Source organism: Pristiophorus japonicus, chromosome 1 (genome assembly GCF_044704955.1).
Source record: "Pristiophorus japonicus isolate sPriJap1 chromosome 1, sPriJap1.hap1, whole genome shotgun sequence".
Classification (NCBI taxonomy): Eukaryota; Metazoa; Chordata; class Chondrichthyes; family Pristiophoridae; genus Pristiophorus; species Pristiophorus japonicus.
In genome coordinates this window covers 446,332,962-446,576,754 of record NC_091977.1, presented here as the reverse complement: position 1 = coordinate 446,576,754, position 243,793 = coordinate 446,332,962, and the positions used below count along the sequence as shown (strand labels likewise).

At 44.1% G+C, this 243,793-nt stretch overlaps 2 protein-coding genes across 3 annotated transcripts in view; both read right to left on the bottom strand.

The window, feature by feature from the left end:
- Positions 1-287: 287 nt before the first annotated feature.
- On the bottom strand, positions 288-108,516 carry LOC139275825 (EMILIN-2-like). 2 transcript variants are annotated; one of them, XM_070893036.1, is made up of 8 exons: positions 108,126-108,516; positions 107,555-107,680; positions 85,780-85,946; positions 73,472-75,406; positions 63,460-63,657; positions 51,895-51,930; positions 6,171-6,302; positions 288-3,548 (listed from the first exon to the last, which is right to left on the bottom strand). In XM_070893036.1, the coding sequence occupies exons 1-8, from the start codon at positions 108,293-108,295 to the stop codon at positions 3,217-3,219; spliced, it is 3,096 nt and encodes a 1,031-aa protein (XP_070749137.1). In that variant the 5' UTR covers positions 108,296-108,516; the 3' UTR covers positions 288-3,216. The 2 variants fall into 2 exon arrangements, with proteins under 2 accessions (XP_070749137.1, XP_070749144.1); XM_070893043.1 differs by lacking the exon at positions 51,895-51,930.
- Positions 108,517-205,338: 96,822 nt separating this feature from the next.
- The window catches only part of smchd1 (structural maintenance of chromosomes flexible hinge domain containing 1), a 302,280-nt gene continuing 263,825 nt past the window's right edge, over positions 205,339-243,793 (bottom strand). The window contains exons 38-48 of the mRNA XM_070893027.1: positions 237,261-237,393; positions 236,199-236,318; positions 233,579-233,664; positions 226,734-226,856; positions 222,211-222,401; positions 221,215-221,324; positions 219,660-219,730; positions 219,254-219,425; positions 210,069-210,227; positions 205,995-206,112; positions 205,339-205,849 (exon numbers count right to left, since the gene is read on the bottom strand). Coding sequence (XP_070749128.1) covers positions 205,744-205,849; positions 205,995-206,112; positions 210,069-210,227; positions 219,254-219,425; positions 219,660-219,730; positions 221,215-221,324; positions 222,211-222,401; positions 226,734-226,856; positions 233,579-233,664; positions 236,199-236,318; positions 237,261-237,393 — 1,389 coding nt within the window. The 3' untranslated portion in view covers positions 205,339-205,743. The remainder of the gene's footprint in view (positions 205,850-205,994; positions 206,113-210,068; positions 210,228-219,253; positions 219,426-219,659; positions 219,731-221,214; positions 221,325-222,210; positions 222,402-226,733; positions 226,857-233,578; positions 233,665-236,198; positions 236,319-237,260; positions 237,394-243,793) is intronic.

The following is a 243,793-nucleotide window of genomic DNA, read 5'->3' as shown; positions in this document are numbered from 1 at the left end:
TAGGACGAGGTCGAGTAGATTTTTCCCTCATGTTGGTTCTCTTAACCTAGCATGCTTTTCAGGTATTTTCCAATACTGATGTTCCTTGTATTAATGAGCAGAAAAATATGACCAAAAATTGTGAATGTTGTAAAGTTTTATATGCCACGTGAGTTGCATTTTATTAGAATTGTGCACTGATTGACCTACCCAGCAGCACTAACATATTTTTGTACTGGTTTGTCATTTGCATAGATTCAAGACTATAAGATTTTCATCTGCAGTTAAAACTATATTGATGCAAACTGTAATGATTCAATTATTTTATTAATGTCAATGAAATACAGCATGTATAAGGTAAGCAGGAACTCCGTATCATGAGAATAATACAAACAATGGTTGTGTGTGTATACAACATAAATTATAGGGTTGACCACTTGTCTGTCATAGCTGAAGGGGTATTTACCAGATTAATAACCCAGCGAAGACCTCTCATTTGCGATTATGTCGAAATGGCTCAATAATCTATCCTTAATGGTAACAACGATACTTTCCTCGGTTCATCTCTGAGGAGACCAGACCAGAGTGCTTTGATATAAGCAAGTCAACAAAAATAAATTCAGCTTCACTTTAAATAGAATCATTTTCATTGTGTGTGTGTGTGTGTTCTAAAGATTGGTGGTGGAATTCAAAATACTGTTAAATACTTCTGTGGACAGTTAAAAAGAATGTATAACTTTTTATATTTTTTACTTTATAAAATCTGCATTATTGATTGCCAATGCACAATTGGCTCAATACTACATTGGTTTTTATATATATATATATATAATAAAATTTGTTGTGTTCCTTAAATAGTAAGAATTTCACTCTAGGTTTGCTCATGGGTCTACATTTTTTTTTGTAGCTTTCTATGGGCCTAATGTTTCATCACTGCTAAACCAGTGAATTGGATTTTTCCATTATGATTACAGACATACAGGACTCAAAACCAATCTGTTAAAACAAAAGAATTGGTGTTCCAATTTACTTAGTCAAACATTCATAGTTTACAGTGTTATCTCGTGTTCAAATGATCCATCCTCATTCCATTCAAGATTAAGCAAAAATCAAAAACACTTCTGATAAATCTGAAACAAGATACTGATCGGTCAGCATTTATGGAAGGAACAGATGAGTTGACGTTTCAGTTGTAGCCCCGAGAGAGTCTGCACCTGAACGTTTAATTCAATGGTTTTCTCCTTTTAAAAAAGAACCCTCTTTGAATTTGGTATGATGGTTCGTCTTGAGATGCTACAAGTACAGAAGCTGTAGAAGTAAATGAAGAACTAAACAAAAAAACATTCTGACCTCACTATTGTCTGAAATTAGAATGTCTTTTTATTTGCAGTTATCAAACAACAGTGTAGATGAGCATATCGTTATCCACTTCAACTGCAGGGAAATAGTAGCATTGAGCTATAATAAATATTTATTTTTCTGACAAAAAATGAAATTTGAAATCATACTAATGATTTTTTTGTTAAATTGAGATCTTCCCTGATTTGTATTGAGACACTGACTTCTTTAGGTTTTTTTGTAACCAATTTTCTTAAAGTAGGTTAAGCTAGATATCTAATTTATTTGAGTGTGGGAGAGGCATGGAAACTGTTTCAGGTCATTGATCTATGTACATTTTCACTTTACAGACCTCAAATCCCACAAGTTACATAATTATTGTAAATTGCTAACAAAAAACATCATAAAACAATATGTAGTAGTACCTGTACATTCATTTAAAAAGTATTTCACTTAAGAGGATGGTTGTGGAGTCCAGAAAATAAACCCATTATGACTCAAAATCCAGAATGGGTTGTGGTGTGATCAGTTAATAATGGATTATTTTCCATCTTCCACAATCGACTTGGTTTATTTTACAAAAGCATTACAAAATTCATTTTACTAGCTCCACTTTTTTTGATCAAAAGCAGAAAAAATGTTTTTTTTCATAAGACTATGGTAGCCTTACCTGCTGTTGTATTCAACAAATGTTATTTAGTGGTTCACTTCCACATTTTATACATTTCATACTTATTATTTTCTACATCTGTGTTTTTAAAAGAATAACAATATTAGATGGGAAACACATCCCACCCACTCCCCTGTGCTTGCTGCATTAACTTTCTGGCAAAATGTATAAATTCTATTGCTCTCAGCTGTGCTCTGTGGCCCACACAGTACCTATATTGATGTCGGTAAGAGGCAATGAGGGAAGATTTTCTCTATCACAAAATTGTAAATAATAATCATGCTTTCGTGGTGTTGCATGTAGTGCACAGAGAAATATGTCCCTGCTCGACTGGCTTACTGTAAGTAGAACGGACTAAAGTGGCCACTTATACTCTAATGCAGTTTTTTTTAAATTGCTGCCCCATCTAATTTATTTAGAGCCAAGAAATCTCCTACTTATAAAATCCTCATTGGTAGATCAGTGGCATTGAAGAGAAAATACCAGAATGAACATCACAATTTACATTAAAATTCAAGGGCAGGCTTTCCTAAAAGGATGAGTGTGTAACATGGCTAATCTTTACACAACACATTTCCCATTAGTGATCCAAATGGGGACACATTTTGAATGTGAAAATAAGTCATGTTAAATTAAGACCAGACATTCATCCATCATATGACTGAAAATACGAGAAGAACTATCCATATTATTTTAAAACATTTCAAAAACTGTTGCCACTTCTGTTGGTCCTGATCATGCATGTAGTTTGCCTCAAATTTATTAAAATTATGGCACCCTATATTACACATTAACCTTCAGTTGACCGTGAGATTCTGACTTCCTGTATACCACTGAAATGTATTGCACTGACAATCTATTGGTAAACTGTGTCAAAACATAAGTGGAAAAGCAATATTTAAACATTCATAACTAACCAATAAGAAAGATTTACTTTAAAGTGTTTCCAGTGATAGGAGTTAATAGGACTTCATGGCCACACGCTATAGAAAGATTAATTTCATTCCTCTTCTCAAACGTCTCTTTAACAGAACAATTAGACCCACATTGAGGCTTATCCATAATTCTAACTTGGTGGAATTTGTCTCTTACAAAGTTGAATTGATTTTGGTATTTTATAAAATAAAAGTATTTTCTTTGATGGTGAATGCCAGGAAGTCTACATTCCCTTCACATCCTCCAAAACAGTGCATTTTAAACACCTATTTGCCCAACTTTCTTCTAATTGGCTAGCTCTGAGAGGATGTTTCATACAGCAGAGTCCCACTGAAAGTTGAGTACATCTCATCTGTGTCGACCAGTTTACCATCGATCACTACGACACTCACTTCATCTTCAACTTTCAGGTTCAGGATCAGACTGAAGGTCCCAACACCTCCACAAGTCTGCCTTCCCAAAAAAGGTCTTTGAGATTCCAGCAGTTCTATTCGATAGCCAGAAGTGTCCATCTGCATAACACTTTGATTAGAGACAGAGAGGATAGCTTCAATATGTTCATTCCTTTGAGGAGCAAGGACCGCAGTGATGAGATACTGTCCCTCAAAAGGAGCTGTAAATATACCTGGAATAAAGCCAACAAAGATAAATGATTAAAGAGGACAATCCATGGTCAGGAACTGGTTCATATTTGCAAGAGTCCATTATTTCTTTAAGAATTCATGGTACTAAAATAGTGCACCCCTGTGACAAAACTTGTTAAAAACTGAAGTGATTGGTTGGGATAAACAGAATGGGCACATCCTGACTTTATGCAATAGTATAAAATGGCAAGTCACAGGGTCAGCCTTACGGATAGATGACCAACCCCAAGCCACCGTGATCAAGAGGGTCTGAAGTTAATGAGATCGACCTCTGCAAAGAACTTGGCTATCTCAAGTCTGCTTCCAACAAACTGTAGTGCTCCTCAAGAAGTGCAAACTTCACATTTCAAGAGCAAGCTCCCAAACATATACTAAGGATGGCCGAATCGATGGCGAGCAGCAAACAGAGGTTCTTGAAGGTGAAACTCAAACATATTTGCGATTGACCATGGGAGACAACAGGCTTTCTTCACTGACCATCCTGTCGATCGAGAATGATGTGCCTCAAAATATCTTAGTGAACAAATTTATTTTATTTTATTAGTTATTTATTTTGTAGTGTTAAATTTAATGTTTAGTTTGTCACTTATCTGTTATTTATAGGACTTATCATTTGTTATTTAAGACTTAGCGTTTATTATTTAAATTATAAAACACTTTTGGGATTACAGCTTTATTTCTGAAATTTTCCCTAATAAGAAAGGGCGCCAAAATACAAGTTTATCCAAGGCACCGTTTCCTTAAGGCCGGCCCCGACGAGTCAACAGCTCTCCACACGAGGCAAGAGCAAGGAGGTTATGCTTCAACTGTATAAACCACTGGTTAGACCGCAGCTGGAGTACTGCGTGCAGTTCTGGTTACCACATTACAGGAAAGATGTGATTGCACTGGAAAGGGTGCAGGGGAGATTTACAAGAATGTTGCCTGGACTGGAGAATTTTGGTTATGAGGAAAGATTGGAGATGCTTGGTCTGTTTTCTTTGGAACAGAGGAGACTAAGGGGAGACCTAATTCAGGTGTATAACATTGAGGGGCCTGGATAGAGTGGATAGGAAGGACCTGTTTCCGTTGGCAAAGAGGGGTCAACAACCAGAGGACAGAGATTTAAAGTAATTGGGAGGAGGTTTAGAGGAGATATGAGTGGAAACGTCTTCACCCAGAGGGTGGTGGGGGTCTGGAACTCTCTGCCTGAAAGGATGGTAAAGACAGAACCCTCACTGCATTTAAAAAATACTTGGATGTGCACTTAAAGTGCCGTAACTTACAGGGCTATGGACCAAGAGCAGAAACGTGGGATTAGGCTGGATAGCTCTTGGTCTGCCGGCGCAGACACGATGGGCCGTAATTGCCTACTTCCTTGCTATAAATGTCTATGATTCTCGATGCTGTCTGACTTGCTGAGTCTTTCCAGTATTTTCTGTTTTTATATCTCTTTTGCACTCAGTCAAGATCTAACCCAATGTATCCTCCATCTACACCAGCTTAAAACTATATACTGTGGTTTTGTTGGTGCATCATTACATTGTGAACTGATTTTGTATTTTGTACATTGGTCAGTGCACTGTAATATCTGTTACTTTGGTCGCCACCCCCACGTAGTTTTCTCCCAATTCCACAGGCGCTGTCATTTTTGTGTTTGCACAACAAGGCCCAATTTCTTATCACTCGGGGACATGAGTTGATGTGGTGTCACAGCAAGTGATAAATATGGTGAATTTCAACATTTACCCATGTGAAGCCAAAATGCTACAATTTTATATTTAAAAAAAAAACAGGCAGTGAAAATATTCTGTGTATCTGGGTAATATCAAATCCCAAAACCCCTGTAGTTCAAAGATTATTTTCAAGATTCCAGTATGTTGCTGCCACTTAGATGAAACCTCTCCATCAGTGTTGTTATATATGGAAAAACCTGTAATTACCATGTCTAACCACCAGAGGGCTTATCCCCTGGACTCCCAAGGGATCCCACAATTCCTTGGGAGCACCTGTATAGAAGGAGGCCTCACAGGCTGGAGAGGCACTCTGAGATCTGTAATAAAGGGCTATGGTCACACTTACTTTGAGCTTGCAGTATCTAGTCTGACTCTTATCCAAGACGTAACAAGTTTTTCCTTGCATTCTATTTAATCTTTAGAGCTGTTGTGACAGTGGATTATCTTCTGCAGATGTGAGGTAAAGCAACCTTCAGATGTAGTGTCAAAAAACTCTTCAAACCATTGACATAAACCTGATATTTCTTATGGGTTATGGGGAGCGGGCAGAGAAGTGGAGTGGAGTCCATGATCGGATCAGCAGAGCAGGCTCGAGGGGCCAAATGTCCTACTCTTGCTCCTATTTCTTATGTTCTTATGAAACGAACAAGTGAAATGAATTCTAGTAAGTTTGGTCTCGTACCTTATTTGCAGAGTTCAGAAGTGTGTGGATAACAAAAACGGGACATTCTGCTGAGGTTGTGGCTTCAGGACAATGTAAGAAAGTCCTGCAAAACATCTGACTTATGCTAATCCTCTGGAAAATGATTGATATCACAGTGTGCAAAATGGTCAGTCGCAGCAGTTAGTGACAAGAATACAAAAAACAATCCCTAATAGAATGGTTACCTGTATTTGGATTGTAGTGGTGTCCATCATTAACTAAAACTTTATTGAATCTGATTATCCCTGTATTACCAACGAAAGGTTTTTTGGTCAGACCCACAGAAAAGGAAACGTACTTTTGAACAGCTGTACTTTCTGAAAAGAAACAGAGAATGGCTTTGTGCTAGATAGCATCGCATATGAACATGAGAAAAATATGGCGAATATACCCTTTTACAAATATTGCACAATTTAAATAGAAGATTTCTACCGTACAGAGCAACAGTCCACCAAACCCATTAGCATTATAAAAATTGCTGTATAAAAATCAAAAAGTACAATATAGCAAATGTATTCAAATCTTGCAGTTAATGTTTGGCCTGATATATCTCAACCATCCTTGCATGTTAAATATCACATTCTATGCAATATATAAAAAGTAATTAGGTCATGAAAGTGACCCCAGAACATGTTTACTAATATCTAGAACAAAATGGGACTATGAGTATACAAAGGCAATTCCAAACTTTGCACATCTTTAGGCACAGAACTGAGTCCACCAAAGCAAAGTGCCATATGAAGCTGAATGGGAAGTATAACTGACTTTACAGCCCCTAGGTTTGAGAGGAGGGTAGGAAAGGTGAGGGGGGTGGTGGGAGAGCCAGGTTTTTGCTCCGAATTGGTATTCAGTGATTCCTGCAGGAAATTGCATACGTGGACATCAGACGAGAACAGAATCGGGTTGACCGAGATGTCTATCACAGCGAAGCACCACCCTTACTGTCTATTAGGAGAAGGCACCAGAGGGCTTCTGATACTCGTCGAATTGTACTCTAGTATGAGTCTTCAAGGGAGGGTTCAGGACAGAATGGGGGAAAAAAAGTCTGAAGACAATTGAGAAGCAAATGCAATACAAAATCTAAACAGAGGGAGAAGCAAGAAGACAAAGTTCAACGGCAGCTTAGATAACAACAAAACAACTTGTATTTATATTCTGCCTTTAACGTAGTAAAATGTCCTAAGGGGTTTTACTGGAGTGTAGTCAAACAGAATTTGACACTGAGCCACATAAGGAGATATTAGGACAAATGACCATAAGGACATGAGAAATAGGAGCAGGAGTAGGCCATACGGCCCCTTGATACTGCTCCGCCATTTAATACGATCATGACTGATCCGATCATGGACTCGGGTCCATTTCCCATGCTCCCCATAACCCCTTATTCCATTATCGGTTAAGAAACTGTCTATCTCTGTCTTAAATTTATTCTATGTCCCAGCTGCCACAGCTCTCTGAGGCAGTGAATTCCATAGATTTACAACCCAAACCTCAGAAGAAATTCTTCCTCATCTCAGTTTTAAACGGGTGGCCCCTTATTCTAAGATTATACCCCCTTGTTCTCGTCTCCCTGTATCCACCGTGTCAAGTCCCCTCATAATCTTATATGTTTTGATAAGATCACCTCTCATTCTTCTGAATTCCAATGAGTAGAGGCCCAACCTGCTCAACCTTTCCTCATAAGTCAACCCCCTCTTCTCCGGAACCAACCTAGTCAAATTCCTCTGAACTGCCTCCAAAGCACGAACATTCTTTCTTAAATATGGAAACCAAAACTGTACGCAGTATTCCAGGTGTGGCCTCACCAATACCCTGTATAACTGTAGCAAGACTTCTGTGCTTTTATACTCCATCCCCTTTGCAATAAAGGTCAAGATTCCATTAGCCTTCCTGATCACTTGCTGTACCTGCATTTTATCCTTTTGTGTTTCATGCACCAGGACCCACTGTATTGCAGTGTTATAAATAGAAGAACTCCACGAGGCTGAGTACTGTGAGCTAAACTTAGTGTGACCTTAGTCTTTATTACAACTCCAGCGTGCCTAAACAAATTGCGATTTACTGACAACCAGGAACGACTTGAAGAGGACATCACCATCGACGATTCACCAACACACACCCAACCAGCAATCGACCTCGCTGTCAATCACGAGGATGAACCCACCATTCCTGACAGTCTGGTCAGACCAGCCGTGGTGCAGTGCAGCAATAATCCGACCAACTCTCACATGCCAGGGTTTGAACTTATACGATCTACCAGGGAGCGAAGGGCTACGGATCGCCTCAACTTGTAAATAACTTGTACCAAAGACTTTGGGGTGGAGTGATGTTATGTATGTACTGTGGCAGCCAACCTTTTATACTGGCCCTGCATGTGTGTGCAGGTGACCATTAGGACTCCAACAGTCGCGCCCTCTGGTGGCAAGTATTACACAGTTGAGAGTTGGTCGGACTATTGCTGCACTGCACCGCAGCTGGTCTGACCAGACTGTCAGGAACGGTGGGTTCATCCTCGTGATTGACAGCGAGGTTGATTGCTGGTTGGGTGTGTGTTGGTGAATCGTCGATGGTGATGTCCTCTTCAAGTCGTTCCTGGTTGTCAGTAAATCGCAATTTGATCTGATCTAAATGCTTTCTGCACGTTTGACCATTTAACAGTTTAATTATAAAACCCCTATTCCCTTCCTTGACCAAAACAGTGCCAGCAACCCACTTGGGACCATGACCGTAATTCAGGACAAACACAGGGTCGTTAACATCAATGTCACATGAAAGAGCTGCGCGATTGTGGTACATGTTCTGGTGTCGTCGGGTTTCCATGTGATCATTAAGATCGGGGTGGACTAGGAAGAGCCTGGTTTTGAGGGCTCTCTTCATTAACAATTCGGCCGGGGGAGCCCCGGTGAGCGAGTGGGATCGCGTCCGGTAACTGAGCAGAATGCGAGACAAGCGGGTCTGCAGGGAGCTGTCCGTCACGCATTTCATGCTCTCACTTGACCATTAAACGCGGGCTCAAACGGAGCAGACCTGACATGCTTGATGCCATTGCGGGTCATAAACTCGTTGAATTCCGAGGTGGTGAAACACGGTCCTTTGTCGCTGACAAGTACGTCAGGCAAGCGTGGGTGGCGATCATGGCCCAGATGCTTTCAATGGTGGCTGTGGACTTACTGGATGACATGATTACGCATTCAATCCATTTGGACTAAGTGTCCACTACTACTAAAAACATCTTTCCTAGAAAGGGACCTACAAAATCTACGTGGCGCCTGGACCACGGTTTGGAGGGCCATGACCACAGACTCAGTGGAGCCTCCTTTGGTGCATTGCTCAGTTGCGAGCAAGTGTTGCACTGATGCACGCACGACTCCAATTCCGAGTCAATGCCGGGCCACCAAACATGCGACCTGCAATTGCCTTCACCATGACGATGCATGGGTAGGTACTATGTAGGTCGCATATAAACATTTCCCTGCCTTTTTTTAGGTAAAACCACACGATTACCCCATAAGAGACAATCGACTGAATGGACATTTTATCTTTGCGTCGGTGAAATGGCTTAATTTCATCTTGCATTTCCCTGGGAACGGCTGACCAGCTCCCATTTAGGATGCAACTCTTTACTAATGATAGCACAGGATCCTGGCTGGTCCAGGTCCTGATTTGGCGAGCCATGACGGGTGACCCCCTCACTCTCAAAAGCATCCATGACCAGCAGCAAGTCTGCGGGCTGCGCCATTTCAACCTCGGTGGTGGGTAATGGTAGCCGACTGAGATCATTGGCACAGTTCTCCGTGCCTGGTCTGTGGCGGATAACATAGTCATAAGCGGATAATGTTAATGCCCATCTTTGGATGCAGGATGAAGCATTGGTGGTTATACTTTTGCTGTCTGGAAACAGCGAAATGAGCGGTTTGTGGTCAGTTTCAAGCTCAAACCGAAATCCAAATAGGTATTGATGCATTTTCTTAACCCCATTTACACATGCTAACGCCTCGTTCTCAACCATACTATAGGCTCTCTCAGCCTTAGACAGACTTCTAGACGTGTATGCAATGGGTTGGATGTTGTCCGATACATTGGTTTGCTGTATTAGTATTAGCCAGTCCCTCGTATCGAGGATGACCCGCTTCCACACTAAAAAGGGATGAGTTCACAGGTGTTTCAATGAGGGACTGGACAATCTAGGTCCCGAACTCCACACTAAAGGGTGGAAGATACCTGTGCATGGATTCTTTTAATGTGGGGTGACCGTTGCACACCAGCCACCACACAGGCTTGACAGAGCTAGGTCTTGATCCAGTGGCTCCTACTATCCATAGATCGCAGTGTAGGCTGGCCCGTGCTGCCCTGGGCCCTCGCCATTCCTGGGCCCCGATCACGATGCTCCAAAGCCGACCCGATACGATGAGATGTCACAAGCTAGCACTAAATGTTTACATGGATCATAGTGTACAAGTAACTTTTTTGAACATAGCAGGTTCCTGGCCTTCTCAAAGGCTGTGTCTTGAGATTTGTCCCAAACCCAATCGTCACCCTTATGTAGCAACATGTGCAAAGGCTCTAACAGCTTGCTCAACCCGGGTAGAAAGTTACCGAAATAGTTGAGTCCCAGGAATGAATGCAGCGCCGTCACATTCTGTGATCTGGGTGCATTCTTGATTGCCTCTGTCTTTGAGTCCGTGGACATGATGTCATCTGCTGCAATCTTTCTCCCCAAAAATTCGATTTCTGGTGCCAGGAAAACACACTTGGAGCATTTCAGCCTGAGTCCCACTCTGTCTAGGCAACTTAGAGCCTCTTCCAGGTTGTGTAGATGTTCGATGGTGTCACGACCGGTGATCAGGATGTTGTCTTGAAACACAATGGTGCGCAGAACAGATTTCAGCAAACTTTCCATGTTTCTATGGAAAATGGCTACAGCCGAGCAAATCCCAAAAGGGCACCTGTGGTATATCAACAGTCCTTTGTGTGTTGATGCACGTCAGTCTTTTCGAAGATTCAGCCAGCTCCTGTGTCATGTAGGCGGAGGTTAGGTCCAACTTGGTGAACGACTCTTTCTCCCCCCCCCAGGGCTAATGTTGCGAACAGGCCATCTGACTTGGGCAGCGGGTACTGGTCCTGTAGTAAGACTCGGTTAATTGTTACCTTGTACTCTCTGCAGATTCTGACCGTGCCATCACTTTTCAACACCGGAACAATTGGACTGTGGCCCACTCATTGAACTTGACTGGTGATATGATTCCTTCGCGTTGGAGTCTGTCCAGTTCGATCTCTACTTTCTCCCTCATCATGTACGGAACCACCCGAGCCTTGTGATGGACAGGCCGTGCATCGGGGCCTAGATGGTCTGTACCTTGGCGCCTGTGAAGTTGCCGATGCCTGGCTCAAATAGCGAGGGAAACTTGCTCAGCACTTGAGCACACGAGGCGTCTTCCATTGAAGATAGTGCTTTGATGTCGTTCCAATTCCATCTAATCTTTTCTAGCCAGCTGCTGCCGAACAGTGTTGGACCATTGCCTGGAACAATCCACAATGATAGGTCATGCACAGCTCCATCATACGATACCTTCACTGCCGCACTTCCAAAGACTGGTATGAGCTCTTTGGTGTAGGTACGCAGCTTTGCATTAATCAGGCTCAGTTTGGACTTTTGTGCCTTATTGCCCCACAGTTTCTCGAAAGCCTTCTGGCTCATTATTGACTGACTCGCACCCGTGTCCAACTCCATGGATACTGGAACTCCATTTAATTTGACTTGCAGCATTATAGGAGGGCTCTTGGTGGTGAAGGTATGTACCCCATACACTTCTTCCTTGGGTTGAGTTGCCTGTGCTGCATGATCCGCGCCAGATCGATCATCCTCTGCCACGTGGTGTGTCGCAGCACGTTTACATATTCGCTGGAGGTGCCCCATTGTTGCGCAGCCTCTGCACATACGCTTGAATCGACATTGTTGAGCCCGATGATTACCCCAGCAGCGCCAGCACGGTGCTAATGGATTCACATTCACCCCCGATGGCAGACTCTGAGTCATCACAGGTCTTGCAGACGTATAGGCCCTGCCATATGCAGTTCGGCCTGCTAGCGACGTCATTTTATGCACAGTACTTGCCGGTGAGCTTCGATGTTAAGATATCTGTTTGGTGTTATCGTCCGTGGCCATGCATGCCTGGGCGATCGCGATGGCCCTGCTCAGGTCTAGGGTTTCGGCAGCCAGCAGCTTTCGAAGAATGACCTCATGGCTGATACCCAGCATGAAAAAGGTCTGCAGCATTTCCTCCAACACAGCTCCAAAATTGCAAGGTCCCACGAGGCATCTCAGGTCTGCAACATAATCCACCGCGTCCTGGCCCCCGGAGCGATGGTGCGTGTAAAAACAATATCTGGCCATGAGGATACTCTTCTTCAGCTTGAGGTGGTCCCAAACCAGCATGCACAACTCTCTATATTCCTTCTCCACTGGTTTTGTTGGTATGAGCAGATTCTTGATGAGGCCCACAGACGGTGAGGAGAACGCCCTGCGCTTGACCGCATTAGTGTTTCCTTCCAACTCGGCCACGAAGTACTGGTTGAGACACTCGATGAAGGCTTCCCAATCATCACCCTCTGTGAATCTTTCTAATATTCCAATGGCAGCCATGGTTGCGTGAAAGTTCATATTCTGTTACTCGTCGCCAATTGTTATGTATAGAAGAACTCCACGAGGCTGAGTACTGTGAGCTAAACTTAGTTTGACCGTAGTCGTCTTTATTACAACTCCAGAGTGCCTAAACAACATGGCAGCCAACCTTTTATACTGACCCTGCACATGTGTGCAGGTGACTATTAGGATTCCAACAGTCACGCCCTCTGGTGGCAAGTGTTACATAGTTACATACATAACATGCAGCACTTTGCAATTTTTCTCCATTTAAATAATAACTTGCTCTTCGATTTTTTTTCTGCCAAAGTGCAAAACCTCACACTTTCCAACATTATACCACATCTGCCAAATTTTTGCCCACTCACTTAACCTGTTTATATCCTTTTGCACATTTTTTTGTGTCCTCCTCACACATTGCTTTTCCTTACATCTTTATATAATCAGCAAACTTGGCTACGGTACACTCAGTCCCTTCATAAGAACATAAGAAATAGGAACAGGAGTAGGCCATACGGCCCCTCGAGTCTGTTCCGCCATTCAATAAGATCATGGCTGATCTGATCATGGACTCAGCTCCATTTCCTCTCCCGCTCCCCATAACCCCTTATTCCCTTATCTTTTAAGAAACTGTCTATTTCTGTCTTAAATTTATTCAATGTCCCAGCTTCCACAGTTCACTGAGGCAGCAAATTCCACAGATTTACAACCCACAGAGAAAAAAATTCTCCTCATCTCTGTTTTAAATGGGTGGCCCCTTATTCTAAGATCATGCCCTCTAGTTCTAGTCTCCCCCATCAGTGGAAACATCCTCTCTGCATCAACTTTGTCAAGCCCCCTCATAATCTTATACATTTCGATAAGATCACCCCTCATTCTTCTGAATTCCAATGAGCAGAGGCCCAACCTGCTCAATCTTTCCTCATAAGTCAATCACCTCATCCCCGGAATCAACCTAGTAAACCTTCTCTGAACTGCCTCCAAAGCAAGTACAGCCTTTTGTAAATAATGAAAACCAAAACTGCACGCAGTATTCCAGGTGTGGCCTCACCAATACCTTGTATAGCTGTAGCAAGACTTCCCTGCTGCCTGCAAGGGTAAGAAAGGACATTAGCTTGGATGACGTGGAATCGGTATGGGTGGAGCTGCTGAATACCAAGGGGCAGAAAACGCTAGTGGGAGTTGTGTACAGACCACCAAACAGTAGGAGTAAGGTTGGGGACAGCATCAAAAAAGAAATAAGGGATGCATGCAATAAAGATACAGCAGTTATCATGGGCGACTTTTATCTACATATAGATTGGGCTAACCAAACTGGTGGCAATGCGGTGGAGGAGGGTTTCCTGGAGTGTATTAGGGATGGCTTTCGAGGCCAATATGTCGAGGAACCAACCAGGGAGCTGGCCATCCTAGACTGGGTGATATGTAATAGAAACATAGAAAATAGGTGCAGGAGTAGGCCATTCGGCCCTTCTAGCCTGCACCGCCATTCAATGAGTTCATGGCTGAACATGCAACTTCAGTACCCCATTCCTGCTTTCTCACCATACCCCTTGATCCCCCTAGTAGTAAGGACTTCATCTAATGAGAAAGGACTAATTAGCAATCTCATTGTGCGAGACTCTTTGGGGAAGAGTGAACATAACATGGTAGAATTCTTTATTAGGATGGAGAGTGACAGTTAATTCAGAAACTAGGGTCATGAACTTAAAGAAAGGTAACTTCGATGGTTTGAGGCGTGAATTGGCTAGAGTAGACTGGCAAATGATACTTAAAGGGTTTACGGTGGCTAGGCAATGGAAAACATTTAAAGATCACATGGATGAACTTCAGCAATTGTACAACCCTGTTTGGAGTAAAAATAAAACAGGGAACGTGGCTCAACCGTGGCTAACAAGGGATATTAAGGTTAGTGTTAAATCCAAGGAAGAGGCATATAAATTGGCCAGAAAAAGCAGCAAACCTGATGACTGGGAGAAGTTTAGAATTCAGCAGAGGAGGACAAAGGGTTTAATTAAGAGGGGGAAAATAGAGTACGAGAAAAAGCTTGCCGGGAACATAAAACCTGACTGCAAAAGCTTCTATAGATATGTGAAGAGAAAAAGATTAGTGAAGACAAACATAGGTCCCTTGCAGTCGGATTCAGGTGAATTTATAATGGGGAACAAAGAAATGGCAGACCAATTGAACAAATACTTTGGTTCTGTCTTCATGAAGGAAGACACAAATAACCTTCCGAAAGTACTAGGGGACCGAGGGTCTAGTGAGAAGGAGGAACTGAAGGATATCCTTATTAGGTGGGAAATTGTGTTAGGGAAATTGATGGGATTGAAGACCGATAAATGCCCGGGGCTTGATAGTCTGCATCCCGGAGTACTTAAGGAAGTGGCCCTAAAAATAGTGGATGCATTGGTGATCATTTTCCAACAGTCTATTGACTCAGGATCAGTTCCTATGGACTGGAGGGTAGCTAATGTAACACCACTTTTTAAAAAGGGAGGGAGTGAGAAAGCGGGTAATTATAGACCGGTTAGCTTGACATCAGTGGTGGGGAAAATGTTGGAATCAATTATTAAGGATGAAATAGCAGCGCATTTGGAAAGCAGTGACAGGATCAGTCCAAGTCAGCATGGATTTATGAAGGGAAAATCATGCTTGACAAATCTTCTTGAATTTTTTCAGGATGTAACTAGTAGAGTGGACAAGGGAGAACCAGTGGATGTGGTGTATTTGGACTTTCAAAAGGCTTTTGACAAGGTCCCACACAAGAGATTGGTGTGCAAAATCAAAGCACATGGTATTGGGGGTAATATACTGAAGTGGATAGAGAACTGGTTGGCAGACAGGAAGCAGAGAGTTGGGATAAATAGGTCCTTTTCAGAATGGCAGGCAGTGACTAGAGGAAGGCCACAGGGCTCAGTGCTGGGACACCAGCTCTTTACAATATACATCAATGATTTGGATGAAGGAATTGAGTGTAATATCTCCAAGTTTGCAGATGACAATAAACTGGGTGGCAGTGTGAGCTGTGAGGGGGACGCTAACAGGCTGAAGGGTGAATTAGACAGGTTAGGTGAGTGGGCAAATGCATGGCAGATGCAGTATAATGTGGATAAATGTGAGGTTAGCCTGCTGTACCTGCATGCCAACCTTCAATGACTGATGTACTATGACACCCAGGACTCGTTGCACCTTCCCTTTTCCTAATCTGTCACCATTCAGATAATAGTCTGTCTCTCTGTTTTTACCACCAAAGTGGATAACCTCACATTTATCCACATTATACTTCATCTGCCATTCATTTGCCCACTCACCTAACCTATCCAAGTCACTCTGCAGCCTCATAGCATCCTCCTCGCAGCTCACACTGCCACCCAACTTAGTGTCATCCGGAAATTTGGAGATACTACATTTAATCACCTCGTCTAAATCATTAATGTAAACAGCTGGGGCCCCAGCACAGAACCTTGCGGTACCCCACTAGTCACTGCCTGCCATTCTGAAAAGTACCCATTTACTCCTACTCTTTGCTTCCTGTCTGACAACCAGTTCTCAATCCATGTCAGCACACTACCCCCAATCCCATGTGCTTTAACTTTGCACATTAATCTCTTGTGTGGGACCTTGTCGAAAGCCTTCTGAAAGTCCAAATATACCACATCAACTGGAAATATCCTCAAAAAATTCCAGAAGATTTGTCAAGCATGATTTCCCTTTCACAAATCCATGTTGACTTGGACCTATCATGTCACCATTTTCCAAATGCGCTGCTATGACATCCTTAATAATTGATTCCATCATTTTACCCACTACTGAGGTCAGGCTGACCGGTCTATAATTCCCTGTTTCCTCTCTCCCTCCTTTTTTAAAAAGTGGGGTTACATTGGCTACCCTCCACTCGATAGGAACTGATCCAGAGTCAATGGAATGTTGGAAAATGACTGTCAATGCATCCGCTATTTCCAAGGCCACCTCCTTAAGTACTCTGAGATGCAGTCCATCAGGCCCTGGGGATTTATCGGCCTTCAATCCCATCAATTTCCCCAACACAATTTCCCGACTAATAAAGATTTCCCTCAGTTCCTCCTCCTTACTAGACCCTCTGACCCCTTTTATATCCGGAAGGTTGTTTGTGTCCTCCTTAGTGAATACCGAACCAAAGTACTTGTTCAATTGGTCTGCCATTTCTTTGTTCCCCGTTATGACTTCCCCTGATTCTGACTGCAGGGGACCTACGTTTGTCTTTACTAACCTTTTTCTCTTTACATACCTATAGAAACTTTTGCAATCCGCCTTAATGTTCCCAGCAAGCTTCTTCTCGTACTCCATTTTCCCGGCCCTAATCAAACCCTTTGTCCTCCTCTGCTGAGTTCTAAATTTCTCCCAGTCCCCGGGTTCGCTGCTATTTCTGGCCAATTTGTATGCCACTTCCTTGGCTTTAATACTATCCCTGATTTCCCTAGATAGCCATGGTTGAGCCACCTTCCCTTTTTTATTTTTACGCCAGACAGGAATGTACAATTGTTGTAATTCATCCATGCGGTCTCTAAATGTCTGCCATTGCCCATCCACAATCAACCCCTTAAGTACCATTCACCAATCTATCCTAGCCAATTCATGCCTCATACCTTCAAAGTTACCCTTCTTTAAGTTCTGGACCATGGTCTCTGAATTAACTGTTTCATTCTCCATCCTAATGCAGAATTCCACCATATTATGGTCACTCTTCCCCAAGGGGCCTCGCACAATGAGATTGCTAATTAATCCTCTCTCATTACACAACACCCAGTCTAAGATGGCCTCCCCCCCCAGTTGGTTCCTCGACATATTGGTCTAGAAAACCATCCCTTATGCACTCCAGGAAATCCTCCTCCACCGTATTGCTTCCAGTTTGGTTAGCCCAATCTGTGTGCATATTAAAGTCACCCATTATAACTGCTGCACCTTTATTGCATGCACCCCTAATTTCCTGTTTGATGCCCTCCCCAACATCACTACTACTGTTTGGAGGTCTGTACACAACTCCCACTAATGTTTGGTATTCTGCAGCTCTACCCATATAGATTCCATATCATCCAAGCTAATGTCTTTCCTAACTATTGCATTAATCTCCTCTTTAAAAAAGGAGGGAGAGAGAAAACAGGGAATTATAGACCGGTCAGCCTGACATCGGTAGTGGGTAAAATGATGGAATCAATTATTAAGGATGTCATAGCAGTGCATTTGGAAAGAGGTGACATGATAGGTCCAAGTCAGCATGGATTTGTGAAAGGGAAATCATGCTTGACAAATCTTCTGGAATTTTTTGAGGATGTTTCCAGTAGAGTGGATAAGGGAGAACCAGTTGATGTGGTATATTTGGACTTTCAGAAGGCGTTCGACAAGGTCCCACACAAGAGATTGATGTGCAAAGTTAGAGCACATGGGATTGGGGGTAGTGTACTGACATGGATTGAGAACTGGTTGTCAGACAGGAAGCAAAGAGTAGGAGTAAATGGGTACTTTTCAGAATGGCAGGCAGTGACTAGTGGGGTACCGCAAGGTTCTGTGCTGGGGCCCCAGCTGTTTACAATGTACATTAATGATTTAGATGAGGGGATTAAATGTAGTATCTCCAAATTTGCGGATGACACTAAGTTGGGTGGCAGTGTGAGCTGCGAGGAGGATGCTGTGAGGCTGCAGAGCGACTTGGATAGGTTAGGTGAGTGGGCAAATGCATGGCAGATGAAGTATAATGTGGATAAATGTGAGGTTATCCACTTTGGTGGTAAAAACAGAGAGACAGACTATTATCTGAATGGTGACAGATTAGGAAAAGGGGAGGTGCAAAGAGACCTGGGTGTCATGGTACATCAGTCATTGAAGGTTGGCATGCAGGTGCAGCAGGCGGTTAAGAAAGCAAATGGCATGTTGGCCTTCATAGCAAGGGGATTTGAGTACAGGGGCAGGGAGGTGTTGCTACAGTTGTACAAGGCATTGGTGAGGCCACACCTGGAGTATTGTGTACAGTTTTGGTCTCCTAACCTGAGGAAGGACATTCTTGCTATTGAGGGAGTGCAGCGAAGGTTCACCAGACTGATTCCCGGGATGGCGGGACTGACCTATCAAGAAAGACTGGATCAACTGGGCTTGTATTCACTGGAGTTCAGAAGAATGAGAGGGGACCTCATAGAAACATATAAAATTCTGACGGGGTTAGACAGGTTAGATGCAGGAAGAATGTTCGCAATGTTGGGGAAGTCCAGAACCAGGGGTCACAGTCTAAGGATAAGGGGTAAGCCATTTAGGACCGAGATGCGGAGGAACTTCTTCACCCAGAGAGTGGTGAACCTGTGGAATTCTCTACCACAGAAAGTTGTTGAGGCCAATTCACTAAATATATTCAAAAAGGAGTTAGATGAGGTCCTTACTGCTAGGGGGATCAAGGGGTATGGCGAGAAAGCAGGAATGGGGTACTGAAGTTGAATGTTCAGCCATGAACTCATTGAATGGCGGTGCAGGCTAGGAAGGCCGAATGGCCTACTCCTGCACCTATTTTCTATGTTTCTATGTTTCTATGTTTAACCAGCAATGCTACCCCAGCTCCTTTTCCTTTTATTCTATCCTTCCTGAATGTTGAATACCCCTGGATGTTGAGTTCCCAGCCCTGATCATCCTGGAGCCATGTCTCCGTAATCCCAATCACATCATATTTGTTAACATCTATTTGCACAGTTAATTCATCCACCTTATTGCGGATACTCCTTGCATTAAGACACAAAGCCTTCAGGCTTGTTTTTTTAACACCCTTTGTCCTTTTAGAATTTTGCTTTACAGTGGCCCTTTTTGTTCTTTGCCTTGGGTTTCTCTGCCCTCCACTTTTCCTCATCTCCTTTCTGTCTTTTGCCTTTGCCTCCTTTTTGTCTCCCTCTGTCTCCCTGCATTGGTTCCCATCCCCCTGTCATATTAGTTTAACTCCTCCCCAACAGCACTAGCGCAAACTCCCCGTAGGACATTGCTTCCGGTCCTGCCCAGGTGCAGACCGTCCGGTTTGTACTGGTCCCACCTCCCCCAGAACCGGATCCAATGCCCCAGGAATTTGAATCCCTCCCTGCTGCACCACTGCTCAAGCCACGTTGGCCTTCATAGCTAGGGGATTTGAGTATAGGTGCAGGGAGGTCTTACTGCAGTTGTACAAGGCCTTGGTAGGGTCTCACCTGGCATATTGTGTTCAATTTTGGTCTCCGAATCTGAGGAAGGACATTCTTGCTATTGAGGGAGTGCAGCAAAGGTTCACCAGACTGATTCCCGGGATGGCCGGACTGACATATGAGGAGAGACTGGATCAACTGGGCCTTTATACATTGGAGTTGAGAAGGATGAGACGGGATCTCATAGAAACATACAAGATTCTGACAGGACGGGACAGGTTAGATGCGGGTAGATTGTTCCCGATGTTGGGGAAGTCCAGAACCAGAGGACACAGTCTTGGGATAAGGGGTAGGCCATTTAGGACTGAGATGAGGAGAAACTTCTTCATTCAGAGAGTTGTTAACCTGTGGAATTCCCTGCCACAGAGAGTTGTTGATGCCAGTTCATTGGATATATTCAAGAGGGAGTTGGATATGGCCCTTACGGCTAAAGGGGTCAAGGGGTATGGAGAGAAAGCAGGAAAGGGGTACTGAGGGAATGATCATCCATGATCTTATCGAATGGTGGTGCAGGCCCAAAGGGCCAAATGGACTACTCCTGTACCTATTTTCTATGTTTCTATACATCCCCTTTGCAATAAAGGCCAAGATACCATTGGCCTTCCTGATCACTTGCTGTACCTGCATACTGTTCTTTTGTCTTTCATGCACAAGTACCCCCAAGTTCATCCAAATCGTTAATATAGATTGTAAATAGTTGGGGTCCCAGCACTGATCCCTGCGGCAGCCCACTATTACTGATTGCCAACCCGAGAATGAACCATTTATCCCCACTCTCTGTTTTCTGTTAGTTAGCCAATCCTTTATCCATGCTAATATATTACCCCCAAACCTGTGAACTTTTATCTTGTGCAGTAACCTTTTATGTGGCAACTTGTCAAAGGCCTTCTCGAAGTCCAAATAAACCACATCCACTGGTTCCCCTTTATCCACCCTGTTCGTTACATCCTCAAAGAATTCCAGCAAATTTGTCAAACATGACTTCCCCTTCATAAATCCATGCTGACTCTGCCTGACTGAATTATGCTTTTCCAGATGTCCAACTACTGCTTCTTTAATAATGGACTCCAACATTTTCCCAGCACAGATGTTAGGCTAACTGGCCTATAGTTTATTGCTTTTTGACTGCCTCGTTTTTTAAATAGGGGCATTACATTTGCAGTTTTCCAATCTGCTGGGACCTCCCCAGAATCCAGGGAATTTTGGTAAATTACAACCAGTGCATCCACTATCCCTGCTGCTACTTCTCTTAAGAACCTAGGATGCAAGTCATCAGGTCCAGGGGATTGATCCGTCTTTAGTTCCATTATCATACCGAGTACAACCTCCTTAGTGATTGTGTTAAGCTCCTTCCCTCCCACCCCCCCCACCCCCCCAGCCCATAGCTCCTTGAATATCCACTTGGGATATTTTTAGTGTCCTCTACCATAAAGACTGATACAAAATATTTGTTCAGAGTTTCTGCCATCTCCATGTTCCCCATCACTAATTCCACAGTCGCGTCCTCTCAGGGACCAACATTTACTTTAGCCACTCTTCCTTTTTATATACCTATAGAAACACTTGCTATTTGTTTTTATATTTTGTGCTAGTTTACTTTCATTGTCTATCTTCCCTTTCTTAATAATTTTGTTAGTCGTTCTTTGCTGGCTTTTAAAAGCTTCCCAATCTTCTGTCCTCTCACTAGTTTTGGCCACTTTGTATGCCCTTGTTTTTAATTGGATGCCGTCCTTTATTTCTTTAGTTAGCCACGGATGGCTATCTTTTCTTTTATACCCTTTCCCCTTCACTGGAATATATTTTTCTTGAGAGTTATGAAATATCCAAAAGCTTGGTCAAAGAGGTAGGTTTTAAGGAGTGTCTTAAAAAGGAGGAAAGAGAGATAGAAAGGCGGAAAGATTTCGGGAGTGAATTCCAGAGCTTAAAGCCTTGGCAGCTGAAGGCTCGTCCTCCAATGATGGAGCAATTAAAATCAGGGATGCTCAAGAGGCCAGAATTGGAGTAGCACAGATATCTCTGAGGGTTGTGGAGCTGGAGGAGATTACAGAGACAGGGAGGCCATGGAGTGATTTGAAAACAAGGATGAGAATTTTAAAATCAAGGCATTTAAAATCGAGAGCCACTGTAGGCCAGTGAGCACAGGGGTGATGTTTGAACGGGATTTGTTGCGAGTTAGGACACATGCAGTAGAATTTTGGATGATCTCAAATTAACAGAGGGTAGAACGTGGAAGCATTGGAATAGTCAGGTCTAGAAATAACAAAGTCATGGATGAGAGTTTCAGCAGCAGATGAGCTGAGCCATGCGTGGTGTCTGGTGATAGAAACATAGAAAATAGGTGCAGGAGTAGGCCATTCGGCCCTTCGAGCCTGCACCACCATTCAATATGATCATGGCTGATCAGTCACCTCAGTACCCCTTTCCTGCTTTCTCTCCATACCCCTTGATCCCTTTAGCCGTAAGTGCCATATCTAACTCCCTCTTGAATATATCCAATGAACTGCATCAACAACTCTCTGCGGTGGGGAATTCCACAGGTTCACCACTCTCTGGGTGAAGAAGTTTCACCTCATCTCAGTCCTAAATGACTTACCCCTTATCCTTAGACTGTGTCCCCTGGTTCTGGACTTCCCCAACATCGGGAACATTCTTCCTGCATCTAACCTGTCCAGTCCCGTCAGAATTCTATATGTTTCTATGAGATCCCCTTTCATCCTTCTAAACTCCAGTGAATACAGGGCCAGTCGATCCAGTCTCTCCTCATGTCAGTCCTGCCATCCCGGGAATCTGTCTGGTGAACCTTCGCTGCACTCCCTCAATAGCAAGAACGTCCTTCCTCAGATGAGGAGACCAAAACTGAACACAATATTCCAGGTGAGGCCTCACCAAGGCCCTGTACAGCTGCAGTAAGACCTCCCTGCTCCTATATTCAAATCCCCTAGCTATGAAGGCCAACATACCATTTGCTTTTTTCACCGCCTGCTGTACCTTATGCCAATGTTACAGAGGTGGAACTAGGCAGTCTTAGTGATTGCAGATATGCGGTCGGAGGCTCATTTCGAGGTCAAATATGATGCCAAGGTTGCAAACAATTTGCTTCAGCCTCAGACAGTTGCCAGAAAGAGGGATGGAGTTGTTGGCTAGGGAATGGAGTTTGTGGTGGGAACCGAAGACAATGGCTTCAGTCTTCCCAATATTCAATTGGAAGAAATTTCTGCACTTCTAGTACTCGATGTCGGATGAGCAATCTGACAGTGGAGGGGGCGAGGGACGTGGTAGTGAGGTAGAGCGGGGTGTCGTCAGCGTACATGTGGAAACTGATGCTGTATTTTCAGATGATGTCGCCAAGGGGCAGCATGTAGATGAGAAATAGGAGGAGGCTAAGACTAGATCTAGGGAACTAGATACCAGAGGTAACGTTGCGGAAGCGGAAAGGGAAGCCATTGTAGATGATTCTCTGGCTATGATTAGATAGATCAGAATGGAACCAGGTGAGTGCAGTTCCACCCATCCAGACAACGGTGGAGAGGCGTTGGAGGAGGATAGAGTGGTCAACCATGTCAAAAGTTGCAGATCGGTCGAGAGGACGAGGAGGGATAGTTTGCCTTTGTCACAGTCACAAAGAATATCATTTGTGATTTGATAACAGCCATTTCGGTGTTGTGGCAGGGGAAACCTGATTGGAGGGATTCAAACATGGAGTTCCAGGAAAGATAGGCACGGATTTGGGAGGTGACAACACATTCAAGGACTTGAGAGGAAAGTGAGTTTGGAGATGGGGCGGTAGATTGCAAGGACAGAGGGTTTTTTGGGGGAGAGGGGTGATAACGGCAGATTTGAAGGAGAGGGGGACAGTACCTGAGGAGGGAGCACCGTTAACAATATCAGCTAACCTGTGAGCCAGGAAGAGAAGTTGGGTGGTCAGCAGTTTAGTGGGAATTTGGTCGAGGGAGCAAGTGTGTCTCATGGACAAGATGAGTTCGGAGAGTGCATGAGGAGATTGGAAAGAAACTAGCGAATGATGCAAGTTCAGGGCTCAGGCAAGGCGAAACCTTTGAGGAAGTTTGGCCCGATGGGTGAGGGGAAGTGAGGGAATGTCAGAGGCAGTGGATTGGATGATCTCCATCTTAGTAACCGAGAAGTCCATGAGCTCCTCGCACTTGTTGTTGGAGTTGAGGGTGGAGGAGACAGGGGAGAGGGATTAAGAAGATGCAGTAGAGAAAAGCCTGGAGTTGTATTTGCATTCCAGAGTGATACTGAAATAGTGAGCAGTTTTGGTAGACAAGAGCAGAACCCAATAATGCTTTATGTGGTCTAGCCAGATCTGGTGATGAATGGCTAAACCAGTTATTCGCAATATCCGTTCAAGTCTGCGTCGCATGGACTTAAGGGAGCGAAGATGAAGGCCGTACCAGAGGAACAGCCAGGGTGAGAGAGAGCAATGGTTTTAATGGGGACCAGCGTGTGGTTAAGCAGATTGGTGGCTGCAGAAATGTCATAGTAAATGGAGGGCCAAAGGTAGAGAGTTGGGATTTTGAAATTGTAGTTGTAAGTGAATTAGGAGAGATGTTTCCAGAAGCAGACACAGGAGGAAGTAGGAATGGGAGACGGAAGGGGGATGTGGGTGGATAGTAATACAAGGAAGTGATCAGAGATGGCCTTATCTGTGATTGACACAATGGGAGCAGCAAAACCGATGTCTCCACCCAGGCCGACCCGACCTGACCTGGGTGGAGACACCAGCAACGGAACATAAGAGGAACCAGCCACTGCAGGGAGCAGCATGAGCCAACCCAACCGGGGGAAAAAAAATCAAAGTGTGACATCACCAGAAACCAAATAGCTAATTGGCTGTGTATTCTGCAGCAAGGTCGGGACCCAGGAGTGGAGCGAGGTCGGGACCCAGGAGGGGAGCAAGGCCCGGACCCAGCAGCGAGGTCAGGATGCAGCAATGAGGTCCAAGAGTGGCGCAGTGTGGACCAGGAGCAGGGTCAGGGCCCAGGGGCAACATGGGCCAATAGCGAGGCCAGGAGACCTACAATGCATCCTGTTATGTATATATGTAGACCTTACCCAAATGTAAGACTTGCCACTAGGGGGCACATCTGTGGGAGACCTAAGGGTCACCTGTGCACCCTGGGGCAAGCAGGTATAAAAGGTGATTCACTATGCTGCTCTCTCACTCTGGAGTCTGAATAAAGAGACCAAGGTCACAACAGTTTGAGCTTGTGATATAGTCCTGTGAATTTATTCCAAACATAACAAATTGGCGACAAGTAACGGATCAAGAACTTTCACATGGTAATGGCTGCTGTTGGTGTTGAGAGATTTGTTGAGGGTGATGATTGGGAAGCCTTCGACCAGTACTTTGTGGCCAACGAATTGGACAAGGCTGAGACGACGACCAAGCGCAGGGTGATTCTCCTCACCGTATGTGGATCATCGGTATATGGCCTCCTTAAAAATCTGCTGGCACTGGTCAAAATAATGGACAAATCTTATGCAGAGCTGTGTACGTTAAGGAACATCTCAAGCCAAAGGAGAGCATCCTGATGGCCAGGTACCGCTTTTACACGCACCGTCGCTTCGAAGGCCAGAATGTAGCGAGTTTTGTCGCCGACCTAAGACGCCTTGCGGGGCAGTGCAACTTTGCAGGATCCTTGGGGGAAATGTTGCAGCACTTTTCGTGCTTGGAATTGGCCACGAGGTCATCCTTCGCAAACTGTTGTATGCCAAATCCCTAGATCTGAGCAAGGTCATCACAATAGCCCAAGCCTTCATATCCACGAGCAACAACACAAAACAGAAATCTTCAGAGAATCAAAACTCGCTGGCAAGCACCGTGCACAAAATAATGTTTGTAGCAGGCAGAACGGTACAGGGCAGGGCCCACCCGATTGCAGAGGCCAGACCTAGGCCTAGAGTGACTCAGAGTCCGCCGTGGGGCGTGAATGCATATCCATTAGCACTATGTTGGCGCTGCGGAGGCAGCCATAGAGCTCATCAATATAGATTCAAGCCCTATGTGTGCAAGGGCTGTGGAACAATGGGGCACCTCCAGCAAATGTGCAAACGATCTCTGACTCACCATGTGGCAGAGTCAAGAGAGGACGACTGATCCAGCGAGGATCACGATGAACGAGCAGGAGAGGCAACTGAACCTGAGGATGAAAAGTATATGGGATACAAACCTTCACCACCAAAAGCCCTCCGATAATGTTAAAAGTTGAACTTAACGGCACTCCAGTCTCCATGGAACTAGACACGGGGGCGAGTCAATCAGTTATGAGCCAGAAGGCTTTCGAGAGGCTGTGGAGCGACGAAGCACAGTGACCTGGGCTGATCCCGATTCAGGCAAAGCTGAGCACCTCAACCAAGGAACTGATACCAGTTATTGGTAGTGCGGACATAAGAATATTCCATGAGGGAGCGGTGCACGATTTATCACTGTGGATTGTTTCAGGAGATGGGCCAACGCTGCTTCGCAGGAGGTGGATGGGGAAGATTCGATGGAATTGGGAAGACTTCTGAGTACCTTCTCCGGCGAACGAGGCCTCCCTTTCTCAAAGGCTGAGCAAACCCCCACCTTCAGCTGAACCAGGCAGAGAAGTGCAGATCCATTTGCAGATCCCCGAGGCACAGACCGCTCATCTCGACCAGGAGGAGGTAAAGCTCAACCGTGCAGTGGTACAGGCGCGGTACCCACCACCCGAAGCCGACGACTCTTTCGCGACGATGGAAGAGGCTCCAGGTCGACCATGCGGAGTGGGACACCGGCCAAAACGATCCGAATGCATCTTCCCGACGCCAGAGGCAAAATACCTGGGGAGGAAGATCACGGCAGTCGGCATCACTGACGAGAGGGCGTCCAGACCACGGGACGAGTGCGCGTCCAGGTCACGGGACGAGAGAGCGTCCAGTCCACGGAAGATCGCCGCAACGGAACGGAGGAATGTGTCGCCCAGCAAGGAAGACGATTGGGTTTGGGGCAAAGGTAAAGGGGCGGCCGCGATGAAGGCCAGGAACCCACTATGCTCAAATAAATTGTGTGCACTATGTAACCCTTGCGAGCGTTTTTTCGCGGCCAATGATGCACCATTGTATGGGGTCGGGGGTACCCTACAACAATCCAAAGTAGCTGGCGAACACCAACCGGTCGTATATGTATCTGACAAAGTACATGTAACAAATGATGTGTTATCACACGGGGTCGGGTGTGTTGTACAGCAAGCCAAAGTAGCGGGTGCACCCCAACCAGTTGTATATGCATCTAACAAAGTATTCGTAGCAAGTGATATGTTACCACATTGGAGTGTTGTGCAGCAAGCCAAAGTAGCGGGCGAACCCCAACCAGTTATATATGCATCTAACAAAGTATTTGTAGCAAGTGAGATGTTACCACACTGGAGTGTTGTGCAGCAAGCCAAAGTAGCGGGCGAACCCCAAACGATTGAACATGTATTACATAAGTTAACCAAGGCAGCAGCCTGTGTTCACGGGACTAAAGAGACGTACCAAAGAGTGTCCCAGTATGTGCTCGAGTCAGACAAGCTCTCATCCCACAAGCTTGGGAGAGCAGAGGCACCATTATTGATGCATTATTTCAAGAATGTCTAACACTGTCTGTGCACTATAACATGATCCGCCACAGGCCAGGCACAGAGAGCGGCACCTATGCTCTCAGATGGCCACCGTTGCCCACCCCCGAGATGGAAATTCCGCAGCCTGCAGACCCACTCGCGGTCGTGGAAGTGCTAGAAAGCGAGGGGTCAATCGTAACAGCCCCCTAGCTTAGGACCTGGACCAGCCAAGATCCCATGTTACCGCCTGCCAAAGGTGAACTGCTAGACGGGATGTGGCAACCTATCCGCCGCTGAGACGATAGACCCATCCCATCGTTGGAAAGCAAGGCAGGGCGACTACACACAGTCGGTGGTCCGGGGCCCCCATACTCTGACCCAAGGTCCACGGGGACCACTAGGCCTCCCACCACTACCGAAAGTCTCAAGGCCATTGCGGCCATCCTGGGCTTGCCAGACCTCGGTCAGCGCCCAAATCACTAAACCTCGCACCACGCGTGTCACGGTAGACTCCCTACAGACCCAACTATCCTAGGTGCTATGCAATCACCAGACAGAATCACTCAAAACCAAGCCTTCCGCGTGCCATCAGCAGAGAATGCACCATAATTGCACGGCCCCTCCAGGCGACATGAGAATAAGTGATGTAGACCATGTTCAGGTCCCCTGTTGGGCCGCTAGCACTGCATTAGCCTGCGGGGGGAGATAGAGAGTATGTGATGAAAACGGAGCGTTTGATTGTGAAATCATGTAACAGGCTAATGAGTAAAGCAGTTGGACAAGGCCAAACTGCGAACGACAGATAACCAGGAACCACTGTGAAAGGACCTGGCCCTCAGCGACCCACTAACATGATCAACTTCACCATCAACCACGAGGATAAACCCACCATGTCAGGACTTCAACCCAGGCGATCGACCCAGGGGTGCGGGATGCCAGATCGCCTCAACTTGCAAATAACTTGCACAATAAGACTTTGGGAGGGTTGAGTGATGTTATGTATGTATGTAGACCTTACCCAAATGCAAGACTTGCCACTAGAGGGCACACCTGTGGGAGACTAAGGGTCACCTGCGCACCATGCTGCTTCCTCACTCTGGAGTCTGAATAAAGAGACCAAGGTCACAACAGTTTGAGCTTACAATTTAGTCCTGTGAATTTATGCTGAACGTAACACATCCTAAGAAACCCAGAGAGAGAGGACCTGTGGGAAGGAGGACAGTAGGAGTACGTGTGTATGTGTGTATACTAGGGCCATGCAGTGGAGCCTGGTCTCCAATCATCTTGGATCCCCTTGCCATTGGACCAAAACCTTGCTCTGCCAAGCCCACGTGGTAGCTGGTGTGCCCGTATTAAAAGAAGTCATGCACAGGTATCCTCCACATTTAAAAAATTAAGTTCGGGACCTGGAATGTCAGGACCCTCATGGACAACCCCAACAGTGACCGACCAGAATGCCATACTGCTATCGTTACCCAGGAAATCAGACACAGACATCGCCGCCCTAAGCGAGACCCGGCAGGCAGGGAAAGCCAGTTCAAGAAACAAGGTGGTGGTTACATCTTCTTCTAGAAAGGTAAACCAGAAGAAGAATGCTGCCTCCATGGGGTAGGCTTCGCTATAAAAAATGAGATGGTTGGGCATTTCAGAGACTCCCCTTGCGGGATAAACGAACGCCTCATGACCCTTCGGCTCACCCTAGCCCGGAAAAGTGCACTACGGTCAGAAGTGCGTCCGCTCCAACACTGGAAGCTATAGACAAGACCAAAGAGGAATTCTACTCCAGCCTCGAACAATGCCTGTCCCGAGCCCCACAGGGCGACAAGCTGATCCTCCTCCGCGACTTTAATGCCTAAGTTGGAAATGACACAGACCACTGAGGTGGTGTGGTCAGCAGAGAGGGGGTAGGGAAAGCCAAAACCAATGGTACACTCATCCTGACAAAATGCTTAGAACATGGTCTTGTCATAACCAACACCTTGTTCCATCAGAGAGACAATTACAAGGCCTTATGGCAACACCCTCGCTTCAAGCACTGGCATCTGCTGGACTACATCATCGTCCGAGCGAGGGATCGCAAGGACGTCCACATCACCCGCACCATGACAGGAGCCAACGACTGCTGGACTGACCACTGCCTAATCCGCTCTGTCATTTCCATCAATGTAGCCACAAAACAGCAGAAGCAACAGAAAGGCTGCCGCAGGAAAATCAACATTGGAGCACTTAAAGACCCTGTTAAGAAAGCCCTATTCAGTCAACGCCTCCCAACCAACCTGACGACTTCCAGTGAACTGGAGACGCAGAGTGTCCACTGTACCTGATTTGTGCTCAGGCCTCCATAATTAGCACCTGAGAAGAGACACTTGGTCACTCCACCAGGAAACACCAAGACTGGTTCGAGGAGAACGACCAGGAAATCCAGGAGCTGATGAGCCGTAAGCACAAGGCATTCTTGAACTGGAAACAGCAAAACAACTCGAGAGCAAGAATGCAGCTCTATAGACGTCTGAAGGCCGAGGTCCAACATAAAACTCACGACCGAAAGAACAGATGGTGGCTTGAAAAAGTGCAGGAGATCCAGCAACTAGCTGACAACCACAACGTGCATGGATTGTTTAGCGCAGTCAAGACTATCTACGGCCCAAGCACCCAAGGTCCTACCCCACTGAGAGCCAAGAACGGAGAGGTACTCATCAAGGACAAAGAGGCAGTCAGTGCCCACTGCAAGGAGCAGTTTGAAGATCTCCTTAATCGAGACTCTGTCCTCAACTCTATCCCGCAGCATGCTACCCGCCACCACCTCAGCACAACCCCAGCCCGGCATGAGGTTGAAAAGTCCATCCGACAACTGAAGAACAAGGCGGCCTCAGGAGCAGATGGAATCCCTGGAGAAGCACCATTGGTGCGAATACATTGCCTCATTTCTCTTATTTGGAAGGAGGAGAGCATGCCAGGGGATGTCCGAGACGCTGTAATCGTGACCATCTTTAAGAAAGACGACAAGTCCGATTGCGGTAACTACAGAGGAATTTCCCTGCTGACCGCCACAGGGAAAGTCATCGCAAGAATCCTCCTCAATCGCCTTCTCCCAGTGATGGAAGAGCTCCTCCCAGAGTCACAATGTGGATTCTGCCCACTAAGGGGCACAATGGACATGATCTTCATCGCGTGTCAAATTCAATAAAAATGCAGGGAGCAGTATCAACCCCTGTATATGGCCTTCCTCGATCTCAAAAAAGGCCTTCGACACTGTCAACCATGAGGGATTATGGAGTGGCCTCCTCAAAGTCGGCTGCCCCCAAAAGATCGTCACCATCCTCCGCCTGCTTCCCATAAAATGCAAGCTGTGATCCTGACCAACGGATCCACCACAGACCCAATACACGTACGGACCGAGGTCAAGCAAGGTTGTGTCATAAGACCCGGGATGGCAGGACTGACATATGAGGAGAGACTGGATCGACTGTGCCTGTATTCACTGGAGTTTAGAAGGATAAGAGGGGATCTCATAGAAACATATAAAATTCTGACGGGACTGGACAGGTTAGATGCAGGAAGAATGTTCCCGATGTTGGGGAAGTCCAGAACCAGAGGACACATTCTAAGGATAAGGGGTAAGCCATTTAGGACTGAGATGAGGAGAAACTTCTTCACTCAGAGTTGTTAACCTGTGGAATTCCCTACCGCAGAGAGTTGTTGATGCCAGTTCATTGGATATATTCAAGAGGGAGTTAGATATGGCCCTTATGGCTAAAGGGATCAAGGGGTATGGAGAGAAAGCAGGAAAGGGGTACTGAGGTGACTGATCAGCCATGATCTTATTGAATGGTGGTGCAGGCTCGAAGGGCCGAATGGCCTACTCCTGCACCTATTTTCTGTGTTTCAATATTTCTATGTTTCTATGTAACATTAGAAAATAAGAAATAGGAGCAGGAGTAGGCCACCTGGACCCTCGAGCCTGCTCCACCATTTAATAAGATCTTGGCTGATCTGATCATGGACTCAGCTCCACTTCCCTGCCCGCTCCCCATAACCCTTATCACTCAAAAATCAGTCTATCTCCGTCTTAAATATATTCAATGACCCAGCCTCCACAGCGCTCTAGAGCAGCGAATTCCACAGATTTACAACCCTCTGAGAGAAGAAATTCCTCCTCATCTCAGTTTGAAATGGGCGGCCCCTTATTCTGAGACTATGTCTCCTAGTTTTAGTTTCTCCTGTGAGTGGAAATATCCCCTCTGCATCCACCATGTCGAGCCCCCTCATTATCTTACAAGTTTCAATAGAAGCATAGAAAATAGGTGCAGGAGTAGGCCATTCAGCCCATCGAGCCTGCACCACCATTCAATAAGGTCATGGCTGATCATTCACCTCTCATTCTTCTGAACTCCAATATGTATAGGCCCAACCTACTCAACCTATCTTCATAAGTCAATCCCCTCATCTCCTGAATCAACCTAGTGAACCTTCTCTGGAAAGCCTCCAATGCAAGTATATCCTTCCTCATCGCACCAACGCTCTTCTCGATTTTCCTCGCTGCAATGCTCCATATCACCCTCAATAAGCTCCCCGCTGAATTGGAGGTTATCTACAGAACAAACGGGAAACCGTTCAACCTCCATCGCCTCCAGTCCAGATCCAAGGTCGTCCCATCGTCTGTCATTGAATTACAGTATGCAGACGACGCTTGCGTTTGCGCACACTCTGAGGTCGAACTCCAAACCATCGTCAACCGAAGCATACGAGAGTTTAGGCCTTACCCTAAACATCCGTAAGATCAACCTGCCCCCGCCACACAGTACTACCGCCTCCCCCCCCCCCCCCCCCCCCGCCGATTATCAAGATCCACGACGAGGCCTTGGACAACGTGGATCATTTTCCATACCTCAGGAGCCTACTGTCAACAAGGGCAGACATCGATGACAAAGTCCAACACCATCTTCAGTGTCCCATTGCAGTCTTCGGTCGCCTGTGGAAGAGGGTGTTTGAAGACCAGGACCTCAAACCCGGCATCAAGTTCATGGTCTACAGAGCAGTAGTGATACTCACCCTCCGCTGTGCTTCAGAGACATGGATTATATACAGCAGTCACCTCAAAGCACTGTAGAAATATCATCAACGCTGCCTCCGCAAGATCCTGCAAATTCATTGGCAGGATAGGCGTACCAACATTAGTGTTCTCGCTCAGGCCAACATCCCCAGCATCGAACCATTGACCAGGCTCAATCAGCTCCGATGGACGGACCACATCGTCCAAATGCCTGATACTAGACTCCCAAAACAAGTGCTCTACTCAAAGCTCCAACACGGCAAGCGAGCCCCAGGTGGGCAGAGGAAAGGTTTCAAGGATGCCCTCAAAGCCTCCTTGAAAAAGTGCAACATTCCCACCGACACCTGCTCATCCCTGGCCAAGACCGCTCAAAATGAAGGAGCAGCATCCGGAAAGGCGCCGAACACTTCGAGTCTCTTCGCCGGGAGCATGCGGAAACCAAGCGCAAACAACGGATGGAGCGCACAACGACCCAAGCACCCCACCCACCCGTCACACCAAGCAGCCAGCCTAAGCAGCACCAACTGACCTGGGAGGACAAGAAGCAAAAAGATTGAAAGTGTGACGTCACAGGAAAGCAGGGAAATGATTGGTTGGTGAGTACTTCTCTCTTTTTTGGGCATTAGTTTAAATTAAGAACGGGATTAAAAACTTAACGTTCAAAGATTTCAAAATGAAATTAATTAAATACATTAGAGATGGCAGAGTAGGCGATGTGTTACTGCTGTTGCATGTAGGAGCTGGTTGACCCCATTGAGATCCACGGCAGTAAATGTCTGCAGCTCGAAGAACTTTGGCTCAGTGTTGATGAGCTGGAGTCCGAGCTGCGGACACTGTGACACATCAGGGAGGGGGAGAGTTACCTTCAGGAGGCAGTCACATCCCTTAGATTAATTCATTCAATCTGGGTCTGTGGTCAGGGACAGGAGGGTGTGACTACAAGTAAGGAAGATATGGGGACCCAGGAGGTAGCAATGGAGGAGTCTGAGCGCTTACTCTTGTCCAACAGTTTCGAGGCTCTTACTCCCTGTGTGGACGAGACCAGAGACTGCAGAGAGGATGAACAAACTGACCACAACATCATGGTAGAGGGGGTCATTCAAGTGGGGGGAGTAAAAATAAATGTTGTAATGGTAGGGGATCATTAGGGGGACAGATACTGTTCTCTGCAACCGAGAGCGTGAGTCCCGAAGGCTTTGTTGCCTGCCCGATGCCAGGGTTAAGGACATCTCCTCTGGGCTGGAGAGGAACTTGGACTGGGAGGGGGAAGATCCAGTTGTCATGGACCACGTAGGTACCAATGATATAGACAGAACAAAGAAAGAGCTAGAGTACTAAGCTTAAATAAAGGAGACTATGAAGTTATGAGAGCAGAGTTGGCTAAAGTGGACTGGGAAAATAGATTAAAGTGTAGGACAGTTGATGAACAGTGGTGTACATTTGAGATATTTCACAACTCTCAAGAAAAATATATTCCAGAGGAGAAAAGGGTGTAAGAGAAAAGATAGCCATCCGTGGCTAACTAAAGAAATAAAGGATGGCATCCAATTAAAAACAAGGGCATACAAAGTGGCCAAAACTATTGGGAGGATAGAAGATTAGGAAGCTTTTAAAAGCCAGCAAAAGATGACTAAAAAAAATGATTAAGAAAGGGAAGATAGACAATGAAAGTAAACGAGCATGAAAAATAAAAACAGATAGCAAGAGTTTCTATAGATATATAAAAAGGAAAAGAATGGCTAAAGTAAATGTTGGTCCCTTAGAGGACGAGACCGGGGAATTAGTAATGGGGAACATAGAGATGGTAGAAAATCTGAACAAATATTTTATATCAGTCTTTACGGTAGAGGACACTAACAATATCCCAACAGTAGTCAAGGGGCTTTGGGGGGGGGGGGGTGAAGGAACCTAACACAATCACAATCATTAAGGAGGTGGTACTCAGTAACATAATGGGACTAAAGGCAGATATATTTTCTGCACCTGATGGCTTGCATTCGAGGGTCTTAAGAGAAGTAGCGACAGGGATTGTGGATGCATTGGTTGTAATTTACCAAAATTCCCTAGAATCTGAGGAGGTCCCAGCAGATTGGAAAACTGCAAATGTGATGCCCCTATTTAAAAAAGGAGGCAGACAAAAAGCAGGAAACTATAGACCAGTTAGCCTAACATCTGTGGTTGGGAAAATGTTGGAATCCATTATTAAAGAAGCAGTAGCAGGACATTTGGAAAAGCAAAATTCAGTCTTCAGCATGGATTTTTAAGGGGAAGACATGTTTGACAAAATTGCTGGAATTCTTTGAGGATGTAACAAATAGGGTGGATAAAGGGGAACCAGTAGGTGTGGTGTATTTGGACTTCCAGAAGGCATTTGACAAGATGCCACATAAAAGGTTACTGCACAAGATAAAAGTTCACATGGTTGGGGGTAATGTATTAGCATGGATAGAGGATTGGTTAATGAACAGAAAACAGAGAGTCGGGATAAATGGTTTATTCTCTGGTTGGCAATCAGTAACTAGTGAGGTGCCGCAGGGATCAGTGCTGGGACCCCAACTATTTACAATCTATATTAACGACTTGGAAGAAGGGACTGAATGTAACGTCGCCAAGTTTGCTGACGATACAAAGATGGGAGGAAAAGCAATGTGTGAGGAGGACACAAAAAATCTGCAAAAGGACATAGACAGGCTAAGTGAGTGGTCAAAAATTTGGCAGATGGAGTATAATGTTGGAAAGTGTGAGGTCATGCACTTTGGCAAAAAAAAAATCAAAGAGCAAGTTATTATTTAAATGGAGAAAGATTGCAAAGTGCTGCAGTATAGCGGGACCTGGGGGCACTTGTGCATGAAACACAAAACTTTAGTATGCAGATACAGCAAGTGATCAGGAAGGTCAATGGTATCTTGGCCTTTATTGCAAAGGGGATGGAGTATAAAAGCAGGGAAGGCTTGCTACAGTTATACAGGGCAGTGGTGAGGCCACACCTGGAATATTGCGTGCAGTTTTGGTTTCCATATTTACAAAAGGATATACTTGATTTGGAGGCAGTTTAGAGAAAGTTCACTAGGTTGATTCCGGAGATGAGGGGGTTGACTTATGAGAAAAGGTTGAGTAGATTGGGCCTCTACTCATTGGAATTCAGAAGAATGAGAGGTGATCTTATTGAAACGGATAAGATTATGAGGGGGCTTGACAAGATGGATGCAGAGAGGATGTTTCCACTGATAGGGAAGACTAGAACTAGAGGGCATAATCTTAGAATAAGGGGCCGCCCATTTAAAACGGAGATGAGGAGAAATTTCTTCTCTCAGAGGATTGTAAATCTGTGGAATTCGCAGCCTCAGAGAGCTGCGGAGGCTGGGATATTGAATAAGTTTAAGACAGAGATAGACAGTTTCTTAATCGATAAGCAGGATAAGGATTTATGGGGAGCGGGCAGGGAAGTAGACCTGAGTCCATGCTCAGATCAACCATGATTGTATTAAATGGTGGAGCAGGCTCGAGGGGTCGTATGGCCTACTCCTGCTCCTATTTCTTATGTTGTTATGTTCTTAGAGGTTCTGCTGAGGGAGTATAAGCATCTAGGGGTAAATTAAAACCAGAACCACAAAGGTAATAATCTCTGGATTACTACCTGATCCACGAACAAATTTGCATAGGATAAATAAGATCAGAGAGATGAACACGTAGCTCAAAGACTGGTGTGGGAAAAATGGGTTTCGGTTCATGAGGCACTGGCACCAGTACTGGGATAAGAGGGAGCTGTTCCGTTGGGACAGGCTTCACTTGAACCATACTGGGACTAGTGTCCTGGCACATCAAATAACTAGGGCTGTAGTGAGTGCTTTAAACTAAATAGTGGGGGGGATGGTTCAGGTGGGCAGAAATTTTAAAAGTCAAAGAGCAAGGAGAAGGCAACAGAGAAGGGTAGCGGTGAGGGAAATGATAACCAGAGCCTGATGGAATGGGACAGAATGTATAAAAATAAGAGTGTATCAGAAAGTGGGGTCAATGCAGGGAAAAATGGCAAAAAGAAAAAATTAAAAGCTCTTTAACTGAATCCACGCAGCATTCGTAACAAGATAGATGAGTTGACGGCATAAATAGATATAAATATGTATGATCTGATAGCCATTACAGAGACGTGGTTGCAAGGTGACCAAGTCACTGGTGGGCGTAATCTATAGGCCCCCCAACAGTAGCTACACTGTTGGACGAAGTATAACTAAAGAAATAATAGAGGCTTGTAAGAAAGGTACAACAATAATCATGGGCGATTTTAATCTTCGTATTGATTGGACAAATCAAATTGGCCAAGGTAGCCTTGAGGAAGAGTTCATAGAGTGTATCCGACATGGTTTCCTTCAACAGTACGTTGTGGAACCAACCAGCGAGCAGGTTATCTTGGATCTGGTACTGTGTAATGAGACAGGATTAATAATGGGATGGGAACCAATACAGGGAGACACAGAGAAACAAAAAGGAGAAAAAAACAAAAGACAGAAAAGAGACGAGTAAAAGTGGAGGGCAGAGAAACCAAAGGCAAGAAACAAAAAGGGCCACTGAATATAAAAGGGCTGCAGGAGGGGTCAAAACTAAAATTCATGGTTTAAAAACTAGGATTAAAACACTACCTAAACGCACGCACCATTCGAAATAAAGTAAATGAGTTGACGGCACAAATCATTACAAATGGATATGATTTGGTGGCCATTACAGAAACATGGTTGCAGGGTGGCCAAGACTGGGAATTAAACATACAGGGGTATCTGATGATTCAGAAAGATAGGCAAGAAGGGAAAGGATGTGGGGTAGCTCTGTTAATAAAAGATGATATCAGGGCAGTTGTGAGGGATGATATTGGCTCCAATGAACAAAATGTTGAATCATTGTGGGTGGAGATTAGAAATAGTAAGGCAAAAAAGTCACTGGTCGGTGTAGTTTATAGATCCCCAAATAATAACTTCACGGTGGGGCGGGCAATAATCAAGGGAATAATGGAGGCATATGAAAAAGGAACGGCAGTAGTCATGGGGGATTTTAACCTACATATCGATTGGTCAAATCAAATCGCACGGGGTAGCCTGGAGGAGGAATTCAAAGAATGCATACGGGATTGTTTCTTAGAACAGTATGTAACTGAACCTACAAGGGAGGAAGCCATCTTAGATCTGGTCCTGTGTAATGAGACAGGAAAAATAAACGATCTCCTAGTAAAAGATCCTCTCGGAATGAGTGATCACAGTATGGTTGAATTTGTAATACAGATTGAGGATGAGGAAGTTGTGTCAGAAACGAGCGTACTATGCTTAAACAAAGGGGACTACAGTGGGATGAGGGCAGAGTTGGCTAAAGTAGACTGGAAACAAGGACTAAACGGTGGCACAATTGAGGAACAGTGGAGGACTTTTAAGAAGCTCTTTCATAGTGCGCAACAAAAATATATTCCAGTGAAAAAGAAGGGCGGCAAGAGAAGGGATAACCAGCCGTGGATAACCAAGGAAATAAAGGAAAGTATCAAATCAAAGACCAATGCATATAAGGTGGCCAAGGTTAGTGGGAAACTAGAGGATTGGGAAAATTTTAAGCAACAGCAAAGAATGACTAAAAAAGCAATAAAGAAAGGAAAGATAGATTACGAAGGTAAACTTTCGCAAAACATAAAAACAGATAGTAAAAGCTTTTACAGATATATAAAACGGAAAAGAGTGACTAAAGTAAATGTTGGTCCCTTAGAAGATGAAAAGGGGGATTTAATAATGGGAAATGTGGAAATGGCTAAGACCTTAAACAATTATTTTGCTTTGGTCTTCACAGTGGAAGACACAAAAACCATGCCAAAATTTGCAGGCCACAGGAATGTGGGAAGGGAGGACCTTGAGACAATCACCATCACTAGGCGGGTAGTGCTGGAGAGGCTAATGGGACTCGAGGTGGACAAGTCCCCTGGTCCTGATGAAATGCATCCCAGGGTATTAAAAGAGATGGCGGAAGTTATAGCAGATGCATTCGTTATAATCTACCAAAATTCTCTGGACTCTGGGGAGGTACCAGCGGATTGGAAAGCAGCTAATGTAACGCCTCTGTTTAAAAAAGGGGGCAGGCAAAAGGCAGGTAACTATAGGCCGGTTAGTTTAACATCTGTAGTGGGGAAAATGCTTGAAACTACCATTAAGGAACAAATAGCGGGACATCTAGATAGGAATAGTGCAATCAAGCAGACGCAGCATGGATTCATGAAGGGGAAATCATGTTTAACTAACCTACTGGAATTCTTTGAGGATATAACGAGCATGGTGGATAGAGATGTATCGATGGATGTGGTGTATTTAGATTTCCAAAAGGCATTCGATAAGGTGCCACACAAATGGTTACTGCAGAAGATAGAGTCGGAGTAAATGTATTAGCATGGATAGAGAATTGGCTGGCGAACAGAAAGCAAAGAGTCGGGATAAATGGGTCCTTTTCCGGTTGAAAATCAGTGGTTAGTGGTGTGCCACAGGGATCAGTGCTGGGACCACAACTGTTTACAATATACATAGATGACCTAGAAGAGGGGACAGAGTGTAGTGCAACAAAATTTGCAGATGACACAAAGATTAGTTGGAAAGCGGGTTGTGTAGAGGACTCAGAGAGGCTGCAAGGAGATTTGGATAGGTTAAGTGAATGGGCTAAGGTTTGGCAGATGGAATACAATGTCGGAAAGTGTGAGGTCATCCACCTTGGGGGAAAAAAAACAGTAAAAGGGAATATTATTTGAATGGGGAGAAATTACAACATGCTGCGGTGCAGAGGGACCTGGGGGTCCTTGTGCATGAATCCCAAAAGGTTAGTTTGCAGGTGCAGCAGGTAATCAGGAAGGCGAATGGAATGTTGGCCTTCATTGCGAGAGGGATGGAGTACAAAAGCAGGGAGGTCTTGCTGCAACTGTATAAGGTATTGGTAAGGCCGCAACTGGAGTATTGCGTGCAGTTTTAGTCATCTTACTTAAGGAAGGATATACTGGCTTTGGAAGGGGTACAGAGACGATTCACTAGGCTGATTCCAGAAATGAGGGGGTTACCTTATGATGATAGATTGAGTAGACTGGGTCTTTACTCGTTGGAGTTCAGAAGGATGAGGGGTGATCTTATAGAAACATTTAAAATCATGAAAGGGATAGACAAGATAGAGGCAGAGAGGTTGTTTCCACTGGTAGGGGAGACTAGAACTAGGGGGCACAGCCTCAAAATACGGAGGAGCCAATTTAAAACCGAGTTGAGAAAGAATTTCTTCTCCCAGAGGGTTGTGAATCTGTGGAATTCTCTGCCCAAGGAAGCAGTTGAGGCTAGCTCATTGAATGTTTTCAATTCAAAGATAGATAGATTTTTAACCAATAAGGGAATTAAGGGTTACGGGGAGAGGGCGGGTAAGTGGAGCTGAGTCCACGACCAGATCAGCCATGATCTTATTGAATGGCGGAGCGGGCTCGAGGGGCTAGATGGCCTACTCTTGTTCCTAATTTTTATGTTCTTATATGTTCTTATAAATGATCTCATCATAAAGGATCCTCTAGGAAAGAGTGATCGTAGTATGGTTGAATTTCAAATTCAGTTGATGGGTGAGAACATTGGATGTCAAACCAGTGATCTGATCTTAAGTAAAGGAGATGATAACGGTATGAATGCAGAATTGGCTAAAGTGGACTGGGAAAATAGATTAAAGTTTAAGACAGTTGATAAACAATGGCAGATATTTAAGGAGATATTTCATAATGCTCAACAAAAATATATTTCAGTGAGAAGGAAAGACTTTAAGAGAAGGGAGAATCATCCGTGGTTAACTAAGGAAGTAAAGGATGGTATCTAATTGAAAATAATGGCATACAAAGTTGCCAAGATTAGTGGGAGGTCAGAGGATTGGAACATATTTAAAAATCAGCAAAGGACGACTAAGAATTATAAAGAGAGGGAAGATAGAGTGTGAGAGTAAAGTAGCAAGAAATATAAAAACAGATAGTAAGATACAGGTAGATAAAAAGGAAGAGAGTAGCGAAAGTAAAAGTTGCTCCCTTAGAGGATGGGACTGGGGAGTTAATAATGGGGAACAGAGAAATGGCGGAGACTTTGAACAAATATTTTGTATCGGTCTTCATGGTAGAAGACACTAAAAACATCCCAATAATAGATAATCAAGGGTCTATAGGGAGGGTGGAACTTAAACCAATCATTCACTAAAGGAAAAGTACTCGGTAAAATAATCGGTTTAAAGATGGAAAAGTCTCTTGGACCTGATGGCTTGCATCCTAGGGTCTTAAAAGAAGTGGCTGCAGAGATAGTGGATGCTTTGGATGTAATCTGCCAAAATTCTCTGGATTCCGGAGAGGTCCCAGCAGATTGGAAAACCGCAAATGTAACGCCCTATTTAAGAAAGGAGGCAGACAGAAAACAGGAAACTATAGACCAGTTAGCCTAACATCTGTCATTGGTAAAATGCTGGAATCCATTATTAAGGAAGCAGTAGCAGGACATTTGGAAAAGCATAATACAGTCAAGCAGAGTCAGCATGGTTTTATGAAAGGGAAGTCATGTTTGACAAATTTACTGGAGTTCTTTGAGGATATAATGAGCAGGGTGGATAAGGGAGAACGAGTGGATGTGGTGTATTTGGATTTCCAAAAGGCATTCGATAATATGTCACATAAAAAATTACTGCACAAGATAAGAGCTCATGGGGTTGGAGGTAATATATTAGCATGGATAGCAGATTGGTTAACTAACAGAAAACAGAGTCGGGATAAATGGGTCATTTTCTGGTTTGCAAATGGTAACTAGTGGGGTACATAAGAATTAGGAACAGGAGTAGGCCATCTAGCCCCTCGAGCCTGCTCCATCATTCAACAAGATCATGGCTGATCTGGCCGTGGACTCAGCTCCACTTACCCGCCCGCTCCCTGTAACCCTTAATTCCCTTATTGGTTAAAAATCTATCTATCTGTGACTTGAATACATTCAATGAGCTAGCCTCAACTGCTTCCTTGGGCAGAGAATTCCACAGATTCACAACCCTCTGGGAGAAGAAATTCTTTCTCAACTCGGTTTTAAATTAGCTCCCCCGTATTTTGAGGCTGTGCCCCTAGTTCTAGTCTCCCCTACCAGTGGAAACAAATTCTCTGCCTCTATCTTGTCTATCCCTTTCATGATTTTAAATGTTTCTATAAGATCACCCCTCATCCTTCTGAACTTCAACGAGTAAAGACCCAGTCTACTCAATCTATCATCATAAGGTAACCCCCTCATCTCCAGAATCAGCCTCGTGAATCGTCTCTGTACCCACTCCAAAGCTAGTATATCCTTCCTTAAGTAAGGTGACCAAAACTGCACGCAGTACTCCAGGTGCGGCCTCACCAATACCCTATACAGTTGCAGAAGGACCTCCCTGCTTTTGTACTCCATCCCTCTCGCGATGAAGGCCAACATTCCATTCGCCTTCCTGATTACCTGCTGCACCTGCAAACTAACTTTTTGGGATTCGTGCACAAGGACCCCCAGGTCCCTCTGCACCGCAGCATGTTGTAATTTCTCCCCATTCAAATAATATTCCCTTTTACTGTTTTTTTTCCCCCAAGGTGGATGACCTCACACTTTCCGACATTGTATTCCATCTGCCAAACCTTAGCCCATTCGCTTAACCTATCTAAATCTCTTTGCAGCCTCTCTGTGTCCTCTACATAACCCGCTTTCCCACTAATCTTTGTGTCATCTGCAAATTTTGTTACACTACACTCTGTCCCCTCTTCCAGGTCATCTATGTATATTGTAAACAGTTGTGGTCCCAGCATCGATCCCTGTGACCACCAGTAACCACCGGTTTCCAACCCGAAAAGGACCCATTTATCCCTACTCTCTGCTTTCTGTTCGCCAGCCAATTCTCTATCCATGCTAATACATTTCCTCTGACTCCGCGTACCTTTATCTTCTGCAGTAACCTTTTGTGTGGCGCCTTATCGAATGTCTTTTGGAAATCTAAATACACCACAACTCTTTTGGGGGGGGAACAAAATAGACATTAGATCAAGTGCCCCCCGATCTGGGGGAAAAGAGCTGCATTCATATAACACCTTTCATGACCACCAGATGTCTCAAAGCGCTTTACAGCCAATGATTTGGAGTACATCTGGAGTGTAGTCACTGTTATAATATGGAAACTGAACTCACATCCTGGGATTACTAGTCCAGTAACATAACCGCTATACTACCGTATCCCTACTCTAAATACACCACATCCATTGGTACACCTCTATCCACCATGCTCGTTATATCCTCAAAGAATTCCAGTAAATTAGTTAAACATGATTTCCCCTTCATGAATCCATGCTGCGTCAGCTTGATTGCACTATTCCTATCTCGATGTCCCGCTATTTCTTCCTTAATGATAGTTTCAAGCATTTTCCCCACTACAGATGTTAAACTAACCGGCCTATAGTTACCTGCCTTTTGTCTGCCCCCTTTTTTAAACAGAGGCATTACATTAGCTGCTTTCCAATCCCCTGGTACCTCTCCCAGAGTGCAGAGAATTTTGGTAGATTATAACGAATGCATCTGCTATAACTTCCGCCATCTCTTTTAATACCCTGGGATGCATTTCATCAGGACCAGGGGACTTGTCTATCTTGAGTCCCATTAGCCTGTCCAGCACTACCTCCCTAGTGACAGTGATTGTCTCAAGGTCCTCCCTTCCCACATTCCTGTGACCAGTAATTGTTGGCATGGTTTTTGTGTCTTCCACTGTGAAGACCAAAGCAAAATAATTGTTTAAGGTCTCAGCCATTTCCACATTTCCCATTATTAAATCCCCCTTCTCATCTTCTAAGGGACCAACATTTACTTTAGTCACTCTTTTCCATTTTATATATCTGTAAAAGCCTTTACTATCCGTTTTTATGTTTTGCGCAAGTTTACCTTCGTAATCTTTCTTTCCTTTCTTTATTGCTTTCTTAGTCATTCTTTGCTGTCGTTTAAAATTTTCCCAATCTTCTATTTTCCCACTAACCTTGGCCACCTTATACGCATTGGTTTTTAATTTGATACTCTCCTTTATTTCCTTGGTTATCCACGGCTGGTTATCCATTCTCTTACCGCCTTTCTTTTTCACTGGAATATATTTTTGTTGAGCACTATGAAAGAGCTCCTTAAAAGTCCTCCACTGTTCCTCAATTGTGCCACCGTTTAGTCTGTGTTTCCAGTCTACTTTAGGGGTGCTGCAAGGCTTGGTGCTGGGGCCTCAACTATTTATAATTTATATTAATGACTTGGATGAAGGGCCCACGTGTAATGTAGCCAAGTTTGCTGATGATACAAAGTTGAGTGGAAAAGCAAGTTATGAAGAGGACACAGAAAATTTGCAAAGGGATATAGACAGGCTAAGTGAGTGGGCAAACATTTGGCAGATGGAGTATAATGTGGGATAGTGTGAGGTTATCCACTTTGGCAGAAAAAATTAAAAAGCAAATTATTATTTAAATGGAGAGAAACTACAAAATGCTGCAATACAGAGGAACCAGGGCGTCCTTGTGCATGAAACACAAAGTTAGTATGCAGATACAGCAAGTAATCAGCAAGGCAAATAGAATGTTGGCCTTTATTGCAAGGGGGATGGAGTATAAAAGCAACGAAGTCCTGCTACAACTGTACATGGTATTGGTGAGGCCACACCTGGAGTACAGCATATAGTTTTGGTCTCCTGTACGCTTGCATTGGAGGCAGTTCAGAGAAGGTTCACTGGGTTGATTCCTGAGATGTGGGGGTTCACTTCTGAAGAAAGGATGAGCAGGTTGGCCCTATACTCATTGGAGTTTAGAAGAATGAGAGGTGATCTTATTGAAACATATCAGATATTGAGGGGGCTCGACAAGGTAGATGCAGAGAGGATGTTGCCCATTTAGAACTGAGATGAGGAGGAATTTCTTTTCTCAGATAGTCATAAGGTGCAGATAGATAGATTTTTGAGCGATAAGGGAGTGAAGGGTTATGGGGAATGGGCAGGGAAGTGGAGCTGAGCCCAAGATCAGATCAGCCATGATCTTATTAAATGGCAAAGCAGGCTCGAGGGGCCAAATGGCCTACTCCTGCTCAAAATTCTTATGTTCTTGTGTCCCTCCAACCACCATCTGCCCCACCTGTGACAGAGACTGTAGGTCCTGCATTGGATTCATCAATCACCTGGGAACTCATATTAGTATGGCAGCAAGTCATCCTCGACTCTGAGGGACTGCCTAAGAAGAAGAAGCAAGATCACGTGAGATGGCAAAGTCAAGGGGATGGATGTGAATATGGTTTGGGGAGTTTACATGAAGGGAGAGATTAAGAGAGGATAGGAGTGTAGTGAACTCAAAGGAGAGTGCGGATAATGAATTGAGATGGAGGTTGAAATCACCGAGTACGACCAATGCTGAGGCTGAGGGAGGAAAGCAGCAAAGATATTTTGGCGAGAACATTTTTATGGTACTTGGGTGGGCATTAGAGAATGAGGATTTTAAATGAAAGGTGAAAGGGTTGGAACAAGGTGAGATGCTCAAAAAAGGAGAAAGTGCCAGAGGGGTAGGGGGACAGACCAAGGTGTGATTTGGTGATAAGCACCACACCGCCACCACAACAGTCTGGGTGGGGCAAGTGGTGGAAGGTGTAGCCAGGCATGAAGGCTTCATTTAAGGGGAAGGTGTCATCACCCCTCTGCCAGATTTACATCAAGGCCATGATGTTGGTGCAATCAACCACAATCAGCTCATGGGTCGCAAGGGACATTCTGGAGAGACGGGCAGTGACAGCTGATCCACTGGCAGAGTCCACTGTATAAAGCACCAATGGTGGCAACAGTTATATAAGGTAACTGAGACTGGTGCTATCGCCTTCAGAGGTGTGGGGACCTATCTGAAAAAGAGATACCTGGAGGCTATGGCATCACAGGTGGCCACCCCCAACAGTATGGCTTTCCTGGTCACCGACAGGCTGTGGATAGTGTTTTACCCAATCACTGGCCTGTAAAGACTTTCTACCACCATTGAAGAACTTCCATTGGCCAGACAAGAATGTTACGATTTGCAGCTTTCAGACAACAATGAACAAATGCCTAAAACAAAAGCAACATTGTGCAGCTGTTGGAAATCTAAAATAAAAACAGAAAATGATGGATAACACTCAGACCTGAAACACTAACTCTGTTTCTCTCTCCACAGATGCTGAATATTTCCAGCATTTTCTGTTTATATTTTATGAACAAATGGTTTTTTATCGCAGTGTTTTCCATTTATTCGTGTAAATGTGCTGTAGCCCACAACACAAGCAATTGGACTATTACAGAAGCAGCAAGTGGAAGGTGTCCTATAACCCAATAATGCTTTTAAAGCACATCGCTGATAAATGATTTCTGCGTCACAATGATGCGTAACTCCAGTCGAGACCTGATCTTGACTGCCGATCAGAGTGGAGCTGGAGCATCTTTCCAATGCAGTGTAAGGTTTATAAAGCTTCTGGACACTTTATAAACTTACATGGAGTTTATTTGAAGCTATTAAGAACATGGACTCTTCTGCTTGCATTCTCAGTGCAATTAGGCACTTTACGAGGATAGTTGTTTAGTTTACATTGCACGATATAGAAACATAGAAAATAGGTGCAGGAGCAGGCCATTCAGCCCTTCTAGCCTGCACCGCCATTCAATGAGTTCATGGCTGAACATGAAACTTCAGTACCCACTTCCTGCTTTCTCGCCATACCCCTTGATCCCCCGAGTAGTAAGGACTTCATCTAACTCCCTTTTGAATATATTTAGTGAATTGGCCTCAACTACTTTCTGTGGTAGAGAATTCCACAGGTTCACCACTCTCTGGGTGAAGAAGTTTCTCCTCATCTCGGTCCTAAATGGCTTACCCCTTATCCTTAGACTGTGACCCCTGGTTCTGGACTTCCCCAACATTGGGAACATTCTTCCTGCATCTAACCTGTCTAAACCCGTCAGAATTTTAAACGTTTCTATGAGGTCCCCTCTCATTCTTCTGAACTCCAGTGAATACAAGCCCAGTTGATCCAGTCTTTCTTGATAGGTCAGTCCCACCATCCCGGGAATCAGTCTGGTGAATCTTCGCTGCACTCCCTCAATAGCAAGAATGTCCTTCCTCAAGTTAGGACACCAAAACTGTACACAATACTCCAGGTGTGGCCTCACCAAGGCCCTGTACAACTGTAGTAACACCTCCCTGCCCCTGTACTCAAATCCCCTCGCTATGAAGGCCAACATGCCATTTACTTTCTTAACCGCCTGCTGTACCTGCATGCCAACCTTCAATGACTGATGTACCATGACACCCAGGTCTCGTTGCACCTTCCCTTTTCCTAATCTGTCACCATTCAGATAATAGTCTGTCTCTCTGTTTTTACCACCAAAGTGGATAACCTCACATTTATCCACATTATACTTCATCTGCCATTCATTTGCCCACTCACCTAACCTATCCAAGTCACTCTGCAGCCTCATAGCATCCTCCTCGCAGCTCACACTGCCACCCAACTTAGTGTCATCTGCAAATTTGGAGATACTACATTTAATCCCCTCGTCTAAGTCATTAATGTACAATGTAAACAGCTGGGGCCCCAGCACAGAACCTTGCGGTACCCCACTAGTCACTGCCTGCCATTCTGAAAAGTACCCATTTACTCCTACTCTTTGCTTCCTGTCTGACAACCAGTTCTCAATCCACGTCAGCACACTTCCCCCAATCCCATGTGCTTTAACTTTGCACATTAATCTCTTGTGTGGGACCTTGTCGAAAGCCTTCTGAAAGTCCAAATATACCACATTAACTGGTTCTCCTTTGTCCACTTTACTGGAAACATCCTCAAAAAATTCCAGAAGATTTGCCAAGCATGATTTCCCTTTCACAAATCCACGCTGACTTGGACCTATCATGTCATCATTTTCCAAATGGACTGCTATGACATCCTTAATAATTGATTCCATCATTTTACCCACTACTGAGGTCAGGCTGACCGGTCTATAATTCCCTGTTTTCTCTCTCCCTCCTTTTTTAAAAAGTGGGGTTACATTGGCTACCCTCCACTCGATAGTAACTGATCCAGAGTCAATGGAATGTTGGAAAATGACTGTCAATGCATCCGCTATTTCCAAGGCCACCTCCTTAAGTACTCTGGGATGCATAGAAACATAGAAACATAGAAACAAAGAAACATAGAAAATAGGTGCAGGAGCAGGCCATTCAGCCCTTCTAGCCTGCACCGCCATTCAATGAGTTCATGGCTGAACATGAAACTTCAATACCCCCTTCCTGCTTTCTCGCCATAACCCTTGATCCCCCGAGTAGTAAGGACTTCATCTAACTCCCTTTTGAATATATTTAGTGAATTGGCCTCAGCTACTTTCTGTGGTAGAGAATTCCACAGGTTCACCACTCTCTGGGTGAAGATGTTTTTCCTCATCTCGGTCCTAAATGGCTTACCCCTTATCCCCAGACTGTGACCCCTGGTTCTGGATTTCCCCAACATTGGGAACATTCTTCCTGCATCTAACCTGTCTAAACCCGTCAGAATTTTAAACGTTTCCATGAGGTCCCCTCTCATTCTTCTGAACTCCAGTGAATACAAGCCCAGTTGATCCAGTCTTTCTTGATAGGTCAGTCCTACCATCCCGGGAATCAGTCTGGTGAATCTTCGCTGCACTCCCTCAATAGCAAGAATGTCCTTCCTCAAGTTAGGAGACCAAAACTGTACACAATACTCCAGGTGTGGCCTCACCAAGGCCCTGTACAACTGTAGCAACACCTCCCTGCCCCTGTACTCAAATCCCCTCGCTATGAAGGCCAACATGCCATTTGCTTTCTTAACCGCCTGCTGTACCTGCATGCCAACCTTCAATGACTGATGTACCATGACACCCAGGACTCGTTGCACCTTCCCTTTTCCTAATCTGCCACCATTCAGATAATAGTCTGTCTCTCTGTTTTTACCACCAAAGTGGATAACCTCACATTTATCCACATTATACTTCATCTGCCATGCATTTGCCCACTCACCTAACCTATCCAAGTCACTCTGCAGCCTAATAGCATCCTCCTCGCAGCTCACACTGCCACCCAACTTAGTGTGATCCGCAAATTTGGAGATACTGTATTTAATCCCCTCGTCTAAATCATTAATGTACAATGTAAACAGCTGGGGCCCCAGCACAGAACCTTGCGGCACCCCACTAGTCACTGCCTGCCATTCTGAAAAGTACCCGTTTACTCCGACTCTTTGCTTCCTGTCTGACAACCAGTTCTCAATCCACGTCAGCACACTAACCCCAATCCCATGTGCTTTAACTTTGCACATTAATCTCTTGTGTGGGACCTTGTCGAAAGCCTTCTGAAAGTCCAAATATACCACATCAACTGGTTCTCCTTTGTCCATTTTACTGGAAACATCCTCAAAAAATTCCAGAAGATTTGTCAAGCATGATTTCCCTTTCACAAATCCATGCTGACTTGGACCTATCATGTCACCATTTTCCAGATGCGCTGCTATGACATCCTTAATAATTGATTCCATCATTTTACCCACTACTGAGGTCAGGCTGACCGGTCTATAATTCCCTGTTTTCCCTCTCCCTCCTTTTTTAAAAAGTGGGGTTACATTGGCTACCCTCCACTCGATAGGAACTGATCCAGAGTCAATGGAATGTTGGAAAATGACTATCAATGGATCCGCTATTTCCAAGGCCACCTCCTTAAGTACTCTGGGATGCAGTCCATCAGGCCCTGGGGATTTATCGGCCTTCAATCCCATCAATTTCCCCAAAACAATTTCCCGACTAATAAGGATTTCCCTCAGTTCCCCCTCCTTACTAGACTATCTGACCCCATTTATATCCGGAAGGTTGTTTGTATCCTCCTTAGTGAATACTGAACCAAAGTACTTGTTCAATTGGTCTGCCATTTCTTTGTTCCCCGTTATGACTTCCCCTGATTCTGACTGCAGGGGACCTACGTTTGTCTTTACTAACCTTTTTCTCTTTACATACCTATAGAAACTTTTGCAATCCGCCTTAATGTTCCCTGCAAGCTTCTTCTCGTACTCCATTTTCCCTGCCCTAATCAAACCCTTTGTCCTCCTCTGCTGAGTTCTAAATTTCTCCCAGTCCCTGGGTTCGCTGCTATTTCTGGCCAATTTGTATGCCACTTCCTTGGCTTTAATACTATCCCTGATTTCCCTAGATAGCCACGGTTGAGCCACCTTCCCTTTTTTATTTTTACGCCAGACAGGAATGTACAATTGTTGTAATTCATCCATGCAGTCTCTAAATGTCTGCCATTGCCCATCCACAGTCAACCCCCTAAGTATCATTCGCCAATCTATCCTAGCCAATTCACGCCTCATATCTTCAAAGTTACCCTTCTTTAAGTTCTGGACCATGGTCTCTGAATTAACTGTTTCATTCTCCATCCTAATGCAGAATTCCACCATATTATGGTCACTCTTCCCCAAGGGGCCTCGCACAATGAGATTGCTAATTAATCCTCTCTCATTACACAACACCCAGTCTAAGATGGCCTCCCCCCTAGTTGGTTCCTCGACATATTGGTCTAGAAAACCATCCCTTATGCACTCCAGGAAACCCTCCTCCACCGTATTGCTTCCAGTTTGGCTAGCCCAATCTGTGTGCATATTAAAGTCACCCATTATAACTGCTACACCTTTATTGCATGCACCCCTAATTTCCTGTTTGATGCCCTCCCCAACATCCCTACTACTGTTTGGAGGTCTGTACACAACTCCTACTAAAGTTTTTTGCCCTTTGGTGTTCTGCAGCTCTACCCATATAGATTCCACATCATCCAAGCTAATGTCTTTCCTAACTATTGCCTTAATCTCCTCTTTAACCAGCAATGCTACCCCACCTCCTTTTCCTTTTATTCTATCCTTCCTGAATGTTGAATACCCCTGAATGTTGAGTTCCCAGCCCTGATCATCCTGGAGTCACATCTCCGTAATCCCAATCACATCATATTTGTTAACATCTATTTACACAGTTAATTCATCCACCTTATTGCGGATACTCCTTGCATTAAGACACAAAGCCTTTTTTTAGCACCCTTTGTCCTTTTAGAATTTTGCTGTACAGTGGCCCTTTTTGTTCTTTGCCTTGGGTTTCTCTGCCCTCCACTTTCCCTCATCTCCTTTCTGTCTTTTGCTTTTGCCTCCTTTTTGTTTCCCTCTGTCTCCCTGCATTGGTTCCCATCCCCCTGCCATATTAGTTTAAATCCTCCCCAACAGCACTAGCAAACACTCCCCCTAGGACATTGGTTCCGGTCCTGCCCAGGTGCAGACCGTCCGGTTTGTACTGGTCCCACCTCCCCCAGAACCGGTCCCAATACCCCAGGAATTTGAATCCCTCCCTGCTGCACCACTGCTCAAGCCACGTATTCATCTGCGCTATCCTGCGATTCATACTCTGACTATCACGTGGCACTGGTAGCAATCCCGAGATTACTACTTTTGAGGTCCTACTTTTTAATTTAGCTCCTAGCTCCTTAAATTCGTTTTGTAGGACCTCATCCCTTTTTTTTTACCTATGTCGTTGGTACCAATGTACACCACGACAACTGGCTGTTCTCCCTCCCATTTCAGAATGTCCTGCACCCGCTCCGGGACATCCTTGACCCTTGCACCAGGGAGGCAACATACCATCCTGCAGTCCATCAGGCCCTGGGGATTTATCGGCCTTCAATCCCATCAATTTCCCCAACACAATTTCCCGACTAATAAAGATTTCCCTCAGTTCCTCCTCCTTACTAGTCCCTCTGACCCCTTTTATATCCGGAAGGTTGTTGGTGTCCTCCTTAGTGAATACCGAACCAAAGTACTTGTTCAATTGGTCTGCCATTTCTTTGTTCCCCGTTATGACTTCCCCTGATTCTGACTGCAGGGGACCTACGTTTGTCTTTACTAACCTTTTTCTCTTTACATACCTATAGAAACTTTTGCAATCCGCCTTAATGTTCCCTATGAGCTGGATCTCTACATTTACACTGCTAAAATGGTCAATCAAAGCCAAATAGTAGAATTATAGAACTATGAAAAACTGGGTCTATGATTCTGCTGCTGGAACCCAGTTTTAGCAAAGTTAATATGGAGAGCTGGTGCAGGCCCGATGCTCTCTCATGATCTGAACGAGGGAAACACCAATGTAGAAGCACCTTAACTGCAACCTTAATATGACATTGAAGTCAAATGCATTTAAAAGTAACAGTAAATAAGTCAGAGATAGTAATGGAGAAATAATCCATCACCAATGAGCTTCTTAGTGAACACGTAGTATAAAATATTGAAGATGAATGTGTTTTCGGATGAATCGTTGACCTTGAAGACCAAAAGTTGTATAATTAATTAAGTGTCTATGACCTAGGCATACCTGCAATTCCCGGAGCTCCAAAAGTCATGAAATGCTCTGTGGGGGAGGGAAAAATAAACATTTTAAATATTTGTGCTTGCATAGTTGCCCCTTCTTTTTGCAAAATAGCCAGTAACATACTGAAGTAATATTGTCATGGAATTGATGTGCAATGTAGTTACAAGGACCCAGATAACCCATGGGCCTACGATTCCAGCAATTTTGCCCATGGGAAGCTTTCAGCATTGACCTCAACAAACTTTCCAGGGTCAGTGGGGAGGCTCCCTGTTTTGCACTCTAAAGTCAGGTGCCTGTACTTCTATGGGTGCCCAGTGTGGGATGAGGTGTCATGCCACTAACCCCCAGAAAAAAGTTTAAACACCTCCAGCAGCCCACTTGTCCATTAATAGACAGAAAATCATGAGCTATGCAGCCTCAATTTCTCGCTATGTTTTGCCTGTAAGCACCGCTCTTTGTTAGAAGTGTGCAATTGGCCCTTATGACAACAGCATTGGTGTGAAGCTTTGTATTAACACTATTCTTATAATGTAACTGCAACCCTTAGTGTTTGTTCAGAACATCCTGCTGACTTGTAAACTAGCTGGTAACTATTCGAGCCTGAGGCAGCAGAATCTTAAATTGTACTGGCTACTGATCCAAAGATTATCCACAGGTGTGCTGTAACTTTATTGCTTTTTAAATCTCATTTATAATGCCTTCAAGCACTGTGGGGTTTAGTTTCCTTCAGACCAACATAAACAGTCTTTGAAATTAAATCATGCCATACTGTCTGGATGTTTCCATTCTAAAACTATTACTTGGTTATTTCCCTTCCTTATTTAAGTTAGTTTTAGTCCAACTTTACAAATTCTAAATTTACTAAAATTACAATGGGATAAATGTTCATCTTCAACGCTCCCCAACTTCATGTACCAGACTAGGATTTATTATGGACAGAATAATGTGGGGTTGCACATCCAAATTTCCAATTTGCTCTTCTGCCATGTGAAGCTTTGGCTGGGAATGCGGAAGTAAATATTTAACTCCCCAATATGTGTTCAACAAGATAAACAGTTTATATATTATTGAAAGCGAATCTACGTAATTTTAAGAAAAAGCTGATGAGAGGAATCCAGTGCTAGTTCTCCAACCAGACAACAAATAGCATCCTCAGCATTTACTCAGAGTCACTAACACTGGTAATAGGGCACTTAGAAAATAATAATAATAGGATTGGGCAGTGTCAACATGGATTTTTGAAAGGGAAATCATGTTTGACAAATCTGTTAAAGTTTTTTGAGTTTGTAACTAGCAGAATAGATAAGGGATGTGGTGTATTTGGATTTTCAGAAGGCTTTTGATAACAGGTTATTGAACAAAATTAGGGCTCATGGGATTGGGGGGAATATACTAGAATGGATTGAGGATTGGTTAATGGACAGAAAACAGAGAGTCGAAATAAACGGTTCATTTTCAGATTGTCAGGCTGTAACTAGTGGGGTGTCACAAGGATCGGTGTTTGGGCTATTCACAATCTATATCAATGATTTGGATGAGGGGACCAACTGTAATATATCCAAGTTCGCTGATGATACAAAGCTAGGTGGGTAGTAAGTTGTGAGGAGGATACAAAGAGACTTCAAGGGGATATTGACAGCCTAACTGAGTGGGCAAGGACATGGCAAATGGATATATAGTGGAGAAATGTGAAGTTATCCACTTTGGTAGTAAAAATAGAAAAGCAGTGTATTTTTTAAATGGTGACAGATTGGGAAATGTTGGCGTTCAGAGGGACCTGGGTGCACGAATCACTGAAAGTTAACATACGGGTACAGCATGCAATTAAGAAAGCAAATGGTATGTTGGCCCTTATTACAAGAGGATTTCAGTATAAGAGCAAAGCCGTCTTACTGCAATTATACAGGGCCCTGGTGAGACCGCACCTGGAGTATTGTGTACAGTTTTGGTCTCCTTACATAAGGAAGAATATACGTGCCATTGAAGGAGTGCAACAAACGTTCTCCAGACTGATTTCTGGGATGGGGGGATTATCCTATGAGGAGAGATTGAGTAGACTAGGCCTATATTCTCGAGTTTAGAAGAATGAGAGGCGATCTCATTGAAACATACAAAATTCTTACAGGGATTGACAGGGTAGATACAGGGAAGATCATTCCTCTGGCTGAGGAGTCTAGAACCAGGGGCCACAGTTTCAGAATAATGGATCGGCCATTTAGGACTTAGATGAGGAGAAACTTCTTCACTCAGAGGGTGGTGAATCTTTGGAATTCTCTACCCCAGAGGGCTATGGATGCTCAGTCTTTGAGTATATTCAAGACAGAGATCAACAGATTTTTGGATATTAAGGGAATCAAGGGATATGGGGATATTACAGGAAAGTGGAGTTGAGGTGGAAGATCAGCCGTGATCCCATCGAATGGCCTACTCCTGCTCCTAATTCTTATGTTCTTAACACAAATTGAGTAAATTTCACTAGTTCTTAGCCCAGCCATTAGGGGAAGCACTTTAACACTCAGAAGTAGTTCACTTAGTGGACAGGAAAGATGAGTAATACTTACCCTGTCCAGTAAAGCTGACATCCTGTCCAAAAGCTAGAGCAGCACTGTACACAGCTCTGAAGTCTACAACTCAGGCCATTGTGCCTTCATAACATTGGGGATGAATATCAGCAAGGCCATGAGGGAGAGAAGATGAATAACTTGACCACCACTTGTCAGTATTTTAACCTGCCCTCTATGAAAAAGTGTTGAATTACAACACCTCATCCATCCCAACTATCAAGATAATTCTATGATCTTGTCTGAAGGAGGAAACATGAGGCACGGCAGTTGGATTCAAAGGAGAAATCTCTATATTTTTAATCAGGAAACATTAACAAAAGCAGAATTCAAATAGATGATAGAGTACATCTATTTAAAGATCATTTAGCATTCAACAACAAAAGACATTCAGCCTTCAAGTAAGCTCTTTCCACGGCCCTATCACAAACTCTATTCTACCTCATCCAGTTCATCTCCCAACATAAACACTCCTTCCATCTCAAAGGCAATGAAACAAACTTCCAAAATAGAGGGGTCATTTTACAAACTCCTGCTCCAGGTGTAGATCCTTCCCCATCGAGTGTACAAATCAAGAACTTGTGCTTGCACTCTGCACAATTTTCCACCCATTGATACTTTTGTTGTTGCAGGGAGTATGCACCTGAATATCTAATGTGCAATCCCAAGCATGGAGCTCCCCACTGGGGGCACGATTTTGTGAAATTATCCCATATTTATCTATACCAATGTTTCCACTGTTCAGCCTCAGTCTTCTGCAATCTAGGGGCAACATTAGACCATCTCTCCGCCCCAATCCTATTACAGAGATAGGACTGTGCACAAAATATATTCCATAATGCATATTTGAATCTCTTGTGAACTGATCCTATATTTATTGTGTTTTTAAGTATTTGCACCATCAGTAATTTTCCATGTCTCACTGTTTGTGTATTATTTCACTTGTAAATAAAAGAGACTATTAGTTTAAGCCTGAATATGTAACATTTACCACCTATTTGGAATAGACAGGAGAACTTGGGCACATTCTATGTGGTTTCTGATACAATATACCATAGCTAAGGAGAAATTACTTGTCCCATGGTCTGCTAAGCCAATCATGATATGCAAAAAAGGTGCAGAGTTTGGTTCATAGAATCAGTCTGTTTATGGAAACTGCCTTTTTGCCTTGAACATAATTTAAATCCCCAAACATTTCCAATCAAACTTCTTTTCTCCAATAAAAACTAATTCAGCTCTGCAAGTTTGTCTTCATAACATTAGCGTCAAAACTTTCAGCACTCTTCTCTGCTACATGAATGTGCTTTTGAAGAAAAGATGGCCAAAACTGTAAATAATATTCCAAAAATGGCCTCATCATAGATCTATACAAATAATTTATTTTAACTTAGATTAAATTCCCAGAGTTGTATCTGAGTATTTCAGCCCAGCTGCCACTAAAACTGACATTCATGACTTTGTTACCACCAGACTATTATTCAAATGCTTTCTCCTGATTGGCTTCCCATTTTCCACAAACTTAAGCTCATCCAAAACTCTGTTCCCCATAACCTATTGCACATCAAGTCCCCTTTTCTATTGACTCTGTGCTCACTGACCTACATTGGCTCATGGGCCCCCAATGCCTCAAAGTTAAAATTCTCATCCTCATGTTTAAGTCTTGTCTTGGCCTTAACCCTCCCTATCTCTAATATTCTCCAGCCTTACAAACCCTTTTCCCCAGTCTTGATTTCTGGCTGTGAAGTTTTCATTTTACAATTCCCAACCGCCTATCATAAAATTGGGCCCCATATTTGTATGCTATGGCTGACTGATTTGTATGTATTCTATATTTTATGATCTCAGAAGTAAACCAGGCCCTAGGTTAAAAGTCACAACATAAATGCAAGTTTTTTCTTTTTTTTCTTAATAGCTTCTAAACACTACAAATAAATCATCAGTCTTGTGTTTGTAACAAAGCAAATGCTGAACTATAGCAGAAATTATTGGAAAAATTAACTTCCTTCGCACTTAATGGTAACGATTAATAGATCTTGAGGAGTTTTAAGGCAAAGAAGGTAAATACCATCATTCGGATGGTAGCCATATCTCTTTACCACCTCTGTCTGTACTTATAGCATAAACTCGAGCAATGCTGCAAGCACATGCTGGGCTGCCAGAGGCACAAATGGAAGTGATGAACTTTGGTGGTGCTTGTTACCTCTGACCACAAATGCAATGGTGCTTTTATATTACAGGTACATACTTGCTGCCAGAGTCAGTCAGATATACAGTGAGTCATTGAATGATTTTGTGTCTGCAAGAGTGCAGGTGCCTGTGTACACGAGAGGAAGTGCATACGAGAGTAAGCCTGCATGTGAACGAGAATCTGCCTGTGTGAGAATGAGTCAATGTGAATAAATACGATTGAACTCTGGACCATTTTTCAGTGGGTGGGCAGCAGTGTGAGTTAGAAACTCTCCCCCATGCTCCAGACATGAGGATCAATGTACTTTAACTCCCGGGCCTCATTTAAATCCTGCCAGACAACTTCACATTTCTCCTGGGCAAGAAGTCGGTGGTAGGCAGCAGAAAATTGCATGGCCTTGATACAGTGGTGGAATCGGTTCATGCAGTCATCCTGTAAGGGTCTCGCAATCAGGGGGGAGCAGGCGAGTCCATGTCAAGGGAGGCCTCAGCTTTCATTGTGCAGCCCAATGAAGCAATCCTTTTCCTCCTGGCCACATGAGAAGTTTAAAAAAAAAATTTACACCAGGCAAGCATGGCTAAACTTGCTCCCACAATATAACTGGGGATATGATGGCCCAAAGACAGGTTTAAGGTAACCTACAGAGATCACAGTCTTTTGATGCATTTGCAAATTTAAATTATGAGACACAGACTGGGCTGTGTAGGTTGCAGGATCAGTCAAAAGATTACAATTAGAATTAAAGCAAAGAAAATTTTGTATATAGAGAATCACGTTCTATCCAGATAGTGAGTACATGTTTTTAAACTGTACTGCATATTACACATTGAGCAAGTTTTTCCACAGACTCATAGTCAACGGGCAGCAAATTTATCATCATGACAAATCAGGTGCAATGCAATGAATTATGGCATGTCTGTTGCAGCAAGCCAAGTTCCATGTGAAGCTTCTTTTGATGTGTTAGTAGATGAATTGTAATGTTAAAGACACCTCCATATAGTAAATGTTTTATGGTCTCAAATATGTTTGACAATTATTTGTAAATATAGGTTTATATTGTGTAAGGAAGATAGAAACATGAGTCGGCCATTCAGCCCCTCGACCCTGTTCCGCCATTCAATTAGATCATGGCTGATCTGTATCTCAACTCCATATACCCGCCTTGGTTCCATAACCCTTAATACCCTTGCCTAACAAAAATATACCAGTCTTAGTTTTGACATTTTCAATTGACCTAGCCTCAACAGCTTTTTGGGGGAGAATGTTCCAGATTTCCATTACCTTTCAAGTGAAGAAGTGCTTTCTAACATCACGCCTGAACGACCTAACTCTAATTTTAAGGTTATGTGCTCCCCACCCCCTCCACCCCCACGCTGCACCCGCCCACCCTTGTTCTGGACTCTCCCACCAGTGGAAGTAGTTTCTCTATATCTACCCTATCAAATGCTTTAATCATCTTAAACACCTCAATTAGATCACCCCTTAATTTTCTATACTCAAGGAATACAAGCCTAATATATGCAATCTGTCCTCATAATTTAACCCTTTTAGCCCCGGTATCACACTGATGAACCTGCACTGCACCACCTCCAAGGCCAATATATTCTTCCTGAGGTGCAGTGCCCAGAACTGAATGCAGTACTCCAGAAGGGGTCTCACTAGAGTTCTGTACAGCTGCAACATAACTTCCACCCCTTTGTATTCCAGCCAACTTGAGATAAAGGCCAACATTCTGTTAGCCTTTTTAGTTTTGTTTTGCACCTTCCACTGCTTTTAGTGATTTCTGTACTTGGATCACAAGATCTCTCTGCTCATCCACAGTTCCTAGCTCCTCACCATTTAGAAAATACTCTGATCCAAAGTTCCCTTTCAGCTGCGTGGCCGCGCAGTGCTCCAGGGGGTCCAGCGCAGCCGGTGAGCCGGTTTTTAAGTTGGAAAACCCCATTAAGGGGTTACCCTTGGCCACCCACTTTCTCAATTTATTGGTAAAAAATCTCCACTGTTGTCCTTGATATCCCTCACAAGCTTTTTCCATTATTCCCTTTTTACAGCACTTCCTTGGGAACGGAACTTGGCTCGAAAGATCAGAAAGTAGAATAATTTTGGATGGTGATAAGAAATAACAAGGGGCAGAAAACAGTGGTGGGAGTAGTTTATAGGCCCCCAAACAGCAGTTATACCATTAGACAGAGATTTAATCCACAAATAACAGGAGCTTGTAACAGAGGTAATAAAATAATCATGGAGGACTTTAATCTCCATATAGACTGGGCAAATCAGATTAGCAAAGGTAGTCTGGAGGATGAGTTCATGGAATGCATTCAAGACAGTTTCGTAGAACAATACGTCATGGAACAAACCAGGGAACAGGCAATTTTAGATATTGTATTGTGTAATGAGACAGGGTTAGTTAGTAATCTCATAGTAAAGGATCCTCTGGGGAAGAGTGATTATAATATAATAAAATTTCACATTGAATTGGAGAGTGAAATACGTCAGTCAGTCAGAAACTAGAGTCTTAAACTTAAATAAAGCCAATTACATAGGTATGAGGTGCGAGTTAGCTAAGCTAGATTGGGAAATTAGATTAAAAAGTCTGATGGTAGTTAAGCAGTGGCAAACATTTAAAGAAACATTGCAAAATTCTCAACGAGAATATATTCTATTGAGAAATAAAAACTCCATGGTAAAAGTGATCCATCCATGGCTAACAAAAGAAGTTAAGGAGAATATTAGATTAAAAGACAATGTTGCAAAGAATAGCAATAAGCCTGAGGACTGGGAGAGCTTTAGAAAACAGCAAAGGATGGCCAAAACATTGATAAAAAGGGAGAGAATAGAATATGAGCGTAAACTAGCAAGAAATATAAAAACAAACTCTAAGAGCTTCTGCAAGTATATAAAAAGGAAGAGCGTAGCAAAAGTAAACATCGGTCCCTTAGAGACTGAGACAGGTGAAATTATAATGGGAAATAAGGAAATGGCAGAGACTTTAAACAAATATTTTGTGTCTGCCTTCATGCAGATGACACAAAAAGCGTATCAAAAATAATGGGAAACTAAGGGGCTAATAAGAGTGAGGTACTTAAAGCAATTAATATCAGTACAAAAAAAGTACTTGAGTAACTACTGGGACTAAAAGCTGACAAATCCCCTGGACCTAATGACCTACATCCTAGGGTTCTAAACGAGGTGGCTACAGAGATAATGGATGCATTGGTTGTGATCTTTCAAAATTCCCTAGATTCTAAAATGGACCCAGCAGATTGGAAGGTAGCAAATGTAGCCCCGCTATTCAAGAAAGGGGGGCGGGGGGGAGAGAGAAAACAGGAAACTATAGGCCAGTTAGCTGGACATCAGTCATTGGAAAATGCTGGAATCCATTATTAAGGAAATGGTAACAGGGAACTTAGAAAATCATAATATGATTAGGCAGAGTCAACATGGTTTTATGAAAGGGAAATTGTGTTTAACAAATTTATTAGTTTTTTGAGGATGTAATTAGCAGGGTAGATAAAGAGGAAACCAATGGATATAGTATATTTGGATTTCCAAAAGGCATTCGATAAAGTACCACATAAAAGGTTGCTACACAAGACAAGAGCTCATGGGGTTGGGGGTAATATATTAGCATGGATAGAGGATTGGTTAATAAATAGAAAACAGAGAATAGGGATAAATGGGTAAACAGGTCAGTTTAGCTTTGGTGACTCTAGATAACCTCGGGCTGATCGCACGTCCTCGTGACGGCGACGACTCATTCGAATGTCTGCCCTATCAACTTCTGGTTGGCAGGCTGTAACTAGTGGGGTGCTACAAAGGTCATTGCTTGGGCCTCAGCTATCTATATTAATGACTTATATGAAGGGACCAAGTGCAATGTATCCAAGTTTGCTGATGATACAAAGCTAGATGGGAAAGTAAGTTGTGAGGAGGACACAAAGAGCCTGCAAAGGGATATAGGTTAGGTGAGTGGGCAATGAGGTGGCAGATGGACTATAATGTGGGAAAATGCGAGGATATTGACTTTGGTAGGAAGAATAGAAAAACAGATTAAATGTTGGTGTTAGAGAGATTTATGAAACACAGAAACGTAGCATGCAGGTGCAGCAAGCAATCAGGAAGGCAAATGGCATGTTGCCCTTTATTGCAAGGGAGTTAGAGTACAAATGTAAGGAAGTCTTACTACAATTGTACAGGGCTTTGGTGAGACCACACCTGGAATACAATGCACAGTTTTGGTCTCCTTATTTTGGAAAGGGCATATATGCTTTATTGGCGGTGCAACAAAGCTTCACTCAATTGATCCCGGGGATGAGAGGATTGTCCTATGAGGAGAAATTGAATAGATTGGGCCTATACTCTCTGGAGTTTAGAAGAATGAAAGGTGATCTGATTGAAACATGTTGGATTTTGAGGGGGATTGACAGGGTAGATGCTGAGAGGGTGTATCCCCTTGCTGGGGAGTCCAGAACTAGGGGGCATAGTCTCAGGATAAGGGGTCGGCCTTTTAAGACTGAGATGAGGAGGAATTTCTTCACACAGAGGATTGTGAATCTTTGGAAACGTATCCCCGAAAGGGCTGTGGATACTGAGTCGTTGAGTATATTTAAGGCTGAGATAGATAGATATTTGGACTCAAACACACGCAAGGGGAATCAAGGGATCTGGGGATCAGGCGGGAAAGTGGAGCTGAGGTCGAAGATTAGCCATGATCTTATTGAATGGCGGAGCAGGCTCGAGGGGCCTTATGGTCTACTCCTGCTCCTAATTCTTATGTTCTTTGTATCGCTTTGCTGTTCTTTGTAACTTTCCCAATCCGCAGGATCTCTACTGTTCTTTGCCTTCATAAAAGCTCTAAGCCTATCTTTTAGTTTTATACTATCTCTCACTTCCTTTGTTGATCAAGGTTGTTTAATTACACAAGTAGAGCCCTTGCCCATTAGGAGCATGTACAGGTCTTGTATTCTACCAATGGAATTTTATTTCCATTTGTACATTTATTTCTTGTTTGAATGAACATGAAAAATGACAGGTGCAGGAGTTTCCTCACAAGCTGTGTGCTTCCTGAGGTATTGCAGGAAACTTATTCTGCAAGCTTTTATATCATCTATAAAACTATTTCCATGCAGTGCAGAATTCCAACAGGTGGTGCTCTTGCAGTGAGTGAACACACAGTTCAGATGAAGAAAAGCCACAAGATTAGAAAGGAAGAACTTGCATTTAAATCGCACCTTTTGCATCCTCAATGGTCATGAAGCGCTTCACAGCCAATGAAGTACTTTTGAAATGTAGTCACTTTTGCACTGTAGAGAACCATAGCAGCCAATATGAGCTCAGCTAAGTCCCACAAACAGCAATGAAATAAATTACCTGATATTCTTGTTTTTAGTGGTATTGGTTGAGGGAGAAATATTAGCCAAGATACCCAGAGAACTGATTTTCTTCAAATAGTACCGTGCAATCTTTTACGTCCAACCGAGATGGCAAATGAAGCCTTGGTTTAACTTCTCATCTGAAAACCTTCAACAGTGCAGCACTCCTCCAATACTGCATTGAAGAGTCAACCTAGATTTTGTGCTTAAGTCTCTGGAGACGGGCTTGAGCCCAGGACCTCTTAACTGAGAGGTAATACTACCACTGAGCCAAAGTTGACACCATTGCAATATAAATATAGATAAGAAAGGCCTTTGGGCTCTTCTCGGTTCAATGAGCCAGAAAACCATGTAATTCCCTATCACTTTTATGGGTTTTCTTGCAATCTCATCATGGGAGAGCCTTATATAATCTATGTTACAAATGTTAAACATAGATCTCAATGAGTTAAATGCACAAGGTAACAAAGCTATCACATTTAAATTAGATTTCAGATGGGACATCTGAACCAGCATGCTGGAGACAATGAAAGATAATGTGAATGATTAGTGGAATGTCAAACTAAATGCTGTTGCCTCAACTCTGTTTAGTCAAACTCAGCAGAGATCAGTGTTAAGTCAGGCTGGTGAATTTTGCTCGGGGGTGGGGGAAGAGACTCTGCTTAACTAAAAGTTGACATTAGAGTCAGGCTTTAAAAAGAAAGAGAGAGCTGTGAAAGCTAGTGGTGGGCTGTGAGAAGAATGGAATGGAAAAGAGTTAGAAAATTAGCTTTAGGTCAAGTGGAAGTCCACAGCAGTGGGATAGCGTAGAGTGTCATCATTTTTACATTATTATAACAGAGTCTGAAATCACAAAACATGACCACCCCATCAAAACATTTAACCATTTTTGCCTTCACTGTCGGGAAAGTCCATTCCACATGTTCGGTTATGGATAGTTTATGTTGTACAGAACCACTTCAAATAGTGATGTGTGTGTACGTGTCAGCTCCCAGTACTAGTGGAATTTGTTCATTTATATTGTGAAATGGGTTTCAGAGCATCAGCAGAAACACAAACAGTTCTTGTTTAAAAGTGACGATCACTACTTTGTTTTTGGTTACCAGATGTTGTGGGAAATTCAGTAGCCACTGGTGCAGTTCCTTTGGTTAAGCCATTCTTGAAGTGACACTCTGCACCGTTCGTCACTGACTTTGTCTGATTTTTGTGTGACACTGAAGTCAGGACTGCTCCGAGTGACAGTTCTGTACTATAAAGGCACCATTACAATGCACAAAATGTAAAGAGTTCAACTATTCAGCTAACAGTTCATTTTGTTCAAAACTTTAAGAATAGCAGCATATCTTACAGTGAACTTGTAAGGCAATAAAGAAAGATCATCTTTCAAAATTACAATACTGTATCTATGCGCTGAGAGCATATTGCAATATATGGTTTTACTTACCAGATACTCCAGTGCCTCCATTCAGAGTTGGTGTAATTTGTTCTTTTGTTCCATGAGGACTATTAACATCTGATGTATCCATTGATCCTGGTGGACCTGCATAACCTACCTCCTTAAAGACACCATGGCGTGTTCCTGTGAGGGTTGGAAGTTTTGGTAGTTTGGGTGGGCCTGGAGGTCCTGCTTGGCCTCTTTCCACTAATTAAAAGAAACAGAATCTCCAGTCATTTCAGATGCACCATTGTGGTAAAATGATGACTTTCACTGCTACATTAGAAATATGTTTACTTCCCCGATGGGAAAATTCACTGCATAATGTGAAAATGAGCCATCCAGATTAGGAAGTTTCCAGGTTCAATCCCCTGGTCTGTTCCGAGTCAGCTTATCTCATCCAGTGCATGTGTATGGATGTTAGATGATAACAGGATTGGCTATGATGACCTTTACTATCAAATAGCCTGTTGACAAATCAGGAATGGACTAAGCTATGATGTCTCCCAGAGCCAAAGAGTTTGAGTTTCATAAGCGAAGCATTGCTATTCATGTGGGGTACCAGAGGGGAGCTAACACAAATGGATTGCACAACAGCATGAATCAGTACCATCAGGAGAACAAGAGACAATGAAAGGAAAATAACATTAAAAAATGGCTTTGGCTTCACAAAGAGGGACTTTATCAGAAACTGTAAAATTCACACATCTAGAATAGGATGTTTTAAATAAATCAGTGCCATACATTGAGAACTGCAGCTTAGTTCAGTAAGAATTACACTATTCAGCTCAATTGATTCGAACAGTTTAGTAATAAATCCCATTGAGGATAGTAATCCCACCAGAAGAAATTTGATAGTGGGAATTTCCTATGCATTGGCTAATTCCCAACAAAAATATCATATTTCACACAAATTCAGTACATCTTATCAGCAGGCTAGGAAGTGAAAGGAACATGCAACAGTTAAAACTAAGTGATTCACTACAATGACTAAAACACTCCAAAGTACTCCAGTTAACATTTGTTCCATGATTTTATCGAATGCCATGAATCTTGGATAATAAGTTGACATAACCTGCCTTTCAACAGAACCAAATGGCAGCATGTGCTAGTAATTGTGCTCAATTACATTTGTTGCTGTTGTCACTGCTGCCTCCAGAGGATCAGGTAAATATTACCCTGGGAGGTGATCATTGTATCCCTGCCTCAGTTACATTCAAGCACTGTTATTGAAGTTGTGGCTGCTGTTGATGCCACAACTCCAGCCCTATTTTATGGAACTGCGTATGAATTCCCAGAGTTCTTAGCTGTATTAGCAGGTGAAGCGTCTTATTAGCAGGGAAGATTTAGGTACCTGACCCTTTAGGATATACTCACACCTCGTATTACCAAATCACAAGCAGCACTAAAGAAGTACTGCATTAGAAGCTGCAGTGAATTAGACAGTTACATGATTGGAGAAGGAGACCATAATGGTGAGCCACCTGGGAAGTACAACTGTGAGAAAATGGTGAGGGAGGATTATGTTTGCTATTTCAAAAGGCTCAATACAACATCATACAAGATTCCAAGCGTGGGAAAATCATCGTCCAAACTATTCGATACAATGGGGGAGGGGGCAACCAAAAACAATTGGGAGTAATTTGAAGTGCCTAGCCTAGGGTCAAAAACTAATAAACATAGTTGTTGGATGAAGCTGGTCATAATCCAGCCTATTTCAACAACCACCACTGCATTACCAAATGTATTATTATCCCCCAGTGAGATTATTACTTCAATGAAGCCATATACTAATACTGCAGTTAAGTTTAGAAACCAGCTAGCTGTGCAAAGGTTCTAGAGCCAGAATCTACAGACCTTTTGTCCTTTTACCTCAATTTAACACAGATTTCCACATTGGCTTCTTCTTCAGATGCAGTATTCTTACTATGAATAGAAATTTCCTAATAAACAACCAAAAACTGGTGCGAGCTAATATTCTAAGTTAAGTATTGCCAGATGGACTTTCTAAACTCTAAAAAGAAAAGTTCAAGTATAAGTTGGGAATTAATTAAGAAAATGTTAAGACTATTTAGACAATTGGTTTTGTAATGATTAGTTGTTTACATCCCTGAATGCTATATTTAACCAAGTTCCATTATTTTACTTGTTACAATGAGAAATTCCTCAATCATTATACTGGCAGTCAGAAAGTGCATTACGCCCCAAATTATGATGAAATTCTACATCCCAAATCTATCTCAAATTCAACGACATTCAGCTCTAAGTTTCACAATGGAATCAATTCAATTTGTTCTGATAGTGTACAGTGTATGAACTAACATGATGTGTACATGAACATAATATACATTGTATACGTGGTCAATATCTGGCACACACATATATAGTGTACAGTGCAGGCGTACCCAAGGTGATCTACACATGCATGTACTGTACAGTATGCAGTATCTGTCTGTCATAAGCATACACGTAGTGTACAGTGTATACACAATGTGACATATACTTGTGTCTGATGTACATGTGCACATGATGTAACCTGATAAATGTATACATGCAAATTCTGATCTATGTACCTATCTAGTATGCACGAGTACAACATCTTTCACTGTGCCTGAATTGCTCCTTTTGTCCACACCCATATGCCATCTACTGAGAACCAGCAGAAAAAAACAGCCCAGCTCCACAGCCCAAGTACAGGTGAATTCAAGTACTAAACTCAGACAAATACAGAAACAAAACAGATAATGCTGTAAACATGCAAAAGGTCAGTCAGCATCTGTGGAAAGAAGAGAAAATTAACGTTTTGGGCATGGACCCCTCTTCAAAACTGAAAAATAAGAGGCAAACAGGCATATTATTATTTTCTCCCTTGCCTTTTTCTAATTGTATTCCAATATGGTTCTCTGCCTTTTACTTTTCAGAAGGGTTGAACTTGTCTGTTCTCTCCACAGAGCCTGACTACCTGTTGTGTGTTTTTCTGTTTATGGTTGAAATTTTCAGCCTCTGTAGTACTTTGGATTTTAAAAGGCAATATTGAAGCTGCTGATGTGACAATTTTGATATGAACCTTCCTCATGTGGAAATGTAAAAACTGGCCTAGAGATTCAAACATCATGAACCCAGTATTAATATCTTATCAGCTGTTGCAAATTAGAAGTGGCTTGTCATAACATATGTATGTCATACAACAGAGTTCTGTTCTTTGTGGTGTTTTCAGTTAACATTCCCTTTCTCTGCTGTGAGTGCCGTGTAGACAGCTGTGGTTCAGATCTTATTTAAAGAACAGCTGAACTAGACTTCTAGTAAGAAGTATAACTAGGCATTCTGAGATAATTGCGATCAGATGCTTGTCGGCAGCAACTTGCCCTGGGCTGATGATATCACAAGTAAGATACTGGCCGATTTCAAGAAACACAAAGTGCTGCTGTCAATATTGGGGTTGAATATTATCCCAATAATTGTAGCCTGAATCAGATTGCTTGAGGGACTATGAAAGGAGCTCTTACGTATTTGCTAATAAAATTGATACAATACTATTTGGATTTTCATGATTCATCCCTTTTCTTTTTCCCTCCCTCTGTGAGATGGGACACAAATCACTCCTTTAAAGTGTGTAATTGGGAGAAGCAGTGTGCTCATGGTGGATGAGATAATTATATTAATGGCTAAATGTAGCCTTTGCATTATGGGGTATTCCACCTCATAACCAAACAAGATCTGGAAAAAAACTTGCTCCATGTGATTCAAGAGGCAAGCACCCTTGAGATTCTAACCCACAACCATCTGGATGGGAAGCAGGCATTCTATTGTCTAGGCTATAAAATGGTCAAGATTTATTCATTCCAACAGATGTCTGGATGATGTAATGAATGAATTCCATGCACTGCAATTCCACTAAAGTATCTCACCAGTCCCAAAATTCCCACTTTGTTTAGTTTTACAACAGCACCTGCTATCAATTTCCTTCCAGATTTTTGCACTAATGCGTTGTTCAGACCTTATGAGTAGGTTTTGTCACAAGATAATTACATTGACACTCATTGCCCTGTAGTTCTAAGTTTATTTTAAAATAGTAAAAGAACTAGAGGTGACATGGGGGAAAACTTTTTTTATGGAATGAGTGGTTTTAATTGGAATGCACTGCCTGATAAGGTGGTGGATACAGATTCAAGAGTAGTCTTCAAAAGGATATTGGATAAATACTTGAAGGAGAAAAAATTGCAGGGCTATGGGGAAAGAGCGGGGGAGTGGGACCAACTTGATTGCTCTTTGAAAGAGCCAGCGCAGACTTGATGGGCCAAATGGCCTCCTTCTGTACTGTACTATTCTATGATTCTATGGTTACTGCCATATTTGGTACTTCAATGGGGGAGCTAACACCAAGAAAAAATATTGGGCTGTCAGGCGCCAGCATAATCTGCTGACCCAGTTTTCCAAAGAAACGACATCCTCACAGGCACTAACTGAGTTCAGGATGAAGCAGACAACAAAAATTTTCAGTAGGTGATCAATTTCACTTATTTGTGACAGTAAGCTACCCAACCACCAGAAGAATATTTTTCTTACTGACTTTTGTGTCAATTTGACTATATATTGTCACAACCATCCAAACCGTGTGTAACAAGCACACTGTGTGATAATTGTTGCGGAGTAGCCATGTTTCTCGACTACTCCAGGCACAAAAACATCAAGATACCAACAGCCACCAAGTACCATCATTTCAGTTTTTGAAAGTGAAAACCAAAGTAGCTTTCAAACAAATAAAAAACGACAAAGGGATAAGGAATTCCTGTTTAGCAAACAGATGGTCTGTTTTACACCTTCAATTGCAGTGCAATTTAATTGTTATGTATAATCAGTAATATAATGATGTTTTAGCAACTTCAAAGTAATCTCCTCCCAGATTTTTCCTCCAATTTCCTCCTCTTCTCTCCTGAAGGCAAAGACTCACCCTTGAGTATGGTTCCATAGATGCCAGCTTTCCTCCAGAAGCTAACAAGTGAGTGTCCTCAGAATAGTCCACGATGAGAGGCATCAAGGCTGACTACAATACTTTGCTCAGTTGACGTCCAAACTCACGCTGTTTCCAGCAAGTGTCGTTGGATAGTGATCAAAGACAAGAGATCTAATTAATATGCCCTCGTTCAGGACACTGGGGGCACTTGTAGTGCTCCCTGTCAAAGTGATTTCATTCAGCGCAGACCAACAACTGAGCCAGAGACCGTACAGATTTATATGTCTCAGGTCTCAGGATTGAGCCTGGTCAACAGGTGCTGGTAGGCTCTTCGGTTACTGAGGGTGTGAGGGTGTGAGGGTGTGCCGAGGGGCAACATGACAAAGTCCATTTCTGTCCTCCCTCAACATCCGCACATATGCAATTTCAGCAGGGGTTGCTGCATGAAAATTAAGAATAGGAACTCTGGCCAATTTTAGTAAGCCAAAACTTGCTCAACTGAATGATGATTGAGTGTCTGAATTCTTAAACAAGGAAATTACAAGGTTCCAAGAATGCCAAGCTACAGAACAGACCTAAAACTATAGAAACATAGGCAACGAGTAAATTGGGTGAAACATTTAGACTAGAAGACAATTAAGGAGGGGACTTAGAAAAAGTTCAAAAAAACTAAAACCCAAACAGAAAATGATGGATGTTACAGATCCCAAAGAGGATGTGGAATCATTAACAACAGGTTTTGAGAGGACTGAATGTGAAAAACAAACTTTAAAGCATAAGTAAGCTGTGCTTTCACTAAATATAGCAGCCTAGATTTTCCATTTAAGGAACGCTGGTTCTCAGGTATAACTTGAGCACAAAATTCTTCAGAAACCATAAGTGACCAATCTATATGTAAACCCATTGTATCACTATTCCTATAACATTTGTACTACTACACCAGTAAAGGCAAGAGGGTTTAGGGTGGGACCCAGGCGGAATCCATGGTTGTCAATGACAGGAAGTTGGGAGGGAGGATGCACAAGAGGCCAAGGAATGAGGACATGAGGGATTTAAAGACAAAATCAATAAATTTTAAGTTTGAGGATTTGGGGTTCCGGGAGCCAAAGTGGGCCAGCAAGGACGAGGTGATGGGGAAATGAGCCTTGGTGGGGGATAGGTTACAGGCAACAGAGATTTGGGCAAATTGGATGTATTGAGCATTGATTATGGGAGACGAACAAGGAGAGTGTGAGAGCAATCAAGTCTGGTGTTGAAGAAGACGTGTCTGAGGCTTTCAGTGGCAAATGGGCTGAGGTCGGGGTAGAGATGGGCATTGTTACAGAAGTAGAGTAAGTGATTTTTGAGATGGAAAGGATATAGGATCAGAAACCTATCTTGGAAGACTGCAGACCCTCTAATTCAGTCTAGGACAGTGGCAGGGAAGGGGCTGAAGCTGGAGATGGAACTGAGTTGTGGCAAAGACCAAAGATGATGGCTTTGATCTTTCCAATGCTTAGCTAGAAGAAGTTACTACTCACCCAAAACTGTATGTCAGACAAGCAGTCTGACAGTAGAGAGGCAGAGCTTGGTGTCATCAATATACATGTGAAACCAGACTCAAGATGCAGCAGGTCAATGAAGAGGAGGAGGGGCCTAAGGTGAATTCTAAGAAAACTCCAGATGGTGCGTGGGTGGGAAGTGAAGCCATTGTTAGAGATGCTTTGACTACAATTGGGTAGTTAAGACTGGAACCAAGCGAGGGGAATCCCACTGAGCTGGTCAGTGGAGGAGAGGCACTGGAAGAGGATGATGTGCTCGACTGTGTTGAAGACTGCAGAGAAGATGAGGTGGGATAATACACTGAAGTCACAGAGAATGTAATTTATAACTTTGAGTTGGTCGTTTGGTGCTGGGAAAGGGCAGCGGCCAGATAAAAGGGATTCAAATAGGTAGGCATGAAGGTGGGAGGTGTAAGGGATATAAATAGGTGGTCAGAACACAATGCTGAAGGTGGTGAACTAATCAGTATTAGGGGGGTCTGAGAAATTGCCTATGTATGTAACACTTGCTCTTGTAGGTATAGCATACTTATAATGCATTAAAACTCTATCCTTAACCTTAGTAACACATACAAGTCAGCAGTTACAATTTTGATTAGAAGTCCCTGAGGAAGAGATAAGAAAGCCAGTATTTTGAGAAACAGTTACTTTAGGTGACATGCATTTTGTGGCAGAGGGCAAATAATGGAACAACACAATGATGGGAAATGGATAGTTGCATATACCACTCAGAGCCAGTCTGATAAGAGTCGACAAATCAATGTAATTCCACTGATAGCAATTGACCTATTGATGATTTTGTAGGAGGGTAGCTCCTCTCAGAAGCCTGTATAAATTATATTCGAAACCTCATGTATTTTGAAGGTTCCACGACTGAACCTTCCCTTGCATTACTCAAAATAAAGCTGGTTAAACCTAAGATTTCATGTGTTTACTTCAGTGGTTGTTATGTGGAGGAGAAGGGTGAGGTGTCGATTATCTATATCAGGTAATCCACCCCGAGGAAGAGAAGCCTTCCTTTAACCCCAACAGAAGGGTGAGGTGTCGATTATCTATATCTGGTAATCCGCCCCGACGGAGAGAAGCCTTCCTTTTTACCCTACAGAGGCAACACGTTCAACTAACCCGAGCAGGGAATTCTTGGAGAGCCGCTCCACGCGCCCACTGGAACTCCCCCTCAACTTCCAGGATTTCCCACTGGAAGAGACAGGGGAAGTATAATATGTCAACCAACGCAATTGGTGAACACACTGTAATAGTATGCAAATGATGGAAATATGTATTTTCTGTCAACTGCTCCATAGCAACACTGGGCATAGGGGACTCCTGCTTGTAGAAATGGCCACAAAGCCTATGCAGTTGATTATAGACTGATCGATTGCACAGACTGTGCTAATCCTTTTCTACATCTTAAAAAAAACAGCTTTTGTTAGCAAAGAGTTCACCGGGCACACTAACTGTTCCAGGGCTCAGATGCCTACCACATACTAATCTCAGTCGCCTCTTGACGGGCTTCTAATGGTAGGCCAGGGAACCTGCCTAAAAAATGAACATGACCTGATCCTAGAAAATCATAGAGGGAGGATGTCAGGGGCATGTTCGTTTGGCGGTGGGACTCCCAGCTTGCCAAATGTACGCCAGAATTCTGCAATAACAGGAAAACAGGGCCAGCTTACTGACAGAAGTAACTAGAAATCGCTGAAAAGGATTGGACAAGAGCTTCCGGAAGACTGCAGCTTATTGAAAAATAAAAGTATATATTTTTTTAAAATAATTAAAGAATCAAATTATACAAACACAAAATACAACAAATCGGCATTAAAAATCAATTGCACCAATTTTAATTTGTGGTGGGAATCGGGCAGACGAGAACTGAGGCAGGCATCAAACTGCCCTGGCATCGGCAGCATAAGGCCCAGGAGATTTTAACTCCAAGGCCTCATCTGCATATGCCCTGCCATTCTCTCGCCCAATACCAGCGTGAAGCAGCAGCTATCCAGTGGGCAACGTCAGAAGGCTGGGCAGCATGGACCAAAGCAATAGTCCAGAGCACTCGGGTAAGTCGCGATCGAGGACGGGAAGAGGGATCCTGGGGCAGGGGAGGCCTAAACTTCCCTTGTGGGGTCCAAATATGCACTCCTACTCCTCATAGCCCCACAAAGGAAGTCTTTACCTTTTTGGGCCTCTTCTGACCTTGCCTCCTCTTCCTGTAGGTGAATCTGGCGGGAAAGCCACAACAACTTTCCCACTCAGGTCCACGGTTAAAATAGTAGTCAAATCCCGATGAGGACATCGGAACATGATTTGCATATCTGAAAGATGACCAGTTTCCTGCAGTTGCCCCTGTCACCTGCTCATAAGAGCAGGTTAAAATTGGCACTGAGGGATTGGTGGGGGATGTTGTAAGTCCTATAGGTGATTTTAACTGCCGGTTTCTGCCAAGCAGCAGGGTTATAATCACCCTTAATATTTGTGGCACAGGGACATACCCTAAGCTCCCCCTAGGAAATAAAGCTCAATTGTTTACATCCCCATTCAGAAATGACTAAATCTGCCACGGTCTGCAGTCCTGGACCTGGCTCATATATTTGGTAGTTTTCATTAACAAAATTAAGAGTTGACTAGGATGCATTTCTTCCTTTGATATTACTGCAAAATACTGATGGTGGGAGGGTGATGGTGAGTACTTTTATCATCATCATAGGCAGTCCCTCAGAATCGAGGAAGACTTGCTTCCACTTTTAACATGAGTTCTTAGGTGGCTGTAGGAATACTGAATGAAAAGTAGTGTCAGAACTAGGATTTCAGGAAACAGAAATGGTGGGAGTGTGAAATTGTGTACTTGAAATGAGAAAGACAGCCTGCACCACAATCATAGATTTTGTCCTTCCAAAGTTGGGCTGTGCCTGAAGAAAACATGCTGAGTTAATTAATACAGCATGAAATACTGGTGCTTACATGTCTGTCATTGGTGGTGATTATGGTGGGAACTGAGTTAAGAAGGAATTTCTTCTCTCAGAGGGTTGTAAATCTATGGAATTTTCTGCCCCAGAGAGTTGTGGAGGCTGGGTCATTGAATATATTTAAGGCGAAGATAGACAGATTTTTGAGCAATAAGGGAATAAAGGATTATGGAGAGCGGGCAGGGAAGTGGAGCTGGGTCCATGATCAGATCAGCCACGATCTTATTAAAGGGCGGAGCGGGCTCGAGAGGCCAGGTGGCCTACTCCTGCTCCTATTTCTTATGTTCTTATGAACAATTATGAATTAAGCATATCATACAATATTAAACTATATTGCCTTAAGTGCAATGTTTCCTATAGTGCATTATTATTAAAATGTGAGATGTACTGACCGACAGTACTGATAATAAATATTTTATTAATTAGGTACTTAGTAGATGAGCATGTCAATGAACATCTAATATAATTCAAAGCCTAACACATCTTTCACCATAGGACAAAATATTTTGAATTTTAAGTAACGTAGCAAGAAACAGAATATAGTCAAAGTCAATTAATCCTACCTGGAATAGGCTGAAGTGGAAGTAAACCTTCAGTGTTGCGAATTTTAGGAACCTGGTTTTGGAATCGGCGAACAGCACTCTTCAACGTAACAATGTCTTTTGAGTGTGATTTCACAGTTTTGTTTATCTGATGGGCACAGTTCCAAAGACTGCTGACATGTTTGTTCAGGCCATCTTTAATCCTCTGTAGGCTGCCAGAAATATTGTCCAGTTTACTGCATACATTCTCAATGTGAGCCACTCTCCTGTCAACATGGGAGACATCCTTTTGGATCCCCTGAGTACTGTGATTACATTTACTAATGTCTTTAGTAAGCTGACTTGTGAGTTGCTCCAATCGTTCCTTCATTTCAATTAATTGACTATTATTCTTCTGGAGCTGGGATTCTAGTTTTTTGTCTGTTTTTTGGAGTTTGTAAATCTTATCCAGGAGTTCCTGCTGCTTCCTCGTTAAAGTGGACTCGACCGTTAAGAGTGCTTTAATATTCTTGTTCAGACCTTCCCACTGTGCTCGTACAAAGTGCTCCACAGTGTTTATGGTGACTTTTAGTGAGACGATTTCTCTTTGTATCAATTCTAAGTCTTCATTTTCTTCCATCTTCTTGAAACCCTTATGAACTGTACCATTCAGAGATTTAAAGAGAATTAAGTTTTGTTCAGTTTTTAATAATAAGCCCTTGTAGTCATTTTTGCAGGTTTCAAAATCCATTTTGATGTCCTTCATCTCTTTTGTAACAGAAGTACAACCAGTCAGGCATAAATTTTCTAACTTCTGAAACCTATTCTCAAAATGGTCCGTCCCATTATTGATTTGATCATTACTGGAGTTCAGATCACTCTGAAGTAATGATTCCAGCTCGCTGGCTATTGCACCAGTAGAAGTTGTGTTGCTAATCAGTGCCAAATCATTGTTATGTTTAGTCTCTAACAATTGTAGCCTTCTCTTTAGCAGTTCCTTCATGCCATCAACTTCAGTTTCAATGAGTCCTTTCAGACTATACTCAATATAAAAGCAATGTTCTTCAGCATTTTTCTCTGTTACATTTATTCTAGATTCAATTTCTTCTAACCTCTCTCCAAAAATATCTTCCAGCTTAAGGGTAGTGAAACGTTCCATTTCATTATCCAATCTGGCATTCAATAGCCTGTTGGCATCTCCAATTCGAAAGACCCTTCGATCCATGTTGTTCAGTTGCTGTCTTAAAGTGCCTATAGGAGCACAGCAGTTGAACTGACCTGGTGATTCTTGTAGATGACTTCTGAGATCATTGATCTCCTTTTTCAGTTCAGCCTCTTTTTCATTGAGCAATTCTTCTACTTTCCCATAGTGTGATTCATTTTCTTCACATTGCTGTTTGAGAGACATTAACTTATACTCACAGGAATTTTTTAGATCTGCAAATTTCATGTCAATGCCCACCATCATCTCTTCCCTTAAAGTTTCAAATTTACGATCAATGTAAGATTGATAAAAGTCTCCACTGGAAAATGGAGAATAAGTAGAAATAGGTCCTTGAACTGCTTCCATAAGCTGCTTCAACTGTCCATCATGTCCAGTCACCATTCCATGAAGTTCATCCAGCATATCGCTCTTGCTCTTTAATGTGTCCTTAACTTCTGTGAGTTTAGACATCATTTCACCCACTCCCGATTGATGAAATGTGTCTTCATTCTCTTGGATGACTGGAACATGGAGAGTCTCAAAGCCAACAGCGCTGCCAGGCAGTCTCAGATTGCTCAATAATGTTACAAGCATTTTGCTGGTATCTTCCTGGATGCTATGCCTCAGATTGTCATTTAATCCTGTTACTGAGGCCTGCATTTTTTCCAAGACTTGGTTAAGGCGTTGTACCTCATATTCCAATTGTTGAATTTTCTCTCCTTGGGCATCAGTAGATGGCAGTTTACGAACTTGACTGTCTGTAGATTTGGGTACTGATTAAAACATGCAATAGTCAATATTATATCATCTGTAGAAAACATGTATATTTTATATGTACACAGCACATAAATTGTCATACAAAATAGCTGTGAATTTTAAATAGCTAAAAGCTTATCAGACTGTTGTACTTAGCACAAACCTTATTTAATCTTTAGTCTGCCAATTATAATTATAGAGGGATAATAGTTACAATGCAACTTGTTCAGACAATAGTACCGAACAGCCAATCTGCTATAACATTACTAAAATATCTTAATCTCCAAATAAAATCACCTCACACATTTAAACACAATTATATTTCAATACTGCAATGTTTGCTTACATTTGTCGACTGAGACCTTTTACTTATATTTCTGTAGTACTCTGGCATTCTATCATGGCAACACCCATTTATTGAGAAACGTTAAGAAAACAGAAGTGTTTAAATTTGATTCTTAAGCACTTGACTACCTACAATTCCCATGTATATTCTTGATCAATATTGTCAAGGTTCAAGTGGTTACTACTGTCCTTTTTTTCAGCAATCTAGTCTTTTTAGGCCCAAAAATATTAATAAAAGCGAAGAAATATTGTTAAAAATGTAATTCTGACATCCACTCACAAAACTTTCTTTTCCAATCAGCTTTTAACACAGATGTGCAAACATAAATTGGGCTAATGTATGACAAGCTGTATACAAGAAATGTCAGTCTCCTGTTCACAGGCTGTTCCAACAAACAGGATTACACATGTGGCCTGTAACATAGAAACATAGAAACATAGAAAATAGGTGCAGGAGTAGGCCATTCGGCCCTTCGAGCCTGCACCGCCATACAATGAGTTCATGGCTGAACATGCAACTTCAGTACCCCATTCCTGCTTTCTCGCTATACCCCTTGATCCCCCAAGTAGTAAGGACTATATCTAACTCCCTTTTGAATATATTTAGTGAATTGGCCTCAACAACTTTCTGTGGTAGATAATTCCACAGATTCACCATTCTCTGGGTGAAGACGTTTCTCCTCATCTCGGTCCTAAATGGCTTACCCCTTATCCTTAGACTGTGACCCCTGGTTCTGGACTTCCCCAACACTGGGAACATTCTTCCTGCATCTAACCTGTCTAACTGCATCAGAATTTTAAACATTTCTATGAGGTCCCCTCTCATTCGTCTGAACTCCCGTGAATACAAGCCAAGTTGATCCAGTCTTTCTTGATATGTCAGTCCCGCCATCCCGGGAATCAGTCTGGTGAACCTTTGCTGCACTCCCTCAAAAGCAAGAACATCCTTCCTCAGGTTAGGAGACCAAAACTGTACACAATACTCCAGGTGTGGCCTCACCAAGGCCCTGTACAACTGTAGTAACACCTCCCTGCACCTGTACTCAAATGCCCTCGCTATGAAGGCCAACATGCCATTTGCTTTCTTAACCGCCTGCTGCACCTGCATGTCAACCTTCAATTACTGATGTACCATGACACCCAGGTCTCGTTGCACCTCCCCTTTTCCTAATCTGTCACCATTCAGATAATAGTCTGTCTCTCTCTTTTTACCACCAAAGTGGATAACCTCACATTTATCCACATTATACTTCATCTGCCATGCATTTGCCCACTCACCCAACCTATCCAAGTCACTCTGCAGCCTCATAGCATCCTCCTCGCAGCTCACACAGCCACCCAACTCAGTGTCATCTGCAAATTTGGAGATACTACATTTAATTACCTCATCTAAATCATTAATGTACAATGTAAACAGCTGGGGCCCCAGCACAGAACCTTGCGGTACCCCACTAGTCACTGCCTGCCATTCTGAAAAGTACCTATTTACTCCGACTCTTTGCTTCCTGTCTGACAACCAGTTCTCAATCCACGTCAGCACATTACCCCCAATCCCATGTGCTTTAACTTTGCACGCTAATCTCTTGTGTGGGACCTTGTCGAAAACGTTCTGGAAGTCCAAATATACCACATCAACTGGTTCTCCCTTGTCCACTCTACTGGAAACAGCCTAAAAAAATTCCAGAAGATTTGTCAAGCATGATTTCCCTTTCACAAATCCATGCTGACTTGGACCTATCATGTCACCTCTTTCCAAATGCGCTGCTATGACATCCTTAATAATTGATTCCATCATTTTACCCACTACCGATGTCAGGTTGACCGGTCTATAATTCCCTGTTTTCTCTCTCCTTCCTTTTTTAAAAGTGGGGTTACATTGGCTACCCTCCACTCCATAGGAACTGATCCAGAATCTATGGAATGTTGGAAAATGACCGTCAATGCATCTGCTGTTTCCAAGGCCACCTCCTTAAGTACTCTGGGATGCAGACCATCAGGCCCTGGGGATTTATCGGCCTTCAATCCCATCAATTTCCCCAACACAATTTCCAGACTAATAAGGATTTCCCTCAGTTACTCCTTCTCACTAGACCCTCTGACCCCTTTTATATCCGGAAGGTTGTTTGTGTCCTCCTTAGTGAATACCGAACCAAAGTATTTGTTCAATTGGTCTGCCATTTCTTAGTTCCCAGTTATGACTTCCCCTGATTCTGACTGCAGGGGACCTACATTTGTCTTTACTAACCTTTTTCTCTTTACATATCTATAGAAGCTTTTGCAGTCCATTTTAATGTTCCCTGCAAGCTTGCTCTCGTACTCTATTTTCCCTGCCCTAATCAAACCCTTTGTCCTCCTTTGCTGAGTTCTAAATTTCTCCCAGTTCCCGGGTTCGCTGCTATTTCTGGCCAATTTGTATGCCACTTCCTTGGCTTTAATACTATCTCTGATTTCCCTTGATAGCCATGGTTGAGCCACCTTCCCTTTTTTATTTTTACGCCAGACATGGATGTACAATTGTTGTAGTTCATCCATGCAGTCTCTAAATGTCTGCCATTGCCCATCCACTGTCAACACCTTAAGTATCATTCGCCAATCTATCCTAGCCAATTCACGCCTCATACTTCCAAAGTTACCCTTCTTTAAGTTCTGGACCATGGTCTCTGAATTAACCGTTTCATTCTCCATCCTAATGTAGAATTCCACCATATTATGGTCATTCTTCCCCAAGGAGATTGTTAATTAATCATCTCTCATTACACAACACCCAGTCTAAGATGGCCTCCCCCGTAGTTGGTTCCTCAACATATTGGTCTAGAAAACTATCCCTTATGCACTGCAGGAAATCCTCCTCCACCGTATTGCTTCCAGTTTGGTTAGCCCAATCTATATGCATATTAAAGTCACCCATGATAACTGCTGCACCTTTATTGCATGTACCCCTAATTTCCTGTTTGATGCCCTCCCCAACATTACTACTACTGTTTGGAGGTCTGTACACAACTCCCACTAGCGTTTTCTGCCCCTTGGTATTCCACAGCTCCACCCATACCGATTCCACATCATCCAGGCTAATGTCTTTCCTTACAATTGCATTAATTTCCTCTTTCACCAGCAACGCCACCCCGCCTCCTTTTCCTTTCTGTCTATCCTTCCTAAATGTTGAATGCCCTTGGATGTTGAGTTCCCAACCTTGGTCACCCTGGCGCCATGCTCCGTGATGCCAACCACATCGTATTCGTTGACTGTTATCTGCACAGTTAATTCATCCACCTTATTCCGAATACTCCTCACATTGAGGCACAGAGCCTTCAGTCTTGCCTTTTTTTAACAAACTTAGACCCTTTAAAATGTTGCTGCAAAGTGGCCCTTTTTGTTTTTTGCCTTGGGTTTCTCTGTCCTCCACTTTTACTCATCTCCTTTCTGTCTTTTGCTTTTGTCTCCATTTTGTTTCCCTCTGTCTCCCTGCATTGGTTCCCATCCCCCTGCCATATTAGTTTAACTCCTCCCCAACAGCACTAGCAAGCACTCCTCCTAGGACATTGGTTCCGGTCCTGCCCAGGTGCAGATCGTCCGATTTGTACTGGTCCCACCTCCCCCAGAATCGGTTCCAATGCCCCAGGAATTTGAATCCCTCCCTGCTGCACCACTGCTTAAGCCACATATTCATCTAAGCTATCCTGCGATTCCTACTCTGACTAGCACGTGGCACTGGTAGCAATCCCGAGATTACTACTTTTGAGGTCCTACTTTTTAATTTAGCTCCTAGCTCCTTAAATTCATTTCGTCGGACCTCATCCCGTTATTTACCTATATCATTGGTACCAATGTGCACCATGACAACTGGCTGTTCACCCTCCCTTTTCAGAATGTCCTACACCCGCTCTGAGACATCCTTGACCCTCGCACCAGGGAGGCAACATACCATCCTGGAGTCTCGGTTGCGGCCACAGAAACGCCTGTCTATTCCCCTTACAATTGAATCCCCTATCACTTGCGCTCTCCCACTCTTTTTCATACCCTCCTGTGCAGCAGAGCCAGCCACGGTGCCATGAACTTGGCTGCTGCTGCTCCCCCCTGATGAGTCATCTCCCTCAACAGTACTCAAAGCGGTGTATCTGTTTTGCAGGGGGATGACCGCAGGTGATCCCTGCACTACCTTCCTTGCACTGCTCTTCCTGTTGGTCTTCCATTCCCGGCACCATGTATCACATTAATCCAGTTTGACCTGGCTTTTCATGTCCCTCAATTTCATGAAGCATTTGGACTGTGTAGAATATGTTCGAAGATTAATTAATATTAGTGGATCTCCCGTGGCTTTTCTCACGGAAAGTCGGAACAAAACCTCGGAATGGATTGTTGATGCTGCAGGTATAGGTATGGGGATCTGAAAATTCTGCAGCATTTGAAACTCCATCTAGTGATGGAAGTGTACAGCGGTACAGCTGCAGTTGTAATTGTGTGTCGGAACAGTGATGCCCAAATAAGGAGTGTGTGACATTTAATTGATTATAAATACAGCTTTGATGTTGAGTAGTTAATAGTGATGTTCTTATTTGTGTTTGTAACTTATTATTCCCATCTATAGGCCCAGTGCCACTCTATCCCCGGATATGTACTCATTAACCTAAGATGGCTCAAAGTGAATCATTTTTGATTGCTAATTTGGTTTGGTCTCAGTCCTACACAGAAAAAGTTCAGACTATCTGAGGAACAGCACACATACTTTGATGACTGATATTCCTCCTATTAAAAACCAATTCATTGTACAGCAGACAGAATCTCTGAGTCATTGAATGAGGACACCCAGGAAAGAGCCAGGGAAAGATTATTTCAGACCATTTACCACAAGGTATGCATTAACAGTCTAAAATTTTCTTTTGGGTCATTATATCCATCTTCCAGGATACCTCTTCTATCTAAATATTACCACTCTTCCAGCCATGGGTGCTGTATCCTGTTTCCAAACCACAACCATCACTGCTACCCTGTAATACTTGTTGAGCATACAAGGAAAGAAATGCTCTACTCATAAAGTGACTGTGCATTACTCAATGCTTGTAATTTCAAGCAATTTTATGTACAGACTGTGGTAAATAGTTGCTCTTTGAAATGAAGGAGTGACTCTCTTCTCTTTCTATTTGACGTCTCAAATTGGTGTTGGATTTATCCGAAGATATGCAACCTGTTAAAAGCAACTCTGTGGAGGACTGTGCTTCCACGGGCTTTGAATTGGTAGTTCCCTTTTAACAATGTGGGGTGTTACCTAGTCGAGAACACAAGAAAGGAAACCAATTATCAATGTTGTTGAAACACATGGGACATTAAATATAATGAAAATCAATTAAATTAAATCCAATAATGACAGCCAGAACCAATAACATTATACAAATTTTGAATATAGAAGGAGGCCATTTAGCACACCATGCCTGTGCCAGTGCTGGGTCCATATCAGAGCTGTCGAATCATACTTCCCTCTCTCTCCCCATAATCCCTGTAATTATTCTCCTAGTCTTTATCACCTTAAATATTGTGATGACTTAGTTTCAAATCCACTTGTGGTAATGTATTCCATATTCTAATAATCCTTTACATTAAAAAATATATTTTCCATCTTGTTGCTGATACAACCAGTGGAAAATCTCTTTCCTGATTTACCCTCTTAAAACAAATAGCATTGGAAGGAACAATACTCTCTGTTGGTATAAATGCTGAGTGTGCAGATGTAAACGTATTCATTAATTAAGCAAACTTCACCATATGCTAAATATAATAAAGGAGATTTTAAAAATTGGTAAATATTTATAAATGTGGCAATTGAATGAAGGATTTTAATTCAAAATGATCAAATGATCATTGTAACGAAATAAAGAATTATAAATATTTTAAATGAAGAACTAATTATAATCAACTCACTATAGGAATTAGCATTTAGTAAAACAAGGATTTCATAATTACTTTAAATCCTATAAATATTGGCAGTTACAAATTTTGAATCTGGATATTTTCTCAGGTTCAGTCATTGGTTTCTCCCGTAAGTGGATCCTGGTCTGTTACAATCAGGAGTTTATGATTATTACCCAATGTATAATCATACGATAGCATAACCTGGGCCATAACAATGAACCTCCCCACATTACAAATTGAACTGGATATCATAATCTTACACATGCCTCCACGTATGCTAATCCAATTTTCCGTAAAGTAAATTGATTAACACTCTAGTGAGACGAGGCCATACATAAATCATCAAGTTGTTTTATTTTACAGATAGCAAATGAAGGTAGAGTAACAGGTATAAAAAATCTCACTTTTCTTCATCTAATTCCAGAACCCCTCAGGATATAGAAAAAAAAACACGTCACACTATCTCAGGAATGGTGTTTTGCTAACTTTTTTTCTGATTAGACTTTTCTTTGAATCTGACCAGCTCTGAGCCTAAGCAGAAGAAACCGTTCTCTCACTAAGTCAGGTTCTGTTCCCAGACCTTGCTCAGCTGACCCTGGCCATGTGATTCTTCCTTAGTTCTCTACTTGACCTCAGACTTCCTTCGTGTCCGGGGATGAGCCAGTCAAACTGGCTACCACCCTCTCCGAGACAATCCCTGCTTAGCTCATAGACAGGACACTTACTTCAACATACGAACACATGCTGGAATCATCTGAATGTGTCTTATCTATTTGTCGCAATCTGATAAAGATAACAGTTTTGATGGCTGACCAATTCTATTCAAGAGAACCTATTGAGACAACTGATCCCCTGTTATAATATTTCCCACCTTTTACTCCATTTTTTTTTTTAAATTGCTGTCACTTTGCATACTAAAATCTTAGAATTTTGGATTCAATTTCCTAGCAAAATCAAGAATCCCTCCCAGGTAAAATAGACCAAAATCCTGAAACATGACAATGATAAGCTATTGATCCGAGACTTTCAGAGGGGACAAAGAGTACATTATAATGTTTGATAGTGAAGGCTATTTTATTGGTCTTAAAGTTACTTTTAAAATGGAGGAATAATTCTTTGGATCAGGACTGGAAAGAAAATAAATTTGCAACATCATGGAACTTCAGCAACAATCCAAATTATGCTCAAAAATAAAAATGGACAAACTTTGCAGCATTGTGGCTGTATTGTCATAGGCAATGTTAAAAAACCTGAAGGAAGGGCCCTGTCCATTGGGTTTGTGCAGACTGTAGGCTGAGCTTTATGCCAACTCATAATCACTACTCACACCCCCAGCCATAAAGTGTGTAGTATGGATATTAGGCAGAAATTATATATTTTGGTGGATTTTGGACCATCTAGATATAGCAACCCCATCTCATTCCTGTACCATGATACTGCTGAAGTTGGTGATTCAGTCAGTGACACTATGGTAAGTACATTATAGAATCACAGCATCTTACAGGACAGAAGGAGGCCATTCGTCCCGGCATGCATGTGCTCCTCTTTGAAAGGGCTGTCCAATTTAGTCCCACAATCCTGCTTTTTCTCCATAACCCCGCAAATTAGTCCTCTTCGAGTACATGTCTAATTGCCTTTTAAGAGTTCCAATGGAATCTTATTTCACCATCCTTTCAGGGAGTGTGTTACAGATCTTAATGAAACTGTGTGTGAAAAAAGTTCTCCTCATTTCTGTAATAGAGCTCCCCTAGTGGTCTACTGCTCCACCTAGTGGACTACTGTGGTAATGCAACTACTGATGTAAATAATAAAGGATTATGTTGGAGCCATCTTGTAGAGTGTGTTTGTTAGTGATGTCGTAAGAATATATCACAATTTTCTTTCTGGTTCTTTCTCCCTACCTGCTCTATCAAAATGTCTCATAATTTTGAATACCTTTATGAGGCATCCCTTTAACCTTCTCTGCTCTAAGGAGAACATTCCCAGCTTCTGCAGTCATTCCACATAACTGAAGTCCCTCATCCATGATCATCCTGGTAAATCTTCTCTATACCCTTGCCAAGGCCTTGACAGCCTTCCTAAAGTGTGGTGCCCAGAATCGTTCACAATACTCCAGCTGAGGCCTAACCAGTGACTTGTAAAGGTTTAACAGGACTTCCTTGTTTTTTGTATTCAATGCCCCTTAATTACAAAGCCAAATATCCCGTACGCTTTCTTAACTGCCCTGCAACCTTCAAAGATTTATGAATATGCACCCCCAGGTCCATCTGTTCTTGCAACCCCCTCAAATTACTACCATTTAGATTATACTGCCTCTCTATGTTGTTTCTCCCAAAATGCATCACTTCACACTTATCTGCATTAAATTGCATCTGCTATGTGTCTGCCCATTTCATCAGTCTGTCTATGTCCTCCTGAAGTTTGATACTATCCTGCTCACTATTTATTACTTTGCCAAGTTTTGTATCAACAATCTTCAAAATTATACTTTCTATACCCAAGCCCAGGTCCTTTATATATAACAAGAAAAGCAATAGTCTTAATACCGATGTCTGGGGGACCCCACTAAATACTTCTCTCCAGTCAGAAAAACATATTTACCACTACACTATGCCTACTATCCCTTTATGCCAATTATGTACCCACGTTACCACAGTCCCTTTAATACAATGTACTATTTTCCGAATAAGTCTATTATGTGGTACTTTATCAAATGCCACGGTGGACTAGGGGATTAATATCGAGTCCTAGTTCCAAGGTGCCGTGCATAATACTGCCCTTGACAAATGACTATTTAAAACATTATGTGAATCAAGCCACATAGAATTTTCAACGATTAAATAATGTTTAACAATCACTACACTATAAAACTCCACTTCACAAGAGTACATATGAAGTGAAGGGTAACTCTTCCATACTGCAATCATACCTGCAATCTCCTACAAGTATAACACCCTCACATCTCAAACTCATTTACTATACACATCCTTCAGATTACCATCATAAAATGATGGTCTTCAGTTCATAACATTAAAGATGCAAAAGCACTCTGTACTTTACAGAGTTGATTTGTTGTAAACATCAACTCTATGTGAAAGAAAATCAAATCAGTCAATAACTATTAGAGCATTGTGCATTCGTTAAAACAACACAAAATAGAGTTCAGTAAATAAAAGTTCTTGCAAAGGAAATCAAAACCCCAGAACCTTTTGGTCTTCAAATGTCATTTGTAAACTTAAAAATGACATTTAATAAACGATACATCAGACAGAATCCTGAATACATGATTTCACTTTGTTAAGCATTTGGGAGAAGAAGGCTGTCTTGTAGGCTGCCAGATATAAAAATATAAGTCAACTTTCATGTAAGAAAATTTTGCATTTCTAGAAAATGATCAATTTCAATATCAAGTTCTGCCTTGTATTATTCATTACTCTACACGTTAACAACTTTTGCCACAAAGCATAGAAAGTCTAGCCAGAGAAACAGCAGATCAAAAAAGCACATGCAGCCAAAAAACTGTCTTCAGTGCTGAAGATTAAAGGAAAGGTTGAAATGTGGAGGCTCCAGTAAAATATTGGCAGGTTATCAAAGCAGGTTATCAGAAACAAGTTAAACTCCATAACTCTGCATAGCATCCTCGGAGCAAACACTAATTGTTCTGGATTTCATGTTAGCTTTGTTCTTCTAAGAGGAATCTTTGCTGTAGATTATTGTTTTAAAAATGGACATCCTGTTTATTGGCCACAGTTACCATATCAAACAAGACCGATATATAAACTAAACAAGCTACTGACTACAGAATTAGACACATAACTGTAGGGCTGTTTATATAAAGTAGTTTATTCACATTTAAGTATTAACCTCTGTGGCCCTTTATGCAAATTAAACAACATTATCCAAGGGATGATTACAATAGATAAAGCGCATGCTAAGTCCAGATTACAGTAAAAACAGACTGCTTTACTACACAATAACGGTTTTGATACATTATGGTGATCTAGATAAGCGATGAGGAAGGATTTTAGAAAATGCAATTTTCAAATAATTTATCTATAATTTTGCAAAGATGTTCCTAATTTAGCATGATCTCATTTACTAATAGCATAAATTAATAATCAGGCACAAATCATAATCTTACTGAGATTCCTTTGTCTGTGGGCAGGAAATGGCGGAGGAGAAATTGCAGTCTGTCCTGACTGACCACCCTTGCAATCTTCACCCTTAAACCCAGGGCAACACTTCCATTCCAGCTGAGTCACCACCTTATATGCAACTTTATATGTAGGACGAAAATGTGTCCGATATCTAATTGGAAAAATGGATAAAGTAAATAGTTTATGAAATGTAAATATAAAAGAATCTTAAAAAAGCTTGTTAGCGCCCCCCCCTCTCCCCCCCACCCTTATCCTATTCTGTTCCAGTGAAAAGGCACCAATTTTTCAGGCCTTTCTTCAGAATGAGAATCTCTTATTCGTCATAATATTTTAGTGATCTTCATTGAATCCTTTCCATGGCTCGAATATATTTCCAGAATTGCATAAATAATCCAGTAGTGGCCAAGCCAATGTATTTTACAAATTTAGCATAATTTTATTCCCTTATATTCAATGGCTCATGTATAAACCCCTGAATCCTATCACTCCTACCTTTAAATTATCAGCAACCTTAGATCTCTTTGTCCCTTCACTCTGTTATGAATCGTACCATTTAGAGTATATTACCTTTTGCGGTTCTTTTTCAAAAATGTACTACTTCATGTTTCTATGCATTGAACTGTATCTGCCACCTATGTGCCCATTCAGCTAATGTCTACATGCTCCTACATTCTTCCTCACAATTCGCCATGCTTCCTAATTTGATATCAGCAAACTTTAATAACATTGTTTCTATGTCCAAATCATTAATACAATTGGAAAACATAAAAGGGTCCTTGTTAACTTACTATCTATGCATAAAGCATTAATCACATTCCATTAGGTTACATTATGACCTCCTAAAGAGCAAGTACGTGGGTTAAATTTAATTTAAAACAAGCATGTATTTCTATGATAAACACAATCTAATTATATCCCAAAAATGTATTTTTATTGTGAACTATTTGCAATATTTTATTTTAATGCTATGTATTTTATACAGATGTACAAGCAAATATTATACGTTTTCTTTTTTTTGTAATGATCCCAATAGAAACAGGATTAAGAAAGCACAGTTTAACTTTCAACCTGCTGAAAATTGGAAATGCAGCCTCAGGATAACACATTGAGGTAACCTCAAAATCTGAACATTAATTTCCGTATTAATTACCTTTTAGACTTTTACCATGTTTCATAGAAGAAAAAACACGCAGGATCAATGCATCAGAAAAGATCATGTCACTGAGCAAGCATGAAGGAATAGGAAAGACTTGACACAAAATGTAGCCTGTTCATTACATTCCCTTGTTTATTTTCGCAGCACTTTCAATCTCTTGACATATTTGCTTCAATTGTCTGTCTATTGTGATACTGTATAGGCTTTACACTCATAAACAAAATAATGCTATGATGCAAGTCGTGCATTGTGCACACCACTGAACCACTGGAAAATGTTAGTCTATACACTGAGGATGTGGGCTGTTTATCCTTCCTCCTACTCATTGCAGTATAAATGTTCCTTACATCTGCAAATCTCTAATCTCATTGATCTAAGAATTTGCTGCCGAGAGTCACAAGTTTCTAAAGCAATAAAGTAGGCAATCTTATGTCACAAATGGAACTTTTCAAAGGAGGATAGATAACTTAAATTTCAGCACTCGAGTGGTTAACCATGCCTAATCTGCAAATATTTAGATATATATATATATTTTTTAATTCTTACTCTGAAGCCGGCGTTTCTTGTAATTAACTAAAGGGTATGGGGCCACAGAATGATTAAAAGGTATGTTACTTTATTGCAATTCCTTCAGCTGCCCATTCCAACTGGCTTCTTATCACTTTTAATTACAGGGTTAAACCACAGAAATGCTCTGGAGAATTTGAAAGGATTTCCCTTGGAGAGCCTTTCTATCTGATCAAAACTATTCTGTTCAGGCAGCAATGTTTATCTCAACACAGACATGGAACTTTTTAATCCAAGGGATATCGAGCACAAGGCAATTATTTTAAAGGAGGATATGTCTTTAGTTTATTTTTTTTAATATTTCATTATGTGTGAAATGTTTTAATAATTCATAATCATACTGCGCCAGTGCCACTTCCTTGGAGACTAGCCAGAAATTAGAGATGTGATAATGAGGCTGACACATCTGTTATTGTTACCCTGGGAAATGGGTCAAGATGCAGGTAGGCAGAAACACACAGCTGCACTCAGCTCATCCTGTTCACATTTTAGATAGAGGCCCTGCTAAGATTTCACATATATTGTATATTTTTGTTCGTAATTGAATCATAATGTTAAAGATCTTACTGCCAAAACTAATAACTAAAGAACTTGCATCTATATAGCGCCTTTCATGACTTCAGGACCTCCCTCCCAAAGCACTTCATAGCCAATGAAGTACTTTTGAAGTGCAGTCACTGTTAAAATACAGGGAATTAAAAGGGGAATTAATTAAAAGGGGAAATCATTGCCATTTTTAATGGTACAACAGAGACTAGAAGAGTTCAGCAACACCAATGGTTAGGCCACTACTGGAATACTGCATGTAGTTCTGGTCACCGTATTATAGGAAGGACGTGATTGCACTGGAGAGGGTGCAGAGCAGATTTACGAGGATGCTGCCTGGAATGGAGAATCTTAGCTATGAGGGCAGATTGGATAGGCTGGGTTTGTTCTCCTTGGCTGAGAGATCTAATTGCCTCCTTCTGCACTGTAAATTTCTATGTTTCTATGTTTCTAATTTAAGCATAACCTCCTTGCTCTTATATTCTATGCCTCGGCCAATAAAGGCAAGCATTCCGTATGCCTTCTTAACCATCTTGTCCACCTGGCGTGCTACTTTCAGGGATCTGTGGACAAGCATTCCAAGGTCCCTTTGTTCATCTGCACTTCTAAGTGGCCTACCGTTTAATGTGTATACCTTTTCCTTATTAGCCCTCCCCAAGTGCATTACCTCATACTTCTCTGAATTAAATTCCACTTACCTCTTCAGTATCAATCACAGCCAATTTTAGTGTCATCTGCAAACTTCTTAATCATACCCTTTATATTCAAATCTAGATCATTAATGCATACCACAAAAAGCAAGGGACCCAGCACTGAGCCCTGCGGAACCCCACTAGAAACATCCTTCCAGTCACAAAAACATCCATCAACCATTACACTTTGCTTCCTACCTCTAAGCCAATTTTGGATCCAATTTGCCACTTTGCCCTGGATCCCATGTGCTTTTACTTTCGTGACCCGTCTGCCATGTGGGACCTTATCAAAAGCTTTGCTAAAGTCCATATATACTACATCGTATGCACTACACTCATCGACCCTCCTGGTTATCTTCTCGAAAAATTCAATCAAGTTAGTCAAACACGATCTTCCCCTAACATATCTGTGATGACTGTCCCTGATTAATCCTTACCTTTTTAAATGTAGATTTATCCTGTCCTTCACGATTTTTCCCAATAATTTTCCCACCACTGAGGTTAGGCTGACAGGCCTGTAAATACTTGGCCTATCCCTTTCTCCTTTCTTAAACAAAGGTACCACATTAACAGTTCTCCAGTCCTCCAGCACCATGCCCAAATCCAAAGAGGACTGGAAAGTAATGGTCAAGGCCTCTGCTATTTCCTCTTTTGCTTCGCTCAACAGCCAGGGGTGCATTTCATCCGGGCCTGGGGACTTATCCACTTTCAAAGCCACTAAACCCTTTAATACCTCCTCTCTCACTTTGTTTATTTCATCCAGAATTTCACACTCCTCCTCGATAGCAGTATTTGCATTGCCCCTTTCCTTTGTGAAAACAGATGCAAAGTATTCATTAAGAACCATACCAACATTTTCTGCCACCACACACAGATTACCCTCATGGTCTCTAATAGGTCCTACCCTTTCTTGAGTTATCCTCTTGCTCTTAATATATTTATAGAACATCTTTGGTTTTCCTTGATTTTACTTGCCAAGAATTTTTCATGCTTTCGCTTAGCATTCCTAATATCCTTTTTAATTATACCTCTGAATTTTCTATATTCCTCCAGAGATTCTACAGTATGTAGCCGTCGGTATATGACATAAGCTTCCCTTTTTTTAATCCTCCCCTGTAAGTTCCCAGACATCCTGGGGCTCTGGAATTGTTATTCCCACCCTTTTTCTTTAAGGGCACATGTTTGGCCTGAGCACTCCGGATCTCCTCCTTGAATACCTCCCACTGTTCCGACACAGATTTACCTTCAAGTAGCTGTTTCCAGTCCACTGTGGCCAAATCACTTCGCAACTTAGCAAACTTAGCTTTTCCCCAATTTAGGACTTTTAATCCTGGTCTATCCTTGTCTTTATCCATAACTACTTTGAATCTGACTCAATTATTGTCACTGACATGCAAGTGCTTTCCCACTGATACCCTTTCCACCTGCCCAGCTTCATTCCCCAAAACTAAATCCAGAATCGCCCCCTCATACTTGTTACATACTAAAAAGTTCTCTTGATGCATTTTAGGAATTCCACACACTCTATACCCTTCACACTATATTTGTCCCAATCAATATTAGGTTAGTTGAAATCCCCTACTATTACTGCCTCATGGTTTTTGGACTTCACAGAAATTTGCCTACATATTTGCTCTTCTATCTCACTCCCATTGTTTGGTGGTCTATAATACACACCCAGCAGTGTGATCGCCCCTTTTTTATTTTTCAGTTCGACCCATATGGCTCATTTGATGATCCCTCTAACAGTAGCAACTCTGTTGCTTGGAGCATAAACCAGGAAATAGTGGGGGCTTGTAAAAAGGGAACAGCAATAATCATGGGTGATTTTAACCTCCATATTGATTGGACAAATCAAATTGGTTAGGGTAGCCTTGAGGAGGAGTTCATAGAGTGCGTGAGGGACGGGTTCCTTGAGCAGTACGTAAGGGAACCAACCAAGGGGCTGACTAGTTTAGATCTGGTCCTGGGTAATGAGACAGGATTAATAAACAATCTCCTAATAAAGGATCCCCTCGGAATGAGTGATCATAGCATGATTGAATTTCAAATTCAGATGCAGGGTGAGAAAGTTGGATCTCTAACCAGCATAAATAAAGGAGATTATGAAGGTATGAGGACAGAGTTTGGTAAAGTGGACTGGGAAAATAGATAAAAGTGTAGAACAGTTGAAGAACAGTGATGTACATTTAATGAGATATTTCACAACTCTCAAGAAAAATATATTCCAGTGAGGAGGAAAGGGTGTAAGAGAAAAGATAGCCATCCGTGGCTAACTCAAGAAATAAAGGACGGTATCCAATTAAAAACAAGGGCATACAAAGTGGCCAAAACTAGTGGGAGGACAGAAGACTGGGAAGCTTTTAAAAGCCAGCAAAGAATGATTAGAAAAATGATTAAGAAAGGGAAGATAGACTATGAAAGTAAAACTAGCGCAAAATATAAAAACAGGTAGCAAGAGTTTCTATAGGTATATAAAAAGGAAAAGAGTGGCTAAAGTAAATGTTGGTCCCTTAGAGGACAAGACCAGGGAATTAGTAATGGGGAACATGGAGATGGCAGAAACGCTGAACAAATATTTTGTATCAGTCTTTGCGGTAGAGGACACTAACAATATTCCGACAGTGGATAGTCAAGGGGCTTTAGGAGGGGAGGAAATTAATACAATCACAATCACTAAGGAGGTGGTACTCAGTAAGATAATGGGACTAAAGGTGGCCTCACCAATACCTTATATAGCTGTAGCAAGACTTTCCTGCTTTTATACTCCATCCCCTTTCCAATAAAGGCCAAGATTCCATTGGCCTTCCTGATCACTTGCTGTACCTGAATACTATCCTTTTGTGTGTTATGCACAAGTACCTCCAGCATTTTGCAATCTTTCTCCATTTAAATAATAACTTGCTCTTTGATTTTTTTTCTGCCCAAGTGGATGACCTCACACTTTCCAACAATATACTCCATCTGCCAAATTTTTGCCCACTCACTTAGCCTGTTTAAGTCCTTTTGCAGATTTTTTGTGTCCTCCTCACACATTGAGTTTCCTCCCATCTTTGTATCGTAAGCAAACTTGGCTACATTACACTCAGTCCCTTCTTCCAAGTCGTTAATATAGATTGTAAATATTTGGGGTCCCAGCACTGATCCCTGTGGCACCCCACTAGTTACTGGTTGCCAACCAGAGAATGAACCATTTATCCCAACTCTCTGTTCTCTGTTAGTTAGCCAATCCTCTATCCATGCTAATAAATTACCCCCAACCCTGTGAACTTTTAGCTTTTGCAATAACCATTTATGTGGCACCTTGTCAAATGCCTTCTGGAAGTCCAAATACACCACATCCACTGGTTCCCCTTTATCCATCCTGTTTGTTACGTCCTCAAAGAATTCCAGCAAATTTGTCAAACATGACTTCTCCTTCATAAATCCATGCTGACTCTACCTGACCGAATTTTGCTTTTCCAAATGTCCTGCTACTGCTTCTTTAATAATGGACTCCAACATTTTCCCAACCACAGATGTTAGGCTAACTGGTCTATAGCTTCCTGCTTTTTGTCTGCCTCCTTTTTTAAATAGAGGCATTACCTTGCACCTCCATCCATTCCTCTCCCTCTATCTACATTAAGAACAACAATTTGCACTTATATCATCATAGGTCGTCCCTCGGAGTTCAGGATGACTTGCTTCCACACTAGAAATGAGTTCTCAGGTGACTGAAGAGTCCAATGCGGGACCTACAGTCTCTGTCACAGGTGGGGTAAACGGTGGTTGAAGGAACAGGTGGTGGGATGCCTGGGTTGCCATGCGCTCCTTCCACTGTCGGCGCTTGGCTTCCGTGTGCTCACAGCAAAGAGCCTCGAGGTGTTCAGCGCCTTCCCGATGCTTTTCCTCCACGTTGGGCGTTTTTGGGCCAGGGGTTCCCAGGTGTCAGTGGAGATGCTACATTTTTTCAAGGAGGCTTTGAGGATGTCCTTGAAGCATTTCCTCTGCCCACCTGGGACTCGCATGCCGTGTCAGAGCTCAGAGTAGAGCACTTGTTTTTGGACTCTTGTGTCAGGCATGTGGGCAATGTGGCCCATCCAGCGCAGCTGATCAAGTGTGGTCAGTGCTTTGATGCTGGGGATATTGGCCTGATCGAGGACACTGACGTTGGTGCGTCTATCCTGCCAATGGATTTGCAAGATCTTGCGGAGGCAGCGCTGGTGGTACTTCTCCAGTGTTTTGAGGTGCCTGTTATACATAGTCCATGTCTCTGAGCCATATAGGAGGGTGGGTATCATCACTGCTCTGTAGATCATGAGTTTGGTGCCGGGTTTGAGGTCCTGGTTTTCAAACACTCTCTTTCTCAGGCGACCGAAGACTGCACTGGCACACTGAAGGCGGTGTTGGACCTCGTTGTCAATGTCTGCCCTTGTTGACAGTAGGCTCCCAAGGTATGGAACATGGTCCACGTTGTCCAAGGCCTTGTCGTGGATTTTGATAACCGGGGGCAGTGCTGTATGGCGGGGACAGGTTGGTAGAGGACCTTTGTCTTACGGATGTTTAGTGTAAGGCTCATGCTCTCGTACGCCTCGGTGAAGGTGTTGACGATGGCTTGGAGTTCGGCCTCATAGTGTGCGTAGACGCAAACGTCGTCTGCGTACTGTAATTCAATGACAGAAGATGGGACAACCTTGGATCTGTGCTGGAGGCGGCGGAGGTTGAACACTTTCCCATTTGTCCTGTAATTTAGCTCTACTCCAGCGGGGAGTTTGCCGAGGGTGAGATGGAGCATTGCAGCAAGGAAGATCGAGAAGAGCGTTGGTGCGATGACGCAGCATTGCTTGACCTCAGTACGAACATGGAATGGGTCTGTGGTGGATCCGTTGGTCAGGATCACGGCTTGCATGTCATCGTGGAGCAGGTGGAGAATGGTGACAAATTTTTCAGGGCAGCCAAATCTGAGGAGGACGCTCCATAATCCATCACAGTTGACAGTGTCGAAGGCTTTTCTGAGGTCGAAGAAGGCCATGTACAAGGGTTAGTGCTGTTCTCTGCATTTGTCTTGAACCTGCCGTACGGTGGCGATCATGTTCATTGTGCCCCTTAGTGGGCAGAATCCGTATTGCGACTGTAGGAGGAGTTCTTCCACAGGAAGAAGGCGATTCAGGAAGATTCTTGCGATGACTTTACCGGTGGTCGACAGCAGGGAGATTCCTCTGTAGTTACCACAGTCAGACTTGTCACTTTTCCTGAAGACGGTCACAATTACAATGTCGCTGAGATCTCCTGGCATGATCTCTTCCTTCCAGATAAGGGCGATGAGGTCATGGATCTGTGCCAGTAGTGTTTCGCCGCCATGTTTTAGTGCTTCGGCGCGAATTCCATCTGCTCCTGATGAGTTGTTGTTCTTCAGTTGTCGGATGGCCTTATTAACCTTGTGCCATGCTGGGGTTGTGCTGAGATGGTGGTGGGTGGCATGCTGTGGGGTGGAATCGAGGACTCTCACATCAAAGACAGAGTCTCGGTTGAGGAGATCCTCGAAGTGCTCCTTCCAGCGGGCATTGACTGTCTCTCTGTCCTTGATGAGCATCTCTCCGTTCTTATCCAGTAGTGGGGTAGGGCCTTGGGTGCTTGGCCCATAGCTCGTCTTGATTGCGCTGAAGAATCCTCGCACATCATGGTCGTTGGCTAGCTGCTGGATTTCTTGAGCTTTCTCCATCCACGATTTGTTCTTTAGGCCACGGGTTTTCTGTTCGACCTCGGCTTTCAGACGCCTGTAGAGCTGCTTTCTTGCGCTTGAGTTGTGATGCTGCTTCAAGCCCAAGAATGCCTTGTGCTTGCGGCATATTAGCTCCTGGATCTCCTGGTCATTCTTGCCGAACCAGGCTTGGTGTTTCCTGGTCGAGTGACCGAGCATCTCTTCACAGGTGCTGATTATGGAAGCCTTGAGGAGCTCAGTGAGAACCTGGAGGCTGGAGGACAGTGGGAGATCAGAGGTTGGAGTACAGCGGGAGATCGGAGGTTGGAGGACAGCGGGAGAGCGGAGGTTGGAGGACAGTGAGAGATCGGAGGTTGGAGGACAGTGGGAGATCGGAGGTTGGAGGACAGCGGGAGAGCGGAGGTTGGAGGACAGTGAGAGATCGGAGGTTGGAGGACAGTGGGAGATCGGAGGTTGGAGAACAGCGGGAGATCGGAGGTTGGAGGACAGTGGGAGATCGGAAGTTGGAGGACAGCGGGAGATCGGAGGTTGGAGGACAGCGGGAGATCGGAGGTTGGAGGACAGTGGGAGAGCGGAGGTTGGAGGACAGTGGGAGATCGGAAGTTGGAGGACAGCGGGAGATCGGAGGTTGGAGGACAGTGGGAGATCGGAAGTTGGAGGACAGCGGGAGAGCGGAGGTTGGAGGACATTGGGAGATCAGAAGTTGGAGGACAGCGGGAGAGCGGAGGTTGGAGGACAGCGGGGGAGCGGAGGTTGGAGGACAGCGGGAGATCGGAGGACAGCGGGAGATCGGAGGACAGTGGGAGATCAGAGATCGGAGGACAGCGGGAGATCGGAGGACAGCGGGAGAGCGGAGATTGGAGGACAGTGGGAGATTGGAGGACAGTTGGAGATCGGAGGTTGGAGGACAGTGGGAGATCGGAGGTTGGAGGACAGCAGGAGAGCAGAGGTTGGAGGACAGTGAGAGATCGGAGGTTGGAGGACAGTGGGAGATCGGAGGTTGGAGGACAGTGGGAGATCGGAAGTTGGAGGACAGCGGGAGAGCGGAGGTTGGAGGATAGCGGGAGAGCGGAGGTTGGAGGACAGCGGGAGATCAGAGGTTGGAGGACAGCGGGGGAGCGGAGGTTGGAGGACAGCGGGAGATCGGAGGACAGTGGGAGATCGGAGGACAGCGGGAGATCGGAGATCGGAGGACAGCGGGAGATCGGAGGACAGCGGGAGAGCGGAGATTGGAGGACAGCGGGAGATTGGAGGACAGTTGGAGATCGGAGGACAGCGGGAGATCGGAGGACAGTGGGAGAACAGTGGGAGATCGGAGGACAGTGGGAGATCGGAGGTTGGAGGACAGTGGGAGATTGGAGGACAGCGGGAGAGCGGAGTTTGGAGGACAGCGGGAGATCGGAGGACAGTTGGAGATCGGAGGACAGCGCGAGATCGGAGGACAGTTGGAGATCGGAGGTCAGTTGGAGATCGGAGGACAGTTGGAGATTGAAGGACAGTGGGAGATCGGAGGTTGGAGGACAGTGGGAGATCGGAGGACAGTTGGAGATTGGAGGACAGTGGGAGATTGGAGGACAGCAGGAGAGCGGAGTTTGGAGGACAGCGGAAGATCGGAGGACAGTGGGAGATCGGAGATCGGAGGACAGCGGGAGATTGGAGGACAGCGGGAGATCGGAGATTGGAGGACAGCGGGAGATCGGAGATTGGAGGACAGTTGGAGATCGGAGGACAGCGGGAGATCGGAGATTGGAGGACAGCGGGAGATCGGAGGACAGTTGGATATTGGAGGACAGTGGGAGATCGGAGATTGGAGGACAGTGGGAGATCGGAGGACAGTTGGATATTGGAGGACAGTGGGAGATCGGAGATTGGAGGACAGCGGGAGATTGGAGGACAGTTGGATATTGGAGGACAGTGGGAGATCGGAGATTGGAGGACAGTGGGAGATCGGAGGACAGTTGGATATTGGAGGACAGTGGGAGATCGGAGATTGGAGGACAGTGGGAGATCGGAGGACAGTTGGAGATTGGAGGACAGTGGGAGATCGGAGGTTGGAGGACAGCGGGAGATCGGAGGACAGTTGGAGATCGGAGGACAGCGGGAGATTGGAGGACAGTTGGAGATTGGAGGACAGTGGGAGATCGGAGGTTGGAGGACAGTGGGAGATTGGAAGACAGCGGGAGAGCGGAGTTTGGAGGACAGCGGGAGATCGGAGGACAGCGGGAGATCGGAGGGCAGTTGGAGATCGGAGGACAGCGGGTGATCGGAGGACAGCGGGAGATCGGAGATCGGAGGACAGCGGGAGATCGGAGATCGGAGGACAGCGGGAGATCGGAGGACAGTGGGAGATCTGAGATCGGAGGACAGCGGGAGATCGGAGATCGGAGGACAGCGGGAGATCGGAGGACAGCGGGAGATCTGAGATCGGAGGACAGCGGGAGATCGGAGGACAGTGGGAGATCGGTGGACAGCGGGAGAGCGGAGGTTGGAGGACAGTGGGAGATTGGAGGACAGTTGGAGATTGGAGGACAGTGGGAGATCGGAGGTTGGAGGACAGTGGGAGATCGGAGGACAGTTGGAGATCGGAGGACAGCGGGAGATCGGAGATCGGAGGACAGCGGGAGATTGGAGGACAGCGGGAGATCGGAGATTGGAGGACAGTTGGAGATCGGAGGACAGCGGGAGATCGGAGATTGGAGGACAGCGGGAGATCGGAGGACAGTTGGATATTGGAGGACAGTGGGAGATCGGAGATTGGAGGACAGCGGGAGATCGGAGGACAGTTGGATATTGGAGGACAGTGGGAGATCGGAGATTGGAGGACAGCGGGAGATCGGAGGACAGTTGGATATTGGAGGACAGTGGGAGATCGGAGATTGGAGGACAGTGGGAGATCGGAGGACAGTTGGATATTGGAGGACAGTGGGAGATCGGAGATTGGAGGACAGTGGGAGATCGGAGGACAGTTGGAGATTGGAGGACAGTGGGAGATCGGAGGTTGGAGGACAGCGGGAGAGCGGAGTTTGGAGGACAGCGGGAGATCGGAGGACAGCGGGAGATCGGAGGACAGCGGGAGATCGGAGGGCAGTTGGAGATCGGAGGACAGCAGGTGATCGGAGGACAGCGGGAGATCGGAGATCGGAGGACAGCGGGAGATCGGAGATCGGAGGACAGCGGGAGATCGGAGGACAGTGGGAGATCTGAGATCGGAGGACAGCGGGAGATTGGAGGACAGTTGGAGATCGGAGGACAGCGGGAGATCGGAGGACAGTGGGAGAACAGTGGGAGATCGGAGGACAGTGGGAGATCGGAGGTTGGAGGACAGTGGGAGATTGGAGGACAGCGGGAGAGCGGAGTTTGGAGGACAGCGGGAGATCGGAGGACAGTTGGAGATCGGAGGACAGCGGGAGATCGGAGGACAGTGGGAGAACAGTGGGAGATCGGAGGACAGTGGGAGATCGGAGGACAGCGGGAGATCGGAGATCGGAGGACAGCGGGAGATCGGAGATCGGAGGACAGCGGGAGATTGGAGGACAGTTGGAGATCGGAGGACAGCGGGAGATCGGAGGACAGTGGGAGATCGGAGGACAGTGGGAGATCGGAGGTTGGAGGACAGTGGGAGATTGGAGGACAGCGGGAGAGCGGAGTTTGGAGGACAGCGGGAGATCGGAGGACAGTTGGAGATCGGAGGACAGCGCGAGATCGGAGGACAGTTGGAGATCGGAGGTCAGTTGGAGATCGGAGGACAGTTGGAGATTGGAGGACAGTGGGAGATCGGAGGTTGGAGGACAGTGGGAGATCGGAGGACAGTTGGAGATTGGAGGACAGTGGGAGATTGGAGGACAGCGGGAGAGCGGAGTTTGGAGGACAGCGGAAGATCGGAGGACAGTGGGAGATCGGAGATCGGAGGACAGCGGGAGATTGGAGGACAGCGGGAGATCGGAGATTGGAGGACAGCGGGAGATCGGAGATTGGAGGACAGTTGGAGATCGGAGGACAGCGGGAGATCGGAGATTGGAGGACAGCGGGAGATCGGAGGACAGTTGGATATTGGAGGACAGTGGGAGATCGGAGATTGGAGGACAGTGGGAGATCGGAGGACAGTTGGATATTGGAGGACAGTGGGAGATCGGAGATTGGAGGACAGCGGGAGATTGGAGGACAGTTGGATATTGGAGGACAGTGGGAGATCGGAGATTGGAGGACAGTGGGAGATCGGAGGACAGTTGGATATTGGAGGACAGTGGGAGATCGGAGATTGGAGGACAGTGGGAGATCGGAGGACAGTTGGAGATTGGAGGACAGTGGGAGATCGGAGGTTGGAGGACAGCGGGAGATTGGAGGACAGTTGGAGATCGGAGGACAGCGGGAGATTGGAGGACAGTTGGAGATTGGAGGACAGTGGGAGATCGGAGGTTGGAGGACAGTGGGAGATTGGAAGACAGCGGGAGAGCGGAGTTTGGAGGACAGCGGGAGATCGGAGGACAGCGGGAGATCGGAGGGCAGTTGGAGATCGGAGGACAGCGGGTGATCGGAGGACAGCGGGAGATCGGAGATCGGAGGACAGCGGGAGATCGGAGATCGGAGGACAGCGGGAGATCGGAGGACAGTGGGAGATCTGAGATCGGAGGACAGCGGGAGATCGGAGATCGGAGGACAGCGGGAGATCGGAGGACAGCGGGAGATCTGAGATCGGAGGACAGCGGGAGATCGGAGGACAGTGGGAGATCGGTGGACAGCGGGAGAGCGGAGGTTGGAGGACAGTGGGAGATTGGAGGACAGTTGGAGATTGGAGGACAGTGGGAGATCGGAGGTTGGAGGACAGTGGGAGATCGGAGGACAGTTGGAGATCGGAGGACAGCGGGAGATCGGAGATCGGAGGACAGCGGGAGATTGGAGGACAGCGGGAGATCGGAGATTGGAGGACAGTTGGAGATCGGAGGACAGCGGGAGATCGGAGATTGGAGGACAGCGGGAGATCGGAGGACAGTTGGATATTGGAGGACAGTGGGAGATCGGAGATTGGAGGACAGCGGGAGATCGGAGGACAGTTGGATATTGGAGGACAGTGGGAGATCGGAGATTGGAGGACAGCGGGAGATCGGAGGACAGTTGGATATTGGAGGACAGTGGGAGATCGGAGATTGGAGGACAGTGGGAGATCGGAGGACAGTTGGATATTGGAGGACAGTGGGAGATCGGAGATTGGAGGACAGTGGGAGATCGGAGGACAGTTGGAGATTGGAGGACAGTGGGAGATCGGAGGTTGGAGGACAGCGGGAGAGCGGAGTTTGGAGGACAGCGGGAGATCGGAGGACAGCGGGAGATCGGAGGACAGCGGGAGATCGGAGGGCAGTTGGAGATCGGAGGACAGCGGGTGATCGGAGGACAGCGGGAGATCGGAGATCGGAGGACAGCGGGAGATCGGAGATCGGAGGACAGCGGGAGATCGGAGGACAGTGGGAGATCTGAGATCGGAGGACAGCGGGAGATCAGAGATCGGAGGACAGCGGGAGATCGGAGGACAGCGGGAGATCTGAGATCGGAGGACAGCGGGAGATCGGAGGACAGTGGGAGATCGGTGGACAGCGGGAGAGCGGAGGTTGGAGGACAGTGGGAGATTGGAGGACAGCGTGTATTTATATAGCGCCTTTAATGTAGTGGAATGTCCCAAGGCGCTTCACAGGAGTATTATCAGATAAGAAATTTGATACCGAGCCACGTAAGTAGAAATTAGCGCAGGTGACGAGGTAGGTTTTAAGGAGCATTTTGATGGAGGAACGAGAGGTAGAAAGGAGGAGAGGTTCAGGCAGGGAGCTTAGGCCTAGGCAACAGAAGGCATGGTCACCAATGGTTGAGCGATTATAATCACGGATGCTCAAGAGGGCAGAATTAGAGGAGTTCAGACATCTCGGGGTTTGTAGGGCTGGAGGACATTACAGAGATAGGGAGGATCGAGGCCATGAAGGGATTTGAAAATAAGGATGAGAATTTTGAAATCGAGGCGTTGCTTAACCGGAAGCCAATATAGGGAGAAAGAGAGAGAGAGAGACTGGAGGGAGAGAGAGACTGGGGGGAGATAGAGAGACTGGAGGGAGAGAGCACAGGGATGATGGGTGAGTGGGACTTGGTGCGAGTTAGGACATGGGCAACCGAGTTTGTATCACCTCTAGTTTATGTAGGGTAGAATGTGGGAGGCCAGCCAGGAGTGCATTGGAATAGTCAAATCTAGAGGTAACAAAGGCATGGATGAGTACTTCAGCAGCAGATGAGCTGAGGCAAGGGCAGAGACGGGCGATGTTAGAGGTGGAAATAGTGTTCTTAGTTATGCTGGGGATTTGTGGTTGAAAGTTCATTTCAGGGTCAAATATGACACCAATGTTGCAAACAGTCTGATTCAGCCTCAGTCAGAAGTTGGGGAGAGGGATGGAGTCAGTGGCTAGGGAGCTTTGGCTGGAATCTTACCAGCCTTGCAAGTGCGGATTTGGAGGCGGGGACCGAAAACAATGGCTTCAGTCTTCCCAATATTCAATTTGAGAAAATTTCTGCTCATCCAGAACTGGATGTCGGGCAAGCATTCTAATAATTTAGAGAATGTGGCGGGGTCGAGGGAAGTGGTAGTGGTAGTTATCAGCATACATGTGGAAACTGACTCTGTTTTTTTGAATGATATCACCAACAGGCAACATGTAGATGAGAAATAGGATGGGGCCAAGGATAGATCCTTGGAGGACACCAGATAAAACGATGTGGGGATGGGAAGAGAAACCATTGCAGGTGATTCTCTGGCTACAATTAGATAGGTAAGTATGGACTTATCCCCATCTCACAAGCCACAATCACACACTTATCCTCATCCTTGTCCTTGTCCAATCATACCAACTAACAACGCACAAGTGTAGGCACTTGGTGCTGTCAATCACGGTCATTTTGACAGCACGCTCGCTTTCAAACCCACACTTGCAGGGCTTGTAAGATTCCAGCCAAAGTATTTCTTTAATTTTTCTGCCATTTTCTTATTCCCCATTATAATTTTTCCTGTCTCAGCTGTGAGGGACCCACATTTACTTTTCCTTTTTACATACCTACAGAAATTTTTACCGTCTGTTTTTATGTCTCTCACTAGTTTACTGTCATTCTATTTTCCCTTTCTTTATCAATTTCTTGGTCATCCTTTGCTGAATTCTAAAATCCTCCCAATCCTCAGGCTTACTGCTCTTTTTGGTAACATTATAAGCCTGTTCCTTTGATCTAATACTATCGTTAACTTCTCTTGTTAGCCACAGTTGGACCACTTTTCCTGTGGGGTTTTGTGCCTTGAAAGAATGTATATTTGTTGTAAATGATGTATTAATTTTTAAATGCTAGACATTGCTTGTCTACAGTAATATCTTTTAATGTAGTTTCCCAATCTACCTTAGCCAACTCGACCCTCATACTTACGTAATTTGCTTTGTTTAGATTTAAGACCCTAGTTTCAGATTGAACTAAATCACTTCAAATTTAATATAAAATTCTATAATACTATGGTCACTCTTCCCTAAGGGCCCCTTTACGAAAAAGTTATTAATTAACCCTTTCTCATTGCACAATACTAAATCTAAAATAGCCTGTCCCCTAGTTGGTTCCTCAACATACTGATCTCGAAAACTATCTTGTATACATTCCATGAATTTGTCCTCCACACTATTATTGCAAATTTGGTTTGCCCATTCTATATGTAGATTAAAGTCCCCCATAATTTCTGTATTACGCTTGTTACATGTACCTCTAATGTTCTGATTCATACTCTGCTCTACATTACAACTACTGTTTGGGAGCCTATAAACAACTCTCACCAATGTTTCCTGCCCCTTCCCATTTCTTAGCTCCACCGTAACTGATTCTACTTCTTGATTTTCTGAGCTAAAATCCTTTCTCTCTACTGTCTTTATCCCATCCTTTATTATCAGGGTTACCCCTGCTCCTTTTCCAATTTGCCATCTCTTCTAAAAGTTAAGTATCCTGGAATATTTAGTTCCCAACCTTGGTCATTTTGCAACTATGTCTCCACAATGGCTATTTGATCAAACCTATTCATTTCTATCTGTGCTATTAATTCATCTACTTTTTTGTGAATGCTTCGCGCATTCAGATATAGTGCCTTTAGCTTTGACTTTTTTCTATTTTTCCCTGATGTCACCTTAGTCCCTGATCCACTGTTACCTTTGTTACTTTCTCTATCCCTTCCTGAACCACTCTGTTTATTTGTACCCAAAACTCTGTTTTGCTCTAGAGTCTTGACATTTCTCTTGCTGTTTTTAAATGTACTCTTTCCTGAATCCCCACCACCACCCTTCATTAGTTTAAAACCCTGTCTACTGCCCTAGTTATTCAATTTGTCAGGACACTAGTTCCAGCCCGGTTTAAGTGGAGCCTGTTCCAACGGAACAGCTCCCTCTTTCCCCAGTACTGGTGCCAGTGCCCCTTTAAACAAAACCCCTGCCTCCCACACCACTCTTTGAGCCACGCATTTAACTCTCTGATCTGCTTATCCCTATGCCAATTGACGCGTGGCTCAGGTAACAATCCAACGATTATTACCTTTGAGGTTCTGCCTTTTAATTTGGACCCCAACTCCTCAAACTCTCTCAGCAGAACTTCATTCCTAGTTCTACCTATGTCATTGGTTCCTATGTGAACCACGACAACTGGATCCTCTGCTTCCCACTCCAAGTTCTTCTCTAGCCGCGAGATGTCTTTAACCCTGGCACCGGGCAAGCAACACAACCTTCGAAACTCCTGGTCGCAGCTGCAGAGAACAGTATCTATCCCTCTGACTATACTGTCCCCTACCACAACTACATTCCCTTTCACTCCCCCCACTTGAATGGCCTCCTGCGCCATGGTGCCATGGCCATCTTGCTTATCCACTCTGCAGGCTTTTCCCTCAAACACAGGCAGCAAGAAACTCATACCTGTTGGCCTGAGCAATCAGGAATGGAAACTTTGACTGATTTCCCATCCCGAGCCCAAGGTTGCTGTGACTAACTGTGAAGGCCTTTATTTCTGTCCTGGGTAAGATTTTTTTACAAAGAACAATTGTCTCAGTATCCCAAAGGCATATTTAAAGAGCTATGAATTTAATATAACCAGAACCAAGAATAAGGGCTAGAAATTCAGTTCCATAGCGCCTGCTTTTTCGGCACTACGGGTGCTGTTTTGTGTCATAAATGACCTCACCGCCGCGCGTGCACACTTCTGGTGCGGGTCGCGCTGGATGGCATTTTGGTGAGGGTGGTAGGGCAGGTGGTAGAGCAAGTACCGGAAGTATAGTAAGTAGGCAGATCGTGATGTCAATCAGCGTGCAATACTGATTTGACACCAGTGCTGCCATTTTCATCCTCAACATTGGAGCTAACCTCGCTCAACCGAACATGTGTTCAGCAGCAACAAGTCCCCCCACCAGTGCTATTTAAAGGGATCATCAATCACTCTCAGGTTAGTTGCTGATTAATTTCTACTGGCTCTGTGTAAGTTTGTAGAATTGTTTGGTGCTTTGCAGAGTTGTTTAAAGTTGGTGAAGTGACAGGGAGTGGGACTGCAAGTGGAGAAGGCCTTGGTTCTTTCTTCAAGGGTTCTAGTCAGACCACTTACTCTGAGTCATGGGCATTGGAGTTGCCATCCCCCTTGGCCTGCAGAATGACTGGGAGATGGAGCAGTAGCAGCGAAGAAGAGGACAAGCTGCTCAAAGAGGGAGGAGCAGGAGGAAGAGGAAGATGAGGAGCAGGAGGAAGGGAGGAGGCAACCAGAACATCTCGTCTCCGACCGGGCTCTCTGTAATCAGCTCATTTGACTACAGTTATACTGAACACAACCCCAAATCCCCAGTCACACACCTACCATCCGAAGCATCACAGCATCCTCTTGGCCACAGTACAGAAATAAAAGCCACCATGAAAGAAATGTTCCAAACAACTTTATACATAAATGCAGCTAATATTACATAACAAAGTCAACTAATCACTCTTATGCATTCCCTTAGTACCTGTCTTCCATGTGTCTTTGCCTGTCCTAATGCTCCTATGAAGTGCTACCCCAGTGGCTGCAGCATGGCTGGTGGAAGGCTGCTAACTTTCAATGGAGGACGTGCAGGACAACCTCGAACAGCTCTGAACCTAGAAGGCCCGGCTTTAGGCTGCACCACCTCGGCGTGAGCGGCAGCCATCTGGACTGGCTAGCTGACAGGCAACAGCATGGGTACTGGCAGTGGTAGGAGGACGAATGCTGTCATCCTGAGAGAGGACAGTAGGTTTGTGCTCCACGGAGCCACTGCCACTCCCCTGGGGCAGCGCCTCAGCAATCCTAGTAATCTGTTGGAGGACAGATTGCTGGACTGTTGTGACACCCTACAAGCCCCTTTCCATGATGGCAGTTGTTTGAACTTGCATGGCAGCAAGTTGAGCCTGCATGAGAGCAGTCTAAGTTTGCAAGACAGAAGTCTGAGCTTCCACTGCAGCACTCAGACATTGGATGGCTTCTGCCTGTGTTGCAATGGAAGCTGAGACATCGGTCATCAGATGCTGCATGATGGCTGGGTTCACAAGTGCACTAATGGAGTTGCCCATCACTTTCATGCTGGAAATGATGGGCTCCAAACTCTGCGCAAAGCTCTGTCCAAGATTGGTGCCAGACTCCTCCATGGCCCTTGACATTGCACTCAGGCTGAAGCATTCCATGGTGCATACTCATCAGCCTTCATCTGAGTCCTCTGCAGCAGAACTCACGTGCAACCATGCCCTCCGGGGAGCAGGCAGTTGTGCTACTCTTTCCGCCTGCCCTGGCTGCAGGCCACTTGTGTGAGGTCATTAAACTCCCTGCTGCACTGCATCCAGGTCCTCAGGGCAAGATTTATGGCAGTGACCACGATGGCTATCTGCTCCCATTGCCTTTGATGAATTTGCCCGGAGGATCTCCTGGCCCCCTGTGGAAACAGGACCTCTCTCCTCCTGTTGACCTCCTGCACCAAGGCTTCCCGTGTTGCATCCTTGCAGCACACTCTCTCCCCTGTTGTGCTTTTTCCTGCTCAGATGCCATTTCCCAGCCAGTTGAATCAACTGCTGCAGTCAGAAAGCACCTCCCCTTTAAGGGGTGCAGACTGCCTTTAAGAAGTGCAGGTTAGCTTAATTGGCGCTAGCCTCGGACAAACTTGGGCTCCCTGCTGAGTGTGCAGCCACTTAGCAGTGCGTTCAGTGCTGGGCTGCATGCCATAATCATGTTAATCTGCAGGCAACACGAAGTTTGCATGCTGCCTGCATTACTTTGACTGGACGCAGGTTGATCCCACATCGCGATCCCCACGCTCATTTTGAGAGGCAATCGAATTTCAAGCCGCAAGGCTTTTAGAAAGTTTTGCTTTAAACATTCCTAAGAAAACATTTAAAATAAGTTATTAGGTTATTGTTCTATGAATTTCGCACCATATCCACTCATATTTTCACCCCAAATCACCAGATTGAAAATCAATGTTATTATACTGTGATGAGCAGACCATGGAAATTCTTGATGATCTGGAACATAGGAATGTACTGGCCCAAAGAAACAATTGAGCTTCATCTGGCCAGTCCCAAAACATTTGACAGTGGTTCATGTGTCAACATGAAGAGTTGACCAAATTCCACAGTAATGAATCTGTGTTGTGGCCTCATAACATGCTGCACACAGAAACTGGTCCATCTAATTACTGACGGTAGTCTGATTTTAGGTGAATACACTCATGCCATGAAACAGATGCTGGTGAATGTGATTGGGTGAAGTGGGCCACCCACAGTGGATATTCTGGTTTCTCCTGTAATTTGGTGTACTTCCATGTATGCCTAATGTGCGGTGTGCACAGAATACCGCAGTATTAGCACTAGAGCAAGCATAAATCTGCCCACATGTGGAAGGTGTTGCTATTTAATGCTCTGAGATGTCCATAATATACATAAGTCTTTAAAGGTGTTTTATACCTGATGCTTCAATAGTTCTGATTGCAGGAGAGCAATATTCATGGAGGTTATCCCAGTGGTATTTCTCTGGGTCTGCACTTCTGCCCCTGGGAAAAGGGAGCCAGCTTTAGTAATCTAATTACTAGGAATGACACGCAGAACGCGGTCTGCTGACCCAAACTAATGTAAAAGTACCTAAAAAGTTGAAAAGAGATAAGACCACACATTGAAGGTAATGTGACACTACCCTACCAATCAGCAGCTTTATAAGCCCACTTGACACTGGCGCCAAAGATAAGCTTTAGCACATTCTGCTCTGGGGCAGGAAACTTTTAGAAGTGTGTGCTCATTTTAGATGGGATCGTAAATCAGTATCGAGAGGAAGTGGAATCTCAGGGAGAAGGGGACGTGAATCCAAGCCTCCGGGTTAGCACTGAAATCGGCATCTCGATTCACGCGAGGAATTCGAGGTGGAGAGTGCCTCCGGAGTTTGCATGGAGGTAAAGGGATTGCAGACAGTGCCCTTGGCGCCTCTGTCTGGCTCATGTGAAATGGGTTTGATTCTACAACATTTGTGGACTAGACCCTTTGGATGCCGGAATGTCTAAGCAGACACACGGTGTGACCAGAAGCATTGGATCTGGGTGTTACTGTATTAATGTCAAAGACATCCCATAATACCAGTCGCATTCATAATTAATTTAAACAGTGGCTTTTTTCCTGCTATTTCATATTGACGCCTGGGGATTTGTAATAGAAGAGATTCGGAAACAAATCGTTTTGCAGTTTGTAACCCGGTGTTTAAATTACAATGTCGCCAAGATAAAAACGCCCAGATGTTTAGCCATAAACATGTCATATCAGGTTCTGATCATGGTTTATCAGCTCGGGTGACAGTGTGTTTAAGTCATCTGGTTCGATTTATGTAGTTCCTAGTAACAGTAAATGAAGAAACTTATTAAAACGAGAGTGTCGCTGGGTGGGTGGCACCTGGGAGAGATACACTGACTTTGACCTGGCCCCTGATGCGTCGAACTGCAGACCGGAATCCCACTGTTATTCCCTTAATTCTCATCACCCAGAACTGTTGGAGATGCCAGGTCCCAGGGGAGGTTGGTCATTACTTACACTACGGTAGGCGGGCAGTTGGTCTCACCCCAGGGGCACTGCTGATATTCTGCCTTGGTATAACTTTCTGCGCCGTCCAGCACCGAGCAAGTCACGTTCTTCTTTACAATATAAGCACACCAATTCCTGCAGGGGGAATAAACCACACATCAGCAGAGAGAATGGGAGTTGGCTGCAGATGCCAGAACTCTACAGTCCCCGGGCAAAGCTACAGCTGCGACAGTAAAAGTCCCCCAAACAATTGCTGACACCAAGGGCAAGGCACCAGGCTCTTCTACCTGGCTGGGAGTCCAAAATTGCCGTAATGAACCAGGTTAGAGACACGATTTTAATCGGGCTCCATTCTACCCAACATGGGATAAATCTTATTAACGGAACGCCATCAACTGAACAAGGTGAGATGGAAGGAAAATAGCCCATATTTAATCGTAGATAAAACATCTCAACATTAGCAATGCCAACATACACAATAATGCATAAGGAGTTGGTGTAAGTATGGAGAGAAATGCTTTTTTCGTCGCTGCTTACTGGTAAAGTTTTTTTAAAGTGGACTGGGCAAGGGTTGACTTACTTGTTGCGTCCGGTGAGTCTGCTGGCAGTGTGTTGAGGAGCGGATCTGGAAGAATAGAGATTGTAACTGGAAGATGAAACAGTTGCTTGTACATCAGACAGTAGAAAACTGATCAGAATCAAAGACCAGCGCAGCAAAATCGCCTCGCTCTCAATCACTCTTCCGGTCATTGTAGCGGGACAGTTTTTCAACGTCCACCTTTCCCAACAGTAATACCGATCACTTTAACCAGAGACGAAGGCGCAATCCTGTCCTCAGAACTTCAGAAGAGTCCAAGTGCTTCTGGTCAGTGTAGGAAGCAGGCTCCGGCGTTTACATTAGGGGTGGACTTGCCCTGTGAAGAGATGTAGAGGAAATCCCTCCAACCAGGAGAAATGCGTTGGACTCGGGCTTTTCCTGTTGCTCTGGGCTGAGTTTTTTTTTACGGAATGACGTTAATCTTTCTGCACTGGGGCTTCAGGCACACCACTAAGAACTCTGCTTCTCGTTTTAAAACAAACTTGGCTTAAGTCCCATCCCAATGTCTTGATGGGAGGTTTCTTGGTAACTGCACTGCAGACACATAGAGAGTGTGGGTTGAAAATCTGTAGCAGAGAACTAAAGTACAGAAAGTACACGAGCGACTTAAGGTGAAGGGAATGTCAATGGGATGCCAATTCAACTTCTTCTCTGTTTCAGATCACACCGCGTTCTTTTCATAAAGTAACTTTCTCACAAACCCAGAACTCGTTTACCAATAAATATTCAGTTTGGATCCAGCTCGCTATAAACTAGATACAAATAGCAAATTTGTAATCTTAGAAACATAGAAAATAGGTGCAGGAGTAGGCCATTCGGCCCTTCTAGCCTGCACCGCCATTCAATGAGTTCATGGCTGAACATTCAACTTCAGTACCCCATTCCTATCTTGATAGGACAGCTCACTTATTCAGTAATTAAATTTAAACAAAAATATTTTAGATTTTACACAAACGTGTAACGTCTAAAGTTAACATTAGCAGGCATTTGTTGAGATTTAATGTGCTTCCCATTAAAAGCAAACAATTAGGAAACAGGCTCATGCTGGTGTTAAGAATAGTACAGGAAATCTATATAATGAGAAGTAGTTCAACACATTGATCTGTCAGTTATACTATCACTTGTTTGTCAGTGTAAAACAGTTTCCGATGCAGGTTTATACAAAAGCTAAGAGTGATGTAGTGGTCCCATCGGCAATCTATGAGCTGAACTTATAGGTACTTTTAAATTGCAGCTTGTTTGGTTCCGTTCACAGGAGAGTGGCATCATTATGCTGGCTCCTCATATTGGCTTCTAAAATTGACTTCCTTATCCCAGAGAGGGAGTCAATGGACCCATGGGATGTCACTGTCTAAACGAATCAAATATTAATGCAAAAACCTTTAAGGCAAGAGATTACATCCAGAAGAGGTTTGTGCTTCACAATAGCTTAGTTTAAGTGGAGCCAAGTGTAAAGTCTTTTTTTAAGTTAGACCACCTGGGAACTTTAAAAATTAATTTTGAATCATTTTAGTATTGGTGGAGAGCTGACACTTCCATTGCCTCTCTCCTAACTTCAGCATTTTAAGTGGTATTCAAAAGATGGAGAGTAGAACTCCTATACAATATTACATTATCACTGGACAGAGTGGTGCTGGTCCCGATGGTATAGATGAGTGGAACTTCCCTTGCCTGGTTCCATTCTTACCTATCCAGTCATAACCAGAGAATCTTCTGCAATGGCTTCTCTTCCCGCCACTGCACCATTACGTATGGAGCCCCTTCCTCCACCACGGATCTACCCTTGTCCCCTCCTATTTCTCAACTACATGCGGCCCCTCGGTGACATCATCATGTGCCCCTCAGCACAAGAATCTCTATGCCGGGAATACGAATTCATAAATCTACTTTATAATGTAGAAGCTGGTTCTACGTTTCATAAGACCATTGAGCCCATATCTGGGCTACTATCAGCAAGGCAGCCACTGATTATTTGATATTTAGTATTGGCTGGAACTGTTTGCAAGGGATGCTTTAGATTTATTTCCAAGAGGATACCATCCTCTTTTGAAGACTGCTATTTTGAAGTGACACACTTTAGGTTTTTTTTTTGGGGGGGGGGCGGGGGAGAAAAGAGTTCGATGAATCTTGCACCTTTTTCTTCACAAGAGGAATGCATAAATCATACAATTACATTATTTGCCTTTGGGTTGATATAAATAAAAAATAATTTGCAAATTATTTTCCTATAGCTGGTACATTTACATTAGTTGAAATAATCCTTCTTTGCCATGTTATCTAATGTAGAGCCTCCCTTTTTGCTGCTATTATAGAAACTAATATAATTAAATAATTTATTGCAATATTTAAATTCTGAACTTGGAAGACCTATGACTCTATGGCCAATATACAGGCTTAGTTCTAATTATCTTTCATTTATTTTCTTCCAGCATGAGTTATATTTCATTTGTAGTCCTTTGCTGGATACCTTCAAAATGTGCCATCACTGAGGATAATTATCCCTTAGTTTGACAGCCAAAGTATCAAGTTACTGAAGTGCAATAAATTACAGATGATATTTATCATACTTCAGTAAAATAAAATGTTAGTGTATTTTAGAAAATTTGGATATAATGTAATAAAATGGAATTGAAATGTGATTTTATTCAGTAGACCTTTCACAATCATTGCTTGATTAAAGCAAGGAACTTCTAATTTCGTTTTGATGACCGAAGGAACCAGTCATTTATATGCTATGCAAGTGGGTTGACTCAGGGAATGTTCACAAGGTTACATTTGTTTTTGATTAAATTGTACACACTGACTTGGGCGAAACTCCAAGATTTTTTGAGGCTCTAATAAGAGATTTATATAATGTCACTTGCAAACACAAAGTGAAGTCAGAGTTGTCCAGCTTTTTCCTTTCCTTATGCACCACTTATATGCCAGACACGAGACTCCCAAAGCAAGCGCTCTACGCGGAACTCCTTCACGGCAAATGAGCCAAAGGTGGCCAGAGGAAATGTTACAAGGACACCCTCAAAGCCTCCCTGATAAAGTGCAACATCCCCACTGACACCTGGGAGTCCCTGGTCAAAGATCGCTCTAAGTGGAGGAAGTGCATCCGGGAAAGCGCTGAGCACCTCGAGTCTCATTGCCGAGAGCATGCAGAAATCAAGCGCAGGCAGTGGAAAGAGCGTGCGGCAAACCTGTCGCACCCCCCCCTTTCCCTCAACGGCTATCTGTCTACCCTATGACAGAGACTGTGGTTCTCATATTGGACTGTTCAGCAATCTCAGGACTCATTTTAAGAGTGGAAGCAAGTCTTCCTCGATTCCAAGAGACTGCCTATGATGATGACTTATTAGCGATAGGAGCATCTACACCACGTGGTCACAAGGCACTAACGCATGAGGAAGACCATTCCCAAAGTGTTTGGATGGAAATCACTGACCTATCAACTTCAGAAGAAAAGGCCCACAATTTAATATAATTGTAATGTTGTACTGCAATTAAATCAACAATCTAGGGAATAAAAGAAAATGTAGTGGGGTGTAAGAATAAAAGTGTTTATTAATGATTAAAATTGATTCTGTATGTATAAATGTTAAAAGTGTAGCTTATACAGAAAGGCCTGTTTGCGTTGAAACAAAATGAAAGCCCACAGTTTGCCAGTGTGGGCTGAGTTTTGAAAGAAACAAAATGGAAGCCCCCAGAGCTGCCGCATGTGTTTTGTGTATTGGAAAGCCATTTAAATTAATCAAGAGATGGCTGAGCCAGGCCAGACAGCCACATGTGTGAGGAGAGCCAATAAGGAACTGCCCTGGAACCAAGGTTCAATCTTGAGGCTTTCGGAGGGACAATGGTTTTTGGGAGGTATAAAGAACTCAGCAAAATACTTTTCTCTCTCTTCTGAACCAGCCAGCCAAAGGGAAGTAATGTATATCACTCTTTATTATAACCTCATTGTATCTGTTGTAACTAAGGTGGATGTGCATGTGTGTGTGTGTGTGTGTTTTTTAATAAACTGTTCCAATTGTTTTAGAAGAATTGTCTCACTGTCAAATTTAATGCCAGAGATTTAGATATCTTACAATTGGTGGAGAATGCGGGTAATTGGCGAGACAGATTTTTGATGATTCTTTTGAACAATTGGAAATCTCAAGAGTTGCAGTACCTAAACTGTGTTGCGAAATATAGCTTGAAACTATTAAATGGATTGGGAGAAATTGTGTCTTAAGGAGCGGTTGTCTCGATAGTTGTAATTGTTAAGTGGGGACCCACCGGTAGTAATATTCAAAAGACACAGGATGAAGTGATCGGTCATGGACAGAAAGCCAACAATAAAAAGAAATGTTGTGCTAATTTATCAGGAGAAGTTGTCCAAAAAGTTCCCGATACAAGACATAGAGGAGTTAAAGGCACAGGCACATCACATCCACAAGGGTCAACCTGCGTCATTTGGGGAGATGGTGAAACTTATCCAGGAAAGGGTAGATAAAGGAGAGATAAGGCCAAAACGGGCAGTCTCGTGGTCTTCAGCGCATTTTATTGTGCCCGGAGAGTCAAGAATTAATGAGACAGGACGCCAAAGTGATACAAGGTTTGAAAGAATTGCAAGTAAAAGAGATTCAACTAAAAGAAAGAGATTGAAGGTATAAAACAACAAAAGGAAGAAGGCCTCCAACTTGTGAAGCAGTTAAAGAGGGAGATATACAGCCTTTAAGACAAGAAATTTGCCAATTAAACCACAGTATTAAGCAATTGGAAAGAGGGGCCGAACAGGCAGCTTCATTGCTACAACAACAAAGTCTCTCAAACTTAAATGCCACAGCAGCCGTTGCCGAAGCAAATGAAAACAAATTTGAGTTAAAAAAATATAAATTGGAAAACCTGAGGCTCCAGCAAGCGATAGAAGATGCTAGGGGAGCATTAAGTGAAGCAATTAAGAAGCAAATAGGAAGGCAGATCACTCCTAGTGCCAACTAGAAATAGTGAGGCTAAAAAGTAAGTTAGGGGAGCAGCAGGCCCTGGTATCCGCAGTAACACGGGGAGCCATAACAGAGACAGATTGGGATGAGGAAGGAAGTCAGTATAATCCCCAGGAAAGTGGTGTAGAATGAGATACTGTGGAGACACAAGAGCCAACCGTAGCTATAGTAACCACTTCTTTATGACATAATATGCACGGTCGTATCACCAGTAACCATACCGACTCACGGCCCATGTCTGGTGTTGACGCCATGGCATGTAGCCACGGGGCCCATTAATGATGGCGATGACCCACTGGAAGTTAATAGGAGGTGGGCAAATTTCAGGAGGGGTCACCCGGAGTTGGAAGAGAGAGACTTAACACCTCTTGGCCTGTTCCACTTCCCTAAAAGATAATTTGACAGAAGCAGTCCTCCAGCCTGGCGCAGCGGCCAAAGCACTCATGACCGAGATCCTCAACCATTTAGGGATCCAAAACTTGAACTTAGTGGCTCTGATTAATCAGACCAAGCAGCACCCACAAGAGACACCTAGAGCCTTCAGTAATTGTCTGTACGATATCTATCAACGTACGTAGAACCAGGCACCCGCAAATGCTACAGTAGGAAAGAATCAGGAACAATTTAAATCGATGTTCCTGATCCAACTCCACCCTTTAGTTAAAACCACTCTGGGAATAGCCATGAGGCCCATCAATCAGTGGACAGATATAGAGACCAGCGCTCAAATAGCCTGGGAGATGGTAAAAGGCCAGTTAAAGGTGAAGTCACCACCCACTGCAAATAAACCAGTGTCAATTGTGGAGGGATCTCGAAACTACCCCATTAAGGGACAGTGCTTTAATTGTAAGAAGATAGGCCACATAGCAAAAGACTGCAGCAGGCCCAGACCAGCACTGAACCATGTTGCAACGCATAGATACCTCCCGAGGGATGAATCCAAGCCCTCTGGGACAGATCAGTGATTGGATCAATTGATAACCCTCATACAAACCCAAATGGCCACGGGTAGGATGCAAAATCATTTACCAGTGCACGCAATCGCCGATGCACACTCATTAGAGAGACCCATTCCAGGATCGACCCTATGACAGGGTTCGGCCCCCAAAGATTGGTCGGAAGTGGGGTTCCGATGTGATGGTAGCGGGAGACCAGTAGACCTTGTTGTCTTAAAAGAGGGCAGACAGCAGCTTATGCTTATCGATACTGGCTCAGCCGTTACCATCATCCACACCCCATACCCTGAACACCATGCATTGGCGGGCAAGGGTTATATGACCCTTAAAGAATTTAATGGTGATACAACCACCGCGTTTACAGGGAAGGCCACTGAACTTCAGTTGGGAGGCCTCACCTGTAAGGTCCCAGCACATTTGCTGATGACCACCCCCCGACGGAAGGGGAATTTTAGGGACTGATGTTTTGGATCAGTATGGCACGGTGATAGATTATAATCAGGACTGTGTTTGGATGGGATTGAGAGATAAGGCAGGAGTGATAGAAATTTCAGATGTTCACTCAGTTTTTGCTATTAAAAAGCCATCTGAGTATGACGCTCCAGGGAGCGAAAATGAAGCTGTGGCAAAACTAATTCAGAAACACCTAGCAGTGTTTGTCACATGCAAGCATGACTGTGGAAAAATGGCAGGCAAGGAATCTATTGAGGGACCCCCCCCATTCATTCACTGAACAATACCCCATCCCAAGGGAGAGTCACCCTTACATCCGAGACACCATAAAATCCCTAGTCGAGCAGGGTGTTCTTAGGACAGGCACTTTCACGACCAGTTCACCCACCTGGCCGGTTAAAAAGCCTGATAGCAGCTGGTGACTGACTATTGATTACCGAAAGTTAAATTCTGTAACACCAGCATGCTCACTGGTAGTAAGAGAAACTCCTATCATATTATTTCAAATTCCTGCTGGTTCCAAGTACTTCTCAACCTTCGACATTGCCAATGGATTCTGGAGTATCCCTGTTAAAGGGGAAGACCAGTACAAATTTGCATTCACATTTGAGGACCAGAGCTACATCTGGACATGCTTGTCTCAGGGGTTCCACAATGCCCCCAGGATATTCCACAAAAGAATGGCTCCAATTTTAAAAGACCTTTCCCACCCTACCTGCTTGCTGCAGTACGTAGACGACCTACTGCTGGCAACCGGCAGCATGGAGGAGCATCTGTCACTTTTGCATGAACTTTTGACATCGTTGGCTCAGGCGGGACTAAGGTGAATCCCCGTAAGGCTGAATTAGTAAAAGAACAGGTCACCTTTCTAGGAATGTCCATTTCTCCAGAGGGATCATCCCCCGACTCTCACAAGGTGGAGATAAAACAGCGACTGCAATTACCCACTTCAAAAACAGCCCTACGATCATTCTTGGGTTTGGTGGGGTACCAAAGGAACTTTACATCAGACTTTGCAGATTGCGCAAAGCCCCTGTATGATTTATTAAAACTGTAGGTGATGACATACACCCGGCATGGACTGATGCCCACACCCAGTCCGTGGCTAAATTAAAAACTGCAGTGATACAGGTCCCTTGCAGTCAGAATCAGGTGAATTTATAATGGGGAACAAAGAAATGGCAGACAAATACTTTGGTTGTGTCTTCACTAAGGAAGACACAAATAACCTTTCGGAAATACGAGGGGACCGAGGGTCTAATGAGAAGGAGGAACTGAAGGAAATCCTTACTAGTGAGGAAATTGTGTTAGGGAAATTGATGGGATTGAAGGCTGATAAATCCCCAGTAGTCTGCATCCCAGAGTACTTAAGGAAGTGGCCCTAGAAATAGTGGCTGCATTAGTGGTCATTTTCCAACATTCTATAGACTCTGAGTCAGTTCCTATGGATTGGAGGGTAGCTAATGTAACACAACTTTTTTAAAAAGGAGCAAGAGAGAAAACAGGGTATTGTAGACCAGTTAGCCTCACATTAATAGTGGGGAAAATGTTGGAATCAATTATTAAAGATGAAATAGCAGCACATTTGGAAAGCAGTGATGGGATCGGTCCTAATCAGCATGGATTTATGAAAGGGAAATCTTGTTTGACAAATCTTCTAGAATTTTTTGAGGATGTAACTGGTAGAGTGGACAAGGGAGAACCAGTGGATGTGGTGTATTTGGACTTTCAAAAGGCTTTTGACAAGGTCCCAGACAAGAGATTGGTGTGTAAAATTAAAGCACATGGTATTGGGGGTAGTGTGCTGACATGGATAGAGAACTGGCTGGCAGACAGAAAGCAGAGAGTCGGGATAAACAGGTCCTTTTCAGAAAGGCAGGCAGTGACTAGTGGGGTGCCGCAGGGCTCAGTGCTGGGACATCAGCTATTTACAATATACATTAATGATTTGGATGAGGGAATTGAGTGTAATATCTCCAAGTTTGCAGATGACACTAAGCTGGGTGGTGGTGTGAGCTGTCAGGAGGATGCTAAAAGGCTGCAGGGTGACTTGGACAGATTAGGTGAGTGGGCAAACACATGGCAGATGCAGTATAATGTGGATAAATGTGAGATTATCCACTTTGATGGCAAAAACAGGAAGGCAGAATATTATCTGAATGGTAACAGAATAGGAAAAGGGGAGGTGCAACAAGACTTGGGTGTCATGGTACATCAGTCATTGAAAGTTGGCATGCAGGTACAGCAGGCAGTGAAGAAGGCAAATGGCATGTTGGCCTTCATAGCGAGGGGTTTTGAGTATAGGAGCAGGGAGGTTCTTACTGCAGTTGTACAGGGCCTTGATGAGGCCACACCTTGAATATTGTGTACAGTTTTGGTCTCCAAATCTGAGGAAAGACTTTCTTGCTATTGAGGGAGTGCAGTGAAGGTTCACCAGACTCATTCCCAGGATGGCAGGACTGACATATGAAGAAAGATTGGATCGACCAGGCTTATATACATTGGAATTTAGAAGCATGAGAGCGGATCTCATAGAAACATATAAAATTCTGATGGGATTACATAGAAACATAGAATATAGGTGCAGGAGTAAGCCATCCGGCCCTTCGAGCCTGTACCACCATTCAATAAGATCATGGCAAATCATTCCTTCAGTACCTCTTTCCTGCTTTCTCTCCATCCCCCTTGATCCCTTTAGCCACAAGGGCCATGTCTAACTCCCTCTTGAATATATCCAATGAACTGGCATCAACAAATCTCTGCAGCAAGGAATTCCACAGGTTAACAACTCTCTGAGTGAAGAAGTTTCTCCTCATCTCAGTCCTAAATGGCCTGCCCTTTATCCTAAGCCTGTGTCCCCTGGATCTGGACTTCCCCAACATCAGAAACATTCTTCCCTCATCTAACCTGTCCAGTCCAGTCAGAATCTTAAATGTTTCTAGGAGATCCCCTCTCATCCTTCTAAACTCCAGTGTATAAAGGCCCAGTTGGTCCAGTCTCTCCTCATATGTCAGTCCAGCTATCCCTGGAATCAGTCTGTTGAACCTTCGCTGCACTCCCTCAATAGCAAGAACGTCCTTCCTCAGATTAGTAGACCAAAACTGAACACAATATTCCAGGTGGGACCTCACCAAGGCCCTGTACAACTGCAGTAAGGCTTCCCTGCTCTGATACTCAAATCCCCTTGCTATGAAGGCCAACATACCACTTGCCTTCTTCACCGCCTGCTGTACCCGCATGCCAACCTTCAATGACTGATAAACCATAACACCCAGGTCTCGCTGCACCTCCCCTTTTCCTAATCTGCCGCCATTCAGATAATATTCTGCCTTCGTGTTTTTGCCACAAAAGTGGATGACCTCACATTTATCCACATTATACTGCATCTGCCATGTATTTGCCCACTCGCCTAAACTGTCCAAATCATCCTGCAGCCTCTTAGCGTCCTCCTCACAGCTCACACCGCCACCCAGTTTAGTGTCATCTGCAAACTTGGAGATATTATACTCAATTCCATCATCTAAATCATTAATATATATTGTAAAGAGCTGGGGTCCCAGCACTGAGCCCTGCGGCACTCCACTAGTCACTGCCTGCCTTTCTGAAAAGGACCCGTTAGTCCCGACTCTCTGCTTCCTGTCTGCCAATCAGTTCTCTATCCATGTCAGTACATTACCCCCAATACCATGTGCTTTGATTTTGCACACCAATCTCTTGTGTGGGACCTTGTCAAAAGTCTTTTGAAAGTCCAAATACACCACATCCACTAGTTCTTCCTTGTCCACTCTACTAGTTACATCCTCAAAAAATTCCAGAAGATTTGTCAAGCATGATTTCCCCTTCATAAATCCATGCTGACTTGGACCAATCCTATCACTGCTTTCCAAATGTGCTGCTATTTCATCCTTAATGATTGATTCCAACATTTTCCCCACCATTGATGTCAGGCTAACCGGTCTATAATTACCCGTTTTCTCTCTCCCTCCTTTTTTAAAAAGTGGTGTTACATTAGCAACCCTCCAGTCCATAGGAACTGATCCAGATTCGATAGACTGTTGGAAAAGTATAACCAATTGGACAGGTTAGATGTAGGAAGAATGTTCCCGATGTTGGGCAAGTCCAGAACCAGGGATCACAGTCTAAGGATAAGGCATTTAGGACCGATATGAGGAGAAACTTCTTCATTCAGAGAATTGTGAACCTGTGGAATTCTCTACCACAGAAAGTTGTTGAGGCCAGTTCATTAGATATATTCAAAAAGGAGTTAGATGTGGCCCTTACAGCTAAAGGGATCTAGGGGTATGGAGAGAAAGCAGGAATGGGATACTGAAGTTGCATGATCAGCCATGATCATATTGAATGGTGGTGCAGGCTCGAAAGGCCGAATGGCCTACTCCTGTACCTATTTTCTATGTTTCTATGATGCAGGCCACATGTCTGATCCCTCCTGATCCCACGCAGCCCTTCCATTTTGAGGTCTGGTCCACAGAGCAAAGTCTCACTGCAGTCCTGTGCCATATGCGAGCTGATTGACTACAGCCCATTGCATATGCGCCTCAAATCCAGCAGGGGACAGAAAAGACGTATACTGCATGCGAGCACCACCTACTGGCCGTCTTCTGGTCAGTACAGCACTTTACCTTTATTACTGGGTTACATGCAATCCTGCACAGCGGATACACACCTTTGAAACTACTGATGAAACCTGGAGATTCGTTAGTTTCCTCGCAGCACCTCAACAAATGGACATTGGAATTTATGGAAAGAGACATTGATACCATTTCCCAACCCACCACCTTGCTGCCACAATTTCTGATCCATGAGGGAGACCAGTATGAATGTCTGTTACCCCTGACTAACTTTGGGACCCATCCTGTGCAGAAAGAGCCCATACAGGGTGCCCCAGATGTTTACATCGATGGGTCCTCATATCATATTGAAGGATCCCCTTTCTTCGGATATGCTGTGGTATTGCCAGAAAGAATCATCCAACGAAGATGCAACAGACAGTCTTCACAATATGCAGAAATCACTGCACTTCTAACTGCTGTAAAGGAGACCTCAGATAGACCTGTGAATATTTGGTCTGATAGTGCCTATACTATAAACACCATGCTCTTCCTGCCCCTATAACACAAAAATGACTATTGTATGATAAACGGCAAGGCCCTGGTCCATGGGCCCTAGTTATGCCTGCTCTGGTCATACCTTAAACAACAATCCCAGCCCTGCTTCATAGGAAAGGTAGCAGCCCATAGAAAAGGGGGTCCACATAGTGAGGGAAATTCCAGACCAGACAGAGCAACCAAGGATGCTGCGATTGATGGGGAGATAGAGGATATAGTTGTTGAGCCCTGCAATGCTGTTAGCAAGGCCTCCCCAACAGATCACCTAGATTTAAAATCCCTGCAGCAGCAATACTGATCATATGCTGTTGTAAGCGCCTGGCATGAGGAAGGCAGACCCCTTCCTCAACCAACAGCCTGGGCTCCCAATACCATACTAGCCACTGCCCCTGACTCAGATGAGAAGTTGCTGATGTTCAAAATAAAGCCAAACACTTGCCTGGTGGTGTGTTCCACCAGAGGTAGGTCAGAAACTGCTCTCCCTTTTTCATTCCCACCCCACAGCAGGGCACTATTCGGCCTTGGTAACCTTCTACAAGGTATCATCCACAGCTTGGTGGCCTTCCTGAGGGAAACAATCAACCAATATGTAGCACGATGCCTACCGTGCCTGCAACACAATCTTCCCGCATGCACTAACCGAGCCTTGCTTCGAAGCGCACCCCCACCTCAAGGGCCATGGACTCACCTCTAGATAGACTTCATTGGGCCACTTGTACCAGCATGCCCTAGTGGTGGTGGATCAATTCACTAAATGGATCGAAGCATTCTCCTGCCGCTCAAACACCGCAATCACAGCAGCCAAAACACTATTGAATCATGTGTTTTGTAGGTGGGGAGTACCAGTACAAATGGACAGCGATCAAGGTTCACACTTTACCGGTAACATTTTTACCCACCTGCAGGAAATGTTGGGGATAAAACACAAATTACATATTGTTCACTACCCCCAGTCATCCAGAGGGGTCGAAAGGCGGAACAGGACCCTCAAGTTAATGTTAAAAAAATTGTGAGCGGACAACCCCACTCAATGGGCTAACATGCTGCCAATGTGCTTAACAGCAATGAGGTCCACACCTCATAGAGCAACAGAGATCTCCCCATATCAGGCCATGAAGGAGAGGCTCATGAGAACACCAGGCCAGCTGACACTAACAGGGATGAGGCCTCTGACAATGAAAACATGTAGTTCCAAGTGGCTGGAACAAGAGGTAGATCACACCGATCAGATCAATCAATTTGTGGCCACCAAATTGGGGAAGTCAAAAAGACAAATTAAAAAGTACTTTGACAAGAAAGTACATCCCTTTGAATACGAGATGGGAGATACAGTAATGATTTCAAATTATGGGAAAAAGAAACATGCCTTTGAGCCCAGGTGGTGGGGAACGCATAAGATAATAGACCGATTGGACCCCGCGGTTTGTTTGATTCAGTTCCCGAGGAAAAGGGATGTTAAGTACAAGAAGTGGTTTCACATTAATCAGTTAAAAACTGCCAAAGAGTAAATACTGCACTGATCTTGTTCCCCACAGACCATGTTACAGATCCTCACGATTGTCAGGACAATACCGGTCACGACCGAAGCCGAGGGAAGATGGAGAAGTGGGAGCTGCAGCATGACTCACGAACATCATCAATCATCAATGTGCTTTCAGAAATGAAGATACGAGAGGTGGAGAGTCTCCACTGGAGATGTGATTGGACTATAATAAATCCCCTACGTGGCCTACACCTTACGAGGCGGGAACCAAGTCAGGCCATCCACTTTTCTCTCTCTCAATGTTTGATATGTGATCACTGTGGAAATAAACCATATGAGGGGTCAATAAGGATATTTCCCCCTCAAGGTGGGGAGTTTGTAAGAATAAAAGTGTTTATTACTGATTAAAATTGATTCTGTGTATGTATAAATGTTAAACGTGTAGATTATACGGGAAAGGCCTGTTTGTGTTGAAACAAAATGAAAGCCCACAGTTTGCCAGCATGGGCTGAGTTTTGAAAGAAGCAAAATGGAAGCCCCCAGAGCTGCCGCATGGGTTTTGTGTACTGGAAAGCCATTTAAATTAATCAAGAGATGGCTGAGCCAGGCCATACAGCCACATGTGTGAGGAGAGCCAATAAGGAACTGCCCTGGAACCAAGGTCCAATCGTGAGGCATTCGGAGGAACAATGGCTCTGAGAGGTAAAAAGAACTCAGCAAAAGACTTTTCTCTCGCTTCTGAACCAGCCAGCCAAAGGGAAGTAACGTATATCACTTTTTATTATAACCTCATTGTATCTGTTGTAACTAAGGTGGATGTGCATGTGTGTGTGTGTGTTTTTTTAAATAAACTGTTCCAATTGTTTTAGAAGAATTATCTCACTGTCAAATTTATTGCCAGAGATTTAGATATCTTGCATAGGGCAACTAATTCTGAAACTGATGACTTCTGCATTTTTAGATATTCTGTTTCGGAGATACCTTTTGCAGCTCAACCTAATGTTATCAGAAATAAAAGCTTCTTTATAATATTATTTGAAACATGACACCCACCACATTGAAGTCGGTCTAATGTTTTAAAAGTTTTAAATATTTTTTTCATATCCGTGTTTACCAGAATTTCAGTTGCCTATTACTGCAATATTACGCAATCATATTTTAAACTACTTTGGTGGATAATTACTGCTTTTAGAAACAGGAGTGTTAGTCTCACATCATTTTAAAACATTGAACAGAGGAGATTAGAAATGTTAATTACTTCAGTTTTTAGCTGTGTGCATTTATTTTATAAATTTTGTTGTTGACGAGGTTGTGAACAAGGAATTTGCCCACAATAGAATGCTCATTTCACTCCTCGCAAATGGTGTAACTAGTCATGTAATGGTCAACTCATTAAATCCCCTCTGGAAAATGTGAGAAATAAAGTAGAGTGATGCACCCATGCATCCAATTCATTGACATAATCATTTTCAGATTTTGAAAGACTGATTTGTGAATGTATGGTGTTGGAACCAAAGTTTTGCTCTTGTGTATATATTAAAACTCTGAGGTTTGAAATTAGAAATAAAGCAAACACAATATCAAGTTCTAAAAATTGTGTACATCATCTGCTTGTATCACTAAGGCTTTTGAAGAGCCAACTGATTCAAGTGTCAGTCAGCGCAGTGTAGGAAACCATTTCAAAGGGCAGATGGTAGTTTGTGGTGACAGGGATGCTTTTTTTCCAGTGAATCCCACATCCTTGAACACCCTGTCCCACCAACACTGAATATGTTAGTGTAACAATTTAGCAGAGTCCAGTTTAACAGATACTCAGCCAAAGTGCATGGCTACTCCATAATTGAATTAACTCCAGCTGAGGGGTTTCATTGTAATTTCCCAGTGGAAAACGGTCACATCTTTTCCTGAATGTTCATTAACAAAGTCGTAAAAAGCAAAATGAGATTTTTACAAGACCATTTTATTACAAATTTCACTTCCCCTTTTCTGGGCCAGTACATGGGCTCTGGACGTCTATCGCCAGATCTAGCTTGCTCACACCAAGCATCATCAATCTTCCCTTACCTCAGCCAAAACCACCCACTATTCCAGGACCATCTGTGAATGACAAGGACAATCTCAGACTCTTTATTTTCAATGTCAAATGATATTTTAAATGCCCCTGCACTGTCACATCAAAAATCCAAGTGCGAGGGGCTCATGTATTTCTTCATCACCAAGGTAGAGAGCATCATGCAACTGCCTTCACTTTCCTCTAATCTTCAGCCTCCCTTAGTCCAGCCTTGAACTTCTATCTTTCTTGAGTGGGCGATCTGATATCTGATATCGTTGACAATATTGTCAAAAGTTAAAATTACCCCGCTTGTTCTCAAATTTAGATCCCTCTATGGACTTACTTCACCCTCTCGCTGCAATTTATTCTAACCCTAGACCCTCCATTGAGTACTCCATTCCTCTGACTCTTTTGTCTTCAGCCTTTTGTGCATCCCTCTCCCTTTGTCCTACTATTGATGGCAGAGTTTACAGCCTCCATAATCCCTCTGTCTTTAAAAACCTGCTTAAAACCCTTTTCTTCAATAAAGCTTTAGGTAGCTCCTGATAATCTTTCCCTTCCTGGTTTGTCTAGCTGTGAAGTGATGGGACAATAAAAATAAAAAAAAACTGGAACTGCTGAAAATCAGAAACAAAGACAAATCATGTGCAACAGCATCAGTAAAGGGAAAAGACAGATTAACATTTTGGGAGTAACTCTGTCTTTTCCCTTTACAGATGCTGACAGAGCCATTATCCAATAAAACCATTTTCTTAGCTTTGATTTTTTTTTTCTAATCTTCCTATTTTTTTAATCTTCCTATATTTAAAGACTAAGGTATTGTACATTTTAAAGTAAATCTACACTCCTCCCTTAAAACAACACTATGAAAAATAGATTAATGGGCATTCATTGTTGTATCTGGGATCTTGCTGTGCACAAGGGGCTGTGATGTTTACCTACATAACAGCAACTGCACTTTGAAGTAAATTATTGTGTGTGGATCACAGAGACATTTCTGAGGAACATGACACTATTTAAAGACAAGTCTTTTAGAAAATGTATCTATGGGGAAATCATTTATTTCCACACTAAAATCCATGTGGTTACACAAGTTAAAAAAAATGCCTTTGAGAGATGATGGAGAAGATGGAAACTAAACTATTGGAACCACAAATATATTTTGGGTTAAACTTGATTCCAAGTATGCTGTTTTATTATGTGGTTTACTCTTCATCATATACAAAGGATGCTTGAAAATTGATCTCATTAACATAATAACAAGGTACAATGAGATGTAATTATAACAACCTTAAATTTAATGACAGTTCCACAAAGTTGAGGGTAACTAAACGAGACGAGAGAACCAGACTATTTCTAGTCAAGATAGAGAATAAAGCCATAGTGGGTGAATGCAGTGTCTGGTGTGATATTGACCTATGCAAACTGGAAAGATCCTCAGGTTGAGCTCCAGTGAGATGATCTCAGCTTGTGTGATGTTGGGCACCACAAATCAGCTTCAAATTACCTGGGCTGGGGAAGAGAAAGAAAATCAGCCAAGGTTCACACTCCTACTTGTTATCCCATCACCTATGGTGGAGCTCAAGGGAGGACAGGTTTGGGCTCAATGGTGATGACCCCCAAGATTGAATAACCTACCAGCACTCACTATCAAATGTCACACACGAAGAATTGGGTAAGGTACTGTAAGGGATGTATAATGTTACTTCAAAAGAGCTGGCTCCTCCAGGAGAGGAGGAGACAAAACTGGGGGACATTTCATTTTGGAAATTGATAGGTTGATACCAATATTCATCAGTTTCAAGCATTGTACCAACTGATTCTGGGAATGATGAATATAAAATCTAAACTGTCAGATTCCAGGAAACCTCGATGTAGGAAACCTGATTGAAAATTGCCTGTCTTAGTTGTCCCTGGTTAATACCCATTTACTGCTCTGATATCAGGATGCGAGAAATGAGTGGATTCTTTTACAGTTCACTCCTAAAATTAAATCATAAACTTTATTGTTGTACAGCAGTACAGAATATGATCATTTGATCTTCCATAAAGCAGAAATGCTCAAGAGCAGTTTAAAATTTAAAAATGATCAATCCAGCTGGTTACAAACTCCAGTGGTTAAATCGAGACTTATGGCAAAACTATTAACTTTAATTATATTATTTAACCTCAGTCCTTCTGTTGTATGAATGTAACAAAAAATGAAGCCCTTGGATTAGTTCTTACAGACTTGGCTTAAGGTACAAGACTAACTTACTGCTTTTTCTTCATGAAAACCAAATAAAATTGTGGGCTGGGCTGTGTTCAGCCTCAGACCTCTGTGAATAAATGTTTCCAGCTCCGAATCCCACATTGTAATCTTGGTGCCAGCATGAGTCAGAAACCAAACGATGACTTCACATTGAATTCTCAGAGACAAGCATCCGCTGGAATGAACGCAAATTCAACACTGCAAATCCCTCACTTCATTAGTCCTGTTTTTTATCTATCTGATGTCGCTTTTTTTACTGAGTATTTTGAGAATTTATAGCAGGCTGAATTTTAGGTGCAGTTGCACATTCTTTTAAATTATGACCCTTTTAAATTGGACCTAATCAAAGCACCAATCAGGATGCTGCAGTCTGTCTCCTTTTATGGATATAAACGGACAAGCAAAGCGCACTTTACTGGGGTGAGGGAATCTCTTAACCATCTGAAGACCAGATTAGTTAGTTCTGGTGGGGAAAAATACAAATAGAATATTATAATTTTGTCTAACAGTTCGGCTGCTTCTCTATTCGTCTGATGTTGTTAAAATGAATATGTTTCCACATTAATAAAATGTGGCAACTCAATCTAAACTGGAATGTTTGATTTAACTGTTGGATTTTGCATCTTAAAGGGGCAGTACCTAGTTTCTTGATCTAGATGACTCAGTATTGCATTGGGTGTAGTTTGGTGTTCCAGTGCACTGCATGGTGGGGAGAAGTTAAACTAATATGGCAGGGGGATGGGAACCAATGCAGGGAGACAGAGGGAAACAAAATGGAGACAAAAGCAAAAGACAGAAAGGAGATGAGTAAAAGTGAGGGGCAGAGAAACCCCAAGGCAAAAAACAAAAAAGGCCACTGTACAGCAAAATTCTAAAGGGTCAAAGTGTAATAAAAAGGCAACCATGAAAGCTCGGTGCCTCAGTGCAAGGAGTATTCGGAACCCAGGAGAGGGCTCTGAGCTAGTTAGAGTGGGTGAGAGCTCAGATGAATAGGACCCCAAGAAAGAATGCAAAAGGCTGGAGGCAACAGAGCAGAATAGCACTGGGGTAAGTGTAAACCACAAGGTGATAGGAAGGGACAATATGTATGAATATAAAGGGGCTGCAGGAGGGGTCAAAACTAAAAATTATGGTTTAAAAACTAGTATTAAGATACTCTACCTAAACGCACGCAGCATTCGAAATAAAGTAAATGAGTTGACGGCACAAATCATTACAAATGGGTATGATTTGGTGGCCATTACAGAAACGTGGTTGCAGGGTGACCAAGACTGGGAATTAAACATACAGGGGTGTCTGACAATTCGGAAAGATAGACAAGAAGGGAAAGGAGGTGGGGTAGCTCTGGTAATAAAGGATGATATCAGGGCAGTTGTGAGAGACGATATTGGCTCTAATGAACAAAATGTTGAATCATTGTGGGTGGAGATTAGAGATAGTAAGGGGAAAAAGTCACTGGTGGGCCGAGTTTATAGGCCCCTAAATAATAACTTCACGGTGGGACGGGCAATAATCAAGGGAATAACGGAGGCATGTGAAAAAGGAACGGCAGTAATCATGGGGGATTTTAACCTACATATCGATTGGTCAAATCAAATCGCACGGGGTAGCCTTGAGGAGGAATTCATAGAATGCATACTGGATTGTTTCTTAGAACAGTATGTTACAGAACCTACAAGGGAGCTATCTTAGATCTGGTCCTGTGTAATGAGACAGGAATAATAAACGATCTCCTAGTAAAAGATCCTACTGAGTGATCACCGTATGGTTGAATTTGTAATACAGATTGAGGGTGAGGAAGTAGTGTCTCAAACGAGCGTAAACAAAGGGGACTACAGTGGGATGAGGGCAGAGTTGGCTAAAGTAGCCTGGAAACATAGACTAAACAGTGACACAATTGAGGAACAGTGGAGGACTTTTAAGGAGCTCTTTCATAGTGCTCAACAAAAATATATTCCAGTGAAAAAGAAGGGCGGTAAGAGAAGGGATAACCAGCCATGGATAACCAAGGAAATAAAGGAGAGTATCAAATTAAAAACCAATGCGTATAAGGTGGCCAAGGTTAGTGGAAAACTAGAAGATTGGGAAAATTTTAAACGACAGCAAAGAATGACTAAGAAAGCAATAAAGAAAGGAAAGATAGATTATGAAAGTAAACTTGCGCAAAACATAAAAACAGATAGTAAAAGCTTTTACCAATATATAAAATGGAAAAGACTAAAGTAAATGTTGGTCCCTTAGAAGATGAGAAGGGGGATTTAATAATGGGAAATGTGGAAATGGCTGAGACCTTAAACAATTATTTTGCTTCGGTCTTCACAGTGGAAGACACAAAAACCATGCCAAAAATTGCTGGTCATGGGAATGTGGAAAGGGAGGACCTTGAGACAATCACTATCACTAGGGGAGTAGTGCTGGACAGGCTAATGGGACTCAAGGTAGACAAGTCCCCTGGTCCTGATGAAATGCATCCTAGGGTATTAAAAGAGATGGCAGAAGTTATAGCAGATGCATTCATTATAATCTACCAAAATTCTCTGGACTCTGGGGAGGTACCAGCGGATTGGAAAGCAGCTAATGTAACGCCTCTGTTTAAAAAAGGGGGCAGACAAAAGGCAGGTAACTATCGGCCGGTTAGTTTAACATCTGTAGTGGGGAAAATGCTTGAAGCTATCATTAAGGAAGAAATAGCGGGACATCTAGATAGGAATAGTGCAATCAAGCAGATGCAACATGGATTCATGAAGGGGAAATCATGTTTAACTAATTTACTGGAATTCTTTGAGGATATAACGAGCATGGTGAATAGAGGTGTACCGATGGATGTGGTGTATTTAGATTTCCAAAAGGCATTTGATAAGGTGCCACACAAAAGGTTACTGCAGAAAATAGAGGTACGCAGAGTCCGAGGAAATGTATTAGCATGGATAGAGAATTGGCTGGCGAACAGAAAGCAGAGAGTCGGGATAAATGGGTCCTTTTCGGGTTGGAAATCGGTGGTTAGTGGTGTGCCACAGGGATCGGTGCTGGGACCACAACTGTTTACAATATACATAGATGACCTGGAAGAGGGGACAGAGTGTAGTGTAACAAAATTTGCAGATGACACAAAGATTAGTGGGAGAGCAGGTTGTGTAGAGGACACAGAGAGGCTGCAAAGAGATTTAGATAGGTTAAGCGAATGGGCTAAGGTTTGGCAGATGGGATACAATGTCGGAAAATGTGAGGTCATCCACCTTGGAAAAAAAAACAATAAAAGGGAATATTATTTGAATGGGGAGAAATTACAACATGCTGCAGTGCAGAGGGACCTGGGGGTCCTTGTGCATGAATCCCAAAAAGTTAGTTTGCAGGTGCAGCAGGTAATCAGAAAGGCGAATGGAATGTTGGCCTTCATTGCGAGAGGGATGGAGTACAAAAGCAGGGCGATCCTGCTGCAACTGTACAGGGTGTTTGTGAGGCCGCACCTGGAATACTGTGTGCAGTTTTGGTCACCTTTCTTAAGGAAGGATATACTAGCTTTGGAGGGGGTACAGAGACGATTCACTAGGCTGATTCCAGAGATGAGGGGGTTACCTTATGATGATAGATTGAGTAGACTGGGTCTTTACTCGTTGAAGTTCAGAAGGATGAGGGGTGATCTTATAGAAACATTTAAAATCATGAAAGGGATAGACAAGATAGAGGCAGAGAGGTTGTTTCCACTGGTTGGGGAGACTAGAACTAGGGGGCACAGCCTCAAAATACGGGGGAGCCAATTTAAAACCGAGTTGAGAAGGAATTTCTTCTCCCAGAGGGTTGTGAATCTGTGGAATTCTCTGTCCAAGGAAGCAGTTGAGGCTAGCTCATTGAATGTATTCAAATCACAGATGGATAGATTTTTAACCAATAAGGGAATTAAGGGTTACGGGGAGCGGGCGGCTAAGTGGAGCTGAGTCCACGGCCAGATCAGCCATGATCTTATTGAATGGCGGAGCAGGCTCGAGGGGCTAGATGGCCTACTCCTGTTCCTAATTCTTATGTTCTTATGTTCTTATGGTGTGATACTCAGCCATGCAGACCAGGAAGGTCCTTGGACTGTGTTCAGTGAACTGATTTCATTTGGAATAGCAGTAGGTGGGCTACAACTGACTTCAGCACCCTGGGATAGGATTCCTGATTGTCATTGGTATCCAGCAGTAGTGCAACCAAAGTTCTTCTTCATGAGCAAGACATCTCAGTGTGAGCTGCTAACAACGCTTCTAATCAATAAGAACTGAATCTCCTACTGCTAACCAATTGCATAATGGCACACTGTACTTTTCTGTTTCAGGCCAGTGAAGGGCATATGGGATGATTCTGAACTAATTCTTTTATTGTCCTGAAGAAAAATGTACATACATATACTTTATGAAGTCAGTGTCCAATTTTCCACACAGTGCTTAGATTGGGGTAAGTCAATACGTTGTGCAAACATTGGGCACAGTGTGCTGTTGGAGGGCCAGGACAATTTGATGGTCTCTGGCCTTTGGCTGTGAGGGGTATAAACAATCTTACAAATACAGGAACAGGCTTTTTAGAATTGGGGCATTATCTTTTGTGGCACATTAGAATATGTCAGTTTGCGGCTCCCCTCTGACTTTCTCAGGGTGTGGTCTGGGTCTCTGTGGATCATGTGGGTTTCCAGGAATGGATTCTAGATTGCTTGTTATTTACTGCATTCTGGCAGTAAACATATATCACCCTTTCTGACTGTCATATGTTCCACAAATGTGTTTGTTGTGGGGGGATGCAGTCTTTCAGATAGCAGTGACAGTTACATCAACTGCCCCAATTCTAAAAAGCTTCTTATAGGTAGACACAAAGGGCACGACCCGGATCTGCAGGACCTCCCATCGTCTCCATGGGCTTCTGGACTGCCGCCCCATTGGCTGAATAAAGGGACAAAACCAGACACATGTGCAGCAGTGTACTGCTCTGGGCATGGAGTCTCCGGCATTTGTCCCTCAGGGAGTGGTGGTTTTCTGTATCAAATGTTGGGTATGGTAAGCTCAATGTATTACCTCGAGCTAGCCCTTGTATGTTCTGCTGCGGATGGTCACTGTGCTTTCCTACTTCTTGTCATTCCTTCTTATTGTAAAGGAAGAATGAAGAGAATTACCGAAGCACAGCTACCATCAGCAGCAGAATGGTCAAGGTCTCAATCCCAGGCTTTCTGTGTTGTGTTTTGATTTGAAAGCAAACATGAGAAAGGGTTGGAGATATGTTTTTGGGAATTTGTCAAGGAATGGAGGTAAAGTTCCATGGAGCTTGGCTCACATTTGAGTTTTTGAGTATTACTTCATAGAAACATAGAAACATAGAAAATAGGTGCAGGAGCAGGCCATTCAGCCCTTCTAGCCTGCACCGCCATTCAATGAGTTCATGGCTGAACATGAAACTTCAGTACCCACTTCCTGCTTTCATGCCATACCCCTTGATCCCCCGAGTAGTAAGGACTTCATCTAACTCCCTTTTGAATATATTTAGTGAATTGGCCTCAACTACTTCCTGTGGTAGAGAATTCCACAGGTTCACCACTCTCTGGGTGAAGAAGTTTCTCCTTATCTCAGTCCTAAATGGCTTACCCCTTATCCTTAGACTGTGACCCCTGGTTCTGGACTTCCCCAACATTGGGAACATTCTTCCTGCATCCAACCTGTCCAAACCCGTCAGAATTTTAAACGTTTCTATGAGGTCCCCTCTCACTCTTCTGAACTCCAGTGAATACAAGCCCAGTTGATCCAGTCTTTCTTGATAGGTCAGTCCCACCATCCCGGGAATCAGTCTGGTGAATCTTCGCTGCACTCCCTCAATAGCAAGAATGTCCTTCCTCAAGTTAGGAGACCAAAACTGTACACAATACTCCAGGTGTGGCCTCACCAAGGCCTTGTACAACTGTAGCAACACCTCCCTGCCCCTGTACTCAAATCCCCTCGCTATGAAGGCCAACATGCCATTTGCTTTCTTAACCGCCTGCTGTACCTGCATGCCAACCTTCAATGACTGATGTACCATGACACCCAGGTCTCGTTGCACCTTCCCTTTTCATAATCTGTCACCATTCAGATAATAGTCTGTCTCTCTGTTTTTACCACCAAAGTGGATAACCTCACATTTATCCACATTATACTTCATCTGCCACGCATTTGCCCACTCACCTAACCTATCCAAGTCACTCTGTAGCCTCATAGCATCCTCCTCGCAGCTCACACTGCCACCCAACTTAGTGTCATCCGCAAATTTGGAGATACTACATTTAATCCCCTCGTCTAAATCATTAATGTACAATGTAAACAGCTGGGGCCCCAGCGCAGAACCCTGCGGTACCCCACTAGTCACTGCCTGCCATTCCGAAAAGTACCCATTTACTCCTACTCTTTGCTTCCTGTCTGACAACCAGTTCTCAATCCACGTCAGCACACTACCCCCAATCCCATGTGCTTTAACTTTGCACATTAATCTCTTGTGTGGGACCTTGTCGAAAGCCTTCTGAAAGTCCAAATATACCACATCAACTGGTACTCCTTTGTCCACTTTATTGGAAACATCCTCAAAAAATTCCAGAAGATTTGTCAAGCATGATCTCCCTTTCACAAATCCATGCTGACTTGGACCTATCATGTCACCATTTTCCAAATGCGCTGCTATGACATCCTTAATAATTGATTCCATCATTTTACCCACTACTGAGGTCAGGCTGACCGGTCTATAATTCCCTGCTTTCTCTCTCCCTCCTTTTTTAAAAAGTGGGGTTACATTGGCTACCCTCCACTCCATAGGAACTGATCCAGAGTCAATGGAATGTTGGAAAATGACTGTCAATGCATCCGCTATTTCCAAGGCCACCTCCTTAAGTACTCTGGGATGCAGTCCATCAGGCCCTGGGGATTTATCGGCCTTCAATCCCATCAATTTCCCCAACACAATTTCCCGACTAATAAAGATTTCCCTCAGTTCCTCCTCCTTAATAGACCCTCTGACCACTTTTATATCCGGAAGGTTGTTTGTGTCCTCCTTAGTGAATACTGAACCAAAGTACTTGTTCAATTGGTCTGCCATTTCTTTGTTCCCCGTTATGACTTCCCCTGATTCTGACTGCAGGGGACCTACGTTTGTCTTTACTAACCTTTTTCTCTTTACATACCTATAGAAACTTTTGCAATCCGCCTTAATGTTCCCTGCAAGCTACTTCTCGTACTCCATTTTCCCTGCCCTAATCAAACCCTTTGTCCTCCTCTGCTGAGTTCTAAATTTCTCCCAGTCCCCAGGTTCGCTGCTATTTCTGGCCAATTTGTATGCCATTTCCTTGGCTTTAATACTATCCCTGATTTCCCTAGATAGCCACGGTTGAGCCACCTTCCCTTTTTTATTTTTACGCCAGACAGGAATGTACAATTGTTGTAATTCATCCATGCGGTCTCTAAATGTCTGCCATTGCCCATCCACAGTCAACCCCTTAAGTATCATTAGCCAATCTATCTTAGCCAATTCATGCCTCATACCTTCAAAGTTACCCTTCTTTAAGTTCTGGACCATGGTCTCTGAATTAACTGTTTCATTCTCCATCCTAATGCAGAATTCCACCATATTATGGTCACTCTTCCCCAAGGGGCCTCGCACAATGAGATTGCTAATTAATCCTCTCTCATTACACAACACCCAGTCTAAGATGGCCTCCCCCCTAGTTGGTTCCTCGACATATTGGTCTAGAAAACCATCCCTTATGCATTCCAGGAAATCCTCCTCCACCGTATTGCTTCCAGTTTGGCTAGCCCAATCTATGTGCATATTAAAGTCACCCATTATAACTGCTGCACCTTTATTGCATGCACTCCTAATTTCCTGTTTGATGCCCTCCCCAACATCGCTACTACTGTTTGGAGGTCTGTACACAACTCCCACTAACGATTTTTGCCCTTTAGTGTTCTGCAGCTCTACCTGGAGGAATTGGAACCATTGACGCTTACAGCACAGAAGGAGGCCATTCATTCCACTGTGCCTGAGCCAGCTCTTTGTTAGAGCAATCCAAAACTAATCCCACTTCTTGCTTCCTTCCCATAATCCTGTATTTTCCACTGATTCAAATACTTACCAATTTTTCTTTACAAACGCAAGGGTCTCCGACTCAACTATTCCCTGTGGCAACACATTCCATGCTCCAACAATACTCTATGTAAAGAAATTTCTCCTAACTCCATTCCTCATCTTTTAAGTGAGAATTTTAAATTGATAACTGTAATGTATGTACCTGTGAGTATGCTCACAGGTTTGTAGAATAGTTGATAGTCAGGATGGCCGAGCAGCCTAAGGCATTGCATTTAGGTCGCAGTCTTCGCTGGAGGCGTGGATTCGAATCCTACTTCTGACATTCCTTATTTCTAATTACGAACATTTGTTTGCCATTTGGAGGCGGCAATAAGTTTTTAAGGACTCCCAGGAGCTGCAATTTCTGTGGTCTGGAGGAGTCCGTGTTCCATGTCTATGTCGAATGTGTGAGGTTGCAGCCCCTATTCCATTATTTAAAGGGGCTGCTCCTTAAATTCTAGTTGCACTTCAGTCCCACACTCCTGATCTTTGGGCACCCTGTGCGGAGGGGAGCGAGCAGGTTGGAAGGCCTCCTCGTAGGACTGCTCCTGGGCACGGCCAAGATGGCCATCAACCAGTCCAGGCAGCGGGCGGTCGAGGGGGTCATTCAGCCCGACTGCCTGCCTCTCTTCCACCATTACATCCAAGCCAGGGTGTCCCTGGAGATGAAGCACACAGTGTCCACCAGTACGCTCGCGGCCTTCCGTGAGAGGTGGGTGCCGGAGGGACTGGAATGCATCATCACCTCCTGCAACCAAATTTTAATTTGACCGTTTAAGGTTTAAAGTGTAATTTGTTTAAATTGTCGGTTTTAGTGCCCCTTTAATAAGGGGGCATTTGATTTACATTTGTTTTACAGATACAACAAAATAGTTGTAGAGCTGTTGAGTTGGAAGTGGCTTAGCCAGTCACGTGCTGTTCAGAAGACTCATTAAAACACCAGCCAGCTGGATTCGGAGGATCCATGAAGAGGCAGGTGGTTGTGAGCCTGGTGGATGAATTGGTAATGTGTAGTGTGATTGTTAAACCTTTTGCTAATAAACCAACTAATTCTTAATAGCAATGTGTTGCTATGAATTCGTAAGCAAAGAACCCATGAAGCAAATACATTATGATAACCTCCTCATCACTTGATTACCCCACTAGAAAAAATAATCTTTTCCTAATGACTCTCAAAATCCTTCATCTTTTTTCAAATCTTCTCTTGGCCTTCTTTGCTCTAGTGGAAATAGTCCCACCATCTCCACTCTCTCCTCATAACTGTAGTTTTCCATCCTCATATGCTGTACATGACTTTAATGTTGTTTCTATAATAGGGCACCAAATTTGCACACAGTATTCTAAATGTGAATTAGCCAAAGTTTTGGATAAATCTATCATTACATCTCGTACTCTATGCCCCCATTTCTGAAATCCAAAATAGTGTTGGCCTTTATATGGTTTTATTTACCTATATTTCCACTTTATATTTGAACCCCTAGGTTTCTCTGTTCAGCCTATAGATAAAAGATACATTTCAGTATCTTTTCATTGACTGCATCCTCCTATTCCTGTAATACCTCACATATATCCACATTAAATTGCATTTGCTACCTATCTGCCATTTCTGCTAACCTTCCCCCGTCTATGACTTCCTGAATTATTTTACCTTCCTCCTCACTGTTCGCTAAACGATTTACATTTGTGACATCAGCAAATTTCTATACCGTGTTCCCTATGTCCAAATCATCTATACATACCAAAATGGACCCTAAGCAACAATATTTTCCTGAACTTATTGCTTCCCATCTGTCAACCAATCTTATATCTGCCACATTTCCTCTTCTATCATATGCCTGAAATTGTTTAATGGGCCTCTTGCAAGACACCATATCAAACACTTCCCTTTATCCAATCAGTCACCTGGTTAAAAAATCTCTGATATTTGTTAAACACGGCTTGCTTCATGTTAGTTGTCTGTGATTAACCAACACATTTTAAAATGCTCACTAAGTTAACACTAAGGTAGCACTCACACCTCTGTGTCATGAAGATTGTGGGTTCAAGTCCCACTCCAGAGACTTGAGCACAAAATCTAAGTTGACACTCCAGTGCAGCACTGAGGGAGTGCTGCACTGTCGGAGATGCCGCCTTTCAGATGAGAATTTAAACTGAGGCTCTGTCTGCCCTCTCAGGCGGATGTAAAAGAGCAGGGGAGTTATCTCTGTTCTCCTGGCCCATATTTATCCCCCAATCACAATACTCTAAAAATCTCAGATTATCTGGTCTTTATCACATTGCTATTTGTGGGAGCTTGCTGTGATTCCTACCATCATCATCATCATCATAGGCAGTTCCTCGGAATCGAGGAAGACTTGCTTCCACTATAAAAGTGAGTTCTCAGGTGGCTGCACAGTCCAATGTGGGAATTACAGTCTCTATCACAGGTGGGGCAGACAGTGGTTGAGGGAAAGGGTAGGAGGGGAGTCTGGTTTGCTGCACATTCCTTCGGCTGTCTGCGTTTGATTTCTGCATACTCTCGGCAACGAGACTCAAGATGATCAGCATTCTCCCGGATGCTCTTCCTCCATTTTGGTCGGTCTTGGGCCAGGGATTCCTGGGGGTGGGGATCTTGCACTTTATCAAGGAGGCTTTGAGGGTGTCCTTGAAACATTTCCTCTTTCCACCTGGAGTTCGCTTCCCATGTAGGAATTCCGAGTAGAACGCTTGCTTTGGGAGTCTCATGTCGGGCATGCGGATTGTCATGTATTCAACTGTCATTGTAACCCATGTATAAGCTGACCTAAGTTGTATACCTTGAGAACACTGACCATAGGGGGCGAACTTGTGGGAGACACTCCAAACCTGGACTTTCCGGTATAAAAGGGGAAGCTCCACCCACCGTCTGTCTCTTGAGGTCTTGGTAATAAAGGTAACAGGTCACAGAGTGATCTTCTCTCAAGTATGGACCTCGTGTGCATTTATACTGTATAGTAAGGACATATTATTGGCGACGAGAAACTGGGATTTAAATCACGCGAGCATGGCCACCAGCAGCACAGAAGAGAGGTACTGTGTTGGTGATGATTAGGATGACTTTATTGAGAGACTACAGCGGAGTTTTGTCATTAAGGAATCGTTGGGACAGGATTCGGCCGACAAACGCAGGGCTCAGCTCCTGACGGTTTGTGGATCCAGAACGTACTCCCTGATGAAGGACCTTCTAGCGCCAGAGAAGCTGACGGACAAGACGTTCGAAGAGCTCAGTAAGTTGATCAGGGAACACCTTAAACCGGCGAGCAGCATACACATGGCGAGACACCGGTTTTACATGCACCGGCGGCGAGAAGGGCAAAGCGTTCCAGACTTCATGGCAGATCTCCGGCGACTGGTGAGCCTATGTAAGTTCCCAGATGCATGCAGAGCAGAGATGCTGTGAGACTTTTTTTATTGAGGGCATCGGGCACGCTGGGGTTTTCAGGAAACTGATTGAGACCAAAGACTTGACCTTGGAGCAGAGGCTATGATAGCCCAGACAATTATCTCAGGGGATGAAGAGACCAGAATGATTTATGGCAACAATCTTGGCTCAAATGCAGCAAACGACCAGGGAGTCAACATTGTTAACACGGCACACAGTTCTCTAGGCAGACAAGGCAATCGGACATGCCCCAGCATGCAGTCGAACCTAAAGGGAGAATTCAACAGAGACAATGGCTAGCTGAACGGCGATTCATGCCATCACAATGGACAATGCGGCCAGTAATGGGGCCATCAACACCTGTTAATGGTGCACTTAAGGCCAAATGAATACTGGGGGAAATCGCTAGAAGCTGAAGTTCAGCGAATTCATGTGGAGCACATATAGAGTTCATATACCAGGACGCCACCGATAATGATGAAAGTGCTCCTCAATGGCATCCCAGTACTAATGGAGCTAGACACGGGGGCCAGCCAGTCTCTGATGAGTATCAAACAGTTCGAAAGGTTGTGGGTCTCCAAGGCCAGGAGGCCAAAATTATTGCCGATTGACGCACTGCTACGGGCATATACAAAGGAGATCATTCCGGTGCTAGGCAGCGCCACGGTAGTCGTGACCCACAAAGATTCGGAGAACAGGTTGCCAATCTGGATTGTCCCAGGGGACGGTCCCACACTACTGGAGAGGAGTTGGCTTGCTGTCATGAACTGGAAATGGGGCGATGTCAATGCAATTTCTTCTGTGGAGCGAGTATCATGCTTACAGGTCTTGGATAAATTTGACTCATTATTTCAGCCCAGCATCGGCACTTTCATGGGGACCAAGGTAGTGATTCACATAAACCCGGACGCCAGGCCAGTACACCACAAGGCCAGAGTGGTGCCATACGCGATGCGGGAAAATGTGAATAGGATGTGAATTGGACCGCCTGTTGAGAGAAGGCATCATCTCGCCAGTCGAATTCAGTGACTGGGCGAGCCCGATTGTGCTGGTGCTCAAGGCGGATGGGTCAGTCAGGATATGTGGCGATTACAAGGCCACCATCAATCGTGTGTCACTCCAAGACTAGTACTCGCTACCGAGAGCAGAGGACCTCTTTGCGACGCTATCCGGTGGCAAACTTTTTTCAAAATTGGACCTGAACTCAGCTTACATGACCCAGGAGCTGGTGAGTGAGTCGAAGAAGCTGACCACCATCATGACACACAAGGGGTTGTTTGAGTATAACAGATGTCCGTTCGGGATTCGTTCGGCTGCCGCGATCTGTAAGCAAAATATGGAAAGCCTCCTCAAGTCGATTCCAAGGATGGTGGTTTTTCAAGAGGACATCCTCATCACGGGTCGCGATACTGAAGAACACCTCCACAACCTGGAGGAGGTGCTACGCAGACTGGATCAGGTTGGGCCTCGACTGAAAAAGGCAAAGTGCGTCTTCTTAGCTCCAGAGGTAGAATTCCTGGGGAGGAGGGTAGCAGCAGACGGGATCAGACCTACTGCGTCCAAGACGGAAGCGATCCAGAGAGCACCCAGACCCCGTAACACGACAGAGCTGCAGTCGTTTCTGGGACTCCTGAACTATTTTGGCAACTTTCTTGTGTAGAGGACACAGAGAGGCTGCAAAGAGATTCAGATAGGTTAAGCGAATGGGCTAAGGTTTGGCAGATGGAATACAATGTCGGAAAGTGTGAGGTCATTCACCTTGGGGAAAAAAACAGTATAAGGGAATATTATTTGAATGGGGAGAAATTACAACATGCTGAGGTGCAGAGGGACATGGGGGTCCTTGTGCATGAATCCCAAAAAGTTAGTTTGCAGGTGCAGCAGGTAATCAGGAAGGCAAATGGAATGTTGGCCTTCATTGCGAGAGGGATGGAGTACAAAAGCAGGGAGGTCCTGCTGCAACTGTACAGGGTATTGGTAAGGCCGCACCTGGAGTACTACGTGCAGTTTTAGTCACCTTACTTAAGGAAGGATATACTGGCTTTGGAGGGGGTACAGAGACGATTCACTAGGCTTATTCCGGAGATGAGGGGGTTACCTTATGATGATAGATTGAGTAGACTGGGTCTTTACTCGTTGGAGTTCAGAAGGATGAGGGGTGATCTTATAGAAACATTTAAAATCATGAAAGGGATAGACAAGATCGAGGCGGAGAGGTTGTTTCCACTGGTCGGGGAGACTAGAACTAGGGGGCACAGCCTCAAAATACGGGGGAGCCAATTTAAAACCGAGTTGAGAAGGAATGTCTTCTCCCAGAGGGTTGTGAATCTGTGGAATTCTCTGTCCAAGGAAGCAGTTGAGGCTAGCTCATTGAATGTATTCAAATCACAGATAGATAGATTTTTAACCAATAAGGGAATTAAGAGTTATGGGGAGCGGGCGGGTAAGTGGAGCTGAGTCCACGGCCAGATCAGCCATGATCTTATTGAATGGCGGAGCAAGCAGGAAGGGCTAGATGGCCTACTCCTGTTCCTAATTCTTATGTTCTTATGTTCTTCCCAAATTGAGCACACTGTTAGAGCTGCTACACATGCTCCTACGCAAAGGTCGTGGTTGGGTCTGGGGGAACAGCCAGGAAAGGGCTTTTGATAGAGCACGCAATTTGTTATGCTCCAACAAACTGTTAACGTTATTATCACCCGTGTAAAAAACGAGTTTTAATGTGTGATGCGTCGTCTTATGGAGTCGGGTGTGTGTTGCAGCATGTGAATGCCAATGGTCAGTTACAGCCGGTAGCTTATGCCTCCAGAAGTCTGTCCCGGGCAGAAAGGGGCTACGGAATGGTAGAAAAGGAAGTGCTAGCATGTGTATATGCAGTAACAAAAATGCACCAGTACCTGTTTGGCAGGAAATTTGAGCTGGAGACAGATCACAAACCCCTAATGTCCCTTTTGGCCGACAACAAGGCCATAAATGCGAATGCATCGGCCCGCATACAGAGGTGGGCACTTACGTTAGCCGTCTATGACTACGCAATTCGGCACAGACCGGGCACTGAAAACGTGCCGATGCACTCAGCAGGCTACCACTAGCCACCACTGAGGGGGCAGCTGAGCATGATGCTGAGATGGTCATGGCTGTTGTCGCTTTCAAAGCGAAGGCTCACCTGTGACAGCCCGTCAGATTAATATCTGTAAAAATAAAGACCCGCTACTGTCTTTAGTTTAGCAATGTGTCCTGAATGGGGACTGGGCAGCCACGTACGGGGCACGCCCTGAGGAGTTTAAACCGTTTCATAGGCGCAAGGATGAACTCTCGATTCAGGTCGATTGCCTACTGTGGGGAAACCAAGTAGTCATGCCCCAGAAGGGCAGGGAGGTGTTTATCAGAGAACTTCACAATGAGCACCCGGGCATTGTCATGATGAAGGCAATTGCCAGGTCACACGTTTGGTGGCCAGGGATAGATGCAGACCTGGAACTTTGTGTTCGCAGGTGCAACACGTGTGCTCAGCTGGGCAACGCACCCAGGGAAGCCCCCCTTAGCCCCTGGTCCTGGCCCGCCAAGCCATGGTCATGCATCCATGTGGACTACGCAGGTCCTTTCATGGGAAAAATATTTTTGGTTGTAGTGGATGCCTATTCCAAATGGATTGAGCGTGACATTTTAAATTCAAGCACATCCTCTGTCACGGTAGAAAGTCTACGGGCAATGTTCGTCGCCCATGGTCTACCGGATGTCTTGGTCAGCGACAATGGCCCGTGTTTCACAAGCACTGAATTCCAGGACTTCATGGCAGGCAATGGAATCAACCATGTTAGAACGACACCGTTCAAGCCAGCCTCAAACGGCTAAGCGGAATGAGCAGTGCAGATAATCAAACAGGGGATGCTCAGAAGCCAAAGGGGTTCCCTACAAAGCCGCTTAGCACGCCTCCTGTTGGCCAATAGATCCCGACCACACTTGCTCACAGGGGTTCCACCCGCAGAACTGCTAATGAAAAGGATGCTCAAAACCAGGTTATCCCTTATACACCCTACTATGAAAGAAATTGTTGAGAGCAGGCGTCAGTCACAATGTGACTACCATGACAGGAATGCGAGGGCGCAATGTATTGATGTCAATGACCCTGTTTTTGTCCTTAATTATGCTGCAGGGCCCAAATGGCTTGCAGGCACTGTGATTGCCAAAGAGGGGAATAGGGTTTTGGTAGTTAAACTTACCAATGGACAAATCTGCCGCAAACACATGGATCAAACTAAAAGGAGGTTCAGCAACCCCATAGAAGAAGCAGAGGAAGAACACGATGTAGAGTTTACTCCACCACAGGTGACCGAACACCAGAACCAAGTGGAGGAGAGCCCAGTCACTGTGGGCTGTCTGGACAGGCCTGAGGCACCGCAAACAGCAGACACTCAGGCCAGCGCCCAACAACCAGAGCTCCAACTCAGGCGCTCTACAAGGGAGCATAAACCACCAGAGAGACTTAACCTGTGATCCCAATAAGACTTTGGGGGGGAGGTGATGTCATGTATTCAACTGTCATTGTAATCCATGTATAAGCTGACCTAATTTGTACACCTTGAGAACACTGACCACAGGGGGCAAACTTGTGGGAGACACTCCTAATCTGGACTTTCCAGTATAAAAGGGGAAGCTCCACCCACCGTCTGTCTCTTGAGGTCTTGGTAATAAAGGTAACAGGTCACAGAGTGATCTTCTCTCAAGTATGGGCCTCGTGTGCATTTATACTGTATAGTAAGGACAAATTACAGATGATGTGGCCCGCCCAACAGAGCTGGTCGAGTGTGGTCAGTGCTTCGATGCTGGGGATATTGGCCTGAGCTAGAACACTGACGGTGCGTCTATCCTCCCAGGGGATTTGCAGGATTTTGCGGAGGCAGTGTTGGTGGCACTTCTCCAGTGCTTTGAGATGTCTGCTGTATATGGTCCTCGTCTCTGAGCCATACAGAAGGGCGGGTATCACTACTGCCCTGTAGCCTATAAACTTGGTGCCAGCTTTGAGGTCCTGGTCTTCAAACACTCTCTTCCTCAGGCGACCGAAGGACATTGCTGTTTGTGGGAGTTTGCTGTGATTCCTACATTACAACAGTGACTATACTTCAAAAAGTACTTAATTGGTTATAAATCACTTTGGGAGGTTCTGAGGTCATTAATGGCAAGTCTTTCTTCCACTAATTTTATTTTGAATTATGGATGCTAAGTGTTTGTTCACAACTGACTAATTCTTCTATCGTCACTGTTTATCCTTCTCTCCCTTCTTGAACAAAGGTGCTCCATTGATTACTCTCTGTGCTCCTGGCACAATTTACTTATCTAAGGAGGATTGAAAAATTGTTTGGGTGTAGAATTGTTTGTGCCAGGTGAGATTGAATTTGTTGGTCAGTTAATGAAAGGCATAATCCACTCTGTTGAGGAGCTAACCTTGTTTGATGATGGCTTTACCATGCCAAGCTTGAAACCCACCTGTGGTGAGCACATCTTGAAATTTCCCATTGGGAGAAGGGTGGATAAGCCTTGAGAATTTTTTTTTAGGGGATTTAGGTATTTTTCTAGATGGATAGTATCTTTGTTATTATAGGGTATTATTGGACCCTGTCTTTTGGTGCATGCAGGGCAGATCTGATAGGGAGATTGGCTGGGAGGCTCTGGTCTCCCATATTTAGACAAGGTTTGTGGGGATATGTCAGATTCCAGACCATAATTCCCCACATTGGAATATTTGTACCTGAGGTGGGGAAAACTGAGCCCTTCTTCATGCCTGGAGAGATGCAGGAATCCAAGATGTTTTTGAAGTTTCATGTCTACCTATCAAGATTTAGAGATGACGGTGGCAAGTTCTCAGAACAACTGCAGAGATCTTGACTAGTAGTATCTGAAACTGATAGAGGAGGCAAGGGAGTACATTCACTTTTATTTGCATGTCCTTCCCAGGAGCAATATGGGGAGATCTGTCCAGGTTTGTATGTATTCTGGCTGGGGGGGGGGGAATGGTAATGAGAGAGATTTTATGTCAAGGTCAGTTTTGGAGTTACCACTATTCCTAGGTACTTGAAGTTAGATCCTTTCCATTGCAAAAGCGTAGATCTCATAAATATGTTAAGGATATCATGCATGACGGACATCCCTGCATGCTAGAGAAAATAAACTTGCATCCTGAAAATTGGATAAATTCTTTTTGGATCTTTTTGAAAATGTTGCTGAGTGAGATGGAGGGGTTAGCTACATAAAGTAGGTCCCATTTAATGGGATCAAATATATGCGTAGGTTTATGTGAACAAGTATAATTTTGGTCCCTATGGGTACAATAAACTATAAGAATAAATATAAAGTAAGGAAAGCATCACGTCTTTGCAATGCTATATTGATGAAAATGTTGATTGGGAATGTCTCGACTGTCTTGAGCATTGGTTGTACTCATGCTATCCAGTTATCCGTGCGCCTGTGTTGTGTAATTACAGGTTCTAGCTCTGCTGCGGTACCACCTACAGAGGAATAGCTTGCTGACACTCGTCATTTAAAAGCATGCATTAATAATGGAGTTTGGGAGAGGTACTAAAGGACTGCTGACACCTATGTGGCCATACTTCTGCAACTGTTAGCAGCTTCAAAGAAATGGGAAGAAAATTAAAAAAAAATAAAGCAAGCTGTTTTCATAAAAAGTTTGAGGGAGGAAGATGAGCTTTTTTTATTTTTGTGATTATCTCAGGAGCAAGTTGAACAATGATGTGCTTGATATGAATTGTGTCATTACATTGTACACTTTTTTCATGGAAATAGCACTATTTTAAGGTACAGAGTCAAATTTAAATAAATGCACCAAACATAGAAACATAAAAAAATAGGTGCAGGAGTAGGCCATTCGGCCCTTCGAGCCTGCACCGCCATTCAATAAGATCATGGCTGATCATTTCTTCAGTACCCCTTTCCTGCTTTCTCTCCATACCCCTTGATCCCCTTAACTGTAAGGGCCATATCTAACTCCCTCTTGAATATATCCAATGAACTGGCATCAACAACTCTCTGCAGCAGGGAATTCCACAGGTCAACAACTCTCTGAGTGAAGAAGTTTTTCCTCATCTCAGTCTTAAATGGCCTACCCCTTATCCTAAGACTATGTCCCCTGGTTCTGGACTTCCCCAACATCGAGAACATTCTTCCCACATCTAACCTGTCCAGTCCCGTTAGAATCTTATATGTTTATATGAGATCCCCTCTCATCCTTCTAAACGCCAGTGAATAAAGGCCCAGTTAATCCAATCTCTCCTCATATGACAGCCCAGCCATCCCTGTAATCAGTCTGGTGAACCTTCGCTGTACTCCCTCAATAGCAAGAACGTCCTTCCTCAGACTAGGAGACCAAAACTGAACATAATATTCAAGGTGAGGCCTCACTAAGGCCCTGTACAACTGCAGTAAGACCTCCCTGCTCCTATATTCAAATCCTCTAGCTATGAAGGCCAACATACCATTTGCCTTTTTCACCGCCTGCTGTACCTGCGTGTCCACTTTCAGTGACTGATGAACCATGACACCCAGGTCTCGTTGCACCGTCCCTTTTTCTAGTCTGCCGCCATTCAGATAATATTCTGCCTTCGTGTTTTTGCCCCCAAAATGGATAACCTCAGATTTATCCACATTATACTGCATCTGCCATGTATTTGCCCACTCACCTAATCTGTCCAAGTCACCCTGCAGCCTCTTAGCATCCTCCTCACAGCTCACACCACCACCCAGTTTAGTGTCATCTGCAAACTTGGAGATATTACACTCTATTCCTTCATCCAAATCGTTAATGTATATTGTAAAGAGCTAGGGTCCCAGCACTGAGCCCTGCGGCACCCCACTAGTCACTGCCTGCCATTCTGCCGTTTATCCCGACTCTCTGCTTCCTGTCTGCCAACCAGTTCTCTATCCATGTCAGTACATTACCCCCAATACCATGTGCTTTGATTTTATATTGTCTCTTGTGTGGGACCTTGTCAAAAGCCTTTTGAAAGTCCAAATACACCACATTCACTGGTTCTCCCTTGTCCACTCTACTAGTTACCTCCTCAAAAAATTCCAGAAGATTCGTCAAGCATGTTTTCACCTTCATAAATCCATGCTGACTCAGTCTGATCCTGTCACTGCTTTCCAAATGGGCTGCTATTTCATCCTTAATGATTGATTCCAACATTTTCCCCACTACTGATGTCAGACTAACCGATCTCTCCCTCCTTTTTTAAAAAGTGGCATTACATTAGCTACCCTCCAGTCCATAGGAACTGATCCAGAGTCGATAGATTGTTGGAAAATGATCACCAATGCATCCACTATTTCTACGGCCACTTCCTTAAGTACTCTGGGATGCAGACTATCAGGACCCGGGGATTTATCGGCCTTTAATCCCATCAATTTCCCTACACAATTTCCCGCCTAATAAGGATATCTTTCAGTTCCTCATTCTCACTAGACCCACTGTCCCCTAGTACATTCGGAAGGTTATTTGTATCTTCCTTTGTGAAGACAGAACCGAAGTATTGGTTCAATTGGTCTGTCATTTCTTTTTTGCTTTCTAGTTTGCTTTAGTCCAGCACAGAATTAATAAACCCACAATTGTAATTAATTTATATGGAAAATAGCAGCTGATTCTAGTCAGACCATACCATAAATTATCCTGTATTCCTTCAATCTCTTACTAATGTGGGTTTATTCCTTTATTTAGGATAGTGGTCCTATAACTAAAGGTTGTTTGTGCAGCAGGGTCATGTGGTACAAGTGGCCTCAGTACCTGTGAGACAAGGAGAGGATTTTCATTCCAGTAGGAAACCACACGTAACACATCAAATGAGGATAGGATCGGGCTTGTCTGTGATGTTATACCCCCAACGTGCTGATACTCCCTGTCTATGCTCAGTTGCAGCTCAGTTAATAGCACCCTCGCCTCTGAGCTGCCATCTTTCAGATGAGACGTTAAACCAAGACGTTTGCTCTCAGGTGGACGTAAAAGATCCCATTGCATTATTTTGAAGAAGAGCAGGGGAATTATCCCCGGTGTCCTGGCCAATATTTATCTCTCAATCATCATCACTAAAACAGATTATCTGGTCATTATCATATTGCTATTTGTGGGAGCTTGCTTTGCGCAAATTGGTCACCGCGTTTCCCGCATTACAACAGTGACTACACTTCAAAAGGTACTTCATTGTCTGTAAAGCACTTTGGGACATCTGGTGGTCGTTAAAGGCGCTATATAAATGTAAGCCTTTTTCTTTTCTTTCCCCGTGAGTTTGCAATCTGCTCCATCTGTTCTCTCTCTCTCTCTCTCTCTCTCTTCCCCTCCCATCTGACAGTTCATTTATCTTAAGCATGTGATCCCCTGTACGTCCATCTAAACTTCCTTTTTTAATTGCAAAAGTCATGAGATGGGAATATTGTGAGCGTTCCATAACTGGAATAATAAGTAAAAGTAATAATTGTGCAATAAAAACAGAAAATGCTGGAAACACTCAACAGGTCAAACAGCATCTGTGGAGAGAGAAACAGAGTTAATAGGCTGTAATTTGCGGCACCTTATGGGCACGAATGAGATGCGCACGGGCCTTCAGAGCCACGGAAGTTCCGGGTTTAGGCATGTGCTGCGCATACGCTAAAACCCGGAACTTGCGATCAAACAAGAATCCTCTTGACAGATCCAACGCATCCCCGGGAAAAGGGTTTCTGTGGATGGAGAGTTGGGCATTTCTTCCCAGTGAATGTCCATTAAATTCTTATGCCTGGTAAAAGCAGCGCAAGAGTTTAAAAAAAAAACAGAAAACACTTTTATCAATAATTTATACATTTAAAAACTTGTGAAATAAGGTAAGTTTATTTTTAGCCCCTTTAAAACATGTAAATTTATTTTTCAAAACATTTAATTTTTGTTTTAAATATTTAGTTAAATGCCATTTGCATTAATTTTAAATATGTGATTTTTTAAAACAAACATTTATTTGATGTCTAGCTGTATTTTTGGGGGTATTCCCATTCATAGTTATGGGGTTTCCGTACATACAGGGGATTACTTTTTTCATTCGTTGGGCCCGCCTATGTGATCCCGGGGAGCATGCGAACTGTCTGCTCTCCTAGGATACGTGAGCCTCTTCCCGCGCATACCCAGAAAGCCCCAGGACTGCGAATCTCTGTACCTCCCAGACCATCAGGTACGTGGGCATTTTATTTGCAGATTGGAGGCATTGCGCCATGGGAAGCCTCCGACCACTAATTCTGGACCATTGTTTCATGTTGCTGACCTTTCATCAGTTCGCCAGCATCCGCAGTATCTTGCTTTAATAATTGTGTGCAGATTGAATGGCATGTTTGAAATATCATATCAACCATACGGTCACCCTTTTATAAAAACATTATCTCCCTTCAATATACTGGAGACATGTGGCACAAATGTAAGGAAGACTGGAGTTCAGAGGAGGAGTCAATAACATAGTATAAAAATATTGTGTAGGTTCACTATTTTGGGTGTTTAGAAGGCTTTTAAAAATGATCAACTCCATTGTAGAATGGCTTATTAATTTTGCCGTCCGTCACCATTGTAATGATCAGATGAGTTTACAAATGGAGTTTTTATAGACATGAGCCAGCAGTCAAAGAGCAAATAAAGTGATGTCGAGGAAGTTGCTACCATCTGACCCAATTAGGATCAGCTATTTTTTTGAGGATATTTATTCTTACAATTACTAGCTACAGTTCAGGCTGGTATTCAAAGGCAGTCAGATATTGCTGGACTTTCCAGCCATTCGTTCAAAGTAATGTCAAAACTAACCTGAAATTTGGCATGAGTATTAAACCTCATTACCAGCTTGACCTGAAATTTTGTGCATCATTAATTGCTATTTTTCAAATATGTTTTTGCTTCTTTAAAATATAGGGGACTGCATAAAATGCATACAAGCAGTAAATTTTCCAGTTATATGCCAGGAGCAGAGCCCTGCAAAATTTATCTGAAGTAATTGATTGAACACGTGAAAATATCTAGAATATATTGCCAAATCTCTTTTGGTGAGCAAACATCAACCTGTTGAACTATATTCTGCTTTGTTTTGTTGGATATATTCAGCTTCTAATGTTACACTTTTGTACTACTTAGGGAGTTGTTTCCAGTTCTATATCTGCGTGGGATGATCTCTATGGAAAAATTAGTTCTTTTGGAAAGATATGCACATCAACTACATCACACTTGCTTTCAAAAGAGATATGAGATGCCAAATATAACTCAGGATTATGATTTCTTGAGACTAGTGAAATTCAGAGACAAATTTGTGTAAAATGCTTGGATGGAGCTTAAGAATTATGCCTTCCATATGCCAAATAAATAAGAGGAGTCTATTAGTGATACATGAGGGGAAAAATTCACTGCCTTAACGCTGGAGTGAGGCGAATCCAGCGACGCATGGCAAATCCACCCCTGTTGCACCGCCAGTACGAGATACTGCTGTGGACTTCAATGCCGGGCAGACCATGACATCAGTTGAAGGTGGGTTGCTCACTGGTTGCCCGATCTGGAAAATTCATTGTTGCCACTTACCTTAGCACTTCGACCAGAGTGTTACAGGGAGAGCTGGCGTGCAGTTCCAGGAAGCTGGCTCCAGCAACATTATTTAAAAGCTCCTAGCTGTCAGGGCAGCTTAGTTTCAATGGTTTGTTGTCAGTTTCACCCAGTCGAACAGTTCCTATGAGCAATTTCAAGTTTCCTTTGTGTCAGCAGTCTTCTGGCAACTAAAAATAGCTACAGTTATTGTTCAAAGGTTCAAGCTGCTACACCTGGTAACATTAATGGGGGCTGTACTGGCAGGCCACCTTGCCCTCCAGGATATATGGCAGAGGGAGCGTAAGCAGCCAGAAATACAGGAACATGTGCACAGAGGAATGAGGAGGGACATGAGGGCTCACACCAGGAGGACCTGCCCTCCAAGGGCATTCTGACAACACTTCTCCTACCTTCAATTAAGTGACGAGCAGTGTATTAAATGGCTCCGCTTCACCAAGGTGGTGGTCACAGAACTCTGCCATCTCCTCCAAATAGACCTTCAGCTTCACACCAGGATGACTTAAACCCCAGACCCCTTTTATCACCACATCCCCATCATACCTTTCCTATGACATTGTCATGTAGTTAACTGTCATTGTAACCCATGTATAAACTGACTAGCTGTACACTGTGAGAACATTGACCACTAGGTGGTGAACTTGTGGGAGACACTCCTAACCTGGTCTTTCAGGTATAAAAGGGGAAGCTCCACCCACCTTCATCACTTGAGTACTAGCGAATAAAGGTTACTGGTCACAGAGTGACCTTCTCTCAAGCATGGGCCTCGTGTGCATTTATACTGTATAGTAAGGACTTATCATTGGCAACGAGAAACTGGGATTTAAACTATGCGAGCATGGCCAATAGCAGCACAGATGGGAGGTACTGTGTTGGGGATGATTGGGACGATTTTATTGAGAGACTACAGCAAAGTTTCATCACGAAAGAATGATTGGGACAGGAGTCAGCCGACAAACGCAGGGCTCATCTCCTGATGGTTTGTGGATCCAGGACCTACTCCCTGATGAAAGATCTTCTAGTGCCAGAGAAGCCGGCAGACAAGACGTTTGAAGAGCTCAGTAAGTTAATCGGGGAACACCTTAAACCGGCGAGCAGCATGCACATGGCGAATCACCGGTTTTATATGCACCGGTGGTGAGAAGGGCAAAGCGTTTCAGACTTCGTGGCAGATCTCCGGCGCCTGACGAGCCTATGTAAGTTCCCAGAGCGGAGATGCTGCAAGACTTTTTTTTATTGAGGGCATCGGGCACGCTGGGGTTTTCAGGAAACTGATTGAGACCAAAGACTTGACCCTGGAAACGGCGGTCTTGATGGCCCAGACTTTTATCTCAGGGGAGGAAGAGACCAGAACGATGTTTGACAAAAATCGGGGCTCAAATGCAGCAAATGAACAGGGAGTCAACATTGTTAACGCGGCACACAGTTCTCCAGGCAGACAAGGGCAATCGGACATGCCCCAACATGTAGTCGAACCCAGAGGGGGAATTCAACAGAGACAATGGTTAGCTGAACGGCGATTCACGCCATCGCAAAGGACAATGCGGCCAGTAATGGGGCTATCAACACCTTTTAATGGTGCACTTAAGAGCAGTCACAGAGACAGTCAGAGGAGATCGACTGGTAATGGAACTTTGGTTTCCAACAATGGCTCATGTTGGAAGTGTGGAGGCACACATCCAGCCAGAGTTTGCAGGTATTAGCAATATACCTGCAGAAATTGCAACGTCAGCGGTCACTTGGCGCGTATGTGCAGGAAGCCTGCAGCCAGGCTGATGTATGAGGAGGACAGGCCTGATGTAAGCCCTATGAGGCCAAATGAACACTGGGGGAAATTGCTGGAAGCTGAAGTTCAGCGAGTTCATGTGGAGCACATATACAGTTCATACACCAGGACGCCACCGATAATGATGAAAGTGCTCCTCAATGGCATCCCAGTATCAATGAAGCTAGACACGGGGGCCAGCCAGTCCCTGATGAGTATCAAACAGTTCGCAAAGTTGTGGGCGTCCAAGGCCAGGAGGCCAAAATTATCGGCGATTGACGCACAGCTACGGACATGCACAAAGGAGATCATTCCGGTGCTAGGCTGCGATACGGTAGTCGTGACCTACAAAGATTCGGAGAACAGGTTGCCACTCTGGATTGTCCCAGGGGACAGTCCCGCACTACTGGAGAGGAGTTGGCTTGCTGTCATGAACTGGAAATGGGGCGATGTCAATGCAATTTCTTCTGTGGAGCGAGTATCATGCTCACAGATCCTGGACAAATTCGACTCACTATTTCAACCCGGCATTGGCACGTTCATGGGGGCCAAGGTAATGATTCACATAAACCCGGATGCCAGGCCAGTACACCACAAGGCCAGAGCGGTGCCGTACGTGATGCGGGAAAAGATAGAAGACGAATTGGACCACCTGCTGAGGGAAGGCATCATCTCGCCAGTCGAATTCAGTGACTGGGCGAGCCCGATTGTGCCGGTGCTCAAGGCGGATGGGTCAGTCAGGATATGTGGTGATTACAAGGCCACCATCAATCGCGTGTCACTCCAAGACCAGTACCCACTACCGAGAGCGGAGGATCTCTTTGCGATGCTATCCGGTGGCAAACTTTTTTCAAAATTGGACCTGACCTCAGCTTACATGACCCAGGAGCTGATGAGTGAGTCGGAGAAGCTGACCACCATCACGACACACAAGGGGTTATTTGAGTACAATACATGTCCATTTGGGATTCGTTCGGCCGCCGCGATCTTTCAACGAAATATGGAAAGCCGTCTCAAGTCGATTCCAGGGACGGTGGTTTTTCAAGACGACATCCTCATCATGGGTCGCGATACTGAAGAACACCTCCACAACCTGGAGGAGGTGCTACGCAGACTGGACTGGGTCAGGCTGCAACTGCAAAAGGCGAAGTGCGTCTTCCTAGCTCCAGAGGTAGAATTCCTGGGGATCAGGGTAGCAGCAGACGGGATCAGACCTACTGCGTCCAAGACGGAAGCGATCCAGAGAGCACCCAGACCCCGTAACACGACGGAGCTGCGTTCGTTCCTGGGCCTCCTGAACTATTTTGGTAACTTTCTTCCCAAATTGAGCACGCTGTTAGAGCCGCTACACGTGCTCCTATGCAAAGGTCGCAATTGGGTCTGGCGGGACAGCCAGGAAAGGGCTTTTGATAGAGCACGCAATTTGTTATGCTCCAACAATCTGTTAACGCTATATGTCCCATGTAAGAAACTTGTTTTAACATGCGATGTGTCGTCCTATGGTGTCGGGTGTGTGTTGCAGCATGTCAATGTCAAGGGTCAGTTACAGCCAGTAGCTTATGCTTCCAGAAGTCTGTCCCAGGCAGAAAGGGGCTATGGGATGGTAGAAAAGGAGGCGCTTGCATGTGTATATGCAGTAACAAAAATGCACCAGTACCTGTTTGGCAGGAAATTTGAGCTGGAGACAAATCACAAACCCTTAACGTCCCTTTTGGCCGACAACAAGGCCATAAATGCAAATGCATCGGCCCACATAGAGAGGTGGGCACTCATGTTAGCCGCCTATGACTATACAATTCGGCACAGGCCGGGCACCGAAAACTGTGCCGATGCACTCAGCAGGCTCCCACTAGCCACCACTGAGGGGGCTACCGAGCATGCTGCTGAGATGGTCATGGCTGTTGAAGCTTTTGAAAGCGAAGGCTCACCTGTGACAGCCCGTCAGATTAAAGTCTGGACAAATAGAGACCCGCTACTGTCTTTAGTCAAGAAATGTGTCCTGAATGGGGACTGGGCAGCCACGTATGGGGCATGCCCTGAGCAATTTAAACCATTTCACAGGCGCAGGGATGAACTCTCGATTCAGGCCAATTGCCTACTGTGAGGAAACCGTGTAGTCATACCCCAGGTGGGCAGAGAGGTGTTCATCAGAGAACTCTACAATGAGCACCCGGGCATTGTCATGATGAAGGCAATTGCCAGATCACACGTTTGGTGGCCAGGGATAGAAGCAGACCTGGAACTTTGTGTTTGCAGGTGCAACACGTGTGCGCAGCGGGGCAATGCGCCCAGGGAAGCCCCCTCTTAACCCCTGGTCCTGGCCCGCCAAGCCGTGGTCACGCATTCACGTGGACTACGCAGGTCCTTTTAATGGGAAAAATGTTTTTGGTTGTAGTAGACGCCTAATACAAATGGATTGAGCGTAACATTTTAAATTCAAGCACATCCTCTGCCACGGTAGAAAGTCTACGGGCAATGTTCGTCGCCCATGGTCTACCGGATGTCTTGGTCAGTGACAATAGCCCGTGTTTCACAAGCACTGAATTCCAGGACTTCATGGCAGGCAATGTTAGAATGGCACTGTTCAAGCTGGCCTCAAACGGCCAGGCGGAACGAGCAGTGCAGATAATCAAACAGGGGATGCTCAGAATCCAAGGGGGTTCCTTACAAAGCCGCTTATCATGCTTCCTGTTGGCCTACAGATCCCGACTACACTCGCTCACAGGGATTCCACCCGCCGAGCTGCTAATGAAAAGGACGCTCAAAACTAGGTTATCCCTTATGCTCCCCACCATGAAAGAAATTGTCAAGAGTAGGCGTCAGTCACAACGTGACTACCATGACAGGAATTCGAGGGCACGAGGTATCGATGTCAATGACCCTGTCTTTGTCCTCAACTACGCTGCAGGGCCCAAATGGCTCGCAGGCACTGTGATTGCCAAAGAGGGGAATAGGGTTTTGGTAGTTAAACTTACCAATGGACAAATCTGCTGCAAACACGTGGATCTAACAAAAAGGAGGTTCAGCAACCCCATAGAAGAAGCAGAGGAAGCACACGATGTAGAGTTCACTCCACCACAGGTGACCGAACACCGGAACCAAATGGAGGAGAGCCCAGCCACTGTGGGCAGTCCGGACAGGCCTGGGGCACCGCAAACAGCAGACACTCAAGCCAGCGCCCAACAACCGGAGCCCCAACTCAGGCGCTCTACAAGGGAGCGTAAACCACCAGAGAGACTCAACCTGTGATGCCAATAAGACTTTGGTGGGAGGTGATGTCATGTATTTAACTGTCATTGTATAAACTGCCATGTATAAACTGACGAGTTGTACACTGTGAGAACATTGACCACTAGGTGGTGAACTTGTGGGAGACACTCCTAACCTGGTCTTTCAGGTATAAAATGGGAAGCTCCACCCACCCTCATCACTTGAGTGCCAGCGAATAAAGGTTACTGGTCACAGAGTGACCTTCTCTCAAGCATAGGCCTCGTGTGCATTTATACTGTATAGTAAGGACTTATCAGACATGCTATCTCACTGCGTCCTCCTGGGCACAAAGGTGAAATAAGAGAGACCACAAAATATTGCAGACTCCATTAATAAATTTATGCATAAAAATATCATATTCATTCTAATAGCTAATGACCCTTGTGCCTGCCATAGTTGAATAGCTGTCAGCATGTGCAAGATGTGAGTGTTGCTAGATACAGATTGTTGGTGTGTGAGAGCTTGCGGTGTGATGCTTTGGGCAGTGTGTGAAGACTATGGTACAGATGGTGGTATGTAGCATTTGTTGGAGCATTCAATCCCCCTGACCACCTGATTGAGGTGTGTCTGCCATGAGCACATCTGCTTCAGTCCTTCAGTTCTTTCACCTTGTTGTGCTTCTGCTTGCTGAGGCAGCGGCACAGCCAGCAATGCTGAGACTGAGGTGTTGCAGTATCAATGAACCTTGCCTTTAAGTACTGGGAAAAGCCTGCGATTAGACTGCACTGATATTGATCCACCCTTTAAGTGTAATGCCAATGAGCTAGGTCTTTAAGACTTGATTTAGCATCCAAGAAATGTTTTGAGTAGTGAGAATGAAGTTTGGATGCAGTCTAAAGCATTAGCCTGGCGCTAATTCTCCAGCTTTTCTAATTTTACCGACCATTCCTGGGCTATAATGAATTTCTAGTCCATGCAGTTTACCAAATGTTCATGCAAGTTAGTGAATCTTATGGAAAAGAAAGGTCACAGGAACTGATATTAACTTACTCAGAATTAAATTTAAATCCTATACAAGGTCATCTGAGATGTAGGTTCCATGCATCCATCAAAAACCAAGACATCATGGGTGTTCCTTCATTGCCAGGCGTGAGTGATGGGCAGAAATTAGGACTCAATAGAATAAATTATTTGTGAGCATTTGAAGTTACAACATCACTAGCAGATCACACCCTTATGGTTGAACTTGTGATTACAATACTTCGGAGCACTGTGGCCACATGTCTTACCTTCCACTACTGAGGCTCCATCAAGCAGTCCATCATCTGCACTCAATCCTTTCAACCCCTTCTCCATGAAGAACACCAAAAAAAAAGACCACCAATTCCATCACTACCCAAATACCATAATCACTATCTAGAATAAAAGCAAGCAATGCAAACATGACACAACCAACATAACTTAAAAATATTAAACTATTCACCCTGGTGCTTACCCCTGTTGGCTATCTATAAGTGCTCTTGTGTAATCTAGAGTTTCTACGAAGTGCAATCCAAGTGGCAGCAGTACGCGAGGTGGATGGCTGCTCAGAATATGTGTTGCGATCGGCACAACATTGCGCAACAGTGAGGTTTGGAGCAAGGAACAAGGCGCAGAGCGCACATTGTCTGCAGACGATTGAGAGGAGGAGAAGGAGGAAAGTGGCAATGCCAATGTAGCACCAGCTGCTCACTTTGCTGCCCGGAATGCTTTTATTAATGCAAGATTCAGTTAATTCCACCAATGTCAGAACCACATGCAATGCACATTCTTTTTTCTCCTCTCCCCGCCCTCCCCAATCTCACGGACACACAGCAGTCCTGCAAACAACCATCCACCCATTGCACATCCCCCCCATTGGTCACCATCAATTCATGTCTTTCCATTCATCATCAAGCATGTTAAAAGGCAAGTTGCCAGCCATCAACCAAAAATGGGCAACACTGACAAGAGGGAACAGGCGAGACCTGACTCACTGCATCAACTAATTGGAATGCAGTAATGAACAGAGAAAATACATTTCCATTCAATGGCAACATTACACAAAAAATGCAATCACACAGTCAAAGGATAATCCTACCAACAAGATAAAGATATATATATATTATAGAAACAGTTTGGCCAATCACTTTCTGGCAGGATTATCCTTCGTATTACAGTATATATATATATATATATATAAATATGAGAGAGTACAATGTATAATCTTTTCACAAAATTAGAAGAATGAAAAACACAAGGATGTAAAATATAAATCACAATCTCTGCCCGACAGCTTATTATTGTTTGAAGTAATTGGACAATCATATGAGCACTGTTGAAAGGCAAGTTGGTATTTGAGCCTGTAAGTCTTAAGGGGTTGTGTCAATTGTTTTCACTCTTACCCGAAACCTAAATTCTTCCTATCAGAACAGAATCTATATAAGTGCACACTTTTACACACTGATAGAAAATGCTGTTTCTTGGTATGTTATGGGAATTTATTGGGGAAATATTGGTAGTTTAAAATAAGAAACTCCATAAATTAACCAGCTATAGAATGATCATAACCACTTGCTACCTTAGAAACATTATATCTATGGGATAAAAGTGTGAATTGATATGAATCTATTAATTAAAAGGAGAGCCTGTTAGAAAAATCTTTAGTCCTGAATAACTAGATCCATAGTTAAGATCATAATCCTGTTAATTAATGCCAGCTGAATGGCTTCAGGTGGAAGATGTTCAGTTGAGCAAAAAAAAAAAATTGCCAGTTCATATTTACAAAGTTTAACTGGAAGGGACACCAATGAAAAAAATGGAGTAAATTTACTCTGGCACCAGTGGTAATTAGTGCAGATGTTGAATGTGCATTAATTGTAAGCACTTGTGAACATTTGCCTACATTGCTAAAATTATTCCTTTGGGCAAACAGATGTAACACTTGATTATGCACTGACCCTGTTAGTGGTGCTTTTGCTTGATAAGTTCTATTTTAAAATTTCCCCCTAAAATCCTAAAGCTTAGCTTTTACAATTTCCACATGTACGCTGATAACACCCAGCTCTACCTCACTACCACTTCTCTCAACTCCTCCATGGTCTCTAATTGTCAGACTGCTTGTCCGACATTCAGTTTTGGATGAGTAGAAACTTTCTCCAGTTGAATATTATGGAAGACCAAAGACATTGTTTTTGGTTCCTGCCACAAACTCTGTTCCCTAGCCACTGACTTCATTCCTCTCCCCAACTTCTATCTGAGGCTGAAGCAGATTGTTCACAACCTTGGTGTCATATCTGATCCTGAAATGAGCCTTTGACCATATCCGCAGCATAATAAGACCGCCTATTTTCACCTCCATAACATCGCCCGTCTCCACCCTTGCCTCATCTCATCCACTGCTGAAGCCCTCATCCACGCCTTCATTACCTCTAAATTTGACTATTCGAATGCATTCCTGGCTGGCCTCCTGTAATGTATGCACTGTCATGTATCTCACACCACTGTATATAACTGTATCTTACCATGCTATACATGACTGTAACTAGATATGACCTGCAACCACAAGCATACTTTACCACCAGGGGTGCACTTGCAGGAGACACTGCACACCTGTCCCACACAGGTATATAAAGGCAGGTCTCAGGCAAGTGCAGCATTCCAAAGCTGTGAAATAAAGGTGCAGGTCCTGAGTGACCTTGACTTCAGCATGTGCCTCGTGTAAGTCTGTACTGCAGGGTCAGGACTTTACAGTGGCAACGAGTTACGGGATCACAGAATCCACAGAATGGCTACCAACGGCTCAGATGAGAAATACAATGCTGGAGATAATTGGGAGGACTTTATAAAAAGGCTTCAGCAAAGCTTTGTAACCAAAGACTGGTTGGGCGACGATAAGGCAGACAAGAGAAGAGCCCATCTCTTGAACAGCTGTGGCTCGAAAACATACGCCTTAATGAAGGACCCGAGAAACCAGCAAGCAAGTCGTTTGAAGAATTGAGCACACTGGTGAGAGACCACCTGAAGCCAGCGAGCAGCCTACACATGGCCAGACACAGGTTCTACAACTACAGACGCTGTGTGGGCCAGAGCATACCCGACTTTGTAACGGAAGTTCGGAGGCTGGCTAGTTTATGTGAGTTCTCCGATGAACTAAGGAGAGAAGTACTGAGAGACTTTTTTAGTGAAGGAATAGGCCACGCAGGCATATTCCGAAAGCTCATAGAGACCAAGAACTTACCCTAGAGGCAGCAGCACTGGTCGCATAGACATTCTTGGCAGGAGAAGAAGAAACGAGGTTGATCTACACTGCGGGTACGACAACTAATGAAACATCAGAAAAAGGGGTTCATAGCGTGAAACAAGCTGCTACCCCCACACACAGAAAAAGGCAGGAGAGCAGGCCTTCAACAGCAGGCAGTGGCGCCAGAAGCCATCAAGGGCCACATGAACGGCCGTTCACACCTCATCAACCCACAATGCGAGCAATCAACTACAAACTGAGAGAAGCTCAAGAGAGATCAGCCAGACGCAGCTCATCCTTCGAAAACAATGGAAGCGGTCTGTGCTGGAGATGTGGGGGAAGGCACTCATCAAGGGGGTGTCGATTTCAGCATGCCGTTTGCAGAAACTGCAACTATACAAAGCATCTGACCCGCATGTGCAGGAAAACAGCAGCTCGGCTGGTATACGAATCGGAAGGGTCGGAAAGCTGACCAGAAGACGGTGGGGGCAGTGCCCGGGACACCGAGGTATAGCGGGTCAACACGATCAATGTCCACTGTTCTTACAACAAGATGCCTCCAATAATGATGAGGGTCCTACTCAACGGGATACCCATCAACATGGAACTGGACACGGGAGCGAGTCAATCTCTCATGAGCGTCCAACAATTTGAACAGCTGTGGCCGCACAAAAACTCACAAGGGTCGACAACAAACTAAGGACCGACACCAAAGAAATCGTCCCAGTCCTTGGCAGCGCCATGCTCTCAGTCACACACAAAGGGACGGTGAACCGACTTCCCCTGTGGATTGTCCCCGGAGATCTCCCAGCACTGTTGGGGAGAAGCTGGCTAGCAAAACTAAATTGGAAATGAGATGATGTTTACGCCATGTCGTCAGAGGAACGGACCTCCTGCTCAACAGTTCTAAGTCAATTTGAACATCTCTTTCAGCCAGGTGTGGGCACCTTCAAAGGGGCTAAAGTTAAAATCTACATCACACAGGATGCTAGACTGGTCCATCACAAGGCCAGAGCTGTGTCTTATGTGATGAGGGAAAAAATTGAACATGAACTGGACCGGCTTCTACAGGAAGGCATTATCTCACCCGTGGAATTTAGCGACTGGGCATGTCCCATCGTCCCAGTCATGAAGCCTGATGGATCCGTACGAATCTGTGGGGATTACAAATCTACCATAAACAGAGTCTCCCTACAGGACCAATACCCGCTGCCCAGAGCGGAGGAGCTATTTGCCACATTGACTGGAGGAAAACTTTTCTCGAAACTAGACCTCACATCTGCGTATATGACGCAAGAATTGACCGAAGAGTCTAAGCTACTCACCACCATCAACACACATCGAAGCCTTTTCATGTACAATCAATGCCCATTCGGCATCAGGTTGGCAGCTGCTATATTCCAGCGCAACATGGAGAGTCTGCTCAAGTCCATCCCGGGGACGGTTGTGTTTCAAGACGATATACTCATCACGGGCAGAGACACCGACTCCCATCTCCGCAATTTGGTGGAAGTACTAAAGCGATTGGATCGGGTAAGAGTTAAGAAATCCAAGTGTCTGTTTCTCGCGCCCGAGGTTGAATTTTTGGGCAGAAGGATTGCCATGATGGAATCCGCCCAACAGAGTGCAAAACCGAAGCAATTCACCTGGCACCCAGGCCTTGGAATGTCTCGGAACTGCGCGCCTTCCTCGGGCTACTCAATTACTTTGGGAACTTTATGCAGAACTTGAGCACACTGCTGGAGCCTCTCCACGTGCTACTCAGAAAGGGATGCGATTGGTTTTGGGGGGCACGCCCAAGAACGCGCCTTCAATAAGGCACGCAACCTTCTATGTTCCAACAGTGTTCTGACTTTTTTTGACACAGGTAAAAAGCTAGTTCTTACAGGTGATGCGTCAGCGTACGGGGTCGGGTGCGTTTCACAGCATGTCAATGGTGCGGGTAAATTACAACCCATTGCTTATGCCTCCAGGTAACTTTCGCGCGCTCGTGTGCGTGTACGGTGTCAAAAAGATGCACCAATACCTTTTCGGGGCCAAGTTCGCATTAGAAACCGACCACAAACCCCTCACGTCCCTGCTATCCGAGAGCAAGGCAATAAACGCCAACGCCTCGGCGCGCATCCAACGGTGGGCACTCATGCTGGCGTCTTACGACTACTACACAATAAGGCACAGACCAGGCACAGACAACTGTGCCGACACACTTAGCAGGCTATCCCTGGCGACCACGGAAGGGTCCGAAGAACAGGACTGTGAGATGGTCATGGCAATCAATGCCTTTGAGTCCACAGGTTCGCCCATGACGGCTTGCCAAATCAGAGCCTGGACGACCAGCGACCCCACGTTATCCTTAGTAAAAAGATGTGTTTTAACTGGTGACTGGGCAGAGGCTCGTGATGCCTGCCCCGAGGAGATCAAACCTTTCCATAGGCGCATGCATGAACTATCACTACAGGCAGACTGCCTGATGTGGGGCAGCCGAGTAGTTATGCCTCTGTGAGGCAGAGAGGCGTTTGTCCGGGAGCTCCACCACGAGCACCCGGGGATCGTTCTCATGAAGGCCATAGCCAGATCCCATATCTGGTGGCCTGGCATTGACGGGGACTTGGAGCTCTGCATCCGACGGTGCACCATTTGTGCCCAACTCAGCAATGCCCCCAGGGAGGCCCCCCTGAGCCCCAGGCCCTGGCCCACCAAACCGTGGTCGCGGGTGCATGTAGACTATACGGGCCCATTCATGGGCAAAATGTTCCTCGTAGTCGTCGATGCATTTTCAAAGTGGATCGAATGCACCATTTTAAACTCGAGCACCACCTCCACCACTGTGGAGAGCCTTAGTACCATATTTGCAACGCACGGAATTCCTGACATATTGGTCAGTGATAATGGTCCGTGCTTCACCAGCACAGAATTCCAAGATTTTATAGTTGACCATGGCATAAATCACGTTAAGATGGCACCGTTCAAGCCGGCCTCCAATGGCCAGGCGGAGCGAGCAGTGCAAATCATTAAACAAGGCATGCTTAAAATCCAAGGTCCCACGTTGCAGAGCCACCTGTCGCGACTGCTGCTGGCATACAGATCTCATCCGCATTTGTTGACTGGGGTTCCTCCCGCGCAACTATTGATGAAACGGATCTTAAAGACTAGGTTCTTGTTAATCCTCCCAGACATGCATGAAATTGTTGAGGCAAAGCGCCAGAAGCTAACTGAGTACCATGACCGAAATTCGAGGGGGAGGTGGAATGAGATAGGGGACAAAGTGTTTGTGCTAATCTATGGCAGGGGTCCCAAATGGCTTGCAGCGACAGTAACAGGCAAGGAAGGAAACATGCTACTGGTTGTACAAATGGACAATGGCCAAACCTGCTGGATGCATGTAGACCAAGTAAAAAGTAGATTCACCAACAACACTGCAGAACCAGAGATAGACTACAATGTGGAACTCACACCACACCTGGTGGACAGGCAGAGGGAACAACCTGAGGAAAGGGCAGTCTCAACAGACAGCCCAGATGAGATACCAGCAATCATACTGAATGAAACAGACAGCCCAGGCGAGATACCAGCAATCACACCGAAAGAAAAACAGGCACCAAGGCAAACAACTGAACCACAACTAAGACGCTCCACGCGAGAGCGTAGACCACCTGAGAGACTGAATCTATAAAGACAATAAGACCTTGGTGATGTCATGTATCTCACACCACTGTATATAACTGTATCTATACATGACTGTAACTAGATATGACCTGTAACCACAAGCATACTTTACCACCAGGGGTGCACTTGCAGGAGACACTGCACACCTGTCCCACACAGGTATATAAAGGCAGGTCTCAGGCAAGTGCAGCATTCCAGAGCTGTGAAATGAAGGTGCAGGTCCTGAGTGACCTTGACTTCAGCATGTGCCTTCACAGGTTTGTAGAGCTGTTGAGTTTGGAGTGGCTTACCTAGTCACATGATGTTCACAAGACTCAATAAAACCCCAACCAGTCAGGTTCAGGGGATCCATGATGAGGCAGGTGGTTCTGAGCCTGGTGGATGAACTGTAATGTATAGTGTGAATGTTAAACCTTTGCTATTAAACCAATTAGTTCTTAATAGCAATGTGTTGCTATGAATTCTTAAGCAAAGAACCCATGAAGCAAATACATTCCACCTTCCAGATTCTACCTTACGTAAACTAGAGGTGATCCAAAACACGGCTGCCCATCACCCCTGTGCTCGCTGACCTACAGTAGCATCCGGTTAAGCAATGCCTCAGTTTCAAAAGTCTCATCCTTACTTTAAAATCCCTCTGTGGCCTCACCTCTCCCTATCTCTGCAATCTCCTCCAGCCCCATAACCACCTCACCCCCACCCAGAGATGTCTGCACTCCTCTAATTCTGCCCTCTTGAGCAACCATTATTATAATTGCTCAACCATTGGTGACCGTGCCTTCAGTTGTCTAGGCCCCTAGCTCTGGAATTCCCTGCCTAAACCTCTCTGCTTCTCTACCTCTCTTTCCACCTTCAAGACGCTCCTTTGACCAAGCTTTTGGACACCTGCGCTAATTTCTATTTATGCGGCTCAGTGTCAAATTTTTAATCTCATAATACACATATGAAGCACCTTGGGACGTTTCACTACGTTAAGGGCGCTATATAAATAAAAGTTGTTGTTGTAAGGCTGCCATTGGAACTGTGGGATGACAGGAAAATAGTGATCTGAAGAAAATTGTGCCAGCATGTAAGAGCAATAGGGAAGCTAAGACAAATGCTTGAGTGGCAAAGGGAGTGTAAAGGAATCCATGTTGCCCTGACGACAATCAACCTATTAGCATGTTTTAATTTAATTTATTTTTTTGATACAATAAATGGCTCATTTTAAACTGAGCACAGGAATTGGGTTTTGCTGCATCATGTTCTGGAATGCTTGCATTAATTTACAGTCAGTAATGAAAAATGAATAACTTTAGAAACATCATGTAAAGTACTTACGCTCAAGTCATCCACTGACTGCCAATATTTAATTGCATTTCCTGTGTATGAGGGTGCAACATTTTACACTCCTCCCACACATCTTTCCGTTGAGATGATTTCATCCAGACAGTTTTGAAAAATGAGACATGTCCCGTGCATTGGTACGTAAGTATTTTGTAGTTGGTGATCATGTTGTGTGGAAAACACAAAAAGGAGTGCTTTCAAAAATAATTTTATAATTGTCTCAGTGTGCTAAAATGCTGCAGCCTATCAACATATTCAGCCAATGCACTCCAGCAATCAAAACAGAGAATAGAGTGTTGAACAACATGATAAACAGTAGAACAGGGGAGGTGATGATCAAACTAGGCACTGCTCAGGTCAGACTACACTTTCAGGTCACCAAGAAATAAGGGAGACATTCAAGTGCTGGAGGCAGCGTAGGTAAGAGCTATGATGCTGATCCTTAGTGTAAAAGGTCTGAGTTATGAGGAAAGACAGGACAAATTTGGGCTTTTCAGTCTGGAATTGAGGTAATCTTAGAGAAGTATACATGATAGTTAATGGAAAAGGTAAATCTGGAGTATTACTTCAAATTGTGAGAGGTGTATAGGGAACATCCGTTCAAACTAGGTAAACTTAACACTGATAACAGGAGATTCTTCTTCACTCGAGTACTCCAACATATACAATGGACTTCTAGATAGAGTAGGAGGAAAAATCATTTTAGGAACAATTAGATACTGTAATTGAAGGAATGTAGGATATTTCTGGATGAACTAAGATGGACCAAATGGTAATCTTCATCCATTACTATTTGGTAATCTTGTGAATTATTGTAAAGGAAGAACTTGCATTTATATAGCACATTTTACAACCTCAGGACATTCCAAAGCACTTTACATCCAATTAAGTACTCCCCCCCCCCCCCCCCCCCGAACTGCAGCCACTGGTGCAATTTAAGGAAATGCATCAGCCAATTTGCACACAGCAAGGTCGCATAAACAGCAATGAGATAAATGACCAATTAAACTATGTTAGAGGTAAGCTTGAGGGATAAATGTTGTGGACAGTGCACCGGGAGAACTTTCTTGCTTTTCTTTGAATCATGCCATGGGATCTTTTACAACTACCTGAGGGCTGACAAGACGTCGATTTAACATCTCATCTAAAAGACATCACCAACAACACAGCACTGCATTGGACTGTCAGCCGAGATATTGTGCTGAAGTACTGGACTGGGGCTTGAACCCACAACCTTCTGACTCCGAAGCGAGAGTGAACCACAGCTGATATTATTGTGCACATATAATACTATTAGCCAACTTCGCAGCTTTGGGATTATTAATTTATGATTGGCATTTGAACAAGTGACTGGGTGATTTTTGGTCAACCATGAGAGTTGCTGCTTAAGAAAGTCCATAACGCTGTTAGACTTTTAACCAAAAATTGCACCAGCAGCAGAAGAGAGTAAAATATCAGTTGGTGTATGGAATATGCCCATCAAACTCTAACCCTCCACCCCCACACACTTTCTTCTCCCCCCTGTTATGTCTTTAGATGCTCTGATAATGATTCCACGAGGCAATGTGTTGTACTTGAACTGTAGTGATCTTTGTCCTTCATTGATAACTCCAGAATAAGGATCATAGCTGGTGGCCTGCCTTTTATACTAGGCCTGGCACACCTGTACAGATAACCTACAAGTCTCCCACTGCGGTGCCACCTGGTGGCACACCTTGTAATAGTACAAGCAGTAACCATGTAGGATACATGACATCCCTCTCCCCCAAGCCTTTAGTGCAAATCGCCTTCATGCATCGACTGTGATCTGGGCTTAAGCTCTATCTGGTTGACCCGTGGAGGGTCGCGTTTCCAACTTGGGTGAGTAGGTGGTGTTTCATTGGCAGTGGAGGTGCTGGTGGTTTTCGGTTGTGCGTCCATGACCACTTCATTCTCTTCCCCCGCCCCCCAACATATAGATTATGCCAGTGGCTCACTACATTCATATACATTCAAGTCCAGAAAAAGAAATTTGCATTTATATCATTACATTTGTGGTACAGTTGAGAGGCAAGTACATTTGACTGGTGAGGTACATATTTGATACATACTTGGAATCAGTACTGGTGTCAGCACCGGTGCGTGAGGACAAACTAATACCAGAACTGCTGGATGGTGTCCAGGTAGTCTGGTGGCGGCACGGTGCCCAGTGCTGGCAGTGGGAACCCTGTTATCTCAAGTTGCCTGCTCTCGGGGCCTTTGCCATTGCTCCAAGCGTCGGGCAGGTTCATGGATGCCTGTGACTTCCCTGTCCTTTCCTTGCACCCCGGATCACTGCTGCTCCCTGAGGAGCAGTCGTCTGGCAGTGCACAGGGAACTGCTGACTCGCTTGCCTGGCCATTATTTGGTTTGGGATCCTGGCTGGTCCCGGTCCCATTTGGGAGAACCATTGCGGGTGACCCTTCGTTCCCGGGTGTAGCCTTGGTGGCGATAGGGTCTGGGGGCTGCGCCTTAGGCTAGTTTCCTCTTTCAGGCTCGTGGCGGTTGGTGCCATCAGGTGTCTGAGAGGTGGAGCCAATCAGGGGCAGGGTATCGATACCGGTGCCATTGCCCTCCTGAAATCGCTTGCTCTGCGGCTTGTATCTATTGGCTGCTTGTGGCCACACTCCATGGTGCATAACTCTGGCCCAGGGACGCAGGTTACTACATTGTGTAGCTCGCTGTACCTGCGTGCTCCCAATGGGTGCCTGCCCGCTGCATTGACTGTAGGCAGTTGAAATCCTACATCACACAACGTTTCATTACTCATAGTAAATAACATGTAGCTCCGATCGTGATCGCATCTCTTTTCTTTGCTTATTGCATGTACACAGCTCAGATCATCAATTACACATTTTACATCGAACTCACAGTTGCTATTACATTGATTGAGAGTGTGGAACTGTTCCTTTAAGTGTGGTGCATTGCAGGCCTTTTTTTTTTTTTAAAGAGAGCCTTGCTCTCTTTACCCCAATCCTCTTCTTTGCTTGGTGCCACGTTTTGCTCCATCAGCGCTGTACCTCGTGGTCTGGCCGCCGCCATCTTTTCCTTCAGCACCTCACCTCATGGTTTGGGCGCCATCTTTCCTCCATCCATGATGTCGACTGCGGTGATTCTCTTCTCCCTGGGTTCTGCCACCGAAACTGGGAAGTCGCCTTTGGATCTGATTTTCTTCCTCCGGAGTCCTGCCACTGAAGCCTGGAAGATGCGTTCGGGTTGTCTCAGCTGGATCATCTCCACGCAGTCGTGCTGAGCGGTCTGTGCCTTGGGTGCTGTGATGGTCTGCTCTCTGGTGCTGGGTCCACCCTTAGTTGAGGGCTTGCTTTGCCTCTGAGTGCGGAGGACGTCGATCGCGGAGGGACAAAATCCTTCCAAGTCCAATGGATCTTCTCCATCCACCTTCTTCCGAGTAGCGTTGGTCCATCACCTGCAACAATCCACAGGGGTAACTTGTACACCGCGCCATCATGGAGCACCTTTACATCCGCACTACCAACAACTGGAATAAGTTCATCAGTGTAGGTGCGCAGCTTTGCCTGAACTGGGACCAACTTGGGTCATTCAGCTTGATTGACCCACAGCCTTTCAAAGCTTCTTGATTCATTACTGACTGGCTCGCCCCCGTGTCCACTTCCATGAAGACTGGAACACCATTTATCTCCACTTCCATCCTCAATGGGGAATGCTCAGTGGTGCAGGTAAACATACTATATACCTCATCGTGGGGCTAAGCTGCCTCTCTGACTATCATTTCATAATCCGCGCTGGATTCATGGCCATCTATAGACTCTTCAACAACACAGGGAGTCATATTTCTTTCATACATTCACTGGAGGTGGCCCTTTGTGCTGCAGCCTTAACACACATAGTCTTTAAAGCGGCACTGGTGAGCCCTGTGATTCCCTCTACAACGCCAGCATGGAGCTACTTGGTTAGCCCCTCTCGGCGGACTCTGAGTTAAGGGACTCAAGGACCTATTCTCTCTTCCCTGAGAAGGTTCATGCTCTACAGTCCAGCCTTTAAAAGGCACCACTCTGTGCACAGCACTTGCCGGGTTTGAGTCCTGAGGATGAGTCATCTGCCTAGAGCTGCAGGTCGAGGTCATGAATGCCTGGCTCACGGAGATGGCCATCTGCAATGTGACTGTGGTATCCGCCGACAGTAGCTTATGAAGAAGGCCCTCATGGCCGATTCCAATGATAAAGATATCCCGCAGTGCTTCGGTGAGGTGGTTGTTGAAATCGCATCATGCCACCAGCCTCCTGCGGTCTGCAGCATATTTCGCGATTTCCAGGCCTTCGGGCCATTGGTGGATGTAAAACCGGTGTCTATATAGAAACATAGAAACATAGAAAATAGGTGCAGGAGTAAGCTATTCGGCCATTCGAGCCTGCATCACCATTCAATAAGATCATGGCTGATCATTCCCCTCAGTACCCCTTTCCTGCTTTCTCTCCATACCCCTTGATCTCTTTAGCCGTAAGGGCCATATCTAACTCCCTCTTGAATATGTCAAATCAACTGGCATCTAAAACTCTCTGCGGTAGAGAATTCCACAGGCTAACAACTCTCTGAGTGAAGAAGTTTCTCCTCATCTCAGTCCTAAATGGCTTACCCTTATCCTTAGTTGTGTCCCCTGGTTCTGGACTTCCCCAACATCGGGAACATTCTTCCTGCATCTAACCTGTCCAGTCCCATCAGAATTTTATATGTTTCTATGAGATCCCCTTTCATCCTTCTAAACTCCAGTGAATACAGGCCCAGTCGATCCAGTCTCTCCTCATTTGTCAGTCCTGCCATCCCGGGAATCAGTCTGGTGAATCTTCACTGCACTCCCTCAATAGCAAGAGCGTCCTTCCTCAGATTAGGAGACCAAAACTAAACACAATATTCCAGGTGAGGCCTCACCATGGCCCTGTACAACTGCAGTAAGACCTCCCTGCTCTTATACTCAAATCCCCTAGCTATGAAGGCCAACATACCATTTGCCTTCTTCACCGCCTGCATGCCAACTTTCAATGACTGATGTACGATGACACCCAGGTCTCGTTGCATCTCCCCTTTTCCTAATCTGCCGCCATTCGGATAATATTCTGCCTTCCTGTTTTTGCCACAAAAGTGGATAACCTCACATTTATCAATATTATACTGCATCTGCCACTCGTTTGCCCACTCACCTAACCTATCCAAGTCACCCTGCAGCCTCTTAGCATCCTCCTCACAGCTCACACCGACACCCAACTTAGTGTCATCTGCAAATCTGGAGATATTACGCTCAATTCCTTCATCTAAATCATTGATGTATATTGTAAATAGCTGAGGTCCCAGCACTGAGCCCTGCAGCACCCCACTAGTCACTGCCTACCATTCTGAAAAGGATCCGTTTATCCCGACTCTCTGCTTCATGTCTGCCAACCAGTTCTCTATCCACGTCAAATACATTACCCCCAATACTATGTGCTTTAATTTTGCACACCAATCTCTTGTGTGGGACCTTGTCAAAAGACTTTTGAAAGTCCAAATACATCATATCCACTGGTTCTCCCTTGTCCACTCTACCAGTTACATCCTCAAAAATTCTAGAAGATTTGTCAAGCATGATTTCCCTTTCATAAATCCATGCTGACTTGGACCGATCCTGTCACTGCTTTCCAAATGCGTTGCTATTTCATCCTTAATGATTGATTCCAACATTTCCCCCACTACTGATGTCAGGCTAACGAGTCTATAATTCCCCATTTTCTCTCTTCCTCCTTTCTTATAAATTGTTACATTAGCTACCCTCCAGTCCATAGGAACTGATCCAGAGTCAATAGACTGCTGAAAAATTATCACCAATGCATCCACTATTTCTAGGGCCACTTCCTTAAGTACTCTGGGATGCAGACTATCAGGCCCTGGGGATTTATCGGCCTTCAATCCCATCAATATCCCCAACACAATTTCCTGATTAATAAGGATTTCCTTCAGTTCCTCCTTCTCACTAGACCCTCAGTCCCCTAGTATTTCCAGAAGGTTATTTGATTCTTCCTTCGGGAAGACAGAACCAAAGTATTTGTTCAATTGGTCTGCCATTTCTTTGTTCCCCATTCTAACTTCACCTGATTCTGACTACAAGGGACCTATGTTTGTCTTCACTAATCTTTTTCTCTTCACATATCTATAGAAGCTTTTGCAGTCAGTTTTTATGTTCCCAGCAAGCTTCCTCTCATACTCTATTTTCTCCCTCTTAATTAAATCCTTTGTTCTCCTCTGCTGAATTCTAAATTTCTCCCAGTCCTCAGGTTTGCTGCTTTTTCTGGCCAAATTATATGCCTCTTCCTTGGATTTAACACTATCCTTAATTTCCCTTAGCCACGGTTGAGCCACCTTCTCCGTTTTATTTTTACTCCAGACTGGGATGTACAATTGTTGAAGTTAATCCATGTGATCTTTAAATGTTTGCCATTGCCTATCCACCATTAACCCTTTAAATATAATTCACCAGTCTATTCTAGCCAATTCACATCTCATACCATCGAAGTTACCTTTCCTTAAGTTCAGGACCCTAGTCTCTGAATTAACTGTGTCACTCTCCACCTTAATAAAGAATTCTACCACATTATGGTTACTGTTCCCCAAGGGGCCTCGCACAACACGATTGCTAATTAGTCCTTTCTCATTACACATCACCTAGTCTAGGATGGCCAGCTCTCTTGTTGGTTCCTCGACATATTGGTCTAGAAAACCATCCCTAATACATTCCAGGAAATCCTCCTCCACTGTATTGCTGCCAGTTTGGTTAGCCCAATCTATATGTAGATTAAAGTCGCCCATAATAACTGCTGTACCTTTGCATGCATCCCTAATTTCTTGTTTGATGCTGTCCCCAACCTCACTACTACTGTTTGGTAGTCTGTACACAATTCCCACTAGCGTTTTCTGCCCTTTGGTATTCTACCCATACAGATTCCACACCATCCAAGTGTCTGGCTGTGAGGATGCTCTCCTTGGGCTTGAGTTGTTCTTGGATCAGTGTTACAAGCCCCTCGTACGTCTTGGTCGTTGTCTTCGCTGGTGCCAGCAAGTCCCTGATGAGGCCATAGACAGTGGGCCCACAACTGGTTAGCAGGATAGCTCTGCGCTTATCAGCCAGTGTCGCCGGATTGTCACCTGCCAGGTCATTTGCTGTGAAGAAATTGTCAAGCCTCTCCACAAAGGTGTCCCAATCATCACCATCGGCGAACTGCTGCAACATACTAAGGGTAGCCATTTTCGCATGAAGGTCCGTAATTTCGTCGCAAATTGTTATGTCTTTAGATGCTCTGATAATGACTCCATGAGGCAATGTGTTGTACTTGAGCTGTAGTGATCTTAGTCCTTTATTGATAACTCCGGAGTGAGGACCATACCTTTTATACTAGGCCTGGCACACCTGTACAAGTAACCTACACGTCTCCCACTGAGGTGCCCCCTGGTGGCACACCTTGTAATTGTATATCAGTAACCATGTAGAATACATGACACTCCGGACCCGGATAACAGGCGTTAGTTACAGTTTTGCCTGCCAATCATTGATTGGAAAACTGCAAATGTAATGCCCCTGTTTAAAAAAGGAGGCAGACAAAAAGCAGGAAACGATAGACCAGTTAACCTAACATCTGTGGTTGAGAAAATGTTGGAGTCCATTATTAAAGAAGCAGTAGCATTACATTTGGAAAAGCAAAATTCGGTCAGGCAGAGTCAGCATGGATTTATGAAGGGGAAGTCATGTTTGACAAATTTCCTGGAATTCTTTGAGGATGTAACGAACAGGGTGTATAAAGGGGAACCAGTGGATGTGGTGTATTTGGACTTCCAGAAGGCATTTGACAAGGTGCCACATAAAAGGTTACTGCACAAGATAAATGTTCACGGGGTTGGGGGTAATATATTAGCATGGATAGAGGATTGGCTAACTAACAGAGAACAGAGAGTTGGGATAAATGGTTCATTCTGAGTTGGCAACCAGTAACTAGTGGGGTGCTGCAGGGATCAGTGCTGGGACCCCAACTATTTACAATCTATATTAACGACTTGGAAGAAGGGACTGAGTATAACGTAACCAAGTTTTCTGACTATACAAAGATGGGAGGAAAAGCAATGTGTGAGGAGGACACAAAAAATGTGCAAAATGATACACACAGGCTAAGTGAGTGGGCAAAAATTTGGCAGATGGAGTATAATGTTGGAAAGTGTGAGGTCATGCACTTTAGCAGAAAAAAATCAAAGAGCACGTTATTATTTAAATGGATAAAGATTGCAAAGTGCTGCAGTACAGTGGGGCCTGGGAGTGCATGTGCACGGAACACAAAAGGATAGTAATCAGGTACAGCAAGTGATCAGGAAGGCCAATGGAATCTTGACCTTTATTGCAAAGAGTATGGAGTATAAATGCAGGGATATCTTGCTACAGCTATACAGGGTATTGGTGAGGCCACACCTGGAATACTGCGTGCAGTTTTGGTTTCCATATTTACGAAAGGTTATACTTGCTTTGGAGGCAGTTCAGAGAAGATTCACTAGGTTGATTCCGGAGATGAGGGGGTTGACTTATGAGGAAAGGTTGAGTAGGTTGGGCCTCTACTCACTGGAATTCAGAAGAATGAGAGGTAATCTTATCGAAACATAGACGATTATGACAGGGCTTGACAAGGTGGATGCAGAGAGGATGTTTCCACTGATAGGGGAAACTAGAACTAGAGGGCATGATCTTAAAATAAGGGACCGCCCATTTAAATCTGGGATGAGGAGAAATTTCTTCTCTCAGAGGGTTGTAAATCTGTGGACTTCGCTGTCTCAGAGAGCTGTGAAAGCTGGGACATTGAATAAATTTAAGACATAAATAGACAATTTCTTAAACGATAAGGGGATAAGGGGTTATGGGGAGCGGGCAGAGAAGTGGAGCTGAGTCCATGATCAGATCAGACATGATCTTATTGAATGGCGGAGCAGGCTCGAGGGGCCGTATGGCCTACTCCTGTTCCTATTTCTTATGTTCTTATCGGGCCCAACAAGATTAGGACCCAGTTATCTCCTGGGATAGGCTGCAATTTCCTCCAGCTAAACACAGAAGATCAAATCCGTTGCCTTCAGTCTGTCATGCCAACTCCATGTTCTTGCAAATGACTACAGCATCCATACTGGCCACTATTTCAGGCTGAACTAGACAGATCACAACCTCAGCCTCCTATTTGACAGAGATGACCTTTTGAGCCCTTGACCCCATATTCTCTCCATCATAAAGATGGCCTCCTTCCACCTGCTACTCTCAGCTCATCTGCCTCTAAAACACTTATTCACATTTTGTCACCTCCAGATTCGACAATTCCACTCGTCCCCTGGCCGACCTCCCATCCTTCTTTCGCCGTAATCTTCAGCTCATCCAAAACTCTTTCTGCTTGTATATTATTCAACATCAAGTTTGATTTTCCAATGCACCCAGTTCTCACTGTCCTACATGGGCTCCCAGTTTCCCATCCTTGCATTTAAATTCCTAATGGCCTCACCCCATCCTATCTCAGTAACTTTCTGCAGCCCAAATTCTCCACTACTGGAATAGGGCTATTGTATATCCCAACCTCCTTTGGCTCACCACAGGTGCCTTCAGACACTTGGCCCCATGCTTTGGGCTTCCAAATCCCTCAACCTCCAGAGTCTCCTTTAAGACTCACCTTAAACTGTACCTCTTTGACGAAGATTCTGGTCACCCCCACACAGTATCTCCTTCTTTGGTTTGGTGTCTATTTTTCTGATTGCATCTCTGTGATGCACATTGAGCCATTTTTCTATGTTAAATGCACTATATAAGTGCAAGTTGTTGTTCAATGAAAAAGGGCGACAAGACAATGGTCAACGCTTCCTCCTGCTAAAATTACCTGACCACCCACCCTGCCAGTCCTGAGGAATATAACCACAGGAATCCCAGTTCACAAAGACTGGATAACAAAAGTTCAAAAAACTCAACATAAGATGTATTGAAATCTCGAAACTCCATATCATAAGCACCCCACCAGGCACTGCTTGGACATGCTGGAACCCAGCCTGATTGAGGGACATAACTATCTTCTAGAAATCAGAACCCAAGTGACTTATGTACAGAAGAGACCAGGAGATGAATGCAAAAATAGACAGTGGAGTGGGGGGTGGGGGGCGGTGGGGGGTTATCATTACAACTCTACATTTGTTGACATTTCCCTCATCCTGGGCACCTATAATCTTCACTGGACCATGAAAACCAACTGAATCTAACCCTGGACTGAGCACTCAGCACAATTATCCCCATACTTTCATATCCAAAATCCTCCAGGCTGTTTGCGGATCTAGTCCACAGACGAAATTAACCATGGTCCAGCCAAGAACCAAATGGCAACTGCACCTTCACGGACACTGACCTTCAATTTTTGCCAACCACTCTCCTGATCAACTGCAGAGATACAAGGCAAGGCGTTATACCTTTCCAAATCCCGACAGAAGATTGTTTATACTCTTTCAACACCTAAGGCTGACAGTTCCTTCTGAAAACACAAGGTTAAGTACCAGAGGTCATCCTCCCCACCCCATCCTCAAATTGGCAACACCACAAATGCCGAGGAGGTGTAGGCCAAAGTAACCCACAGCACTATCCACCGTCCAGGCACATGGCAACACTCCTAATGTAAGACTCAACTGTTTCAGTCCATAATACCCCACCAAGGCAACAGCACCCAAGAAGTGAACATATCTATTGTGTTCCTAACACAGATGAGACTGCACACAGGGAGGTTGAAGCAACAGTGACCTCAGTCTTTATTAAGATACTCCAGAGTGAGGAGCAGGCTTTAGGGGCCGGCTTATATAGAAACATAGAAAATAGGTGCAGGAATAGGCTATTCGGCCCTTCTAGCCTGCACTGCCATTCAATGAGTTCATGGCTGAACATGCAACTTCAGTACCCCATTCCTGCTTTCTCACCAGTGCTCCCAAGGGATGCTGGGATCCCGTGGGACTTCAGGGAATGCGCTCCCTGGTGGCGGAACATGGGAGTGCATGCTTTACAGATACACATCACTCCCACCCCCAAAGTCAAAGTGAAAACCATTTACAAGGTAAGGCATTCGGGAGCCTTTCTTTCCCTGGTGGGCCGCCTCGGTACAAATGTATGTTCTGGTGTGTTGGCTGTGCCCTTACTGGGCTGGCGTGTTGTTGGTCCTGCAGGGCTGCTGGGTGAGCCTGGCCTTGCTGGGCTGTTGAGCGTGATGGGTTCAATTTCCTGGTTTGGGGTGGTGTCGTTGATCCTTTGGGTGTGTGTTGTGGGCTCGAAAAAGGTAGTGTCTGCTGTGGGTTGTTCAGGGCAGTCTGTGAACCGCAGCCTCGTTTGATCCAGGTGCTTTCTGCAAATTTGTCCATTGTCTAGTTTGACTACAAACATCTTACTCCCTTCTTTAGCTATCACTGTGCCCGCGATCCACTTGGGACCATGTCCATAGTTTAGCACATACACAGGATCATTCAGATCAATTTCCCATGACACAGTGGCGCGACCATCGTTTACATTTTGTTGCTGCCGCCTGCTTTCTACCTGATCATGCAGGTTGGGGTGAACCAGCGAGAGTCTGATTTTAAGTGTCCTTTTCATGAGTAGCTCAGCCGGGGCACCCTTGTGAGCGAGTGGGGTCTCATGCGGTAGCTGAGCAGTACTCGGGACAGGCGGGTTTAGAGTGAGCCTTCTGTGACTCGTTTAAGGCTCTGTTTGATTGTTTGTACGCCCGCTCTGCCTGCCCATTGGAGGCTAGTTTAAATGGGGCCGAGGTGACATGTTTGATCCGATTGCGGGTCATGAATTCTTTAAATTCGGCACTGGTGGAACATGGCCCGTTGTCACTGACCAGTATGTCAGGCAGGCCGTGGGTGGCAAACATGGCCCTCAGGATTTCAATGGTGGCGGTGGCGGTGCTTCCCAACATTATTTCACATTCAATCCATTTTGAAAAAGCATCCAACACCACCAGGAACATTTTACCGAGAAACGGATCCTCGACCATGGTCTGGAGGGCCAGGGCCACAAACTTAGTGGTGCCTCTCTGGGCGCGTTGCTCAACTGAGCACACACGCTGCATTGCCGTACACAGGACTCTAAGTCAGAGTCGATACCGGGCCACCACATGTGGGATCTGGCTATCGCTTTCATCATTACTATACCCAGGTGTGTGCTGTGGAGATCCGAGATGAACGTTTCCCTGCCCTTTTTGGGTAGCACTACGCGGTTACCCCACAACAGGCAGTCTGCCTGAATGGACAGCTCATCCTTTCGCCGCTGGAACGGCTTAATTAGCTCTTGCATTTCAACGGGGATGCTGGCCCAGCTCCCATGCAGTACACAGTTTTTTACGAGTGACAGCAGAGGATCTTGGCTGGTCCAAGTCCTAATCTGGCGGCTGTGACAGGTGATTTATCATTTTCAAACGCTTCCATGACCATCAACAAGTCTGCGGGCTACGCCAACATCAACAAGTTTGCAGGCTGCGCCATTTCCACCCCCATGGTGGGCAATGGTAGCCGACTGAGAGCACCTGCACAGTTCTCAGTGCCTGGCCTGTGGCGGGTAGTATAGTTATACGTTGATAGCGCGAGTGCCCACCTTTGTATGTGGGCTGAGGCATTAGTATTTATCCCCTTGTTTTCAGCGAACAGGGATATGAGGGGCTTGTGATCGGTTTCCAGCTCAAATTTGAGGCCAAACAGGTACTGATGCATTTTCTTTACCCCGAACACACACGCTAATGCCTCTTTCTCAATCATGCTGTAGGTCCTCTCGGCCTTAGACAAGCTCCTGGAGGCATAGGCGACAGGTTGCAACTTCCCCGCAAAGTTAGCTTGTTGTAATACAGAACCGACTCCGTATGACGACGCATCACATGCTAGCACAAGTCTTTTATACAGGTTTTACAATACAAGCAGGTTGTTGGAGCATAAAATGTTTCTGGCTTTCTCAAAATCAATTACTTGTTTTTTTTTCCCATACCCAGTTCTCACCTTTACGCAATAACACATGCAAGGGCTCGAAGAGGGTGCTTAACCCCGGTAGGAAGTTACCAAAATAGTTGAGGAGTCCCAGGAACGACTGCAGCTCTGTGACGTTCTGTGGCCTGGGAGCGTTCGTGATAGCCTCTGTCTTGGCGTCTGTTGGCCGAATGCCATCTGCCACGATCTTTCTCCCCAAAAATCTCCACTTCTGTTGCCATGAAGACGCATTTCGACCTCTTCAGCTGCAGCCCTACGCGATCCAGTCACTGAAGGATCTCCTCCAGGATTTGTAGGTGTTCGACGGTGTCCCGACCCGTGACCAATATGTCGTCCTGAAAAACCATCGTGTGTGATACCAACTTGAGTAGGCTCTCCATGTTTCTCTGGAAGATCACTGCGGCCGACCAAATTCCAAACGGGCATCTGTTGTAGATGAACAGTCCCTTGTGCATGTTGATGCAGGTGAGGCCCTTCGACGACTCCTCTAGCTCCTACATCATGTAGGCCGAAGTCAGGTCGAGCTTGGTGAACGTCTTGCCTCCAGTCAGCATCGCAAATAGGTCGTCTTCCTTAGGTAGCGGGTATTGGTCCTGTAGCGAGAAACGATTAATAGTTACTTTATAATCGTCACAAATCCTGACCGTGCCATCACTTTTGAGTACTGGAACAATCGGGCTGGCCCACTCGCTGAATTACACTGGGGAGATGATGCCCTCGCGTTGCAGCCTGTCCTGTTCGATTTCCACTCTCTCCCTCATCATGTGAGGTACCGCTCGCGCCTTGTGGTGTGTGGGTCATGCCTCTTGGACCAAGTGGATCCGCACCTACACCCTGGAAATGTTTCCAATGCCTGGCTCAAAGAGGGAAGGAAATTTGTTCAGAACCTGGGTACATGAGGCCTCATCGACATGTGATAGCGCTCAGATGTCATCCCAGTTCCAGCGGATTTTGCCCAGCCAGCTCCTTCCAAGCAGTGTGGAGCCATCGCCCGGGACAATCCAGAGTGGCAGTTCGTCTACTGTGCCCTCGTAGGTGACTTTGACCATGGCACTGCCCAGGACAGTGATGGGCTCTTTGGTGTACATTCTCAGTTTCGTTTGGATGAGGCTCAGGGCTGGTCTGAGTGCCTTGTTGCACCACAGTCTCTCAAACATCTTTTTACTCATGATGGATTGGCTAGCGCCAGTGTCCAGTTCCATGGCTACGGGTAAGCCATTCAATTTTACATTTAGCATTATAGGTGGACATTTCATTGAAAATGTGTGCACCCCGTGTACTTCAGCATCTGCCTCCTCTCTCTGAGGCTCGAAATTGCTTTGATCCACCATGGACCGATCTTCCTCTGCCACGTGGTGGTTAGCAGGTTTTGCAGAGCTTGCAGCTCGTCTGCAAGCTCGTTGGAGGTGCCTCATTGTTCCACAGCTCTTGCAAACATACCCTTTGAAGCGGCATGAAGAGACTGAATGGAAGCCTCCACAACGCCAATAAGGTATGAATTGCCTTGGATTCATCCTTTGTTGCTGACTCTGAGTCATCTGGGTCACCTGAGGCCTGCTAGCAGTTGCAGACTCGTGGTTTCTGCCCTGTACATTTCTGCTCACAAGCACAGTTCCAGTTAATTTATGAACATTGCTAGCACTTGTATGCTGAGAGATTTGTTTGGTGTTATCACTGGTGGACATAAACACCTGTGCTATCGCAATGGCCTTACTGAGGGTCGGTGTCTCTACAGTCAAAAGTTTTCGTAGGATGGTCTCGTGGCCAATGCCCAGTACAACATAGTCTCTGAGCATCTGCTCCAGGCAGCCATCAAACTCACATTGTCCTGCAAGTCGCCTTAGCTCGGCGACGTAGCTCGCCACTTCCTGACCTTCAGATCGCTGGCATGTGTAGAACCGATACCTCACCATCAGCATGCTCTCCCTCGAGTTAAGATGCTCCCGAACCAGTGTACACAGCTCCTCCTACGGCTTATCTGTGGGTTTCACCGGAGCCATAAAATTCTTAATGAGGCTGTAGGTCGGTGCCCCGCAGACTGCGAGGAGGACCGCTCTCCTTTTTGCAGCGCTTCCTTCTCCTTCCAGCTCATTGGCTACAAAGTACTGGTCTAGCCATTCGACATAGGCTTCCCAGTCCTCACCCTCCGAGAACTTCTCCAGGATGTCCATAGTTTGCTGCATCTTTGCGTTGGATTCGTATGCTCGTCGCCAGTTATTGTGTTCCTAACACAGATGAGACTGCACACAGGGAGGTTAAAGTAACAGTGACCTCAGTCTTCATTAAGACACTCCAGAGTGAGGAACAGGCCTTAGGGGCCAGCTTATATATAGTGCTCCAAAGGGATGCTGGGATCCCTTGGCACTTCAGGGGATGCGCTCCCTGGTGGCGGAACATGGGAGTGCATGCTTTACAAGTACACAACAATATCCATCCTTAGACAACCATAATAGCGCTTCAGGCCCAGCCTAAAACTCCAAATACTTTCTCCAGAATCCTCATCATGTGTGGCACAGGACCTGTGACCTTAGCTCTTAAGTGGCATGTGTTTATTAGCTGCAACATGCTTACCTAAATTTCTGAACTTAAACAACCAGAACCAACCCACAGGTAGTGCTCCAGGTCCTGCTAATTGATGCATGGCAGCTGAAATTCGCAACTAAAATAAGCTGTCACTGGATAACTTTTTCCAATAGTTATCTCGAAGTATTCACGTATGCAATGGCCCATTAAGCAACACCAAAGCAGGAGGGAGAGTGAGCACTAAATTGATCTTTGATGACTCACTACTGCCCAACTCTTAGATGGGATTGCATCCAGAATCAGTGGCCCAATGCTACAGAAAGGTACAGATAAGGGGAAGAGAATCAACCATGCATGTACTGCCTTGCAAATAACAAACATTTTCTTGCACTTGCAGAGGTACGCTAGCCATCAAACAGACAAAATGGGTCAACTGCGAATGAAAAAAAAACTAATATGACAATCAGCATAATATCCCTAAAAATCATAGGCTGACTCACCCCATTAAAACGGTAAACAAATCATGGTTTGCCTTATTAAAGCATAGGCAGACATGGCCTTTCTGCAGGAAACCCATCTTGCACACATAGAACATGCAAAGCTCAGATGATTGGATAAGTCAAAGATGGATGGCCTCATTCTCTTCAAAAAGCACAAGTGTCACCATCCTAAACAAGTCTTCACATTGGATCAGGCTCTCTCCAGGGAACGTAGCCTTTCCATACTAATCATGTACCAAATAGCATGGGAGCTAGTTTATACTTAGAGCTCTATGCCTCTAACACACTCTCCCACTGCAGTATTCCTCACACTTGCATCTACATGCAATTATTGTGAAATGTGTGCCATAGCATGTATACTATTTGAAAGTATGTTGTCAGTGTGCGTAAAATTTCTGTATAAGATAAAATTAGGAAGAAAATAAATGATTCAATAGTATTATTGCCAGTGCCGTCCAATTGGCTCTTTAGTTGTAACAACCTTACAAGAAATGCAGAGTAGGTATGTATTCCTGTGAGCACAGTATGACTAAATGAGGGGGCAAAATAACACATTTAATGAGTTCTCAGTGATCTAAAAAGAAATTCACCATAAAGTTAAAACATGGTACCTGTTATATATGTAAACCTGTTTAACCACCAGAGGGCTCATCCCCTGGAGTCCCAAGGGATCTCACAATCCCTTGGGAGCACCTGTACATAAGGAGGCACTCTGGAGACCTGTAATAAAGGACTACGGTCACACATCAATTTAAGCTTGCAGTATCTGGTCAGATTCTTTATTCAAGACATAACAACTGGCGACAAGATACAGATGATGAATCCCACTGCAACAATGCAGAGAATCGTGGGCATCCTGGAGGAATTTCGGAGGAAGATGATTGGGAAACCTTCGTGGAGCAACTCGAACAATACTTCGTGGCCAAGAGCTGGAAGGAGAAGCGAACGCTGCCAAACGAAGGGTGATCCTGCTCACCGTTTGCGGGGCACCAACGTATGGCCTCATGAAAAATCTGCTCACTCCAGCGAAACCCACAGAGAAGTCGAGCTAAGGCAGTGAACTCACCCACAGTGAGCTACATCGCCGAGCTAAGGCAGGATATTGCGAATTTGAAAGACACTTGGAGCACATGCTCAGGGATTTCTTTGTACTTGGCATTGGCCATGAAGTAATACTTCACAAACTTTTGACTGTAGAGACCCCAACCTTGAGTAAAGCCATAGCGATAGCCCAGGCGTTCATCGCCACCAGTGTCAATACCAAACAAATCTCTCAGCACACTAGTGCTGCTGCAAGTACTGTGAACAAAGTAATGTTGTTTTCAAACTGTAACGTACAGGGCAGGACTCACATGCCTGCAGCTGCACGTCCGCAGATGTCTCAGAGTCCACCATCAAGGGTGATGAATGTAAGGCCATTAATACCTTGTTGGCGCTGCGGAGGTGATCATCGTTTACATTCATGCCGCTTCAAAGGATACATTTGCAAGGGCTGTATAGCAATGGGACACCTCCAACGTATGTGCAGGCGAGCTGCAAACCCTGCTAATCCTGCAAACCACCATGTTGCAGAGGAGGACAGATCCACGGTGGATCACGACAAACCAGAGCCTCAGACTGAGGAGGCAGAAGTATATGGGGTGCACACATTTACCACAAGGTGTTCCCTATGGGGTGCACACATTTACCACAAGGTGTTCCCCGATAATGCTGAAGGTTGAATTAAATGGACTCCCTGTGTCAATGGAGCTGGACATGGGCGCGAGCCAGTCCATAATGAGCAAAAAGACTTTCGATAAATTGTGGTGCAGCAAGGTCTCAGGGCCAGTCCTGACTCCCATTCGTACTAAACTGAGAACGTACACAAAGGAACTGATTCCCATAATCGGCAGTGCTACCATAAAGGTCTCCTACGATGGAGCGGTGCACAATTTACCACTCTGGGTGGTACCAGGCGATGGCCCCACGCTGTTCAGCATGAGCTGGCTGGGAAAGATACGCTGGAACTGGGACGACGTCTGAGCGCACTCGTCCGTCGATGACACGTCACATGCCCAGGTCCTAAAAAGTTCCCCTCGCTGTTCGAACTGGGCATCGGGAAGTTCCAAGGAGCAAAAGTACAGATCCACTTGATTCCGGGGGTGCGATCTATCCATCATAAGGCGAGAGCGGTACCGTACATGATGAGAGAGAGTAGAGATCAAGCTGGACCGGCTGCAATGCGAGGGCATCATTTTTCCGATCGAATTCAATAAGTGGGCCAGTCCGATTGTTCCAGTCCTCAAGGAGGATGGCACCATCAGAATCTGTGGTGATTACAAAGTAACTATCAATCATTTCTCCCTGCAGGATCAATACCTGCTACCAAAGGCAGATGCTGGTGGGAGGAAAAACGTTTACGAATCTGGACTTGACCTCAGCCTACATGACGCAGAAGCTGGAGGAATCATCGAAAGGCCTCACCTGCATTAACATGCACAAAGGTCTCTTCATTTACAACAGATGCCCGTTTGGGATTTGATCAGCCGCGGCGATATTCCAGAGGAACATGGAAAGCTTGCTGAAGTAGGTCCCGCACACCGTGGTCTTTCAGGACGACATCTTGGTTACAGGTCGGGACATCGTCGAGCACCTGCAGAACCTGGAGGAGGTTCTTAGTCGGCTTAATCAAGTGGGGCTCAGGTTAAAACATTCAAAGTGCAATTTCCTGGTGCCTGAAGTGGAGTTCCTGGGGAGAAGAATCGCGGCGGACGGCATCAGGCTCACCAAGTCAAAGACGGAGGCAATCAAGAACGCACCAAGACCACAGAATGTGACGGAGCTGCGGTTGTTTCTAGGACTCCTGAACTATTTTGGTAACTTCTTATCCTGTTAGAATCATTGCATTTTTTACTGCGTAAAGAAGATGAATGGGTATGGGGTAAAATCCAAGAAAATGCTTTTGAGAAAGCTAGGAAGCTGTTATGCTTAAACAAATTGCTTGTGTTGTATGATCCATGTAAACGTTTGGTTATGCATCGTCGTACAGTGTCGGGTGTGTATTGCAACAAGCTAATGAATCTGGGAAATTGCAACCGGTTGCTTATGCATCCAGGAGTCTGTCTAAGGCTGAGAGGGCCTACAGCATGATCGAAAAAGAAGCGTTAGCGTATGTTTATGGTGTAAAGAAAATGCATCAATATCTGTTTGGGCTCAAATTTGAATTGGAAACCGACCATAAGCCACTTATATCCCTCTTTTCTGAAAGTAAGGGGATAACTACGAATGCAGCGGCCCACATCCAGAGATGGGCGCTCACGTTGACTGCATACAACTACGCCATCCGCCACAGGCCAGGTACAAAAAACTGTGCCGATGCTCTCAGTAGGCTGCCATTGCCCACCACAGGGTGGAGATGGCACAGCCCGCAGATTTAGTTATGGTAATGGAAGCATTCGTTGTGAGCAATCACCTATTACCACCCGACAGATTAGAACCTGGACGAGTCAGGACCCCTTACTGTCCTTAGTAAAAAACTGTGTGCTCCACGGGAGTTGGTCGAGTGTCCCATTAGAGATGCAGGAAGAAATAAAGCCGTACCAACGGCGCAGAGATGAAATGTCCATACAGGCAGACTGCCTCCTATGGGGTAATCGGGTAGTGGTGCTAAAAAAGGGCAGGGACACTTTCATTAGTGACCTCCACAGTACCCACCCAGGCATCGTAATGATGAAAGCGATAGCCAGATCCCACCTGTGGTGGCCCAGTATCGATGCAGACTTCGAGTCCTGCGTGCACAGATGTAACGCATGTTCACAGTTAAGCAATGCACCCAGGGAGGTGCCACTAAGTTTATGGTCCTGGCCCTCCAAACCATGATCCAGGGTCCATGTCAACTATGCAGGCCCATTCTTGGGAAAAATGTTCCTTGTGGTTGTAGATGCATACTCCAAATGGATTGAATGTGAAATAATGTCGGCAAACACGTCCGCTGCCACCATTGAAAGTTTGCGGGTTATGTTTGCCACGCACGACCTGCCTGATGTCCTTGTGAGTGACAATGGGCCGTGCTTCACCAGTGCCGAGTTCAAAGAGTTCATGACCTGCAATGGGATCAAACATGTCACATCTGTCCCGTTTAAACCAGCATCCAATAGTCAGGCAGAGCGAGCAGTGCAAACAATCAAGCAGAGCTTGAAGAGGGTAACTGAAGGCTCACTGCAGACTCGCCTATCCCGAGTCCTACTTAGTTACCACACAAAACCCCACTCACTCACTGAGGTTCCCCCCCCCTGCTGAACTGCTCATGAAAAGGGCACTTAAGACAAGGCTCTCATTAGTCCACCCTGATCTACACGAACAGGTAGAGAGCAGGCGGCTTCAACAGAATACATATCATGATTGTGCAAACGTGTCACGCGAAATTGAAATTAATGATCCTGTATTTATGTTGAACTATGGACAAGATCCCAAGTGGCTTCCCGGCACTGTCGTGACCAAAGAGGGGAGCAGGGTGTTTCTGGTCAAACTTTCAAATGGACTCACCTGCAGAAAACACTTGGACCAAACCAAACTCAGATTCACGGACTATCCAGAACAACCCACAATAGACTCTACCTTTTTCGACCCCCCAACACACACACACAAGTGGCAACCGACCCAGCGGTTGACCACGAAGCAGAACCCATCACCTGCAGCAGCCCAGCAGGACTCACCACAACCAGCAGCCCGGCAAGGCCAGCTGCACAGCAGCCCAACAAACGACTCACCAAAACCAGCATTTTCACCGAGACGACCAACCAGGGAAAGGAAGACCCCAGATCGACTCACGTTGTAAATAGTTACACTATTGACTTTGGGGGGGGGGGGGGGTGGGGGGGGCGGTGGTGAAAGAGTGTAATTATATATGTAAACCTCTAAATACCTTGTTTAACCACCAGAGGGCTCATCCCCTGGAGTCCCAAGGGATCCCACCATCCCTTGGGAGCACCTGTACATAAGGAGCCCTCACAGGCTGGAGAGGCACTCTGGAGACCTGTAATAAAGGACTACGGTCACACATTACTTTAAGCTTACAGTACCTGGTCAGATTCTTTATTCAAGACATAACAGTACTAAGCAAGGCAGAAATCTGATCTGCCACTAAGTGAATACATTCCTCTTTATCTAGGCCACAAGGCACCAATGTATAAGGGCTGTTGCAACAGTCTTCTAGAATTCATACAGCTTTAAGCATCAGAATAAAAGAAAAATCTCTGTGCTACAAAATGCCACTTGAGGATTAATGGGCAAGCCCCGCCCCGATTAAATAACCCGTTAATCAGCTTTTGGCATCCAGATATATAAAATATTCCATTTCCTAAATATAGCTCATAATTAGTTGTGTTCATCGACTGTGCTGACAAGTTGTTTCATGCGTCTCATCCCACTCCCACTCACAAATGAGCTCAGCTAAGAAAAATCTGAATTCCATTTACTTTGTCAACTACAGCAACACTGGAGAAGACTGTACCCCACTTGCTACATACTGCCACTCTTCCAGGTGCAAGAAAGATGCCCCTTCATGTTTCTTTGACATAGGATGTAGGAAGAAAAATGATCAAACTGATATTTCAGTAATTAGTAAATTAAAGGATAGATGTTGTAGAAAGTAACCATGTCTTGTCAAAAAGTTCTTGGAAATGTGTGTCACTTTGATCCTTCTCGAAGGGCCTTTGCAGACTTCTAAACATATGGTTTCACAATCACTGCTAGTACAAGGATAATAAAATGCTGGACACTGACTAAATAAGCACTGTCCATGAACTAGAAATTTACGATGCGTCACCACTTGAAAAATAGTAATCGAACAATTACTTACTTTCTCCAAATAAACAGCTTGGAGATGGTTGCGAGGAGGTGACATAGCCGCATAGTCCTTTCAATTGGGATTAAAATTAGTAATTGTATTAAGAGGGCACATCAATGACTGGTCGGCTAAATGGAAAAAATCTAATTGATGCATTGTAGGTGGCTGAATGAGGGGAAATTCCAGTATATTGCTGAAGTACTAAGTAAAGTTTACCCTTGGCAGTTATATCTACCCAGCAAATGCCCGCATCAGAGTTGATGGCCAAAATGGAAAATGTTGTAATCCCAGGCACTGACATCCCCCATTCTGATAAATGCAAATTAAAGAAACCCTCAACCTGATGATTACATATGTTAATAGCTGCCTCCAAGACCACCAGTTTTTACGTAGAATTACAGACATTACAACACAGAAACAGGTTGTTTGGGTCCAATCAGTCTCCATTGATGTTATTTTCCACCTGAATAGTAATCCTAACACCTGCCTTTTCCTTTTCCTTCAACCATTTAGAATTTCTTGAAACTGCAAGATCATGTCATAAGTATGTCATAAATTTATGTGTCTTGTGCTTCAATTTCACAGTTCTGAAGTTTCTCAAATTTCCTGGATTTCTAATTAGAATATGCCACTGTCTGGAATTCCCTCCCTAAATCCCTCTTCTCTTAAGACCCTCCTTTAAACTTCAACTCCATAACGTTTTTTGATCACCTCTTCTTGTATCTCCTTCTGAGGTGCAGGATTAATTTTCCACGTTTCTTAAGAATCTTGGGAATTTTTTCTATATTAAAAGGCAAAATATAAATGCAAGATGTTGTGAATATTTTTGCAAAATACAAGGAATTAAATAGTTATTGGGAATCATGTCAGTCAAGGAGAACACAAATTAGCATCAGAAGCATGAGGACAATAGAAAGGCAGTTTAGAGATAGCAGCACCGCAGCCCAAAAATGATCATCTTGGCTATGCAAGTAGTTAATGGCATGTTAACGAATAAATAGGCTGCAAAAAGGATAATAGAGGATCAGGAAATGGCAGATGTGTCAAATGATTTCTTCACATCAGTTTTTTGATGTCTATAGACAAATTCTGGATCTAGTCATTGTCTAAAAGGACAAAGGGTGTTAAAAAAACAAGCCTGAAGGCTTTGTGTCTTAATGCAAGGAGTATCCGCAATAAGGTGGATGAATTAATTGTGCAAATAGATGTTAATAAATATGATGTGATTGGGATTACGGAGACGTGGCTCCAGGATGATCAGGGCTGGGAACTCAACATTCAGGGGCATTCAACATTCAGGAAGGATAGAATAAAAGGAAAAGGAGGTGGGGTAGCATTGTTGGTTAAAGAGGAGATTAATGCAATAGTTAGGAAAGACATTAGCTTGGATGATGTGGAATCTGTATGGGTAGAGCTGCAGAACACCAAAGGGCAAAAAACGTTAGTGGGAGTTGTGTACAGACCTCCAAACAGTAATAGGGATGTTGGGGAGGGCATCAAACAGGAAATTAGGGGTGCATGCAATAAAGGTGTAGCAGTTATAATGGGTGACTTTAATATGCACATAGATTGGGCTAGCCAAACTGGAAGCAATACGGTGGAGGAGGATTTCCTGGAGTGCATAAGGGATGGTTTTCTAGACCAATATGTTGAGGAACCAACTAGGGGGGAGGCCATCTTAGACTGGGTGTTGTGTAATGAGAGAGGATTAATTAGCAATCTCATTGTGCGAGGCCCCTTGGGGAAGAGTGACGATAATATGGTGGATTTCTGCATTAGGATGGAGAATGAAACAGTAAATTCAGAGACCAGAACTTAAAGAAGGGTAACTTTGAAGGTATGAGGCGTGAATTGGCTAGGATAGATTGGCGAATGATACTTAGGGGGTTGACTGTGGATGGGCAATGGCAGACATTTAGAGACCGCATGGATGAATTACAACAATTGTACATTCCTGTCTGGCGTAAAAATAAAAAAGGGAAGGTGGCTCAACGGTGGCTATCTAGGGAAATCAGGGATAGTATTAAAGCCAAGGAAGTGGCATACAAATTGGCCAGAAATAGCAGTGAACCTGGGGACTGGGAGAAATTTAGAACTCAGCAGAGGAGGACAAAGGGTTTGATTAGGGCAGGGAAAATGGAGTACGAGAAGAAGCTTGCAGGGAACATTAAGGCGGATTGCAAAAGTTTCTATAGGTATGTAAAGAGAAAAAGGTTAGTAAAGACAAACGTAGGTCCCCTGCAGTCAGAATCAGGGGAAGTCATAACGGGGAACAAAGAAATGGCAGACCAATTGAACAAGTACTTTGATTCAGTATTCACTAAGGAGGACACAAACAACCTTCCGGATATAAAAGGGGTCAGAGGGTCTATTAAGGAGGAGGAACTGAGGGAAATCTTTATTAGTCGGGAAATTGTGTTGGGGAAATTGATGGGATTGAAGGCCGATAAATCCCCAGGGCCTGATGGACTGCATCCCAGAGTACTTAAGGAGGTGGCCTTGGAAATAGCGGATGCATTGACAGTCATTTTTCAACATTCCATTGACTCTGGATCAGTTCCTATGGAGTGGAGGGTAGCCAATGTAACCCCACTTTTTAAAAAAGGAGGGAGAGAAAACAGGGAATTATAGACCGGTCAGTCTGACCTCAGTAGTGGGTAAAATGATGGAATCAATTATTAAGGATGTCATAGCAGTGCATCTGGAAAATGGTGACATGATAGGTCCAAGTCAGCATGGATTTGTGAAAGGGAAATCATGCTTGACAAATCTTCTGGAATTTTTTGAGGATGTTTCCAGTAAAGTGGACAAAGGAGAACCAGTTGATGTGGTATATTTGGACTTTCAGAAGGCTTTCGACAAGGTCCCACACAAGAGATTAATGTGCAAAGTTAAAGCACATGGGATTGGGGGTAGTGTGCTGACGTGGATTGAGAACTGGTTGTCAGACAGGAAGCAAAGAGTAGGAGTAAACGGGTACTTTTCAGAATGGCAGGCAGTGACTAGTGGGGTGCCGCAAGGTTCTGTGCTGGGGCCCCAGCTGTTTACATTGTACATTAAATGCAGTATCTCCAAATTTGCGGATGACACTAAGTTGGGTGGCAGTGTGAGCTGCGAAGAGGATGCTATTAGGCTGCAGAGTGACTTGGATAGGTTAGGTGAGTGGGCAAATGCATGGCAGATTAAGTATAATGTGGATAAATGTGAGGTTATCCACTTTGGTGGTAAAAACAGAGAGACAGACTATTATCTGAATGGTGACAGATTAGGAAAAGGGAAGGTGCAACGAGACCTGGGTGTCATGGTGCATCAGTCATTGAAGGTTAGCATGCAGGTACAGCAGGCGGTTAAGAAAGCAAATGGCATGTTGGCCTTCATAGCGAGGGGATTTGAATACAGGGGCAGGGAGGTGTTGCTACAGTTGTACGGGGCCTTGGTGAGGCCACACCTGGAGTATTGTGTACAGTTTTGGTCTCCTAACTTGAGGAAGGACATTCTTGCTATTGAGGGAGTGCAGCGAAGATTCACCAGACTGATTCCCGGGATGGCGGGACTGACCTATCAAGAAAGACTGGATCAACTGGGCTTGTATTCACTGGAGTTCAGAAGAATGAGAGGGGACCTCATAGAAACGTTTAAAATTCTGACGGGTTTAAGACAGGTTAGATGCAGGAAGAATGTTCCCAATGTTGGGGAAGTCCAGAACCAGGGGTCACAGTCTGAGGATAAGGGGTAAGCCATTTAGGACCGAGATGAGGAGAAACTTCTTCACCCAGAGAGTGGTGAACCTGTGGAATTCTCTACCACAGAAAGTAGTTGAGGCCAATTCACTAAATATATTCAAAAGGGAGTTAGATGAAGTCCTTACTACTCAGGGGATCAAGGGTTATGGCGAGAAAGCAGGAAGGGGGTACTGAAGTTTCATGTTCAGCCATGAACTCATTGAATGGCGGTGCAGGCTAGAAGGGCTGAATGGCCTGCTCCTGCACCTATTTTCTATGTTTCTATGTTTCACAAATCCGTCTTATAAGTGGCCCAGTATCTTATTGTCATGTTTGTACATGCTGTTTGCAGCCACCAGATGGTATCATTGTTGGAGGCCACTGAGCAGCACGCACATGGTGCTGCTCTGGTATAAAAGGCCAGCCATTTTGTGAGTCAGGCACTTTGGGCCGTAATAAAGCAGAGCCAAGGTTGTACCTTGTTCAGTTAAACAGTACTCAGTTTAAACCTTTATTGCATACATAACATTTGGTGACGAGAATACAAGAACCTTTGTTTGCAAAATGAGCATGATTGGATTTTTAGAGTGATTTGTGGAGGGAGAAGATTGGGCAGACTTTGTGAGCCGTTTGAACCAGTAATTCGTGGCCAACAAAATGAAGGGGGTCGACAATGCAGATCGGCGCCGGACCGTGTTTCTCACTGTGTGCGGTTCAAAGATCTACGGTCTGATAAAGGATCTACTCATGCCTAGTGATCCAACAGAGAAAACATACAAAGAGTTGTGTACATTGGTACGGGAGCACCTCAAGCCAGATGACGGCATCATCATCTCGAGATACAGGTTTTATACACACATTCGATTGGAGGGCTAGAGCGCAGCAGAATTCGTTGCTGATCCAAGACATCTAGCGGGACCATGCAAGTTCGGGACGGTGTTGGCAGACACGTTGCGGGACTTCTTTGTTATCGGTATCAACCATGAGGTGATCCTGCGCAAACTTCTTATGGTGGAGGAGTTGGATTTAAAAAGGGTCATCCAGATCACTCAATCATGTATTAAAAGTTTAAAGCAAATATCGGTGAAGAACCGAACCTTGGCAAGTACTGTAAATGCGATTGATTCGGCGTCGGCTGAGCGGCACATGGCAGGGCCTATCCGGCTACATTCGCGAAAGCTGTGGCTGCCCAAAGTCCGCCAGCAGGAATGTATCCGACTTCTCAGTGTTGGTGTTGTGGGGGAAATCATCGGCACCAGCAGTGCTGATTTAAGCAACATAGTTGCAAAGGCTGTCTGAGAGTGGGGCATCTCCAGCACAAGAGTCCGCAGATGAGCAAGCGTGCTGCGACACTCCACGTGGAGGATGAGAGTCAGACTAGCGCGGATCCAGATACGCAATCCGAGATGCCAGAGGAGGAAGTGCATGGACTGTACTCTTTCATAACCAAGCGTAAACCAACTTTGATTAATGTGAAGTTAAACGGGATACCGGTATCGATGGAACTGGACACAGGGGCGAGTCAATCGATCATGAATGGGAGGGCATTTAATAAGCTGTGGGATACTAAGACTGTGAGGCCCAGGCTGAGCCCTGTTAATGCCAAGCTGCGCACATACACCAAAGAACTGATAAAAGTGATTGGCAGTGCACAAATTAACGTGTCGTATAACGGTACGGTTCACGAGTTACCGCTGTGGATTGTTCAAGGCAATGGTCCAACGCTGCTCGGTAGGAGAAAATCAGATGCGACTGGAATGACATAAAGGCATTGTCGTCAGAGGAAGATACATGTGCCTAAGTATTGAGCAAGTTCCCCTCGCTGTTTGAACTGGGTATCGGCAACTTCACGGGAGCCAAGGTGCAGATCCACGTGGACTTAGATGCAAAACCCATCCATCATAAAGCTCGGGCAGTGCTGTATATGATGAGGGAGAAGATCAAAATTGAATTGGACAGACTCCAGCGTGAAGGGATCATATCACCGGCCGAATTTAATGAATGGGCCAGCCCCATTGTTCCTGTGCTGAAAAGTGATGGCACAGTCAGAATCTGTGGAGATTACAAGGCTACGATCAACAGAATTTTGAAACAAGATCAGTACCTGTTACCGAAGACTGATGACTTGTTTGCGACGCTAGCCAGAGGGAAATCGTTCACAAAACTGGACTTGACGTCGGCCTATATGATGCAGGAGTTGGTCGAGACGTTGGAGACGTATGTGCATCAACACGCACAAAGGACTGTTTATTTACCACAGGTGCCCATTTGGAATTCGCTCGGCTGCAGCAATATTTCAGAGGAATATGGAAAGTGTACTGAAGTCCATTCCCAGAACCATCGTGTTCCAAGATGACATCCTGATCACCGGCCGTGACTCCAAAGAACATTTGAACAACCTGGAAGAGGTTCTATTGCGTTTGGACAAAATGGGACTCAGACTTAAATGCTCGAAGTGTGTCTTCATAGCACCGGAGATTGAATTCCTCGGGAGGAAAATCGCCGCTGATGTATCACACCTACTGACCTGAAAACCGAAGCCATCAAGAATGCACCCAAGCCGCAGAACGTGACGAAGCTGCATTCGTTCTTGGATCTACTCAACTACTTTGGTAATTTCCTACCTAAATTGAGCACCTTACTTGAACCATTGCATACGCTATTGTGAAAAGGCAACAACTGGGTGTGGGGTGCATTGCAAGACAGAGCTTTCGAGAAAGCCACCAATTTGCTTTGCTCGAACAAGCTGCTGGTACTTTATGACCCATGTAAACGTTTAGTTTTGGCCTGTGACGCATCGTCATATGGAATTGGTTGCGTGTTACAACAAGCCAATGAGTTGGGGATACTTCAACCAGTCGCATATGCATCCAAAAGTTTGTCTAAAGCAGAAAGAGCCTACAGTATTGTAGAAAAAGAAGCTTTAGCATGAGCGTATGGTGTTAAAAAGATGCATCAATACCTGTTCGGTCTGAGGTTTGAATTAGAGATCGATCACAAGCCGCTCATTTCGTTGCTGTCTGAGAGCAAAGGAACAATACCAACACTTCATCCCGCATCCAAAGATGGGCGCTGACATTATCTGCCTATGATTATGTCATTCGCCACAGACCTGGCATAGGAAATTGTGCCGATGCTTTGAGCCAGTTGCCGTTGCCCACACCGGAGGTGGAAATGCCACAATCGATAGATTTAATGTTCATCATGGATGCTTTTGAGAGTGAAGGTACCCCTGTCATGGCTCAACAGATAAGACCTGGACCAGCCAGGATCCGATATTATCGGTGGTAAAGGGGATTGGTCTGCCATACCTAAGAAAATGTGTGAGGTCAACCTGTACATTCGTCGCAAGGACAAACTGTCTATTCAAGCAGATTACATATTGTGGGGCAATCGAGTTGTAATGCCTAAGGGAGAGAGAAGTTTGTGCGTGAGTTACACAGCACACATCCTGGTAGTGATGATGAAGGCCATCGCCCGGTCCCACTTATAGTGGCCAGGAATTGATTCTCAGCTGGAAGTATGCGTGCATCAATGCAACACCTGCATGCAGCTCAGCAAAGCACCATCGGAATCACCGTTGAGTCTGTGGTCATGGCCATCCAAACCTTGGTCCAGGATCCATGTAGATTTTGCAGATCCCTTCCTGGGAAAGATGTTTTTAGTGGTGGTGAATGTTATTCGAAGTGGATAGAATGCATAATCATGTGATCCAGTACGTCCACGGCAACCATAGAGAATCTCAATGTCATGTTCGCAACACATGGTCTGCCTGACATAGTGGTGACCGACAATGGGTCGTGCTTCACCAGTCAGGAGTGTCAAGAATTTATAAAACTTAACGGCATAAAACATGTAAGGTCAGCACCATTCAAGCCTGCGTCCAAGGGGCAAGCAGAACATGCAGTACAAATTATCAAGTAAAGCATGAGGAGAGTAACTCAAGGGTCACTGCAGACCTGCTTGTCTTACAAACTGCTGAGTTACAAGACAAGACCCCACACACTCACAGGGGTCTCGCCTGCTGAACTCATGATGAAAAGAAGTCTTAAGACCAAGTTATCTCTTGTACACCCAGATTTAAGTAATTATGTTGAATACAGAAGAGAGTCAACAAGGGCACCACAATCACGTAACTGTGTCATGCGAGATTTCTGTTAATTATCCTGTAAATGTGTTGAATTATGGTCAGGGTCCCAACTGGATCTCTGGTATGGTCATGGCCAAGGAGGGCAACAGAGTATTTGTTATTAAGCTCAAGAATGGGCAAACCTGCAGGAAACACACGGATCAAACAAAGCTGAGGCACATAGACGAGCCAGAGCAGTCGGACGAAGAAACCATCGACGACCAACCAACCTACCAGCAGCCTTCAGTGGACTCAAGGGTCATCAGTGAACCCGAAATTTCCATCACGGACTTGTTCAATAAAAATGGACTTGCAATTCCTGACATGGCCACTGCCACCCCCAACAAGTCAACCATCCAGCCACCAGCCACAACAGACTCTGCACATTCACCCAAGGCCGGAATCGAACTGAGACGGTCAACCTGGGAGCGTAAAGCACCGGACCGTCTCAATCTGTGACTGTGATAAGATCTCAGAGGAGGGTATGTCATGTATGTACATGCTGTTTGTAGCCACCAGATGGTGTCATTATGCACATGGTACTGCTCTGGTATAAAAGAGCCATTTTGTGAGTCAGGCACATTGGGCCATAATAAAGCAAAAGCAAGGTTGTACCTTGTTCGGTTAAACAGTACTCAGTTTGTACCTTTATTGCATACATACACATTACAACGTAATTCTAAAAGGACAAAGAGTGTTAAAAAATAAGCCTGAAGACTGTTACAAAGCGAGGAGCATTCGTAATAAGGTGCATGAATTAACTGCGCGACAGCTGTTAACGGATATGATGTAATTGGGATTACGGAGACATGGCTCCAGGGTGACCAAGGCTGAGGTCCGGGGTATTCAATATTCAGGAAAGATAGACAGAAAGGAAAAGGAGGTGGGGTAGCGTTGCTGGTTGAGAGATTAACGCAATAGTAAGGAAGGACATTAGCTTGGATGATGTGGAATCTGTATGGGTGGAGCTGCGGAACACCAAAGGGCAGAAAACACTAGTGGGAGTTCTGTACAGACAGTAGTAGTGAAGTTGGGGATGGCATCAAACAGGAAATTAGGGATGCGTGCAACAAAGGTACAGCGGTTATCATGGGTGACTTTAATCTAGATATAGATTGGGCTAACCAAACTGGTAATAATAGTGGAGGATTTCCTGGAGTGGTTTAAGGATGGTTTTCTCGACCAATATGTCGAGGAACCAACTAGAGAGCTGGCCATCCTAGACTGGGTGTTGTGTAATGAGGGGATTAATTAGCAATCTTGTTGTGCGAGGCCCCTTGGGGAAGAGTGACCATAATATGGTAGAATTCTTCATTAAGATGGAGAGTGACACAGTTAATTCAGAGACTAGGGTCCTGAACTTAAAGAAAGGTAACTTCGATGGTGTGAGACGTGAATTGGCTAGGATAGATTGGCGAATGGTACTTAAAGGGTTGACGGTGGATAGGCAATGGCAGACATTTAAATATCACATGGATGAACTTCAACAATTGTACATCCCGGTCTGGCGTAAAAATAAAACGGGGAAGGTGGCTCAACTATGGCTCTCAAGGGAAATTAGGAAGTGTTAAATCCAAGGAAGAGGCATATAAATTGGCCAGAAAAAGCAGCAAACTTGAGGGCTAGGAGAAATTTAGAATTCAGCAGAGGAGGACAAAGGGTTTAACTAGGAGGGGGAAAATAGAGTAAGAGAGTAAGCTTGCAGGGAACCTAAAAACTAACTGCAAAAGCTCCTATAGATATGTGAAGAGAAAAAAATTAGTGAAGACAGATGTAGGTCCCTTGCAGTCAGAATCAGGTGAAGTTATAATGGGGAACAAAGAAATGGCAGACCAATTAAACAAATATTTTGGTTCTGTATTCACGAAAGACACAAATAACCTTCCGGAAATACTAGGGGACCAAAGGTCTAGCGACAAGGAGGAACTGAAGGAAATCCTTATTAGTCAGGAAATTGGTTAGGGAAATTGATGGGATTAAAGCTGATAAATCCCCATGGCTCTGCATCCCAGAGTACTTAAGGAAGTGGCCCTAGAAATAGTGGATGCATTGGTGATCATTTTCCAACAGTTTATCGACTCTGATCCTATGGACTGGAGGGTAGCTAATGTAACCACACTTTTTAAAAAAGGAGGGAGAGAGAAAACAGGGAATTATAGACCGGTTAGCCTGACCTCGGTAGTGCAGAAAATGTTGGAATCAATTATTAAAGATGTAATAGCAGCGCATTTGGAAAGCAGTGATGGGATCGGTCCAAGTCAGCATGGATTTATGAAAGGGAAATCATGCTTGACAAATCTTCTGGAATTTTTTGAGGATGTAACTAGTAGAGTGGACAAGGGAGAACTAGTGGATGTGGTGTATTTGGACTTTCAAAAGGCTTTTGACAAGGTCCCACACAAGAGATTGGTGTGCAAAATTAAAGCACATGGTATTGGGGGTAATGTACTCATGTAGATAGAGAACTGGTTGGCAGACATGAAGCAAAGAGTAGGCATAAACGGGTCCTTTTCAGAATGGCAGGCAGTGACTAGTGGGGTACTGCAGGGTTCAGTGCTGGAACCCCAGCTATTTACAATATACATTAATGATTTAGATGAAGGAATTGAATGTAATATCTCCAAGTTTGCAGATGACACTAAGCTGGGTGGCAGTGTGAGCTGTGAGGAGGATGCTAAGAGGCTGCAAGGCGACTTGGACAGGTTAGGTGAGTGGGCAAATGCATGGCAGATGCAGTATAATGTAGATAAATGTGAGGTTATCCACTTTGGTGGCAAAAATAGGAAGGCAGATTATTATCTGAATGGTGAAAGATTAGGAAAAGGGGAGGTGCAACGAGACCTGGGTGTCAAGGTACATGTCATTGAAAGTTGGCATGCAGGTACAGCAGGCGGTGAAGAAGGCAAATGGCATGTTGGCCTTCATAGCGAGAGGAATTGAGTATAGGAGCAGGGAGGTCTTACTGCTGTTGTACAGGGATTTGATGAGGCCACACCTTGAATATTGTGTACAGTTTTGGTCTCCTAATCTGAGGAAGGACATTCTTGCTATTGAGGGAGTGCAGCAAAGGTTCACCAGACTGATTCCCGGGATGGCAGGACTGACATAAAATGACTGGATCGATTAGGCTTATATTCACTGGAATTTATAAGAATGAGCGGGGATCTCATAGAAACATATAAAATTCTGATGGGACTGGACAGGTTAGATGCAGGAAAAATGTTCCCGATGTTTGGGAAGTTCAGAACCAGGGGTCATTCTAAGGATAAGGGGTAAGCCATTTAGAACCGAGATGAGGAGATACTTCTTCACTGAGAGAATTGTGAACCTGTGGAATTCTCTACCACACAACATTGTTGAGGCCAGTTCATTAGACATATTCAAAAGGGAGTTAGATGTGACCCTTACGGCTAAAGGGATCAAGGGGTATGGAGACAAAGCAGGAATGGGGTACTGAAGTTGCATGATCATATTGAATGGTGGTGCAGGCTCGAAGGGCCGAATGGCCTACTCCTGCACCTATTTTCTGTTTCTATAACACTTATGAAGAAACTTGAATGCAAGGTTCAATTTTTCGACTGACAGGCATTAAGGCACTTCAGTTTTGTGGCAGTAAGTGTACTTATTACCCAGCATATTCTTGTACACATATTCAATTACAGGATGGCAATAAGACACGCAACCATCTGAATGCAATAATCACTTAAGGGCCTACAACAGGAAAAAAATGAAACACATTTTCTCTATAAATAAATGTGTGGGAAATATATTATCAGAGTTGATAAGAAATGGCAATTGTTTTACAAAAAAGCAGCAGGGCCAGATTCTTGGAACATGAGGTGAACCTCATTGCAGAGGAGGGTGTGCCAATGTAACATTCAATATTTTGAAATGGCATTCATTCTGAAAATCCATGCACCAGGAGGGAGGTCTGGAAAGAGGTTACACAGCAGTTGAATATGATCTCGAAGTGGGTAAATCAGGATGTGGTTCAATAGATGGGAAGAAAATGATTAAGACTGTATTCAACTATCAATCCAGGACAATGATCATCAGGGTTTAAAAATGAGCATGAAAGGATGGATACATATTTTGGAATTCTATGAGCTATGGGAGTAGGTAAACATTTAGAATAACTTCTCAGATTTGATATATCCGTCTTTCGATTGAGATGTTAAATCGAAGCCCCGGCTGCTCTCAGGTGGATGTAAAAGATCCCATGGCGGAGGGCAGGCCAATATGTATCCCTCAACATCACAAAAAAACAGATTATCTGGTCATTAGCACATTGCTGTTTGTTGGAGGTTGCTGTGCGCAAATTGGCTGCTGCGATTCTTGCACTACAATAGTTTAAAAAGTACTTAATTGGCTGAAAAGTGACTTGGGATGTAAAAGGCGCTATATACATTCAAGTTGGTCTTTCTTTCTAGATATGTGAATTAAAATTAAATAAAGGGGTGGAGTCCATGATTTTGTAATGTCATTTTCGAAGGAGGAATAAACTTATCAACTGAATAGTGTAGTCTTGTTCCATTAATCACATTATCAACAACACGAACAGAACTGCAACATTCAAGGATAGAATGATTGGAGTGATTTGCACAAACAAGTTTGACTCGTTCTGCGCATGTGCACTGTATGGGAGGGAAGGCCAGGAGGCCAGGCAGAGGCCGGGCCAGGAAGAGGAAAGGCCGGGCGGAGGGAAGGCCAGGGGTTTGGGGGGAAAACTTGGAGAGTGCATAAGCGAGTGAAGAACATGATCCAGGTCTAAATGGGGGGGGCGGCTAGATGATTGAGAGCGAGAACATGATCCACATGGGAAGACTGGTCATATTCTTCCATCTGTTAGACATGGATCACATTCTTCCAACTCCCACACCCTTTACGCCTGCAGTATATTCTCTCTCTCTTCCCCCCAGACCTGGATCACTCTGTTGCCCATGAACCACAGTAAATTGATTTCTCAGAAAGCCTGCTGCATGTGCGCAAGTGACATCGTTGGACTGGCTGAAATCTGGAAGTCATGATACTGTCACTATTCACTTTGTACCCAATAAACCGGTTAACAATCTGTGACCCACACACAATGCCTCACTCCCCACAGCTCTCAACCAGAGTGTTTAGTTTGAAGGAGTAATTAATTAGTGTTGGTACTTCTGGTTTTCGGTTCGCTTGTGATGTCATCCTGCGCATGAGCTGGGCCAGTAGATGTCATTCTCAGTGCCTGCTAAAATTCTATGGTTCTGTTAGTGATGTCACTGCTCACCAGTTCTCGTTGAATTAAATGTGCCTCACTAAAGCAACCTTGCAGCTCAAATTATATAAAATAGTCAGTGCTGTGGATTTGTCAAATTCAGCCTCAATGAAACAGGACCCTGCATCGCCCGTTCATGTGGTCAACTCTAACTTAGCATTGGTGAACAGCTTACCAGTGTACAAATGTTGCCTGATCGCAACATTGCTGATTCCTACTATCACTCTGCTTTTTCAAAACCAAAATACTGGAAATCTGACAAAAATTGCTGGAAACACTCAGCAAATCAGGTAGCATCAGAGAAACAGAGTTAACGTTTCATGCTCTGATGAAAGGTGTTGAATTAAAGAACAAAAAAGGAAGAATCACACTATTGGGAATGTACTATAGACCCCAAAGCAGTCAGAGGGAGATAGAAAAACAAATATGTTGGCAAATTACTGAGAAGTGCAAAAACTATAGAGCTGTAATACTGGGGGATTTCAACTACCCTAATATTAACTGGGAAGAGTAGTGGGAATGGTAGAGGATGCGAAATTCCCAAAATGCATTCAGGAGAACTTACCCAGTATATAACAAGCCCAACAAGAGAGGGGGCGGTTCTGGACTTGGTTTTGGGGAATAAAGAGGGGCAGGTGGAAGGGGTATCAGTGGGAGAACATTTTGGTGCTAGTGATCATAATTTAGTAAGATTTAGGGTAGTTATGGAAAAGGACAAAGAGGGACCAGGAATAAAAGTTCTCAATTGGGGTAAAGCCAATTTTGCTGAGCCGAGATGGGATTTGGCAAAAGTGGAATGGAAACGGCTACTTGATGGTAAATCAGTGTCAGAGCTGTTAGTGGAAGGCATTCAAGGAGGAGATCCTGAGGGTACAGAGCAAGTATGTTCCCTTATGAAAAAGGTGGGGCTAACAAATCTGGAGTCCCCTGGATGTCAAGGGACATACAGGTTAAGATAAAGAATAAAAGGGAAGCTTATGGCAGATACCGAGAACCCAACACTGCAGAAACTCTAGAGTATTAGTAGCACCGGGCTGCAATTAGAAAAGATATCTGGAAAGCAAAGAGAGTATGAAAGAATGTTGTCAAGTAAAATCAGGGAAAAGGCAAAGATGTTTTATAAATATATTAAGAGCAAGAGGATAACTGGAGAAAGAGTGGGGTCTATTAGAGACCATAAATGATAGTTGTAAGCTATTAAAATTCCCAGGATTCTGGTGAGGTCCCACAAAACCGCAAATGTAACACCCTTACTTAAAAAGGAAGGCAGACAGAAAGCAGGAAACTATAGACCATTTAGCCGAACATCTGTCATAGGTAAAATGCTGGAGTTCATTATTAAGGAAGCAGTAGCAGGACATTTGGAAAAGAATAATAGTCAAGCAGAGTCATCATGGTTTTGTTAAAGGGAAATCGTGTTTGACAAATTTGGTGGAGTTCTTTGAGGATGTAACGAGCAGGGTGGATAAGGGGGAACCAGTGGATGTGGTGTATTTGGATTTCCTGAAAGCATTCGATAAGGTGCACATAAAAGCTTACTGCACAAATAAAAGTTCATGGGGTTGGGGGTAATCATCATCACCATAGGCAGTCCCTTGGAAACGAGGAAGACTTGCTTACACTCCCTCAAAGTGAGTCCTTTGGTGGCTGAACAGTCCAATGCAAGAGCCACAGACTGTCACAGGTGGGACAGACATTCGTTGGGGGAAGAGGTGGGGGGGGGGTGGGACTCATTTTCCGCACGCTCCTTCCTCTGCCTGCGCCTCACCTCTTCATGTTCACGGCGTTGAGATTCGAAGAGCTCAATGCCCTCCCCGATGCACTTTCTCCACGTTGGGCGGTCTTTGGCCAGGTACTCCCAGGTGTCAGTGGTGATGTCACACTTTACCAGGGAGGCTTTGAGGGTGCCCTTGTAACGTTTCCGCTGCCCACCTTTGGCTCATTTGCCGGGAAGGAGCTCTGCATAGAGCAATTGCTTAGGAAGCCAATTGTTAAGTATCGAATAACTCCACGAGGCCAAGTACGGTGAGCTAGTTCAGGCATGACTTTACTCCAGTTTATTTACTCTCAAAGTGAGGATTCAACATTGCTGCCAACATTATATACACAGCTTGCATGTGTATGCCAGTGACCATTAGGACTCCGACTGTCGCGGCCTCCGGTGGCAGGTAAAACCCAGTTAACATACATAACATAATTCCCCCCAAAGTCCTTGGTAGATTGTATTTACAAGTTGAGACAGTCCGAGGCCTTCCGCTCCCTGATTGATCTTCTCAGTTTGGACCCAAGCTTGGGTGAGTTAGTAGGATCATTGCTGCATTGCGGAGCAGTTGATCTGACAGCGCTGTCAGGGATGATAGGTTCGTCTTCGTGAATGAAACAAGGGTCAACTGATGGTTGGATGTGTGTTGGTTGGTCAAGGTGATAATGTCATCTTCAATTTGTTCTGGGTTGTCTGTGAATCGCAGTTTGGTTTGGTCGATGTGCCTCTTGCAGATAATATATTAGCATGGAGAGGATTGGCTAACAGAAAACAGAGTCGGGATAAATGGGTCATTTTCCGATTGGCAAATGGTAACTAGTGGGGTGCCACAGGGATCGGTGCTGGGGTCTCAACTATTTACAATCTATATTAACGACTTGGATGAAGGGATCAAGTGTAACGTAGCCAAGTTTACTGATGATGCAAAGATGGGTGGGAAAACAAGCTGCGAGGACACAAAAAATCTGCAAAGGGATATAGACAGGCTAAGTGAGTGGGCAAACATTTGGCAGATGGAGTATAAGAACATAAGAAATAGGAGCAGCAGAAGGCCAATTGGCCCCTCGAGCCTGCTCCACCCTTTAATAAGATCATGGCTAATCTGATCATGGACTCAGCTCCACTTCCCTGTCCGCTCCCCATAACCCTTTTATCGCTCAAAAATCTGTCGATCTCCGCCTTAAATATATTCAATGACCCAGCCTCCACAGCTCTCTGGGGCAGAGAATTCCATAGATTTACATCCCTCGAGAAGAAATTCCTCATCTCAGTTTTAAATGGTCAGACCCTTATTCTGAGACTATGTCCCCTAATTTTAGTTTCCCCTCTGAGGGTAAATATCCTCTTTGCATCCACCTTGTCGAGCCCTCATTATCTTGCATGTTTCAATAAAATCACCTCTCATTCTTCTGAACTCCAATGAGTATAGGCCCAACCTATCTTCATAAGTCAACTCCCTCATCTTCTGAATCAACCCAGTGAACCTTCTGACAGCCCCAATGCAAGTATATCCTTCCTTAAATACAGAGACCAAACTGTACACAGTTTGGTGTGGCCTCACCAACACTCTGTACAGTTGTAGCAGGACTTCTCTGCTTTTATACTCTATCCCCCTTGCAATAAAGGCCAACATTCCATTTGCCTTCCTGATTACTTGCTGCACCTGCATCCTAACTTTGTGTTTCATGCACAAGGACCCTGAGGTCCCTCTGTACTGCAGCCAGCACTTTGCAATTTTTCTCCATTTAAATTATGATTTGCTTTTCTATTTTTTATGCCAAAATAGATCTCACATTTTCCCACATTATACTCCATCTGCCAAATTTTTGCCCAACTCACTTATCCTGTCTATATCCCTTTGCAGATTTTTTGTGACCTCCTCACAATTTGCTTTCCCATCCATCTTTGTATCAGCAGCAAACCTGGCTATATTACACTTGGTCCCTTCATCCAAGTCATTAATATAGATTGTAAATAGTTGAGGACTCAGCACCGATCCCTGCGACTCCCCACTAGTCACTGTTTGCCAACCGGAAAATTACCTATTTGTGGAAAATAATGTTGGAAAGCGTGAGGTTATCCATTTTGGCAGGAAATTTTTTTAAAAATTATTATTTAAATGAAAATGACAAAATACTGCAGTGTAGATGGACCTGGGGGTCCTTGTGCATGAAACACAAAAAGTGAGTATGCAGGTACAGCATGTAATCAGGAAGGTAAATGAAATGTTGGCCTTTATTGCAAGGAGATTAGAGTATAAAAGCAGAGAATTCCTGCTACAACTGTACTGAGTATTGGTGAGACCACACCTGGAGTACTACGTAAAGTTTTGGTCTCCTTATTTAAGGAGGGATATACTTGCATTGGAGGCAGTTCAGAGAAGGTTCACGAGGTTGATTCCGGAGATGAAGTTGACGACTTATGAAGAAAGGTTGAGTAGGTTGGGCCTATACTCATTGGAGTTTAGAAGAATGAGAGGTGATCTTATTGAAACATACAAGATACTGAGGGGGCTCAACAAGATAGATGCAGAGAGGATGTTTCCCCTTGTGGGGGAATCTAGAACTAGGGGCCATAGTTTTAGAATAAGGGGCCGCCCAGTTAAAATGGAGATGAGGAGGAATTTCTTCTCAGAGGGTTGTAAATCTGTGGAATTCTCTGCCCCAGAGAGCTGAGGAGGCTGGGTCATTGAATATATTTAATGTGGAGATAAAACAGATATTTGAGTGATAAGGTAGTGAAGGATTATGGGGAGCAGGTAGGGAAATGGAGCTGAGCCCAAGATCAGATCAGACATGATCTTATTGAATGGCGGAGCAAGGCTCAAGGGGCCAAATGGCCTACTCCTGCTCCTATTTCTTATTTTTTTTAAAAAAGGAATGTGTGGAGGCAGAAGACGTGGGTATAATTAATGAATACTTTGCATCTATTTTTACAAGAGAGGGGCGATGCAGACTTTGCAATGAGGAAGGAGTGTGAAATATTAGTCGAGATAAACAGAGAGAGAGGAATTATTAAGGGGCTTAGCAGCTTTGAAAGTGGATACATCCCCAGGCCTGGATGAAATGTATTTCAGGCTGTTAAGAGAAGCAAAAGAGGAAATAGCACAGGCTCTGACCATCATCTTCCAATCCTCTCTGGCTACAGGTGTGGTGCCAGAGGACTGGTAATGCTGTACCCTTTGTTTAAAAATGGAGAAATAGAGCATAACCTCAGTGGTGGGAAAATTGTAAAAAATCCTGAGGGAGAGGATAAACCTTCATTTAGAAAGATAGTCAACATGGATTTGTCAAGGGAAGGTCATGTCTGACTAACTTGATTGAATTTTTGGAGGAGGTAACCAGGAGGGTCGAAGAGGGCATTGCGTATGATGTAGTGTATATGGATTTTAGCAAAGCTTTTGATAAGGTCCCATATGGCAGACTGGTTACGAAAGTAATAGCCCATGGGATCCAGGGCAACGCGGTGAGTAGGATCCAAAATTGGCTTGAAGGCAGGAAGCAAAGGGTAATGGTTGATGGGTGTTTTTGTGACTGGAAGGCTGTATCCAGTGGGGTTACCCAGGACTCAGTGCTGGGTCCCTTGCTTTTTGTGGGATATATCATTGACTTGGACTTACATGATTAAGAAGTTTACAGATGACACTAAAATAGGCCATTTGGTAGACAATGAAGAAGTGGCGGACTGCAGGAAGATATCAATGTGCTGATCAGGTGGTGGAATAGTGGCAAATGGAATTCAATCCGGATAAGTGAGAGATAATGCGTTTGGGGAGGTCTAACAAGGCAAGGGAATACACATTAAATGGTACGACACTGAACAAAGAGACCTTGGAGTGCAGGTCCATAGATCCCTGAAGGTAGCAGGTCAGGTAGATAAGGTGGTTAAGGCGGCATATAGAATACTTGCATTTATTAGCCGAGGCATGGAATACAAGAGCAAGGAGGTTATGCTTGAACTGTATAAAACACTGGTTAGGCTGCAGCTGGAGTACTGTGTGCAGTTCTGCTCACCACATTGCAGGAAAGATGTGATTGCACTGGAAAAGGTGCAGTGGAGATTTATAAGAATGTTGCCTGGACTGGAGAATTTTGGCTATGAGGAAAGATTGGAGATGCTGGGTCTGTTTTCTTTGGAACAGAGGAGACTGAGGGGAGACCTGATTGAGGTGTATAAAATGATGAGGGACCTGGACAGAGTGGATAGGAAGGACCTGTTTCCCTTGGCAGAGGGGTCAACAACCAGGGGACATAGATTTAAAGTAATTGGGGGGAGGTTTAGAGGAAATATAAGGAGAACCTTCTTGACCACGGTAGGGCCCTGGACAACGTGGACCACTTCCCCTATCTCGGGAGCCTCCTATCAACAAGAGCAGGCATTGATGATGAGATCCAACACCGCCTCCAGCGCGCCAGTGCAGCCTTCGGCCGACTGAGGAAAAGTGTTTTTGAAGATCAGTCCCTCAAAACTGTCATCAAGCTCATAGTCTACAGGGCCGTGGTAATACCCGCCCTCCTGTATGCTCAGAGACGTGGACCATGCACAGTAGACACCTCAAGTTGCTGGAGAAATACCACCAGCGATGTCGCCGCAAGATCCTGCAAATCCCCTGGGAGGACAGATGCACAAAAACATTAGCATCCTCGAGCAGGCCAACATCCCCAGCATTGAAGCACTGACCACACTTGATCAGCTCCGCTGGGCAGGGCACATAGTTCGCACACCAGACGCGAGACTCCCAAAGCAAGTGCTCTACTCGGAACTCGTCCACAGCAAACGAGCCAAAGGCGGGCAGAGGAAACGTTACAAGGACACCCTCAAAGCCTCCCTGATAAAGTGCGACATCCCCACTGACACCTGGGAGTCCTTGGCCATAGACTGCCCTAAGTGGAGGAAGTGCATTCGGGAGGGCGCTGAGCTCCTCGAGTATCGTCGCAGAGAGCATGCAGAAATCAAGCGCAGGTAGCGGAAGGAGCGTGCGACAAACCAGGCTCCCTGCCCACCCTTTCCCTCAACGACTATCTGTCCCACCTGTGACAGAAAATGTGGTTCTAGTATTGGACTGTACAGCCACCTAAGAACTCATGCTAAGAATGGAAGCAAGTCTTCCTCGATCCCAAGGGACTGCCTATGATGATGAGTGGAGCTCTGGAACTCACTGCCTGAAAGGGTGGTAGAGGCAGAAACCCTCAACACATTAAAAAAATACTTGTCTGCGCACTTAAAAATTCCGTAACCTACAGGGCTATGGACCAAGAGCTGGAAAGTGGGATTAGGCTGGATAGCTCTTGGTCAGCCAGCATGGATACAATGGGCCGAAATGGCCTCCTTCCATACAGTAATATTCTATGAAAGGTTATCGGCTTGAAATGTTGACTCTGCTTCTCTTTCCACAGATGCTGCCTGATTTGCTGAACATTTCCAGCATTTTATGTTGCATCACTCAACTTTTGATTGGGAGGATGTCGACAGGTCGATGCCACTGTCATGGCTGCACTGGAGCAGTTCGACTCGGGGAGCCTTCCTGTGACAATGACTGGATCAAATTACACACTGCAGAGACTTTCAATTATTCTCCAGCAGGCACGATCAAATTACACATTGCAAACTTTTGAGTGTTTCTTGTCCTCTAAGGGGACCAAGAAATATGGTCCAATCCACTGGTATTGCAAATAAATGCAGCCTAAAACGATTAGGAAAGCAATGACACTTGTTTTAAGCAATTAATGTTTCAGGAAATTGGTGTTTCATAAAATGTGTGCGATTTGGTTAAAAAAGTAAGATTTCATTTTGGAGTACGCTTAAGGAAAATTACAACTAATTATATAGGCTTTATTTCTTGCTCCGTGACAAACAAAGTTCAGTAAACTTTTGAAAAAGGCTTTTAAAAATAAAAAATACAAAGTTGAATGTACAAAATTAAGCTTTTGAATTTAAATAACTACAAATGAACATTATCTACCAACAGACATTTTTTTAATATATTTGCGACTGTTGGATAGAAATCTCTCTGTAGAACATTCATACATTGTTCAATTTTCTTTCAGACTATATACATATTTGCTGTTCTATTTCCACCAACTCATCTATTTAATGAGATAGATTTCCCCTTATGAAGCTTGAGAAAATTCTTTTAGTAAAACATAATTTGCTTATGAGTTTAATAACAGAATTTTTCAGAGGAAAATATATCACCAAAACATCTACATTTGTTCTAAGCCTTTCTTTTCCGTGACAAAATACTTCCATTTGTGTCTAATCCAGACCCGGAAGGTGGCTGCTGTGATTTCCTCAAAGGTGTTGAAACCCATTCTTCTGTACTGTTTTAAAGGGGGAAGAAAGTTTAATTACCTACTGTCATTTTGTAAAAATGAAAGTTTCTAGCAATGATTCAATCATCCTAATAAAAGTGAGTAAATGGGATGACAATTTAAATGTTTTTTTTAAATGGCTTTGATAACATACCTATATGTTTTCTTTGCACTCTCTCTTCTCATTCTTTTGCTTGGAGTCTGCCCATCAGACAAATCTAAAACCATTGTTTTAGGACTGCAGGCAGAGGTTCCTCCTGTTGGAGTCAGACCTGTATACAGATATAAGATAATCAGCATAATCGCAAATATGTGTTGCACCTTAAGAGTAATACCAACTATTACAATATGTAATCCAGAACATTACATGTTTCATTGTACTGTACTGGAACACAAGCAGACTGGACATCACGAAAATTGCCACAGATTCGCAGCGCCTTCCGATTTATATATATTTTTTCAATAAACAAAGCATAATGCTCTTCCAACATTTTCTTGTTTGTTAGCAGCTACACACAACGTAAAACATATTGAAACATTGCGATTTTGGTGGTATGCCAAAATATTTCAAACTTAGTTATTCATTGTTTGGCAGATTTAACCAGTCAGCCAAATAGTCAAAAATAACTTGTACCACAAAAAATGTACAACTTTGCATTCTTCTGAAACTGATTTTTAATATGGTGCTTTAGAATAAATTAACAGAATAATTAGTAACTAGTTATAGAAAGCAATGGTATTTACAGTTTAGCAAATTATCACAGCTGCAGTGATTTTTGCCTGTCAACAGGACTGATGATAGGCAGGCTATAACGTCCATCTATTAAGCGGAGGCTGGACTAGCTGGATTAGAACTGCGCTGGACCATTTTTTGAGAGATGGTGAAGAGGTACCATCATGTAAAAAATGTACTCTTAATTCCTACACAACCAATCTGAATCACTAATCCTCAACTCTTCTTCCTATATTCACTAATCTGCTTCAATGTCTGCCAGAATTCTCTTGATGGTCTCTGGTTTCTTCTACTCTATCTCTTGATGTTCTGTGTCTCTTCCTTACACATCCTCTTTAAAAATTTTCCTTCTCTATCTGCATTTTCCTAAAAGTGCATTATACTTTACTGTACACAATTAAAAAAATAAAATAGTTACTGCCATCCTCTGGAGAGGGAGCAGAGTACAGGCTAGTTCAGTGCTCACTTGGCAAGAGGATCTGATTGCAGGGGACTCTGAATAAACTCACCAAGCCATCAGGGAAGCTTACATGAAAAACATTGCTCCGCTTTTTATAAAACTTCAGGGGCTAGAAATTGACCAGCCTTGTGTCCGTTTTTTCAGTGATATTTCCCCGTTTTTGGCAGAATAAGGTGAGCAGCCAAACTGGCCGAAGTCTTGAGCCGGCGGTTTGAAACACCGCTGAAAAGCGGACCGCCGGCGTGCAAGACGAAAAAGAGCGCTATCGCTTTAAATTGGCCATTTGTCGCACTCGTATTCTGGGTGAAAAAAAATACCCAAGAAAAGCCTGCGTTGCAGCCTCAAAAACGGCAGTACGTATGAAGACCTGCAAAAAAGGCAAGTTAAAGTTTTTATTTATTAATTTTTTTGCAGCGCTTACTTAGTTAAGGGTCTTGTAAATGTTTTGTGATTTTTTAATTTGCTACTTTTTAAAAATGTTTTTGATCCTCCCAAGGTCTCCCTCACAGCTGTAATAGGCCTCGGACTAAAGTTGGCGATGACCGCGGTTTCCACCGTCAATCCTCTTGTAACACTGATTTTTACCGCTGGGCACATTTTGTGACGAAACTTAGGCCTTTAAAAAATGGCTGTGAGATTAGCAATATTTTTGGCTATAAATGCCGAAAAAATACCACTGTGGCCAAAAGACGAATTTCTAGCCCCTATTGGCCCAGAAATTGACCCAGGAAGGCATTGCAAAAGCTGGTTTCCAACGCACAATGCACATGCGCTGAAAACCGGCTTTTCTGATCTGTCAAGCTGGAGCTCGACAAATCGCACACATCTCCACATCCAGGACATTCTCATGAGCAAGATTCCAGTATTTACCCATATCTTGCCCAGCGGATGTCCTGAAAACTCTTGCGCCTGATAAAAGCAGGCGCATAGCCTACTTTTACGGGCATAAGAGTTTTAAAATACACAAAAACATTATAAAAGTAAAAAACAATTCATAATAATGGGAACTCCAACTTACGGAGCTCCCATTATGGATTGGCTGCCCAGACGTGCGCATGCTCCGACGCGCAGTGGCGGTCTCAGGACCGGGAATTTGCATGGGCGCAGCAGGAACAGGTAGGTGCGCATCTTTAACTTTTTCCCTCAATCGCCCGCGGGAAGCAGTCGACCGGGATTTCTGGGCCAATAGAGTTAATCTGTGAATAACGCTGTAGTTGAACAGCCCGTTAATGCTCACCATTAAGGCTCACACATGAATAATAGAGTTATAGTGGTAGGGGATTCAATAGTCAGCGGAACAGATAGGCGTTTCTGCGGCCGTAGACATGACTCCAAGATGATATGTTGCCTCCCCGGTGCCAGGGTCAAGGATGTCACAGAGCGGCTGCAGGGCATTCTGGGGGGGAGAGGGTGAACAGCTAGATGTCATGGTCCATATCAGGACCAATGACATAAGTAGAAAGAGGGATGAGATCCTGCAGACAGAGTTTAGGGAGCTAGGAAAGAGATTAAAAAGCAGTACCTCAAAGTAATCTCCGGATTACTCCAGTGCCACGAGCTAGTGAGTACATAAATAGGAGGATAGAGCAGATGAATACATGGCTGGAGAGATGATGCAGGAGGGAGGGCTTTAGTTTCCCGAGGCATTGGACCGCTTCTGGGGGAGATGGGACCTGTACAAGCTGGACAGGTTGCACCTCAACAGAACCGGGGGAGGGGTTTGCTAGTGCTGTTGGGGAGGGTTTAAACGAGCTTGGCAGGGGAATGGGAACCTCAGAATAGATTCAGTAGGAGGGGAGTAAAGCTGGAATTAGAAAGCAAAAAAGAAGAAAGTGAGTTTGAAGGATAGAGGAATAAGCAGGAAAAAAGGGTAAAAAAAAAACAAATTTAAAAGCTTTTTGTCTAAATGCACGTAGCATTTGTAACAAAATAGATGAGTTAACGGCACAAATAGATACAAATGGGTATGATCTGATAGCCATTACAGAGACGTGGTTGCAAGACTGGGAACTAAATATTCAGGGGTATTTGACAATTCAGAAGGACAGACAGAATGGAAAAGGAGGAGGGGTAGCTCTGTTGATAAAGGATGGAATCAATGTAATAGTGAGAAACGATATTGGCTCAAATAATCAGGATGTTGAAACAGTTTGGGTGGAGATAAGAAATAATAAGGGGAAAAAGTCACTGGTGGCCGCAGTCTATAGGCCCCCTAACAGTGGAAACTCTAAGTCGGAGTATCATCCAAGAAATAGTGGGGGTTTGTATAAGGGAACAGCAATAATCATTGGTGATTTTAACCTCCATATTGATTGGTCAGGGTAGCCTTGAGGAAGAGCTCATTGAGTTCATAAGGGACGGGTTCCTTGAGCAGTATGTAACGGAACCAACCAGGGGGCAGGCTATCTTAGATCTGGTCCTGTGTAATGAGATAGGATTAATAAACAATCTCCTAGTAAAGGATTCCCTTGGAATGAGTGATCATAGCATGGTTGAATTTCAAATTTAGATGGGAAAGTTGGATCTCAAACCAGCGTACTAAACTTAAATAAAGGAGACTACAAAGGTATGAGAGCAGAGTTGGCTAAAGTGGACTGGGAAAATAGATTAAAGTGTAGGATGGTGTACATTTAAAAAAAAATAATTTATTACATACAGTAATGAGACTCAATAGTTTACATTGTTCTCTTTCTGGGCTTGAGAGATTGATTGGCATTGTATTAACAATTATCACTGTTAAGAGTTAATTATGCGCCCTAACTTTCTGCAGCATGTTTAATGGGCAATTAATGCACAAATCCAGCAACTTAAAAAATAACAGGGAAGCTAAGGGCGAGATGGAGTTTGTGCGAGGCAAATTGGAGAGTGGAGTAAATTGGCCAGCAAGTTCTGGAGAGTCACAACTCACTGCGCATCTCTTCTTCCTCTGAACTTGCTGGTCAATTTGCGCATTAATAATGGCATGCCTCGTAAACACGTCGTTATTTTGCCATGAAAATTTGGCCCATTATATGATTAGGACACTGATAACTTGCCTAGTTGCTTTTCTATTTGCTTGAGCTGGTTCTCCTGTTCATTGAGCTCCTTATGTTTTAGGGTCATTTCTGGTGAACCGAGATACTTCAGTTGCAGATCCAGTTCCTGATTGACATTAGTAAGCTTGATCAGAGCAGAGCGATACTGCTGGATAAGATCTACAAGAGAAACAAAACAGCTGAAAATCAACACGTGCTGGAAACATGCAGCATACAAAGAAACATATAAATAAAGAACTGCTACATTTCTTCTGTTAAAGTAAGTCAATCTGCAAACTACCTGTACTGTGAAAGGGTGTTGAGCATTAGTGTCTTATACTCACAATTTCCCATGTGCTGAGTTTTTGATCACAGCTGGACATCAGGAACCACTAAAGCATTTCCTTACAGAAACCAACAAAACATAGAGGACCAGTTAACACAGGCCAGTCTCACACACCTTTAAGTAGGCAGATAGTGGCACTGGCAAATCTCTGGAAACAGGCCGCTTGCCTCTTCTATACAGAGAAATTTTTGTTGATTAGCATGCAAATGAACCAGGGAGTGAATCTCCTTTAGGGGGACTTAAGGGGTGAAAATCACCTATTAATAAAACAAGAAATTCTGTTTTTTAATAATAAGTGATGCCAGTCATGAAAAATAATCACTTTATTCAAATGTGTTAACTGAAATAAATTATTTGAAATATTAGTGACTGCAACTTATAAAAGAATTATTGTTTTTCTTTGTCCTGTTTATATATTTTTCAGTGAACCGACATTCCAGCATAAAAGTATAGTCACAAGGGGTAGCTTGAATTTGCCCTGCTAGTGGGCGCCCCCAAGATTTCTGGCTCTAAGATTGCTGAAATTCTGCACCAGAAGAACAAATTTGGAAAGTTAACCTATATACTGTTTGAAACAGAAGCATTTTTCTTAGATAACAAAAGAAAGATGCTTTCATCTGAAACAGATCTAAGAGATGGAAAAGGTAATATTTTAGGTTTATGAAAATACACACAAATAGGCTTCCCAGTAGCACAGTGAGTTTATACAGTGACTAGGTAAACCAGAGGTCAGGAAGGTGACAGATTTGATCCGCAAACTATTCTGTTAGCAGGCATCACCCAGAGTGGTGATAAGGTCGCTTGTCTTCAGCACCCTTGGGTTAGGGGTTGGTGGGACTGTATAATTAGCCAAGATTATGATGTAACAAGCCTGTTCTGTTAGCAGCATCATCCAGAGTGGTGATAAAGTAATTAAAAAAAATGTGAGAACAGACAGATTTTAATACATTTCCTTTAATGCCACATAGCCTGAATAGTTATAACAAGCCTCATGTGAGATATCTTATCGAATGCCAGAAAATCCAAATGTGCACTATATCTACTATATTGCTTCTATTAATAGAGTCAGCTATTTCTTTGAAAAACTCTATCAAACATAACTTGCCTTTTACAGGTCCTTGATTATTCATCTCTAAATGCTCACTTATTTGATCTTGAATTATATTGATTCTAAGAGTTTGCTCAAAACTGACAGACTAATTAATGTGGTACATTGCCCAGGTATGTCGTATCCTCAAAAAGCAGCAGCAATGTAACGTGGCCAATTAACACCCTTTTGGCATCTTAATATTCAGCAAAGTAATGTAAGGAGCCAAAAATAATACAGTAAATACATATCTACTCATCAACTACAACTTGGCTCTCGACCCAGTCACAACCGTGATATCAAGGCAGCACTTGACCAAATATGGCACCAAGAAGCACTAGCAAAACTGAGATGATTGGGATTCAAGGAAAAAACTACCAATGGCTGGAGTGATATCTGGAATAAAGGAAAGATGGGTGTTGTTGTCGAGGGCCCAGAACACTGCTGCAGGAGTTACAGGGAAGCATCCTTGGCTCAATCATCTTCAGCTGCTTCATCAATGGCTTTCCCTGCATAAGGTCAGGAGCGGAGCTATTTGCTGATATTTCTCCATTGTTCAGCTCTATTCACAACTCAATTAATAATGAAGCTGCACATCCCAGTCTATAGTAGGACCTGGACATATGTGCGGCTGATCCAGGGGTCGTGCACAGGCCTCTCACCAGCTGTTGTCACTGGTAAAGATATGGTGCAACAAATGTAAAGGGGCCGTGTGCATAAAACATTAGAGGGAGCATTGACTTGAACAATATTCAAGGTTGGGCTACCAAGTGGCAGAAAACACGTGCCACTCAAGTGTGAGACAATGATTATCTCCTTCATGGCCCAATCACCTCCCCCTGACCGCCATAAGCACCAGCTTCATCACATGCTCTACCATTAATACTGAGGGTCACTATTGAGATGTCAGCCATGTCTCAGTGGTAGCACTACTCTTATCTGAGTCAGAGGGTTGCGGTTCAAGTCCCACTTGAGACTTGAGCACAAAATCTAGGCTGGCATTCTAGTACAGTACTGAGGGAGTTCTGCACTGTTGGAGGTGCCATTTTTCAGATGATACGTTAAACTGATCAGCCCTCTGTGAAAGATCGTATGACACTATTTCAAAGAAGAACAAAGGAGTCCTCCAGCCTGGCGACTATTTATTCCTTAAAAATCATCACTAAAACAGGTCATCACCACATTGCTGTTTATGGAACCTTGCTGTGAGCAATTTGGCTGCTGCGGTAATTATAACAATGACTACTTAATTGGCTGTAAAGTGCTTTGGGACTTCATGAGGTTGTGAAAGCGCTATATAAATGCAAGTCTTACTTTAGAATCAGAGCACAGGAGGCCATTCAGTCCATTGTGCCTGTGCCAGCTCTTTGATAGCCCTACTCCTCTGCTCTTTCCTGCAAACGTTTCCTTTTTTCAAGTATATATTCAATTCCCCTTTGAAAGTTACTATTCAATCTGCTTCCACTGTGCCTTCGAGACTCTCCCTTTGATTCGAGTGTTCTCGACTCCATTTCGCAGCATGCTACCTGCCACCACCTCAGTAAAACCCCAGCATTGCACGAGGTAGAAAAAGCCATAAGACAGCTTAATAACAACAAGGCTACGGGAGGGGATGGAATCCCCGCTGAGGCACTGAATTATGGCGGAGGGGCACTGTTGGCGCAAATACATGATCTCATCTCTCTCATCTGGAGGGAGGAGAACATGCCGGGAAATCTCAGAGATGCAGTGATCATGACCATCTTTAAAAAAAGGGGACAAGTCCGATTGCGGCAACTAGAGGAGTCTCCCAGTTATCAGCCACTGGGAAAGTCGATGGTAGAGTTCTCCTCAACCGTCTTCTCCCTGTGGCTGAGGAGCTCCTCCTGGAGTCTCACTGCCGATTTCGTCCCCTACGGGGCAAAACGGACATGATTTTTACAGCGCGACAGCTGCAGGAAAAATGCAGGGAATAGCACCAGCCCTTATATATGGCCTTCTTCAGCCTTACAAAGGCCTTTGACACTGTCAACTGCGAGGGTCTATGGAGTGTCCTCCTCCGTTTCGAATACCCCCAAAAGTTCGGCACCATCCCCCGCCTACTCCACGACGATATGCAGGCCTGCGTCATCGCCCCAACCCTCTTCTCACTCTTCCTCGCTGCCATGCTCCACCTCAGTCAACAAGCTCCCCTACAGAACTACAGAACCAGTGGGAACCTGTACAACCTTGGTCAGTCTCCAGGCTACGTCCAAGATCACCCCAACCTCTGTCGTCAAGCTATAGTACGCGGACGACGCCTGCGTACAGAGGTTGAACTCCAAGTTATAATCAATGTATTTACTGAGGCGTACGAAAGCATGGGCCTTACGAGAAACATCTGTAAGACACGAACCTGTACCCGCCGCACAGCACTGCCTCCCAGTCATCAAGATCCACGGCGCGGCCCATTTCCCATACCTCGGGAGCCTCTTATCAACAAGAGCAGAAATTGACGACGAGATTCAACACTGCCTTCAGTGCGCCAGTGCAGCCTTTGGCCGTCTGAGGAAAAGAGTGTTTGAAGACCAGGCCCTCAAATCTGCCACCAAGCTCATGGTCTACAGGGCTGTAGTAATACCCGCTCTACTGTATGGCTCAGAGACATGGACCATGTACAGTAGACACCTCAAGTCGCTGGAGAAATACCACCAACGATGTCTCTGCAAGATCCTGCAAATCCCCTGGGAGGACAGACGCACCAACGTTAGCGTCCTCAACCAGGCCAACATCCCCAGCAATGAAGCAGTGACCACACTTGATCAGCTCCGCTGGGCAGGCCACATGGTTCGCATGCCAGACAAGAGACTCCCAAAGCAAGTGCTCTACTCGGAACTCCTTCACGGCAAACGAGCCAAAGGTGGGCAGAGGAACCGTTAGAAGGACACCCTCAAAGTCTCCCTGATAAAGTGCAACATCCCCACTGACACCTGGGAGTCCCTGGCCAAAGACCGCCTTAAGTGGAGGAAGTGCATCCGGGAGGGCGCTGTGCACCTTGAGTCTCGTCGCCGAGAGCATGCAGAAATCAAGCGCAGACAGCAGAAAAAGCGTGCGGCAAACCAATCCCACCCACCCTTTCCCTCAACAACCATCTGTCCCACCTGTGACAGGGACTGTGGTTCTCGTATTGGACTGTTCAGCCACCTAAGGACTCATTTTTAGAGTGGAAGCAAGTCTTCCTCGATTCCGAGGGACTGCCTATGATGAGGACTACCCTTTTCAAGCAATGCAATCCAGATCATAACTCAGTGAGTAAAAAGAATTCTCATCTCCCCATTGGCCCTTTTGCCAATTACCTTAAATCTGTGTCCTCTGGTTACCAACCCTCATGCCAGTGGAAACAGTTTCTCCTTATTTGCTTCATGGCACCGTGGGTGGCTTTGCTGCACAGGAGGGCAGGAAAAAGAGTGGGAGAACTATAGTGGTAGGGGATTCTATTGTCAGGCGAATAGATAGACGTTTCTGCGGTCGCAACCGAGACTCCAGGATGGTATGTTGCCTCCCTGGTGCAAGGGTCAAGGATGTCTCGGAGCGGGTGCAGGACATTTTGAAGAGGGAAGGTGAACAGCCAGTTGTCGTGGTGCATATAGGTACCAATGATAGAGGTAAAAAACGGGATGAGGTCCTACAAGACGAATTTAGGGAGTTAGGAGCTAAATTAAAAAGTAGGACCTCAAAAGTAGTCATCTCAGGATTGCTACCAGTGCTACGTGCTAGTCAGAGTAGGAATTGCAGGATAGCTCAGATGAATACATGACTTGAGGAGTGGTGCAGAGGGGAGGGATTCAAATTCCTGGGACATTGGAACCGGTTCTGGGGGAGGTGGGACCAGTTCAAACCGGACGGTCTGCACCCGGAACCAGTGTCATAGGGGGAGTGTTTGCTAGTGCTGTTGAGGAGGGGTGAAATTAATATGGCAAGGAGATGGAAACCTATGCAGGGATACAGAGAGAAGTAGAATGGGGGCAGAAGCAAAAGATAGAAAGAAGAAAAGTAGAAGTGGAGGGCAGAGAAACTTAAGGCAAAAAGCAAAAAGGGCCACATTAGAGCTAAATTCTAAAAGGGGCAAAGTGTGTTAAAAAGATAAGCCTGAAGGCTCTGTGCCTCAATGCGAGGAGTATTCAGAATAAGGTGGACAAATTAACTGTGCAGATAGCAATTAACAGATATGATGTAATTGGCATCACGGAGACATGGCTCCAGGGTGACCAAGGCTGGGAACTCAACATCTAGGGGTATTCAACATTTAGGAAGGATAGACAGAAAGGAAAAGGAGGTGAGGTGGCATTGCTGGTTAAAGAGGAAATTAACGCAATAGTGAAGAAAGACATTAGCTTGGATGATGTGGAATTGGTATGGGTGAAGCTACGGAATACCAAAGGGCAGAAAACGCTAGTGGGAGTTGTGTACAGACCACCAAACAGTAGTAGTGAGGATGGGGACAGCATCAAACAAGAAATTAGGGATGCGTGCAATAAAGGTACAGCAGTTATCATGGGCGACTTTAATCGACATATTGATTGGGCTAACCAAACTGGATTTCCTGGAATGTGTTAGGGATGGTTTTCTAGTCCAATATGTCGAGGAACCAACTAGAGGGCTGGCCATCCTAGACTGGGTGATGTGTAATAAGAAAGGACTAATTAACAATCTTGTTGTGCGAGGCCCCTTGGGGAAGAGTGACCATAATATGGTAGAATTCTTTATTAAGATGGAGAATGACACAGTTAATTCAGAGACTAGGGTCCTGAACTTAAGGAAAGGTAACTTCAATAGTATGAGATGTGAATTTAGCTAGAATAGACTGTCGAATGATACTTGAAGGGTTGACAGTGTATAGGCAATGGCAAACATTTAAAGATCACATGGATGAATTTCAGCAATTGTACATCCCTGTCTGGAGTAAAAATAAAACGGGAAAGGTGGCTCAACCGTGGCTAACAAGGGAAATTAAGGATAGTGTTAAATCCAAGGAAAAGGCATATACATTGGCCAGAAAAAGCAGCAAACCTTAGGACTGGGAGAATTTTGTAATACAGCAGAGGAGGACAAAGGGTTTAATTAGGAGGGGGAAAATAGAGTATGAGAGGAAGCTTGCTGGGAACATAAAAACTGACTGCAAAAGCTTCTATAGATATGTGAAGAGAAAAAGATTAGTGAAAACAAACATAGGTCCCTTGCAGTCAGATTCAGGTGAATTTATAATGGGGAACAAAGAAATGGTGGACCAGTTAAACAAATACTTTGGTTCTGTCTTCACGAAAGAAGACACGAATAACCTTTCAGAAATACTAGATGACCGAGGGTCTAGTGAGAAGGAGGAACTAAAGGAAATCCTTATTAGGCGGGAAATTGATGGGATTGAAGGCCGATAAATCCCCAGGGTCTGATAGTCTGCATCCCAGAGTACTTAAGGAGGTAGCACTAGAAATAGTGGATGCATTGGTGATCATTTTCCAACAGTCTATCGACTCTGGATCGGTTCCTATGGACTGGAGGGTAGCTAATGTAACACCACTTTTTAAATAAGGAGGGAGAGAAAACAGGTAATTATAGACCGGTTAGCCTGACCTCAGTAATGGGGCAAGTGTTGGAATCAGTCCAAGTCAGCATGGATTTATGAAGGGAAAATCATGCTTGACAAATCTTCTTGAATTTTTTGAGGATGTAACTGGTAGAATGGACAAGGGAGAATCAGTGGATGTGGTGTATTTGGACTTTCAAAAGGCTTTTGACAAGGTCCCACACAAGAGATTGGTGTGCAAAATTAAAGCACATGGTATTGGGGGTAATGTACTGACTTGAATAGAGAACTGGTTGGCAGACAGGAAGCAGAGAGTTGGGATAAACGGGTCCTTTTCAGAATGGCAGGCAATGACTAGTGGGGTACCGCAGGGATCAGTGCTGGGACCCCAGCTACTTACAATAAACATTAATGATTTGGATGAGGGAATTGAGTGTAATATCTCCAAGTTTGCAGATGACACTAAGCTGGGTGGCAGTGTGAGCTGTGAGGACGCTAAAAGGCTGCAGGGTGACTTGGCCAGGTTAGGTGAGTGGGAAAACGCGTGACAGATGCAGTATAATGTGGATAAATTTGAGATTATTCACTTTGGGGGCAAAAGCACGAAGGCAGAATATTATCTGAATGGCGGCAGATTAGGAAAAGGGGAGGTGCAGCGAGACCTGGGTCTCATGGTACATCAGTCATTGAAAGTTGGCATGCAGGTTCAGCAGGCGGTGAAGGCAGCAAATGGTACGTTAGCCTTCATAGCTAGGGGATTTGAGTATAGGAGCAGGGAGGCCTTACTGCAGTTGTACAGGGCCTTAGTGAGGTCGCACCTCGAATATTATGTTCAGTTTTGATCTCCTAATCTGAGGAAGGACGTTCTTGCTATTGAGGGAGTGCAGCAAAGGTTCACCAGACTGATTCCCGGATGGCAGGACTGACATATGAGGAGAGACTGGATCGACTGGCCCTGTATTCACTGGAGTTTAGAAGGATGAGAGGGGATCTCATAGAAACATATAAAATTCTGATGGGACTGTTAGATGCAGGAAGAATGTTCCCGATGTTGAGGAAGTCCAGAACCAGGGGACATAGTCTAAGGATAAGGGGTAAGCCATTTAGGACTGAGATGAGGAGAAACTTCTTCACTCAGAGTTGTTAACCTGTGGAATTCCCTACCGCAGAGAGTGGTTGATGCCAGTTCATTCGATATATTCAAGAGGGAGTTAGATATGGCCCTTACAGCTAAAGGGATCAAGGGTTATGGAGAGAAATCAGGAAAGGGGTACTGAGATGAATGATCAGCCATGATCTTATTGAATGGTGGTGCAGGCTCGAAGGGCCGAATGGCTTAATTCTGTACCTATTTTCTGTTTCATCAAAACCCATCATAACTTTGAACACTTCCATTAAATCTCCCCATAAACTTTTTGCTCCAATGAGAACAATCCTAGCTTCTCTAGCCTCTCCACATAACTGAAGTTGCTGTTCCCTGGTATCCCTCATAATAAATCTCCTCTGCACCCTCTCAAAGGCCTTGACATCCTTCCTAAAGTGTGCTGCACAGAATTGGACACAGTACTCTAGCTGAGGTTTAACCAGTGATTTATTTTCTTTCTTTCTTACCATTGACCAGAAACACAACTGAACCAGTCTATCAGAAGCTCCGATCAGAAGCTGTGATCCGTGGCTCACCTTCTAACTCCTCAAAGCTTCACTACCATCTACAAGCCTCAAGTCAATAGCACGAAGGAATATTTGATTAGGAACTCTGCCACTGGACTCAATATCACCCTCACTGTGGCTGCATTATGTAATATCTACACAATGCACTGCGGCAGCTCAACAAGCTTACTTTCGCAGAATTTTCCAACCCCGACATCTAAAGCCAAGAAGCAAAAGAGCAGAAAGATCGTGGAAACTCCCAGCACCTCCAAGTTACAGGCCACCCTGACTTGCACATATATCATTGATGCATTGTTGCTGGGTCAGAATACCGGAATTCCCTACCTAACACTATCTTGGGAGCACCATCAGCACAAGGATAGTTGCAGTTCAAGGAGAAGGCCCATCACCACTTTCACAGGACAACTAGCGATGGGCAATTAATGCAGCTTTGACAGTGGTGTGCACACCCAAAGAATAAATAAAATAACTAACGATAACAGTTTTTTTCACACATTATTACTCCAATCTAAATCTAGATTTATTTACTCTGCATTAAAAATTCTCAATGTTAAACATACCAATCTGAGAATTCAGTGCATGGTAAACCTTTGGTAGAGGTGCTCCAAAAACCATTCCTCGAAGTTTGTCCAGTTGTGGTGCCTTGTTTTGAAGGCCTCCAAACTTTCCATTGCTTCGGATTCTGTCCCCATCTCTCGTCAGCAATGTAGGACAGTGGGTGATTTTCACAACCTAAATAAGGTTGTATTAGAGTGATGTTTCAAATTCCCGAGTCAGAGCTCATTAAAAAAAGTAGCACAGCATTGACAACGAATTTCATTCGGAATTATTCATGCATCTTAACATAATTTTAAGCAAAACAATTAACAGTTTTATTTCACAACGTCCCAAATATTATGAAATACTATTGCATAACTACATCTCAACTATGCATACACAGGGAGTGATTGAAAACCCAGAACATACCTCTTTTCTATACTGATTGGCAGCATTTAAGTCGTCCAGAATAATTGTATCTCCGAGAAGCATTCCAAACACTGAAAAACAAATTCTAATTCTAAGAGAATGCCCTTGTGCAGACACCATAATTACTTACAACTAAAAATGGTCATCACACTGGTTTACACACTATAAAATCGTATTCAACAAATTTACAAGTGTAACTGTAATGTTAGGTTTTCCAATAGCATAATCACCAATATTAATTTATTAAGCAACATGTTATTTATAACAATTTTCATAAATTTGTGTCTATGATAAAGTCTCAGTAAAGCTTGACCAACATCCTGCATAGCAGCCTTCCCAAGGAAATGAAAGCAGTTAACAAAATAAGCTTCTTGTTTAAACATAATGCCATCACATTAAGTCATCCTCGACTCCAAGGGACTGCCCAAGAAGAATGCCATCACACAAACACCAGCATCTTGAATGAAAGCCAAAATTGTCAACTCTCAATTTTCAGACAGTTCACCAACATTTGATAAAATGTAGTTCATTATAATATAGTATTAGGCAGTCCCTCATATCGAGGAAGACCCGCTTCTACACCAAAAAAGGATAAGTTCACAGGTGTTTCAATGAGGGACCAGACATTCTAGGCCCCGAACTGCATATTGAAGGGTGGAAGATGCCTGTGTATGGATTCTTTTAACGTGGGGTGGCCTTTGCACACCAGCTTGACAGAGCTAGGTCTTGATCCAGTGGCAAGGGTTAACCAAGACGACTGGAGACCAAGCTCTGCTGTACGGACCTTGTGCTATTGTCCATAGATCGCAGTGTGGGCTGGCCTCTGCTTCCCCTGGGCTCTCATTTCTTCTGGGCCCACTGTAATAACAAAGACAGTCTAGTGTAATGGGAAAAGGGAATGGATCTCGTCAGCCTTGCTCACTGTTAGCACTCTCGTCCCTGAGTCATGGGTTCAAATTAGTTCCTGTATGTTGCAGATTGGCTAAAGGCGGAGTAGTCTTGTGCTGGTCACAGTTATAGCCCCAAAACACAAGTTTGTTTTTGCTACTAATAGTTGGTTTAGTAATTAGGCACCGCGAGTCTCGGCCTAAATATGTGCTCGAATCTCTGGAGTGGGAATTGAACCCATGACTCAGGGCCGAGAGTGCTACCAGTGAGCAAGGCTGACAAGATCCATTCCCTTTTCCCATTACACTAGATAGCCAGACTGGATTAGCATGCTAACGCAGCAGGACACACGTTCCTGCTTGCACAACCCGACGTAAAGCTTCCAATCTCAGGTGAAGTGATAAAAGGCCAGCGTTTCCTCACAGGAATGAGCCTCTACTGAACAGCACTTTAACATGCCTGGGAATAGGTCATCTATCCTCTTACTTGTGGATGTGCAATACATGAAAGGAGATTGATAGAAAATACTTCAACGAAAGTGACCCACTTTTCAGAAAAATAAAATCTACAAAATGTTACAATGGATGACTAACAGTAATTTATAAAGTGAACAATTATAGTCACCTCATACTGATAGCTAAACGTAGATAGGATATATGCACTTTACCTGTTCGACATTGTTCCACATTTTCTGAAAAAATAAGTAGATCCCGGCCAAATATAGGATTTCCCTCAGGCTTGAAATTACATTTTCCATTTCGCATGTGAGGTAAAGGCCTACAATTTAAAACAGGCATTCATTCTGAATAGATCTATTAAGAACCAAATTTATAAAACATTCAACAATGGTAATTTTCAAAAATAATGCAAAATAACCTCAACACATGCAGTGTTTTCCTTTTTGTATTTCTTCTCACTTCTTACCAAAATGTACTACCTCACACTTATCTGTGTTGAAATTCATTTGACAATTATATGCACATCCTGCAAGTTTATTAATGTCATCTTGTAATTTGTTGCAGTCCTCCTCAGTGTTAACTATCCCCACCATCAGCAAAATTAGAAATTGTGTTTTTGATTTCAAAGTCTAAATCGTTAATATAAATTCTGAACAACAGTGAACTTAACACTGCTTCTTGTGGGACCCTACTCTGGTAAGCTAGCTTTTACCCCATAATTGAAGTCGTCATACAGTTTGTGTTTGTTCAAAAGTAGATTCACTCCCCCTCAAGCTTTGCAGACAATGTAATGAGATTTTAAACTTTTATACTGATACAGCTTGGTACAATATTCAGGCTGCAGCTATATTTCAAAGCTCATCATGTCTGTGATTGGTTCTAAAAGGAACAGACAATAAGCCAAATCCAAATAAAAATAACTTAATTTTCATAAGGACAAAGATAGTATTGCTAGAGCACCAAGTATCAGTACTTGAATTTTAAGAAATAGCATTAAATCCAATGTTAGAATCTAACCTGAAAACTTCTAATAGCAGTATCAATCCTAGCATTTATTCTAAAATCCAGTTAGTCAACAAACATTTTTGGAATTACACTCTGGCTTGTTTTTAGTTTGTTAGCATTTTACAGCATTTTCTAGTAAGTGTCTTTTCACTATGTAAGTGAAGTCTAATGAAGGGCAGAAATTTCAATTATTGATTTACCTGTTAGAATCAGGAAGATTTTTTCTATATATGGAATCGAGCGGCAGTACTTGCTGGCGCCCCTGACTTTCATCGAAGATACGTCGAGCAGCATCAGTGGTGAGAGTAACCACACAGTCCATGTCACTCGCCATATGCCAAGAGATAACCTTGGCCACCTCATCATCCTCTATCATTGCCAAGTGTGCAATCTGCAATTAATCAAACATTGGTTTTGGGTTGAGGAATTTTCTGCATCACAAAACAGAAACAAAATGAAAATACCACAATATTTCTGAATAACGGAAGAAAAGCCATACGGCAATAAAAAAGGCAATATATTCTTGAAAAATGTGTGCTGTGTTGGGAAAGGGTGAGCATGAGAGAACAAACAAGAAGAGCCAGAACAGCAAAGTGTCACACATGTACCCCAAATTATTCTCTTTGCCCTCTTGATTGAAAGAGAATACTGATTTTCATTCTATCCTTCTAGGCTGGGCTCAACCTCATATGTTGAAGTCAAGTAGTCCAATGACTTTCAAATAACATAACGAACTGGCAAGAAACAAAATTGGGTCTATCTTTGGATTTCCAGAAGGCATTTGACAAGGTGCCACATAAAAGGTGACTGCACAAGATAAAAGTTCACGGGGTTGGGGGTAATATATTAGCATGGATAGAGGATTGGCTAACAGAAAACAGAGTGTCGGGATAAATGGTTCATTCTCTGATTGGCAACCAGTAACTAGTGGGGTGCCACAGGGATCAGTGCTGGGACCCCAACTATTTACAATCTATATTAACGACTTGGAAGAAGGGACTGAGTGTAACGTAGCCAAGTTTGCTGACGATACAAAGATGGGAGGAAAAGCAATGTTTGAGGAGGACACAAAAAATCTGCAAAAGGATATAGACAGGCTAAGTGAGTGGGCAAAAATTTGGCAGATGGAGTATAATGTTGGAAAGTGTGAGGTCATGCACTTTGGCAGAAAAAAAATCAAAGAGCAAGTTATTATTTAAATGGAGAAAGATTGCAAAGTGCTGCAGTACAGCAGGACCTGGGGGTACTGGTGCATGAAACGCAAAAGGATAGTATGCAGGTACAGCAAGTGATCAGGAAGGCCAAGGGTATCTTGGCCTTTATTGCAAAGGAGCTGGGAGCATAAAAGCAAGGAAGTCTTGCTACAGCTATATAAGGTATTGGTGAGGCCACACCTGGAATACTGCGCGCAGTTTTGGTTTCCATATTTACGAAAGGATATACTTGCTTTGGAGGCAGTTCAGAGAAGGTTCACTAGGTTGATTCCAGGGATGAGGGGATTGACTTATAGAAACATAGAAAATAGTGCAGGAGCAGGCCATTCAGCCCTTCTAGCCTGCACCGCCATTCAATGAGTTCATGGCTGAACATGAAACTTCAGTACCCACTTCCTGCTTTCACGCCATACCCCTTGATCCCCCGAGTAGTAAGGACTTCATCTAACTCCCTTTTGAATATATTTAGTGAATTGGCCTCAACTACTTTCTGTGGTAGAGAATTCCACAGGTTCACCACTCTCTGGGTGAAGAAGTTTCTCCTTATCTCGGTCCTAAATGGCTTACCCCTTATCCTTAGACTGTGACCCCTGGTTCTGGACTTCCCCAACATTGGGAACATTCTTCCTGCATCCAACCTGTCCAAACCCGTCAGAATTTTAAATGTTTCTATGAGGTCCCCTCTCACTCTTCTGAACTCCAGTGAATACAAGCCCAGTTGATCCAGTCTTTCTTGATATGTCAGTCCCGCCATCCCGGGAATCAGTCTGGTGAACCTTCGCTGCACTCCCTCAATAGCAAGAATGTCCTTCCTCAAGTTAGGGGACCAAAACTGTACACAATACTCCAGGTGTGGCCTCACCAAGGCCCTGTACAACTGTAGCAACACCTCCCTCCCCCTGTACTCAAATCCCCTCGCTATGAAGGCCAACATGCCATTTGCTTTCTTAACCGCCTGCTGTACCTGCATGCCAACCTTCAATGACTGATGTACCATGACACCCAGGTCTCGTTGCACCTTCCCTTTTCCTAATCTGTCACCATTCAGATAATAGTCTGTCTCTCTGTTTTTACCACCAAAGTGGATAACCTCACATTTATCCACATTATACTTCATCTGCCACGCATTTGCCCACTCACCTAACCTATCCAAGTCACTCTGTAGCCTCATAGCATCCTCCTCGCAGCTCACACTGCCACCCAACTTAGTGTCATCCGCAAATTTGGAGATACTACATTTAATCCCCTCGTCTAAATCATTAATGTACAATGTAAACAGCTGGGGCCCCAGCACAGAACCCTGCGGTACCCCACTAGTCACTGCCTGCCATTCCGAAAAGTAACCATTTACTCCTACTCTTTGCTTCCTGTCTGACAACCAGTTCTCAATCCACGTCAGCACACTACCCCCAATCCCATGTGCTTTAACTTTGCACATTAATCTCCTGTGTGGGACCTTGTCGAAAGCCTTCTGAAAGTCCAAATATACCACATCAACTGGTACTCCTTTGTCCACTTTATTGGAAACATCCTCAAAAAATTCCAGAAGATTTGTCAAGCATGATCTCCCTTTCACAAATCCATGCTGACTTGGACCTATCATGTCACCATTTTCTAAATGCGCTGCTATGACATCCTTAATAATTGATTCCATCATTTTACCCACTACTGAGGTCAGGCTGACCGGTCTATAATTCCCTGCTTTCTCTCTCCCTCCTTTTTTAAAAAGTGGGGTTACATTGGCTACCCTCCACTTGATAGGAACTGATCCAGAGTCAATGGAATGTTGGAAAATGACTGTCAATGCATCCGCTATTTCCAAGGCCACCTCCTTAAGTACTCTGGGATGCAGTCCATCAGGCCCTGGGGATTTATCGGCCTTCAATCCCATCAATTTCCCCAACACAATTTCCCGACTAATAAAGATTTCCCTCAGTTCCTCCTCCTTAATAGACCCTCTGACCACTTTTATATCCGGAAGGTTGTTTGTGTCCTCCTTAGTGAATACTGAACCAAAGTACTTGTTCAATTGGTCTGCCATTTCTTTGTTCCCCGTTATGACTTCCCCTGATTCTGACTGCAGGGGACCTATGTTTGTCTTTACTAACCTTTTTCTCTTTACATACCTATAGAAACTTTTGCAATCCGCCTTAATGTTCCCTGCAAGCTTCTTCTCGTACTCCATTTTCCCTGCCCTAATCAAACCCTTTGTACTCCTCTGCTGAGTTCTAAATTTCTCCCAGTCCCCAGGTTCGCTGCTATTTCTGGCCAATTTGTATGCCATTTCCTTGGCTTTAATACTATCGCTGATTTCCCTAGATAGCCACGGTTGAGCCACCTTCCCTTTTTTATTTTTACGCCAGACAGGAATGTACAATTGTTGTAATTCATCCATGCGGTCTCTAAATGTCTGCCATTGCCCATTATGAGGAAAGGTTGAGTAGGATGGGCCTCTACTCATTGGAATTCAGAAGAATGAGGGGTGATTCTTATCGAAACGTATAAGATTATGAGAGAGCTTGACAAGGTGGATGCAGAGAGGATGTTTCCACTGATGGGGGAGACTAGAATTAGAGGGCATGATCTTTCAAACAGAGATGAGGAGAAATTTCTTCTCTCAGAGGGTTGTAAATCTGTGGAATTCGCTACCTCAGAGAGCTGTGGAAGCTGGCACATTGAATAAATTTAAGACAGAAATAGACAATTTCTTAAAAGGTAAGGGAATAAGGGGTTATGTTCTTATTTCTTATGTTTAGGTACCATTAGAACCATAAGCATTAGGAGCAGGAGTAGGCCATTCGGCCCCTCGAGCCTGTTCAGCCATTCAATAAGATCATGGCTGATCTTCTATCTCAACTCCACTTTCCTGCACTAACCCCATATCCCTTGATTCCCTTAATATCCAAAAATCTATCAATCTCTGTCTTGAAAATACTCAAAAGACTGAGCCTCCACAGCCCTCTGGGATAGAGAATTTCAAAGATTCACCACCCTTAGTGAAGAAGTTTCTCCTCATCTCTGTCCTAAATGGCTGACCTCTTATTCTGAGATTGTGACCCCTGGTTCTAGACTCCCCAGCCAGAGGAAACATCCTTCCTACATCTACCCTATCTAGCCCTGTAAGAATTTTGTATGTTTCAATGAGAACACCTCTCATTCTTCTAAACTCTAGAGAATGTAGGCCTAGTCTGCTCAATCTCTCCTCATGGACAATCCCTCCCCCCTCTCCCCAGGAATCAATCTTAGAACAGTCTTAATGATTGTTGCAGGGGAGGTAAGATGGGGAGCAAGGAAGGGAAGATGGGGAGCAGGAGGAAGCATGGATTAGAACTGATGACATTTCTCGATGGACACAGGTATTGGTATGAATTAGCTTGAACTAATACTTAGAAGTTGAATGCTTTAGGCCAGGTGATGTGGACAATGTTTCAATACCGCAGAGAGAAATGGGAGTACAAAAATTATACTTAGTAAGGAATAGTTTACAATGAGGTTGACATTAATCATACCTTTCCTAAAATGTCAGCACTGCTCCTAGAATAATTAGGCAGAGAACAAGTTCTTCTGGGCAGTTTGAATATCCTGTCTCTGTCAATCGTCATCTGTTTGAGGACAGCATCAATACCTTGGAGCTAAATTGTAGGAAAAAAATTGTAATATTTACAGCATTAACTGTGGTTGGAGGAGGGGTGGGAAGACTAGCATCTTTAAAAAGTAAAATACAATAAATACACATCCTGCACTAAAGTCTATTACCCAGTCCAAAATGTGATCTTAAACCAATGGTAGCAATTCAAAGTGTATGTAATAAACCAGCTGCTGGAAATTAGTCTCAAAAGTTCTTGAGCATCACTAGCCTTCCTAAAAGATATAAAACTTGTGCACATGCAATATATAAAAAATACTATATTTAAGGACCGTTAAAATTAGTTTTTATTGCCAATTTAAAATGTAAAGCTGGGCCAAAAAGTTGAACCTAAAAAGAACATCTAGTAAATTCAAAGACAATAGGTTAAAAAAAAAAGTTTTCATATCAAACATTGTTAAAACACAAGAAATCAAAGAAGGAATTTTACAAAAGGTGAAATAAGTGAAATGGGGCTCATAATCAGACTCTCCTAGCTGCAAGATAGATTTTCCCTCAAGAAGTAAAATTGAAGACCCTGCATTTATTGTCGACACTCTTTCCACTACGAAGGTAGGATAATAAAAATAGTTGGAGAATGCGCATAGGACAAGTTGTAATTGTGATTTTATTGACCAATGCCTTGTGTGGCACGAGTCAACCTTTGATTGATAAGCTCAGTCTTTAGGGGGCTATCAACATGGTAACTAGCAGTTCAACTGCTGCTTTTGTTCTATAACGAACTAGCAATAAAGGACAGACATTTACTTCAGCATTAAGAAAATAATCTTCACAGTAATAGCCAAATGATGATTGAAATTCCCGTTTAAAAAAAAAATCCAAGTTACACAACCGTTGTTTCTTTTCCTGCTGAAAATCAGGTCCAGAGATGTGTGCACATTGCATCTGTGATAGCAACATGGCATGTACAGCAAACGTGTGTGCAGATGTCATTGATGGGTACATAGACATAGCTAGACCTCTTTTCATAAGAAATCAATGGGAAATTTGGGGATTTCCATAGTTAGGAGAAAAATTGGTTTTTAAACAATTCAAAACCTGAAAATATATCAGTGGAAATGAGCTAAAACTGTCGTTCTTAACTATATTACTGCAGTTTGGATTCGATGTAGTCCAAAAAGGGGAAAAATAAACTTTGGCTAGTTAAAATGTTTTCAGTTTTGCATTTAGCCTGTAGCCTTTCAGACTTCCAATACCACCCCATATTTTGAATCAGCTCTGTCTGGGTCTCAGACCTTCCTTTGTTATTTACAGAACTAGCATTACCAAGCCACTTCAGCTTCAACACTGGACAGCGCCGACCTGATTGGAGACACCAGCAGCGGGATATAAAAGGAGCAGTGCCCGAGGCCCAGTGAAGGAGCGGGACCTGCGGGACATAAAAGGAGCAGTGCCCGAGGCCAGGTGCAGTTGCTGGGAGCTCGGAGCAGTCCAAGCCGACCTGAGAGGGGGACAAAAATCGAAGTGTGAAGTCATAGGAAAGCAGCCAGGTGATTGGCTGGTTCGTATTTCTTTTTTTTTCTAAACTTGGGCATTGGTTTAAATTAAGAGCCGGGATTAAAAAGTAAACAGACAATTGATATTTCAACTTAAATACCTAATTAATTAAATAAAATATAATAGAGATGGGAGAGCAGGCAATGTATTGCAGCTGTTGCATGTGGAAGCTGGTGGACATGACTGAGGTCCACGGTGACCACATCTGCAGCAAATGTTGGCTGCTCGAGGAATTTCAGCTCAGAATTGATGAGCTGGAGTCCGAGCTTCAGACACTGCAATACATCAGGGAGGGGGAGAGTTAGCTGGACGCCATGTTTCAGGCAGCAGTCACAGTCCTTCGGTTAAATAATTCAAATTTGGTCTGTGGTCAATAACAAGTGGGTGTGACCAACAAGTGAGTGAGGTATGGGGACCCAGGAGGTAGTGATGGTGGAGCCTCAGCCCTTGCTCTTTCCAACAGGTACGAGGCTCTTACTCCCTGTATGGACGAGAGCAAGGACTGCAGGGAGGATGAGCAAACTCACCACAGCACCGTATTCAAGTGGGGGGAGTAAAAAAAAAATGTAGTGGTAGGGGAATTAATAATTAGAGGGATAGATACTGTTCTCTGCAGCCGAAGGCTGTGTTGCCTGTCTGGTGCCAGGGTTCAGGACATCTCCTCTGGGCTAGAGAGGAACTTGGAATGGGAGGGGGAAGATCCAGTTGTCGTGGTCCACGTAGATACCAACTGACATAGGTAGAACAAAGAAAAAGAGATGCTGCTGAGGAAGTATGAGCAGCTAGGGGCTAAATTAAAAAGTAGAACTACAAAAGGTAATAATCTCTGGATTACTACCTGAGCCACGAGAAAATTTGCATGGGGTAAATAAGATCAGAGAGATGAATGCATGGCTCAAAGACTGGTGTGGGAGAAATGGGTTTCGATTCCTGGTGTACTGGCACCAGTACTGGGTAAGAGCTGTTCCGTTGGGACAGGCTTCTCTTGAACCGTGCTGCAACTAGTGTCCTGGCGAATCGAATAACTAGGGATGTTGGGAGGCTTTAAACTAAATAGTGGGTGGGGTGGGGGTGGGGGTGGGGGTGGGGGCGGGGAAGAAAAGAGGGTTCAAGTGAGCACAAATGTATAAAGTTAAAGTGAAAGGAGAAGGCAATAGGAGCAGGGTAGCAATGGGGGAAATAATAACCAGAGTGCATCAGAAAGTGGGGTCAAAGTAGAGGAAAATGGTAAAAGGACAAAATTAAAACCTCTTTATCTGAATGCAAAATAGATGAGTTGACGGCACAAATAGATATAAATGGGTCTGATCTGATAGCCATTACAGAGACGTGGTTGCAAAGTGACCATGGCTGGGAACTGAATATTCAGGACTATTTGACAATTCGGAAGGGTAGACAGAAAGGAAAAGGAGGTGGGGCAGCTCTGTTAACAAAGGATGTGAGCAGTGCAGTAGTGAGAAATGATATTGGCGCAGAAGATCAAGATGTAGAATAGGTTTGGGTGGACATAAGGAACAATAAGGGAAGAAGTCACTGGTGGGTGTAGTCTATAGGCTCTCTAACAGTAGCTACACTGTTGGGCAGAGTACAAATCAAGAAATAATGGAGGCTTCTAAGAAAGATAGGGCAATAATCATGGACGATTTTAACCTTCAAATTGATTGGACAAATCAAACTGGCCTAGGTAGCCTTGAGGAAGAGTTCATAGTGTATCCTGGATCGTTTCCTTGAACAGTATGTTGCAGAACCAACCAAGGAGCAGGCTATCTTAGATCTGGTACTGCGTAATGAGACAGAATTAATAAATGATCTCATCGTAAATGATCCTCTAGGAAAGAGTGATTATATGATGGTTGAATTTCAAATTCAGTTAAGGGTGAGAAAGTTGGATCTCAAACCAGTGTCCTGATCTTAAATAAAGGCAATTACAAAGGTATAAAGGCAGAGTTGGCTAAAGTAGACTGGGAAAATAGATTAAAGAGTAAGACGGTTGAGAAGCAGTGGCATACATTTAAGGAGATATTTTATAACTCTCAACAAAAATATATTTCAGTAAGAAGGAAAGACTTTAAGAGAAGGGAGACTGACTAAGGAAGGATTGTGGTATCAAATATTTTAAAAAGCATACAATGTTCCAAGATTAGTGGGAGGCCAGGTTTGGGAAATTTTTAAAAACCAACAAAGGACGACTAAGAAAGAGAAGAAGGAGGAGGATTATGAGAGTAAACTAGCAAGAAATATAAAAACAGTATCTACAAGTATATAAAAAGAAAGGCTAAAGTAAACATTGGTTCCTTAGCGGATGAGATTGGGGAATAATGGACAACAGGGAAATGGCAGAGACTTTGAACAAATATTTTGTATCAGTCTTCACAGTAGAAGACACTAAAAACATTCCAATAATAGATTATCATCAAGGGGCTATAGGGAGGAGGGAACTTAAAACAATCACCATCATTAAAAAAAAAAGTACTCGGTAAAATAATGGGACTAAAGGTGGACAAGTATGGCCTACTCCTGTCCCTATTTCTTATGTTCTTATGTCCCCTGGACCTGATGGAATGCATCCTTGGGTCTTAAAAGAAGTCGGTGCAGAGATAGTGGATGCATTGGTTACAATTTACCAAAATTCCTTGGATTCTGGAAATGTCCTAGCGAATTGGACAACCGCAAATCTAACGCCCCTATTTAAAAAAGGAGGGTGACAGAAAGCAGGAACTATAGACCAGTTAGTTTATCATCTGTTGTTGGGAAAATGCTGGAGTCCGTTATTAAAGAAGCAGTGGCAGGACATTTGGAAAAGCATAATATAGTCAAGAAGAGTCAGCATGGTTTTATGAAAGGGAAATCATATTTGACAAATTTGCTGGAGTTCTTTGAACATAGTGGATAAGGGCCGGGGGAGGGGGGGGGGAAACCAGTGGATGTGGTGTATTTGGATTTCCAGAAGGCATTCGTTAAGGTGCCACATAAAAGGTTACTGCACAAGATAAAAGCTCACGGGGTTGGGGATAATATATTAGCATGTATAGAGGATTGGCTAACTGACAGAAAACAATGTTGGGATAAATGGGTAATTTTCCAGTTGGCAAACGGTAACTAGTGGAGTGCCACAGGGATCGTTGCTGGTGCCTCAACTATTTACAATCTATATTAACGGCTTGGATGAAGGGAACGAGTGTAATGTAGCCAAGTTTGCTGATGATACAAAGATGGGTGGGAAAGCAAGTTAAGTTGTAAGGAGGACACAAAGAATCTGCAAAGGGATATAGACAGGCTAAGTGAGTGGGCAATCATTTGGCAGATGGAGTATAGGCCCCAAGTTTCCACATGATTTGCTCCTGATTTTTAGGAGCAACTGGTGGAGAACGGAGTATCTTAGAAATCGCAATTCTCCACATTTAAGTTTTCGGCAGTTCTAGTCAGGTAGAACAGTTTCACTTTTGAACAGAATTTTTTTTCCCCAAAAGGGGGCTTGTCTGGCCACTGACGCCTGATTTGAAAGTTTCCACAGTGAAAACGTACTCCAAACTAACTTAGAATGGAGCAAGTGAAGATTTTTGTAGGCTTGAAAAAACCTTGTCGACACATTAAAAAAATCAGGCGCAGGTTACAAATTAGGCGTCGGGAACAAGGTGGGGGGGAGGGAAAGAGAAGTCATTAAATTCTACAATAAATCCTTAGTTATACTTATACAAATATTATACAAATAAATCCAACCTGAATAAAAATTTATAAGCAAAGAAAAGATTAAATAAACCATGTTCCTACCTGTGTGAAAGTGCTTCAGGCAGCGGTTTGCCGTCAGGACCGACTGACGGCAGGGGGAGGGAGGGAGAAGGCTGCAGGAAGCCTCATTACTTGAGGCAGCCGTTTGCCGTCGGGACCGACCGACGGCAGGGGGAGAAAGCTGCAAGAAGCCTCAGTGCTGATCATGGAAGGGCAATGTGGTTTTATTAAAAAATGTTAAAAATTGAACATCTACAAAGAATTTGAATAGTGTCAAACAACTGCATGTGTCCCGTTTATCAGTCTATCTTTAATTACAGAATGCACTCCCTCACCCTCACACACAGAAATATCAAGAAAATTAAAATACAAGCCTTTGCAAGGGTTCAATAAGCAAATTTTCACTTTTTCTGCAGCACTTTTTAAAATGGCCGAGTGCCAATGTTTCCTTCAGACTGCACGTGCGCGAATGCTCCAATGCACACGCGCAGGGTTGCCGGCACGAAAAAAACTCATTTAAATTGTACCCGCCCCCTCCTACTTACAAAATCGGCACGAGTGGTAGGCTCCGCCCCCTGTGCGCCGCGCCAAGCAGCCATCGAGCTGCCAAGCGCTCGAGAATAGCGCGTTTTTTTTCAGGCGCCGTTTTCGGCGCGAAAAACAGGCGCCGAGCTCGGAGGGGCGCCTGTTTTGCTGCGTGTGGAAACTTGGGGCCATAATGTGGGAAAGTGGCAGGAAAAATAAAAAAGCAAATTATAATTTAAATGGAAATTACAAAATGTTGCAGTAGAGGGACCTGGGGGTTCTTGTGTATGAAATACAAAAAGTTAGTATGCAAGTAATCAGAAAGGCAAATGGGATGTTAGCCTTTACTGCAAGGGGGTGGGGGGTGGAGTATAAAAGCAGGGATGTCCTGCTACAACTGTACAGGGTATTGGTGAAGCCACACCTAGAGTACTGCATACAATTTTGGTCTCATCATTTAAAGAGAGATATACTTGCATTGGAGGCAGTTCAGAGAAGGTTCACTAGGTTGATTTCTGAAATGAAGGGGTTGACTTATGAAGAAAGGTTGTGTAGGTTGGGCGTATACATTGGAGTTTAGAAGAATGAGAGGTGATCTTATTGAAACATACAAGATACTGAGGGGGCTCGACAAAGAAGATGCAGGGAGGATGTTTCCACTCATGGGGGAATCTAGAACTAGGAGGCATAGTTTAAGAATAAGGGATTACCCATTTAGAACTGAGATGAGGAGAAATTTCTTCTCTGAGGATCGTAAATCTGTGGAATTCTCTGCCCCAGAGAGCTGTGGAGGCTGGGTCATTGAATATATTTAAGGTGGAGATACAGATTTTTGAACGATAAGGGAGTAAAGGGCTATGGGGAATGGGCAGGGAAGTGGAGCTGAGCCCAAGATCAGATCAGCCATGATCTTATTAAATGGCCACACATCAATAATTAATACACCAGTTAACTTACAGTAGAGATTTCTGCAGTGTTGATTTTCTGTTTTCGAAGTTCATTCCTTAGGTGAGTTTCCTTTGCTGTAGCTTCTTGCGCTTGACCTAAATAAAATTTCAATTTCAGTACTTAAACTGCAAAACATTTAGTTACTACCTCTCCAATCACATTTAAAATGATTGTATTGGTGAACAGTTATGAGGATATGAATAGAAGACTGCCTGCCTCCTGACAATCATAAATTACAAGATTACCAATTATTGGAAGCAGTTTAACACTCAAAAGGTTAGATTGAATGCTGGCCTCGCTTCTATATGCATCACATCCAAAATGGAATGGGAAAAAGGCAGGGCTTGAGGCAAAGTTCCCGCCTAACATACACCAACCCTCAGTGGACTCTAATTATCACCACCACGAATAAACATTGACATTTCCCCTCAAATAAAATCTGTAAAACCCAGCAAATTCTAGCTGGAACAGCAGCATAGTGATTATGTTACTGGACTAGTAATCCAAAGACCTGGACTAATGATCCGGAGACACAAGTTTAAATCACAGAACAGCAGCTGGGGAATGTAAATGTAATTAATTAAATAAATATAAAAGCTTGCATCTGTAATGGTGAACATGTAACTACCGGATTGTTGTAAAATCCGATCTGGATCACTCGTGTCCTTTAGAGAAGGAAATCTGTTGTCATTACCCGGCCTGGTAAGGTCCCTAGATGTTGACTCTTAACTGCCGTCTGAAATGGCCCAGCTGAGCAAGCTACTCAGTTATACCAAACTGCGATGACAAAGTATTTGAGTAATAAAATCAGATGGACTGACAAAGGCACACCCAGCCCCATCGATCCTGCAAAGTTTTCATCATTAACATCTGGGGACTTGTGCCAAAATTAGGAGAGCTGTCCCACAGACTAGTCAAGAAAAAGACCGACCGTCATACTCACAGAATCATACATTTCAGCCAATGTCCCAGACTCCCAGAGGTGGCAGCACAGTGGTATACAGTCGGGAGTGTGTGGCCCTGGGAGTCCTGAACATTGACTCCGGAGTCCATGAGGTCTCAAGGCCATCAGGTCAAAGCATGGGCAAAGAAACATCCTGCTAATTAGCACCTAAAGTCATCCCTCAGCTGATGAATCAGTACTCCATGTTGAACACCACTTGGAAGAAGCATGGAAGGCAGTAAGGCACAGTATGTACTCTAGGTGGGGGACTTTAATATCCATCACTAAGAATGACTCGGTAGCACCACTACTAACCACGCTGTCAGAGTCCTGAAGGATATAGCTGCCAGATTGGGTTTGCAGCAGATGGCGAGAGAGAGAACGAACACGAGGGAAAAACCTACTTGATCTTGTCCTCACCAATCTACCCGTCACAGATGCATCTGTCCATGACAGCAAAGTCCGGTCTTCATACTGAGGACGCCCTCCACTGAGGTTGTGTGGCATTATCACTGTGCTAAATTGGATAGATTCAGAACAGATCTAGCAGCTCAAAATTGGTCATCCATGAGATGTTGTGGGCCATCAGCAGCAGAATTGTATTCCACTATAATCTGTAATCTCACAGCCCGGCATATCCCTCACTTTACCATTACCATCAAGCCAGTGGACCAACCCTGGTTTAATGAGTGTAGAAGAACATGCCAGGAGCAGCACTAGGCACACCAAAAAATGAGGTGCCAACCTGGTGAAGCTACAACACAGGAATACATAGATGCTAAACAGAAGAAACAGCATGTTATAGACAGAGTTAAGCAATCCCACAACCAACAGATCAGATCAAAGCTCTGCCGTCCTGCAACATCCAACTGTGAATGGTGGTGGACAATTAAATAACTAATGGGATGGTGGACCCTAGTACGCAAGTGCAAAAGACAAGGCTGAAGCGGATTGGATTTTTCCTGTCTTCAGATAGAAATGCCGAGTGGATGATCCATCTCGGCCTCATCCTGATGTCCCTACCATCACAGAAGCCAGTCTTCAACCAATTCTATTCATTTTTAACGTGGTAACAAGAAACGGCTGAGCACACTGGATATAGCAAAGGGTATGGGCCCCAACAACATCTCGGCTGTAGTGCTGAAGACTTGTGTTCTAGAAGTAGCCGTACCTCTAACCAAGCTATTCCAGTACAGCTACAACACTGACATCTACCCGACAAAGTAGAAAATTGCTCAAATATGTCCTGTTCACACAAAGCAGGACAAATCCAATCCGGTCAATTAGCACCCTATCAATCTACTCTCAATTATCAGCAAAATGATGACATTGTCGTTGACAGTGCTATCAAGTACCACTTACTCACCAATAACCCGCTCAAAGCAGCTTTAACAGAAGATATATAAAGCATATTTCACACTTGTAATACTGTAAACAGTTCTCATTTAAAACTGAAGAAAAAGGACCATAAATTATTTGGATTGTTGGAAGTATTTTTCTCATTTTCAGATGTTGGATCTCTCACCATCTGGAAATGATTTCACTGATCTCTAGTTATGATTGTATTTCCACATACAAAGAGATCAACTGCTGCAATACTTATTCGCCACTTAAAAACAGAAAGCAAATTCCTTCCTCTGTGCAAACGTACAACATAAATATTAATGTATTCATATTGTGGCTTACACTTCATTTCACCGATTAATTGGTTGGTGGTATCAAACAAACTCCGGTATGCAACAATGGATTGGGAGAGTTGGTCCTTCTCTTTGGTTAAGGTTGTCATCTGCTGCTGTTTCTTAAAATCTGTGAAGAAAAAGATCTACATCACCCATTTCTATATTCCAAATTAAATCTTACAAGCGAGTGCATTAATTTTTGAACAAAATGATTATGTTTCTCAATTTTATATCAGCCATTTTTAAACAGCCGATTTTGTGAACCACTTACAGTGTGAGCATTGCAAAAACACAACGTGCATTTATATAGCGCCTTTAATGTAGCAAAACATCCCAAGATGCTTTGCAGGATTCCCACTGTGAATTAAATTTTGGCTAAACTGGACTTTTCACCATTGAGGCCCAGCACAATTTGCAATTGCTAATCTCAAGTAACTACTAAGTGTCCTCTTTAAATAATGTTAAATAAAATCCATTCAGATTTAGATTAAGTTGTTTTTCCTCATCGCAAAACTAAGTCTTTCTCTACACTTACCCTCCCACATAAAAGAGTGAATAACTTTAGAATTATATTATGTCTTTCAATAATTTAAGTTCATTATGTAACAAATGCGTAAATAGAAGATAACCTGGTGGACAAAATTTCAGCACATTTCGTTTTTCAAAATAATAAACAAAGTTATACTTGATAAAACTCTGACCAAGAAAATATTTTTATTGTTGTAAATATATATATATATATTTTAAAACTATGCACTAAAATTTTAGGTTAACCATTTGCTTTATGCCCAACACTACTCTAGCTGAGAACAGCTGGTTCAGCACAAATGTTCAACTGAACCTGGAACCTTTCTTTCATCTACGGTTCAAGAATACATCTTGTGATATAATTTGTCTATTTGTGACTCCTTACTCTCACATTGCTTATTTTTCCAGCTCCGATATGATGAAAGGACTGGGTCAACCTCAAATGCGCATAGACAGACAACAGTGACAATAAGCCAAAGAATTCCAAGTTCCGCTTGGTAGTTAACCAAGCAAAACATAGGTAGGTTGCTGTGAGGCTTACCGTTATAAAACATAAAAGATACAATGTATGGAGGCAAAGGATTCCTCTTTCCAGGTGTTGAAATGGTAGGTTCAAAAACCAGCATATATTCAGTACTATCTCTCCCAGGACTGTTTTCTGCCAGCACCAAGCTCTATTAAAAAAGGAATAAAAATAAAAGATCAGTTTTCAAAGATGAGCAAATAATTGATGTATGTTAACAGTGAAAATATAGCAGGTTTAATAGAAAATCATTTTATACTGAGCCAACATTTTTTTTTGACCAAATAGACTTTGATTGCAAAAGTCGTCAAAAAAGGACACGATTCAACATTATCTGAAGAACACAAGAAATAAGCCTGCCTCGCTGATCTTTGACCTCCAATCCTCTGCCCGATTCCGATAAAGTCCGAAAATCTATCAATCTCAGCTTTGAATATACTCAACACAGCCCTCTGGGGTAGAGAATTCCAAAGATTCACAACCCTGAATGCATCTCAGTCCTAAACATCTGACTGCTTATCCTGAGACTATGCCCTCTACTTCTAGACTCTCCTAGTTTTAGAAGATTCAGGACTATCAGTTAATTTCAAAAATGAAAATGCTAATTCAATTTCTTGTACAGATAATTCCATTGACTACAAATTTAAACATTTGGCCCGCATTGACTGAAGATTCATACTGGGATGATCTGGAATGTCTGTTTCATGCTCATTTTACAAGCCCCACTTTAAAGTTACAGTAAGTCAAGTTACAGGTCGAACCTCCCTTATCTGGCACCCTTGAGACCTGGCTTGTGCCAGATGAGGGGAGGTGATTGGGGGGGGGGGGGGGGGAAAGAGGGTGGGGAAATAGAGAGCAAGGTCACCCGAGGTTGGGGGGGGCAGAAAGAGGAGGAAGGGGGTTGGGGAAGAGGAGGTCTGCAGCCAGAGTGGGCCCAGTAGGCTGGCGAAGAGTCGGCCCGATCCCCCCCCGGAGGGAGCGCTGTGGGGAGGAGAGATGGTTGGAGGACTGTGGCTGCAGGAGTTCCAGCAGGGCGATGAGGAGGAGGCAGCCGATCAAGGAGAAAGGTTATAGCGATGAGTAGGATTTTGATTGGCCGCATTCTGTGCATGCACCCCCCGACAGCCAGGAATGGTGCCGGATAAGCGAGTCCCGGATGAGATAGGTTCAACCTGTACTTTGTCTACACCAAGCTTTACAATAAAGAATTCTACTTATTTGTACAACCCGAAGCTGGAAAATTGTGATAATAAATGCAATGTATACCAATTGAATGGAATACACAATAGTATTCATTCATAGATTCTGAAGTACTGGTCATGACCATTAACTGTAAAATTAATCATCAAGCATTTACAGTACAGTAATGATTGAACAAGGTGTGGAATACAAGATTTTGTAAATATATCTGCACAAAAAATTCCATACGCAGCAGCAACAGCATTACTTTACATAGGATATACAGCACAGAAACAGGCCACCTGGCCCATCAGTCCATGCCGGTGTTTATGCTCCACTTGAGCCTCTTCCCGTCTTTCCTCATCTAACTATCAGCAAAACCTTCTATTCCCTTCTCATCTATGCTTATCTAGCCTCCCCTTAAATGCATCTATACTATTGACTTCAACCACTCCCTTCCCATCAATGAGCTTATCGTGGATGATGGGATCGACATCATGGCCCCGACGGAAACTTGGTTGAAGGGCGATGGCACGCTCACCTCATTTTAAATTCTCGTTCTCTACCGCCCACCCAAGTACCATATAAATGTTATTACCGATATTTCTTGACCATTTGCCTCCCTCTGCACCAAATGATTTCTCATCCTCGGTGATTTCAACCTTCATCTCAATTCATCATGCTCGCTCTCCTCCGAGTTCACTAGCCTCCTATTCTCCCTTAATCTCTCCCTCCATGTAAACTCCCCAACCCATATTCATGGCCACCCGCTTGATCTTGCCATCGCCCGTGGCCTCGCTACTCCCATCGTGCAAAAGCAGATAAGGCTATCTCTGACCATTTCCTTGTATCATCCTCCACCCACGACCCCCTTCCACCCTGCCAACCCTACCTCCTTCTATGTCCGCCCATGGGAAAAAAATCTCTCCCGACTCTCTTACAACTGCACTTATCAACTTGCAACTATCCAGCCTTTGGCCCTCCATTCAACATGACATTTCTGCAGCTACCGATCTGCTCAATCACACCCTCACCATCACCGGTGATGCCCTAGCCCGTTAAAACAATTACTCTCACCCTGGCCGTCCCTCCCCCGTACAGCTCTGGTCTTTGATCCCTTGAACGGATATGGCGGACAATTGGTTTAGCCATTCACCGCCAGATACGGCTGGACCACATAAAGCATTATCGGGTCCTGCTCTCATCTGCCAAAATCGCTCACTATTCCAGAATCCTTCTGGAATGTAAAATTAAATCCAGGCTTCTATTCTCCACTATAAATCGCGTTTTTAAACTCTTCTCCCCAATGTCCACCCTCGCCTCCGACAATAAGTGTGAGGAGCTCATGGACTTCTTTGTCTCTAAGATTGAGACTATCCGTTTGTTCACCTCTTCCCTTCCTTCCCTGAGCCAAACTTTCTCTAAGGATTCCCCTCACCTAGCCTCACATCTTTCTCCAGCTTCTCTCCGACCTCCTCTCATGACCTTTCCAACCTTATCCTGTCCATGAGACCAACTTTCTGCTCCCTTGACCCTATTCCCACCAAACTAATGACCACCTAACTTCCTTTCCTGGCTCCCATGTTAGCCGACATTGTTAACAGTTCTTTCGCCTCAGGTACTGTCCCCCTCTCCCTCAAATCTGCCATCATCACCCATCTCCGCAAAAAACCAACCCTCGACCCCTCCGTCCTTGCAAACTACTGCCCTTATCTCCAATCTCCCTTTCCTCTCCAAAGTCCTTGAACGTGTTGTCACCTCCAAAATCCGTGCCCATCTTTACAGCAATTCCAGGTTTGAATCCTTCCAATCAGGTTTCTGCGCCTGCCACAGTACCGAAACGGCTCTCAAAGTCACAGCCATCCTTTGTGACAAAGGCAAATTATCCCTCCTTGTCCTTCTTGACTTGCCTGCAGCCTTTAACGCGGTTGACCACTCTATCCTCCAATGCCTCTCCACCGTCATCCAGCTGGGTGGGACTGCACTTGCCTGGTTCCATTCTTACCTATCTAATTGTAGCTAGAGAATCACCTCCAATGGCTTCTCTTCCTGCCCCCGCATCGTTACCTCTGGTGTCCCCCAAGGATCTATCCTTGCTCTCCTCCTACTTCTCATCTACATATCGCCCCTTGGCAACATCATCCAAAAACACAGCATCAGTTTCCACATGTATGCTGATGACACCCAGCTCTACCTCAATACTACTTCTTTCGACCCCTCCATGGTCTCTAAATTGTCAAACTGCTGGTCCGACATCCAGTTCTGGATAAGCAGAAATTTTCTCCAATTGAATATTGGGGAGACCGAAGCCATTGTTTTGGGTCCTCAACACAACACAATCCTTAGCCACTGATTCCATCTCTCTCCCCATCTCTGTCTGAGGCTGAACCAGACTGTTTGCAACCTTGGTGTCATATGTGACCCTGAAATGAGCTTTCGACCACATATCCACAGCATAACTAAGACTGCCTATTTCTACCTCCGTAACATCGCCCGTCTCCACCCTTGCTTCAGCTCATCTGCTGCCGAAGCCCTCATTGAAGCCTTTGTTACCTCTAGACTAGACTATTCCAACGCTCTCCTGGCTGGCCTCCCACATTCTACCCTATGTAAACTAGAGGTGATCCAAAGCTCGGCTGCTCATGTCCTATCTCGTACCAAGTTCCACTCATCCATCATCCCTGTGCTCGCTGACCTACATTGACTTCCGGTTAAGCAATGCCTTGATTTCAAAATGCTCATCCTTATTTTCAAATCCTTCCATGGCCTCGTCCTTTCCCATCTCTGTAATCTCTTCCAGCCCCACGACCGCCCCCCCCCCCCCCCCCCAAAGATGCCTGCGCTCCTCTAATTCTGCCCTCTTGAGCATCCCTGATTATAATCGCTCAACCATTGGTGGCTGTGCCTTCTGTTGCCTGGGCCCCAAGCTCTGGAACTTCCTGCCTAAACCGCTCCGCCTCTCTACCTCTCATTCCTCCTTCAAGATGCTCCTCAAAACCTACTTCTTTGACCAAGCTTTTGGTCACCTGCGCTAATTTCTATTTATGCAGCTTGGTGTCAATATTTGTTTAGCTCATAATACTTCTGTGAAGCGCTTTGGGACTTTTCACTACTTTAAAGGCACTATATAAGTACAAGTTGTTGTTCTCTGGTGGTAAAGAAGTTTTTTCTGAATTCCCTATTTGATTTCTTGGTGACTATCTTATATTGATGACGTCTAGTTTTGCTCTTTCCTACAAGTGGAAACACTCGGTCTCTACTCTGTCAAAACCTTTCATAATATGAAAGATCTCTATTAGGTCACCCAAGCTTTCTACTGTCAAGAGAAAAGAGACCCAGATTATTCATCCTTTCTTAATAGGTACAACCTCACATTTCTGGTATCACCGTTGTAAATCATTTTTGCACCCTCTCCACGGCCTTCAGCCGCCTGAGGAAGAGTGTTTGAAGATCAGGCCCTCAAATCTGGCACCAAGCTTATGGTCTACAGGGCTGTAGTGATACCCACCCTCCTATATGACTCAAGAGACGTGGACCATATACAGTAGACACCTCATATCGCTGGAGAAATACCACCAACGATGTCTCCGCAAGATCCTGAAAATCCCGTGGGAGGACAGACGCACCAACGTCAGTGTTCTCAATCAGGCTAACATCCCCAGCATCGAAGCACTGACCACACTCGACCAGCTCCGCTGGACGGGCCACACTGTCCGCATGCCAACACAAGACTCCCAAAGCAAGCGCTCTACTTGGAACTCCTACATGGCAAGCGAGCCCCAGGTGAGCAGAGGAAACGTTTCAAGGACACTCAAAACCTTCTTGATAAAAATGCAACATCCCCACCGACACCTGGGAGTTCCTGGCCAAAGGTCGCCCTAAATGGAGGAAGAGCATCGGGAGGGCGCTAAGCACCTCGAGTCTCATCGCCGAGAACATGCAGAAAACAAGCGCAGGCAGTGAAAGGAGCGTGCGTCAAACAAGGCTCCCCACCCACCCTTTCGTCCAAAGACTGTCTGTCCCACCTGCGACAGAGACTGTAATTCCAGAATTGGACTGTTCAGTCACCCGAGAACTCACTTTTGAAGTGGAAACAAGTCTTCCTCGATTTCGAGGGACTGCCTGTGATAATCTTTTTCATATGACCAGAATTGTATACAGTACTCCAAGTGTGGTCGAACCAAGGTTCGATACAAGTTTAGCATAACTTCTCGAATTTTCAATTCTATTCCTCTAGAAATAAACCCTAGTGCTTGGTTAGTTTTTTTATAGCCTTATTAACCTACGTGGCTACTTTTAGAGATGTGTGTATTTGAATGCCGAGATCCCTTTTAGATTCTTATTTTCCAAGTAATGTGATCTCCTCACTTTTTCTTATCAAAATGTAATGCTTCACATTTATGTGTGTAAAATTAATTTGCCAATTATATACCCATTCTGCAAGTTTATTAATTACTTCTTGTAATTTGTTGCAGTCCTCCTTTGTATTGACTACCCGCCCCCACACACACACACAATTTACTGTCATCTGCAAATTTAGAAATTGTGTTTTTGATTCAAATCGTTAATATAAATTGTGAATAACACCGGTTCCAGCACTGATCCTTGTGGGACCCAACTTTCTACCTTCTGCTACTCCAAAAAGCTACCCTTTACCCTTACTCACTGCTTTCTGTCTTGAAGCCAGCTGGCTATCCATTTTGCTACTTGCCCCCGACTCCGCATTCTCTGACCTTATTCATGAAACTATTATGTGGTCCTTCATCGAAGTCCTTTTGAAAATCTAGATGAACTACATCCATTGCATTACCCTCGTCTACTCTCTTGGCTACATCTTCAAAGAATTCAATGAGGTTGATTAAGCAAGACTTCCCCTTTTGAAATCCATGCTGACTATTCATTATTATATTTCTAGTGTCTAGATGTCCTATTTTCTCCCTTTAGTAGGGATTCCATTATTTTTCCTACCACCGATGTTAAGCTGACTGGTCTATAGTTCACTGGACATGTTCTATCTTGCTTCTTAAATATAGGTGTTACGTTAGCTATCCACCAGTCCTCTGTCACTACACCTTTTTCCAAAAAATTATTGAATATCTGTAATAGTGCCTCTGCTGCCCATCCCCAATTATCCTCGAGAAGGTGGTGGTGGTAATCCGCCTTTGTGAACTGCTACACTAAATCGTAGCAGTTTTTTTTGGATACAGCAGAGTGGTTTGCAGAGGGCAGTTAAGAGTCAACCACATTGCTGTGGGTCTGAAGTCACATATAGGCTAGACCGGGTAAGAGACTGCAGGTTTCCTTCCCTAAAGGAAGGACATTAAAAAAAAACGCAACTGGTTCACTAAACAATCCGGTAGCTTCGTCATCAC

Coding starts and splice junctions, on each gene's coding strand:
- LOC139275825 (XM_070893036.1), bottom strand. CDS start 108,295: ATGACCGGAAGAGTGATTGAGAGCGAGGCGATTTTGCTGCGCTGGTCT. Junction 63,658..73,471: donor TCCACTTCAGCCTATTCCAG/GTAGGATTAATT, acceptor TCTTTTAATTAG/TGGAAAGAGGCCAAGCAGGA. Junction 3,549..6,170: donor CCACTACAATCCAAATACAG/GTAACCATTCTA, acceptor GCTTTATTCCAG/GTATATTTACAGCTCCTTTT.